Source organism: Heliconius melpomene, unplaced genomic scaffold, assembly GCF_056956725.1.
Source record: "Heliconius melpomene rosina isolate 202511_hmr_F unplaced genomic scaffold, ASM5695672v1 ptg000035l, whole genome shotgun sequence".
Taxonomy (NCBI): domain Eukaryota; kingdom Metazoa; phylum Arthropoda; class Insecta; order Lepidoptera; family Nymphalidae; genus Heliconius; species Heliconius melpomene.
Window position 1 is genome coordinate 110,060 of NW_028181869.1, and position 226,808 is coordinate 336,867.

Consider the following 226,808-nt stretch of genomic DNA (forward strand, 5'->3'; position numbering starts at 1 on the left):
AACTTTGCAAGCATCCTTGTAATAATCACTCTAGGGAGAGATTAATTAAAACGAGATTTCATCTTGACGTTTCCACCTTCGGGAAGTACTTACATTATAACAAGCTGGTTAGAAATTTAACAGTCGTGCTTTTAAATTGGTACATTTACATATTTATTATAAGAGCTAAAAAGAGGCCAGCCGTGGCGTGTGCGACTGTAAGCACCACAGATTGTGGGTTCGATTCCCGTTCGAAGAAATTTACTATTTAATATTTGCATTTCGCTCTGGTAACGAGACAAAGCGCGGCTGAGTTCTCAAAACGGAATGCCTCCAGAATTCGGAGAGAACCGGGAACCTATATGTCTTAATGGGAACGGAGTGTCTTAACATAAGGGTTCTTGGTTCCCTTGTGAAGGTAAACAAAATCAGTACTATTTTCTCCTGAAATATTACCGATATCATATTATTTACTTATGACGTAGTGTGACAGCTTCAGATTTTAAACGAACTGGTTATTGGTCCAATATCCACCCGCTTTGGTAAGACCAAGTAAGGAGTTGTGATACTCCACTCATCACACACTGTTTATAATTGGATAAGTTTAGAAGGGAGTTGGCTATATATGCGCGTTCCCCACTTTCCGTTGAAGACTGGAGGCATTTCATATTGAGTTGCGGAGCTAAACGCCGCACTGTGCCTCGATTTCAGAAAATATATATAAATAAGATAAATTATCAATATACAATATGAATGTGATAATAATTCAATAAGCATTAAGTAGAGTCCAAGTTTTATAAGACCCGGTGAGTGTAAGTGACAATGACATATTGAAGGAAGTAAGGAAGTGGAACCCTTTTTTAGTTCTAGACAAAGATTCCTGTTTAATATGGTACCTTTATATAGTGAAAGGTTATTATTATATCATTACTTATAACTTCTTCCAAGTTGAATTTTACAGAATAAAAAGTGAAAGTGTTTTTGCTGAAAATTTACAAAAATTCAGCAAATTCTGCATTTTCCCAAACTAAACTAAGACAAGCCAAGGCACGGCGTTGAGTTACACCACTCAGAACTCAATATATTAAGAATTCCGCGAAAAATAAGCACTACCAATATCACTACTAAAATCTACACAAATATAAAATTTGAACCCTCTACCTTTGCCTGTATTCATCACTAAGTAATTGCGTTCTATTATACGCATTAGCCTAATACAAATTATATAATAACTGTTGTTGACAGTATTTACGAAATGAAACGCTGTCTTGGAAATTACTTTCAATATTATAAGATAAACTTTATTTGATCTTATCCTATTTCAGTATCAACCATTATGTAAAGTTCGTTTCAGTTTCAGTGTAATAGAAGCAATGGTATTATCTAATTATATAATTATACGAGGAAATCTAAAAATATTAATTACAGTCGTAGATTCGAGCTCTTCTCAGAGAAATTCTGTCACTCAACACGCGATTTTTCGAATATTGTTTGAAACGGAGAATGGAGGGAACAACATTTCATTTGTCTATAATTTAAAAATATATTAAGGTGAAGGCGAGGCTTCTTGATGCAATAGGAATATTATATGTTTATAATTAGAATTTCTGATTAAAAAAGGCAACTGTAAAAGTGTCTACTTTTCTGTAGATTAACAAGAAAAATAGTCTCATCACTTACATATATAATTTAACACATAGTGGTCAGTCACTGCGCAGAGGCTCAATTGTATGTCTGTCACAACATGTTTGTAAACCTCCAAAATTCGAAAAATGGTGAGCGGAGTGTCTCAACACTAGGCGTATAACTGACAACTAACATACATTTACTACGTTTACAAATAATAATAAAGAAAATTACATAAAATCATATTACAGTACATATAGCTAATTAAACCCCTTACTCTATATCAAAAGGCGTATCGTAAGCAATAATTTCTCATACAATTATAGAGCAGGAGCAGGAAGCGTGTAAGTGGTATGAAACACTCTCGGTAACTAACTATACCTTTAATTTAACTAAGTGCGTCGCAACTCTTGGAATCTTATTTAAGATTTATTCATAAGATGGTAAGGTACAAAAGCCACTAAGATCTGGCTTGTGCAGACGCTTGTTTTTCCCATCTTTCTTTACGCTGCGGAGACATGGACCTTGCGACAGGTCGAGAAGAAAAAAAATATTGCTCTGGAGATGTGGTGCTGGAGGCGAATGCTGGGTATCATGGACCAAGTTTCGCACCAACGTCTCTATTCTCCAAGAAACCAGCACTAAACAACGTCTGTCGACGTTAATACAAGGTCGCATACTACAGTTCTTTGGACATGTCTCCCGAAGGGAAAGTGGCTCCATCGACCGCTTAGTCGTGCAGGGCTGAGTGGAAGGCACGACAGGGCGAGGAAGATCTCCCATGCGTTGGACCGACTAAATTAAAGCTGCAGTAGGGGGACCCTTACATGAGTGTACCAGGCCGCTAATGTCACTTTGTGATGACCACGACCGCTCTAACCAGAGTGTTACGATAGGGAAGAAGAAGGTTGTTATGTGTGTTATTATGTGTGTACATAACAACGATGTAGATATCTATTAACAACTATATATAGTTGTAAATAGATATTTATATAACAGATATTATCTAGATCAATATTAAAAATGAACAGTTTGTTTGGTTGAGCGCGCTTATCTCAGGAATTGCTGGATCGATTTGAAAAAGGGTTTGTATTTAAGATTTACATTAATTTCTTAGAAAACATTTAGAAATGTTGATTTCGTTAATCCATTAATACATTAATAATTAATAATAAACACAAAATCTTAACACAAAATAAGCAAAGTTAGAAACAGAGTAACTTCACTAAATTTTCTCTGTATTCCGTTACTAAAAATCATTAAAAAAAATACCTATTCAGGTGAAAAATCTGATAGTTATCTCGTCATCTCTCTACCTCACGAAACTCACAGCTATAAATTGTAGAGTTCAGCAATATTGAACTTTACGTGTTTTTTTATAGAAAAAGTTAAATGAACTGAGGGAAAAACATATCCATATCTATTTTACGGCGTAATATATTCCGCTCGTTAACTAAAAGAGAACGAGAACTTTGTCTTCTTCAGGCAAATTAATAAGGACTCATAAAATGTTGATTTAACTCCCATTGTGGCAGAAAAGTACAGTATTGGACTAATAAACATGGTGGTTGTGAGTTCGGTATCCACTTAAAAAAATAATAATCCCGCTCGCAGCACGCTAGGCAGGTGGAACATAGTGTTAGACACTCCGTTCCCAACTTTCTGCTGAATTCTGTAGGCATTGCCTGTTGAGTGGCAGAACTCAACGCCGCGCTTTGCCTCTACACCAGACCGTAATAAATGGACATATCAATTTAAATAAATATTTCATCTTCAAGTCAACTTTCAGTTCAAGAAGATCCAATCCACAACCAGTCGGTTTTACAGTCACACTTTTTGCCCCTGTGCCACAACTGGCCTCATACATATCTATCTATTCGTTTTTACGTTCCACATAAAGGATATGACCGTCTATGACCCGCCTCTACATTTTAGCGAATATTAATCTTCGAATTGCTTCAGCATTCACTTTGATTTGGTAACTTTATATCATATCTTTTTGTTTGAACTTCGTGAAATATATATTTATATTGAAATAAGAAATGGTTCGTAAAATTAAAATTGAAATTCTTATTAAGCTAAGGTAGATAGAGCTATGAGAGGCACAGAAGGTGCTGAATGTTCTCCCTTATATTGTTTATTAAATGTTGTATTTCTTATTAGAGTTATTTTTTTTTACATTTTAGTGTTTTTAATTCAAAGATTTTGGATCGAATCAAAGGAGCCCAAATTCCGGAGTTACAGAGTTCCTATGGCCATCTTCCAGCCCCATCAGACCCTGGTTATCATATAGTATCAAAGTACTCGTCAAGACGAATCAAACGAGCTCAAACTCGAAGGGGTTGCGTCGTTTAATTACGGTGTTCCTGTGGCCACCTTCCAGCTTCATCATCAAATCAGGTCTATGTCATAATAATATCGCTAGTAAATAAACGCTTCTATATAAAAAAATACAATAAAGTAGTAGTTTTCCTAACGCACGTTAAGAAGGGGTGAATATTGAAATTTTTCAGCACACAGTATCATACGATCCCAAGAGACTTTAATTACGTCGTCTTTACATAAGTTGTTTTAATAAGATTATGAGACGTTATGCGATTCCGAAATTTATATTGAGGAATAAAATTATGGATATTAAGATTTAAGATACATATAGTAAGTACTTAAATATGTAATAGGAATTTGATATGAAGTTTCACATTTTTGAGGGAGAGAGGGATCTCTACCAAAAATATTTTTAGGGTTCCGTACCCTTTAGGGGTACACCGGGACCCCATTACTAAATCTTGTATGTCACCAGGCTGTATCTCATGAACGGTGATACTTAGACACTTGAATTTTTGACTCCCATATACAAAATATGATATTTTTTGCTCGTTTTTGCTCGATATTGACGACGTCAATCCGTAAACGTTTAAAAAATAACAATATATGGTTATATAATATATTCACTATAAAAATAATAAAAAAAATAGTATTAGGTAAACTATTACATAATCTTAATATATGGGAGACCTTAATGTTTAAATCATTATTTCCCAGGTTGAATTATATTGTTTTAACTAAAACAAGAACAGCATCGCACATTTCCAGACATTTCTCTTCGTTTTCCACTTGCTTGACGGATTCGAGACATTATTCGATGAAAAAATAATCATAACTTCACGCTGTATCCTGCACACAGCAAGGAACCTAGTGTTAAGACACTCCGTCCCCATAATTCTGGAAGCATTGCGTGTTGAGTGGTAGAACTCATCGAAAAACCTAAACACATCGAAAAAACTAAAATAATTTAACAGTACTTGCTTACCCGAGTGGGATTCGAACCCATACTTCCGTGTTTATAGTCAGACGATCTTATTCCACCACCATCATATCTATATATCTATATATATAAAAGGACTTGTCCTCACTGACTGAGGTAAGACGCACGCACAGCCTTAACCGCTGTGCGTAGAAACGTTAAATTTGGACAAAAGTTTACTTTCGTAATCTGGACATCCACTAAGAAGGGATTTTGAAAAATTTTAACCCTAAAGGGGTGAAATAGGGGTTCAAAGTTTGTATGGAAAAAAATTTTAATCGGCACCGATTTTTATAAAATTTGAAATTTAGATTTTTAAAAGTATTTAATTGAACACGTGTTTCATCGTTTTCTAGAATTCTCCCCCGAAGGGTGCAAATAAAGGGTTGAAAGTTTGTATAGGTTTTTTTTAAATCGTCACCAATTTTTATAAAATTTGAAATTCAGACTCTTAAACGTATATAATTAAACACATGTTTCATGGTTTTCTAGAATTCCCCCCCTAAGGGTGCAAATATGGGGTTGAAAGTTTGTATGGGAAAATTCTTAAATCACCACCGATTTTTATAAAATTTGATATTTAGACTCTTAAAAAGATTTAATTGAACATATGTTTCATGGTTTTCTAGAATTCACCCCCTAAGGGTGCAAATAAGGGGTTGAAAGTTTGTATGGAAAAATCTTTAAATCGCCACCGATTTTTATAAAATTTGAAATTTAGACTCTTAAAAATATTTCATTGAACACATGTTTCATGGGTTATTTCTAATAACGCCACCCGTTCACCCTTAAATACGCAAGCGAAGCTGCGCGCGTCCGCTAGTCATATTATATACATATATACTCTTACATAACATAGTATGAGAATAGTTCAATATGGAGAATCCTATATCCAACGTACCGTAACTTCATTTAGATGAGCCACTTTGCAAGCGCCGAGATTGCTCGTTGCATACTAGTTTTAACGTGTTGAGTGCATTTCTTAAATAGGATAGCATTAGAGATATATCTTTTGAAAATAATTCGCTATAAATTTATTTAAATTTAAGTAAATTTAATATCATTTTACATATTTAAAAAGGTCATTTATAGCACAGGAGTTAACTGTAAATGTAGGTTCGATTCTCACAACCTGTCACCTGAAAAAAAGATATGTTTAATTTTTTCATCTATATATATAAAAGGACTTGTCCTCACTGACTGAGGTAAGAGGCACGCACTGCCGTAACCGCTGATGGTAGAAACGTTAAATTTGGAGAAAAGTTTACTTTCGTAATCTGGACATCCACTAAGAAAGGATTTTGAAAAATTTTAACCCTAAAGGGGTGAAATAGGGGTTGAAAGTTTATATGAAAAAAAAAATTAATCGGCACCGATTTTTATAAAATTTGAAATTTAGATTTTTAAAAGTATTCAATTGAACATGTGTTTCATCGTTTTCTAGAATTCTCCCCCTAAGGGTGCAAATAAGGGGTTAAAAGTTTGTATGGAAAAATCTTTTAATCGCCACCGATTCTTATAAAATTTGAAATTTAGACTCTTAAAAATATTTCATTAAACACATGTTTCATGGTTTTCTAGAATTCACCCCCTAAGAGTGCAAATAAGGGGTTGAAAGTTTGTATGGAAAAATCTATAAATCGCCACCGATTTTTATAAAATTTGAAATTTAGACTCTTAAAAATATTTAATTGAACATGTGTTTCATGGTTTTCTAGAATTCACCCCCTAATTGTGCAAATAAGTTTGTATGGAAAAATCTTTAAATCGCCACCGATTTTTATAAAATTTGAAATTTAGACTCTTAAAAATATTTCATCGAATACATGTTTCATGGGTTATTAGAATTCACCCCTAAATACGCAAGCGAAGCTGCGCGCGTCCGCTAGTCTTAATATATGCAGAGGGTTACTAGTGCTAACACAACAGTCATATACATTCAGACGCTGCTACGCTACTACTATGTGAATTAATTTCTATAACTATGAATTTTATAGCTTGAGATTATTTAATTTACGTCTCTCCGTTCTCCGCCGTTCTCCGATTCCGTTTCTCTCTTTCCGATCGATATTGCGTACTAAGTGGCAGTAGGTAGAGTGAACCAAGTGCTAAGACAGGTCCCCACTTTCTGTCAAACTCTAGAGGTATTGTTAAATGGCGGTAATCAACGCCGCGCTGTGTCTCGACACCAGAAAAGAAAAATGAAAATCAATATTTCATCTCCACGAATAGGAATCGAACCCATATACCACTGGCTTCAGTGGCACAAGAGTCCTTTCATAGCTTTAGTATAGCTGCGTCTACATATTCGTATATACAAAAGACACGTTCAATATCATGAGGCAACGAAGCGTTATCTCAATCTTATACGAGCTACGAGCGCTACGAAATGGTCAACGAACTATAATAAGGTTCCTGAAATACTTCCCTTTTACGTATCACGTGGAAAAATATTCAGAAGACGAAAAATGTAGATGCAAATTTAATGTAGAGTTTAGTTAGTGTATATAACATTTTTTCACGCTGCAACCCGTATATGGTAGGATAGGCAAAGGGTACCTGGGAACCTAATGTTAAGTCGCCGTTCTACTTTCCATCGAATTCTAGAGGCTGTATGATGAGTGACGAAATTAAAATTTTTCCCGGGAATTAAATTATTATATTTAATTCTTTATTAAAGAAAGATTAAAGATTAAAGTTTCTTAATAGAAATAAACTAGTAAAATATTTTTTATTATACAAATTTATCGAGGCTAAATCTAACGATATTATTATTTAACCAAAGTCTATTCACTAACAAAACTAAGTTAAAGAAGGACTTCCAATAATGTATTTACGTGGAAGTTACAAATCTTTTGGACACAAAATAAACTTTTGTCACCCACACATGAGTTTGTCAATTTATATATAAACTAATGGCCCTGCGCGGCTTCGCCCGCTTTTTTTATTTTATTATTTAGGTATATTTAGGTAAAATGGGTTGGTTATTTTTGATTTTGCTTGCCAAAATTGTATATTGAGATAAAAAATATATGTTTCTCAAAATTCTCATCTATCTTCTCCTCTATGCACAGTGAAAATCCAATAAAAAGTAGTTCAGCTTTTCCGGATTTTAGCTAGGACAAACAGAAACACAAAAAAAAACTTTTTTTGTGATTTAGTATCGTGTAATTAGCTATGGCATTTAAAAAAACCGGTAAGTGCGAGTCAGGCTCGCCCACTGGGGGATCCTCGGTAGAATTTCTTATCAATTTCAGGATTTGAAATAAACAGAAAATATACATTTTTAATTATTTTTACCTTAAAGATTTCACTTTTTGAAATTTTTGCTTTATTTCTTTTGTAAATTCTCACTTCGCCAAATTTGCGATTAAGAATTGTAAAATATTATGACAAATTCTTTCTTAAAAAAAATAATATATATATATAAGACAGTCGGGAACAAAATCTGCCTCTGTGCAACGTGAACGTGAACCTGTTTTTTTTGTTAATACAATAATAATAAAAATATTAAGCTTCAATCCCAGATTTCAATGCGAAAAAGTTAAATCAAAACCAGCATAATCAAACGTCAGAATTGACTCAATTACCGTTACGTAAACTGACAAAAGTTGGATGACAAAGGTTAATTCTGGGGCCAGAAATATTTCAAACTACGTGACTCGGTTCATTGCGCGTAATTACTTAGAAGTCTCGGAACTAGTGGATGAAACAATTTTAAACTATAGAACCTAAAGTTAATAAAATAAAATATGGTTATTAAAATCGAAAACTATATATAGAGGTCAGTCATGGCGCAGGTATAAGTATGCGATTGTAAACACGATAGGTTGGCTGTGCATTCGATTCTCACTCAAGGAAATTAAATATTTATTTAAATTTTTATTTCTCCGCTCTGGCACCAAGGCAGAAACTCGTCATTGATTGCACATTCTCATCATCATATTAGATGATGATAAAGAATATAAAAAAGTACTTTTATTTTTACTTTCATATTGTATACTTAAATACGTTCTATAGAGAACGGAGTGTTTTAGCACTAAGTTTTCTCTCTCCCCGGCTCTGTTTTATCTAGAACAGTGCGCGAACTCCATCTATAGAACTTGAAAACAGGGAACCTATCCTTAAAAAAATATTAGACTACTAATAAAGGTGTAGTAAAACAACTAGCTCACGACCAAGACTGACTTTTATTTCTTATAACCAGTATTACCAATGTTTTACATTCTACCTTACATTTATTAATATTACTTAATATATAACAAAAGGAATTCCATATTATTGAAATTACGGGCTTCAACTATATTGTTTGCATAATAATGACTTCGCAACCTTTTGACTATATGCCATAAGCCTTTTAATCAAACGTACATATACACCTGTGAGTAGGATTAAAGGTCGAAAGTCCTCTTTTCCTCTTTGTAATGTCAATCAAAATCACTCATGAGCGGTGAGTATTAAATTGTAATCCTGAACTACAAATTAAAAAGCAGTGGGGTGTGACTGTAAGCGCAACAGTTATGGGTTCGATTCCCACCCCGGGGCCTGAATTAGTAATTATAAATATTTTAATTTCCTCGCTCTAGTAACAAGGCTTAAACGCGTCGCTAAGTTCCACCACTCAACCCGCAATGCCTCGAAAATTCGGCGGACAGTGGGCGAGTGTTTGAACACTAGGTTCCCTCTGTCTATCCTGCTATGTGCGAGATACAGCGTGAACTAAAAAAAAATTATAAAGCAGCGAAATAATGAAAAAAAATGTATCTTCCTGCTCTTTAATACAAACTAAAACATTTTAAAATCCATAGAATCCACCGAATGGGAATCGAACCCATGACAATTGCGCGTACAGGCGACAATTATGAACAACTAGCGTGGTTCTGTTCCTATATTTTATTACATATACTTATATTCCATCTAAAAGTTTTTTTTCATCCTATTTTGTAGTATTTAAAACGCGCGGAGCGCGTAGCCAAGTGTTTTTACAAACAAAACTGGCGAGCAGCACCGTGTGTTATTTTACACGAACCATTTGAAGTCACTTTTTACCTATTCGTAACTCAAAAACTATTCCATCTAAAGCTGTCATATTTGGCTCAAATATTTAGACCCCCTACCAGTATACGTGCATTAAATTTCATAAACACAGCTCAAACAGTTATTTAGATAATGACGTCCAAAAATCGTAAATTTTTAGGGGGGTGACTGACCTATAGACCTTAATGTTAACCAAGTTCCAGATGACCTGGAATGGTGAAATTTAGCATCCGGTAGAGTAATTGGGTGTATATCAAGGGAAAAATCCGAAACTAGTATTTTTTTAATATTTTCATATAATTTTTCAATAAATAGATTCAATTAGGAACATTTACTTATAGTGCCTGTAAAGAAATCATAGCAATCAAAGTTCATGATAATTGATTTTTAGGCTTAGCGCCTGACAAAAAAATAAGAGCAATGTATTATTTATATATATGTTGCTTTAATTTATGTCACGCGTTAGTAAATATTTTATTTGTTATGGAGACTAACTTCACTATTACTTACGTAAGCCATCTAAAACAACACGATGCTTTCAAGTATATTTTATAATATTAGATAAGATATGTCTCCATTTGTAGCTGAAGATGCCTCTAATTTATGTCCTGACAAAGCCTGCCATCATGTGGACTTCAAGGGCTTCACGTACAAATATAAAAATATAATAAATGGATTAACATCCTTCATTATTATTTATTATAATTTAAACATATGTTTTAGTACTTATTATACTAAGAGTATTTGCATAGTCGATTAACGTATTTGATATTAAATTATTATTACAATATTTAAGTACTAAGTCCTATATAAGATCCTATAAGGGTTCTGTTTTATTGCTTTCGAGGTACAGAACCCTAAAACAGAAAAAATACACTAAAAAATAAATATAAAAAAAATAATTATATTGATAGAAATATATATAAAATTTAAGAATAATATACTATCTGTAAGGTCAGTCGTGGCACAGGGGCACAAAGTGTGACTGTTAAACCGACTGGTAGTGAGTTCGATTCCCACTCGAGGAAATGAAATATTAATTTAAACTTATATTTCCATTTCTTCGCTCTGGTGTCGAGGCAAGGCGCGGCGGAGAGTTCCGTGACTCAACACGCAATGCCTCCAGAATTCGATGGAAAGTGGGGTTACTGAGTGTATTAACACTAGGTTTCCTCTGTCTACTCTGCTGTGTGCGGGATACAGCGTGAAGCTGATTTTATTTTTAATTTGATATATTGTCAGCCTACCAGCTATCTTAACAGAAGTAATTGTAAAGTAATTATTAACAGTAAAAATTTAAGTAATTGTTAATAAAAAAATAAGAGAAAAAAAGAGAAAATTAAAAATTACTTAAACAAAATAATAAAAAATAAATAAATCCGCTTTACGATGTATCCCACACATAGCGGGGTAGACAGAGGGAACCTAGTGTTAAGACACTCAGTTCCCCTCTTTCCATCGAACTCTGGAGGCATTGCGTGTTGAGTTATTCCAACAAAATAAAGAAATTAGAAAAAAATAATAATAAATATATCAGATTTCTAAACGCAGCATACATTCATTATTTTCTAATCTGACAACTGTCATTTAATCAACAAAATAAAAACTATAGTCGAGATTCATAGATAAATATAATCTATTTTCATATATAATTAAATATCGTCTTAAGAGTAATAAAACATAATATTATTGACCATAATAAAAAAGTAAATATCTAATTATATTAGATATATTTTATTGTACGAAGCCGCTCATATTTTACTGGTTTTAGGAACACTTGCGAAAACGGCAGAGAACGGAGTCGACCTTGGGATCATATCAATTCAGATTTGTACCGTCAGCACTTAATAAACTTATTGTTTATATTTTTTCCAAGACATGTTGAACAATGAGTCGTTCAATAGAATTGCTTGTGGTTGAAACAAGAACCTTACACCGAATTGTTCCAATGCCTCCCGATGGGAGCTGTCTCTTCCATGCTATTGCATATTCTTCGTTTGAGCGTATTGATATACAACAAACTAATAAATTGCGCGAGACTATAGTAGAGTACGTATGTCGTAACTGGAATGATTTAAGTATTTACACTAGCGCTCGAAACGGGAATCCTTACTCTTCTAAAGAAGACATGCTTTGCTTAACTACGTACGGAGCTACTTCCGAAATAAAGGCTGCAGTAGATTTGTACAGTACTAGCGGACGCGCGCAGCTTCGCTTGCTTATTGCTTAGGGGTGAATTCTAATAAACTTTGAAACACGTGTTCAATAAAATATTTTTAAGAGTCTCAATTTCAAATTTTATAAAAATCAGTGGCGATTTAAAGATTTTTCTATATAAACTTTCAACCCCTTATTTACACCCCTAGGGGATGAATTAAAATAAACCACGAAACTTATGTTCAATGAAATATTTTTAAGAGTCTAAATTTCAAATTTTATAAAAATCGGTGGCGATTTAAAGATTTTTCCATACAAACTTTCAACCCCTTATTTGCACCCTTAGGGGGTGAATTCTAGAAATCCATGAAACACATGTTCAATTAAATATTTTAAGAGTCTAAATATCAAATTTTATAAAAACCGGTGGCGATTTAAGAATTTTTCCATACAAACTTTCAACCCCTTATTTGCACCCTTAGGGGGTGAATTCTAGAAAACCATGAAACATATGTTTAATTATATACGTCTAAGAGTCTGAATTTCAAATTTTATAAAAATTGGTGACGATTTCAAAAAAACCTATACAAACTTTCAACCCCTTATTTGCACCCTTAGGGGGAGAATTCTAGAAAATGATGAAACACGTGTTCAATTAAATACTTTTAAAAATCTAAATTTCAAATTTTAGAAAAATCAGTGCCAATTTAAAATTTTTTCCATACAAACTTTGAACCCCTATTTCACCCCTTTAGGGTTGAAATTTTTCAAAATCCCTTCTTAGTGGATGTCCAGATTACGAAAGTAAACTTTTGTCCAAATTTAACGTTTCTACGCACAGCGGTTACGGCTGTGCGTGCGTCTTACCTCAGTCAGTGAGGACAAGTCCTTTTATATATATAGATAGATAGATTAAGATAGAAGTGTATTATCACAATGGTGTCCTACTTGGTTTATTCGGCGAACAGAAATGTCCTATGAGTTTTTTATTGAGCAACTATTGAGTTTCTTGCCGTAGTAGCTTCCTATAGGAAAAGTACTTGTAATGGCCAAATTGAATAAAGAATATTTTGATTTTGATTACATTATAAACCTTTCTACTTATGATTTCTGTACAAAAAGTAATGATATCCCGTCAAAAACATAAATGTAAAATGAAAGCCAAGTTCAGTAATAAAACATGCTTTCAGCGATAAAAGAAGTGAGATGTAAATGTATGCCAAGTTCAATGGTCAGTCCTGAAATTTATTTTTAACAATATAAAATATTTTATAACAACTGTAAATGCCCATTCTTCTTACAACTTGGAGACTTTATTTATGTCTAATATCTGATTTGGCTAGTTTTCAAATTAATTTACATCGATATTAATGAATGTATTCAAATTCTATTCTATTCTATTCAGATTCTATTGTAAATTCATATGAAAACTAGCCAAGTCAGATATTACACATAAATAAAGTCTCCAAGTTGTAAGAAGAATGGGCATTTTCAGTTGTTATAAAATATTTTATATTGTTAAAAATAAATCTCAGGACTGACCATTGAACTTGGCATACATTTACATCTCACTTCTTTTATCGCTGAAAGCATACGTTTTATTACAGAACTTGGCTTTCTTTTTACATTTATGTTTTTGATGGGATAAATATTTACACTAGAAGCCTGTCTTGGCGAAGGAGCAAGGCACTGTAAACGTGACAGGTTGTAGGTTCGATTCCCACTCGAGGCAGTATAATATTTCATTTCTTCGCTCTGGTGTTGAGGCAAAGTGCGGCGAGTGCGTTCTTATATACTCTTAATCTGATAGTAAAACAAAGCGCGGTGTTAAATTCCGCCACGTAACATGCCATGTCTCGAAGATTGGGTGGAAAGAGGAAACAGAGAAATAACACTACTCTTTGCCGGCTATATGCAGGTACATCGTGATACTAAATAAAATATTGTCAATTTTATTTTCTACATTTGCTAAGTAAAATGTCCAACTTCCGTAAGTTCGAAATAGTGGACGCCTTCGGACTTTGAAATCTCAGAAATAGTTCTTACTCGATTAAAAGTTTCCTCTGGGAACTAAGAATATAAAAATAAGCAAGGGTAATTGAAAATGTTTTATTATTCGATTCGCGAAACTTATCAAATTACTCTTAAATAATTATAGCTGGACTTAAAGAGTCAGGTCAGGCCGTTCCCCACCTTTCACCGAATTCTGAGCATGGCGTGTTGTCCCCACTGCCTACTCAACTATACAGGATACAAGAAAATATTATATTAATTTTCTCTTCACAAGGCACTTAATTTAAGAGCCTTAACAATATTCATATTAAAGTCATCGACAGCGACTAATTTAATTCCTTCTATTATAATGTTGAGTACTATATGCTACCACGATCCTCAACACCGAGGGACCGACTGAAGAGAGAGGGAGAGAGTGTATATGTCAAACAATTTTATCATCAAATCTCTCTTACATATAGAAAGAAAGGCAAAGAGAACTCAGTGAAGATATTTCGCTTTTTCTTAAATTGAAATCTACCAAAAAAATAGTTTATTTATATTAGTTATCATATCTTTTACTAATGATTTTGTCTGTCTGTTGTCAACAACAGCTGTAAATATTATTCCAGGTCAATTTAGAATAATCTTTACAGCGGAACCAGGAGGGAGCGAGAGTAACTCACGTATGAAGAAATGCGAGGTAGGTCAGCGATCGCAAGGGGATTCCCTGTGAGAATTAATCAGAAGGGTCTTTGGTCTCGCACTTGTACACGGAATTCGGAAACGGATGCTCTTCGCATATATGTTACTTTGAAGCTCTAATGAAATAAATTATTTTTTTATATTTTATTTATAGTTTATAAATTTGAAGTACTTATATCAATCAACTATCACTTTAATTCTTCTTCTTCCTGGCATTATATTTTCCATTTCCTTTAGCCAAACTATCACAAACGAAGCTCTTGGAGCTGACCCATACGTCATGGGTACCAAGACTACGGCAAATTAATATATGCGTATATGGTCAACCAATGGGTAACACTGGTACCACACATCCACCTCAACATCTTCGTTTCATGAAGGTCCGTGAAGGTCTTGAGTGTACCAAGCTCTGGACTCTAAGTTCACCAGTTATTTCCATTGAGTAGTTTTTGCATGATGTGCAAACACACTAACAGACAGATAGAGGGTGGTTTTTACATATATACATACATTTTTTTTTTAAATAAACTCTTTCAACTTCCCAGTCATAACTTTGCCTCATAGATATTGGGCAAATGTCAATATTTGAAAAACTAACATTCCCACTGGCATAGTAAAGTGCAGTGATGCAATTTCCCGCGACCGACGCCGTCAGTCAGTCAGAGAATATAGACACAAAAATAATCATAAAACGTATTATAGTTCACGAAAACGATGTTGCAGGCAGTAATTAGTTATATTATAATTTTCTCATACCTTATGCGTATATCTCATCATTTAAAAAATATGCGAGTCACCAGAATATAATGCAGTATAATAATTAAATTAAAATTAAATTAAATCATCACGCAGCAGGATAGGCATAGGGAACCTAGTGTTAAGGCACTCCATTCCTCACTTTCCGCCGAGTTCTGGAAGCATTGCGTATAATATAATAATAACGAATTAAAATAAATAAATATAATATATTCTATGAAATCAATAACTTAAACCATTAATAAATCAATGCGTCCAATTTCCATAAGCTTTATGGTAGCGTTTGAAAAATACCAATATTTCTATTTATATAGGAAAAAACACAATGGACAAACAGCGAGCTAACGACTTCAGAGACCAACAAAAACATGAAACGTGACGAACACTGAGTAAATTTTATTGCCTTGTTTTTTCATATTGTGAAGTAAGCTATAAATCTTCAAATCAATACTGATTTACGAGTATAACTTTGTTTTTTTTTTGTTTTTTTATAAGAAAATTAATATGGGGCTATCAGAGGGCTCTTGCAAATCTTTGCCCCACTCTATATGATTAGGACAAACACAGTTGAGGCCAGTCGTTGCGCTAGGGCACAAACGTGTGACTGTAAAAGTGTTCTTTTACACGCTTTTACGCTCGGTTGAGATAGGGAAATACCTCGGTTGATCTTCGAAAACACATCAGCACCTTTATCATCATCATCATGACCTTTCCCCAGTATCTTTAATACTGCAGGAAGAGGAATATCAGATCCTCGGACGGCATGTATGAAGAGGTTATTGACCGTGGAAGAGGCGAGAGAGGTATGAAGAGACGTTGGGATACAGCCAAAAACTTAATTAGTAATTAGTTTATTTAATTATATATGAAGTGAAGGTTATTTAAAGGGAATTTCATCTGAACAGCATGGTAATTGTTTTGAAACGTTCTATAATAAAGTTTGGCGGTAGCTGTCGTGTGAGTTGAGAATATGTTATATTGAAATAGTTTATGGTAGTAAATCAAGTTTATAGTAATAAATTTAATATTATAGGTTAATTTAAATCAGCTTCAGTGTGAGTGTCTTAACACTAGGTTCCCTCTGCCTACCCTGCTGTGTGCGGGATACAGCGTGAAGCTGATTTGATTTTTTTTAAATTAATTTATATGAAAATTTATATGAAAAATCTAGTTAAATCAGGTTAGAGTTATATTTAATTAAGATTATGCGCATACCTCAAGAGCATGCACTTCAAAAATTTCTAAAGTTGAAAAGGAATTGTATAACTCGTTTTTAAGCCATCTAGTTTGTATAATAAACAGTTTTACTTGAATATGTGGACATGCATGTATAATTGTATACTTTAAGATATTTCCGTTCCCCAGTGTCTGGAGAATTCTAAAGGCATTGGAGGCATTTGGAACTACTGGACGCATTTTCATGAAACTTTTTGTATTGCATAACTATAAAGCCTGGTAAGAATATTTATATTATTCTACATAAATATTCTTATCAGGCTTTATAGTTATTCTATATTTTAGTACCAGCTTCCACCCAGACTGCGCACTGTAGAAAATGAAACATTTCTTAATTTCATTTCCTCGATCTCGTAACTAGACAAAGCGCTCAAAAATTTTGTGGAAAGTAGTTAGCGGAACTGCTTCAATGGGGAACAGGGTTAACATAAGGTTCCCTCTCTACGCTGCTACGTGCGGGATACAGCGTGAAGCTAACAGAAATTAAGAACAGATTCTAATAATTTATCTGGGAAATACGATTAAAAATGAATAATATGTTTTGGCTCTAATTATCGTTTAATTGTACTAATAAAGTCCTTTTTGTAGTATCAATAAAATACCATGTCTAGACTTGAAATGGATTTCTAATTTGTCTACTCCTTTGGGTTTTCAAAGTTTAGTGATATAGTAAATTAAAATTATATCTTGAACAGTTTACAACATATGAATAAAATATATGAGTTTTAATTAATATATAAATCAATATTTAAAAGAATTTTTATTTTTAAAATTTTTAATAATTAATGGTTTAAAGAATTAATGTAAACATTAAAATAAGGCCAAACAAGTGTGCAATTGTAAACGCGTCTGGTTCGATTCTCACTCGAGGAAATTAGATATTTATTTAAATTTATATTTTCATTTCATCGCTATCGGAACTATTGTATAGTCGCTATAGTGTTAAAGCTAAGTGCGGCGTTAAGTTCCGCCGCTCAACACACAATGCTTCTAGAATTCGGCAGAATATAAGGAACGAAGAGTCTCAACACTCCTGGGAACCGAGTGTGAAGGCACTTAGTTTCTCTCAGAGCAATGAAAATGAAAATATGTTTTTTTTTAAATTCGTTAAGTGGAAATCGAACCTACAACCTATCGCGCTTACATACGCATGCTCCACGACTAGTCTCAAATAGTGTTATACTTTTAGTAATTTCTTGTTTATACATATTTACGAGAATATAATAAATCCATTAACTATAATCGAAATCTGTATCGTAAAGGCAACGATTTCATTTAAATCCGCGTTTCAATAATTGAAATCCCACATACAGTCCACGCAACTTCAGTATAAAGGTTTAATACTTTTTTTTCATCGTCATTTCTGTATTTTTTGTCAATCTACCCACACTTCAAACGCCACTAGTTTTTAATATACCTTCTGTCAAATACAACAGTTATTCAAGTTAAAAGGAAATGTGTGGGAATTTCACAAATTGTTTGGTCTCGAATGTTCATTATATTGTGATATAGGTACTTTTTAAAGACCGTCGTAGCGCAGCGGTAGTTGTGGCTTCGATTCCCACTCGGTGGAATAAACTATTTTAATTACCTGACAATATAACAACAATAGCCTCAACTATTCCACAGAAAAAGAAGAATGGTAGTGCCTTAATGGGAACGGAGTATCGTAATACTAGGTTCCCAGAATCCCTATTTACCCTATCTACCCTGCTATGCGCGGAACATAACATGAAGCAAAAATAAAACTAAACCTGTATAGGATTAACTGCTCTCTTAATTTTTTATACAATAAAAATGTAATCATTAAGAACCTAGTGTCAAGACGCAGACCAAAGCAGGAAAACGGTTACATTTTCTTAATAGAGAATCGAACCTACAACATTTTGTTTGTTAGTTCCACTGTGATGGCCTCAAATACTAAAAATTGCTTGAAGAAGTACCTATATATACAAAAAAGTTTACCTATATATATATATATATATTATACTTATTAAAATAGTAAAAAAACTATAAAATATATTTTATACTAGTGGACCCGAACGTGGCTACGCCCGCTTGAACTATACGAATATTTATTAAATATATTTATGAAATTGTTTTCAGCTTTCAATAGAGAGATGCGTTAAGCAAGCTCATTTTGGGTGACGTTTTCTAACAACAAACTTCGCAAATCGTTGCTTACCAACGGTCGCATAGCGACGGTTGTTATTAACATGGCGGAATAAATTGCATTTCAAATTAATAATTATTTTAATATGTTGGTATATAACGAAAATATTACAAATATGAGAAAAAAAGTATCCTATGTTCATCCCGAGACCCTCAAGTATCTCTATATGAGTATTTTATCACAATAAAGTTAGCGGTTTGGCCCTGATTGCGTAAAAGACAGACAGACAGACAGAATTTATAATATAGGTATGGATTATTCTTACATCGCTGTATAACAATAGCAAAACAACATGTCATATTTAAGCTACATCTGAAAAACATATTTCAGAACATCTGCTACGCGTGTGTTAGCATATTCCCATATACATATTTCAACAAGAAAACGATTATTCGATATAGTAAATTTTGTATTAAAATTTTTTTTAGGAGACCAGTCGTGGTGCAAGGACACAGGCATACGGCTGGTTGTGGGTTCAATTCCCAGTAGAAGAAATTAAATAATAAATATTTTCATTTCCTTGCTCTAGTAACGAGGCGTAGTTGAGATTCGTCTATTAATACGAAGGATTTTAAAAAAATCTGCTTTTTCTTGTTTTTCGGCGAATATTTTTTTAATCATCACGCTATGAACGCAACGCAAGGGAACCAGTGTTAAGATACTTCTGCTCCCACTTTCGTTAATAACAATTGTGGTTCCATTCCATTCTAGAGAACAAAACATTTAATATTTCCATTCTCTCGCTCTGGTAACCAGGCAAAGAGCTCAAGAATTTGGCGGAAAATGGGAAACCCTAGTGCCTACTCTACCTTGTGCAGGATTTACCTAAAAAACTAAATCTAATATCTAATTTATATCTTATAATACGTAAAATATACACTTCAACCAAAATTTCGATCAAGAAACCCTTATAAACATTATTTTGAATAATCTATTTGAAGTAAGCTTTAATCTACAAACAGTGTATTAGCATATCCTAGTTTATTATTACTTAGTTAAGTCTACATACACTCTATCTGTTATGGAAATTTACTAATTTGTTGAACGTGAGAACTAATTTGTGGTATGTTATTTACGATTAGAAATTTAATATAGTAATTTTATTTATTTATTTATCTATTTAAGGCCGCTGTGGCGCTGGGGTATAAGTGTGCGACCGTAACGACGGCTGTGAGTTCGATTCCCATTCGGGGAAAAGATATATTATATAAATTTTCATTTCCTCGCTCTGATGTCTATGCCTACACTGCTTCGTGAGAAATATAGTGTTTTTTATATTTTAAAATGTATTTATTATATTAATTTATTTATGAAAATATAAATTTTATTTCTCTTTAATAAGAAAAGTAGTTACAATCCGATATTATATATTGTTAGAGAACGGAAGCGGTTAACGTTTTTAAAATAAACACGATAAAAACACATACCGTCTATATGTTTCCAACGTACTCGGACAGAGGTTCCACGTAATTACAATAAGACATGTCACTCAAGAACAACACTACTCACTAGATACCTTCCAATCAGGACTTCCACCTTTAAGCAACAGAATTCCACAGCTTTTATTGTCTTTTTCACCTAAATCTACCCACATTTACACTTGTATGCTAACAATGTATTAATAGATTTCTAGTTACAGTCAATTCAATCAACAATATCCGGCGACGATGCGGTTGCTGTTTTCAGTGTTGTTCGTGGTTTGACATTTACTATATACTATACTCTACTATAACAATATTCTACTTATTAGGTAGGTAATGTTTTTTTTAAATAATTAAACTAACATTATTAGTATGACTGTAAACACAACAGTTGTAAGTTCGATTCCGACTCGGGTAAATGAATTAGTTTCATTTCCTCGCTGGTGGTCAAAAGAGCAGTATTAGGTTTTGCAAATTTGCAAATGCGGGCTGTCAAAAGCGTAAAGTAATTTTCTTCTTCATTATGCTTACTTTTCGTAAATAAATGAGTAAATATTATTTTTTTAATATTTTATTTAATAAAACTGCATTTTAATATGATTCTCACTCATTTTATTACTATAATTTAAAACATGAAATTTTCCACAATTTAACTTGAAACACAATTACACCTCTCTAAGATCACAATAAAATTACGAAAACACCGTAATATTTACAATAAATAAAAACTATTATTTACAACATAAACTTATCACTCATAATAAATACTTAAAATTTATTAGATTTGACTGCTTCTTTCATTTAAAATGTATGCCAAATTTAAGTATTTTCATTGATATAATAAATATTTTTTGTAAACATATAAAAAATCATATTTATAAACGTTTTCTTTTTCGTACTAAGAACTACTATATGGAAGGAATATAATCTAAAAGGACTTTAATTTCAGTCACTGTAAACAAAATGAACCTAAAGTGCGACGACGATGTAAATATTTTCTAATATTATCCATTATTTTTTTTATCCATTATTTCATATATTATCTTCCATTCATCTTTTAATATTATATCCCCTACATAGAACGACTTAACGTCATTCGCAAAAGGTGATACCTCAATTTCATCTTACTAACAGCATATACTTTTATTAAATTAGCGAATCAATTTTACATTTTTAAATATAAATTATTATAAAAAAAAGATACATTTAAAAATATAAAAAAATAATGTGAAAATTTGAAAGGATGGTTGCTTCCACTTCCACGCAAAACGACTGACAAATTTAGACGAAACTTTACAAAAATGTAGGTTATTCCTTTAAAATAACACGAAGGCTACATTTAATGTAAAGCGGGCGAAGCCGCATTTGGGCCGTTAGTCATCACCTGCTTTTATATATATATACATATATATATATATATATACACATAGAAGTACTTTATTAACAATGGATTTATATATGAAAGAAGCAATCAATATCTTAATTAATAAACGTTTCTAACATAATAATTGGTTTATTATCAATAACGAGAGCTCTCTATTAAAAAGTAATATGTACACCGAATAACGAAATAATCCAATAAATAACAATTTATCACATATAAAAGGTACAAAGTACTAAAAAACGTTTAATGAAGTTCGTCAAATTTTCGCCTTTTGTTGGAAAAAGCTTAGCAAATTTTACGTTCATTTTATTATATGTTTGGCAAACATAGCTAAATGTGAGGTTTTGTGAACTAAATTTTAATGAATTTGCTAATGAAAATGTAAATATTCGTATTATGTAATAAGTTTAAAGTTAAATTTTAATTTTAAAACCGCTTCGTCTAACCAAATTTTTAAAAGAAAATATTTTATAAAACATAATTACCACGAATTAGGATTTGAATTTACGTATCTGACACCTTTTTAAACATCTCTTAAAACTTTAAGTGAACAAGAATTAAAGGAACTATTATATTATTTTTTAACATTCATAAAACCTCCAATGGATAGAGACAGTGCTGACAGTTCAGTAGATTTATTATATCAAGAAATTTGTCACATGGAAAAATATTTTAAAAGTTCACTATTTTATTTAGAAGATATCTAAACATTACGTTAACTTTAGAAGAATTATTATTCTCGTCTTTATTAAATCTTGTCTTATCTAGATCTTTTTTGTTATTTATTGTAGTCAGAGTTACATCAAAATCTTTAACTTTTATACAATTTAAATTATAACTATTTCACTAATAGACGATATCGATATCGTTTCTAAAATATTTCAATTGTCATTTTGACTACATAAAATCGATTTTATCAGTACTACACCATAAATGACAAAGATTGGTTATAAATACATGTTCTTCTACTCTCTATCTATCTCTTACACAATGGAATCATTTGGTTTCTCAGCTTTAGACAATAATGGAACGCTACTATAATCTTTCAGACATTCGGAGACTTTCCTAGCGCCGTTATCGAAGGAAGTCGCTGTAGGTAACTTAGGTATCCAATTGTTATTACCTAATTTATTCGATTTGTGATTACTGATTGAATTCATTTGGCACTCCTTCAGTTTAACTTTCGGCTGGCCTGTTTGACTTAAATTATTATGATTAAAAGTGTTAACAGATAATGACATAGAATTTGATATGCTAAGCTTGTCCAACTCCTCAGCTTCAACTACTCCATTGGTGACACGCTCATTTGGATCAGAATGCTGCCTTTGCATTTTGATCACTTGCAATATTGGTTGTACTTCTCTTTCCAGCTTATTAATATCTGATTGTTTATGTAGAAGTACTCCTGAACCCCGCCTACTGGAGGATCTGGATCCTTGATCTAATCGCTGTCTGAATGGAGTTAAATGTGATAGTGATCCACTCTCCGTTGACTGCGCTTGTAATTTTTTTAGCGGTGGTTTTTCTCTTGGTGCCTTTGGATCTACAATTTCACCCAAAAGCCAGTAAGTTACTTGTAGTCCTTTGCCCTGTTATAAAAAAATACGAAGTTAATATTAGACGAGCAAATCGCTCGTAGCTATTTACTTAGATTATTCAATTATGATTCGAATCAATTATATATTAATCTAAATATATCTAATCCTTACTACCTTTTCCAAAGCAAAGGTACTTTTAGTTCATTTATTATTATTTACAATTGGTTGAGTGTAATATAACATACCTTCATAGCAACCTCTCCCCTACATTCTAAACGGAATGTACCAAAAGTATCAAGCAGAGACTTCGTAGTTTGCGACACGTGTATTTTCAGTGCTTCACCATTAGATTCCATTCTTGAGGCTGTGTTGACTGTATCACCGAAGAGACAGTATCTTGGCATCTTCAGTCCAACGACGCCAGCCACACAGGGACCTGTGAAAAAACAATTTAATTATGCTGTATCTATTATAGATTGCTTTGGCTTAGAAGTTTTATTTAATGATAGCTACATGGAATAGTAGACCTGAGTATAAGATAAAATTTTCAGCCTGATACCTCCACGCGTTCTTAAGAAAATGGGTCCTGACTGACGGACGGGAAGAACGTAGTGTTCGAACACTAGGTTTCCAGGTTCCCTGTACCTATATGCGAATATAACTTTAAGCTGAAAAAGAAGAAAAAAAAACGAACCAACACATAATAAGATGTAAATACGACCGCTCCGAAGCTAATATGATTTTTCTATATCGATCTGCAAAATTTTACAAGGCAATTGCAATTTAGATGAAAATCCTTGGCCACAAAGGCTTTTTCTATCTGGTGCAATATCATTTCGCTTTCTGATGTTTTATTTATGAACCAAAGCTTTTTACTTTACTTTTTTCACTCTATTTTCTTTTACTTTATTTTTGCCTTTGTTCAATTTAGCTTATTATAATTGAAATCCTTCCTTTACAGCTCTATAAAATTCTTAAGGTGTATAAAGTTTTAGCTATCGTAGTGAAGTTGTAGGTTCGATTCGCACTTGGGGAATTAATTAATAACGCGGCACTGGGTCCCGTCAATTAACACGCAAAATCACTAGTTTTATTAAGGATATGTATGTACGTTGAATGTAGCATAGCTCTGAAAATGATGATGAAAATATTAATAAATAATATTTCACACCCCCGAGTAAGGACTGAACCCACCCCCGTTACAGTCACACCCTCGTACCCTTGCGCCGTAACGGCCTGAATCATGAAGAAAAGAACGTAAAACAAATATAGAAATTCCAAACGAACCTGATTAGTTACGAGGCAGGTACATTTATTATGTTACAAATAAGTTAAATTCTCTGTTATTCCAACTCCAGAAACTTCCTAACATCGTTCTAGCATTGTAATTTTAGATCGGAAAACGAAAACTTTTTGAATATAATTATTCGAATACGAATTAGGTAAAGGGTAAGAAATACTTATTGTTGTTAGTTTCCTTTGAAGCCTTATAGTAAGGGACGAAAATGGAACCTGGAACCCTAGTATTAAGACACTCTATTCCTAATAAAAAAACTTTTATTCCTAACTTTCCACTAAGTTCTGGAGCCATTTGTTATTGACTGGTCAGCGTCGCGCTTCGCCTCGTTGTACTCTTTCAATACTACCAGAGTATTGTGTGACGTAATTTAACACCACGAAGTCTCTAACGTCTCTACGAGAGCCGAGAAATAAACATAATTGCCCAAATAATAAAATTTATTCCCTAATAATTCAATATGTCAGAATCGAACTCGCAACCATCGCGTCGCGTTCACAATCAGTGGCTTTGCCGCTTATGTACGACCACATTATAATTATAATCTAAGCAATGTATATATATATATATAACAATTTAGTTTGAAATTAAATATGGATACTGAGAATCTGTTTTAGATCTCTCTATTAAATCCCTGTCAGTTTACTTGATAGACTATCATTTTAACATAAATAAATTACTATTCGCATACTTAGTTAAGTTAACATTAATAAAATAATAGTAAAATTAATTTCAAATAATATAAGTTGGAACTAAATCATTTTTATATGCTTGGAAAGAAATTTCCATTCTTTTAATATGTCATCATGTATTCACTATCTATTTTAACTTTTTACTGGAGGAAGGTCACGTAAAAAGCACGGGGACCCTCCGGAGGGCGTGTATGGAGAAGTTGATGACAGAGGACAGAGACCGTAGCGTTTGGCGCTCCGTTCCCTCTGGCTACCTCGCCATGGATACAGCATAAAGCTAGTTAAGTTAAATACTTTTTAGTCAATAAAAATACTTTTTATTTATTTATTTATTTATAAATTCGAAAGTAACTCTGTCTATATGTCTGTCTGTCTGTCTATCTGTCTGTCTTTTACGCAATCAGGACCAAACCGCGAATTTAATTGTGATAAAATACTCATATAGAGATACCTGAGGGTCTCGGGATGAACATAGGATACTTTTTTTTCTCATATTTGAAATATTTTTGATATGTACCCATATATTAAAATACTTATTAATTTGACATGCAATTTATTCCGCCATGTTAATAAAACCGTCGTTGCTAAGCAACGATTTGCAAAGTTTGTTGTTATAAAACGTCACCCAAAATGAGCTTGCTTAACGCATCTCTCTATTGTAAACTGAAAATAATTTCATAAATATATTTAATAAATATTCGTATAGTTCAAGCGGGCGTAGCCGCGTTCGGGTCCACTAGTTATCATATAAAACCTTGTATCACTTAAGTTTCATCTAAATTTGTCCAGCATTAAAAACTTTCACATGTATATGTATAATATTAATAAAATAATAATCATATAATAATATATAATATAACATAGGTAGGATATACAAATACACACCAGAATGCAATCCAATCCTCAATTTCAATTGATCGTGCGGTCGGTGTCTAATCTTGAAGCGTCGCACCGCGTCGAGCAGAGCTAGTGCCATGCGCGCGACTTCGCACGCGTGCCTCGTGCCGTTGCGCTCAGGCAGCCCTGAGACCACCATGTACGCGTCGCCTATGGTCTCCACCTGGTGATGGGGTTAAATATAATTTTATAATAGCAATTTTATATGTATTAATTAGATGGTAAAATAATATATTTGGAATCGATTTTGGGTCTTTAAAATTTTGTTGTGGACTTGTTGTCCCTTTTCTCAGTTTGGTAATTAGGCAAATCGCGAAAACGCAACGCAATGTCTTGAAAATATGTGGGTATGAGGAGAACGGAGTGTCTTAGCACTAGATTCCCTCAATCTATTCTATTATAAATCAAAATAAACAAATGCACGATAATTTTAGTTTTAATTGCTTTTAGACATTTTTATGAAGGTATCTACTGAAAGAAATTTTATGTTATTAATGTTAACATACGTCCCCACTTACCACCTACCTTTAAATACATTATATGTAGTTAAGTTGTGGAATTAAACGCCACGTTTTGTCGTGCTAAAAGGAGGAAATGTAAATAATTAATTCCTCTGACTAGAAACCGAACCCTCAACTTTCACGTTTACATTCAAACTCTGTGACGCTACACCTACGCCTACGACTACGGAGTCTAATTTCTTTATGTAACAATCTTAATAAAATTAAGAATTCCAATTTCATACTAAATAAGATTTTATCTTACTAGATTTAAATTAAATCAGGAATGGATTAAGGCACAATAGGTTCACATTATTAGATAGTGATAAGCTTTCCATCTCAAAAGTCATGTTGAAATTGAAATATGAAAGTTCAATAATTGAATTAAATTGAGTTATTAAATTTAATCCAGGTATTATTTATTTTTAAGAAATTTAGCCTGTCTTATATACTAGCGACCCGCTTGCGGTTTCTCCCGTGTAGTCTACGATATGTCTACGATATGTCTACGATATGTCTACAATATGACTACTTTGTTATTTTCTATTTTGGCATATATGATTCCTATACTAATATAATAAATATGAGGATTTACTTTTAATATAATAAATATAAGGATTTCTTTAATTGAAAGCGCTTATTTCAGTTACTGCTACTGCTGATTTGAATCTAAAAAATTTAGAATTCACCGGAAAGTGGAGAACGAAACTAGGTTTAAAGATTTCCTCTATAACAGCGTGAAACCTACATACACTATTACACAAATTGCTTTTCTGTGCATTTTTTCAGCTTGTCTTTACCTTGGATTCTCTCTTTATTAAAAACAAATATTTAAAAGAAAATTTTTATCCAGATAGATTAACTGTGTTCATTACTTTGTTCGGAAAATCGCTTAGTGTAAGCTTTATATATGGAGATAATTAGAATTTCACGGAACGACGTACGAGCTTAGCCTTATTAGAAAATGATAGAGCTTTTATAATATTGAAAATTTATTTTGAAATTAGATACTTACCATACAAATTGTGAAAATTGAAATATCAATTTTGCTGTTTAATTTATAATATAAAATATAAATAAATTTTAAAACGTAGAAACTTTTAAACGTGGATTCATGCACAACAAATAAATATTTAAATTATAATAACTAATGCTTATAAAAAAGGCATTATTTTGAATTATTAAAAGAATAATAATATGTATATATATGACTAGCGGACGCGCGCAGCTTCGCTTGCGTATTTAGGGGTGAAGTCTAATAAACCATGAAACACGTGTTCACTGAAATATTTTTAAGAGTTTCAATTTTAAATTTTATAAAAATCGGTGGCGATTTAAAGATTTTTCCATACAAACTTACAACCCCTTATTTGCACCCCTAGGGGATGAATTAAAATAAACCACGAAACATGTGTTCAATGAAATATTTTTAAGAGTCTAAATTTCAAATTAAAAAAAAATCGGTGGCGATTTAATGATTTTTCCATACTAACTTTCAACCCCTTATTTGAACCTTTAGGGGTTAAATTCTAAAAAACCGTGAAACACGTGTTCAATTAAATATTTTTAAGAGTCTGAATTTACAATTTTATAAAAATCAGTGAAGATTTCAATTTTTTTCCATACAAATTATCAACCCCTATTTCACCCCTTTAGGGTTAAAATTTTTCAAAATCCCTTCTTAGTGGATGTCCAGATTACGAAAGTAAACATCTGTCCAAATTTCACATTTTTACCATCAGCGGTTACGGCTGTGCGTGCGTCTTACCTCAGTCAGTGAGGACAAGTCCTTTTATATATAAAGATAAGCAAAACAGAAATAATTTATTACTTTTAAATGTATATTTCACAATTAGATTTTAAAAAAATAACCTTACCTTATAAACATCATAATTTTCCACAATCGAATCGAAGCAGGTGTACAAATCGTTAAGTAAGTCCACGACCTGCATGGGCGTGGACGACGCGGAGAGCGCAGTGAAGCCCACTATGTCGGAGAAATATATAGTCACTTGTTCGAAAGTCTCCGCTACTACTGATTGGCCGTTAATCAACTGGGATGCCACTGATCTAGTATAAAAAGGTATATTTTGTGTTATGTTATTTTTTTATATTGGATATCATTTTTAAAACCAACTAAATTAAAACTGCATGTTATGTGCTTTCAAACAATAAAATAATTTTTACTGCATGTCGCTTTGTTTTTAATACACACCTTATTGAAATCGGAAAGTTCAATATGACTCACCCTGTATTTTGAGGAAGGAATCTGTTTTTTGCTAATTTTGTGTCATTAAGTGTTTAGCGAAACTCAACGCCGTATTCTTTCTGCTCAAACTAAGCAGCTTGAAGGCTTAATTGTTTATCTAGGAAATTATTTTCATTCCCGCGCTCTGGTGTGGTAACAAGTTTATTTCCGTTTTCTATGTTTACTCTACTTACTATAATCGGAATTATCTTTGACTTCTTGATTTTGTAAGGAATACTCACTTAGGTAACAATTGGTAAAGCAGTTCTTCACATTTCTTCTTCTCTTCTAAATAATCTTGCGTGCGTTCACTCACTAACGATTCTAAGTTATTAGCATATTGTTCCATACGGGAAAGCAAATTATCTAATATATTACTACTTTCTTGTGTCCTGAAATATATTTATTTATATTATTATTTTTTTCTTTAAATTGATAGTGTTATAATATACAAGCAATGACTACGACACATTTACTAAAAAGAAATATTTGCAAATTTTACTAACAATGTTGTAAATTCCATTTAATTTAAGATTTTACTCGTGGAAAACAGAAAACAGGTATTTGTCTTCCAGAGATTCGAAAATTAACAGCCCAAAAATTAAAATTAAAAAACTAGCCATACAAAATCCATCACCAGTATGTACATAAATATTACTTATTGAGCCTCCTCACTGCTCCCTTCAGATGGGCAAAGTCTGGTCTTTCCGAAGGCTCTTCCGCCCAACATCTGCGCATCAGTTCCGTGGCGTCGTCCGCTTCACAGGATTTACTATGATTTGTGTTGGGACGAAGACCACCACTTATTACAGCATCTATTGTTTCTGTATGAGAACGTTTATATTATACTGATGTCTGTATTTTGAAATATTAAAAATATCAATATTAATACATTTTTTATTCACATTGCATCCCGTACACCAGGATAGGCAAGAGAAACCTGGTTCCTAAAGTAGAGAGGCCAGTCGGGGCCCCCGGTGGAGGGGACCAACGATCGATCCCCTCCCTAGGAAATAAAATATTTAAGACCTTCAAAATAATGAGAAAGTGTTAACACTAGGTTCCCAGGTTCCCTATACTTTCGTACATAGATAATATAATAATATAAGTAAATCTTACCTTTAGGAGATAAATCAACTCCAGGTCCAAGCCAAAACACACCCTGTCGATTAACGATTTCGTGCATAATAATACCGAACGAGTAAACATCTGCCTTTTGTGTTCCTTCCGGTGGCGGTTCGGGCAAACGTAGGAGTTCCGGTGATGTCCAAAGGAGGCCTAATAAAAGAAATTTACTTGTTATTATGGAAATAAGCTACCAAATTTTACACTTTAATTTTTAGCTTCACACGTTATACCTGATGGGGTACCTTTAGGTATACCTGTTTATTTGTCATCAGACCTAAGAGACACCAAGAGAAGCTGAAAACCGAACCAGATAGAAGCAGCTTGCCTACACAGCCATGAAGGCATTTTCGGGGCACGACCTTCAGTCACAAAAAATACGAACAAGAAGAGAGATTATGATCAACTTTAGTAAAAATAATCAATAAACAAAAAACTATATAATTGTAGTGTCAGTAAAATTATTTAAATTTTTCACATTTTTAAGTGTCATTCCACACTTTGGAAAGAAAAATACTTATTTAGATAACGTACAAAAATTCACGCTACGTTTAAATTTTTATTTGTTTTCTAAATAAATATTATTACTAGCTGTTTTCCTTTAAAAGAGAGTGATTTAAGACTAAAACAAAAAATGCAAAAAATATTCCATAAAATATTTTAGAACAGAAAATACAAAAACAACATTTTTTATTATTGTTCTAATTGTGTAGATTTTTTATCATTACAATCTTTCAAAAGCTGTATTTTTATCGAATATATTTTCGAGTCATATATTCATCTATTGAAAGGAACCCACATGTTTTGAAATTGTATACAAGATGTAAAGTGCTTTTACTAGTTCATATATAGAAACTATAGTCCGTCAATAGATATATGAACTACAGTCTAAAAATTTTAGCTTTTCAGAACATATTGTTTGATATTTACTTTTATGTATATGTAATACTTGTCAAGTATTAATATTTGATGTTAGAAAACAACTACTTTTTTAATTAAATTTATAAATGACGATTATTTTATGAATATTTAGCAAAATCTCGATTCATTATAAGCATTTCAATATAAAATATTTCTTAGCTTCTCAACGTCAAAATAATCTGAAATGGAGAATACGTGAGAAATATATTTTTAATACACAATCAGTCGGTCAGTTACATCTAATACATTAAAATTAATATGAAAAAACCACATCAATGTAATGTTTACAAAATATTTATTTATTTTAAAAGCTCTTCGTTACAAAATGTGACATTCTCCAAATGTTATGTAGACGATATTGATGTCATTTTAAATTTTTAAACAAAAATCAAGTTGTATATTTCGAAAAAAAAAACAGGTCCATTCTATTTATACATTTTATAATGACAACATACTTATTTAAATATGCAATTTTGAAAGAGATCGAATTTTAAAAAAAGCAATAAAAAACTTCATACAAATAAATCAAATAAATTTTGTATTTTAAATTTTAATGAGACTTACTGACATTACTAAATACTCTATGAATTGTTATTTTTAGTCTCACGAACAATTCTGTATATAACAGGCAGAGAGACACCAAAGTGTCAAGATATTCCGCTATCCGTTCTCTACCTGAATTTGGGACATTTTTAGATTTGTACCTATTCATTACATATTTTTCAAATTATTGAAATAATTTTCCGCATAAGAAGACACTCCGAGAGAATCTAATAAAGACACACCGATCCACATTCATTCATGGTCTGAATTCGAGATTCGATTGCTTGGACAACGGCGGAGCTAAACGCCGTGGCTTATCATATCAGAAAAAGAAAACGAAAACAATCTATAACTACATGAATATTTTTATCTATATGCATATTTGTCAAGTCAGCCTTGAAAACATGATTATTACTTACGCGTCCAATAGCTGTGAGCTCTCGTATCCTTTTCTGAAGTCCTCAGGGCATTTAAACCGAAATCTGTTATTTTCAATACGAATCGCGAGTCTACTACACAGTTGCTAGACTTCAACGCCCCGTGAGACCTTATGTCGCTGCTGTGGAGGTAATGCATTCCCTGATGAAGAAAATGTATGATAAATATTCATTTATATTAATAAATAAGTACTGATGCTTAAAAAACTAAATTGAATAATAAAAATAATTACATAATTAAAATATATATTCATTTTTTTTTCATTTTCGCTTTTTTTCCTTAAATAGAGAAAAATCGATTTTGTAAAAAATCTCTTTTGTAAAAAATTAAATCTTTAATTGCTTATTTATTTGTGTTGTGTCTATAGTTGATGGTTTCCCAAAAAGTATATTACTTTTCAGAACAAACTGTAAGAAGAAAAAAATTATATAGAATAGTTGTTATGAATTCTGCATTATTAATGAAATACCCATATTATTTTTTTTTATTAATAATAACCAAATATTTCAGCGACGACAGTACTAAATAAAAACAACAAAGCCAAAGCCACGTTTCAAAGTAATATAAAACTATATTAGAAGCGAGTTTTATACGATCCTATTTACGCCCACGCAATGTGGAAGGAAGAAAATCTGCGCGAACTCGTGACAATTTATAGATATATAACGTTCGTGCCGTTAGAAGTTTAAAGCTATAACTAAGCTTATATTACAGATCTGCCTTGACGTTTTATTGCTAGCTGTGTGGAATTGAGGTCATCGATTCGAATCCGTTGGTCAAAATTATATTAGTCTACAGCTAAGATATATTGAAGGAAATGTATTAATAATGTTATACAAGTTATTATTAAATTCATTGTAGCCATTTAGCTTATAAAACGAGAATAACAATAAAATGGAAATTTGTTATTTACAACTTTGGAGCGTGATTTATTTTCTTATCGTACCATTGTTTATACAGACTTAAAAATTTATTCTTCGAATCAAGACAACTAAGTAAAAAAATCTAAATATTACCATTGTGAAATATTCAGGTCAATTTTAAGCCTTTTCTATGAATGCTATTTAATAATATTTTATATATAAATAATTTCTAGGCTAACTACTATTCTACAACTTAGGTGTTTTGCTATCATTTTATATTGGATTGGAAAATAAAAATATTAATTAATTATTAATTTCACATATAGCAAAAATAATAAAGCACGTACATATATCAAGAAATGCTAACAAATTAACTTACCTTAACAATGTCATGCATCAAGCTAACTTTGAACATCCAATCTAATTTGATCGTATCATTTTCTAATATATCTTGAAGGGATCCTTTGGGACAGTATTCAGTGAGAAGACAGCAATGTGGTGGATCTACGCAGGCTCCAAAAAACCTTGCTAGATGATCATGCTCCAAATCTTTCATCTTCTTTAGTTCTAGAAGTAGAGGCCTTGTGAGATCTATCCTCTGTTTGTCCACTTTCTTAATGGCAACCCTACATCCTTTGTAAAAGCCCCACGGTGCATACATTTGTCGGTCTCCAGCGAGTGACATTGCTTCATCAGAATATGCAGTCTGAAAAAATATAATATCTTAATATCCCTATTTCATATTTTTTATAAACTAGCGACCTTTGTGCGGCTTCGCCCGCTTGTAATGCACCATTATTTATATTCCCATCTGACTCTTTACTTTCATGATCTAAAACATCATATATTAATATATTGTTTTAGTTTTAGAAAATTCTTTAAAATACTTATATTATTATTTTCTTGCTTGCTTCTTTACAATGACATAACTTTTTTTATTTTTAAACTTATTGAAATAAAACAATACACTTAATGTTAAGGGTTAAATTTGTTCAAAAATAGTAGTGACAACTGCATGTAAATTAGTTAAGCTGTTTCTAAGAGTTAACGTGAACAAAAACACTGACAAACAGACGCACTGACAAACAAACAAATAAAAAGAAAAATAGAAAGAAAGATAGAAGAAAAGTATTGTAACATTGTACGAGTTTTCTTTTAAAACAAAAAGTCGGAACCCAAAGTGGAACTAGGTTTGGTTAAAGCAGAACCACATAAGTAATTGGAACTAAAATCAGATACGTTCCTAGTTAAGCATCACATTTACAAAACTATGAAAACTTGAGGCTTAAAAGGCCTCACCCGCCATAAACCTGATCGAGCTTAAATCAACGTCAACCGCATAAGCTGATACTTCTCCATAGTCATTTTAAAGCGGTCCTAGTGGACATGGTAAAATAAAAAAAATCACTGTGTAATTCAATGCTAGAAAAATATAATTAGGTAATTTGCTAATAACAGCCTAAGAATGAGACTAAATCAATTTTAATAACCTGTTTCTAATATAAATTTTATACATATATTTTTAGATTTAAAAATGAAATATCGTTACTTGCACCACTAGTCTCATAAATATTCATGTTTTTTAGAAAAAAAATAGCTATTTTGAAACATCTGTGTCAACAAAAGTTTGTATAAAGCAGCTAATTAAATAAATTATTTAGGTGTATGACAAAATAATTTAAATATTCTTTTTGGCTCGCTGAATCCCGATTGTAGCAGGGTACGCATATAAATTTTTCACCGCACTCTAGAGGCATTGCGTGTTGAGTGGTGTAACTTAGCATCGCGCTTTGCCTTCTTTTACATTAGAGTGAAGTAATGAAAATATAAATAAAATAGATAATAAATTAAAATGCTGTACGAAATTAGGTATATTTACCCTATTGTATAAAGTTTCACTTATATATCAGCTTCGTGCTGAATCCCGCATATATCAGTGTAGCCAGAGCGAACCTAGTGTTAACACACTCTGTTCCCCACTTTCCGTCGAATTTTGAAGGCTTTGCTTGTTGAGTGCGCGCACTCAACGCTGCGGTTTGCCTCGACACCAGAGCGAAGAAATAGAAATATAAATTTAAATAAATATTTCTTCTCCTCTAGTGGGGATCGAACCCACAACCAATCAATTTTACAGTCACATTTTGTGCCTCTGCGCCACGACTGGCCTCAAAGTTACTTTTTTTTAATATATGATGATTAATGGAAATTATAAATGGTTTGATATTAATTAAATAAATAATTTATTCAATTATTCATTTATTTAATAATTTTATTAATACTCAAAACTAATACTTAAAACTATTTTTTGACTAGACTTACCCCAGTGCTATACCTTCGAACCAATGAGTAAACGCTTCCTCGTAGTCTACTGCTTGATGGCAAAACTTCACTCCAGCTGACTCTCCATGTCATCATCGCTATTTCCGCTTCTAGCTTGTAATGTCTAAACAAAAACACATTTATTTAATTAATTTATACCATTGGAAAATAGAAGTGTTTCAATAGGAACTGAATGTCTTAACACTATGTTCCCAGGTTTTCTCTACCTATCCTGCTATTTGCGTGATACGGCGTGAATCTTGCTTAGGAATATTATTCAAAAGCTGAATATAATCTGATTTTGACAGACACACTATCAAGCGTTTTAGTGTCAAATAAAATTCGCTAATCGTATGTCAAATCTTAGTAAATTTCAAAACCACTTCCCACTTTTCTCCAAATTCTGGAGGTTTTACGTGTTGAGTGGCATAACTTAACGCAGCGTTTTGAAGTATACGTTTATGTATGTATGTTTATATGATGGTCCACAATCTCGATAACTAAAAAATATATCGAGACCTACTTCATGATTAGAATTTTATCAAAATCGGGTCAGTGCTTTTTGAGATATGGATATACTAAGTTACCTTACATTGATTACCACGTAATAGACATGTGTTTAAGTCAGTTTGATTTTCTATACTTTAATTAGATTTTAATAATTATAAAACCCAAATAAGCTATAAAAACATCTGTAAACTGTAACAGAAAACGTTATTCCACAAATTATCAACAATTGATATACGCCATTTATTTTAGCCGGGCTCAGCCATCGCGTCGTATCGTAAAGGCAATTTCAATAATATTACCCGAAATAGCGTTCAAGCCAATATATTACTGTGGATACAACATTTTTATTAAAACACTAGTTCGTTTTTGGTGCTTTGTCTGTGCGTGCACATCTTTTTTATAATTACAAGTTTTGGTAACAACAATAAACAAGTTAATAAATTAGTATACTATATTTTAGAGACCAGTAGTAGTGCAGGGGCACAAGCGATTCATCGAGTTCCGCAATGGTTTCAAAATTCAGTGGAAAATGGGGAAAGGAGTGTCAAAACACTAAATATTCCCTCCGCCTACCATGATGTGTGCGAGATAAATCATGAACCTCAAAAGGAATTATATTTTAAATAAATAATTTCGATATTCAAATATTAAATTCAATTATGACATACATTTATAGAGCTCTAATATTTTTTAAATACATTATTTATATGTATAGCTAAGTACTTAGTAGTGAGTATATTAAAATGAACGTAATATAGGTTAAAAAATCCAATTATAATGAAAAACAGAGTGTCTTAACACTACGTTTACTCTATATAGAATGGAAAAGATATTCTTTACGGAAAACAAATCGAAGAAAACCACAATAAAAACTTTCTCCTTTCTTCTCTGTCAACGTACCAACAGATCAAGTGTCGTATCGTCAATATGCAAGAAGGATAAATATATTATGAGAAAATCAAATGAAATCGCACTCTTGACTGGAGCTGAAAGAATCTTCTAATGGAAACATATTAAAGCTTCTACCACTATATTTTATTTAAATTTCTCTGCAATAATAATTTAAGAAAGTAATTTGTATTGATTTTCTTTTAAAAATATCAGGCCACTCGTAGCATATGGGCATAAAGTGTGACTGTAAAAACGACTGGTTGTGGGTTCGATGAAATATTTATTTAAATTTATATTTCTATTTCTTGAAGTAACACGTAATACCTCCAGAATTCAGCGGAAAAGTGACGAACGGAGTGTTTTAACACTAGATTCCATCTGCCTACCCTGCTGTGTGAGGTATACAGCACGAAGCTAAAAAAAATACATATTTCATTCCAAATTGCTTATTTATCTTAAATAGTAAAGCGATAATAGAATTTCATTTCACGTTTTCGTACGATATTCCCAGACCGAAAAAAGGGCTTGAAATACGATATTAGAAACAATTTTCACACCATTCGATAAAGAAATAAAGAGATCTTTTCTTTTGTGTTAGATTTACAAAATATTTTTACGATTTTCTACATGCTAAGAATAACAAGAATATATAATCAAATAAGATTTTAGATTTTTTTAATTTTTTTACTATTTATCCCGCATACCGTCGGCTTAGAGTGTAAACCTCGTAAATCCGTTTTTGTTGTTACGTACTGTTACATTTTTATACCATTCGAAAGTGTAAAAGAAATATAAAATCCACTTTTGTTCGGGTTTATATAGTAGAGAATACAAATAGATTTTAAAAATTGTATAAACCCTCCTGATAATATATAGTCTTAGGCGATGATATAGCTATTAACATTTTGAAATTTTTCAGTGTAAAGTATTTTCTCTAACTAAATAAATAGCTACAAAATAAATGTTTTATTCAATTGTTGAAGTTCGCTGAAACTTTAGTTTTCAATGTATAGATATTATCTTTAAAATTATAATGTTATAAGAACAAGAAAGTAATTCAGATTTGTAAATAAATATAATTGTGTAGTTCAAGCGAGCGAAACCGCGAGCGGGTCGCTAGTATTAAATAAAGATTATATTTAAAAAAAAAACAAAGCAATAATCAGATTTTTAAAAACGCGAAAACAAAGAAATATCAGTACAAATGCGATATTCCAGATATATATAATGCTTAGAGTTACTTCTCCCAGCTATACGTAAGGTATGACCCAGACTAAATAAGATTAAGATAAAGATAAAAGACAAAAGACTACTTCTGACTGGTAGAGCTTAAAACTTGTTAATATTATAAACTTACCTGTAAATAAAGACTGAAAGTATTGCCAGTATCACGACCACAGAACTAAGGACGATACTCAGAATAGCGTAGACTGGTAAAGCTGAAACAAAATATTATTTATTTAAAAATTCAAATAAAACATTATTATCATTAATTTTATTTAAGTCCGTGGTCACTGGTATCACTATGTAAGATGTGTAATAATCGTGAAAATCAAAGATGGGGGCGGCTGGCGGAACTCTTGCCTTGCCTTGCCTTGCATTGCCTTGCTCTTGTGTCTCGAAATTTTCCTCGATCCGGAATCGAACCTGTCGCTGTTACAGCACACGAAACTATTGGGCTTGTTAGTTTTCTTTTTAGTTTTATGCAGTCGGGGTTTTTGTGTTTTTAAACATTTTTTTTATATTAAATAATATTAACAAAATAAATTAAGCATACCTAAATAGAATTACATAGTTTTTCAATGTCCACACAAAGCTACGAATAATATATTTGATATTTTCCTTTCACTTGTCCTTCTCTAATACTATCTTTTACTTTCACGAAAACAAATATATTACACGAACAGGACAACTCTTGTTAGCTTTCATATTTACTCTTGTCAACCTAGTATTAATGTAGTCTAGACTGACGTATATTTATTTCTGCGCCTAAAGACAGACCTACATATGCCTGATGAAAAGTAACCGCCAGTATTTTACTATAATTGTTTTTTTCCATTTTCACGTTTTATTTCACGTTGAATAGGATAGGCAGAGAGTAGAGAGATAGACTAGTGCTCGTGTTTTCCATTTTACGTCCAAATTCAAGACATTTCCTCGCTATGGCAACAAAACCAAACGCATCGTTGTAGTCCACTATTTAATATACGTTTCATTTCTTTGCTCTGGGAACGAGGCAAAATGCGATTTTGAGTTACGCCACTCAACACGCAACGCCTCAAGAATTTAGCGGAGAGTGGGGAAAGGAAGCGTCTTAAATGGATTTGCAAGTTTCTGCCTATCCTGCTATAAGCAAAAAATTTCTCGGGAAATCACTACAAAAAAGAGTATTTTAACATTAGGTTCCTTTCTGTTAACCCTGCTATATGCGAAATTCAGAGTAAAGTTAAAAAATAATAATATAAAGTCTAACAATATTTATGTATTTAATACGAAAAGGGGATTGTTTGATCAAAATTTATAAGTGCATATCTATAACGAAAACAGTTTTCAAAGAGTCAAGATATCGATTATGGTAAATGTTTACCAAACTCAAACTAAAATCAAACTGGTCTATAAGATAACTCCTTTAACTTTAATATTTAATAAACTTTATTTTTATGTCTAATATTACTTCCATTCAACCTTTTTATCCCCATCCGTTATGAGGCAGAGTGTTAAGCTAAAAATAATTGACATAAGTTGGGTGATACTCTGATTTTTTTAGCTTCACGCTGTTTCCCGCAAAATACTCCGTTACCAATAAAACACTGCCGTTCCCCACTTTCCACCGAATTCTCGAGAAGAACTCAACGCCACAATGCGTGACTATATTCCAATGAGTTAATTAATATCTGTGAAGCTACCCTAATGTATATAGATCGAAATAAAGAGATATCTAGTATATTTTCTTAAACATTCTACTAAGGCAGTTGAATTATTTCAGGATTTTAATGATTCAGCTTAGACCTTGATGGATTTTGAAAGTGCCTATGGAGCATAAATCACTCCGTCAATGACATGTCGGGTTGTAAGAAGAATAAATAAAGGAAAATTATAAAAAATAGAGAAAACAATTGATCAATTGTGGAATCGAACTCTCCCCCTGAAGGTCCCACCCCAAATTTATGATTATAGGTCAACGATTTAATATTAATTTCAACATTTTTCCTTTATGAGTTCTTGAGAAAAATGGTCTTGGTAGTCAAACTGATAGATGGACAACTAAATAATCTTATAAGAATTTCGTTTTTTTAACTTTTAAGTAAATCGAGCGAGCGAGCAAGCGTGCAGCTGTTAACGCAACGATTGTAGGTTTGATTCTCACTTAAGGAAATTAAATATTTAATATATTAATGTCAGTCGTGCGGTCCGCCAATGAACACTAAATGCCCACAGAATTCGGCGAAGTGGGGAACGGAAGTGTTTTAATTGAAACAGAGTGTCTTAACACTAGATTCTCTCTGCCTACCGTGCTATATTCGGAATACAGTGTAAAACTGAAAAAAAAGGAAACAATCAACTCCAGTGTACGCTCTTCTTTAAGTAAAGAACGTGATGTGTCCGTGGTAAAAAAGATTAGTTATTCGGAAGGCGCTTTCGTCTTTAATTTCTGCCTTGGAACGGCGTCAACTTCTTTTATTACTTTGCGCAATAATTCAAATAACTAACCTATTTTATTTACACACTAGTGAACCGCACGCGGCTTCGCCCGCTTGAGCTATATAATTATTAATTTACTAGAACTTTACTAAACTTTAGAAAAAAAAAATGACTTGACTTGAATATTACAAAAAAAATCCACCCGAGTGCGTATCGAATCAACATATTTCTTATTTTTCTTAACAAGTATAAATGCGGTGTTGAGTACCGCCTTTCAACATGAACCCAGAATTGGGTGCCGAATTAACACAAGATTTACAGAATCTGTCTACTGACAGCTGAAATAAAATCAAAAATAATTCAATATTTTAATGACATAATAAAAGTTTCAGAAATAAAATATTGGAAATATAAGAAATTCGAGTAAAAGAGAAAAATGATGAAAAGTTTAATCAAATCCAAGTCTTCAAGAGGCTTTACAGTAGAAGGGCACTAGTGAAGACTACAGGCGATGCCACGTCGAAAATTAAATCTACGAACTGAGATAAGCCATCCTCTTTATCTACAAATGTACGTAATACGTAATATTCATTTAAAGGAATAGAAAATAAAATATAAATTTATTTATTTTTTCTGATTGATTTATTTATTTATTTAATTTTTTCTTAACTCGCCAATAATATGAGGAATGTAGGTAATTTTTATCAACTTTAGTTTTGGAGAAAATATCTAAATAGACATACATACATATATCCAACAAGTTTAACCCTAATGAACATAAGTGCCATATAATGAGCACTCGAGTGGGACTATCCGACCCAACATTTAAGGGTGGCGAAGCGAGGCTAAAGTATGAGGAGATCTTAACGAGAAGTTTATATAGGTATTTATGTTTTATATAAAACTAGTGGACCCGGACGCGGCTACGCCTGCTTGAACTATAAGAATATTTTCGCGTCGGTCATACTGTGCTGCCCGTAGGCTAGGTCATTCCGAATCAGTGACATCTCCTTAATTATTTATTAGAATGTTATACAGCAAACTATAATTTCAATCTAATAAAATGCTAAAAGTGACTATTATATTTATTTTCATAAGGATGAATATCAAAATGTCGCGGTAACGGTTGCGTAGCGACGCGACGGTTGTTATTAACATGGCAGAATAAATTGCATGTCAAATTAGAAAGTACTTTAAAATATATTAGTTTATATGTATAATGTAATGTTATATAGCCTATAGCACTTCTGAAGAATGCAGCTTTCATACAAAACAAAAACAATGTAAATCGGACCAGTAGATCCAGAGATCTTAGCGTTCAAACAAACAAACAAACAAACAAACAAACAAACAAACAAACAAACAAACAAACAAACAAACAAACAAACAAACAAACAAACAAACAAACTCTTCCGCTTTATTATATTAGTATAGATAAGTTAAATCAAATAAGCTTCACGCTGTATCCCGCACACAGAGGGGTACGTAATGTTAAGTCACTCCGTCCCCCACTTTCCGCCGAATTCTGGAGGCATTGCGAAGAAATGGAAATATATAGTAGGAAATAATCGTTTAAATTGTATTAGGTCTTTATAGAGTAGTCAAAACTGTGCTTATATTTAAAGTGGTGAAAATAAAACACTCTGTATATACCAGACCAAACGGGGATTACTCGTATTTAATAAATTAAGGTATGCGCCATAGGAGAATTAATTCGAGTTTAAATATAACAATGAAAACAATGTAAAATTTTTACTAAATAGCAATTAAGGTTTCGCCCACACTCGACCTCTAACTTAAGTGCTCATTTCTTACAACTTACACTGAAAAAAATCCGTAAATATCACACAAAAGACGAAATGACCTACCGTTTTATACTATACCTGAGTCAGTACTTAGATTTTTGAAAATTTTTATTATCAATAATTACTAAATATATATATAGTGTTAAGACACTACGCTTATAAAATATTAAATATTTCAATCAAATTTATGAGCAATCACGACTGGCACGCTTGTAATCCAGGCGACCCCACAACTGCCTCAAATAAATCTAGACTATAATTTTAATTCCAATGCCTGCCTGTATATGATTACCTACTTTAGATTTAATTACCACTTAGGAGAATTTATATTCCTCTAGTCTGGATTTCATAAAATTAGGACGTTCATTACTTCTGAAAAGCTTTTATGAATCTTTTAGGCTTTATTTTTATTCCGCTTATGATAGAGAAAGTAGAGAGATTTCTGTTGCCGTTATAACAACAAATTCTAAAAAACAGAATAAAATAAATAATAATGTGTTTTTGCCGTTCTTATAGGTAATGTTACGGAACTCTTCGTGCGTAAGTTCGACTCACACTTGGCCGGTTTTTAAAACTTTCAAGGAAAAATAAAGTATAAAAGTAATCTTATTTTTTCTTTCTATGTGAGCATCGAGGTCATGGAAAACGGAGTCACAGTGCTGATGCTGACTTCTCTCTGCCAACCATAATATCGTGTTCATTGGTAATTTTTTTTTAATGGAGTGTAATTAAAATTCCAAAAAAATATATAACCAAACATTTTGTAATCTTACTCGATATGTAAATGTTAATTGTAAGATAAACAGACAAGGGCCCCATGTTTCATAAGAAAAAGTAAGAGTAATGACGTCAATTGAAATTGAAAAAAACAATTAAATCAAGTCTTAACAAGATTAACAATATGTCATTCAATGTGAGACAAATTACAATTATAATTTATTACAACACTATATACTTTTGCGACCGTTATAGGTTCGATTCCCACTCGAGGGAATGAAATATCTATTGAAAATACCTCTTATGGGATCACTTTGTTGTCAATCTGTCAAGAACATTTATCTCGAGATAACGTGGACGCACGCATTAAGCTGAAATTAAGTAATTAATGCAATCTTATATTTTTTTGCAATTTAATTGAAACGAAATGAGTGCTCGTTAACTTAAGTTTATCAACTCTTTTTTAACTTTTTGGTCTATTATTATGATATTTGGCAAGAAATAAGAACTTGCAGTAGGTCAGTAGTAAAATGGAACAAAATTATTGCTATAATTACTTTTATACAAAATTAATGCATAAACTCCAAAATTTAATTTTTCCAATTTTTATAAGTAGCTACTCCAGAAATTGGTGCAGAAGCCTCGCTTAGTGAGTCCGACTCGCTCTTGGCAGGTTTTTGTTAAACTTAAAATGGATAGAATGGGAAAAACGGGATCTGAATATCCATTATGAAAACGTGAGGTAGAACATCTCTAGAGATCTTGAAATCTGCGCTTTAGAAGGCAAAAGCTTAAATAAAAGGTGTGAAAAGGAAAAAATATAAAGGACTCATTGTCACGTACACTAAGATTTATTTCTTTTAGATCAAAGATCTAGAAAACAAATTATTATAAGTTTATTTTTGCAGAGCGTGCGACCGTACCGCGACGGGATATGGGTTCGATTCTCAATCGACGAAATGGAATATACACAATTTCACCAGAATTCGGTGAAAAGCTAAACTCACCTAATTCTTTAATATTTCTCTCAAGACGCCATATATATATTATATAGGCCATATTTCGCCCAATTACTAGACATTATAGGTTGATTGGTGGAACAGAGCACTGTCTTTGTCCATAGAGAGTAAACAGTAAATGAAAATTATCCACAACAACTACGATGGCACTTGTTTTTTAGCTAAAAGTTGTATTCGCACATAGCAGTATAGCCGGAGGAAATCTAGGAACCTAGTATTAAAACACTCCGTTCCCATTAAGACACTTCCGTTCTCCACTACACTATTAATAAATATTTTCTCGTAATACAAGCTTTTCTTTTTCTTTTTCTGTTTAGTACCGATTCCCCGAGGCTTATATTAAATTGAATAGATTAATCTTTTATATAAATCTGTATTAAGACATTCGTTACTAAGCCATCCTATTTAATAATATTTCGGAAATTTCAGTAAATTTGACATCATTCAAGTGAAAAAGCGACAAGATGGTATCTCGCTAACAAAGAATAATGATACTAAAATATTCGTTCATTTTTTATTAAGACTAATATTTTGTTTTTTGGAACGTGATATTTTGAATCATGCTATTTCATTTTATAGAAGTACATTTAATATATTATAAATATTAAAAAAGGTCAAAAAGGACTTTTCACCCCCTGAAAAGTACCACTATTCAGGTCCCGGCTCCATCATCAGACCAGCTCAATAATATTTGATATTTTATTGAATGTATGTGGTAAGAGATATAGGTCGAGACCTTGGTTGACCTTCGAAAAGATAGTATCAAAAATACTGGAGGAAGGACATGTAAAAAGCATGAGGACCCCACGGAGGGCATGTATGAAGAGGCTGATGAAAATGCATTCTTTTTTATAATTTAAACATAATTTTAATAAAGCGAATGTTACTGTATTCCTAGAATTATAACGATTCAATATTCTAATAAACTTACAGTTATCGGGGCACAGCGAGCCGTCGAAGCCACACTTGGGGGTGTCCGGTGGGGGGGTAGTTCTACCACCCGCCCAGTGTATAGGACGGTTTTCAACGAACTGCAAGGAAGAGTTGGCCGCTACATATGTTGCGACGACCTAGAGAAATACGAAAAAGTATTATTTTTTTATATATTATTTTTATTTGCAGCTATTATGGCGGAAGGAGGAGTGGAAGGAGTAGGGGTGTGGCACTCGTTACCAGTTGAAAGGAGAAACGAGGGAATGAAAATATTAAATATTCCATTTCCTCTAGTGGGAATCGAACCTGTCTCTTTTACAGTAACACACTTGTGCCCCTACGCATGACTGGCCTTTAATTTAAATTGTAATAATCATATAATATTATAATCTAAATTAACTTATAAGTTTTAAATAAATAAATACTAAATGTATCGAAAAAGAAAATACAATTGATTTAATAATAATTTTGGCAAGAAAATTCTATCAAACAAGAAAAGTTACTCATATTAGACATCCATTAACTAAAGTAACATTGACTTGTGAGATAATAGTGGAGTAACATCTTAATAATATTAGCAAAAACTTCTAAGCACGTTGTAAGCAACAAATGTAGGTCTATAAGGAGATAGAAAATATATAAATGAATCAATATTCGAGGAGGAAGCGGAGTGTCTTAAAGTAGTTCAAAATTGTATCTAACTTTTGTATCGAAAAAAAAAAGATTTTCACGCTTGCTCTTCAACAGAACTGCTTTCCGGGAAAGTGATAGCTTTACATTGATTTGACGTGTCAAAGAGAAAGTCGTCTCAGAGCAAGGGAAATAAACATAATTAAATACTTCGAGTGGGAAATGAATCCACAATCATCGATACAGTCATCGATACGGTGAGTTGTTTTACGCTAGGGTTAGCAGCATGTACCTATATTATGGAAATAAAATAAAACTAAAATATCAAAATAATATCTGTTATGATATCATCGCGACAGGTTATGGGTTTAGTTCCCATTCGTAATGAAATACCTATTTAATAACTTAATTTCCTCGCTCTCGTGAAGAATTAAAGCGCTGCATTCCCCACTCAACACGTAATGCCTGCAGAATTCGACGAAAAGAAGATAACGTACTTGTCTTAGTAGGAACGGAATATCTTTACACTAAGTTCCCAAATTCCTTCTGCTTATCCCGCTATGTGCGGGATAGAGCGTGAAGTTTAAAATAATAAGCAAAATCATACCAAATCCATAGATTTGTATCCCTTAAGACACTTCACGTTCTCACATTCAATACACTCTTTTTCACATTATTACACAAATTTGGTATATCATAACAAGAATTCGACAATTAAGACGTTGAAATTATGATTAAACTTAATATAAAATATATGTATATAAGCTTCTTAAAACATTAACTTCGGATAACGTTCCTTCTTATACCAAAATAAAAAAAACTATTAAAAGACCAATTCGTTTTTTTACGACCAAAGTGAAAACGCGTGCACACGATTCAAGACATCTCGGAGTACTAAAAAAAACAGTTTTTTTCTAAAACATTTATTCTTACACAATTTACTGGTTTTGTAATTATATACAGCTATTAAATGTAGTAATTGTCGTAAATGCAGTAATCGTCTGTGGGTTCGAGCCCAATTTGGGGGACAAAATTATCTATATCTATATATATAAAATCGAAAAGTCACTCACTCATCACGAAATCTCAGAAACTACAAGTGCTAGGAATCTCAAATTTTGCATAGGAGTTACTTATAGGACGTAGGTGCTCGCTAAGACGGGAATTTGCAATATTCGACTTCTAAGGGGTTGTTTTTGGAGTCGAAAGTTTGTATGAAACTTCGTTACTACAAATGCTAGGAGTCTCAAATTTTGCATAGACGTCACTAGGACGTAGCCATGGAGACAGAAATTAATAATAACATAGTTCACGCGGGTGAAACCGCGAGCGGGCCGCTAGTTACTTATATAATTAATATTTTCTGGTCGATTTATACAAAATACAATATCTACAAATGAGTCAAAAGTTAAAATAGGCTGACTTATGAGCAGTCTACCTTTTGGGATAGAATACGAAAAAATGTGCCTTTTCAGCTTCACGCTTCCCGCATATAGCAGGCTAAGCAGAGGGAATCTGGGAACCCCACATTCCGACGAATTCTGAAGGCATTCCGTGTTAAGTGGCAGAATTCACATGTGACGGAACCTAATGTTAAGACAATTTCCAAGATATTGCGGAACTTAACGCCGAGATTTATGTTATTGTCAGAGCAAGAACATGAAAATTGTTTAGAGACAAACGCTGTGCCACACCCATCTTGACCAAGACGGTAGATATGTAAGAAAAACATATTTCTAGATATATTCAAAATTTTCTGTATGAATAGAAACTATAGAATAGTATGAATAGATAATAGAAATAAATCAGTCCATCAAATGCCAAACGCAATTAACAAACTGGCAGGCAGTACTCTCAAGTTGTGCATTGTACAGCCATACTAAAAGGTCCTATAGAAGAACTCTATTTTGTGTAATTGATTTAGTTGTGTAAAGCTTATATTTTAGTGCAATAATTGATATAAATAAATTGAATTTAGTGGTAAGAGAGAGAGGTGGGTTGATCTTCGAAAGTACAGTGTCAAAGATGCTGGAGAAAGGTCACGTGAAAAGTATAAGGATCCCCCAGAGGGCATGTTAGATAGAGACTTCATTTAAGTGCACTTTGCTTGACCAGTTTTATGAAAAGAAGCACCAAACCACAGAAATATTAAATAAAAAATACACGATCGAAAAAAATACTAGCAAAAACAAAACTAACGTAGAAACAAAAAAAATGTAATAAATATTTAATTTGACATTTGAATACATTACTATAGGGTTAGTGGATATGAATACTAAATCTGTAGGTAAGAAAATAAAAACATAATGGTGTTACGTCAATCACTTATGAGAGTGAGTTGAGATAGGCAAAGGGAACCTGGGTACCTAGTGTTAAAATACTCTTTTCCCATTAAGACACTTCCGTCTTCCACTTTCTTTAAGGCATTCTGCTCCTGCAGTACGACAGCCTCAGGGAAATTAATCATAGTAATTTCTCCGCTTTTACACGAAGATAAAGATAGAGGAGAGTGGCGTCCCGCCACTCAACATGTTATGTAAAAGATCGGAAAGTAAAGAACGGAGTGCTTAGACACAAAGCCCATCTATATAAGAAATACAAATTTTATTTCTACCTAATATAATCACCGCTAACATGTTTATTTGAAATAATAATTTAATTAAATAAATTTATACGATTTACATAATAAAATCGATAAAATGATACGGTAGTTTGAGATTACAGCTTAAGTACATGTAAAATGTATTAATTTTACAATATCTGAAAGTGTTAGTCACACAGTGAAATTTTATAAAGATATTTAAAAAGATATTAAATATCTTATCTGTATTTTGGTAAAATATTTTGAAAGTAAACACAACCGGACTCCATAGTTTTCCTTTTTCCATATGTGAGTGACAAATTTGAGGTCGTCCTACCTTAGTGGCACAAGCGTGTGCATGAAAGCGACGGTTGTGGATGCCTTTCCCAATTTTAAATTTAGACTCTTAAAAATATATCATTGAACACGTATTTCGTAGTTTTTTTAGAATTTACCCCCTAAAGGTGCAAATAAGGGGTTGAAAGCTTGTATGGAAAATTTTTTAAATCGCCACCGATTTTTATAAAAAATTAAATTCGGACTCTTGAAAATATTTAAATGAATATATGTTTCATAGTTTTTTAGAATTCACGCGTAAGGTTGCAAATAAGCAAGCGAAGGTGCGCGCGCCCGTTAGTTCAATATATTTTTAGGCTTTCAATATATATTTTATGTCAGTCTATCTTGTAAGCGTTCATGAACCGTAAAGCACCACCCGCTGCGTCGTTAGTCACGAGTTCAATGCCCAACTTTTTCTACTTAAAACAGTTCCTAAGACAATGATATCAAAAAATAGTTAGAAATATCCTCTAACTTGATTTATTTTTTTGTTTACTCTAGAGTTAAATGCAACGAACTCGATTAAAACGATAGTATCGTTGTTATTTCAAAGTAAAGAATTCCTTACAGACATCCAAGATTTGCTCTAAATACGAGACAATAGAATCTTCGAATAGAGCAAGGGTTATCAAAACACTTTGGGGTGTATTTGAAGTTATACAAAGTTTTGCTCTTTTCAATGTATCCTATTTCACTCGATTGCGATGAACACCAAAAGGAAGGTTATGCTTTTAATGTGTATGTCCGTTCCTTTGTTTTAACTGTTAAACCAGTGAACCGATATTGATTAATGATACGTTGTTAGATTTGTTTTGATGACGCGAGTGTCATTTGATACATTAATTTAGTTTATGCAGTGGTGTTTTTTGTTTTATTTGTAGTTCACTTTTGGTAGTTTTTTATGGACAAGTAAAAATTGAGAAAAAATTGTTACCAAAAAAAAATGTTTTATAAAAAAACCAAGCAAAAAGCAATTGCAGAGGAATGAAAATATTAAATATTTAATTTCCTCGAATTACGATAGAACTCACAACCTGTCGCGTTTAAAGTCACACTCTATGCCTGTAACCCGGCCACCTGCGCCACGACCGACCACTTTCTTTCTTTCTCTTATTCCATCAATATATTTTTTAATATAAAATTTTCATGAAACTCAAATACAATCTTCGTTCGTACTTTTATCACTTTTAGAAGAGTAAAACGATTTTTCATGCCCAAGTCCTTGAACTTAAAGTTTGGAGACTTCTGAGACGAGAACATTAAATATGCCGAATATGTTGTTGACATCCAAATATAAGCTCAAACATCTCGAAACTTGAGATAAAATTCTATTGGAGAATATTCTCGAAAGATATACGACAAAGCCTTTATATGGTCACGTTATATACAAATAGAATCGACGTTGTAACCTAAGTATGTCATTATGGATGTATTCAAAGTCCTGTGATATATATTTTATATTTTCAAATGCAGTATTTGACGCCCTTATTATATATTTTGTAAGAAAAAAATCTTAGCATTCCGTGGTGTTGCTGCCTTCACTGTACGAGCAACTCAGTTTACCTAATTGAATTGATCCTATTTCGGAATAAGTTCTAGAAATTCATTATTTATTATTATTCTTTCTTGATTCATTTTAAATTTAGCATGAAGGTCCGAAAGTAAAATTTTGTTAAAGAAAAATTTAGCGAAATTTGTTTTTTGTATTTTTCAATTACCTAACAGAGAAATTATAAACAATTTCTTTAGCCGTATATGTTTCACGAATATAACAGTGAAGACAGAGAAATCTATGTCCATTTTCCGCTTAATTTTGGAGACATTGCGAGTTAGCGGAATTGTGAAGAAATAATTATTAAGTTCAGATTTTCAAGTAAAATAATAATTACGATGGAAACATCACGATATAACATTTTCTTACGTGTCTATTGTAAATTTTCCAAAAGACGTGACCCTTCAGTTCACAAGCACGTGCTTGTATTCTCACGCCCTTAGCGAGTTCAGGAGCAAAGGAAACATCAAAGATATTTTATACTCGGTACGAATATGTTTACGAAACGATTTTTGTAACATTTAAGAGATTTATATGACCTTGGGGTCCGTCACTTAACACAACCATCAGAATTCTGTAGAAAATGGGGGGCGGAGTGTTTTAGCACTAACCTCCCTTTGCCTACTCTGTAACAACATGAATATGAAGAAAAAAAACACGACTGAAATTATTATGTTATTTAACTGAAATGTCACCTTCATGTATACAAATAACTTATTTACCTTGGGAATTTATTCCGATATATAACACGATCAACATTGTATGCAACCAATAAAGATATACATATATCTCTATGAATTGTGGTAATATTGTAATTTATATTTAATTATATTTATTTTCTCACTCTGGTAATAAGAAAAATCATAGCGTTGATTTACATCTTTTAACACACAATGCCTTTAAAATGGGGGGGGGGGGGTAAATTGGAGGAAAATGTATTTACATTAAGTTCTCTCTGCTTGCCATGCCATATGTGGAATACAACATGAAGCCAAAAAAAGATAGAGAAAAAGAAAAGATAATATTTCTCCACCCATTCTCAGTTTCCGTTAATTTATTTTTTGTAAAGGAACTTTCTCATGAATAGCATTCTTTTCAGCATTCAATACTACATCCAATAGTGAAGAGATAGCATCTGAAAGTTAACTTGAGTTTTCTCATTATTAAATTGTTAAATGAACTATCTATGGCACTGAAGTATCGACATTCTACGAGGCAGCTATTTTATCTTTTTCAACTATATTCAACTGCCTAAAAGTTATGAAACATTATTTTTACATTTCAATATAATACTTGTACTTTATACTTGTACTTGTATTTTTATTTTTTTTTTGTTTTATTTTTTTTTTGCTGGACCATTACAGGCCTGACTAGTGCTCAAGGGCGCGAAATGGACCAGAGTGGAAGAAGTGGAGGGAGGCCTTTGCCCAACAATGGTACAGTACAGGTTACGGAAAAAAAAATATTTTTGAGACATTACATATTATTTGGTGAAATTTGAACCCCCTCTTTATCTTATTACCAAAACGAGAATCGAACCAACAATCTTCGCGTTAATCCGCCATAAAAAGAAGCAAAATATAGTTAAACAGAGATGACGACCATGCCGAAAAGCTATATTAAAAACGCAATATATATGATAATAAATTTATATATTACTAGAATTAATTATATATTAGTGTTAGTGGATAGCAATATACCATTCAAGGATAGTATATCCTCAGTAGAGTAAAGCGACACTATTTCCAGGAGCACTGGATTATACCTAACTGAGTTAGCTGAGTACATTATTAGACGCGATATATAATATGGAAGCTTACTGCAAGACTAAACGAATTTCTGAGCAAGTTAATTTCCCTTAGTTGCTGTTTAAACCTAGAGACCTTAGTCGTGGTGCACTGTAAACGAGGTTGTGGGTTCGATTCCCAGTCGAGGTAATTAAATATTAAATATTTTCATTTCTTCGGTCTGGTGTTGCACAGCGCGAGGTTGAATTTCAAGCTTCAGCGTGTTATGCTTTCAGAATGCGGTGGAAAATGGAGTACGGAGTGTTTAGGCTTACATTAGGTTACCTCTAGCTACCCTACTGTGTGTGGGATACAAAGTAGCAAAAAAATAATATAAATAATAATAAAAAAACTTATAGTGCATGGAGCTTAAACCTATAATGATAAGATTAGGATCGCAATGAAAAGGGACTGGTCGTTTTCAAACGTCCTATGAAGGGACGTGATTCTGTCCCATATTGGGTTGAAGGTAATTTTGGATGGACAAACCTTGGATATATTGATAAACGGATGTTTAACTACGGATGTATGTAGTTGGGAGTTCTAAAGCCCTCTTTAAATTATACTTATTTTATAGTTTGATATATCAATCAAAAAATTATTAAGCTAAGTTGAATTCGGCAGAAAGTGAGGAACGGAGTGTCTTAACAGTACCCTGCTGTGTTCGTGATACAGCGTGTAGCTGATTAATGAAACTTAAGAAACGTGATAAAGTATTATAAGATTTTAGTTTGTTTCGTATACAAAATACAATCGCACCTAAACAAACTGAATTATTTTTAGGGAACTTTCTAATATTTCAAATATTTGTAGATATCAGCTTTGTATATTCTGTCCATAAGCGTATAACGTTTATTATGAGATTTGAGTATTGAGTAACGATAATCAATACTTTGGAGGAAATTAAAATTTTAATAAATAGTTCGTATAGTAATAATTTTAATAATTAGTTTAATAATTCCCCCAAGTGGGAATCGAACCCACAACCACCGAGCTTACAGTCATACGCTTGTCGAGCCACAACGGCTTATTCCTATGTCTTAAACAAATAAACTCACTTTTCATTTACATTAACGTCAAATATGAACGTCTAAACCTCAGCATAATAATACTTTTCCCATTCAACCTAACATTTTCTTATCACAAAATAAGTAATAACCATAACCCTATACATAAAAGATAATTAGGCAAGAAATCACTGATACACTCAGATATAAAGGAATACTGTCTTTTAATAAACCAAAGTGCTTTTACCCTACACGATTCTGTACTAACATCGTATAATTACACTATGTATCTTAACCAGTGATTCCTAAAGTTGACCTGTCTTTAATTAAAAAAAGTATTAAAAAAAAATATTTGTGCCATTTTTTCGAGCCCAGAGGCAAAGGCGTATGACTGCGAAACAAACGTTAAAGTTGTGAGTTCGATTCTTGCTTGTGGTAATGAAATATTTAATATTTTCATTTCTTCGCTCTGGTAACGTTCCTCCAGAATACGACGGAAAGTGACGAACGGCAGTGTCTTAATGGGAACAAAGTGTCTCAACACGAGCTTCTCACCTTCCCTCTGCCTACCCTCCTATCTGCGGGATGCAGCGTGAAGCTAAATAAATACAAAGTTTGAGAAACGCTATTCTAAGCAATATAGTCTATAAGGAACATTGTTAACAAATGAGATCATTATGACGGGGCAAGTAGCTTAATTGAACATACATGAAGGGGTTCGACCTATTTACGAATAACGAAGTAGTCATTGACATTGCAAACTGAAGTGCTTGAATGTATGTGGAAAGGGTAATTTTGCAGATTTACTCTTCACAGGTATATCTGGAACATTATAAGGCACACGGTAGTTGCAGGTTCTTATCTAAGTGCTCTAACCTAATATTTCATACTCTTATTTGTTGTTATTGGTAAAAACTTGAATCAAGCCCGTGCTTCTTAGAAATTGTTTTACTGATTTACTGGTAAATGGGAAACCTAGTTAACACACTACGTTGCCATTAAAACACTTCCGCTCTCCACTTTCCGCTGAATTCGGAGCCGAGTGGCGTAACTCTACGCCAGGCTTTGCCTCATTACCAGAGCAAATAAATAAAAATATCAAACCTTTCATTTTCTCGATTGAGGATCGAATCCACAACCTGTCGAGTCGCACGCTTGTGTGCTGCCACTAGCCTTCCTTCCTAATTTACCCTAATACTCTATTTATAATAACCATAAAAGTATAAGAAATGATAATGATAAAGAACAATGAACACCCTGTTCGCTTGGAAATAAAAGTACCTTTATTTAACGGTTACTTAGGTATATTATACTGTAGATTAATAAGATCGTTAATGAAAGATGAGAAAAAAGGCATTATTATACGGAAAAACTGTGAACAGCTCTTTTTTAGGGTTCCGTACTTCAAAAAGTATAAACGGAAGCTTCGTAGGTTCACTTTTGTGGTCATCTGTCTGTTAAGACCGTTTATTGGTAAAAAATATATTACAAAGTTATATTTGTAGTTTATTTCATATAAAAAGAATATATATAATATACATGTATATGTCCGCAAACTTAAGTTTGTCAACTTATATAAATTGTACTTCCCGTTTACCTATAATCCTATTATTGATACGGAACCTCGGTGAGCGAGTCCGATTCGCACTTTACCGGTTTTTTTAGCATCTGTTAGCTAATTAGAAAATTGTTGCCTTAGATTAAAACTGTAGGGTAACATAATTTATTAAATATAAAAGAGAATGAAAAGGAATTTGGTTTTCGTAAAACCTTTCCACGTTCGCTTTGGTTTTAACGATGTTGATTTTTAATCATAAATTTATTTTTTTAATTAATTTTAAATCTCAAAAAAGTAATTGGACCTGCTCAATTTAATTTTGTGGTATATCAGCAGGGTAGGCAGAAGTAACTTAGGGAGAGTTAAGACACTCCTTCTCTCATTTTCCGCCTATTATGCAAAATTTTCATAAAAAAAGCTGAAAAAAAAGACTTGAAAAGATATACTTGTTTTTACTATTTTAACATATTCATGTCATTATAATTTTATCTTCGCAAATTTTACCCTCAGTAAAAATATATACGAAAATTAGCTTTGTTGGTGTCACAGGAACATGTATGAGGAGAGCTACTCAGAAAATTAGGGTCGTCTAATGTATAAGGAGTTTTATTTTATACAGGGATAATAACGACACGCACTCGGATAAGTAACTCGAGGACTTTCACGTCAAACGAGCTTCTGTGATCTAAAAAAATTTGTTATTTATAATGCTTTTTATTAGTCTTAATATTTGATATACTTTTACTTAAGTAAAAGTTAACTTCATTACTTGTCACTTACTAAATTTAACACTAAGAAAAAAAAGAAAAGTAGTGTCTAATGCCATATCTAGAGAGAGAATTAAGAGAAGAAAATTCTTCTTTATTCTCATTGTGAAATCCTTCAGTCAGTTAAACCCGAGCTGAGCTACGAGACTGCATTTCCACAGCATCTCTCTGTTTTTATCTCTCTATTTCATTCGAAAGAGAGATGAATGAAGAGATAAAAAAGAGATATGAATATAAGACGAATGTCTTCTGTACGTAAACTTACTTCCCAGATATTTCATTTACATGTTTACACTACAATGCAATATTTTTAGGTCGTTTTATAAAGCAGAGTGATCTTAGTGTCAAAATACCATTAAAGTCTACTCTTTAAGCCACCGTGGCACAGTGGGAAAAGAAATGGCTGTTTTATTTACACTCGAGGCAGATAATTATTTTCCTTTCTCTGTTCTATCTAAATTAGGTGAAACATTGAGTTACGTAATGTCCTCAAATTCGAGCAGAGAATCGAGAGAGAAGTGTCTTGACAATAGATTTTTTCTACTTACCCTATGCGGTATGCATTTAAAAAATGCAATTTATTTATACATAAATATTTTTATTTCTTAAAATTTCCAATGAGCCCGGAAAAAAGATAAATCACCAAGGAAAAAGCTCTTGATGGGTTGAATTTATTCCGGACTCATGGCGGATATCAAATCACGTCTAATACACGTCGGATAGAAATATATCAGATATAAATTATGAAATATGCTTTTATTCTGCATAATAAAGTAGATAAACTAGAGTCGAGGCACTCCCTACTCCACTTTCTATCTTTCTTCTTTCTATCTTTGTGTAACTATAGCAGAGAATTAAAAATAAAAATTAATTCCTCTGAGTGGGGACCGAAACTTAAACTTCAACAACAAGACTTATTTTAATTAAAATATTTAAGTTCAACATCATAAGGAAAAACTTTTGGAGTTTGCATTTTTATTTTTTTCATTTCTATTAAAAAAATGTTTTCTTTTGTTAAATAAGGACCTAATAATTAGTACAAAGCTTATTATGATGATAATTAAGATAAGCAAGTATAAAGAATGCTATATATTTATAAGCAAATTTTCGTTAATTATACAAAACATCAAGTTATCTTTTGATTTGATGTGATAATAAAGCAGCTTTCCAAATCAGCTTAATAAAGACATTGCGGTAAAAGGCAGAGCTTAACGCCACACTTTTCTACTAAAGTGAAAAATTAAAGCAGATATAATTATTCGTCCGAATGCTGATAGAATCCACAACTATCGCACGTGTAGCCGGCGTGACGCAGTATGTTTGCTATTGTAACCGCTACAGTTGTGGGTGTGGATTTTCACTCAAGAACATGAAATATTTTATATTTTCACTCATTTTGATAACATGGCAAAACGCGGGGTTGAGTTCCAGGAATTTACAATCATCACCAATCATCATCCATCCATCATTGAACCATCGCGATGAACAATACTTCTGATTAAAAAGAATCCTACACAAATCAGTTCATGAAGTCAGTCAGGAGGTATGGGTTAACAGACAGACAGACAGACACGTCAAACCTCTTTTTACGTCCGGGTTTATAAGATCGATAGCTAAAAATAAGGAAAATCGTATAAAAATGAAATGAATCTTTCTAAGAATACAAAATTGTAACTGATCCTTCAAGTAAGATTGCTCTATCAATATTTATCACGTTTTTGTATCGGCACTGATGATATTTTAAGTTTTTGATATTGGTGTTATTATGTTTACCAAAAAAAATCGTTTCTTATTTATAACTTGTTTTTTTTTAAAAAATCAAGTATATTATGTTTGTCTATTGTAAACTTTAGAGGAAATCTAAGCTTACAACTAAGATATAAGTAGATACTATTCTAGCTAAATTCAAAGAATAATTTAGTGACTGACAGAAAATTAATGTTTAAATTTAGCTATTCTATTCAATTCAATTTAGCGACTCAGCTTCACGCTGTATCCCGCACACAGCAGGGTAGGCAGAGGGAGGGAACCTAGTGTTAAAACACTCTGTTCCCCACTTTCTGCCGAATTCTTGAGGCTTTGCCTCGACACCAGAGCGAAGAAATGGAAATATAAGCGTAAATAAATATTTCACTTCCCCGAGTAGGGAAGTCGAACCCACAACCGTCACGTTACAGCACATCCTAGTGGTTAAAAAAGATTAAGGCGATAATGGAACGATTTTGGCGATAAACGTTATCATATTAACTTTGAAATGCATGTTTGGTACGCCCATGCCTTTTCGGGCATTTCAGTCTATCTAATAATGTTTATTTTACATATTAATTTAAAAATATATTTATTATTCATATATTCTTTTAAAATATCTGAACTAACCTCGAATTTGCTTGTAGTAGGGTTCATGTCCAATAGAGAGTATGACGCTACACGGTCGCCATTATTGTCGATGATCACTTCGCCAGTAATACCTAGACAGAAATAAAAAGTTAGTCTTTTCCCTTTTCCTTTATTTAAGGCATGCAGGAAGACTGTAGAGACAAATTAGTTTAGTTTAATTTCCATATTTCTGTACATATTAAAGCAAATGTATGTAAGCTCGGGGGTTGTTGGTTCGATTCCCACTTAATGAGCAAAATCTCAAAAAATAAATGAAACAAAAAAACCGAAAAGGTATTTCCCAATCACAATATTGAATTTGGTACAGAACCCTCGGTGGGTGAGTCCGGCTCGCGCTTGGCTGGTTTTTTCTAAAAGACTTAAATAAACATTCGAATATTTCAAGCGGGCATAGCCGCACGGGGGCCTATCTTCAATATATATTTAGACTGTAATAATATAAAATTTATGGTTTAGTGTAAATAAGATAAGTGCGATGGAAATCTCTCAAAATGTTTACGAATATACGTTTTACTACAAACAAACATACATGAATACGAAATGGTAGACTCAGTAACATTGTGATAGCTTCCCGATAAACCAATAACACTTTTTAGTACATTTTGCACTTAGAGGACTATTTGGATATTGCATTTTCAAAGAAATCTCTGAATGTTTATTATTTTACTCCATAAACAAACTGCTGGATTTTAGTATTAATAAAACAATTCTTGGATTTAAAAGCATTGGTAATAATCATTTGAAAAAACCTTAATAATAGAAAAATTTGCTTTTTTCTGATCTGACCCGACAAGATGCGGCGTTTAGTTCCGCTATTTAATCTTTATATATTCAAAATAGACAGACTGAATAGACCAAAATTGACGTAATAAAAAAGCCTACATCCTATCTCTAATTCGGAAAAATAATTGAAGATATTACCAACCTTGAAACGTCCTATCCCACATGTTTCTTATCACTGCTGCTCCATCCAGCCGGCCTCTAGGATCGTTCGCCTGTCGCAAAGTATCGTTCAGGGCGAGAGCATATAGCAACACCGCGTCGTAGAAGGCAGCTACAAACGTTGACACCACCTCACCTTTCCCGAATGTGTAGTTGTATTTAGTTTCTGCCAGTTCCTTGACCTGGGGAGGATGATAACTATTTAGATGTTGTCTTAATATTTCAATAAATATGGGTTTTCCTTTTGGAAATAAATTAAATAATCCAACATTGCATCCATCATGTTTTGTCAAGAGTTAAAAAATATATACGGTAGTAAGTCTACCTGATCAGAAAATTCTAAATATTCTTTTTTCTCTGGAGCAGGACTGGTGACGGTGAGAACAGCGCTATACGCACGCCTGGCCCTTTCATTTCTCTCATCCGTATCGCCTTCTAGCTTCCATGGCTCCTTTGAAGATGCTGATGCTAAGCTAGAGACAACAATACATCATTTAAATATTGCCTATTATTCTATTGATCGTTTATTTTTATTAGATCAAATATGATAATTAATTTTTAACAAAAACAAAAACCGACTTCTAACAACGAACTAAAAAGTGAAAAATAATTTTACAAAGATTTATAATTTTGAAGTCGGTGTCAAGCTAATGCTACAATACCTTTACTACAATATCTAATTACTAAGCCTGTTTGTTTTACTTGGCACCGACTTCAAAATTATAAGATCTTTGTAAAATTATTTTTCACTTTTTAGTTCGTTGTTAGAAGTCGGTTTTTGTTTTTGTTAAAAATTAATTTATTTTACGATTTTAAGTGATGGGTAGATCTTAAAATGATGCTTCTTAAACGAGTGGTGATGGTGGTGGTAGTGGTTGTCAACGAGTGGTTGTGGTTGTCCCATATAAAACTTCATTTAATTAGGTATTATTTTTGTGCAAAGTAACATTTTGGTATATTGACAAGAACATACATAAAAAGTATTCGGGCGAATTGGGAATCTCCCTTCTTTGAAGTTGGTTGAAAATGAGAACATCCTCTTTTTTGAGGTTAGTTGAAAAAAAATGCAACCATCAGGAATCTCACTTCTGACATCAATTTAAAAAGTTTTTGCTTGTAACTATTACAGTATAATCAATTTTTTACCAAAAAAAACAAACTTTCTCAAATTTCTCCGGATTCCATGATCGAAACCTAACCAAACTTTCACCAAATTATCCTTGAAGTGTATCCTTTCAAATAAAAAAAGAATCATCAAAATCGGTTGGCGCGACATTGAGTTATTCGGCTATTAGTCGCGCACATGCCCAATGCAAATTTAAGACTTATGTGATTTTCTCATGGATACCATTGTCAGACATGGACCAAAAAAAAATGGGACCATTCGGGAAGCTATACCTTTCAAATAAAAAAAAAAATTATCAAAATCGGTTCACCCAGTTAAAAGTTATGAGGTAACAAACATAAAAAAAAATAAAAATAAAAAAAAATAAAAAAAAAATACAGTCGAATTGATAACCTCCTTTTCTTACAGAAGTCGGTTAAAAAAAAAAATACAGTCGAATTGATAACCTCCTTTTCTTACAGAAGTCGGTTAAAAATAGAAAGCTTTATTAAATGTGTTGGTTTCCTTAGCCATATTTAATCAATTTCCAATTTAGTTCAGTTCATTTCGGTTTACAATGACTCATCAATATAAGGGACATTTCATTATAGAGCACTTTTTCTAATCTAAGCGAAAAACTTATGCGAAATATTTTAGATATAAATATAACCTAACAGCTTCACCAAATATAATAATAATAATTTGAGTATATTATATTACCCTGAAATTAATTAATAATAATAATAAGTAATAGTAATTATTATTTATATACATTCATTTAAAAATTCCAATATAACATAAATTGAACAACTCACTTAGAAAATAGCTCGATGTTGAAGAACACGTACTCCCCAGAGGAAACCATATTCAGGTCGTCCGCGGCCAGCATTATCTCGCGTACCGTGCTCGGGTTAGCGCAAACTACTACGACTGTGGACAAAGGGGAATTATAGGGGAATTATATTCTATTATTTATCTGAATAATGAAATATAAAGTGATCAATTATTTTTTCGTTTTAATTATTATTTAGGTTATTTTAAATTATTTACTAAAAATGAATATAGATACAAGCGTGAACGTCAGAAGAAAATGAAATATCTCTCAAAACACATTTACCAGGTTCCCTTTGCTTAAGAAAAAAAAATATTTCGCCCTTTTCTCCCTGTCATGGTCTTATATATAGCGGAAACAACCACCATTTGTTTAATCTATGTATATCGCCGAAATATGATTAATTAAAAGCTTTTATTAGAATTTCTTTTTAAAATTATACCATTAATTTTATGTTAATTTTTATAATTGTTTGTTTAAAATACTAAAAAATCTTTGTTTAATTTAGATTTTTCATTTGCTTTTCTAAAATCTGAAATGAAAGAATATTATAATGAATCATTCACGAGTACTTATCTGAAACTGCAGAAACTATAATTGTGGGTTATTATGTGGTTTCCATTTCCCTCACTGGTAAATCATAACGCAGCGTTAAGCTCTGCTGCTCAACTTACAATATCTCCAATTTAGGTGGACAGTGGAAAACGGTGGATCTTGTCACTAGTTTTGTGTGTCTTTACTACCGGCCAGAATAAAGCTATTACATAGCTTTTTGTGAAATACAAACACCAGTTTTAACTTTTTGATTATATATTTAAAAATAATTCAATCAAATCTATTCTATTCTAGTAGTCACTCTCTCACTCAGTCTATTTTAGTAGTCACTATTTTGCCGACTACAATTTTGGCTCATAGCAGTCTGGCTAAGACAGGAGACTTCTTATTATTAAAACAAATAAAATTTTAGTTAAGACAAATTATTTACAAATTAAAACTTTTGTGAATTCTTTATTTTTATAACTATTCTCTGTCTCTCTCTTCCTAATTTTGAGGGAGCACATGCGGGTGACCGTATTAGCGACAGGTTGTGGGCTTGATTCCCACTTGAGGAAATTAAATATTAAATATAAATATTTCCTTTCTCTGTTGTCGAGCCTAAATGCGGCGTAGAGTTCCGCCCGTCAACATGCAATGCCGCCAAAATTCGGCAGAATGCGAGTAACGAATGTCTTAACACTAGAAGTGCCGAAGATTGATACCCCCCTTGAACCGCCGTCGTGACAAATTTGTCCCATTCTACTTATTATGTTGATTGTTGGTATAATACAAAAAAAATATTATTAAAATAATTCGTAAAATATGTAGACCATATTTAATAATCAATTCTTATTCTTTAACAAACATAAAAGTACCAAAAAATAAAACACAAAGAAAGAATCAAATATTTCGAATACGTTCTAATGTCGTGACAATTAACTGAATAACTCTTACAAAATTATAAGTTATTGAAATTAGTTAATATTATTATTAGGCCAAGTAATGCATTAATATATTCTTCATCAGTGATACATCACAGATGATTTATAACATTGCGTGGTAATGCCTCCAGAATTCGGCGGAAAATGCCAGCGGAGTGCATAGCACTAGGTTCCCAGGTTTCCTCTACCTACCCTACAATTGCCCACATTTGGTATCAAGTGTTTTTCTGAAATTCAAGCCTAGCTTAGTCATCCTTTCATCTCATACCTCACTTGGACTAGCGACAAAATTTAGTATTGACACCAATTTTACCCCACTTTTCAGGCTATTATTTTTTAAGATTTGTACATAAATGTATAGTTTTCAATTTTTTTCCTGTACTAGTACTACATGTAGATACTAGCTGCCAAATTTCATAATTCTAAGTTAACTGAAAGTACCTTATTAATTTGATTCCCTTTATAGTGTCGAAATACATGTTTTCTACTATATAAATAGTCATATCTTTTTTTAAGGGCGCTTTTTCAGGAAATCAAGGGACTGTAGATCGTCATATAGTTCATACTCATATGAATATCAACTCGATTTCTCCAAGCATTCCTGAGATAAAGGCACAGACAGACGGATGGACAAAAAATGATCTTATAAGGGTTTTTTTTTCCTTAAAAGCTACAGAACCCTAAAAACTTAGGCATTGACTGCTAAACCTACTATTCAATTTTTTTCCGCCCCCGCATTGCCCTTTCCCCTCCACCTCGTCCCCGAGGCATGAAAATATGTCAAATTATACCCTCAAATAATAAAATAATAATGGCGGGACAAAAATGACCCGGCGGCAGTTCTAGGTAAATCTCATTTTTTTTCAAAAAGTATGACTGCTATAAAATTATTTATATTTTTAATTAAATAAAGGTGTAAAATTGGTAATAGTAAAAAAAATTCATCTACATAAATTAACAAATAAAAAAGTTATATACAATCAACCTTGCGTTTGGGTCAAAAATGGGACGGCGGCGCTTCTAGTGTTAATGGGAACGATGTATTTTAATACTAGGTCTCTGGGTTTCCTATGCCTACACTGTTATGTATGGAATACAGCATCTATTTCTCTCTCTCTCTCTCTCTTTCTACTAGAAGCAAATAATTATTCAAACGTAAATGGCTTAATTTTTTAAACATTTTTTAATGTTAGCACGTATTTAAAATATCCCAGCAGACAGAAGCTTAAAATATATTCATCTTTTTGGCACCAAGCACCATCCATTATGTCGAGCATTTGGACGCCATTGTCCATATCTGTCATAGATTCGCACAAATAAATTCTTCTTTAAAATATTAACATACATTTTCGCATTTAAAATAATATGCTTAAAGTAATTCTATTTTTTATGAAAATGTGAATGTCAAAGTGTTAAAAAATGTTAGTTACGAGGTCTTCTGGTTAACTCTTCAAGTTTAGAATTAATCTAATTATAATATATTGTTTATAATAAATATATTGTTTTTCCTTGTTATAGCTCGAAAAATATAATTTTTGGCAGTTTCACTGTTATCACACGTAGAATGGAAAAATAATAGTTAAAATACATAGGAAAAAGTTAGAAAAATCGATTTAAAAATACCACTAATATATCACCGCCGGTTGCCGTACAACCTCAGCGACAGACAGACCACCTGTAGAGTACACTATAAATCTAGTTGACTAATAACACATAAACGATTTCCTTTACTTAGTCGAGATTGTTATTGATTTTAGTTTCACTTACAGTTAGCTTCATGCTATCTATAGCAGGGTAGACAGAGGGAACCTAATGTTAAGTTACGCCGTTTCTTATTTTCCGCCGAATTACGAAGGTGGTGGAACTCAACGCCGCTATTTGACACCAGAGCGAAGAAATTGTAAATATTAAATATTTCATTTCTTCGATTGGGAATCGAACCCACAACCAGTCGCGTTTACAATCACACTTTTTTTGCCTCGAATGGCTTCAACAGTTTCTTTATAATCTTCTATAATGTTTTATTATAATTTTCAAGTACTTCAATCAGTCACGGTAAGTCGATCTTTCAAAAGTCGAAAAACCATGTTGCTAGCTGGTTACGGAAATTTCAGTATAAAAATAATTTAATATTTTAATATTATACTACTTTTTATAAAGATTTTTCGACACGGACAAGACAGAAATTAATTCCAGAGAAGATCATAAATTTAATAATTCTCATTCACACTGTTTCGCCTGAAGCCAAATATTCTGCCAAAGATCAAAAGAAAATTCCCTAATAATTATATAATTAGAAGACAAAGGCTCACCAGATGATTGGAGGCTTTGTCAGTAATAACTGAAAAATGTTTTAAGAAAATGGGCAAGCAATAAATCTTGCCACCCACTCGTTTTAAATATAAAAACCCTTATTTTTTATCTTCAAAAGATTATATTCTAGAGGCACAACCGTGTAATTGTAAACGGGACAGGCTGTGAGTTCGATTCCCATTCAAAAAATATATATTAGTTTTCCTCTCTGCTAACAAGGCACAAACGCGGCGTTGAACCCTTCAAAATTCAACGAAAAATGAGGAATGGATGTGCCTTACATTGAGTTCCCAGGTTCCCTCTGCCTACTACCCTGCTATCAAAAAAGTCTGCTGAATTTTGCTGTAGTTTAATTTTTTATTTTTGTGTTTTTTCCTTTTGTTTTTTTTTTAAGGATTAATATGAGGAGCGAAAGTGTAATAGAAATGGACTATCTTAACACGAGGTTCCCGGATCCCAGGTATACGCAGAGGAAACTTGGACCTTGGAAACCGTCCAAAAGCAAGATGCGTGATTCAGTCAAAAACCGATACGTTTAAAAAAATTATACGTTTTCTAAAAAATATTTTTGGAAAGATTAGGTATTTTATTCCACTAGGTACTTACCCAAATATTCTCCATTTTTATCACTCAAAAAGGGTTATAGTAAAATGAAACACGTTATTAGCACATAAAGATTCTCATCATACTCACTTCTAGTACTAAGAGAAAGTTTTTGAAGAAGCTGTTTAATTTTTGTCGTAGTTATATTAGTTTCATCAAAAGGGATATTGGGTATGTTTCTTGTTCCTTTCTTCTGCAGTACTGTGAATATAGCACTGAGTGTCATGAAGCAGGCGCTGTTGCCTTTACCGGTTGAGGGTCCGTTGTTGTGGTACAGCATGCCCAGTTTCTTCCAATTGAATTCCTGGAACAAGAGAAATAATTATTTTTCTTAGATATTTTTTTTATTTATGACGATGATTTTTATATATAAAAAAGTAAATATGTAAATAAATTTAACATATAAAGTGTTAAATAATAATGTTAAAGACAAATTGATCGATATTTATAATAGACCAGATTTCCCTATTATATTACGGAAGATCAAATGTAAAATTATTGAAAAATCTATGAAAATTTAAGCATTTAACTAAGTAATCGATAAGGCATAATTTTATAGCCCATTTATTTTCTTTTAAACCTGCAAAAAAAATATATATTTTTTAAATTTAACCAAAAAATGCTGATAGAAACGAATAAAATTTTGTAAATAACATTAATATTATGCTTCTATAAATAACACTAAATCATTTTACCCCATTATTTGTGGTAATCGGGTGGAATGACGCGATAAGTCGGTTAACAATTGTTTGATTCGAATAATGAAAGTAAATTATTACTTTACCCTAGAAATATATGTAAAAAAAAATCGATATTGTTATATGAACTATAGATAAAAGTTTTTCATAATAACTTAGAAAATCTTACACATTAAATTATAAGCGAAATAGGTAAATAAGAAAAAATAAAATAAGATGGCAATATATTAGAAAACAGAAAAATTGGCATAATTGGCATTTATACATATTTATATTTAAAAAATAGTAGCAAAAAAATAACATATTATTCACGATAATTATTTTGGGTAAATAATGACGGCATACTATGAATGAATACGAAGACGAAAAATTTATCTATTAAAGCGATAACTTAATAATTCACTATACTAAATAGTATCTCTTTTCACGTACTACATTACTGGAAATATGTGAAGATGAAAAATGCTAATATATATTCTTTTTTAGGCAGAGGGATCCTAGTGTCAAGACACTCTGCTCCCGGCCATCTGCGTGTTTAACGGCGGAACTAAACGCCCCGCTTTACCTCGACGCCAAAGCGAAGAAATGAAAATATGAAATATTTAAATTCTTCAAGTGAGAATCGAACCGACAACCTGTCGCATTCTCAGTTTTAACTTATGCCCTTACGCCACGACTGGTCTCAAATAAATAATAAACTTATATGTATTATCAATGTACTAAAAATTTCAATATCACGATAAAACAATAAAATAGCGTAGCTTCCAAACTGCTCATACATTTTGTACGGATATCTATATATAGCCTTGAAACAATCCGTTACTTCTTTACAAATCTTGCGCAAGAATCTATTATCTATAGACATATACTAATTTTAAGAAAAAAATAAATTTATTGAAGTAATTATGAATGAAAAAGGCCATTTAAACAAGTAAAGTGGTCTTTTTTTATATAAACATACTCGTATACAAAATCTTTGGCGTGATCCTGCAAATTATTCATGTCATCTGTAAGACATGAATTTTCTATAAACCTTGAACTGCTATGCATTAGAATGAATCATCAAAGATTATTAATATAATCCAAAAGCTATATCTAAATGTTTCTTTCAAATCCTATATCCGAATGTATAAACAATTAATCTAAAAAATATCAACATTTATATAAATTAACCTTAAGAATCATACATTTTTTGCAACATCACGCCGTATCCTACTTCTAACAGGGTGAACAGAAGGAACCTAGAGTTAAGACACTCTGTTCCCTCCTGTTCTACCAGTTTTCGAGACATTGCTTGCTGAGTGACAAAACCCAACGCCGCAATTTACCTTGCCAAAAATACCAGAGCGAGGACATTAAAATAATTATTTACTTTATTCTAATTTCTTCGCTCTCGCACCAAGACAAAAGTAGCGTTTAGTACCGTCCCTCAACATGAAATACCTCGAAAATTAGGCGGAGAGTGCGAAACGGAGTGTCTTAACACTAGGTTCCCGCTGCCTACCCTGCTATAGCGCAAAGCTGAAAAAAATTGTATAAACAAATGTACAATACCATTATCTATTTTCGTATTGTTTCTATTATAACACAAACGTATATTGTAATTTCGTTCAAGCTGATTTATATTTATTATATTGCTATTTTAAATTCACGCCACAAAAACGATTATCGTCGCTCATTTATATTTAAAATATATTCAAAGTCATATTACCATGAAGGTAAAGTGTGTACATTTTTTGTGTACAACTCCTATATTTAGACTTAGAGATAAGGTTACTTTATACGTCTTATATAGAGTTATACGAGTTTTTATAGTAATAGCAGTGTAGCGCAACTTTTATAACTTCCTGTAGGGATATTTTGTTACCTATGGATCTCGATAAAGATTTATGTATTTAAAAAAAAAATCAGCTTCACGCTGTTTCCCGCACGGGAAGGCAGAGGCAGAGGGAACTTAGTGTTAAGACACTTCGTTCCCCGCTTTCTGCCAAATTCTGGAGGCATTGCGTGTTGAGTAGCAGAACTCAGCGCTTTGCTTCGATATCAGAGCGAAAAAATTGAAATATAAATTTAAATAAATATTTCATCTCCTCGAGTGGGGATCAAACCCACCAAGACTGGCCTCTTACGACTTATATATTTTTATTAGGTTTATTTGCATAAATTAAAAATGATAATGAAATTATGTAACCTACCATACATGTTCTAGATCAATTCAGAACGTGAATACCATAAAAAAAAACTATAATTATAGCTTAAAAACAAATAACACCACATAAAAAGCAACGAAAATAAAACACAAAATAATTTCGAAACATATTTTGAAACAAACACAAACGGTACAGCACCAACTAACTAGCACTAAGCGACACCGATGTTTACCTCGAAAACTTTCCGGATGGCAACGCCGGCTTGCGTATAACTCCCCATCATTCTGGTCAGGGTCATATAACTTGGTTCCTTGTAGCCAAATGCTTCAGCCTGAGCCCCTGCAGTAATAACTGGTATTCTCCACAGACTAGCGTATCTTGCCACTGGTGCTATGACATATTCACATCCTGGGCCGATAAAGGCATCTGCAATTTCAAAAAATAATAATATTCTACTATAAAATAAAAGAAAATAAATTTTAAACAAAATATATTTATTTGCTCACCAGCGGAACCGTTGACGTAGAATTCAAATGCTGCTAGGGGCCCTTCCACTGAGGAACAGCTAGTGTCTCGGTAATCCACGAGGACCTTCCATCCAGGCAAAGGACCATCAGGCGACGTTATAGCTGGTATGGCCATTTCTATAATTGGCAACACTTTTGCCAATGATAAAACTTGATTTTGGTCGGCTGGCAACAACACTCCTAGCTTCAGAATTTTTTCATGAAACTGGTGACCTTCTGGTCTAAGATTGAAGTTAGTTCTTTTAACATAATAGGGATTTTTTGCTAAGTCATGCGGATATCCAATCGCTCGAGTGTCGTCGTATATGTTTTTTACAATTTGATTTGTTTTTATTGATTGTACACCGTTGTCTGTACTATTGTTATCCTTATTTTTATAATAGCTATAATATTTATTATATTTAACTACCTCGGGCAAGGAGTATTTACCAGATTTCCCTCCGTGCTCTGCGGCCGTACTTTTATTAATATTCTTCAAAAGATTTTTTTCATCTAGGTGGCGACGCCAAATCTTGGATATATTGAAATTCCGATCCCTTTTATACATATTGAAGTTATCTTCGAAAACTCTTCTATTTACATTATTAACACTAACATCACACATAATTATCACATTTAATACACATATATAGAAAATGAGGATTGATTCTAATATAGATATTTTAAAATTATGTTTATGGCACTGTTTTTTAAACGCGAATGTTTCAGCATTGTCCAAAGTTTCACTAGATTGTTCATTTTCTTCGCATATATCTGAAGGGTGTTCTCGTCTTTTTCGGAAATTGGCTTTGTTTGCATATGAGGTTTTCTTACACCAGTTGTTTGGCTTGAATTGTGACGGGAGAATCGTATGAACGATCTCTCTTACCATTTTATTGTTAGCTTATCTCATTTTTTAGTGTCTATATTTGTTTTATCTATTAAAATGAAAAATTATATATTTTCTTGGAAACTGATAAGCGTTGATCGTTTTTCAGTTAAAATCAATTAAAGTGTATTAAAATAAAATAATAATATTTTAGTCAAGAAATTAACATTATGAAATAATAACTAGGTTGAATTTAGTATTTAATTAAACTTGTTTCTTTACTTTGTTTGGCAAATGACCATAAAATATCTTTAAGAACGTTTCATTATATTCTATTTATAATATAAATGTAAAAGTTTATAAAGATAGATGTTAGTTCCATTGTTAAGCAAAAAGTACTGAACGGATTTAGATGAAACTTTACGATTATATAGTTTAATTTGGCTGTTATATAATAAAAAATTAAACGCGTGGATCACTTGGCTTGGGTGGGTGGGTTCTATATATACAAAAATGTACACAGCCTTAATTTGCATTTAAAAAAATTACTTAGCATACTATTATAAATACGTTCAATATTATACACGTAGGCGAGTAATGAAATAGCAATTTAAAATGATACGCAAACAAAAAAAAACTTTTATATAATTTAAGAATGTCATTACATTTTTTTTCATTACATCACTTCTGTCACGAACATAGGAAGTATATATATATATATACATATAGTATGTGAAAGTATATTATATATCTATTATATATATGCAAAGTAGCTAAACTAAAAGATTTATCGGTTTGCAAACATATAGTGAAAATATTAGATATGATCGTGGCATGGTTAATTGAATATTTGATTTTTTTTTGTTTCATCCTGTATCTTGCACCTTTGGTTAGACAGAGGGAACCTGGAAAACTAATACACGCTCCGTTCCTCTTAACATACTTCCGTTCCCCATTTTCCGCCGAATCCTGGAGGCATAACGTGTTGGGTGGCACTCATCGCCGTATTAGTTACCAGGCCAGCCGTAGCGCAAAGGCGTAAATATGCGACTGTGAACGTGACAAATTGTGGATTCAATTTCCATTCAAGGAAATTAAATATTTAATATTTTTATTTCCTCACTATTAACGTGAGAAGGCGCGGAGTTAAGTTCCGTCACTCAACACACAATGCATCATGAATTCGGCGCAAGGTGAAGAACAAAAGTACCTTAGTGGGGAACGGATTGTCTTAACAATAGGTTCCCAAGTACCCTTTGCGTATCCTGTTTCTATGGCTTTGGCGATCCTTTCACGTGGAATAGCTCCGCGATAAACACATTAACATACATACATATAAGTTTTTATTAGAGTTAGAGTTAGAATTTTTTTTTAAAGTTATTTTTTTAAATCAAAAAAATATTACTTTACTCGATGGTCGTAGAAATAAGCCAAAATATATAATATTCACAATTATTTCTTATACAGACAGCCCTCATGACAATACAACATTTATTTGTTATAATAGTTTTATTATACGTGAGGTGTTTCACAAGGCCATAGCCTGCTCTAAAAATAGTCATCGACTTTGTTTTTACTTTATATTTTTAGAACCGGTTCAGCTTAATATAATTACAATTTGGCACGTTGGAATTGGTAAATTTTTTCAAAGAGTGATTTTTTTAATTGTTAATTGCGTTTATGTATATGTATATGTATTGTGTATATAAGTAAGTATTACGAAATATTCGATTTGAAGAAAATTTTTGTTTATATTTTGCTTTTACAAAGGTAAAAATGTAACTTGGAACATCTAAATTGAGAATAAACTAGACATCTAAAAAAATATCATTTTATATTTCTCATCTTGTTAGTAAACAAAGCGATACTCATGTTAACATAATATCTCTCGAATGATGTTATCTCGAGGAAACGAAGTTTTTATTTAAATTTAGATTTTCATTACTTCACTATGGTGTCGAAGCAAAGCGCGGCATTGAAGTTCCGCCACGAGTGTTTTAACACTAGGCTCCCTCTGCCTACTTGCTGTGTTGCTCATATTATTATTATTACTATCAATAAACTAATAACCCTTCCTTAACAGTCGGGAAAAATTCAATTCCAAAAAGCGTTTTAGTGAATATAAGACAACAAACACTAAGGAAAGAAATATTTTAGAAACGCGTAAAAAAATGAGCATAGCCGGGATATATAATATGTATTTTCTTTTTATGTTGTGCATACATATAAAAAAAATTGTACTTATTTTATATAACAAATAAAAATATGGTTTTAAAACACTATTTAGTTTGAAATATGTATTTCAAATTAATAAATTTTATTAATTTAAATTGAAAAAAATCTTTAAATAAGAACTATACTTAGATAAATAGCATTTAATTTATTTGCTAAATATTTTAAGTTTTACTATATGAGTTTCATCATTCAATAGTATTGTAGCAGGAAAAGGTCAAATAAAAATAAAATTATAATATATGTATGTACTAGTTTTTTTTTAGAACATATATCTTGCCATATAAGTAGGTATACGTACCTTCAAAGTCATTCTAAATAGGTATTTAACTCCAAATTCGTACTTTTATGCACAAAATTAATATTTTAAACTCCTTAATTTAAACGCCGTTTTAAATCTCAAATTAATGTTTATTTAGCTTCACGCTATATCCCGCACTCAACAGGTTAGGCAGAGGGAACCTAATATTAAGATAATCCGTTCCGCCCCACATTCCGCCAAATTCTGGTGGCACTACATGTTGAATGGCGGAAGTCAACACCGCGCTTTACCTCGATACCAGGCCGAAGAATTAAAAATATTTTTAACTATTTAATTTCTTTGAGTGGGAATCGAACCCACAACTGGCTATTTGGAAAAAACGGCAGATTTTGAAAAGTACTGTGCGTTAAGTAGTAGATTTTGTTTTTATATTTTTATAATTTCTTTAAAAAGCGTCAATTAAGTTATATATATAAGGGAATAGGAATAATATTTTTTATAAACACATAGATACGGAACCCAGTCTATCTAAAACTAGTCACACTTAACGGATTTTTTTACAATTTACATTGGCCATTTATAAAGATTTAGAAACACAACCTTGACGATATGCTAATATTTTATAGTAGTAGATTTAATTTTAGAAACAATTTTATAAGATTGTTAATAATTTTCCTGCTTCAAAAATGCTAACATAATTCATGTTACTAGATAACATAGAATATATATTACTAAATTATAATTTATTTATCACTTCACTTCACGTTTAATCCCGCTAATAGAAAGGGTAAGCTGAGAAAATCTAATGTTATTAATTTTTAACAAAAACAAAAACCGACTTCTAACAACGAACTAAAAAGTGAAAAATAATTATATAAAGATCTTATAATTTTGAAGTCGGTGCCAAGTAAAACAAACAGGCTTAGTAATTAGATATTGTAGTAAAGGTGTTGTAGCATTAGTTTGACACCGACTTCAAAATTATAAAATCTTTATATAATTATTTTTCACTTTTTAGTTCGTTGTTAGAAGTCGGTTTTTGTTTTTGTTAAATATTAATTTATTTTACGATTTTTAGTGATGGGTAGATCTTAAAATGATGCTTCTTGAACGAGTGGTGATGGTGGTGGTAGTGGTTGTCAACGAGTGGCAACTATTACAGTATAATTAATTTTTGACCAAAAAAAACAAACTTTCTCAATTTTCTCCGGATTCCATAATCGAAACCTAACCAAACTTTCACCAAATTATCCTTGAAGTGTATCCTTTCAAATAAAAAAAGAATCATCAAAATCGGTTGGCGCGACATTGAGTTATTCGGCTATTAGTCGCGCACATGCATAATGCAAATTTAAGACTTATGTGATTTTCTCATGGATACCATTGTCAGACATGGACCAAAAAAAAATGGGACCATTCGGGAAGCTATACCTTTCAAATAAAAAAAAAAATATCAAAATCGGTCCACCCAATTAAAAGTTATGAGGTAACAAACATAAAAAAAAAAAAAAAAAAAAAAAATACAGTCGAATTGATAACCTCCTTTTCTTACAGAAGTCGGTTAAAAAGACATCGTTGTCCACTATCCACCCAATTTTGGAGACATTGCGTATTGAGTGGCGTAACTAAACGCTGCGCTTTATCTTGTTACTAGAGAAAAAAAATTCTATTTCCCTGAGTGGGAATCGAACCTTATGGATTCGATTCTTGAAACACTATTTCACTAATAATCAAACACTGCTATATTACGACAGCTCTAATTAATTGCATTTAGGTACTATAACATAAACAAGTTTTGTGAGTTAGTAATTTAGAATTAAGAATGTTTAAAGTACACAAAAAGCACTGTCGAAAAAATACATCTAAAAACATATTTCTTTTTAGCTTATTTTTAACAAGCGAAGCGAGCTGTGGCTTGTAGCGAGCGAACAGAAAGCGAAACCTGATATTATCTAACAGGAGCCAAGTTCTGTGGCTTCTATACCTTTTTCGCTTTTCGACACCATTTTTTTGCCATACGTTGTGGCTTCTTAATGAAATTAATACTGGTAAGCTTTTAGCAAAAGAAGCATAGGAACCTAGTGTTAAGATTTTGCCTCTATACCAGACTGAGGAAATGAAAATATTAAATATTTCATTTGCTCGAGTAAGAATGAAACCCACGACCGGTCGCGTCGCACGCTTGTGGCCCTGAGCCATCACTGGCCAATGAGACCAGCACTACCAGTACCAGTATTACCTTTGGCTTTCATTCGCTCGACAAAAGAAAATATCTTTACCTATTTATATTCTATAATAGTATCAGCAAATACCCTCACCCATGTTATTTGTTCCTGCGTCAGACAGCTAATAAGTGCCAATCTTTATCAATGGGGAAAACTAAAACAAAGCCCACCAATTTATCTAAGAGTTTGTTCTGCCCGGACGTAGTTTGTTTGTTGTGCCAAGTATACTAAGTAGAGTTTATGATTTTGGCAGGGTAGGCTGAGGGAACCTAGTGTTAACCTCAGACACTCCGCTTCACACATTCCGTCGAATTCTGGTATGAATGTGTGTTGAGTAACGAAACTAAACGCCGCACTTTTGCCTTGGTACCAATGCAAAGAAATGAAATGATTAAGCAATAATAATCCACTCCCTCGAGTGGGAATCAAACCCAGAACCTGCCGTATTTTATGGTCACACGCATGTGCCCCGGCGCCACGATGCCCTCAATTTACGATATTGATCAGTGATTTCGTAATGTAAGCTTAATATAAGGATCACAAAGTAATGATTGTAGCCTTCGTAACTCAGTAGAGTAGCGCATAAGCGCGACGGTTGTAGGCTCGATATAATTAGCTTAGGATAAACTCCTTAAGTATATGTATATAAAAAAAAATACAAGAAATCAGAACATAGAGTTTTGCCACTCCACAGGCACTATACCAAAAAATGGGCGGGAAATTTTCTTTTAGGTTTGTTTATTTATTAGGTTGTGTCTGAGGTCATATGCAATTGTGCCACAATCATAAAAAAATTAGCTTCACACTGTATCCCGCAATAGCAGGATGGCTTGAGGGAGCCCAGTGTTCACTCCCTTCCCCATTTTTCGCTGATTTCTGGAAGCACTTCATGTTGAGCGCGGAGTTCAACGCCGTGCTTTTTGCGTCAACACCAGAGCGAAGAAATAAAAATATTAAATATTTCATTTCCTAAGTGGGGATGGAACTCACAACTTGTCCAGTGACCAGAGGCAACAATCGCATAAAAAAAATAATGAGAGATATAAATAGAACATTTAAAAAATTAAAATTACAATGACAGAATTCTTGATTACACACCTACACCATTAATGTTACTTTTAAATTAAAAATATCGCTTTACACAATTAAATATTAAAAAGTTTGAGAACGACCCTCGTATAGTTAAGTGAATGGACGAATATCGAAATCAGTGAGCGAGTTAAAAAAAATTAAACCTGCTTTTACCCATTAACTGGTTTATTTTTTTAAATTGAATGAATCATTCAAATTTCTCTACTTTTGTTTTAAATGTTTTTTTTGTTCATGACGATGCACGAGCAGAGGGTTAGTCACGGACTTTTTAACAGATTCAATAAAGTTTTAGGTTTTTATATAATTTATTTTATTATTAATATAAAATTATTTATAACAAAAAAAATATTGAAATTAAGTTTTACACGTTGAAATTAAATAAAAAATAATTTTTCAAGAATACGATGGGCCACAGATAAAAAAACACAAAATCAATCTTTAACAACATGCCATGTGATCATCTTCAACAACGTTTTTTACTTTAAAAGCGTAGGTTCTAGGTTCGGGGCAGGAAACGGCAATATTTATGATAAAATAATTTTTGGACAAGACAAAACTTAGCGACGAGCTTCGATCGTAATAAAAGTTTTTTCTCTAAAAGTGGACAAAAGGGGAGTTTTTTCCCTTTGTCCGCGTCGCTAAATGTGTGAATATGGAAGTTTAAAATAACCGTAAATATACTTTTAGTTTGTTCAGTGATTTTTTTTACTTTTAGTTACAAGTGTAGAATTTTGATGAAACTTTTCTTATTTTAGGACAGTCGTGGGGCAGTAGCACAAGCGACTGTAAAAACGGCAGGTTGTGGTTTCGATTGCCACTCGATGATAAGAAATATTTCATATTTCATATCCTTCGCTCTGGTAACGAGTCTTTGAGTTCCGCCCCTCAACACTCGATGCCTCCTGCATTAGGTGGAAAATGGGGAACGCAAGTCTCATGATGAGAACGTTTATTTTAGAACTAGGTCCCCATGTTCCTTCTGAATACCTAACTACGAGCTTATGACGGATATAGTGTGAAGCTAAAAAAAAAAATAATTTAAATCTTTGCGCTTTGTCGCTTGCGGCAATGCGGGATAGCCAGACAGAACCTTGTATTAACACACACCATAGAATATTCTCCTTGTCTAGTGGTGGAACTCAATGCTGCATTATAAAAAGAGCGGAGAAATTAAAAAAATAATTAATTGTAGAAATTTGTAAAAAAATCTTGAAGTTAACATTTTTCAATTCGGTATTCGAAATTTTATCTTTTCTTGTAAATGTAAAGATTGGGTATCTTTATGGTTTTTTCACATTTAATTGTTTTAAGATAAGACTTGTATTGTACAAAACGGCTATTAAAAAGTGAATTTTATACAACAATAAAAAGAAATCTCGATCAACATTTACAATAAATTACACATTATAATATTATACGTTTAATTGTAATGCAGTTCCTAAGAGAAAGTGATTGTTTTTTGAACAAATTTAAGTCGAAATTCACATTTATAATATAGAACTGCTAAGACAAAAAAGCTCTAACTTCCACTTAACAATGTTTTTTTTAAATAAACGAAAAGAAACAGAGAACGGAGTGTTTTATCACTAGGTTTTACAAATTATTTCGGTACATAAAACAGACTTACAATTTTCCATTTTCCTACTTTTCAGCTTTACGCTTTATCTCGCACAGTATAAAAAGCTTATAATGACATAGTAAGTGTAAGGCATAGAAAAGGTAATATCGAGACATTCCATATTCCACTATTAACCCCAAATTGAAACGCTTATTTCATTTTTTTCCAACTGAGGATAGAAGCCACGACAGCCTTAGTTTTATTTCTCATATATCAACTACATATTATATATACATACATACATAAATACAGTTCAATTTACGTATAAGATAGTTTAGTATGTTTATATGAGAGTTAATTAAGTCGCAATTATTGATAGCTCTACGAACTATGCAATGTTATGTAAATATCAATTAAGATATTATGTTTATCTTAATTGTAGCTAATAATCTGACATTTGATAAATTTACATAGGACACAAGTTTGTGACTGTAACTCAACGGCTGTGGGTTCGATTTCCACTTGGGAGAATAAATTGGCGTTGAGTTCTGCTACTATATATACAATGCCTCGAAAATTCGGCGGAAAGTAGAGAACGGAGTGTCTTGACAATAAGTTCCCTCTGCCTAACTGTGAAACTATAAATGAATTGTATGAAACGTTGTAAAAAATTGTTTTATATAAAACATGAATATTTAAAACGCGCGGAGCGCGTAGCCAAGTGTTTTTACAAACAAAACTGGCGAGCAGCACCGTGTGTTATTTTACACGAACCATTTGAAGCCACTTTTTACCTATTCGTAACTCAAAAACTATTCCATCTAAAGCTGTCATATTTGGCTCAAATATTTAGACCCCCTACCAGTATACGTGCATTAAATTTCATAAACACAGCTCAAACAGTTATTTAGATAATGACGTCCAGAAATCGTAAATTTTTAGGGGGGTGACTGACCTATAGACCTTAATGTTAACCAAGTTCCAGATGACCTAGAATGGTGAAATTTAGCATCCGGTTAAGTAATTGGGTGTATATCAAGGGAAAAATCCGAAACTAGTATTTTTTTAATATTTTCTTATAATTTTTCAATAAATAGATTCAATTAGGAACATTTACTTATAGTGCCTGTAAAGAAATCATAGCAATCAAAGTTCATGATAATTGATTTTTAGGCTTAGCGCCTGACAAAAAAATAAGAGCAATGCATTATTTATATATATGTTGCTTTAATTTATGTCACGCGTTAGTAAATATTTTATTTGTTATGGAGACTAACTTCACTATTACTTACGTAAGCCATCTAAAACAACACGATGCTTTCAAGTATATTTTATAATATAAGATAAGATATGTCTCCATTTGTAGCTGAAGATGCCTCTAATTTATGTCCTGACAAAGCCTGCCATCATGTGGACTTCAAGGGCTTCACGTACAAATATAAAAATATAATAAATGGATTAACATCCTTCATTATTATTTATTATAATTTAAACATATGTTTTAGTACTTATTATACTAAGAGTATTTGCATAGTCGATTAACGTATTTGATATTAAATTATTATTACAATATTTAAGTACTAAGTCCTATATAAGATCCTATAAGGGTTCTGTTTTATTGCTTTCGAGGTACAGAAGCCTAAAACAGAAAAAATACACTAAAAAATAAATATAAAAAAAATAATTATATTGATAGAAATATATATAAAATTTAAGAATAATATACTATCTGTAAGGTCAGTCGTGGTACAGGGGCACAAAGTGTGACTGTTAAACCGACTGGTAGTGAGTTCGATTCCCACTCGAGGAAATGAAATATTAATTTAAACTTATATTTCCATTTCTTCGCTCTGGTGTCGAGGCAAGGCGCGGCGGAGAGTTCCGTGACTCAACACGCAATGCCTCCAGAATTCGATGGAAAGTGGGGTTACTGAGTGTATTAACACTAGGTTTCCTCTGTCTACTCTGCTGTGTGCGGGATACAGCGTGAAGCTGATTTTATTTTTAATTTGATATATTGTCAGCCTACCAGCTATCTTAACAGAAGTAATTGTAAAGTAATTATTAACAGTAAAAATTTAAGTAATTGTTAATAAAAAAATAAGAGAAAAAAAGAGAAAATTAAAAATTACTTAAACAAAATAATAAAAAATAAATAAATCCGCTTTACGATGTATCCCACACATAGCGGGGTAGACAGTGGGAACCTAGTGTTAAGACACTCAGTTCCCCTCTTTCCATCGAAATCTGGAGGCATTGCGTGTTGAGTTATTCCAACAAAATAATGAAATTAGAAAAAAATAATAATAAATATATCAGATTTCTAAACGCAGCATACATTCATTATTTTCAAATCTGACAACTGTCATTTAATCAACAAAATAAAAACTATAGTCGAGATTCATAGATAAATATAATCTATTTTCATATATAATTAAATATCGTCTTAAGAGTAATAAAACATAATATTATTGACCATAATAAAAAAGTAAATACCTAATTATATTAGATATATTTTATTGTACGAAGGCGCTCATATTTTAATGGTTTTTTTGGCCTGGGTTTCATGATTTTACTGGTTTTAGGAACACTTGTGGAAAAGGCAGAGAACGAAGTCGACCTTGGGATCATATCAATTCAGATTTGTACCGTCAGCACTTAATAAACTTATTGTTTATATTTTTTCCAAGACATGTTGAACAATGAGTCGTTCAATAGAATTGCTTGTGGTTGAAACAAGAACCTTACACCGAATTGTTCCAATGCCTCCCGATGGGAGCTGTCTCTTCCATGCTATTGCATATTCTTCGTTTGAGCGTATTGATATACAACAAACTAATAAATTGCGCGAGACTATGGTAGAGTACGTATGTCGTAACTGGAATGATTTAAGTATCTACACTAGCGCTCGAAACGGGAATCTTTACTCTTCCAAAGAAGACATGCTTTGCTTAACTACGTACGGAGCTACTTCCGAAATAAAGGCTGCAGTAGATTTGTACAGTACTTGGGGACGCGCGCAGCTTCGCTTGCTTATTGCTTAGGGGTGAATTCTAATAAACTTTGAAACACGTGTTCAATAAAATATTTTTAAGAGTCTCAATTTCAAATTTTATAAAAATCAGTGGCGATTTAAAGATTTTTCTATATAAACTTTCAACCCCTTATTTACACCCCTAGGGGATGAATTAAAATAAACCACAAGGTGGATTCTAGAAATCCATGAAACACATGTTCAATTAAATATTTTAAGAGTCTAAATATCAAATTTTATAAAAATCGGTGGCGATTTAAGAATTTTTCCATACATACTTTCAACCCCTTATTTGCACCCTTAGGGGGTGAATTCTAGAAAACCATGAAACATATGTTTAATTATATACGTTTAAGAGTCTGAATTTCAAATTTTATAAAAATTGGTGACGATTTCAAAAAAACCTATACAAACTTTCAACCCCTTATTTGCACCCTTAGGGGGAGAATTCTAGAAAATGATGAAACACGTGTTCAATTAAATACTTTTAAAAATCTAAATTTCAAATTTTAGAAAAATCAGTGCCAATTTTAAATTTTTTCCATACAAACTTTGAACCCCTATTTCACCCCTTTAGGGTTGAAATTTTTCAAAATCCCTTCTTAGTGGATGTCCAGATTACGAAAGTAAACTTTTGTCCAAATTTAACGTTTCTACGCACAGCGGTTACGGCTGTGCGTGCGTCTTACCTCAGTCAGTGAGGACAAGTCCTTTTATATATATAGATAGATAGATTAAGATAGAAGTGTATTATCACAATGGTGTCCTACTTGGTTTATTCGGCGAACAGAAATGTCCTACGAGTTTTTTATTGAGCAACTATTGAGTTTCTTGCCGTAGTAGTTTCCTATAGGAAAAGTACTTGTAATGGCCAAATTGAATAAAGAATATTTTGATTTTGATTACATTATAAACCTTTCTACTTATGATTTCTGTACAAAAAGTAATGATATCCCGTCAAAAACATAAATGTAAAATGAAAGCCAAGTTCAGTAATAAAACATATGCTTTCAGCGATAAAAGAAGTGAGATGTAAATGTATGCCAAGTTCAATGGTCAGTCCTGAAATTTATTTTTAACAATATAAAATATTTTATAACAACTGTAAATGCCCATTCTTCTTACAACTTGGAGACTTTATTTATGTCTAATATCTGATTTGGCTAGTTTTCTTATGAATTTACAATAGAATCTGAGTAGAATACAATTTGAATACATTCATTTATATCGATGTAAATTAATTTGAAAACTAGCCAAATCAGATATTAGACATAAATAAAGTCTCCAAGTTGTAAGAAGAATGGGCATTTACAGTTGTTATAAAATATTTTATATTGTTAAAAATAAATTTCAGGACTGACCATTGAACTTGGCATACATTTACATCTCACTTCTTTTATCGCTGAAAGCATATGTTTTATTACTGAACTTGGCTTTCATTTTACATTTATGTTTTTGACGGGATTTTAAATTTCCTTATAGATTTTCAGTGACAAATTTAAACTTGAACTAAATAAACTTGAACTGAACGAATATTTTAAAAGCACATTAACGAAAATACTTCGTTTTACTATATACCTACAATACCATTATCTTTATTGTTTACACTTACATATAAACAATTGTATAGAATCAACGGGCGAAGCTGCCTTTCTGGGTCACTCATATACACGTAATACACGTAAATCTCTCCCACTTTGTGAGGTAGGGAAAGATAATTCACTGTGTCTCTACTTTCTACCTAAAAAGCCATGCATTATTTGGCCACATCGTAGAAAATATTATAGGATAATATTCCGATCAATTAAACTTAATTTCAACTTTAATCATTAAAAAAATGATTAAATTAAATAATATGATATCATAACACGATCGTGAAATTATAAAATCAAATTTTTCTTTATTAATATGACACCTAGAACGTACATAAATATACGAGTATATTGTTGTGAAACAACTTTTTATTACAGTTACTTTCGTTTTCTTAATACAGTTTTTGTTTCACCCTTTCTCTTAAAAAGTGAACTAACTGCTTGTTGCGTGTTATTAAAACTCATATAAAGTGTCGTTTATAATAATTTTCTTAATTATTAATAATTATCTTTTGTAGTTTATATATCAGCTTCACGCTGTATCCCGCACACAGCAGGGTAGGCAGAGGGAACCTAGTGTTAAGATCCGTTCCCCATTTTCTGCCCAATTCTGGACACTTTGCGTGTTGAGTGGCAGAGCTTAACGCCGCGTTACAGTCTCACCTTTGTGCCCCTGGGCCACGACGGTTTACACAATTATCTTTAATAGCTTATTTTATAGGCTAAAATATATTATCCATACATCATCGCATTATTCCATTCTTTTAGTGTTTGTCAGGTTGCGTGCCCAACGCCGACAGGTTAATTAATAATTTTAGTACATACTAACTTTTACTTGCGGCTTCGCCCGCATAGTCAAAAAGAAATAACTAAGAGTTAGCTGCTTTTTAAACATAGTATATTTATATATTGTTTACCTGTATATTATATACATCTAATATACAAAATTGAAAATTTAAAAGAATAAGTAAAAATAATGTAGTTTCGAAACTGCCATACACCAAAGGTCATGTCATAATAAACCTGTTTCTCGAATACATGATTAGTTGTATCTAATCTATTGAATTATTTTGATTGTTAGAAAAAGTTTGCAATATGCGAAAAGCATTTAAAACATAATATATTTCAAGATTGCAATTTCAAATATATGTATTTTTATTGATTTTTTTTATTAAAATGTATGAGGCCAGTCGTGGCCAAGGAGCAAGCGTGCATAAACGTGACAGGTTGGGGATTCGATTCCCATTTGAATAAAAGAAGTATTTAATATTTTCATTTCTCCGCTCTAGCTACGAGGCAAAGAGCGGAGCCTCCAGAATTCAAAAGACCTCTTAATGAGGACGGAGTGTCTTAACATTAGGTTTCTAGGTTCCCATTGCTATGTGTAGGATACTGCGTTAAGCTACAAAAAATAAAATTTCCTAAATAATCATATTATAATTTATAATGAAATCTCCCAATATATGTTAAAGTCGCGCTACTGTTTTAATTATAAGCCGTATTCCGAAAAGATTTGTATCTGCTACCTTCGTATGGAATAAGAAATATCTCGATTATTTTTTATTTAATTATTAAAGTAAGTGATAAAACGAGAACGATTACTGATAACCGGCACGCTTGTTCATTATTTGCATCTAGATTAGTTAATTATCTTAAATCTCAGAAAGCTATAAAGCTTTAAGCTTAAGCTTTTTTTTATAAGCTTTATATATAATTTTATACTGCCAAATATTATATAACATCTTTCAACGATCTGGTTAGAACTTGGCTTCTGTGCATACTAGGCTAGATAAGCTTAGCTTTACGGTTTTTCCCGCATAATCCAGCGGTGTAGGCAGAGAGAAATTAGTGCTAAGATACTCTGTTCTCCAGTTTCCAGCACGAGAACTCAATGCCATCCATCGTTTTGTTACCAGAGCGACGAATAATTCATTCCCTCAAGTGAGAATCGAACCTACTACCATCACGCTTACGAACAGGGAATGTGCTGATGCGAAGGTCCACGATGGCCTGACCACAAAAAACTACAAATGCTATGAAGTTTTAAGTTAAAACAATATACTTTTTCGTTATAGGAGTGTTTTTCAGTAATAAACATGGTCAGTGTAGGTACCCTTGTATGTTTCGGCACGAAAGGTCATCAACATTTCACTAGTTTTTTTTCAGCTTCACGCTGTATCCTGCATATAACATAGCATGGAGGCAGAGAGAGCCTAGTGTTAAGACACTACGCTTCTTACTTTCTATCGAATTCAGGCATTGTGTGTTGAGTAAGAGAACTAAGCGCCACGCCTCGACACCAAAGTGAAGAAGTGAAAATATTACATTTTTCATTTTCTCGAGTGGGAATCGAACCCACAACCTGCCGCATTTACAGTAACACGCTTGTGCCGCCGCACCACCACTGGTCTCAACACTTCACTTCACAACACTAACAACATAATATTTAAATTATTCCAAATTTCCGAAATCAATTTCAACATTTTATGTGCGAAATTAAATTTTAAGAATCAAGGTTTTTATATATAACTTTCAATGAAAAATCGATTTTGTAATTTCTATAAATATATAATTACCTGCATAATAAGTATGTCAGTAGTAAAAATTGACGAGCGCGGACAGTTATTGGCAATTTGAATCAATAAAATATTTCATATTTTTATTTTTTACACTAAAAGATCACCAATTCGATTAAGAAAGGCTCTAAATTGTTTTTTCTTCGAAATGCGAAAAGTAACGTTAATTGATTAAATCTTTATTAACAGTCTCTTGTGAACAAACTAATTGTATTTTTAGCATCATGCTGTATATACATAGAAAGTTAGGCAAATGAAACCTGTAAACCTAGGGCTGGGTCACTCCGTTCCCGTGAAGACACCCTCATTTCTCACTTTCTACCGTATTCTGGAGGCTTAAGATCCACCAACATCTCACGAGCTACAAAAAGTAACTATGCTACTTTTAAATGTCAACTTTAACACTGAAAAAATGTAAATATGTCAAAAATTAAGACCAGCTGTTTTTTTTTTTTCGAAAAAAAAAACTCGTTCAATATCAATCATTATAATTATTTCCTTTAAATAAAATTTTGGCGCACATTTACTTAGTGACTTTACAAGCGAAAGTTATATCACTACGATTTTTTCGTCAATCTCTTATGTATTGTAGCGATCCAAAACTATACATAAAATGTGTACGTAAGTAATATGGTAAGTGGCGGAACTAAACGCTGCAACGTCTTTGCAGCGTTTAGTTCCGCCACTTAAAATCACAAAACCAAAAACATTAATTCAGAACGAAGACGACTTGAGGTAGTAAAAGCGAACAATATATTTTACACATCTATCAAACATAGATTACAATGTTTATAGGTTTATTTCGTTTCAGCCGTAAATTTTATTCGGTGTCGTTTTCCTGATTTATCGAATAAATAGCTCATTCTAATGGATATGGGTAGGTTTTGTCAAAATCCTGTTAGAAGGAAAGATGTTCGAAGGAAAGAAGAAAGGTGTTCTCCTGGCACCGTGGGGTTATGAAGAGAACAGCAAATAATAGTTACAAATTTAATTCATTTGAGAGAACTTCATCGTTTTGAGGCCAGTCACGTTGCAGGCTCTGCAGGGTCAAGAAATGTGACTGTAAACGCAATTGATTGTAGGTTCTATCCTCACTCGAGGAACCCACTCGTAGCTCTGGTGTCGAGGCAAAGCTTGGCGTTGAGTTTCGCCAACAAGCAATGCCTTCAGAATTCGGCGGAAAGTGGATAACGGAGTTTCTTAACACTAGGTTTCTCTCTGCCTACCCTGCTGTGTGCGAGATAGAGTGTGAAGGTGATTTAATTTGTTATTGTGTTTTTGGCAGGTCAGTTTACACCCAGCCTCCGGTACTTAATATTTATTTTAAACGAGAATAGATTTTAGGCCCAAACCTTAAATTTAAAACGTCATTAAGAAAATAACCTTCTTTAACTACGATACGATTTTTTCAAATTTTAACTGGATCTAGGTAAAGTGTTTGTCAAACTACGTATTTGGCTTATCATTTATTTGCCTTCCTGCTTGACAGACGGGCCTGTGCCTATCGGTTTTTAAGTTAATTTTTAAAAGCATGTTTTTTTAAACTATTATTTATAATTATTTAGTTGAAATTCATATACAATTAACAATAATAATATTTAATTTAATTATATTATAACATAGAAATTGAACGACAAATACTGTTCAAGTAGATTTCTACATTAAATTTCAGCTGTCTCAACGTTTCGTATCGTTAAAGCAGTGCCTCGTTAAGCCGCTTAGTTATTTCAGGTAACTGACATGTACAATATTATTTCTGAGAATGAAATTTGGAGGATAGCATGGATTTCGTTGTAGAGAGTTGTTTAAATTGGAAATCCCGCAAATAGCAGGGTAGGCAGAGGGAACCTCGTGTGTCCCAGTGCAGGGTGCAGGGTGGACGGGGTGTCTTACACTCCGTCCCCCATTTCTTGTTGACATTGCATGTTGAGTGGCGTAACTCAATGCCGCACTTTGCCTCGACACCAGAGTGAAAAAATGAAAATATAAAACATTTCATTTCCTCGACTGGGAATCGAATCCATAATTTGTCGCTTTAGCAGCCCCACTTTGTGCCCTTGCATCACGACTGCCCTCAAAATCTCTTTTATTTAGCATTTAATTAATTCAGCTTGGAATTTGACTTTACAGGGGCAACTTGTTGGTTAAAACCACAAAATTGCAACAAAAAAATGATATATGAATCATTGACAGAAAATGATTGACGTTTAACAACCGCAATCGAGTTGTTGCTAATTATAATTAATTACCTATATAAAATTATGAAATAAACTTTTAGTACATTTTAAATTTTGATACTAAAAATAGAACATACCGTTTCATAAGTTGATTTTTGTGTACAAATTCTGCTTATATGAATAAGATAGATAGGAATCAAGTCGCTTCGCTCGTTAACTCCAGTTCGTCTCGCTTATTGTAGCTTATGATAAAAATCTTTTTGAAACACATCGTCGTATAATTTTTATTTTAGTATTTTACGCCCCCAAAATTAAGGTAGTAATTAGGGAACGGAAGTGTCTTAATGGGAAATGAGTGTTCACTACCAGGTTCCCCTGCCTACCCTGCTATGTGCGGGATAAAGCGTGAAAAAAATATATTAAAACTTAAAACATCCTTTACCAGCCAAGCCAATTGTAGTAAGTCAGTCGTTGTTCGACGTCGGTTAATCTTATCAATGTTTTAACGATTCTTGACATTCGAAAACAATGTTTGGAAAATCCAGGCATATTCGTACGTCCCAAAGGACAAAGTTTTATATGATAAAAGCTTTTACCTTTTTACGTTTAACGAAATCAATTTTCACGTGCCACTGAAATCTGAACGTGGGATGTTATGGATCAAACTTGTTGTTTTTTTAAAAAGTGGATTAAATTACTGTTAAAGCAAAAATTTTTTTTTTCGCCTCAAGCGGTTTACTTTTTAGCTAGAGAGAACGGAGTGCCGAACACTACGCACCTCGTCCTCTGTCATCAACCTATATATCATATATTCCCTCTGTGGATCCTCATATTGTTACGTGACCTCCTACTACCATCGATTCTTTGTTTTCGAAGGTCAACCGAGGTCTCATCCTGCCATTCTTACTTATTGTTTTATAATGTTTATAATTTTTATCTGTTAGGCATGTCTGTTTATTATTTATATAGATATATTTAATTTAATCCTGGTTTACACAATATTTTATACTAAATCTAAATTAATTATTAAGAAAATTATTCTCCGCTTTCTTTTCCTTCTCATTGTCTAACATAAATCAGATCCACAAGTATAGAATCTGTGACCTGCAAATTCTTCAACGAGCTTTTTTATGATTGAAAACATTCTATTTTCGTATGTATGTTATATAAACCAGCGTATAACCTATAGTTATTTAGTTTTACAAAAATAATTTCTCGAGGAAGTAGTATAATGAATTGTTTATGTTTAACATTTGGTTCCTTTTTTTATATATTTATCTATATAAATCCTGAAACTCATTTTTCAAATCACAATCTCTTAAGAGAATACTTTACCCTTGTCATCTGGTGACACAATGAGTAACACGTATTATAAAATACATGTAAATACTAAATTGTATAATATTATATTTATAAGCCTACCGATTTCTTTACTTCTATAAAAGTGGCCTAAAGTCTAGAAAATAATAAAATATCTAATGTATTATTAATATTCTCCATTCTCCAAATTTAGTGATTTAATTTGTGACTTGTTTTTACTACAAAAAATAAAGCATAGCCAGATTCACTTTGAATCTGAGAATCTAGTTTATAAAGACTTCGTTTCTACTTAGACATTTCAATATCCCACTTTTCGTCTAATTTATGAGGCTTCATCTAATAAATATCTAAATAATTTATACCCCCGACTCGGAATCGAACCCATAACCGTCGTCTCTACAGTCGCACGCTCGTTTCTCTTTGCCACGACTGCCTAATAAATAATTATTAACGTAAAAAACGTCCTAGATATATTCTTCATCATTTCACAAATCATTGAATCCAAAAGTTTTATCATAATGTATCGTTGGGTACAGACGACCTCTTAAAAGCGTAGAAAGAAAAGCTCAAATTATTTATTGGACATTAAGCTTTACGAGGGACCCCGAGTATTAAAATCAGTCGTTACTACGTGATTTTAACGTTAACGGGCGTTATAACCACACTCAAAGATGTCAATTAAGCTTAACTGATTTTAAAGTTTAAGTTTAAAGTTAGTTAAAGACTAATTGTCAACTCTAAGTGTGACTGAGTGACCTAAAAACATTAAAATTTGTTTTTTTTTTTGTGTATATTAGGTTAATATATTCTCATAGGCCAGGCCAGGCTTCTCACATGGGTCCGATTCTCAGGAAATTAAATAATTATCATTTCTATTTTCTTAGCTCTCGTATTGCGGCAAAACGCGGTGTTGAGCTCCTCTATTCAACACGCTATGCAGAACTATATGGAAAATGGGATACGAAGTGTCTTGACACTAGATTTCCTCTGCCTACCCTGCTGTTTGCGGGAGACAGAGTGATTATTTGTGTGTTAAGTACCTACTAATAAGATGAATGGAAAGTTCTCTAACGTTATACGTTATGCACATCTATAATAGAGTTGGCTCATAATTTACATCCAAGTCTTGCAAGATGCACCTTAATGCATCTCATTAACTTTAAATTGAAAACTAAATTAATATTTGCTTTATATAATATTGGTACTAATGTATGACAAAATGATGTATATCGGTTGTGGATTCGATTCTCACTCAGAGAAATTAATTATTTTCATTTTTCCATTCTGATAACAAGATAATACGCAACGATCAATTCTGCCTTTCATTCGCAGTTCGGTAAGGTCTTACTATATACACTGTGGATATGGGTTCGATTTCCAAATATAGAATTTAGAAACTGTTACATTCTCAACTATGAATAAAGAATAGAGTGTCCAGTTATATTTGTATACAGTGTATACTGTTTAGTATGGAAGATGTAAGAATATAACAAAATAGTTAAAAAATTCTTACAGATTGAATCTTCATTATAATATGAATATACTTAATATCTACACCTTCCAATTATTAATTAAAGACTAAGATTTTTTATATCATATATGTAAGAATTCAAAGAAAGTAAAGTTATTACTCTCTTTTTTACCGTACAATCTCCGTCATGAGTTCTCTATATAACGTGAGATTGGCGAAGTGATTGGTGCTCAACTGGCACGCTCGAAGCTCCATTAATTAAGAACTGAACTGAACTGAACTGAACTGAACTTATATTAAGCTTTACACAGAGACGAAAATAACAACAATATTTTAAAATATCAATCAATATTCTTCAATTAATCACCGTCAATCAAACGAAAATTTATAGTTTCGGTTTCAATCAGTAAATAATTATTGTATATCAATCTATTTATACTCTAAATGTTTATAGTTGAAAAATATTAACATAAATTATAGTGCAGGCAAAAATATATCTGTATTATACATCATTGGGGCCAGTCATGGCGCAGGGGCACAAGCGTGCGACTATAAAAAACGCGACAGGTTATGGGTTCGATTCTCACTCGAGGCAGTAAATTATATAAGTTTCATCGCTTTAGTTATGACGCAAAACATGGCATTGAATTCTGCCATTCAAGATGCAATGTCTCCAGAATTACACGAAAAGTGGGGAACGGATGTTGTTCCCAGGTTGTACCCAGGTTCACTCTGTTTACCCTTCTTTATGTGATATACAATGGGAAAAAATATGGGGAAATATCAGTTCCAGATGAAGAAATACCAACACTGGGGAGGTTATATTGCTTAATTGTTTCATACGTGCTCCTTATAAGTGTCGAATAGGGAACTGAATTTAAAATTAATAAATTTTAGCCATTGTATGGTTTTTTTGACGATAATTTTGACGAAAATAAGATAAAAAAAACGAATAATAGAGAAAGTTAATAGCGAAAACTATAATTCTTTTCTCAATATGGCTATTACAGATTGTTATGGACTAAGTTGGCACGTCTAGAGGTTATAAATAAAGAACTAAGATGAGTTGTAAGCCAAAATACTTTTACATAAACATCGATCATTTTACTTAAAATATACGCTGTCTACATATTAATAATGATGCAGTTTTAATTTATCACAGTAGACAACATGCCGAGGCAAATCACGGCGTTAAGTACCACCACTCAACACGCAATGCCTACAGAATTTGGCAGAAAGTTAGGAACGGAATTTCTTAATACGAGGTTCCCTCTGCCTACCCTGATGTGTGCGGAGAACTAATATTAGAACACTCCTTTACACACTTGCCGCCGAATTCTAGAGGCATTACGTGTTGAATGGTGGAACACAACGCCGCCCTTTCCCTCGACACCAGAGCGAAGAAATAGAAATATAACGAACCCATAACCAGTCGCGTTTCTATTATTATTATACTTTATTTATTACTATTAATATTATTCTACTATGACTTCGCTTAAGGCAAAGTAAATTATTAAATACAATTATGCATTCTAAATCACATAGCGGACATACCGTGGATATCAAGCTATTTATAGAACTTAACGATCTGTCACAGATAAATATTATAATTAATGCAATAAAACTGTAAATAACACATTTAATTACTATAATTTGTGCCAATTAACAATTGATTAAGGTTGTCATGGTGAAGTTGGCACGTGTCTTAGAGATAACGTTGAAGTGGGTTGAAGTTTCAAAAGATAAATATATGTATATGTGATGTTTATATTTATATGACTAAGCACGGCGTTAAGTTCCGCCACAATGTCGTGAAAGTTTGACTTTTACTTCTGGGTTTTACTGGTGTCGACGCTGTCATACGGGAACAGTGGAAAAGTGAGTATTGTAAAAGAGTAAAAGAAGATTAAAAGAAAGATGAATGAACAAAAGATATGTATGAGAAAAGAGTGAGTGAAAATAGAGAGAGGGGGAATTGAAGTTCTTATATACCTACATTATCGATGATACTAGATGATAATATTTACGGCCATTTAACATAGAAAAGGGGGGGGGGGGGGGGGGGGCCTGGCGTGGTACTCTAAAACGATGTACACAAAGGGTAGAATAAAATTGTTATCCAAAACTCCATGTGACAGAATAAGTATGTGTGTATAGAACATGAACGATTTTACACCCTCGCGTTACGTGATCTTGCATTTGTATTAGGACTTCAGTTTTTTCATTACTTTTTAAGAAAACGTGTTTACATTTTACATGGTAAAAGAATGTACTTTTTTTATTTTTGGAACTAGATTTAAAATATTATTAATTATATATGCATATTTCTCTCCATAGCGTTTCTTTAGCGTAACACTGTATCCCACACACGTAATTAAAAGATACTCCGATACTTCCCAGATACACCGTTCTCCACTCACTGGCGATTTATGCAGGCGTGTTGAACGGCGAAACTCAACATTCAGTCTTTGCCTTGTTACCAGAGCAAGGAAATGAAAATATTAAATATTTTATTTCTTTGAGTGAGGATCGAATCTATAACCGTATCGTTTATAATCACACGCCTAGGAGTCTTGCACCTCGACGGACTCATTTACATTTTTGATCATTATTGTGTAATTCTCTCTGTCTTTAGGCAAAGAAGAATCTGAATGAATTCTGAATTTTCCAAGCATTGATACGAAAGAAGAAGATTACGAAAAATATGTTTTTAAATACACATTAAAATTTATTTTAATACACATATTTTAAGTAATTATTTTAATAAATATTATAATATAAAGTATGTAATCCACCAAAGTAGAAATTCCACCAAAACTAACATTTTAAATATACGACACTATATAGTAATATTTAAAAGAACCTTACAATTTTAGGGCAACGGCCCCTTTTATATGCCGCAACAATATATATTTAACGATGAACGTAAACAGTTTTTTCAGGCTTTTATATTGTTATATGGCGATCGTAAATTGTATGAACCGCAAATATCACAACGTGGAATTTTTCAGGCATTTTTCGGCTTGTAAATAAGAATGATACCTTGCATGTCATGTAAAGTTGGATATAAAGATAGGTTTTTAATTAAAACGTTAAATATTTTTCCGTTTTTCGTTTTTCGATTGAGCAGTATGCTGTTGGCCATATCGGCCTCTACAGCGTCACCGGACTTGGGGAGGCCGAGCTAGACGAGCTCTGACCTTGGCATGGCTACCGTGGAAGGTACCAACAAAAGAGAACACAGTGGCGCAAGGGCGTCTCCTTTGAGACTCGGACCGCGACTTACGAACACCGTTCGTAGTGGGGGGCTTTGCTTCGATCGGTTCGACCAAAGCCTACTGGGGAGGGCTCTTGATGCCCTATTGGATTAGTGAGTGCGGGCTCCTCTCGCGCCGAGGCGCGATTGGGCCACAGTAAAGCTGGGACCTCGTCTCCACCGGCGGGGACGGTGTGCGTAGCGTGTATGTGTGCGATTGTGTGTGGCCCTACCTACAAATTTAGGGTCGTTCGCTTTAGTGATGGGGTCAGCATCATCGGTTAAGATATCCCGGGGTCGACGGCGATCCCACGGGCGACGTTTGGCGTAATTACACGAGTTTACCACCAGCGGATTCGGATGCGATTCGGCTTTAGTGAAATAACTACTAGAGAGCTTGCGACAGTGCTCTTTTACTGAGTCTAATTTGACGTCTCTATGGAGATCGGTATTACGCATGTACCACGGGGCACCGGTAGTATTACGCAAGAAACGGTTTTGGATTACTTGTAATCGGCTAAGGTCTGTCTGTGCGAACACAACACAGGCGTAGGCGAAAATGGGTCGGACGCATGCTTTATAGAGTCGGATTTTATTTCTAAGTGAGAGTTTGCTTTTAGCACAAATGAGTGGATACAAACAACTTAGGACGTAGGCCGCTTTGCGGCGAACATAAGTAATGTGGGCTTTAAAGGACAGTTGACTGTCGAGAATGACACCTAAGTATTTGGCCTGTTTGGCCTCGGGAATTATTTTGCCTAAAAGGCGGACATGGGGCAGGTAGTCTGTCCTACGGAGGGGGAAGTACATGATGTTACTTTTATCGGGATTGACCTCTATGCGCCATTGAAATAGCCACTGGCCTATGCGGTCCATGGACTTTTGGAGTCTTTTAGCTATGCAGACTGATACACGGCCGGACGTATAGACGGCGGTGTCGTCTGCGAAAAGGGCTAGGTTTGTACCTGGGGTTTTGGGGATGTCGTGAGTGTACAAATTGTACAGAAGCGGGGATAGTATGGAGCCCTGAGGGACTCCAGCTCTAACTGGCCTACTGGAGGAAAGGGTGCCTTCTACCCTATATCTAAATGAGCGGTTTGATAAGTAGTCTCGAATGATGTGCACGAGTCTGTCAGGTACGTTAGTCTTTTGTAACTTGTAAATCAAGCCATTGTGCCAGACTTTATCAAACGCTTTTGCAATGTCTAAGAAGATTGCCGCTGATGGCATTAATTTGGCTCGGGATAACAGGAATTCCGTGAGGCGGTGTACCTGGTGTATGCTGGAGTGTTTGGCTCTAAAGCCGAATTGTTCGGGGGGGATTATGTCATTGGCCACGACTGCGGCTTGGAGACGAGTGAGGAGGATACGTTCGTATATTTTGCCCATTGAACTGAGAAGGCTTATGGGGCGATAACTGGACGGGGATGTGCGAGGTTTCTTAGGCTTGTGAATACCTATGACTATTGCCTCTTTCCATTGGTCTGGGAATGAGCACTCTTTTAAGAGCGTGTTGAAAATGGCAACGAGAAGCGTTAGAATGTGAATGGGAAGAATTTAAAGGATCTTATTCGAGATGCGATAGGATCCTGGGGCTTTCTTTGGCTTAAGGCGCTTTATAATGTCTTGTACCTCTTCGACAGAGGTCGATCTTATAGGTTCGCCCGCTGGTGGCAACGGTGCCCACGTTTCGACCTGTGTGTCCACCGCGGCGACGTGAATTGGATCACACGGTTGTTCCGAGGGGGAGCATTGACTTTCTAAGTTATCCGCTAGGCATTCGGCCTTTTCGAGATCGTCTGAGGCTAGTGTTCCGTCCGGACGGATTAACGGCGGTAATTCGACTACGGTGTCGTTTTTGAATGATTTAGTTAATTGCCAGAACGCTACGTGCGATGGCGTAAGCTCTGATAACCTATGATCCCAAGATTCGTCTCTGAGGTCCTCGAACCGGGCTCGAACCTGTCTTTGGAGCCTCCAGAGTTTAGCGCGGTTAGCCGGCGACGGAAATGAATCGTGTGCCCTATTGGCGATGTTTTTACGTCTCATAAGCTTTCTGAGATCTCGCGGGATCTTAAAATGTCCTTCTGGATTACTTGGAATTTCCCTAGAACACTCGTCGAGAGTGCTACCCAGTCTGTCAGTAAGTTGGTTAATTTCCGCCTCGACTACTTCCACCGAGTCGAATCTGTCAGGTATGTCGTCTGTCGGTTCCGTGTCGGGATTGCCTAGGCGCTCCGCGAACTTAGACCAGTCGGTGATGGTGGTTTTAGGAAGAACTGGAGGACAATCGGGTCCTAATTTAACTATTACAGGTCTGTGGTCTGAGTCTAACTCTGGTATTACCTCGATAGAGCGCAGCCTGAGAGAGACGCCCTGCAGGATGGCTATATCGAGAATTGAAGGTCGGCCCCGGGGCCCAAATCTAGTGGGAGTGAGGGGGGCTATTATCTCAAAGCGAGAGGTGGTCAGGTCATAGATATTTTCGAGTTCGATTCCTCCTCTATTTGTGGAGTTGCAATTCCACCTGGTACTTTTACAGTTAAGGTCCCCGGCTATGATAACCGAGTCCCCCATGTCTAGTAGTGTCTGTAGGTCGCTTCTAAGTAAACTCTTTGATGGAGAGAGATAGGCGGAAGCTATAATAGTGGGTGGATGTCCAGTCATGTGAACCTTACAGACCGAAACTTCGATGTTAGTGAGCGTCGGCGGCGGATCGAGCGGTATGACGTGAAGCGTCTTTCTGTAAAAGATGACGGTGCCGCCTTTGGCGCCGTCTCTGTCGTTACGAATAGTGCGGTAATTGGCTATCTTGGGATCCCTATTGCAATTTCTAAGGAACGTTTCCTGAACTAGAAATAAGTCGAGTTGTCGGTTTGTAACAAAATCGCGGACTAGCCCCATTTGCGTACTGAGACCGTTAGCGTTAAAATAACCTATGTTGAGAGAACGCGGCTTGACTCGCGCGAGTCTTAAATCGGGCGGGTTGATTCTAAAATTATTATTGACCGCCATTGGAAGTTTGAGCATTGACAAGTAGTAATTTGGCTACAAGCTTTCTGTTGAGCTTAAGTACTTGAAGTCGACTTTTAGGATCGCCGTTTGAGTCTACTAAGCCTTTCGCGAAGGCCAATAATTCGTCTTTATCTAGTATATCTAAAAAGCTGGTCGCAATGTCGATCGCGTCTTCGATACTATCCTGTTCTAGGTTTACCTCCCCACGGGGCTGGCGGGCGGAGGAAGTGGCCCTGGAGGGCTTGGGTTTGGGATTGGAGGCCTTAGCGGCTTGGGTCTCTGGTAGAGGTTTTTTCCACGCGTTAGTGGAAGGAAGAGGGGCTGGTTGGAGTTTTGGCTGAGGGCCGGACGGGTTTTGCGCTGGACGGGAAGGCATCGAAGCCTTATGCGTCCTGCCGCCCTTTCCGCTGGACCTGCGTGGGGCCTTAGGGCATCCGCGGTAATTTGCGGGGTGCCCTTGGGTCTCACACAAGACACAGCTGGGAGGTACGGCCGGGTCTGGGACCTTGCGCGGACAGTCAGCAGTAGCGTGACTTTCTAAACACTTCACGCACCTGGGTTTTGCGTGACAGTTTTTGGCGGAATGCCCATAGAGCTGGCAGCGGTGACACTGCCCGGGAATGCCACGAGACCATGGCTTATCTATAGTGATGCCCGTGAGTGAGCAGATGGATTTTATATTGAAAATTTGTTTGCCCTCAGGGCTACGGTCTAGGACAGCTAGGACCATGTCGTAGCTTTTCTTAGTGTACTGATTGTACATACGGTGGACTGCTCTAACTGGAAGATTTTGGGATTTTAAGTCCCTGAAAACTGACTCGGTCTCTAATTCGGATGGGATACCCTTGAGGACTACACGTAATTGACGCTCGTCCTCCAGAGCGTATGAATGGAACCCTATCTTTGAATTCCTAAGGTGGGTCGTAAGGACCCTGTGGTCTTTAGGTGTTAACACCTGAATCCTAACTCCCTGCGCTGTGGATCTGGCAGAATTGAACTGCACTTTAGCGGACAACATCCATAGTTGTAAATTGTCCCACGCTTTCTTTTCCTGAACTATTATCGGGGGAGGTAACCTGTCCCTACGGACGCCGGCCGGTAGCGGTACCGAACCGTCGCCAGAGTTGGACGCGGGGATCGAGCTATTATTATTGCTTGTCTTTGTTGTATTGTCTGTCTTGTCGGTAGGGTCTACCTGCGCACCCTTTTTAACTACCTGCGCGTTGTCCCTAAACCTACGCGGGGGTGAGGACCGCGGGGAGGGGGTCTTTTCTGCGCGCGCGGCGCGTTTGGCTGGGGTTGATGGCGGAGTGCCTAGCGATTTGCGGGCCTTCCGTTTGGCCGATTTTGATTTGACGGTCTCGAAACCGTCATTATCCTCCACACCGGGAGTTTCTTCCTCGTCGGCTTAGGCCTCAGAGGATGATGAGGACGACGAGGAAGCCTCCGCGGCCTCAGACTCAGACTCGGACTCCGCGTCATTTGCGGAAGCCTCGTCCTCATCCGAGCCGGCGTCGGCCTCCTCAGGTTCGTCCTCCATTTGCTCAATTAGCTCGGGCGACTGAGCGATCGCTTCATTGTCTACGTACGTTTTTAGGCCTTCTAAGGCGTCGGGGAAATGTTGCGCGACGTAGTTTAGCAGGTTAACCGCATCTACTCGGATCATTTTGGGGACAATTGACCCCCCGCCGTGGCGAGGGGTGTGTGCCTACTTTGACCTAATGTCTCGGCCTGGTGGGGCCGGGGTGAGTACCTAGCTTAAGCTAACACTGTGTAAAGTACTCACGTGGGTATGGAATCCAGGTGAAATCCTATGGACACTAACACACTACACTGCACTACACAAAACAACGGAGATCGCCGCTCGCCGAACAAAACGACGCCGATTGGTCCTCTTCGTCTTCTTGGTGATGCAGGGTGGCCGTATAGTAGGTCGATAGTGCGCGCGTGCGTGGATTGGTTTTTGGGTTTTTTTGGTTTTTTTGGTGTTGGTTTTTGCGAAAGCGATGCCAAGCGGACATTGAGACGTCCTGGCGGTACCGCGGTCGGATTGGAACTCAAATATTTTTTACATATCACGGCGTTTAACTACGCCACTCAACACACAATGTCTTGAGACATGAGCAAGCAGGGCAGAGCATGGGGAACGTGTCTTACCACTTGGTTCCCTTTGCCTACCCTGCTACGTGCTGAATACAGTAACTATGTTACTAAGATCAATGAATATCTATTTACAAATCAATGCCTTTGAGGCTTAAGTCTTGATAGTGATTAGAAAAATTCAAAGAAATGTGACCCGTTAAAAAAGTTAGTTAAAATTAGATACCCGAAGAACAATTATATTCTTTTTAATTTACAAGATAATTAATTTTTTAATTTTGCAAGTCCTTTTCATCAACATTGTTCTTTTTTCCTTATATGGGAAACTCAAGCCAATTAGGTGGTTTTCCATAAAAAATGTTTTCCATGACACATGTTCCCATTGTGTCAGTTGTTACCATTAATAAATAAATAAAAAATAGCTAACAAAATCTTGCTTTGTAAAATAATCCTTATTCCCAAATAATAGGAAAAGTCATCCTGACATGGGATAGAACAGGAATGCAATAAGGCCCGAAGCCAAACTAATTCCTACTTTTACTTCAGTTTCTTTGTTAACTCTATACTCGTATAGCTTCAATATGGATAATTGAACGACGTAGAAAAGTAGTCCTTTTTGGATATGTATTTAATAGAATTATATGTATTCTAAGGTAATTATAATTTTTTGTGATTTAGTAAGGAAATGAAAATACTAATTAATTTTCTCAAATAGGAATCAAACCCAGTACACGCTTGCAATTGCACGCTTGTAGCCCAACGCCACAATTATGGCCGCCATTTAACTTAATTATTGGTATTTCGTTAGCTAAGTCATATAAACTTCTATCATTTGGTAAAATCTGTTGTTCTTTTGACATTACCATGTATTTCGGCTCAATTAAAAGCAATTCCTCAATTATTTCATTTTTTTTTAGCGTCACGCTGTATCTCACAGGTAAGCAGAGGGAACCTAATGCTAAGACACCCCGTTCACTATTATCCGAAACCTAAATCCGGATTGTGGAACCATACCCATTTTCCTCAACACCAGAGCTAAGAAACGAAATTATTAAATTTATCTTTTCTTAGGGTGGAAATCGAACCGATAACCCGTCGCATTTACAGTCACACTATGTGCCCCTACGCTACTTATACTACAATTTTCTATATTATCTATTTATATACATTAAAATAGAGTATTATTAATAGTAGAGTGTACATTAGTCTAAGTATTCATAATCAAAATCAAAATTGAAATTACTTCGAAATCGTTCAATTTCGTTTGTAAATTTCAATCTACGGGATACACGCCCCATAAAACAAACCCCATAAATAACTATTATGTTTTGAATAAGAACAATAAAAGTAGTATTAGTGTTTACGATAGAAATAATGGTTTCTGGCGTACTTGCCAAGAAATGAATGTCATGGCTGCGATGAAAACTACCGCTTTTATGTCATATCGACAGTTATTTAGAAACAAGTTGTAGTATTTGATGAAGGCAATATTGAATTCTGAAGAGAACTTCCGCCCAAATGAACAGGAAAGTACTTCAGTATCTCAATGAACTTCCGGGTTATCTATGATTTTGGATATTTATTTATTTATATATAAAAAAAGGATATAACTTACGTAATTTTATTTTTTAGCTCTATTTATATATCATTAGTTATCCTATAACATAATAAGAACGACTTACTTAACTAGTAACTTTCTTAGACGACGAGAGACGCAGGTTGAAATCCCGCAAGGTTCAAATAACAAAAAATAACATTCTTCATTTAAGACATTTCCGTTCCCCACTTTAGAGCCAGGAAATAAAAATATCTAAAATTTCCTCGAGTGGGAATCGAACCCACTTCCGACGCATTTCCACGACGTCCTAACTAACTAGAATAATAAATTCTTAACCACGACTACTAAGTAACTATTACTACCGCATTATTAGGTCATCTAATGCGACATTATTATATGAGAACAAAAGATTATTATCGATGACTATAATATATCAATCAATACAATCTATGAATTAGTATGAAAATCATGTAGTGTTGCCAGTTAATGTTTAATATTTGTCTAATTAATTATTTTATTATTAGAGGCCATCGTGGAGCAAGGACACAAGTGTGGGCTCGATCCCCATTTGAGGGAATGAATTGTTATTTATGAATATTTTCATTTTTTTTGCTCTGGCATCAAGGTAAAAGTCCGGTGTTGAGTTTCGCCACTCAACTCGCAAAAATTCAGTAGAAAGTGAGGAACGGAGTGTCTTAGCTAGGTTCCCTCTGCCTACCCTTCTATATGCAGGATAGGTACAGTCTACAGCTGATTAAATGTATTTTTTTTATTTCTCATGTAACCAGAGGGAACCTAGTGTGTTGTTAACTTTATGTTTATTCATATAACATGTGGATTGGAGCTAATATAACCTATATTTGGAATTTCATAATAATTTTCTCAACGGCAAGATTTATCCAGATCGAATATCCATCTCAAGCATCTCTTGAGACGTTGCTGTAATAGGCGATATTATATTAACATTTTTTTTTCTTTATATTAATAAATTGCCTTTGGTATATTTCTTTTATAAATATGGTAAAATACTAATACTTGCCTGAATACAATAATCAAAATTTATATACGAATTGATATGGTTGCCAGTTTTTTTTAAATTGGTACGGTTGCCTTTGCACTACCTACTCTTATCAACATTGAAAAATTTTTTAGATTCCATTTTGCCTTTAGGAAGCCATTTCTTTTGCTTGGAACTGTAAAATTCACCTTTTTTCATTCTTCCTATTTTCGGTTATAACAGAAGAGGTTTATATAGAAAAGAAATTAACTCAATTTAGAATTTTAAATTAATAATAAAAAGAGAAATAATCGAGAAGCAGTGTTACATCATCTATATGACTGTAATCACTTGGAGAAATAAATAAGATTTAGTGCAGCGTTAAGCTCCGTCGTTGAAGAAGAAATATCTGGAATTCAGGTGGTACTTGCAAAAAATATTATAATATAAATAACTCTTATTACGCGCAATTCTTTCTCAAATTTTCGTTATTTAATATAATAAACTTTACTATGAAAGTTGTCATTTCGAAACGAGATCTGCCTCCAGAGTAAATAATAAGTCAAACAACTCTTAATGACGTTTGTTATTTGCTTTGTACCGTTTCATACTCAAATAAGTAAGGACTTTGTTGAAATTATCCTTTTATGGAGAGATTTTGTAAATTATTATTTACTTAGATAGAATTTTAGTGTGGAATAATAATATTGTCACTATGGCACAGTAATTTTTTAGAGGTTTTAGAGTACCTATTTTGGTAAAATTAATAGTGATAAATAGTGTTCGTTTACAGAAAAAAAACGTTTAAAAGTATAACAATCAACATACCAAGATAACAAAAGACAGAAAAATGCAAATTTTCTAAATTTCCAAGAAAATTACATTATAATCTCTTATAACACTTTCTGCTCTTTTTAATAAGTATTCTATAAGGTGAAGATATAAAAAATATGATCTATAATAAACTTATTGATTTTTTTGACTAATTATATTTTTTTGTAGAATCTCCAAAATAGACTCAGGATATGGACTCAGCAATATTTATTAAAATATATATATATATATATATATATATGTACAGCTTCACGCTCTATCCCGCACACAACAGGATAGGCAGAGGGAACCTGGTGCAAAGACACTCCGTTCCCCATTTTTCACGAAATGAAAATATAAATTTAAGCCTCTTTAAAGTATAAAATTCTTGTAATATTTGTAATACTAAATGAAATAAAAATTCAATATAAAATTATTAAATTTAAAGTTAAACATGAACACATATTACATTTTCCTTGTAAGAACGTCGCGTTCAACGAGTCGTTCAGTCGAGATATGACTGTATCCTATATATCTCTTTTAATACGTGTTCCTAGCACTTTATATATTAAATTTATATATATTTATATTATTTTCACAGTACATATATGTTTTACAACTGTAAATAAATTTATAATTATAAAATATAATATTATGTAAGAAAAATCTTGTCGTGAGGGCTGTAGGGTTATTACATTACCTACTTTGAAGATATTATTTCATTTGTTGGTATACCAAAATGCACGAGCAAAATGAAGCGAAGCGAGTAAAAATTGAGCTTCCTTAGTTGTTTTACTACACATTTAAATGTCTTATTTTTAGTGTTACTTTTTTTGGCAGAGGGATCTAGTGTTAAAACACTCCACTCCCCATTCTGCGCCGAATTTTAGAGGAATTGCAAGGGATTGAAAATATAATAAATATTTAATTTCCTCGAGTGGAAATCGAACTCACAACCTGTCGTATATAAAGTCAGATGCTTCAGCCCTTGCGCTACGACTGGTGACTGGTAACTGAGTGTTACTTTTTTATTTTCTTTTAATTTACTCCAAATACGTAAACGATTTACTTGATATATTATACAACTTTCAATTTTATTAATTAAACTTACAACTGATACCGTTATCTTAAACATTGCCAGTATTTTAAAATGTATTAATTAACAATTACGCCCTATATTTTTACTAGTTGCCCATTTAAGGCGCGCAGAGTCACAAGCGTGTGACTAATGAAAAAAGAAATAAAAATGCGGCGTTGAGTTACGCCACTGAAGTCATTTATAAATCCTTACTTACGTATATCAATTTTCATTGATAAACCTACAAATTCACTAAATAAAGTGAAAAAAAAACTATTACTAGTAATAATATTAGATATCTATAAAAGCATCTATTTCAATGATGGTAACAGACGAAAAATTCCTTATACAAAGAGAGAAACTAAATTGTCGACCAACAAATATGCAATGTAACCGAAGTAAATCCAGTAAAATCGACGACCCGTGACTAAACTCATAACCAAAGATTTATTTCGCTTGAAATAATGTAAGTTATTATATTTTATTTTTTGCAATAAATTTTTTTATAACTAATTCCTAATATAGTAAAAAAAATGTCACCAGCAATACCGCCTTCCTTCTTTACTTCCAAACGATTTACATCAAAGACAGCAACGAGCTTAGAAAGATTTTTTTGTATCCTAAAGAAAATTTACAACGAGTTTACTAAAAAAATATAATTCTTAAACTCGTTATATCAGTATCCAAAATAAAAAAATATTGAAAAACATGATAAGCATTTAATTTTTTTCTCAGTATTCCACGGATTTACTGTATGTCTTGGACCTCCGACCCCTGTGTAGATTTAAGAGGCCTCTTTAGGCCCAATTCACAATTATTTTCCTAGTGCCTCTTTCAAAGTATATTATAGAAATGAACTATTATATAGTTCTATAGTTTTAAATATTCCTAGATCTAAAACCACGTACAAATCAAAGCTATTCCTAGTCATTTTCTCAGCGAAATTCGAAGCCGCAACGACCGCACACAAAGCCGAACACTTTCAATACCACGTATATATTATAAAAAAGTAAATGGAAACAATTTATATGTAAAGTAAACGTCTAAGTAAGTAATATATTTATCTGCATACTAAATTGAATAAAAGATAAGGTGAGATAAACTTAAGTTATAACTTAATAGCTTTCATATGTATTTTGGAGATAACAATTTATGGGTTATCGTGGCACAGTTGTGACAAGTATCAATGAACACGATAATTATGGGTTCGATTATATACTTATTTAGAGCAATTTATTGGTTTTTTTTTTTATCTTTTTAACACTTTTTCGCACATAACATTCGCACTTTCGAGTTAGTTTATTTTCAAGCGCAAATATTAAAAAAAATTTACATTAGTTTTCTCCCCCGCACACAGCAGGGTAGGAAGAGGGGATAGTGTTAAGACACTCCTTTCCCCACTTTCTGCCGAATTCTGGAGGCATTTCGTGTTGAGCGGCAGAACTCAACGCCGCGCTTTGCCTCTACACCAGAGAATATAAACGTAAATAAATATATCACTTCCTCGAGTGAGGATCGAACTTACTACCAAAAGGTGCGTTACAAACACACCTTTTGGACGGCTTTCTTATAGAGCTACTTTGATTTTTTTTTAATTCTACAAAAATAACAAAGTTCAGTATTGGATTCCGCAATTTAATACGCAGAGAAAACTCTCTGCTTACCCTAATATAAACAGATAAATATTTTTATGAACTTTTAGTATTTCCTATTAAAAATTCGTCGGAAGCGAGGAACACTAGGTTCCTTTTGGTGAATAAATTCTGTTTTATTTTAATAAATTTTATTCATATCCCGGAAAAGCCAGGAAAAACAATACTAGTACAAAAAAGACATTCATGTTTCTGAAAAGTGTTTGTCACAACCGACTCTACGTTAGAAGACAATGAAATAATTAGTTCCACAATTTAACTTGGCCTTTTGAATAAACTACAAACGTTTATTTTTGGAACAAACCAGTGTTAGTTATGGTATATTTATTTGATGTTTTCTTTACATTACCTTCTGTTTGTGTATAGTGGATAGGGAGGGTTTTTTTTTTTAAATAAACTAACCTCTTTAAAATTTACCGGAAACTAGCAAATTCATATGTAGATTACAATTGATAAGCCTATTGGTATATGATAAGAAGTATGTAAGTTTTAATATTTTTAGCTTTTAGCTTCAATGTATGCAAGGAATCCTAGTAACTTAGTGTTAAGGTACTCTGTTTCCTATTAAGACACAAAATATTTTTATATTTTTTATTAAAGAAAAATATACATTTTTATTTCCTACGTTTTGATGAAACGAAACTATGGTACATAAATTAAAATATCGATTTTATATAAAATCTAATTTTAAACGTTCGGCAACCTAGCTAATGATATAAAAAATACAAAGAACAAACTTAATAAGAAATTATTTTATAAAAATAACTTATTAAATATATTGCGGTCAATTTTGCAAACCAAATTTTAAATTTTACCTTTTGATATTGGAATAAGCAAATTCTCTTAATGCTTTAAGAGGTTAAATGCCCCATAATAACTTAAGTTCCGTTAAGTGCTACCTAAGTTCTAAGCCTCGTTATCGAAATTAGCATATAAATAAGATTAAAATTATTAATCATTAATTCCATTCGGGCCATTCGTGGAAAACAAGCGTGTTACGGTAAACACGACAGATTGCAGGTTCGATTCCCATTCGAGGAGATGAAATATTTTTTTTATGATACGGAACCCTAAAAATCAGTTCACCATTACTTAACTTTACTTAACTGCGTCACAATTACCATATTTTGAATGTATCTAGCATAATTAGATATATGTTAATAAAATATTATTTATATTTAGTTTTTACTTGCGATTCGAGTTGTGTTACAAAAACCAGCAAGATTTCCTCGAATACTCTACCGGTAATAAAAATGTTCTTGTCTACACTCGCATACATTATAAGTATGTAGATAAGATTAGAATTTTAAATGAATTAATTTGATATATGTATGTATTAAACATATGTATGTATAATATACTCGTATATAAATATAAAAATAAAATATATTTAATATAAAAAAAAGAAAATTATCATAGAGTCGACTCTTTTATTTTATATCTACAAAACATTTTGAAAATTAACGTTTGGTAGGTATATGAAATTTTATTTTGCATTTTCTTGTATCTAAGTTGAAAATACATCCGCTATAGTATATATTTTATTCCTCTCATATCCAAAAAAGTGTCTTTTTAAATATATTTATTAATAGATTAATAATATTTTGTTTTTTAATTTATCCTTTCCCCACTTTCCACCCAATTTTTCAAATTTATAGTGTCGTTTAGTGGACCTTAAAGCCACTATTTGCTTCATTCATGAAATCTTCGTTTACCAGAACGAAAATATAAAGTAAATTCAATTTCCCGAATGGGAATCGAACCTGTAACCGTCACATTTAAAATCAAACGCTTTACCACTGTACCACGACGGCCTACAGTATTAAGTTTTCAATATAAAATGAATGACAACTAAAAGTATATATACGAGAATACAAGTATAAGCAAAAGTAATTCAATTACCAATCGACATTTTCGATAATATAATTGATATGGGATATTAAGAGGCGTTTGGTTAATGGAATCTGTCATAAAAACGTTAAAAAGCTATAGAGACGATATTGATTAATGTTGTAATCTGAATACTGGAAATTTGACAAAACAAGTGTAATATGGCTTTTTTTTGTTAATTTCTTTCAGCTTCACGCATTCACGCATTCTGCGTGTAGCAGGGTAGGCTGGGGAAGTTTAGTGTTAAGACGCTACGCTCCCCACTTTCCGCTGAATTCTGAAGTTATTGTGTGTTAGGTGGCGGAACTGAACGCCGCGTTATTTATAGTTTCATCAATAAAATTATGTTTGTTTCAATTTGCACTCGTTTTTATAAGTACCTACCTAATTGTTTAATCAAATGTATAAAGAACAAAAATTATAATAACTAATATACTATTATTTTGTTGAATCAAAATTATATAAAAAATATTATTAATAACACACTGTAACTACGCTATTTGCTATAGCAACAGTAAATGTCGAAACAAAGTAAAATATTTAACTTCCAATATACATATGATAATTTACCGATATCCAGAAATAGATTTGAATACATGAAAATTTACATTATAATCAACACGGCAGCCATTCGTTTAAACAGCTGATTTTTTCAAACCTCATATATAAATAACGATCAACACCATCAGAATCCAAGGATTATTATATGGAAAAATACACAATCTTTTCACACAAACACACACAAAAAGCACAAATTCTATTTTATTTCTAAATTTTTAATATGCATAACACTTTTTTTGGCACTTATACGGATGCGAAAGAGCGAATTTTTACACGAAAGACGTGCAGCCTCACCGCTAGCTCAATAGTTACTAACTTTTGTATGGCGTTGAGTGGTAGACCCTAGACTCGTCGGGACTCATATTTGAAATATTATATTTAAAATATATTTTTACGATGGAATTTTAATTTATTAAATATTTATATATTTATTGATATTATCTTTAAATTTGTGTTGTAAGTGTTGAATGGCGGAACTTAACGCCACACCTTGAATATCAAATATTTCATTTACTGAGTTACAACCTGTTGTATTTACAGTTGCACTAGTGCAAATTGCGAAATAAACAGATTTTGGTCTATTATCTTATATTCGAGCTCTTCGAGCTATTCTTCTCAGATTTAACGGTTTTTAAATGCAAATTAGGTTAGGTTATAAACTTTTAAATTTAAAAATGCCTTACCCAATCTAACCTGGACTTAAAACCCGCTAAAACTGTAGCTGCAGTTAGTACGTATTTTGTAAGTAAAGAAATGCAAATTTCCGTCCTTTCCTCAAAATAAAATCAGCTTCACGCACGCTTATATCCCGCACACAGCAGAGTAGGCAGCGGGAACCTAGTGTTAAAACTCTCTTACTCTCTTTCTGCCTAATTCTGGAGACATTGCGTGTTGAGTGGCGGAACTCAACGCCACGCTTTGCCTCGACACTAGAACGAAGAAATGGAAATATAAACGTAGATCAATATTTCACTTCCTCGAGTGGGGATCGAACCCACAACCGTCGCGTTACAGTGACACCCTTGTGCCGCTGCGCTTCCTTATATATACATATATTACTGGCTGTGCATTTGTTATTTTATAGAGCCTAGGCTAAGTATAAAATAAAAAATATTTCATACATTACCCTCACGTTTTTGATAAGAATATAATTATTTTATAATTTTCCCGCGAGTGTGGATCGAAGCCATTGCCATATAATCTAGGCTATTGACGCTATTCTACTACGTCATTGTATGTTTTATTAATGTTTGTATTTAGTTGAGTAAGTAGAGACGAGAGAGAGAGTATTTTGTGATATATGTGCTCTAAAATTATCTTCTCAAAATTAGTTTTATATGATTTTATTAAAAAACATATAAAAAAACTTATTATGCATACGTTTCATTTCTTTTTGTGATTATTGACTTTTTTATTGGTAATTGTTATTTTTATATACGAGCTGGCATTTTTATGGCTATGCAAGTCTACGAATTCGAATATTATATTAAGTTATTAATCTAGGAAGTTAGCAATATAAATGCAGAATAAATTAAAAAATTCTAATAATCTAATACCCTTGACTAAAACTTAGGCTGAGAATACAAATATTATAAGAATTTCTTACGTTTACTTCCCGTTCTTTTTATTATTATTTTTTATTTAAATAGCGACATGTAAAACAACCTTCTGAGAAAAAAATAAGTATTCCTTTGATATTCGAATATATTATACAAAAGCGACCCGCTCGCTTGAATTATACAATTATTTAGCTGCTAATCTAAATCTGAATTTTCATAACCAAAGCTTAGCTCGTTAGCTCATTAGGAATACCCTTAATGAATTGTAACGTTTGTTTTTTTCTCTTGATATTCCTTTCTCACTGGTTGGGTGATGGTTGATGAGTGTTTATGAGGCACCCCTGGGAATATTTTACCTACCATCTCATATCCACTCTCTGGATATCATCACGATTTAGGCATATTCAAATATTTTTTTATTTATCTAGATACAGTTCCATTACTCAATATAATATTAGTTCTGTTATACCCTTATGTTTATATTTTATACTGTAGTTTCATCATCATCATCATCAACAGCCATCTTTTGTCCACTGCTGGACGTAGGCCTTCCCCAATTCACGCCACCACACTCGATCCTCAGCTTTTCGGACCCATTCGCTTCCGGCCAATCTCTTTATGTCGTCGGCCCATCTGATAGGGGTCGTCCCACCGGTTGATTTGTACGGGGTCTCCACTCTTTGACACGTCTGCCCCAGCGGCCGTCGATACGACAGATATGCCCAGCCCATTGCCACTTCAGCTTACTGAAGTTTACTAAGTACATATTCGATTGTATGTATTTATCCCGCAAATTATAACATAAAATAAACAAAAAACACTGGCAACATATAATACGGTCTGCAAAAAACCGTATTTCCGTAACATTACATATTTAATTATCGTTCATATTGCAGAGCATAGAATGTTAAATAATTTGAACGAGTTTTATTAAATAATTTATTGCTCCTAAGAATTATTAACCACTTGGATCATTCTACGTAATGATTTTTGGTACGAAAAATATTGAAACCAAAATATTGTTAGTTAAGTTGGCCAATTTTTTCTATATGTTTATTTCAATGTGAAAATACGGAGAGTTTATTAGCAAGTCACTCTGTCACCCCTATCTTCTCTTTTATGTATTTTTACAAGGACGCGACAGGTTGTGGGTTCGATTTCCACTCGAAAAAATGAAATAATTAATATTTTCATTTCTTCGCTCAGCATTTTTCTCTAGCCAAATCTTAAAAAAACATTATTAAATATAAATATCTATAATTTATTAAAAATAAGTGTTCCGTTAGACAAATCTCAGTTACTTCATTCTAGCGCATTTAATTAATAGGAATGTAATCTCACAAATTAATATTAGCAACGTTACAAATTACTCTATTTTTCTTGAAATATTAGAATGCAACAGGAAATTTAATTATTTTAGCTTCTCGCCAAGTTTGTAGATAAAAGAATATTTGTAGCAGGAAAAAATAGACCTCGATATTCCAGCTTCACGCTGTATCCCGCACACATCAGAGCAGGCAGAGGGAACTTACTGTTAAGACACTCCGTTCCTCAGTTTGATAAGATATGAACGCATACTCACTAACTCTAGTTTACCAATTGTTATATATTGTACTTCCTGTTAACCTACAATCCGGAAATTAGTTTGAAATCGTTTTTTTTTTAATAAAAGCTATGTTAAAAATAATTTGAAAGCGTAAAAAAGAAAATAAAAATAGTTGATAATATTTCTAGTTATATTTTAAATATTTCTTATATAAATATTAATTAATGAATAGTCTGTTTTTATTTGTCACACCATTGTTCTACTATTTTAAGTATTACAAAATAATTCATTGTTCTATTTATAGAGGGTCACGGGTTGTGCCCTCTGCCACGACTGGCTTCTATTTCTTTATTAGATTCATTTTTTTTAAATTATATTACTTTATTTTTTTGAATATACTTTTATTAAATTAGTTAATCAATTTTACTATTTTTATTATTATTATTCTCTCACGTATCCAAGAAGACAGGATATAAGAATCAAGTACTGAAACACTCCATTCTATATTTTCTGCCTATCCTAAATACATTACATGAGTCACAACCTACCTAACTAACTAACTAAGAAACAACAATTATTATACACAAAGACTATAGAACTATAAGATTATACGGCTAAATTAATAATTGATGTTTTTATGATTAATTTTTTGTATATATAATCACTAAAAACCTAGGTTAGCATACCTTATTATTGTGACCCAAACGTCAAGTAACTTAGATTTGGTTCCAACAAAGCGTGGGTAGCGGGAACCTGTGTAATATGTCCATATTAAACAACAGACGCCCAGGCCCTAGAGTGATTTAACCCATTTCACTCACTGAACCGTTTCATTTCCGATCCCACCTAAATACGTTTGCACAGTAAGGACTGGGATCAAACAATGGACCAATCCTTTGAGAGCGTTGTTATGTTAGGGTTGATTAAAGAAAGCTTAATAGTCCTATATAATTATATATATTTATTTACTTCAACGTATTCCGTAACCGGGTGTTTTTTCGTATTGTCTAGACATTATATTTTTTACCTGGTGGAAATCTTGACTCACTCCATTCTATACACGCTATTTTAATATAAGTTAAATATATTTTAACTGAATATCATCAGCCTGTCTTCGTCCACTGCTGGACATAGGCCTCTCCAATGGCACGCCATTGAGCTCGATCTTCAGCTCTTACCCCATCTAGCTAGAGGACTTCCTATATTACGCTGAATGTGCCCTACATTTACTTGGTTAAAATGCCAGATGTTGCCATGCGGAAATTAATTCTAGACGTCGTCGGTTAACAATTTCAATTATCCTCAGCAGGATATTGGGTTCAGATTGGTTTATACTATATTGGGAATATTAGTAGGTGAGAATATTTTACTATAAATAATAAGGCAGTTCTTACAGACTAAGATGCCATGAAAACTATCAGCATATACGCCAAGTCATTGCGAGCGACAAGCTTCCGCAAAGGATTTTCTTCAAGCGTTGACAGGATCCATCCCATCCTTCCATCAGCCTTTTGGTAACAAATTCATTTAAAATATTTTTATAACTATTCCTGATTTCAGTCCTGTTTTCTTCTTTACGTACTATAGATGTAAAAATTATATTTATATTTCATACAATTTATATATAAAACACGCATACGAGTGTAACGATCTTGTATGTTTTAAATAAAGCGATAGCCATGAAGCATTAGGACGTACTTGAACCTCTTTTTCATAATATATGCGACAATTTTCATTTATAAGGATATTTTTGTCTAAAATTAAAGTGAATGTAGGTTTGTTTGTTACGCTTTCACGCCAAAACTGCTCAACCTATTATCATGAAACTTTATATACGTAGTCTTGAAGGTATCAGAAAAGACATGGAATACTTTTTATTAAATAAATGTATATATTTATAAGACTATTTTATAAGAATAAATTTAAGCCAGCGTAGGTGTTTGAGTGTCTAGCAGCTACATATATATAAAAACACGAATGCTATCATGATTTCGCGGGCGAAGCCACGGGCAGTTCGTTAGTTTTAATATAAAAGTGTTACTGTCACAAATTTATATTAAAAATATGTTTTTCTTTCTTTACAGGTGAAGGATTTGTAAGTTTCCGCCCATATTTAGAATAAAACGCGTCTGATGGTGAAACTTAACGCCGTAAAATAATGCCTCGATTAAAAATAGAACCCACAAACGTATACATTGAAATATTAAACAAAATGCGAAATTGCGTCAATAGTCGCGACTAGACTAACGTATTGGTAATTATTTTGATGAATGCACAGCCGTAGTTCGATCCCTTGAACTTTTGCGTAGTGGAGTATGCTAGTGCTAGTGTTACGGAAATAAATTTAAATATATTTTTCATTTGGTCTGTATAATCTGCTATGTTCAGCAACTCTCCTTACATTTTAGAGAATTAAATCTACTAAATTAAAAAAAAATCAGCTTCGCGCAGTATATCGCACTCAGCAAGATATGCAGAGGGAACTTAGTGTTAAAACACTCCGTTCCCCACTTCAACGCCGCAGTTTGTCTTATCACCAGAACGAAGAAATGGAAATATAAATTTAAATAAATATTTCCTCGAGTGGGGATCGTACCTACAACCAGTCGGTTTTACAGTCACAGTTTGTGCCTTTGCGCCACGAATGACTTCTTGGTTTCACCGACTGGTTTTATTTCAATTAATTTTAAAATTAACATTAAGAATACAATACCTATATGAATTCATAAATTCGACCTCATTACTAGGTTTAAAAAGATCTTTAGATAAAAATATACAATCGTAAAACTTACATATTACTCTATACTTAATATATTGTTATGACTAATTATACCTAGTATGAAATTTAAATGAGATTTGTTAATATTTAAAATGAATTAATTTGCTAGTTAATGATAAATTAAATATAATCATATTTTCAGAGTTCTGTACCTCAAAAGAAAAAAACACACAAAAATCGGTGGAAAGTGGAGAATGGAGTGTTTTAACACTAGGGTTCCTGTGCCTACCCTGTTATGTGTGGGATACAACGTAAAGCTGTATTTGTATTGTATTTAATTTTTCTCCTATGTTAAAATGTATAGAATCCAATATATAACATTATCGACAAAATGTTTCCTTATATCATATTTTAAATAAATACAACAGAGGCAATTTTTTTATTTCGCACAGTAAATAGTATTAAATATCAAAAGTACTTTAAACAACTATGAAAATTGTCATTGAAATTATTTAAAAAAATGTTTATATCAAATTTAAATATGGTAATTACATTTTTATGAAAAATATAGCGTTTTTTCATAACATGAAAAAATGTCGATTGGGTTTTAAATTAACATTGACGAATGTACATAAGTCACTGTAAAAATATTTTCATATATCAAAGCACGCGATAAACGTTGAAAAATTGATAGTATTCAGAACAAAATTTGAATGGTGATCATTTTCTTTAATTCCTATATCCCGATATAGAGAAGCAGAGAGATAAGTCACTGCTATAATACTTTTAACACGATTTCGAAAATATTCCAAATGTTACAGTAAGTTCAAATCATAATTATCTTATCAAACGATCGATCTGTCACCTATAAAAGTAATCTTGCCTCCCGTATATCTCCTACATTCAAATTTCAAGACATTGTGTTAAGTGCCTCACTCAACCTCTCGCTTTGTCTTGTTACTAGAATAAGGAAATAAAAATAATTATTTGTTCAGCATGGGAATCGAACCCACATCTGCCGCGACAGTCAAACGTGCCGCCGTGCTGCAATAAATATCATTGTAGGTATCATATTCAAGTATTGCGAACAAAAATAATATTTTTTAATAGTAAATACAACTGGCGAACGAAATTATGATGAAGAGAGAAATATTTAATTTTTTTAACAACCATCTTAGGAAAAACTATTGATAACAATACTCTACGTTTTTGGCAATAATTGTAAAGACAACGATACGAATATATGCATACACGCCATACATACAAAGCTATCGGCAAAAGCTATTAGAAAACGATATATCTGTATCGATTTTTCCATTAGGACCTTATATTGTGATTGTATAAAAAACGCTTTTCTGCAAGATGATACCTATTGGCTTTGCATTCAGTTATTTAATAACAAGTATAAATTTTAGATATTTTTTTTTACAATTTCACGCTGTATCCCGCTTGTAGCAGGGTAGGCAGGGAGAACATAGTGTTAAGACACCGTACCCCACTTTCCCCAACGTTCCCCACTTTCCGCTGAATTTTCGAGATATCGCAGGTTAAACGTGATTATTTTTTTTGCGTGTTAAGCGTGATTGTTATTTGACTAAACGTGAAGCCGCTATTTATATTATAAAACAAATAACTAAATCATAACAAAATCATGTAAAATAAAAAAAAAACTTCTGACATCGCATTACTATTAAGAGATAAGCAACATAATTATTTTAAACAAGCTTTAAAAGTTTTTTTTAAGTAAAACCATATCAAATTCGCCTTTTACTTAGCTTATCACAAATTATTAAACAAATACGCTCTAATAACGCAGAGCTCGCTTACGAACGAGGCAGAATAAGCAAAATAAGCGGAATATTAGCCATTTCATTTCGCGGAATAAATGGAAAAACTTAATAATTTCCGAGAAGGGTGAACTTCATTTGTCAGAAAAGCTTATTTGATGTTGTGGAAGGGTTTTCAAAGCCTATTCGAGACCTAATATTGAATAGACGCGCAATAGTGCCTATTTGTGCGACGTATATTTTATTTCTAAGTATAAAATGGGTCAATGTATTATGTAATGGATATGGTTTGATATTTAATATATTTTTTTAATTCTATGGATGTAAATTCAATGATTCTTAATATTGTAAATATAAGTTAGGCCAGATGTCAGTCGTTGACAAGAACGAGAGGAGAAACTGACAGGTTGAGGGTTCGATTTTCACTTGTGGAAATAAAATTGGTAATGAGATCCGGAACAGTTTCACTGTCACTTATAAGTCTTTATTTATTTTATTAAATTTTGTAAGTATATTATAATATTGTAATGAAATAATTATACGTATGACCAAAATTTTGAGTGAAAGTAGCTTATTCAAAAACTGCACACTTTCATTTTGATTAAAACTGGATCACAACTTTTTGAAAATGTTTCAATGTTTGAATATATATGTAAAATTTTAAAAATATATAATAAATTAAATGTATGTCAGATAATGAAAAAAATTATATTTTTTTAACTTCACTTTGTATAGCAGAGTAGGCAGAGGGAATCTGGGAACCTAGTGTTAAGATACTCCGTACTCATTAAAATACTTCTGTTGTCTACTTTCGGTCAAATTCTGAAGGCATTGCGTGTTGAGTGGTAGAGCTCAACGCCGCGCTGTGCCTCGAGGCACCAGAGCGAAGAAATGTAAATATAAGCGTAAATAAATATTTCACTTTCTCGAGTGGGGATCGAACCCACAACTGCGCCACTACAGCCAACGGACGGAAAATATTTTATTGCAAGCTAAAATACTTAAGACTTTATAATATCTAATTCATTCTTATTAATCTAAAAGAATAAATGTCTTCATTTCTCTACTTTCCTAAATCATTTTTATTAGCTTCACCTCTTCACACATAGCTACATATAATCTGGGCGTAGAGTCTCCGTTCTCCTCCTTCCACCCGATTTCAGAAATTGCGTGTCAAGTGGCAGAATTCAACGCCGCATTTTATCAGATCAAGGAAATGGAATACATTACCTCGAGTACAAATCAAACCCAATTAATGGTTTTTCAGTTAGACGCCATTTATCTATTTTACGATCGCCTTTTTCTCTTCCCTATACAAAATATACCAAAAAAAGCGATTTAGTTTTAAATTGTGCTACTTTCTAAGAAACATTTTTGTACTGGCAGTAACAAATGATGTCTAGCTACAAGTTATTTGGCATTCAGCAAGAATTTAAATGAAGTAATAAAATTTTTCTTCATTACTTTATAACAACAAAATTTTGTGATATTATATTACGTAATATAATAAATAGCCTTCGAGAAACTTCCTTTGTGAGATACAAGAAAAGCTGTAGTCTCAATATGTCAGTGCTCAATCAATCTCTACAAAATTGACTGTTAACGATTTTTAAGTGGTATTATAATTAAATGATTTAAATATTTATTTTAAATATTTGTTACAAACACTACTTAAATTTATTAATGTATATAAAATACAATATTTTCATTTCAAGAAAATTATTGTTTAGATTCACGCCGTATCTAGTATATAGCAGGGTTGGAAGATTATTATAGTTAATTATAAGCCATTCCCTTCCACGTTAATAAACTTTCGTTCTCCATTTTCTGAATTCTTGAGGCAGTGCATGTTAAGTAACGAAACTAAACGCCGCGAATTGCCTCGAAATCAGAGCGAAGAAATCATAATATTAAATATTTCATTTAATCGAGTACTAATTAAACTACGGGTTTACCTCTGTGGGTGGTACCTCTCACACTTAGGCAACACGTTTGTGCCTCTGTACCACGATGGGCCTCAATTTCTTTTTTTAATTTTTAATATTATCCTTTGCTTATAATAAAAAAAAAGAATAAGCGAGCGAAGCCGCGTTGCAGTCTCTAGTGCTCATATAACAATTAAATACTAAAAAATATTAAAAATAATTTTATATATGTTTTTGTAGATTTTTAATAAAGTTAAATTATGCGACCAAAGCGATGTGCAAAAATCACTCATTTCAAACCGTGCTGCCTCCACCCTTTTCAAACTAACTCACTAGCATAATTATTTCCGACGGTCTGTAACAACATATCCTCTAAACTCTGCGTTGGCTGCATTTCCCATCCGTACATGTCAAAACCATAGCTTATCATGTATTGGTGTATGGTGCTAGCTAATAAAAACCCTCCCCTCGATCCAACAAATTCGTGGTAGCTTGGGGTGTCGTATATAAGGGCGGCTCGCGACCAATTGTATCTGTCGAGTTAAATTTTATTCAGCGCCATCTGTTGTTCAGTAGTTAATGTTTATAAAATTGGTTTAAATTTATGAAGTTGTTACAAATTTGGGGTTTAACGCCATCTAGTGGTAAATAGGTTCATTACTTTATGTATAAATTGTTTTTAGTATTTATCGATTTCAGTTGTTGTTACCTAAATTAAAATTACTAACATTGTTGTTTAAAATATACAAAAATTGTGATGAAATAAAGAATCTATTTAGATAATCTAATTGTAACCTTATTTATAACTTACCATTCCATAGAAAGTGTTAGCATTGGCCGACTTAATTTAATATCACTTACTTGTATACTTGTAGCCGAGATAAAATTTCAAATTTTCAGTGTAGTTGAGGCCGCCGTCAGAAGTAGTGTCCCACGGAGTGTAGATTATGTCTTCAATTTTCAAGTAATTCGCGAACGTCTTCATCATGAGATGGCAGGTGGATTTCCCGGCAACTTGGACTTGGGCGTCAGGTTCGTTTATGAGTAGGAGTTGCCGCCAGTTGTAACTAGATGGCGTTGAAACAAAGTGTGTTAGTGCCAAGCCACTCTAGTGCAACAAATTGTGATTACACACGTGATTTTCTATTAAATATCGCATATATAAAAATAGATATATTTTACAAATGAATCCCAACTTTTTATTTATATTTGTGTATCTTTGCCTTATAATAAAATAAATCTAATAATTAATCATAAATTTCGATTTAAGTAGAGGAATCACTATTTCAATTCTTGAAATACTTTTGGAGTTTTTTTTCTGCTTAAAAACTGTTAAGTTATCACCTAATATAATTTCATCGATTGGCGTTGAAGTCACGAACGAAAAAGTGACAATTTTAAATATTATTTCCCCCAGTTGGGGATTATAATATAGGGAATTTTAAAATCTAAATTAATTTAAATGTTAAACAAGTAGGTATAATAAATAACCTTCAAGGGTATAATATTTTTTCTGAGAAATAATAAAAAGAGAAGATAACAAGCACATTTTCTTACAAGAAATAATGATATCTCAGGGAACATAATGCTGAAATATTTTGTTTGTAACTTTTTTATGTCACAATAGGGTCCAATAAAATGTATTATTTATTTTTTTATTTATTTGACGATTAATCTTGAATTAGATTTGGTATTTCAGTATACAGCAATTTTTTAAGAGTGCTTATTACGTCGTAATTAGGCCATCCTGGCGCAGCGGCACAAGGGTGTGCCTGTAACGCGACGGTTGTGGGTTCGATCCCCACTCGAGGAAGTGAAATATTTATTTATGTTTATATTTTCATTTCTTCGCTCTGGTGTCAAAGCAAAGCGCGGCGTTGAGTTCTGCCACTCAGCGTGCAATGCTTCTAGAAGTGGGGAACGGAGTGTATTAACACTAGGCTCCCTCTGCCTATACTGATCTGTGCGGGATACAGCGTGAAGCTGATAAAAAAAATATGGGAAGCGCTTAATGAAAATTACGTAAAATTGATGACAAGTAGTCAAAAGAGAAAATTGACAAGCTAAAAGATTTTTTCTTTTTTACTGAAAGGTTCTTTTTTACTTAAATTGACCTGCTCTTATTAAAAACCTCATTACAATCCTGTCACAATTTAGCAATTATTATTTTTTTTATTGAAGTCCTCCGATTTCCTTATTACTCCGTATTCTTATTCTGTAGCCTTAAAAATGCAAAAAATGTATTTGACACTGATAATATTAATAGATTTACGTTGAAAAACTAGTCAAGTGTGAATCGGACTAGTCAAGAGAGGGTTCCGTGTCAATTTAATGATTGGTTAGGTCAATGGAACGCCACCTATGGACGCTTTCTTTTATTTTTAGTGACAAAAAAACAAGTGATCGTTGCAAATAAACAAAAAAATATATTTTTATCTAGCAAAAAGTCAGGAAGACTGTGTGTACCATAAATTATATAACATTACTATATCTGTAAAGTTTTCTTCAAAAGATTCTTCTAAGGATTACTTAACACCTTTTAACTTTATTTTTCTAACTAATCTAGGAAGTTTGATAGTCACGTAACTTTTGTAAAAGTAGCATCTGCCAAAGACGTATTATTTATAACCCTGAATCTCTTTTTTCTTGTAGGAAAAGTAGGTAGACTTAATTTTTTTTTCATAATTATTATAAATATGTTTATTTTATTATTTATTCCACTATCGAAATTATTATTATTATATTATCTGTGGACATCAAGTTGCATATGTAGGAAATAATTGAAGGATTCGTATAATGAGATGAAACTTGCGTCAAACCTGCATATTTTAATAATGAAACAGTATTTCAACTTTTGTTACAACCGTTAAATCCCTATTGGGAGTTCCTTTCAGGGACAGAAGTTGTTACTTGCAAGTCGTATTCTGTAATATAACATAAGCATACATACATATAACATATTATATATAAGAAACCAGTCGTGGTCGTTGTTAGTTCGATTCCCATTCTAGGAAATAAGTGATTTAATATTTTCATTTCTTCGCTGTTGTATCTAGGCAAAGCGCGGCTTTGACTTTCGCCACTTAACGCCTACGGAATGCCTCCAGAATTAGGCGGAAAATAGGATACGGAGTGTCTTAACACTAGGTTTCTTCTGCCTCTTATTTATTTTTTTATATTATCTTTACTAATATTATAAATGTGAAAATTTGTAAGGATTAACAAAATTTGTAGCCCACGCCACGTGCCACGACTGGTTTTCGAATTCAATAAATATTACAAGAATATTTTCAAAGGAGAAAATAAGACCTTTGCAAAATTATTACATCAATCTTAAAGGTTTTCTCAATATTTCCTCACAATATAGTATTTGATTGACCCAACAGTGATATTGATATCACGTTTACGACACTTTTATTAACTGTATATTGGTTTATTTATTGGACATTCGGACGGTTTTAGCAATTTTTATTTAAGTTTCGATATATTCTATTATAGTTGTATAGGATATATTCAATTTTTTTATCATTATTGATTTGAATTTCAAAATTGTGCTTTTTACCTTAAATAGCCATTTTTAGTTAGAATTTTAATAATATATATCCTCACATATATTATTATGTAGTACTAACGACACAAAAGCGGCTTCGCCCTCCTAAACTTATTCTTATATTATGACCAAAATTTATGAAAAAGTTCACATTTCTTGCAGCCTATATGTTATTCTGATATATAAACTATATTACTGTAAAGTTTCATCTAAATCCGCTCAGTAGTTTTTGTGTTAAAATGGAACAAACATCCTCTCAAACTTTCACATTACAATATTAGTAGGGTAGGAAGTATATGCATAGAATATACAAGAATAGTTAACAAAATCAATTCAAAACGACGACAGAATTTCTTATCCCAGGTGACTAAAACTTCTTGTTCCAAGAAACTTATGGACTTAGCGAATATTCACCGAGCGGAATGAAACAACTTCAGTAATTACTATGTATTTTGCCTACTTTGGCTAACTTACTAAATTGGTGTTCAACTATCTCTATTAAATTGTCGTAAGGATTTAATACTTTTTGTATTGGGCTGTAGTTAAAGGATATAGGATAACACCGTCGTAGCGCAGTGGCACAAGAATACTACTGTTAACGCAACTGGTTGTGGATTGGATTCCGACTGGAAAAAAAAAAAAATCTTGGCTCTGGTAACGAGGTCAATCACGGCGTTCAGTTCCGCCACGCAAAGCTATGCCTCAAGAATTGGGCGAAAAATGGATAATGGAAGTGTTTTAATGGGGAATGGAATATCAACACTAGGTCCCCTCTAATTACCCTGCGTGCCTGCTGCAGCATGCAGCTAAAAAGAATATAATTTAATTAATTACTGAAAAAAATACTATATAATACCGAACTCTCATATAAGGTAGTATACGATTTAAGTATATTATAACAGCTAAGTTTACCTTAGGTACTTAGAGTTAGTTACGTGCCAAATTTCAATTATTTATCCCCAGAAAAAGGTGCTGGTAAGCATTTTACTAACCTTTACAGCTGTGAAAATTTATAGTATGTAATTTATATACTACTATAAATTTTCACAGCTAAACTACTGACCTTGTGTGACCTTGGTGAAAATCACTTTTAATAAAACTTTAAGTGTTTATAATGGAATCTATCAAGCACTCCATAGAAGATTTGACACAACAATTCAATTCTCAAATGGCAGAGTTTCAAAAACAATTGAACTCAACACATAACACGGCAAGTCCAACAGCGAGCATAGCAGTACAATTCAATTTATTCAGATCTTTTGTATTGAACGCTCTTGAGGGTCTCCAACATCAAGTTCTACTCCTTACTAAACAGTACGATAATTTTGAAATGCGTAGCAGAAGAAAAATCTTGTTAGTGCATGGCGTTGCTGAGGATAAACAAGAAGACACTGCCTCGCAGGTGATCCAAGTCCTAGCCAAACATCTGAAACTTCCAGATCTTTGTGTTGATGATGTAAGCAGATGCCAGCGCCTGGGGAAAATCTCATCAGGAAATCCTAGACCCATTTTGCTTAAGCTTAGAGACCAGTCTATGAGGAATCAAATTTGGTACTCAAAGGCCTCTCTTAAAAGCACTGGTATTACTATCTCCGAATTTTTAACCAAATCCAGGCACGAAGCATTCATGGCAGCGCGACAACGCTTCGGAATCTCTAAGTGTTGGACCAAGGATGGAATTATAATTGTCATTGGTCCAGAAGGCAAGCGACATAGCGTAGTCTCGTGCTCCGAGCTTGATAAGATCACTCCTAATCCTGATGCCCGAGGTCAAGTCAATCCTGCTTCTGCTACGGTCAAGAATCCAGCTATTGCCAAACAGGTCGCCCGCACAAAGAGAATCATCAAGAAGTAACTTCTCTGTTTATGTTTTTTTCTTATTTTTTATTATCACATATATCTTTAATACTCTCCTCTTTGCTTATATAACTATTAGCTTTTTTTTTGTATATACCTCTATATTTATATATAACTCTCTTCATATAAATTGTTATTGTACCCACATTGTTTTGATAATGCTTATTACTTTGTAAACAAATATCACAATGACAGCTGACACTTAGCAGCTGTATGACCATAGATGGCGTAACAAAGTTCTCACTAAAACCTATTTCGTTACACGTTAATCATTTATTTATTTATTTTGTTTTTTTTTTTCATTTTCTTTCTCTTATTTATAATCAAAAACACATCACTGCCAGCAGGTGGATGAAGTCTAAAGTAACTTATTACAATTGTTATAATATCTCTTAATATATTACTGTGTATATATATTTATAATTGTCTCTGGAAAGCTTATTTTGTTTATATATTATTTATTTATCTTATTCTACGAACATTATTATTTTTATTATTATTAGTATTCTTATTGATTGTATTATTAACTTAAAACTATATCTTATTTTGTACATACATATATTTATACATTTTTTTTTTATCTTTTTAAATTAAACTTGTCTTTTGTTTGGCTTAGTTATGCATACTAATGACAGTGTTAGTAGTGACAGTATAAATAGCGACATCTTTCACCAGTGCGATTCTACAGAATCCGATTGTAGTCTCCATAGCATTTCTGATCCTCTCAGTTCCCTCCTAGAAACCAAATTTGATAATTTCCCAAAAAATTTTAATGTTGTCCACATCAATGCACAAAGTATACCGGCTCATTACCCAGACATGCTCGACTCATTCAGCTTAAAAAATATTCACGCTATACTTGTCTCAGAAACATTTCTTAAGCCGTGTTTGCCATCCACCGCATATGCTCTGCCTGGATTTCACCTCATACGTAATGACCGTACTGAAAAGGGCGGAGGCGGAGTAGCGATCTATCTGCGCAGTCACATCCCTTTCTCATTACTACATAAGTCACCGTCTGTCTACTCAAATTCTTCGGAGCATATCTTGATAGAAGTCCTCTTTGGCACTCTTAAAGTTCTGCTTGGTGTCTTTTACAGTCCCAGCTTACACATAAATTACTTTGACTCACTTGAGGATCTTTTAGAAAGATATGTTCCTGGAGCGGACCACTCTATCATTATGGGTGATTTTAACACTTGCTTAATCAAAAATGACTCACGTGCAGGTCGGTTAAAAAATATCATTAACAGTTCCAACTTAAACATTCTTCCTACGAACCCTACCCACTTGTTTCCTGGCTCCATCTCTGTTAGATCTTATGATCGTCTCATCAACTGAACGTCTCGCAACTTTTGGACAAATGTCAGCAGAAGCATTCTCTTATCACGATCTCGTTTATCTATCATATAAAATACGTCCGCCTAAACTAAAGCCGACGGTGGTGATGCGCAGGTGTTTTAATAATATAGATAGTGAGAAGTTCATGAGCGATCTCGGTCGTATTAATTGGGATTGCATATTTAGTGCGGATAATGTTAATGACAAGGTAAATATTTTTAATTCTCTTTTGATTGAGCTTTTTGATACTCACGCACCGCTGAGGCCAGTAAAAATAAAACATCTCCCTGCCCCTTGGTTAACTCAGGATATCAAGGTGCTGATGGCCAAACGTAATTCTGCGAAGTCTAAATATAAGAAAGACCCTACTGACGCTAATCTGCAAAGGTACAAAACACTGCGGAACGGATGTAACAAGAGTTGCAGAGATGCCCGACGTAATTATATCCAGTCGTCAATTGACTACAGCAATCCTGCAAAAACTTGGAAATTTCTGAACGGGATGGGAATAGGTGGACGGCGCACTAATAATACAGCTACCTTAAATCACTGCACGGATTTGGACTCCCTGAACAGATTCTTTACCACCGTCAATTTGATAGATAACAAAACTAAAATGAAAACCCTTCACTCACTATCATTACGTTCTAGTTCTTCTACTAATTCCTTCCTCTTCTCTCCTATCTCTGCAGCTGAAGTACGTAAGAATGTATTATCAATTAAATCTGATGCTACCGGATCCGATAACATAAGCCGACGTATGATCCTACTAACGCTCAACTCTATTCTTCCTACCTTATGTCATATCTTTAACTTCTCTCTTTCCTCTAGTGATTTTCCTGATGCTTGGCGACATGCACTTGTTATACCTTTTCCTAAAACATCCAATCCAACATCTTTCGCAAACTATCGTCCTATTTCTATACTCCCTTTCCTTTCGAAGGTTTTTGAGCGCATTGTACATAAACAAGTGTATCAATTCCTGCACAATAACAATACCCTAACTCCTTTCCAGTCTGGTTTCCGTCCTGGGCATAGCACAGTCACTGCACTTAATAAAGTCTGTGATGATATTAGATACGGTATTGACAACCAGCAAGTGACTCTACTCGTCTTGTTAGATTTTTCTAACGCCTTCAACACAGTTGACTACGATTTACTATTAGCATTATTAAAATCCATTAACGTCTCCTCCAAAGCTACTGAATGGTTTTCTTCTTACCTTCACAGCCGCAAACAGAGCATTAAACTTGAAGGAACACTTTCATCAGTGTGCCATATCAGCGCTGGTGTACCGCAGGGTAGTGTACTGTCCCCCCTACTTTTTTCCATATTTATTAACACTCTCGCTCCACACATAACGTCATTTCACCACCTATATGCTGATGATCTACAAATTTACACGACCGCCGCCATAAATGATATCTCTAGCGCAGTAACCAAAATTAATTCTGATTTACAAATAATCAGCACCTGGTGTAAATCGTTTGGGCTTTCAATTAATCCAAGTAAGTCTCAGGTATGCGTGTTTGGTAACTCTAAGCAATTATCTAAAGTAATTTCTCCTCTGCCTCCAATTATGTTGGACAATGTTTGCTTAGAGGTTAGTGCGAGTGTTAAGAATTTGGGAATAAGGATGGACAGTACATTTACCTGGTCGCCTCATGTCTCCGAGCTTAGCCGCAAGATTTTTTGTGCCATAGGTAGATTGAGAAGATGGAAGAATCTGTTACCTTTAAAAACTAAAATATCTTTAGCCCATACTCTCCTTCTACCTATACTAGATTATGCCGATTCATGTTGTTTAGATATGTCTCAGCAACTGCTTGGTAAGCTTGAGCGCCTTCAAAACCTTATCATAAGATTTATTTTTGGATTAAGAAAACACGACCATGTGTCACAGTACCGTAGTCAACTTAAGTGGTTGTCAATAAAACATAGGCGCTATTTGCATTCCCTCACACTCCTTTATACCGTCCTTTACCATCCTATCACTCCACCGTACCTCAAGGAACGTTTTAAGTTTCTAGGGTCGGACACCGTACACTCCCAAACCCTCCGTTCCCGTAACAACAACCTCCTTGCAATACCTTTGTCCCTCACGAAATGCTATGGCGATTCCTTTACTGTGATGACAGTAAAACTTTGGAATGAGCTGCCAGTGGAAGTGAGACGGTCCCAATCGGTTGGGATATTTAAGCGGCGTCTTAAGCAGCACTATCTCAAGCTAAATACCTAAACTGACATTTTTGCTTAATCCCTTTATTTATTTGTATCTATTTACTCCCTTTATTTATTTCTATTTGTATCTATGTATATTGGGTGTATCTAAGTATGTATGTACGTATGTATGTATATATTTATGTATTTGTATGTAGGCATGTATGTATATATTTGTATGTATGTATGTATGTTGTGTATTTATCCGTGTATGTATGTTTATATGATAAATAACGTATTTATATTTGAGTATCATATTTATTATTACTTTTTGCACCTTTTCGCTATCTTTTATATAATAAGTCCTTTCAAATGGTTGCCTGTAAGAAATCGCTTTTAGTGATAAGGCCGCCATTGCACTATGTATTGTCTTTCTGTAATTACTGTTACTGTACTGATTCTTTGTTTATTTTAGTGCAATAAAGTATTATTATTATTATTATTATTATTATATGTTAATTATAAAGCTTTATGTTTCCCATCACCGTAAAAGCATAAATATATTTTATTCCATTACCCATACTTACCATTTATGGTGAGTTTTTTAACCTTAATTTATGGACCCTTACTTACCTATCTAGCGACTAAAGCTAACTAAAAGTTAAATAGTAATATATACTCACTGCCGGAAAACATCGATGATGAAATAGGCCAAGTCTTTAAAGCCTAGAGGTCCAGCTCGCACCATCATGTAGAACTCATCTTGGCATGTTTGTTTTGGTTTCACAAAGTCGAACGTGAAACCGCCGGTAGTGACTAACGGTATGCCAGTGTTGCCCAGAAATTTCGATATCCTTGCCACTGAAGCTGTAAAGGAAATGTAGAGTAAATATTGTGTGGATAATATATTCTTATAGGATTGATATGATTTTTTTAAACTTTATATATTTAAACTTAGGTTTAGATATGAGAATAACGAAAATACATATTTATTTTATTAATCTGTAGGAATCTCATGTATTTTGTGGCTTTGTGCTTGTCCCACAAAACAAAAAAAAATACAAAGTTTCCTCCACCAATATTAATTTTACGGCGAAAACTACACTAGTAACCGAATTTATAATTAATAGCTTTTTCTTATAAACATTTTAACAATATAACTAACTCCATATTAACGTATATAAGAATATGTTTTCCAAAGCAGATGTGGAGATTTAACGAAATCTATCGTTTTGTAAAACCAATCAAATAGAAAGGAGGATAAATTTTACTTTATACTTCTTTGTAATATCTTTAATTCTATCTTCTCAACTTTATACTTCTTTATTTAAATTTTTCTCCTTCTATCACAGAGCCAAGGTAAGCAAAAACAACCTAATGCAAAGACATTCCGTCGCTCTCCTTGATATTGCACTTTTGTCTTGCCAGAGCGATAAAATGAAAAAGTTCATCGGACTTCCTACAAGCATCTCGTTTTACAGTTACACGAGGCCAATCATGGCGCAGGGGCACAAGTGTGACTGTAAACCGACTGGTTGTGGGTTCGATTCCCACTCGAGGAAATGAAATATTTATTTAAATTTTTATTTTCATGTCTTCACTCTGGTTTGAATTCCGCCACTCAGCTCGCAATGAGGATTCGGTGGAAATTAGGGAACCGACCAGGCGCTCTGAGCACTATGCCATACATTCTCATCAAGCTACGTCTACATTCTTATACGCTTGTTACAACTTATTTACAGTGCTTATTATCTTTGGGTAGCGGAAATTTGTAAAAAAATCCCTACAAAGATGCCATTAAAATTTTTAACATCGGTTATAATCATTTTGTGCTCTCAAAAGTTTGAAAATGTCAAACTGGTTCGAAAACTTTCAGCTATACTAGATGCTTAGACACATCGTGAACAGCAGCTTATGCAACACCAAATATCCAGTTATAAGAAATTTTGCAATTATAGACACTTGTCTACAAAAACACTCGATGGACTAACTGTACCTCGTATAGTATCGTATTTTAAACATACCATAAGAATCAATAATAATAGACAAAATCCTTTGTTTCAAATTATTTCATATATTTTGTTTGAAATAAAATTATATTTGATTTCGACGAACAATTCTATAGGATTATAGTCCATAAATTATATTTATTTCGTAATTCAGAGAAAACAATTCAATAGAATTTGTATTTCTATGAAAGTGGTCCATAACGCTGTAAGTACTAAATAATTGGTATTATTCTCGAACTGGCAGTATATATTTAATTCACAAATTTCATGAATAATTTCTATGAAGTAATAAATTATTTACGATATTATTATTGGATAGGAATCTGTCTATATATGGTAATTGTTGACGCAATTCCGATTTAGGGGTACTACATACTATATTAAAAATACTTTTCTTTGCGGTCTTAAGCCCGATTTTTATATTTATATTAATTATATAAATATAATTATATAGGTATATTCAAAAGGAGTGGTTGTAAAGAGGATAATGAAATCAAGAAATTAACCACCATTCGCATCCAGTCAAAACTATCTTCAGATCGTCATCGCTTGAAGCACTGAATTGCTCCAACGACCTTCTATGGACATGTCGACCCCGCGGTCATATCATAGTAGAAATTTTGTGGTGCAGAGGCACAAGCTTGCGACTGTAAAGGCGATAGGTTGTGTATTCGATTCCCACTCGAGGAAATGAAGTATTTATACACAACAAAATTACAAGAAACGAGAAAGTTCTAATTTTGTCCAATAAAAATAAAATATAATAAAAGAAAAGAAAAATACATAAGTCTTACTAAGACCATACTTTTCTTCAGTATGGCACGATAAAACCTCTCGGAATTTCATCATACATATTTCATCCGTTGTGGGAGAAATTGACAAAGTGAATTACGCTCAGGTAGTACTAGAAGTAATATATCAGTGCTATATGACATAGAAGTATAAATCATGGTGAACGGAGTGTCTTGACACTAGGTTCCTTCTGCTATGTGCGGGATACAGCGTGAAGCTGATATAAATCATAATGTTTTTAATTGTTTTTTTTAATTTTCAGCTTCACGCTACATCCCGCAAGATACTCCGTTCCCGACTTTCCGCCGAACTCCAGAATTCGGAGAAGAAGAACCGGAACCTCCAGAGGTTTTGCGTTTTGAATGGCGGTACTCAGAACTTCGCCTCGACAACAGAGCGAGGAAACAAAAATATAAAATATTTCAATCCCCTGAGTGGGAATCGAATCCACAACCGTCGCCATACGTTGTGCCGTTTACCACGATTACCTTGGCCAGTATTACTTTTATGTTCCTATTACAATATCTTATACAAGGAAGGAAAATTTGAAGAGCCTCTTCCTATAATTGTGTGTACTTTGCAATTATCACTGATGGCACAGTATCAAATATCAGATTTCTGTTAAAGCTCTTGACGTTAATGAAGTTACATTCGGTAGTGACCGGTCATTATGACCGGCTATAGGTTGAAATCTCACTTAGAGGAATATTATATATGTAAATAATAACCTTCGCTGAAACGTAAAGCATTCTTTAAATTTGTATAAATACTTCAATTCACGATCACAACGAAGCATTTGAGGGTAATAGGATCATTCGTGAAAATATATTCAATAGAAGCATTGTTAAGGTATTTTAGTATGGATATTTCTGCGTTATGAAGCATTACGAAGTTGTGAACGTACATATAAATGTGTTATATATTCGAATTTATTATTCTTTTCCAATGCTGGAATGGAATATTTGAATATCAAAAATAAAATCAGCTTCACGCTGTTTCCCGCACACAGCAGGGAAGGCAGAGGGAACCTAGTGTTAAGATACTCCGTTCTCCACTTTTTGTTGAATTATGAAGACATTGCGTGTTGAGTAGCAGAACTCAACGCCGCGCTTTGCCTCGACACCAGAGCAAAGAAATAGAAATATAAACGTAAATAAATATTTCACTTCCTCGAGTGGGGATCGAACCCACAATCGTCGCGTTATAGTCACACCCTTGCCACTGCGCTACGACGGCCTCTACGGGTTCTATTTAATAGGTATCTTTTCTTTTCTAATATCGAATTTACAAATGACAGTCATGGAATTCGCTTTTGCTTACTCAAATGCTCAAATCTGTTTACTTCGAACCATAAACGTCAATAAAGATTTATGTTTGCACAAAATAGAATATTCTGCAATATATCTTATATTGTAAACATTTATTAATAATAAACATATAGAAGTGTTCTATCCGGTTTTAAAGTAAACGAAGTGTATGTCCAATTTAATTTACGATATCATTTTATTAAATTAGTTTATTTTATGCCACTGAAATCTATATCAATATTATGAACAATTAAGAAAAACCAATAATAAAACTTTAATTTATTTTTTTTTGGGTAAAATTAAGTATAAAAATTTACGGAATTGATCATAGCTAAATTAGAAGTTTAAATTCAATTAATGAATTCAATTGGCTGAATTTAATAAGATTAATTTCCATGAAATGCAACTATTTCACGATATTCTCGGTGGCATTATAAAACTATTCATTCTACTAGTATAGCCATGACATACGAGTACTTAATAATTTTTCCTAATTTTAAAATTATATTACAGAAGAACGATGAAAGAAAAATTAATGCTATAGAAATGCGATCTGTGTAGAATGTGCGGAGTCAGCTTAGCTGATCGAATCCGCAATGAAGAGATACACAGAATGGCAGATACTAGCGAGGATGTCACAGAGAGAATGTAGAAGAACGTGCTCAGCTGGTTTGACGTCGAAAGAATTAGTGATGAAAGAATAGTAAAAAGATTTATGATGGAAAAGAGAACGATAAGAGAGGTACGGGGGAGCCCTCGTTATAATTTTATAGCTAAGCTAACTCTAATACTTATAAAGTACATAATATTTATTTATTAAAAAAGATATTCAGCTATTTTAATTATCATTGATATAGAATTAAATGGTGGAATTGAGGATTGCCAATTAACACGTTACCGATCCCTTGTGGTATAGTCGGGACGTCTCTGATTAGTATCGTCTGCTGCACACGACCGCCATCGAAGGTGATTATTTGGGGAATTATTTGTATTTAAAACAGAAATGTATCTACCCTGGCTCTTTACTAAACAAGTAGAAATATTTCTAAAGATAATTAAAAAAATATAACAAATATAATTTATTTTAATGTGTAGTATATGAGCATGGGAAGAAGACCTAATGTCAAAATATTTAGATTTCTTCTTTCCAAAAACACTTAATTATTTTAAGTTAAAATAACGGAGTTCAGTGCGGTGGCTCATGTAATCGGCGCAGAAATACCTCCCCAGGTGGGGATTTGAACCCGCATTTATTAAATATACGTAGTATTTGTCCAATGGTGGCTTCCGTAATATATACATACATATACTCTAAGATTTATATAAATTAATCGGGATAATGATTAATGATTACTCTAAGAGGTCAGTAATACAAGGGTCGAATTGACCCGTTTCCTACATGCATATATCACTTTCATTCCTTTAACTTCGAAGATAAATTATTTCTGTCCAAAGAAGTCTGGACTAATACAAATTTTAAGTGTTACTTACTTAAACAACTAAATTATGAAGTAATATAAGTAACTAGCGGACGCGCGCAGCTTCGCTTGCGTATTTAGGGGTGAATTCTAAAAAACCACGAAACATGTGTTCAATGAAATTTTTTTAAGAGTCTAAATTTAAAATTTTATAATAATCGGTGGCGTTTTAAAGGATTTTCTATACAAACTTTCAACCCCTTATTTGCACCTTTAAGGGGAGAATTCTAGAAAACGATGAAACACGTGTTCAATTAAATACTTTTAAAAATCTAAATTTCAAATTTTATAAAAATCGGTGCCGATTTAATTTTTTTTCCATACAAACTTTGAACCCCTATTTCACCCCTTTAGGGTTAAAATTTTTCAAAATCCCTTCTTAGTGGATGTCCAGATTACGAAAGTAAACTTTTGTCCAAATTTAACGTTTCTACCATCAGCAGTTACGGCTGTGCGTGCGTCTTACCTCAGTCAGTGAGGACAAGTCCTTTTATATATATAGATTATGGAAGATATTTTTATTTAATCAAATAATAATTAAATATATTTGTATGTTTTTTTCCAATATACATATATATTTTTATTTTTTGTATTTATTATCTTTTTTTATTTTTTTTTATTAGTATCGAACAAGCATTTCTGTGCGCAACTAAAAGTAAAGCAATATAGACGATGTACAAATTTCAACGACGTCGAGTACCACGTAAGGTGTTTGCAGCTAAATAGTTTAAATCGCTTGGATAAATTCCAAGAGACGCCAGTTCTAGGTCACAACATTACATTATATTATTATATCATTTATATATTTTTTCGGAACCTAATGTCAAAACATTCCGTTCCCCATTAAGAAACTTCCATTCTCCACTTTCCACCGAATCCTGGAGGCTGTAACTGTAGAAATCAACGCCGCTTTTATTCCAAGGTCGACACCAGAGCGAAGAAATGAAAACGATTAATATTTCATTTGATCGAGTTGGAATCGAACCCACGAACTGTTGCGCTTATAGTCCCATGCTTCTGTTCCTATACCACGACTTGCTATAATTATTTAAATAAATTTCAATATTAGCTATACACGATAAGTATAGCAAAGTACTATGAAATTATATTTGACACAATTAGGGATAATTAATCGGCGCCTAATTTTCCTTTCCGCCTATACACATTAATAATCCACTTATATTACGATACTAGCAGCCCCCGCGCGGCTACGCCTGCTTGAACTATACGAATATTTATTTAAGTAGGTATATTTAAGAAAATATCGGCAAAGCGCGAATTTCAGCTTAAGATTCTTCCACGCAAGCTCGAAATAAATTACTTGACAGATGGACAGACGGACAACAAAGTGATTCAATAAGGGTTCTTTTTACCTTTTGAGGTACGGAACCCTAAAAATATAAAATATGAAAAGCAACAATAGATTCCACAAAGAGGTATATATATATGTATTATATAGCGACATATAAAGATGTTTGCAAGTTCTATAAACCATAGATTATGGTGGGATTCCTTAACATCACATACAATACATAACACGTATCAAACGGGTCGTATTTAGGTCACCCACATATAATTGTACTTAATAAGATCGGAATACATTTACAGTAATCGTCTATCGATTTATGGTATTTAGATATAATTTAGATAATAATATCTATACACTTTTTACAAAAGGAAAAGAAAGTTTGGTTTAATTTTCTAATCTCAAGAAATATTGGTGTGATTTGAAACAAACTCCTGCCAAATAGTACATTTTTCGATGGGCATATTTATAGTCTACAATTTATAGTATTTCAGCTTAAATATTTAATGTTCACGGCATTTGTAAAGAAAATATTTAAAAACAAACCCCGACTGCATAAAACTAAAAAGAGAAAAATCTAGCCTAATAGTTTATTAGGATTAACAGTTGCACCTCTTTAAATTATGCAAGATTCCTGGTAAAGATTTAATTGAGTAAAGAATTACTTATAGGTCCCGACGATGCTACAATTTACAGCTTACAACATAAATAAGTTGTAACAGGCTCATAAGAATTTGACGTAGCTCCATGAGAATTTTTATACGTTTACGTACCAAAAAAAGTATTTTTTTAAAGTGTTTAACGATACTTTAAATACGTTTAAAAAAATTAAAAATTATAGCTTTCCTATTCAATAATGACCTAAAATTGTTTTTTGGCAAAACGTATATGAAGGTAAAATTATTGCAAAGAGGTTCCCACAGAAATTTGATAAAGCGCCGGTCAACCTCCACCTTTGTGGCTCTAACCGCATTTTTAGGGATCGAAATACAATTTCCCAGGCCTATTTTCTCTGAAGATTGATGGCGTAATGAAAATGTTGCTGTTTTATTAAATACTAGTGATCCGCTTGCGGCTTCGCCCGCTAAATCATGAAAGCATTCGTGATTTTCTATGTATGTAATAGAGACTTAACACTAGAAGTGCCGAAGATTGAGACCCCCCTTGAACCGCCGTCGTGACAAATTTGTCCCATTCTACTTATTATGTTGATTGTTGGTATAATATAAAAAAAATATTATTAAAATAATTCGTAAAATATGTAGACCATCTTTAATAATTAATTCTTATTCTTTAACAAACATAAAAGTACCAAAAAATAAAACACAAAGAAAGAATCAAATATTTCTAATACGTTCTAAGGTCATGACAACTAACTGAATAACTCTTACAAAATTATAAGTTATTGAAATTAGTTAATATTATTAGTAGGCCAAGTAATGCATTAATATATTCTTCATCAGTGATGCATCACAGATGATTTATAACATTGCGTGGTTATGCCTCCAGAATTCGGCGGAAAATGCCAGCGGAGTGCATAGCACTAGGTTCCCAGGTTCCCTCTACCTACCCTGCAATTGCCCACATTTGGTATCAAGTGTTTTTCTGAAATTCAAGCCTAGCTTAGTCATCTTTTCATCTGATACCTCACTTGGACTAGCGGCAAAATTTAGTATTGACACCAATTTTACCCCACTTTTCAGGCTATTATTTTTTAAGATTTATACATAAATGTATAGTTTTCAGATTTTTTCCTGTACTAGTACTACGTGTAGATGCTAGCTGCCAAATTTCGTAATTCTAAGTTAACTGAAAGTACCTTATTAATTTGATTCCCTTTATAGTTTCGAAATACACGTTTTTTACTATATATAAATAGTGGTCTTTTTTTAAGGGCGCTTTTTCAGGAAATCAAGGGACTGTAGATCGTCATATAGTTGATATTCATATACTCATATGAATATCAACTCGATTTCTCCAAGCATTCCTGAGATAAAGGCACAGACAGACGGATGGACAAAAAAATGATCTTATAAGGGTTCTTTTTTCCTTAAAAGCTACAGAACCCTAAAAACTTAGGCATTGACTGCTAAACCTACTATTCAATTTTTTTTCCGCCCCCGCATTGCCCTTTCCCCTCCACCTCATCCCCGAGGCATGAAAATATGTCAAATTATACCCTCAAATAACGAAATAAAAATGGCGGGACAAAAATGACCCAGCGGCAGTTCTAGGTATATCTAATTTTTTTTCAAAAAGTATGACTGCTATAAAATTATTTATATTTTTAATTAAATAAGGATGTAAAATTGGTAATAGTAAAAAAATTTCATCTACATAAATTAACAAATAAAAAAGTTATATACAATCAACCTTGCGTTTGGGTCAAAAATGGGACGGCGGCGCTTCTAGTGTTAAGCACGGCTTCGGTCGCTAAAACTTTTTTTTATAATATATCTTTTTTAATAGAAAATATCTTTAGTTCTTTCTAATACCTCTTAATATCTATCATACTAAGGTAAAGAATTTTTCAAAATTCGGTTTATATATTAAGGTCTCTTTCTGTGAATTATAAGATTAATTTAATTTTGTTTTCAATATTCGTAATTAATATCCTCTACTTTTTAATAAACTAAATTGTTTTTAAAGGTTTTAAAGTTTTTTTCCACTTTAAACCTTGGCAAGGCAAGTTTTAGGAATATTAACCATCTTTCAGCATTAATTACCAATCCACTCCAATACACTGCATACACTACAGATCACTCCAGTTAATTTGATAAACACCTTGAATTTTTCAAATGTTATAATTTTATATATGAAAACAATTATCTTTTACTATTAATATATTTCTTCGGGTGAACTGTTTTTTTTAATCACGCTATATCCCACACGTAACAGAGTTGGTAGTGGGAACCCGGAAACCTAGTGTTCAGACACTCCGTCCCCATTAAAACACTTCCGTTCCCTACTTTCTCGCTGAATTCTAAAGCATTGCCTATTGAGAGGCCGAAGTGTACACCGCACTTTGCCTCGTTATCAGAACGACAAATGAAAGTGGTAAATATTTTATTTCCTCGACCGAGAATCGAACCCACAATCAGTCGCATTTGACAGTACCCCTGCGCTCCTGCGCCACGACTGGCCTCTACTCTACTGTTAACATATTTTTATATTATTTATAAGTAAAAAAAAATAGAAGTAGAAAAGAAAATGACATAGTAGAAAGTTCTCTTTATATTTCGTAATGCAGGAAGCTTGTACGGAAGAGGAATTTTAAAAAGCGATTCCTTTCCTTATAACATATTTTTAAATGGTATCAAAAACAAGTTACGCGACAGTACCGACCGTCGAGATAAAAGAGCTTACTTCAGAATGTGACCAACATTTTAATATTCGAAGGATAAAGAATAACAGTAAAAATTTTAAGTTAGAAAAGTACGAAAAAATACTAAAATTTATGTTATGAATTCAAAGTAAAATAGGGAATTTCGAAGGTGCGCATGAGATTGTTATAGATTACAATTCCTTTTCGTGATATTCGTATTTATAAAATTTACCTTGCCCAATTACAGTTACACACAGTGCAATGCTTATGCATTACTACATTCATCAGCTTCCTTTTTCGCAAGAGATTGTCTGAAAAGGTTATAGTCCTGGGTTCGACCCCCAGTCGGGACATGAATTATTTCAGGAGAAAGAAGTATCTTCACACAAGGTTTTCTGCCTGCTATACTCGATAATAAATACTGCTGTACTCTAAAAAAACAAATAGTTCAACTAACTGGACTAAAGCTTAAACTATAAAATTTAAATATGGTGTAAATATAAATTCCCGACAGAGAATGGAACCCATAACACTGCGTACACTTAGTCACTTATATTACAAATATGTACACGAAAAATGCGCTATCTTTTACTAATTAAATTAGCAATTAACACTGTATCCCGCACCCAGCAGGGTAGGCAGAGGGAACCTAGTGTTAAAACACTCCGTTCCCCATTTTCCGCCGAATTTTTAAAGGCATTAATTTGATTTTGCATTGATTGAGCATTGTGTGTTGAGTGGTGGACTTGATTTTACAGTCACACCCCCTTGTCCCCCTTTTACTAATTCAATATAACAATATTTATTGTTAGACCACTTAACACTATAAACGTAGTAATATTTGCTGTACTTTTACGACGCCAATTTTGATGTTTACTGCTATACTAAAATGTATTATTGCCTATTGATATAAAAGTCTCGTAGTAAAAATGTAGAGTTTTTTTCAAGAATAAATAATATTTATATGGGTTTCGACAATTTGATATATGTACGTATTTGTTTATGTGAACGAAGCTATAAACATGGCGAACCTTAAGCATTTTACGAGTTCTATTACTCAATTTTACTATCTTCTAATTTGGCTAATGCCTATGTTTTTTTTTTATCATTCGATTATATATATGGAAAAACTTTTTGGAAAATACGTCTGTAACACAATATTTCTCAGAAAGTGATTTAAAAACTGCAAAAGATACTTTTTTTAAATATTTTGTGTCAATTTATTCATTAATTTTCTCTGTTTTCTAAATATGATAAATAACATTTTATTTTCCCATGTACCCTCCTCTGCCTAACCTGCTAGGTGTACAGTGTGAAACTAAGAAAAATTAAATAAAGAAATACATAATACTTTAAAAAGAACATATATAAATTTGAACGTAGCGGGAATTTTATATTTTTATAATTTTTTATATGTCTTCTAAAAAAGGATTTTTCTTTCCTGAGCGTGGGATAACATTTTAAAAAATATAAAAAAAAAAAACATAATTCTACTTTGCTTTAAGTTATAGGCCCCTATTTGTTTAGACTTAATCTCATTTTCTTCACGTCAGAGTCACGACATAAGCGCCTTTGTGTAAATTATTTTATTTACATGGCAAAAGGCCAGAGATGAAATTTGTTTTTCTCCAGACGGGACAAGCTTCATTTTTTATATTAATATGGACGATTAAATTGAGCATTTTTATCTTCTTGATAGGCAAATGGAACCTGGAAACCTATTGTTAAGATTTTGTCTCGTTACCAGAGCTAAGAATGGAAATATTAAATATTTCATTCCCTGGGTGGGAATTGAACCCAGGACCGTCGCGCATTCACACTCTTGAAAATGAGAGTGAAAATTAACTTCCAAGTGTCTCAACACTACGTTCTTCTTGCCAGATCATAAAAATTCTTATTATATTTTTAAATTAGATTTCCCTACATCATTTATTTTATTTGAAAGGCCCTCGTCAGAATTAATTACGCTAGCCAAGGGTATTTGACATCGTTTAACGGTATTATCAATCAACAAAATGGGGATAGATTGTCTAACCTGCCCTTTGGACAAAAAACGCTTTGTTATACCTAAATCCCGGTAGTCATCCATCTCTGACAGGTTAAAGAGCTTAGTTAGCTGTTTGCTTTGTTTATAACGATGAAATGTAAAATACTTTTAGGTCAAGGCAAAGCTAGGTTCCCTCTGCCTACCCTGCTATATGCGGGATATACCGTGAAGCTGCGTGACATGACACAAATGTAAAATATCTTAGAGTAATCTCAAGGTCAATAGGTAGTAGGTTGTTGAGATAATAGCAAGGGAATATTAAGTATTAATGAGATGGAAGAGGTTAAGAATAATTTCTTAATTTCATATGTTATTGTCATTATATCACTTAACGAATAATTTGTTTTCTTAATTTCAAGAGAAAATATGTTTTTTTTTTCAGCTTCATGCTGTAGGTATTCCACATTAGCAGGCAGAGAGAGCCGCAGTAATAGTAGCCGTAGTATTAAACCCTCTCCACTTTCCGCCTAAAATGAAAATATTTAATATTTTACTTCCTCGAGTGAGAATCGAACCCACATTAACTTGTCGTATTGTTAGTCATGTGGCTCTGAGCCACGATTGGCATGAATTATTTAATTTATAAGCCTATGGTCCTAACTGGGAAAGAACAACCAATAGCGCAATTTAGCATTTTTAATCATCATTAGAAAAGTAATGTACAAGACGATGTTTGCAAAATGGAACAGGAAGGATCTATTTCATATATTAAAAGTGTATCCTACAAAGCCTTCGAAGCCAAGGAGGCGTAACTCAATGGTTCAAAAATAAAATAAATTCCAACGATTTTTTTGCTAACTGTGAAATTAACGAAGATAACTGTGAAAAACAAAATAGTTCAAAGATTTGAATCTACGATTTTAATCTCTGTAGGAGGATTCAATATATTCCTATATATAAGCGTACTATCTACTGACTTAAATTAATGAAAGTTGGCAAGACTCTCAACTATTGTATTAAACGTTCAGAAAATTTTGAAATACAGTAAATCAATGCTATTTATTACGTATCTTCTATTTGAAATTGTCGTCTTATAAAAAAATGCTATAGGAACTGACTATATACTATGTTATTTAAAGTACTAATTTAAATCCAGATAAATTACTGTATAAACGAGAAGTCTAAAAGAAGAGCGAAAAAATTAAAATATAAAATGAAATATTTAATATTTTAATTTCTTTGTTCTGGTCGAAGCAAAGCGCGACGTTAAATTCCACAAATTCAAATGATTTAATACATTAGAGGAGATTTATACTCGTATTTCTATTTCTTCCATACAAAAAATCATTTTACCTTAAAAAAAAATATCTAAGTTACGCCACTTTAGGCCTTAATAAGTTATGTAGGGCACAAAGGAAACCAATCCCATTTAACTTCGCTATTATGGAAGCTAAATTGAATGTTATTCGATCCCAAAGTAAATACTGAAACATGAAACATCTTGAATACTTACAAGTTTAATAAATACTTTGAATGACTTCTTCAATTATTGAGACGATTGTGAAATTTTACTGTTTATTTCTACATTGCAAACGTAGAGAAGGTTCTTCTGTAAGTATATTTCTTCCCAGCCTTATTTATGCCTCAAATAATTACATATAAAGTAAATAATTCCTTAGAATTAATATTGTAATATCAATATTATATAAGTTTATAAAACTTTTGTCTACAAAGTTTATATTTGGCTAGACTGTTACGAAATCTTCAGTAAAACTTATTATATTATTTTACTCCTACTATAAACTATACTATTGACCCGTCCTGGTTTTGCCCGGGTACAAACACACTTTTTATATAATATAGGTAAGTACATATAATAATTAAATTAAATGTAATAAACTTCTTACGATATTATTTATATAGACATTATTTTCTCACCTCATTTTATTAGAAATCGAGAAAAGAACATAGGTTCTTCATACAGATACCAACGCGAATGAACCAAAAAATATTATTCTTCTTCAATTCTTCATGATTAAGAAGAAAAGAAACTTACCCAAAGCATAATCACAGGATGGTCCAAAGAAGACATGAGCACAGTCATTGTAAGCGTCTATAGCTGATATGACAGCATACGCCGCGTCGCAGTCAGTCACGTCGTAGGTGAGCCACTCGAAACGAAGCCATGATGGGAGAGTCTCGCTGACCGCATCAGAGAGTAACGCCAGCTCGAGTACAGGTTCTACCTATAATTAAAAATAATTTTAAAAACAACCGACTTCTAATAGTATTAATGAAAATTGAAATTAATATTTTGCCCATTTAATTTCCTGGAGAGATCGAACCCTAAATCTACAATTACAGGCTTGTGATCCTTTATTTTATCTAACTTAAATTAAGATAAAATATATATTTTAAGTCAATATGATGTAGGTGGAAAGAGGTTATTAGGGCATTTGCTTAAAAGTAAATTTCACGCCTACACATAATAATTTTGAATCCAGATGGTAACATAAATATTGAATAGATAGATATGTTCCTATATGTAGGCCATAAATGGTAATTAAAAAAGTATTAAACAGTAAATATTATTATCGTAAATTTAATTTAGGAATAATTTAATTTAGGAATTAAAGCCGTTATTCCGCATGGGCATAAGGGTGTGACTCTAACGTGATGGTGGTGGATTCGATCCCAACTCGAGGAAACGAAATATATACTTAAATTTATATTTCCGTTTCTTCGCTCTGATGTCGAGGCAAAAGGCGGTGTTGAGTTCCGCCACTCAGCACGCAATGCCTCCAGAATTGAGCGGAAAGTGGGGAATGGAGTATCTTAACACTAGGTTTACTCTGCCTACCGTGCTGTGTGGGTTACAGCGTGAAGTTTATAAAAAAATATTTTAAACAAATGAAACATTTTTGAAGCTTTCGAGGCGCAATATAATATTTAATTCTGAATGCAAACACGATAATTATGTGTTTCGGAGTAATGAGCTGATTTCAGTTACCCACTATGACAAGACAAAGCATGGTATTGAGTTAAGCCATTCAACACTTTTGGAAATCGTCCAAGCATTCTAACCGACTTAGCCATAACCTCGCGTATGTTCAAAATTATATATGTTTTCCAAAATATATAGAATACATTCCTCAAAAAAAAGCTAACAAATTTATGTAGCGTTTGTCTCTTATATAAAGTTACTAGGACAAAAACAATAAAGTCTACTACAATAATCTCTAGAGATTCAAAGAAGATTTCAAAGCAATAATAAAATATGATAGAAGATTATAACAAATACAATGCTTTTACTGTCGCATTTTATTAACCACTCAGCTTTGAAGATAACGTTTAGTTGTTCGAGATTAAATTTTAAATTTAATCAAGTTACCGCGTCGTAGCTCCCGTTTGTACTACACCTTCAATATAAATTTATTATGAAAAGTTTAATAAAAAAAGATTTCACGGTGTATCCCTCATTCAGCAGGATAGGCAGAAGAAACCTAGTGCTAAGATACTCCGTTCCTCATTTTCCGTCGAATTTTTCGAGGCAATGCGTGATGAATAGTTAATTAACAGTAGAATAACCACACCAGAACGAAGAAATGAAAATGTAAACCAAATAAATCAGCTTCACGCTGGGTACACAGACGGAACCTAGTGTTAAATCCATCCGTTCCCCATATTCTACTGAATTGTTTTGCCATTGCGTGTTGAGTGGCAGAACTCAACGCCGCGCTTTGCCTCGACACCAGAGCGAAAAAATGGAAATATAAATTTAAATAAATATTTCATTACCTCGAATGGGGTTCGAACCTACAACCAGGGGTTTTACACTCACACTCTGAGCCTCTGTGATCTTATAGGAGATATATTAAAGTAACACAATATCTGAGTCACCCACCCTTATTTAATTTAATTGCATTGTATCGTATGCCACGCCCTTAGTTTCACATGCAGGATATTTATGACCAAACAAAGAAAACGAAGACACATTTGTATTCAATCTAGAAGACAATCTTTATGAAGAGGATGTTCCACCTATTTTAAATAATGAAATAAGCAAAGCTTTACAATCACAAAAAAGTGGGAAAACTCCTGGTGAAGATGGAATATCCAACGAACTCTTGAAAGGCATATCGGATATTATACTTGGCGCTTTAAACTGCTTATTTAATGAAATAATTGTTACAGAAAGAATACCTTATCAGTGGTTATCATCAACAATTATCCTTTTACATAAAAAAGGGAGTAGAGAGGATATAAATAATTATAGACCAATAAGCATGATGTCAAGTTTATACAAAATCTTCTCTAAGATAATTCTAGCACGGATTACAAACGTCCTTGACGAAAATCAACCAAAGGAGCAAGCGGGATTCCGTAGCGGATTCTCGACAATCGACCACATACATACTGTAAAGCAAATAATTGAAAAATATAGTGAATACCAAAAGTCATACTATATAGCATTCGTAGACTATAATAAGGCATTCGATTCTCTGAAACACTCGAGTATCTGGAGCGCATTGCTGAACCAAGGCGTACACAAAAAATATATACGATTGATCAAAAATATTTACAGCAATATGACGGCTAGAGTAAAAACAGAAAGATTAGGTCACAAATTTGAAATAAGGAAAGGGGTGAGACAAGGCGATCCATTATCTCCCAAACTCTTTTCGGCTACATTAGAATTAGTATTTAGAAATCTCGACTGGCGTAGCTACGGAATCTACATAAATGGGGCAATATTAAATCATCTCAGATTTGCCGATGATCTGGTATTAATCACCGACAATCCGGACCAGCTACAAGTAATGCTGAATGAGTTAGTCAAAGAAAGCAATGCAGTAGGGCTTCAAATGAACACGACAAAAACAAAATTAATGACTAATAGTAAAAAAATATCCATTGTTGTAAACAATTACACCATAGCGTATGTCGAGGAATACACGTATCTCGGCCAAATTATTTCACCAATAGCAATGATCGACAAGGAAATTACAAACCGAATACACTCTTCATGGAAAAGGTACTGGTCCTTAAAAGAAATTTTTAAAAATTCATATATACCAATAGAAGTTAAAAGACAAGCATACAATTCTTGCATACTCCCTATCATGACGTATGGGTGCCAAACATGGGCCCTTACTAATAAAAATATTCAAAAATTAAAAATATGTCAACATAACATGGAAAGAAGTATACTGTATATAAGAAAAAAAGATAAATTAACATTAAAATCCATAAGGAATAAAACTAATATAATAGACGTAACATACACAGTAAAAAAATTAAAATGGAAGTGGCAGGACATATTATCCGGAGTGGGTTCGAGAAATGGGCTAAAGATGCCACAGAGTGGTATCCAAGGGAAGGAAAACGGAAAAGAGGACGACCACTACGGAGATGGGAAGACGACATAAAAGCATCAGCGGGAGCAACATGGACGAGGAAAGCACACGATCGTCAAGTGTGGAAGGATCTGGGGGAGGCCTATGCTGAAAAGCAAAACAAACAATTTACCGATGTCTAGATTTTAAGTACTTTATTATATATTGTAAATATTTAAGTTTGTTAATAAAGGCTATTTCTATTCTATTCTATTCTATTCTAGTTAGAAAGTGCTAGTCACTAAATAAATTGTGAAAGTTTTACCCCTTTTTTAAAGTGCAACATTAGTTTGGCTGAAATATTTATTAAATTTGAAATATTTAATTCTTGTCAATATCTATAAATTTAGTGTCAATTATTATTAAATTAAATACATCATTTCAGGTAATGATATTTATTACTTTTGTATTCTAGTACATATTTTCTCCTTAATACTAGCATATTTTGCCACTCAACAAGCAATGCCTACAGAATTCAATGGAAAATAGAGAATAGAGTCTCTATGCACTAACTTCTCTCTGCCTACCCTGCTATATCCGGGTTACAGCGTGAAGTTAGAAAAAACAAGATATCATTAGTAACATGAAAAATCATATTTGTATTCCACACTGTAATCAAGCAAAACAATATTTTTCTACGCCAAGGGCCTGCGGCTGTATAAATATTGTAATAACGCTAAATTTTCTTTATCCCAACAATGCCGAGTTTTATCTTACTTTTACGAAAACTCAAAGATAAATTATATATTCTTGCAAACTTACTAAGTATTCTGTTTCGTATTGTTATTTAAGTTGATTGATTCCATTAATTTAGTTTATTTATTAAATAAAAAAGATAATCTCAAAATAATTATAGCACTAAAATCTAAATATATATAAAAAAATAAAAGAATTAAAATCTAAATAAAACATATTATCAAAATCAACTTACCACAGGTAAGCAAGCATCATACGTAGTATTCTTAGGTAGCAATAGTGCTGCTCGTATCTTACAATTTCCGTCCTTATCGCAGACATTTTCACAGGTTCTCTTCTGCGGCTCTTCCCCCCTACAATTCTGGCTGGCAACGGTTGCTATCGCCCCGAGTAGTATAAAAACCCAGCACCATGACATCTTAACGATATCTAGATATTACACACATCACTACATTATTGTTATTTGCTACATATTTAAATTATAACACTTTCACTTCACATATCACTTTAGTATCTGAAACAAATAATTTTCTAATTACTTGAATTGTATTTTTTTAGCTTTGGAATTTATGAGATATTGTGTCGCATTAATAAATAATTATTAATTTTCACGATTGGGAATCGAACACGTAACCGTCATATATTTTAACTGGGCAAAAAATATTTAATTTTCATATTGTTTTATAATAGATAATATTGAAAATAATCGCCAACGAAAATCTTTTAATTTTAATTATAAGTCCATTTGTACATAGGGGCGTATAGTGATTGTTTAGGATTTTATTTGTAAGCATTGAGCCTTCAAGAGCCTTTCATCTCTTGTTGGAAATTCGAGGAAACCATATGGTTTTGTCATTTTCCATCCCCTGAGGGCTTTGGAAAAGTTATTATCTATTATATATTACTTCTGGTTTGTTGTATTTAAATAATAAAGAACAAAAGCCATACGTACTTCGTTTTTTACAAGATATAGCTTAGTGGGCAGAGCGCCTGGCTGGTTTCGAAAAGGCGCGGCTTCAAAACTTATTTCGTAAATAAATATTGTTTTTCTTAGCATAATAACATTACATCTATCGTACATTTTTACTTTATTATTAACTAGCGACCCTCTTGCGGCTTCGCCCGCTTTTACTACTGGATTATTCATATAATGTATGTTTGCAAAGCACTTAAGATAATGTGAAAATTAATTAAACCCTAATGCAACCCGCATTTTCGTAGTTTCAATAAGGATTTTCCAATTGTTTTACACAGCAAGGATTTTTTAGTAGGTACCGTAATTTTAAATCTGTGCTACTAATCTTTTCAAGTACTTATTAAAATATATTTAAATGACTATTTTTAGATAGTTAAATGACTACTTTTAAACGGAAGAAATTATAAACAAAAACCTACCTACTAATAACTACTACAAAAAATAGGAAACCAAATATATCGTGCTGAAATGATACATTCAACTCCAATTATCCAATACGTGCAAACGCATCTAAATCTTCGTTGCTATAGCTTGTGGTTAATGCTGAAGAGGATATTCTGTCCCTACTACGTGGCTGCATGTGAGGAAAATTTAATAGAATGCATCGGCTGAGAATCGAACCCGGGCCGCCCGCGTGGCAGGCGAGCATTCTACCACTGAACCACCGATTCGTGTAAGGCATACGGGCGCGGCGGACGCATGGCGAGTGGCGAGCCGTTTCGCAGCAAGGATTTTTTGATATTGTAACAACTTCTAAAGTACTTATTAAAATTAAAAACAGTAAAAGACAGTTTTGGTCTACATTAAATGGCCAACGTAACTAATATACTTATTTATATGCTGAGAGTAAGGGATAAGTAAAACTTGAGTAACATACAGCTGATGTGTCAACGGCGGGATGAGTCAATAATTAAATGCGTTTTTCTGTAAAACTATTCGCAATTTGAAATAGTGTAAAAAGCAAATTTTATCTTCGTTTAACGTAAAAAATTAATAAAGTATTTTAAAGGATAAGGATTAATACCATTATGGAAAAATATCGCTCACAATAAAAAATATATTGAAATTATTATTTTTAGACAGAAATATGATCACTACACGTTATTCTTAAAAGATACGAATATGCTCTCGCGGACTTTTTTGTAGATCTTATTAAGAGGAACAATACTCCAGTACATTATTTTCATATAGTACTTACCATTAAAGCAGCGCATGCGCGAAAGTGTCTCAACGGGTAGGACTTTATACACATTTATCGTATTTATGTTAATTTACATAAGAATGTACAAATAATAAACTATATATAAACCTTCTACGAAAAACACTCGACTTAATGGTGAAGACCGCATCAAAATCCGTTGGGTGGTTTAGAAGAAGAAGAGTTAGAAACAACAGACAGACACGAAAACCGACTTTGTTTTATAAGATACTAGCGACCCTATTGCGGCTTCGCCCGCTTTTACTACTGGATTATTCATATAATGTATGTTTGCAAAGCACTTAAGATAATGTGAAAATTAATTAAACCCTAATGCAACCCGCATTTTCGTAGTTTCAATAAGGATTTTCCAATTGTTTTACACAGGAAGGATTTTTTAGTAGGTAAAATTACGGTAAATTTAAATCTGTGCTACTAATCTTTTCAAGTACTTATTAAAATGCTGAAGAGGGTATTCTGTCCCTGATGAAAAGCAAGCACTACGTGGCTGCCTGTGACGAAAATTAAATAGAATGCATCGGCCGGGAATTGAACCCGGGCTGCCCGCGTGGCAGGCGAGCATTCTACCACTGAACCACCGATGCGTGTAAGGCAGGCGGGCGCGGCGGACTCGCTTGTATAAGCATAACGTCGCGAGGCGCGTTTCGCAGCAAGGATTTTTTGATATTGTAACAACTTCTAAAGTACTTATTAATATGAAAAACAGAAAAGACAGTTTTGATCTACATTAAATGGCCAACGTAACTAATATACTTATTTATATGCTGAGAGTAAGGGATAAGTGAAACTTGACTCGATACAGCTGATGTGTGAACGGCGTGATGTGTCAATAATTAAATGCGTTTTTCTCTAAAACTATTCGCAATTTCGAAATAGTTTTAAAAGTAAATTTTATCTTCGTTTAACGTAGAAATTTAATAAAGTATTTTAAAGGATAAGGATTAATACCATTATGGAGAAATATCCCTCACAATAAAAAATATATTGAAATTACTATTTTTAGACAGAAATATGATCACTACACGTTATTCTTAAAAGATACGAATATGCCATCGCGGACTTTTTTGTAGATCTTATTAAGAGGAACAATAGTCCAGTACATTTTTTTCATGTAGTATTTACCATTAAAGCAGCGCATGCGCCAAAGTGTCTCAGCGGGTAGGACTTTATACACATTTATCGTATTTATGTTAATTTACATAAGAATGTACAAATAATAAACTATATATAAACCTTCTACGAAAAACACTCGACTTAATGGTGAAGACCGCATCAAAATCCGTTGGGTGGTTTAGAAGAAGAAGAGTTAGAAACAACAGACAGACACGAAAAGCGACTTTGTTTTATAAGATATAGGATAGGATAGGATAATATTGTAAAAAATCGCCAAAGAAAATCTTTTAATTTAAATTATAAGTCCATTTGTACATAAGGGCGTATAGTGATTGTTTAGGATTTTATTTGTAAGCATTGAGCCTTCAAGATCCTTTCATCTCTTGTTGGAAGTTTGGGGAAACCATATGGTTTTGTCATTTCCCATCCCCTCAGGGCTGTGGAAAAGTTATTATCTATTATATATTACTCCTGGTTTGTTATATCTATACTAATATAATAAAGCGGAAGAGTTTGTTTGTTTGTTTGTTTGTTTGTTTGTTTGAACGCTAAGATCTCTGGATCTACTGGATCGATTTACTTTGTTTTTGTTTTGTATGAAAACTGCATTCTTCAGAAGTGCTATAGGTTATATAACATTACATTACACGTATAAACTAATAAATTAAAATACTTTCTAATTTGACATGCAATTTATTCTGCCATGTTAATAACAACCGTCGTTGCTACGCGACCGCGTTCGTCACCGCGTCATTTTGATATTCATCCTTATGAAAATAAATATAATAGTCACTTTTAGCATTTCATCTAGATTGAAATTATATTTCTATAGAAATTATATTCTTATATTTCAAGCAGGCGTAGCCGTGTCCGGGTCCGCTAGTTTAAATAATAAAGAACAAATGCCATACGTTCTTCGTTTTTGACAAGATATGGCTTAGTGGTCAGAGCGCTTGGATGGTTTCCAAGAGGCGCGGCTTCAAAATTCATTTCCTAAATATTTTTTTTTCTTTCCTAAATATGGCATAACACTTCAAAAACGTTGAAAAGTACAATGTAAATGATCGTCGATTTTTTACGTACTTTTAAACCTTAAAATAATGACATTACATCTATCGTAATTTTTAACTTTATTATTATTATTCTTTTCTGTTTAATTTTCAAAGAAAATTCAATATTGTAATCTTAATGACTTAAAACATCGATCCAGATAAAAGTTTAGCAAGTAAACATTTGAACGACCTAAAGCATCAAAAAGGAAAATAGCGAGTAATATATGGATATTTGACGACCCATCTTCTCTTACGACGAATACTATTTCACATTTTATTTACGTTTCAATTCACTTCGTCATATCGAAATGGTAGTCTTTATAAATATTTGTAGTATATTTTTCGGCACTAAGTATAACATTTTCAATTCCATTTTACTTTTATATTATTTTCTTGTTTGTTTTTATTGATCTCGAAAGGTCACTCACATTTACATCACGAAATCTCAGAAACTACACGTGCTAGGAATCTCAAATTTTGCATAGGAGTTATTTATAGGACGTAGGTGCTCGCTAAGACGGGAATTTGCAATAGTCGACTTTTAAGGGGTTGTTTTTGGGGTTGAAAGTTTGTATGAAACTTCGTTACTACAAATGTTAGGAGTCTCAAATTTTGCATGGACGTCACTTATAGGACGTAGGTACTCTTGGAGACAGAAATTAATAATAACGTAGTTTACGCAAGCGAAGCCGCGGGCGGGCCGCTAGTTATCTTATAAGTCTTTTCTACATTGTAATATCAGTTCTGCATTTTGAATACATTAAGAAAATTCACATCGAAAATGACTAAATGAAGAAACTACTTAATAAAACTGTTTGTTTCCTTTTTAAAGAAAATAGCATTAGATTTCGTTTAAAACTAACCTACAATTATGCCATTCAGAAACAAAGATCGACAGCTTTTCATCGTTTTTGAAATATGAATTAAACTTCATAAAATACTATTTCTCAAATGGTTCATCTCTGGACGACAACCAAGGATCTCATATTTCAATTGTTATTTCCATGTCAAATATTCTGATATCTAACGAATAAACGGTTTTGAAAGTGACTGCTGGACTGTGAAATTGTTCATTGTATAGAGTATATTTGTTTACGGCTTAAAGCCTAGTAAAATATTAAATTATTGTATTGGACATTTTATTTTATAAAATGTTTTTTAGCTTTGCACTGTATCTTGCATATATATAGCAGGATAGACAGAGGGAACCTGGGAACCTAATTCCCGCTTTCCGCCGATTTCTTCAAGTATTGCATGTTGAGTATCGGAACACAACACTGCGCTTTGCCTCGTTACCGGAGCGAGGATGAAAATATTTCATTATATTTTAATTTATAAATATCCACTTATAATTATTTGAAAGTTGTTTAGTATGACACAAGCACTGTCCTAAGAATAGAAGGCGAGAAGAAAAGGAGAACATAAGTTTATAATTGCTACGATAGAAGTTGCAAGGAAATATAAAATAGAAATGCCAACAGTCTCTAGTATTTTCATTTTGAACCTATTTTTTAATTTCATGAATGTTTTAAATTTTACTAAAAATAAAATTTACATGAAAGTTTCATGGTCCAGTAAAAAAATGTAACCTCACAAAGCTAAAATATAAAAACGTTAAAAACTGTTAGACCACTTTTTAAAAGCTTGCCTGTACAAAAGTTCAAAGCTTTAAAAAAACTATGTATATGACTTTCATAAGTTCATTTCTTAGTTAATAGAACTAGGACGTTGAAAAAGTCAAAACTTTTGAAATAAATGTGCGTAACAGTTAAAACTAAAATAATCGTTATTAATTTATCACTTTTAATTATTTCTTTATGTATTAAATGTTTTCCTTTTTTTATATTAAAAGTATGTTGTAACTACTTTTATGAGAGATATACGTGAAAATACGACAGAAAAACCGGACAAGCGCGAGTCGGGATAGTGTTGAAATACGCGTTTTTTTTTAAATAAATTAATAATTAATAATAATAGATCTAAATATATGAATTTCAACTCGATATCTCCAAGAGTACAAGTTTGTATTACGCGGCAAATTTCATACAAAATACCGCAAAAACGATATATAAATTACGTACTTCAAGGGACTATATATACATTTAAATATTTAATATTTCAGCTTAATACATCTACGCAATCTCTAGACAATAATCTTGAAAGACAGGCAACAAACTGATCCTGTAAGGATTAAGAGGTTCTTTTGAGATACGGAACCCTAAAAGTTAGTACTATACTAGACCGTAAATAAATATAAAGTATAGTAGGAACTAGAATATAAATCAGAATATTATTCGAGCATTACTTCCAGCAATATAATGATATTGCCAATGATCTATTTCTAGATGTAATAAAACATTCGTTTCTCAGTATTCTTACACCTGAAGGCGAGATATTTTTAACTTCTGAACAAATGCTTATTGCGTTTTTATACAACTCGATACGTTAACCATTGCGTGACGCTTTTAAAACTATATATATATATATATATATATATAAGCATGGAAGACATGGATGGATGGATAAACATGGAAGATAAACAAGAAAAACTGTAATGGGGGGTGTCTGTGCGTCTGTGCATGCTAATCTAAGAAACAGTTTAACCGATTTTAATATAATTTTCACCGTTAGTTCATTCAGTTTTAGTTTTATTTAAATAGATTTATAAATAAAAAAAGTTATATCAATATTAGTATTACATGCTACAATATTGCCAATTTATTGCTATATAAGAAAAATCTTCTAATCAATTCACAAGTAAATTCTATAGTGGTACGAAAAGATGAAATAAAAATGACATTACAATAAAAACATCAACCCACACAAGTTTTTAAAACCATTTTTAAATATTATATTTAAAATGGATAATCCCGTATATAAATTATAATTTCGTTAAATATCTTATAACGCAATAGTACGAATAGACTACGACAAAACTTACGACATATATGTCAGACATTCATGTACACTAGTAAGGATTTTTCGTATCTGAATAGTGTCAATTTGTAAATTTTAAACCTGTTTGAAATCTTTTCAACTACACTAGACACTTGGACACAGTGTCGCTGACGAGTGTCACAATCAATTTTGATATTAGAGACACTTATGTTTATACAGAAACACTCGATGTATACACCGAGTGTATCGTCTATAGTGTCTTAGTATATTCGTACCTTTAGACTAAGATATGCATAAAGCGTTTTCGGAGATACGTCGGTTACGGAAATTTGGTTTAGTATTCAAATGAGATATCCTGAATGTACGCTACTAAGTACAGGTGTATAATGAAGATATGTCATGGAGACTTCGTGAATATTTTGGTCTCAACCCTTAAGACCTGGTTATATGTAACATTTTCAAGTTGCATATGCAACTAGTGTAGAATATATGATGTTTAACTGCTCGCAATATGCAAGAATGAATAAGCCTTTTAGATGTGGTTTATTTGACACTAGCTACCGTCATGGGATAACATCCGCTTGAACTATATGAATTTTTATTTTATATTATTTAAGTGTATTTTTTGTATACTGTTTTATAAACAAAATATAATGATTTAAATATTTATGTGATTTTGCTTGCACTAATTTCGTATATAATAGAAAAATGTTGATTATTGCATATCTCAGTAGGGTAGGCAGAAGGAACCTAGTGTTAAGATACTTCGGTGACACTGCGTGTTAAGTGGCGGAACTCAACGTCGCGTTTTTCTTCGTTACAAGAACGAGACGAGAACCGAACCGACAGCCAGTCGCGCGTACAGTCACACCCCCGAGGTACATAATTACTTCCATTATATAATATAACCTATGCAAATTGAAGAAACAAAACAAACGTTTATTTAGCGTTTCTCTTAAATTAAACATGTAAACTTTCTTATAAACGATTTCTGACGAATATTTACTCTTCGCCTACATTTATTTTTGATGTTACATTTTCTAGTTTTAAATTCAAGAATAGTTTAGATCGCGAAGCTGAAGCTGTGCTGTACATTTGTGTGAGTAATTATGAAGGTAGAGCCAGAAAAAAGGTATTTTAAATTAGAGAAAAGTATATAGTAGTAGTAGCAATCAATAAAAAAAATCAACAAAAAAATATATGTCATGCCGTATAATGGTTATGTCGTTTGGATTTAAAATGAATCGTAGAGTCCACGATTTCTTTTCTTTTTTACTTTTTTTCCTTTCAATGGGGCATAAATTAATTAGAATTAAATATATTTTGCAGCTATCAGTACAAGAAGTGTTGGCCGGTTGTCTCGCAAGTGACGTTACACCTACACTATACATATACAAATACTCAATGAATAAATAGTTTAGTAATCTTAAACTGTAGAAGATTGTCGTAAATTGATTCGCTTATTAATTTAAAACACGATGCCTCGAATATTCGACGGAAAGTAGCGAACGAAATGTTCTTCCCTTCTATATGCGGGATAGAGCGTGAAACGGAAAAAAAAATTCTGAAAAAAATCATCGTATACAATAGCAAGACAGGCAAAATAAACCGAGTATAAAGTACTTAAATGTAATAAAAAGTATAATCTATATATATATAAAAGGACTTGTCCTCACTGACTGAGGTAAGACGCACGCACAGCCGTAACCGCTGTGCGTAGAAACGTGGAATTTGAACAGATGTTTACTTTCGTAATCTGGACATCTACTAAGACGGGATTTTGAAAAATTTTAACCCTAAAGGGGTGAAATAGGGGTTGAAAGTTTGTATGGAAAAAAAATAAATCGGCACCGATTCTTATAAAATTTGAAATTTAGACTCTTAAAAATATTTAATTGAACACATGTTTCATGGTTTATTAGAATTCATCCCTAAATAAGCAAGCGAAGCTGCGTGCGTCCGCTAGTATGCATATAATACTCTCTCTCTATTACACTCTATAATTAATAGAACATGAGACAAAATGGCGTTCTACAGCTTTTATAGCAGAGGTTAGTACTACGAGATCAAGATAAACGACGCCATCACGAATGCATTTGAGAAGGATTTATTTTATACTGTATGTACAGGCTTTTGCTTTCGATTCTTAGTTGGGAAAAAAACGGAACCCTTATAGGATCACTTTATCGTCCGTCTGCCCATTTGTCAACATCAGTTATCCCGAGACCGCGTAGAGACCAAGCTAAAATTAATATTAAATATTCACCTCAGAGAGTCAAATCATTATAGAAAATGATAAGCGTCAGATCCTTTAGCAACATTTATTGCCGTGGACCTACTTGGAGAACTTATAACACAAAGAAAGGAAAATATCCTAAAGGTAGTTAATAGAAATAAATCATTACAAACTTTAATATTTATTTCATACAAAATAATCCACACGCCCACTAAAAGTTTGTAATTATTCTTTTATATAATTACATACAAATATTCTATATTCTTACAAAAATCATCTTCAAGCTTTTATTTTTATAGAAGCCAGTCGTGACGCAGGGCACAAAGCGTGACTGTAAAACCGACTGGTCGTGGGTTCGATCCCCACTCGAAGATATGAAAACTAGGTTCCCTTTGCCTACCCTGCTGCGTGCGGGATACAGCGTGAAGCTGATTTAATTTAATTTTAATTTATTTAAAATACTAAGAAACTTCCAACTAATTATTTCATGTCACAAGAAGACAAATCGTTCAAACATATCGTACCACTTAGTTGTCTCGAACACTAGTAAAGAAATTAGATGTTATTTTTCTTGTACTTTTAATTTAAAATTTAATTTTAAGCCACAAATGAGATTGTATTAATTTTAAAAGTATTAAAAGTGTAAATTTATGAACGACTTCCAAGCGATTATTTTCCCATAACGTTCCCGCCATTTGCATTTCTCCTTATTTTCTTTTCTTTTTTAAATTTAGACTACAAGTGGCTCATGTTGCCAGCTTTATTCTTAAAAAATATTTTTGTTATTTTATTTGTATTATTTTATAATAATATTTTATAAGTTTTTAAATTATTTACATGATATTTTTTAGGCAAGTCGTGGTGCAGGGGCACTAGCATATGACTGTAAAGCGCTATAGGTTGTGGGTTCGATTCACACTCGAGAAAATGAAATACTTAATATTTTTATTTACTCGTTCTGGCAACGAGGCAAAGCGTAGCATTTAGTTCCGCTACTCATAGCACAATACCTTGAGAATTCGCCGGAAATTGGGGAACGGAAGTGTCTGAATGGGAACTGAGTGTCTTAATATTAGGTTCCCAGGTTCCATCTGTCTAGCCTGCTATATATGTGCGTGATAAAGCGTAAAAGTAGGTAAAAAATATACCCACGCAAAAGTATGCAACGAGCTTCGAAATTATAATATAATAAAATTAACATTTCGTATTAAGAAATAAAAGAAATTAATTGTTATCTGCAACGTAACGAATAATTAAATTGTTGCATATGAATGAAATTATCTTAATTAAAACAACATTACGACTATCAGAAGGAAAATGCGATATCCTCATTATTATTATCGTTTCCCCTACTAAATTAAATTAATGTTTGTACTGTACTAGTAGCTTTTTCCGACTTCGTCTGTATATTTCTTTAAAAATATAGTTTTGAATGACTATAATAAATGGCACAGTAGCAAAGCGTTTGACTGGAAACGGCGGTTGATTATGGGTTCGATTTCCACTTGGTGAAATTAATTATTTTCCGTTACTTAACACGCAGTGCCTCTAAGGGTGTCTCTAAGGGCAGAAAGTGGAGAGCGGAGTGTACCAACACTTGATTCAATCTATCTTCCTAGCGATCCTTCTACATACGACGGTAAAATAAAAAAAAACGTTATGTTATTACCTTTTTTAATATTTTTTAATATACTTTAATTACACTAGTCTAAAAATACATTTAGAATACACATACAGATAAAAAATCTAAGATGGAAGCTTATGTCATTGTATTAACAAGCAATCGATTATAGTACCTTTAACCTTCATCAGCAAATAAGAAAATAATGTCGAAGCCGTAATTCTTATTGATTTATGACTCGAATTAAATGACGAATTCCGTGAACTTGGCACCACTGCGCAGGTTTTATTATCAAAATGGTATTTAATCTAAATCCTAGCGTCAAATTCGTCTGCGCAATATCTTTGATATGTTCCAACGTTCGTCAGATAGTAAAAGTTTGGTAAATTTTGTGCACATATATAGAAACAAAAGGAAATATTAAAAGTGGTTGAACTATTATTTTACATATAATTTTAAAATCAGCTTCACGCTCTATCCCGCACACAGCAGGTTAGGCAGAGGGGACTTAGTGTTAAGACACTCCGTTTCTCATTTTCCGAATTCCGGAGGTATTGCGTATTTAGTGGCGGAACGCCGCGTTTCACTTAGACACTAGAGCGAAGAAATGAAAAAATAAATATTACATACAATTTTAATTCCAAAATACCTTCTCCTTTATATTAACATCCATATATAAAAAAGGAAATTCGAATACAAAAAACAACATGAGGGTGTGTTAATCCCATGAAAAACACCATGAAGGCCGTGAAGATAAAACTATCGACATCAGTTCTATTGGAATGACGACATATCGATAAACATATGAATATGACGTAAGACATTTTGTCTGTGTTATATATTGTCAGTAATTCAACAGACCCTCATGGCGCAGTGGTTCCTTGTATCTTACTGTTAATGGGTTTGGAACTTATAAAAATAAAAATAATGCTTTAAATTATTTTCTGCCAAATTCTAGAATTCTGAACTGAATGAAATTTAATATTTTCATTTCTTCGCTCTGGTGTTAGGACAAAAGCGCGGCTCAAGAATTCGGCAGAAAGTGGGAAACGGAATTGTCTTAATAAGAAAAGATATCTGAACACTAGGTTCCCGGGTTCCCTCTGCTATCTGTGGAATACAAAGAGAAACTAAAATTAAAATATATATATTTTTTATTCCTCTATGACATGTACTCTAAGTTTAATAGCATAAATGAGTAATTAACAGCAAGAATAGCTTTCATATGTGTCCATTGCATTGCGAGTTTTATCGTGACATTAAACACGAAAATAAACGTAAACGTAACGAGTAAACGATAGTATTGTTTTTAACGTTTGTTTGTAATTAATATCAACCTATAAAATATTATAGGTTGAAATGTACGGCACGCTAATACCGACTGAATATACTCGTATTTTGATATTTTCTTATGGAGAAGTGATATCTTTCAGGAGAAAAAAATGGATTTTATAGTAGGGCAGGCGGAGAGTTTCTAGTGCTAGGATATTCCATTCCAGTTGAACTGCGCCATTCAACCATGCTCTCTGTCTACCCTGCCATGTGAGGGGCGCGTAAAGCGAAAAAAAATATAATTTATGATCAAATATTAGACATGACAGAATTCATAATATTATTTGTAGAATTTATTTATTTCAGACTACTTGATTAAAAGACAACGGAAATTGGAAATTATATGAAAAGGAAGTAATTTTAACATCCACATTTGAGTACATAGTCCCTTGCAGGGTAAATGGACTGTAATAATTCAAAGACCCCTTCTGTGGGTTGGACGAAATCTATTTACTAAGTCATATATAATGTTATAAGAGATAGGTGTAGGCCGTTGATATAATTTAAATTAATTTTTAAGAGGTAGTTGTTTAATGTAGAGATTTCGATTTACTTGTATAATATTGGAAATATCATTTTTTATAACTTTCTGTTAAAGAAATAAAGATAATATAAGTATATTATCTTTATTTCCCCCAATTCGTGGAAGTCCACGAATTGGGGGTTCTAACCCGCAATCGTCGCATTTACTATAGTCTACTATCTATGTATAGTGAATAATTATAACCGTAAGAGGGTCGGTGTCTGTACTTGGAAGATATATAAAAAAAATGTTATTGGGAACCTTAACTAACGTAATGGGTTCTATTACAATGATAAAACAATGATTTTAATTTTTTTGTCTGTTTGTCTGTGCGTTTGTTATCACTAATCTCAGAATCAGATTATATCATTTAGGTGCGGTTTTCACTACTGGATTCTGGCAACCTTCCGAAAACATCTAGGGCTTATTTATTACAATCAGTTCATAAATAAAAAAAATATGTCAATTGAAAGTACTTAGTTCGATAAATTTGTTAATTGCCATAACAGTTATTTTATACAACCGTTTTACTGAATTAACTAAATCTTTAGCTTTCAATTTCTTTATTAATATTTCTATTTCAACACGGGACGGGACCGCTAGTTCCTAAATAAATTAAATCTTCAAAAACGGCTCAAAAAAATGTTCACTCTAAATTATTAGTTCCACGACAGATTAAGTATTTTCATAGCAAGTAATCTTTAGATAAATTTATTTTTAACTTTGAAGTGGTGTTATCTGCATCGAGTGGTTCGCCCACTACCGACCGCCCGTACGCAGCTATGATAACGTAAACATTTCTTACTAACTATCGATTGTGAGTCTCGATTGCTTTGCAAATATCACTTTTGTGGTGCTTTATAATAAAATCTGTTGATATATTATATTAAAACTAATGTAGGGCAGAAGTAATTTAATTAATTAATTATTAATAATGTTATAATTAATTCATTATATTAAAATTAATGTGGCGCAGGAGGAATTGATTGTATATGTGATAGTTTTAGATTCGATTCTCAATAATAAATATTTATGAGTTTAATATATAAAATTTTTATGTAAAGTTAAAATTTGCTATATTTTATAAATCCAAATCAAATGATAAAAATATTTTAAATATAAGCATCTCGACTTAATTTTTTTGAACTCTCATAAAATTACTGTAAATATTGAATGATTTTTTATAACCTTATACCAATTATTAATTGAATAAAATTGTGAACGCAGTTCTAAGTTTCTAGTAATAAAACATAGAATTAAAAACAGTAATTGGCTATTTTCATGTAGTATCTTCATTTTCTTCGATCTAGTGAAATAAGAGACAACGTTGAGATCCTTTTGATATTTTTGAAATAAAGTAAACAGAAAGATATAAGCAATATCTAATATAGATAATGCGGGAAATGTATCTAGCTTCACGCTATTTCCCGCACACAGCAGGGTAGGCAGAGGGAACCTAATGTTAAGACACTCCGTTCCCCACTTTCTGCTGAATTCTGGAAGCATTGCGTGTTGAGTGGCAACGCCGCACTTTGCCTCGACACTAGAGCGAAGAAATGGAAATATAAACGTAAATAAATATTTCACTTCCTCGAGTGGAGATCGAACCCACAACCGTCGCGTTACAGTCACACCCTTGTGCAAGAGTGCAACCCCTAAAAAAGAATAATCGAAATCGGTTCACCCAGTCGAAAGTACCTCCTCCTTTTTACAAAAGTCGGTTAAACAAAAATACTATGACCGTGATAAAGCATTCTCGCCGACCAAATAGCAATAAGATAAACATTTGTTTTCAATGATTCAAAGCGATCGTTTAAATAGAACAGATTGGAGCAGACGATTGACATGGTTTCCGAAAATTTACGATTTATTTTAGTATTAATATATATTTTTTTCATTACTGCAAATTGTCTCTGGTTTCGCAGAAAGAATTATTTGCGATTTTCTAGTTGTAGATGTGATCTAAAAATATTGCTTATGAAAATGTTATCAAAATCGATTCAGCTATTTTCAAGATTAGTCTTAAGAAAAAAAAACACTTTATTATAATAATCTGAAAACTGTTTCACAGACTGATAAATTATAATTATTCATACATATTTGTATTTTTTTCTCATTTAACTTTAAACTTAAAATTTACATATGTTTTAATTATTATTATTATTATACAAATACTAAATACTGAAAATATATTACAGTTGTGCATAAAAACAATTTTGTTCTTTTTTATTTTCACATAACGAAAACTTTTTTCAAATTGATTGCTTAGGATTGATGAAACATTTTTATCCCCAGACTAGATTTGAACCCAGAACTTTTGTATAAACATACAAAACTGAGTAATTCTATTAACTAGAATTAAATATTATAAACTACAATATTCACAGATTAAATCATATCTGGCAATCTAAAACAAATTGGACAATTATTAATTTGATTGAGAATCTACTATACAATTGCTTATTTAGGATTTCTAATTAAAATTATAATCATGATCGTTCTTAATTATAGAAACTGTCATTAATTTTGCTTCACTTACCAGTTGGGTCAAAAGCAAAGAAAAACAGACTAAAAATGTAAATCTACAACTTTTTATAAACTAGAAGATTGGATTCAACAATTGCTAAAAAAAAAATTAAACCCATTCTTGTCTTATTTTCTTACTAGAAATCATTCAATCGTGATATTACTTGTTATTTATATGTAAATTTAATCATTAATTATTTCTTCCACACATGTGCCTCACAGCTAACTTCAAAGTAAAAATAAATTGTCAACCTGTAATAGGCACTTAATTAATTTTAATCTTATATTTATTGGCCAATTGTGGCGTAGCGGTGAACCAAAGCATGACTGTATATGGGACTGGTTATAGGTTCGATTTCCACTTCAGAAATATTTATTATTTTAATTTACTTACTCTGGTAATGAGCTTCTGGCAAATGCTTTGGTTTTGGCTTTGATTTCCGCTACTCAATACGCACTGCTTCTATAAATCGGCGGAAAGTGCGGAATAAAAGTGTCTTAATGGGAACGTAGTGCCTTAACACTATTTTCCCAGGTTCCCTCTGTCTATTCTGATATGCGGGATATAGCGTGAAGCTAAGATTTTTGCTATATTCGCCCAGTTCAAAAAAAAAATAAAAACACGACTATCTCTGAAAAGTAATTGCCCTGTCACTAGAATCATCTAAAGAGCTTAGAGATCCATGAACTGACAGCAAAAACCTTTTGTTCAGCTATCACGTGTACTTCTTTTGTAGGGAGCAGTTAGATATTACGCGCACTTTAATTTCTTAAACATTCTTTAAGTCTTTTGAAATATTTCAGTCAAAATACAAAAGCTTTTATGTGAAATCTGGATTTTTCATTAGGGTTCCTTAAAAAGTAAAAATAGAACCCTTATAGGATCACTTTGTTGTCCGTCAGTCACGATCATTTATCTCGAGATTGCATGGATATATTAATAAAAAATTATAATTAAATCAGCTTCACGCTGTATCCCGCACACAGCAGAGTTTTCATATAGAAGATAGTGTTAAGACACTCTACTCCCCACCTTCCACCTAATTCACGAGGCATTGCGTAACTAGTAGCGGAACTCAACGCCGCATTATTCTTCGAAACCACAGCGAAGAAATAAAAATATTATATATTTCATTTCCTAGAGTCCACTCAAGGAAGTAAAATCGAACCCACGTCAGTCACGCTAGTTTCCCTGCGCCACGAGGCGCCTGGCCTTCAAGTAACATTGGTTAAAAGGAAAACATGTAAACTATTGAAAACTATGACGCACATACTACGACAATCAGCTCCTTAAAGTTGTTTATATCTTAATAATAATTAATATATAGGGCAATTATTATTATCATATAACAATGGCGCCAATACATTGTCAAACACTTAAAGCTATAAGAGTTTTATTTTTAGCTTTATAATTACAAGTTACGTATTTTCTTCAATTGTTTAACACTAGGTTCCCGTAATGAACCTTGTGTTGAGGGCGTCCTGGCGTAGTGGCAGTGTGACTATAAACACGATGGTCGTGGGTTCCATTCCCACTCGGAGAAGTAATAGTTAATGATGCCTGAGCTGAACAAATGATTGCCTCTTTCTATAGTTTTGTTCTTAGAATCCAGTCGTGCTGCAGAAACACAAAGTGTGACTGTAGATACGACGAGTTGTGGATTCGATTTTCACTCGAGAAATTTAAATGTTTAATATCCTTCGCCCTGTTGTGGATGCACGCAATGCCTCCTGAATCAGCGAAAAATGGGGAACGGAGTGTACTAACACTAGGTTCCCCTTGCCTTCCCTTTGTATATCGGTTCCTTTCCCTTCATTCAACTTTTTTATAAAATCCTTCTACTACAAGTTTGCAAAACAATGGAAAAGTAAGAAATGTCCTGTACATACGGTACAATTGATATAGTGAGAAGAATCGAAGACCAGCGCTACGTGGGCGTCGGAAGAACAAAGTAAGTTGCTTGGATGAGGGGTTTCAAACGCGGGTATTGTTTATTAATAAAAAACTACCTATCTTTTTTTTTATAGTTTACAGAGATATTTGGTCGCAGCTTATGAGTTAGGATCCATTCTTGTTATTTAATATAAAAAATAAATAAATCAGCTTCACGCTGTATCCCGCACACAGCAGGGTAGACAGTTCCCCCCCGTTCCCCACTTTCTGCCGAATTCTCGAGGCATTGCTTGTTGAGTGGCAGAACACAACGCCGCGGTTTGCCTCGGCACCAGAGCGAAAAAATGGAAATGGGGACTGTTTTCGTAGTCCAACGCTGCACTTGTGACTAGGATTGAATAGATGGCGTTACAAGTAAACATTTTTATTTCTTTACTATTAACATTTATTTATATTTTTCATTGAAGAATCAAAATAAAAGCCAAATCAGTGAAAATAAACCACATATTTACCTAACACACTCCGTTAAAAAAATATGTAAATTTAGTAAAATATTCCTGCATAATTCACAATGACGTACGTTTTCATATAAAGCCTTGTTTCAGAATTTTTTTTCACATCCAAAACAAATTCTATCAAATAAAACACTGTACCTACACAAAGTGAATTTTGAACTAAAGCGCTTTTTCTCGTTATTTCAATGACATGTTGAAAATTGTTTGGAGTTAATGAAAGCAGAAAAAAGGATTTAACAATATATTATACTAGCGGCCCGCCTGCGGCTTCGCCTGCGTGAACTACGTTATTATTAATTTCTGTCTCCATAAGTACCTACGTCCTATAAGTGACGTCTATGCAAAATTTGAGACTCCTAGCATTTGTAGTAACGAAGTTTCATACAAACTTTCAACCCCAAAAACAACCCCTTAGAAGTTTAATATTGCAAATTCCCGTCTTAGCGAGCACCTAAGTCCTATAAATAACTCCTATGCAAAATTTCAGATTCGTAGCACATGTAGTTTCTCAGATTTCGTGATGAGTGAATGACCTTTCGATTTTATATATATAGATAATAGACTTATATTATATAATAGACTAGCGACCTGCTCGCAGCTTCGCCCGCTTGAACTACTACTTACTATTACTAATATTATTACTATAAGGACAGATTAGCAAAAATCTTTAAATAATGTCGCTGCAAACTATAACATATATTTATATCCCTTTTTTATCACATTATAAACATAACAATTTAACACACACATCAACTACAAAATATGAAAATAGCTTGTAACACAAACGGTTGTGGGTTCGATCCCGACTCGAGGAAGTCTCGAGAACTCGCTCTGGTGTCACTAAACACGCAATGCCTTCAGAATTCGGCAGAAAGTGGGGAACGGAGTGTTTTAGCACTAGGTTCCCTCTGCCTACCATGCTGTGTGCGGGATACAGCGTGAAGCTACTACTGTTTAAAAATTTACATTTAATTGGCGTTTATGTGCTTTATACTTTAAAAAATGTGTAAGGGAGAAATGATAAATGCATTTTAATTATGAGAATCCCCTCAATAGAATGTGCAGTCTTAACCATCATAGTACGAGGCACGTCCGAATGGCGACGCAACGTCGTCAGTAGGCGAAGATTTAATAAAATTATTGAAAACTAAAAAAGTATTTAATCTCAATTTAGTTTTGATCATACATAATGAATAAATTTTCTTAGAAATAATTTTATTTATTAGACTTATTACTAAGAAAAGTTTAAAAATTTCGTGTCCTATTATTTTTTTTTAGCTTTTCCAATGTCCCATTTTTACTTTTAAAATATTGGATATCTTTTTGAGGGCAATCGTGGCACAGAGGCACAATCGTGCGACCGTCAGCAACATATTATGGGTTTGAATCCCACTAGAGAAAATGAAACATTTAATATTTTGATTTCCTCGACCTGGTAACGTAAGCGTTGTGTCGAGTCCCGCCACTCGACACGCAATCCATAGTTTGAAAAGTGTAAAATGAAAGTCTCTTATTCGGAACGGATTGTATTGAAACTAGGTTCCCACGTTCCCACTACCTAAGTGTGAGATAAACGTGACATTTGCTTATGATTTTTATTACATAATTTTATTTTTTAAATATAATAAAACTGTACACAAGGTACAATCTGCTTACCCTGCCGTGTACAGGAGGATTTCTTTTTTACTTTTAAAAAAATATATTTTAACAATTTTAAACTGAAGAAAAGAAAATATCATATAATCCACTGAGCAGCAACGGCATAACAATCTCATTACTGGGAAACGCTTCCGTAAACACATAATTTATGACCCCCAAAATAGGATTAATTTATTTGTAGAAAATTATTTATACAGTGTTAAGAAAATATAAACATATTTTCTACTGCGATTTTTATTTATATAAGTAAAATTATTCAATTTGCCTCTATATATATGAATTTAGCTCAAAGCTCAAAAATAAGTTAAAATATTACATGTAGGTGAGGCTGTCGTGGTGCCGTGGTACAAGCGCGTCATTTCTTCGCTCTGGTAAGGAGGGAAAGCGCGGCGTTAAGTTCCGCCAATCAACAATGCTTTGAAAATTATGCGGAAAATGGGAAACGGAGTGTCTTAATATTAGGTTTTCATGACGAAATACAAAATTCTTTGTCGGTGGAAATGTAAACCTATTTTATTTAGAAAACCGGGCTTTAGTTTCAACATTTAACCTGACTTAATTAATAATTAATTATAATTATTTATAGCATCTCCTACACAATATTGCTGAAAGCAACGTTGCAAACATTAAATCAATATTCATCCATTCTTGGAACAATTACCAAGAGCTTTGAGAATTAATTGCAGTCAAAGTTTAAAATTTATTTATTTATACATAATTGGTTTGATATTTCTTTTTGATGTTTATATTTTATTTTTTCCTTTTTTAAATATGCAAAAAATATATGTACTCCTTTTAAAACTTTTCATATACTTTAGAGTCAATGTACAGCGGCTGACTAGGCCTAGAGTCACCAGAAAATAGTGTTTTTTTAAATATAACGTGGGAGGACAGTCGTGAATCAGTGGTGACTGTAAACACAACAGATTGCGGGTTCGATTTAAAGACGAGGAAATGAAATATTTAAAAATTTAATTTCTTCGCTCTGACCTCGACGCAAAAACGCAGCGCTGAGTTCCACCACTAAACACACAATGCCTTCAGAATCCATCGGAAAGTGGAGAGTAGAGTGTGAGAGCGAGAAAACTATTATAAAAAACATTTAAAAGGATGATAATTAACTAAAACAACAATACCAATTTAATTTAAGTACAATTAATGAAAACAAACATAATCCACCAGCTTTCGGTATAACAAAGCTCATTCATAAATATTACACAAACTATAGGTTACATATGTGCGTAATAAATTTAATAATTAGTTTTTGATTACCTATATTAATTAATTAAGCATGGAATTAAAATGTATTGTTATAGAAAGTATATTATTTTATTTAAGAATTGGAGATAAACTAGTTGTCGCTCGCGACTTCGTTTGCGTAGACATTACATAAAATGGCAAATCTCTTTTTTTCCCGCTGTCGTAGTCCTCTCTAAGTTCTACTACCTAAATTAACTACTCTAAATTAAAAATATCAACTATCAACTTTCTAAGTCCAATAAGTTCCCGAGTGGGAATCGAACTCACAACTATCGCGTTTATAATCACACGCTTGTGCCTGCCTCGGCGGACTTCCTCATTTCTCTCCCAGCCTATTATCCTGCTATATGCAGGATAAAACGCTATAAGCCGAAAAAAATATTTTAAAATTCTTAAAATTTAATTATCATACACCAATAAATAAGCAAAACAACTGCAATTCATCACTTCGCACGCGAGTAAAGTTCAAAAACGTATTTACAATGACGCTAACACGCTGTCTACGGAACTATTAATAACTCAAAGTCTTTCTAGCTTTCTCTTATAGATATATATTAAGAATTATCTATATTTTCTTATAGTTTTAAAGCTTTTATAAATTTTATAAAAGCTTTTAAAAGCTTTTTAAGTTCTATTGTCTAAGTTTAATGTTTGAGAATAAAAGTTAGATAATACGAAGTGACGGTTGAAATTGTGAAATTTATTTCTTTCAGTTTCAATGAACGTTTATTGTTTATTTTTTTAGCTTTACACTGTATCCCATATATGGCAACGTAGGCACAGAAAGCTTAGTGTTCGTACACTCTCTCACTCTCTGTTCTCTATTTTCCGTCTGTTTTTCGGAACATTGTATGTTGTACTAACACAAATAATGTTTTCATTAAAATATCACACATATTAAATAATAATATTTATGTCTAACTAGTGGACCCGAACGCGGCTACGCCCGCTTGAACTATACGAATATTTATTAAATATATTTATGAAATTATTTTCAGTTTTCAATAGAGAGATGCGTTAAGCGAGCTCATTTTGGGTGACGTTTTCTAACAACAAACTTTGCAAATCGTTGCTTAGCAACGGTCGCCTAGCGACGTCATAAAAGACAGACAGACAGACAGAGTTACTTTCGAATTTATAATATAGGTATGGAGGTATGGATTAGATTTCACATAATTCTCACTCTCATCTCATATAAATAGCACAAACATGCCTACATGGGTAATGGAGATTGTAATAAAGGAACATTTTTATAGGTCTATATTAGAGTAATGATTGTTTTACGACATACCGTAACGTGAAACATTGTAATATGATATAATGAAATCTTGACTAATACTGTATTTAGGAGTACGAAGCTTTAATACGAGGCCGAAGTGGTGCAGGAGCACTAGCGTGGGACTATCAACTAGTCTATTTAGCGTGGGTTCTATTACCACTTAAGGAAGTTAAATAGGTAATATTTTCATTACCTCGCTCTGGTAACGAGGCAAAGGCCGTTGAGCTCTGCAATTCATCACGCAATGCTTCCAGAATTAGGTGAAAAGTTGAGAACGAGAACGAAAGTGTCTTAATGGGAACGGAGTGACTTAATTCTAGGTTTCTAGTTTCTTCTTCACTATAACGGGAATCCATGTACTAAGTAACACACTGCCGTACCGCCGCACCAACTCAAAATTTATTTTATTCATTTCCTTATTAAAACAGTATCAAATCCTTTTTATTTAAGAAAAAGCACGAAGAAGCCTTAATGAATATTGTTTTATTAAGATTTAAATACAGCCCGTCCTGGCACAGAGGCACGAGTTTCTGAACTGTAACGCGACGGTTGTAGATTCAATCCCAGTCGGAGGAATGACATTTTATTTATTAGTACTTTCACTTCTTTACTCTATTACCAAGACAAAAGCGCGGCGTTGAGTTCTGCCACTCAACACGCAATCCAGAATTCGGCAGAAAGTGGAGAACGGAGTGTTTTAACACTATGTTCCCTCTGCCTACCTTGTTGTAGGAGGGATACAGTGTAAAGCCGATCCACTTTAAAATATTATGAATTTGTAGCAACGGAATCGTAGAAATAAAAATATCTTTATTGAGTTCTGATATTAATGTCTTAATTTAAACATCGCTGAGGAAAATATTCAAATTTCTAAACGCTTTTCTTTACTTCCTTTCGATTTCATTTGTTTCATATTATTTTCATTTCCTTTTGAATATTCCTTTTATTATAATGTTTGGCAGACGTTTAAAGAAATACGATCAAATTAAGATATTTTTGGCAAGCAAAAGTATTTAGATATAGAATCGAGCTTTGAACCCGTAAAGTTGTGTCATCTGACAAAACATGGAAAAATAACAGACGAATACAGTGATGTACCTATATATTTTTTAATTCCTTATTCACCTTGCAAGTAACGAGGGGGGGGAGAGAGAGAGAGAGAAGCCAAAATAAATAACAATCTACTACTTTTAAAAAGAAGACATCTTGTATTTTTAAGTACGAGTTTTTTAATAAAAGGAATATATAAGTTAAGTTCTTGCAAAAAATAAGAGAAATTGAAAAATAAAGCAGACAAGCAAATTGATCGAAGGAATTATCCGATAAGTTCAAGTATTATACTAAAAGAGTTAACAACTAGGAAAAAAGAATCTCCTTTCCGAGAGCTCGGGGAGTTTGCAACTCAGAAGTAGTTTTCAATCTTGAAACTGAATTATGAAGTTTTACTTAAGTAGACCTTTGTTTTAAACAATACTGCCATTGAAATATTCGATTAATTTTCTATGTTCTTGAAACTAATAAATATAAATTTCTATGGCGCTATTAAAATATATTTCTTAGAGTTTTGCCATTCAACGCACACACGCATACATCCAGAATTCAGCGGAAAGTGAGAAGCGAAATGCTACACTATTACACCTAATCCGCTACAAGCGGGATACAGCGTGAAGCGTGAAAAAAATCCACTTCTGCTTCTGCGAATACACAAAAATAAAAATAACTATAATAACAAATCATAATTTAATAGAAACACGTTATGGAAAGTACCTATACCGTAAAAGAAAAATATTATCTCTGAGTTCATTGTATGCTGAGTAAATATTATCTTTATTATAAGCTTCATTTACTTATGTACGATAAACAAGCCTTATATATAGGGTAATCCCGGCAAATTAAAGCTTTGTAGTTAACCCTTTTTTGATTCACAGCTTCACGCTGTATCCCGCACACAGCAGGGTAGGTAGAAGGAACGTAGTGTTAAAACTCTCCGTTTCTGAAGGCATTGCATGTTGAGTGATGGATATTGACGTAAATTTAAATAAACTAATATAATTAATAATAATTAAACATTAAATTCGTATTAAACATTTAAAGAAATTTCAGCATGTAATGCTTTGACATTATTATAATTTCAATCTTTCAGTTTAGTTAATTTATTTATTTATATCTAAATAAATTCCTTTAAATCTCTTTTGATTAATATTTATATATTAAGATTTGTGTCTCGTTAAGCTTCTTAAGCTCTACTGAAAAGCTTTTAAGATCTAAATGGAATTACTAAATTCTATACAACAAATTTAATTTCATGACACTTTATTAACAGCTAAGTTAGTTATTTGATAGATTTATTATTTAGCAATTTAACTTTTAAAGAACACAGTTCAATACAAGAAAATTCTATAAAATACTAATCAGCTTCACACTGTATTCCGCACACGACTGTGTAGCCAGAGGGAACCTAGTGTTAAGACACTCCGTTTCCCATATTCCGCCGAATTCTGAATGAATTGTGTGTTGAGTAGCGGAACTCAACGCCGCGCTTTGTCTCGACACTAAAGCGAAGAAATTAATATATATTTTTTTTCAGCTTCACGCTGTTTCCCGCACACAGTAGGGTAGGCAGAGGGGACCTAGTGTTAAGACACTCCGTTCCCCATTTTCCGCCCAATTCTGGAGGCATTGTATGATGAGTAGCGGAACACAACGCCGCGCTTTGCCTCAACACTAGAGCAAAGAAAATGAAATATATTTTTTTATTAATATTTCAATTCCTTGAGTGGGGATCGAACCCACAACCAGTCGATTTTGCAGCACACTTTGTGCCTCTGCGGCACCACTGGCTAAAAAATATATTCTTTCCAAATAACTATACTTAACAGTATTATAAAAAGAACTTATTTATTATATGCAACTTATTTTTCACGCAGAATTAGTGATGGAGTGAAAGAATATTTGAGTGACGTGATAAAGGCTTGTCTTCTTTTGTGCATCACTAAATCCCACAGCTTAGTAAGGATGAGCTTGAGGAATGATGAGGGGTTTACGAAAACCAACCAACATTTTCATTTCTTTTTGAGACTTTTTGTTGAGTTGCGAAACTCAACGCCGCGCGTTGCCTCGACATCAGAGCGAAGAAATGAAAATATTAAATATTTAATTTCTTAGAGTGGGAATCGACCTAATGAGTTCGAGTTCCTCAACTAATCGAATTTCGCCATTCAACACGCAATGCCTGCAGAATTCCGCTAAAAATGGAGAACGGAGTGTATTAACACTATGTTCTAGCTACCTTAATGTGCGGAATATAGCGAGACGCTACAAAAATTCAACTAAAATCGTCTAACAATACCAACGCAACAAACAATAAAACAAATATTAAAACCTTTCTTATAATATTAGCTAAGAAAATTGAAAATCCAGTGTGAAACAAGTCTTTATAGAACTCCCTCAAGATCTGACAATGCGACCGTCTACAACCCTCAAATCGTTTTCCGCTTTGAACCTTTGTCAATATACTTAACTCGTGGCAAGTGCAAACTGAAGCCAGTCCAGAGTAAACGCGACAGTTTGGGAGTTTGATTCCCACTCGAGGAAATGAAATGTTTAATATTTTCATTTTATTCGCTCTTGTTATAAGGCAAAGCGCGGTGTTAAGTTATGCTAGGAAGTGTCTTAATGGGAACGGAGTGTCTTAACATTATGTTCCCAGGTTATCTCTGGCTACCCTGGAAAATATAGCGTTAAGCTAAAAAAAATTACCCACAACTAGTTAAAATGTTAAAATTGTTGTTAACGTACCTCAATGGCGGTATTCCCCAAAATAATAAATAACTAATTATGTGACGTTTCATTATCCCATACACAAACTTCTATTAAATCTGACATTTTCGTTAAAAGTTATATTCCTACCGGGAAAATAATTTTAAAATTTTAATTTATGACCCTGTTCATGAATGTACGCCTAAAAATAAAAACAATATAACACTTTTTAGTTATTCATTTTAGTATTTGATATTTCAGAATAAAGTAAAAAAAATGGAGGAGATTTTATAGAAGAATGAAATAATAAGTAATTTGGTCTTCTCTGCTAATTCTGGATACATTTTCATTTTTACCCGACTACGGCGAACCAAAAAGGAGGGTTATGATTTTAAGCATTATGTATATATGTATGTTCATTTGTTTCCGTATAACTTCTCAACCACTATATTTGGCAAATGAGATATTGTTAGAAGCGTCTGGATCGACTGTGTGTCATTACATTAAATTGAATGTAGCGCCCTCTACATGACATAATGTCATGACATAAAAAAAACTTTATTTTATGGTATCGTGTGGGTGTGTGTGTGCGTAAGGGTTTTTATATTTCAGAAATCGGATTTTTCGGAAATAGTTTTTCAACTTTTTTTCGTCATATTCACTCGATATAATAAATGAAAACAACTTTTCACCTAGTTTATAAAAATAAAACAATCTTAGGATTATGAGTGATAGCAAATAGCAATAGATAAGACAAGAATTTATAGGTAATAAGTATAATTAAATGTTATCAGGGTTTAATGTTTGGAAATCTTTTCGTTTTTTTTTTATATTTGGCATCACATTTTATCGGCTTATTAGTACAGATATTCTTTTAATAACTGTTATCTATATTACGACTTTCTGTGAACCTAGAAGGATGAACCTTAACAGTATTTTTTTTGTTTTTGTTATTTTAACCTAGTTAACCTTTTTTTGTTTCCCTTCTTTAACAAATTATAGCCATGCCTCAGACTAACATAGGTATCATTAGGTTATCACTACAGGTTATCGTTAGGTTCGTTTATCCAATCCTTGTTATTCCTACTCCATTCTAGTCTCTCTTTAATTTCTTGCTCTACCTTAATAACCTGCCTAATATCATCGTCCCATTTTTTATATTTTTTTCCTCTTTACCTTCCCTTAGATATCAGAGAGATCCGCCACTAAATCTGAAATAAATAAAATGGGTTAGCTATAAGGGAACTTTCTGTTTCTGGTAACCCTATAAAGTGAAATTCATGAAAATGAAATTCACTTCTTGATGAAAATCTGTTCACGTTTATCCTTTGTTTAATAGCAATAATTCCAACATTTATTATTATTATATAGTTACATATAAATATGTCATTTATTGATATTGATATTGGTCTATAGAACATAGAAAACGAACACCTGATCCAATTTTAGACATAATAATATGATTTGCTTCATATGTAGGAGTGACGCATGTCAGTTAAACGTAAAGGAAATAGAAAGAGAAATTCCTAATAGCATGAAGGTGTAAAGAAAATTATGTGGTTTTGTATGAGGGAAAACTAATGGCGTCCATATTGTAGATGACATAGCTCGTTTCTACCAAAAATAGGCACTAATTACTTATTTCTTTGGCAATAGTGTATTTGTATTTTTAAAAAAAAATGAGAAAATCGACTCCACAACTAATGTAATCAGCTAATATGCTGCTATTATTATATCCAATTAATAAAATTATTACACGTGTTAAATGTAACAACGTAAAATTATAATATTTTACGTTTTATCTTACATTTTCATTTTAAATTTTACTATAGAAACAGTTGTTGGAAAAATAAAGGATGTCACGTAGCGACCCGGAGGTTTAGAGGTTTAACGGAATTATTTATTCGCTATACATGTTTTACATAATTCTTATCGAGTTGTTTAAACCTCAGCTTTATTTACTAGTGGTAGAAAAGAGAGAATAGAGAATGCGTGTAGTGGCACATCACTACATTAACAAAAAAAATCTATTTAAAAAGTGATTTACATTTTTGGATGCAGTTAAAGAAGTTTTTCAGTTTTACGCTTCTCTTTAAAGGGTAAATTATGAAAACCTTATAACAAAGATTACTTAGATGCTTGGAAAACCTGTGGGGGGGCACCATCTACAGCTGCTTTTTAAATATATGAAACTGATGTAAGAAACTGATAAGTAAATAATTTAAACCATTTCCCATAGTAATAAAGTTTAATGTAAAGTGAGATAAATGGTAAAATTCTAACTCGCTTGAAAAAAGAATTTAAATAAAATTAATACCTCTAATGTGATTCGAGCCTAAAACTATTACGCTTATAGACAGAACCTATTCCACTACGCCATAATGACCTCTGTCATCAATTCTGGATAAAACGTGTTCATGAATATTAACAACCACCAATAACGTTAATAAAACTTAGATATAGCAGAAAATTGGTCTACACCATGATTTAGGAAGTCATATAAAGCAAATGTTTCACATAAATGAACTCGTGGTGTAAGGACACACGCATGACTACAGCGGAAGGTTCGTTCGTGGATTCGATTCCCACTCGAGGTAATGAAAGCTTCACGATGTGTTTCACACGTAGCCCGGTAGGCAAAAGGAACCTGGAAACCTAGTAGTAAGACACTTCGTTCCCATTAAGACATTTCACACCTAATTCCGGAAGCGGAAGTCGACGGCACCCTTTGTCACGTTACCAGAGCGAGGAAATTAAAACATTAAATAATTCATTTCCCCAAGTTGGAATCGAACCCGTAACCAGTCGCGTTAACAGTCACACTTTGTGCCCAATAACTTAATTAACGGAGATACAGACGAATGAAATGCAAAATAAGTATTGCTATCACCTATTAATTTTTCTCTCTCCAATTAATATTACTTCAAAGACAATTAATTAATGACGACAATTAAATGCTTCTTCATTTAACGCATCTCCCGTATTTTACGGGGCTGGACGGTCACTTGGTCAGTAGGTCTACTAAAATTTTATTTAATCCATACTAATATAATAAAGCGGAAGAGTTTGTTTGTTTGTTTGTTTGTTTGTTTGAACGCTAAGATCTCTGGATCTACTGGTCCTATTTACTATGTTTTTGTTTTGTATGAAAGCTGCATTCTTCAGAAGTGCTATAGGCTATATAACATTACATTACACATATATACTAATAAATTAAAATACTTTCTAATTTGACATGCAATTTATTCTGCCATGTTAATAACAACCGTCGTCGCTACGCAACCGTTACCGCGACATTTTGATATTCATCCTTATGAAAAAAATAAATATAATAATCACTTTTAGCATTCCATCTAGATTGAAATTATATTTCTATAGAAATTATATTCTTATATTTCAAGCAGGCGTAGCCGCGTCCGGGTCCGCTAGTTTTTAATAAAGGTACTTATAACATTGAAGCCAACGAATAAGAGCCAAACGCTTCACAGGACCTTCATCGTGCTATCTTTCTTATGACGTCTGTCACCAAAATAATTGCAAAAGTTTAAATAACCAACGAATTCATTATAATTAAGACAGGTCTATTCAAGATTTTGTCAAAGGTATTATTTTAATGAGAAAATGGCATTTTAACTTGCCTTTTTTAATTAAAAAAGTCAGTGGAACGTGAGATCTGATTTACTTTTTAACAAATTAATAATTAATTAAGGACCAATCACCCTATAATTCAATTTTCATTTTACGTTCAAAGTAAATCGACGTTTTAGCTTTACGCTGTATCCTGCATGACAAGGAAAGCAGAGCGAACCTAGTGTTGGCACACTACGTTCCCCATTGCCCATAGATTTCTGGAGACATTACATATTGAAAGCGGAACCCAACGCCGCGCTTTTTCTCGTCACCAGAGCGCGATTACTTTCAATGAAATTATTAGTTTATACTTCAACAAGAATTAGATCATGTTTTTATCATAACCATGTTATATTTAAGATTTCTTATCTAAATAGTTCAATAGTATCAATCAATAGGAGAAGTATATAGAATTAGTGATAAAGGTACTGTATGGTAAGGTAAGGTACTGTACTGTGCGTGGATTATATATATTACCTACGCAAGAAAAAAAAACAGAATTCTTGTTTTAACGCACATAAAAAATAGTGGCCGTAATATTTTGAAAAAAATATTTAAAAAATTAACGTAACGAATTTCTGCGAAACCGTCAAAGTCCATAATATTTTTTTCAGCTTCACAATTTTCTGTGCTTTATATCGGATGTAGCAGGGTAAACAGAGAGAATTAAGTACCAAAGCACTCCGTTCTCAACTTTCTGCCCCAATTCGAGACATTGCTTTTTAAGCGAAATTTGAGTTTTTTTTTTATATATTTACATTTCACTATTAATATATTTCATAAAGTACATCGGAATTTAATAAACAGGAAAGATTCAGGAATTTCATGCTTCAAACTGAATTATGATAATTTTAAGCACAAATTATAGAAGGTTATGAGGATTTCGTTCTCATTTTTTTTTTTTGCTGATATATTTTTTACCTTTTTATTAAATTTAAATAATAAGTTCCAGTAGTATATAATTTTAGACCTAAATGAAAAAAAAACTTTTAGCTTCATTTTATACCTACAGATATAAAATAAATAAGAGAGAGAGTCAAAGAGAGAGGCAGGGCAGGGCAACCTAATGTTAAAACTTAAGACACTACTCTCAGAATAGTTCGCAACTTAGCGCCGTGCTTTGCCTAGTTACCAAAACGAAGAAATGAAAATATTAAACGTTTCATTCTCCCCAGTGATAATCGAACCCACAACCCGAAATCAAATAACAAAATTATCTTTACAAGAACGTAAAGTATTAGTTCATTTCTAATTTAGAAACTGCTAAAAAAAATTTTAAAATAACTGACAGCTCCTAAAAGGTACAAAATATAATGATATTCTAGAATACAGACATCAAATTTAACTTTTACTATTAAAAGTTTTATATTATTCAAATGGTATTATTTTAATTTCCTCTTTCTGCTAAATGATGTGCGGCGTGGAATTACAAGTTTGCCGAATAATAGTGAAAGGAGTGTCTCAACACTAGGTTCCCTCTCCTCACCTTGCTAAAGACGTAAAGTAGCATCATTCAAAAAAATTTTCGTTAACATAATTTAAAAATAATAATATATAGGTACTAGAATTTAAAAAAATATTTCAAGTTTTATATTTAAAATATCCATACAAAAATAACTTACCATAAACAATAATATCCAAGATTAGAACCAAACAAAATACACAAATAAACACACGAACTAACTATTTAATACTTTTCACTCGCGTAAAACACCGTAGCGAGATACGTGCTCCCACTCGAACTGCTTTCCAAACACTGACGCGGGTATCAAATAAGAATCAACCCTTAACTTGTTAGAACCCCCAAAAAAATACTATTGTTATTAATTACTAAAAAAAATAAAAAAATCTATTTATTTTTTTTATTAATAAAAAAAACCGTGTTAACACTCTGTGCTACTTTCGATAACTGCCAAACGTATTTCGGTACAATAGCCACTTATCGGCTCAGATAAGATATGTTTATTTGTCACTCAATTAATATAATAACTAAATTAATATATCCAGATGATAAGAGATTTTAATATAAACCCTTTTATCACTATCGATAATAAAAATAGTGTTGAAAATAAAATTGAAGTGTGGACGTGATTTTTGCCATAAATGATTAAAACGCATTCAGTTATGACAACAACAGATTGTTTATCAAGAAATGTGAAATTGGATAGTCACGCACGCAGCAGGGTAGGCAGAGGGAACCTAGTGTTAAGACACTTTGTCCCCCACTTTCTGCCGAATTTTGGAGGCATTCCGTGTTGAGGGGCAGAACTTAACGCCGCACTTTGCCCCGACACCAGAGCGAAGAAATGGAAATATATACATAAATAAGTATTTCACTTCCTCGAGAGGGGATCGAACCCACAACCATCGCCACGACGGCCTCAAATTGGATAGTGCTATTTATAGATTGACAAAACAATAAATGTTTTTATATTATTATATCTTTTCAATAACGTAAATATGCTTATGTATAAAATGAAATTCGTACATCCTAAGATATGTTTGTCTTGAGATCGATTGTTTTAGAATAGATTATCAAAAGTACTCCTTACTCGTTATTAATAAAATAAGTATAAACTTTGATGTATACAGGGTGGAATTGTCAGTACCACTTTAAATGAAACCACAGTTTTAACTACTCTATAAAAGCTTAATATAATTCGAAAAAAAAAATTCCCAAAATTGAAAAAGTTATTTTTCAAACAAAATAAATAGTAAAATTATCGTTTTAAAATAAAACGCCATTTGTAAAGTATAACATAGGCACGCACACACTTACCTGTCAAAGCGGCAACGTCGCACACGTATGTGTGCGTCACACGAAATACAGGTATGGATAAAAATCGTGAAATGAAAAAGAAATTCCTACGTCCAAACTGTTGAGGTACCTTGATTAATTTTTTAGGTGTGGGTTTGAAATATATTACCCTATATGCAGTTTCAATAAAAGAAGCGCTGCCTCTTCCACCCTGTATATATTTTATGTAAATATAATGTACAATTAATTCATATATGTGGGAATTGTACCCACAAACGTCACGCTTACTCTGAAACACTGTGCGAGATTGCCTGTGTTAGATTTATTAATTATTTGATTTTTACTGCGGAAATTTAATATACGATTATACAAGCTTTAACTTGTTCTATGGATGGGGGACCACAGTACATGTCCATTTCATGCTCATGTATGTTCAGCAATAAGTGAAGTTTTATAAAGCTAGTTTATGGATTAATATATTAAAAAAATATTTAAATCATGAAACATTAAAAATTTCTATGTATTTTATGGGAATTAATTACTTTTATATTGATTTTTTTAAGGTGTTTTCCAAAATGTTTGCATTTTTCACCCATCAACTATAGTCGAACGATGTTTGCAGAGTACAAATATTTTGATATTGTGGATCCATCCTAGCACAAGCCTTGAAATTGAAATGGTTAATACACTTACTGTAGCTATCGTTAACTTTCAAAAGCTGTGAAAAAATATTTCACTAGAATTTTTTTGTATCGTCTCTCATAAAAACTACAAATATATATATATGAAAATAATAACTAAAAGTTTGTTTCAGATATATTTATGAAAAAAATACTAATATCACAAAACGTGGACTACGTTAAAAGCGAGCCTTATGAAACTTTTAGAAATTATTTAATACAAATAGCTAACAACAGTTTTTGAAATTACTTGTAGAAAAAATCACCTGTTTCTTTGCTTCCTACCCCCAACTACTACTTAAAACAAAACGATTTTGTTTCGATACTGAGGTATCAGATGAAAGGACTCTGGCTAAGCTAAGTTTAAATATCAGAAAAAGCTCGAGACCTCCGCGCCACCGAACTGTGGAATAGCCTACCCGCGGCAGTGTTTCCAGGTCGGTACGATATGGGTACCTTCAAAAAGCGCGTCTATCTCCACCTTAAAGGCCGGCAACGCACCTGTAGCTCCTCCGGTGCTGCACGGGGTCGTGGGCGGCGGTGATCATCATCAGGTGACCCGAACGCTCGTTTGCCTTGTCCTTCTTCCATAAAAAAAAAAAAAAAAATTTTTGTACGGAACACTCGGCGGTCGAGCCCGACTCGCGCTTGTCCCGTTTTTATATTTATATTATTTACTAGCAGACCCGCGAACTTCGTATCGCCTAACAGTCGATTTTTTTTTATTCTGCTATTAGCGATACCGGGTCAGCTAGTAAGATAAAAAAAATAAAAACTTAAATCATTTTTAATTCTTACAATATTCATTAAAAATTATAATAAAAATAACAATTTCCGATATCTTATTATGATGCCTACTTATTATATTTTATTTTATTTTTACTTATTCTAAATTCAGTTTCATTTTCATTGTATTTTATGTTGTATGTTTATTATATGTGTTTATTATATATTGTATTTTATGGTACACGTTATTTTTTGTTTGGTTATCTGGCGCGTAAACAAACAGAGCAGATTGTTTTCCAACACGGGAACAGGCAACATACAACAAACCATGCGAGAAACATGAGTTTTCTATATTAATACCACAAACACTTAATAACCGCCCCTGGGATTTGTTTATAGTCATTGCGAAAGCAAGCCGTATTGGAAACTGTAGTCTTTTAAGCTCGAATGGTATGTCAGTCGAAATCATTGGGATGCCCTGCATCATCAAAAAGTCTTCTCCTTTATACTTTCCTTTTAATATGATTGCTTCTATTACGTTATTCATTATTTTTTTATCGCTAACCGTGTGCCGTTACAAAGTTTCAGTTGGTTAATATTTCGCAACATTATAACTACACATTCAAGCTTTAATTGAAGGTTGTGAGGCGGCAATCCTGGCAAATCAAGAATTTAAAAATTCCGGTGGATAGTTCACGACATCATGTTCATTAGTTGCCGTATCAACTGACTTATGTGTCCTTATTTTGCCAGGAATGCCATCTTGAAAATGTATGTTTAATTCATTTACATCAGTGTGTTTGGCAGCCAGTAAAGCTCTTTCGCTCAACCAATTATGGAATCAATAATCAGCAACATTTGGAAGCACTATATGAATGAGTTCATCTTTTGATTACGTTAAGTGACAAGAACTATCAGGAAAGGTGATGCAGCCAGTCAGCGCATCTACAGGAAGTTTGCCATTACCAATATCAATGAGTTGTTTAGAGAATATGTCTCCAGATTGATCATTTTGCAACATGACACGCATATTCTAGCTTAAATGTAATACCTTGACATGTTTCCACAATTTCGAGGACTTTAAACATGAATTCAGTTCATCAGCTTGCATTGAACGTGGAACCACTGGCAATCCTCCTCCTTATAATAAAATCATTGCGCCACCAAATTGATTGGCAAACTGAGTTTTTACAATAACCTTACAATATTGGCAAGCAGAGTTCATAGGTCCAAGAGCAACACAGGTGTAGGCACTGCTGGCATCAATTGATATATCGTAACAAAAAGCAGCTCGATTCAAATTTGCAACATTATCAGTCAACTATCGTGGTCACGTTCATTACAATTTTCACGTTCTGGGTACGATTAGATTCTTCTGGCTAAATTTGTCCACCGCCTTATAGAAGGCATTTTTTGTAAGTCACAAATACACAACACTTTATTAATTTTATAAAATTTGTGGCTTTTAGATTTAGTAATATAGACGCACAATGAGACGTTTACATTTCAATTGACATCTTACCATAGAAATATTGACAAATATTGACATTAATAGACTGAGATCCCAGGGCCCCCAGACCTACATCATTTTAACAAAGCTGAAATTTTGAGGATTGATAGTTTAATATGTACTTAAGACTCTCTAACTTAAAAAACCTTCAGAGATAGTGCCAAATTAAAGCACACTTTCAGTTGCGTTAAAGAAGAAAGTCTCTTTTTTTTCTCATTTATTTATGTACCACACAATAAAGAAAGTACAGAAAACTTATGATAACAGAAAAAATGTGTACAATGGATAACTTATCTCTAATAGAGATCTCTACCAGAAACCCTTGAATGTAGCGGATGTTAAAAGAAATGATTCGGGTGCGGTATTTTAATATAATGTTAATAATAATAATAAACCTACATACAAATATACATAATATTAATCAATATTACTATACCTACATAAATATATACAATGACATAAAAGAGTTGAAACAGAAAAAGAAAATGAATAAAAAAAAGACAAAGCGACTACTAAAGATTCTAATTGAGATTAAGAAATGTTGTTTTAATTTGATTTTAATAGTATTTAGAGATGGATTGCCCGACAGTATAGAGTTAGGTAGTGAGTTCCATAAGCGCACTGCTTGAACTGTGAAGGATTTTTCATAGAAAGAGGTATTAAATATAGGGCACTCAAGCTTTCTTAGAGTTACACATGAGCGTACAGGTCTCTCACTTGGAAGTGTCAATTGAAAACGCTCCCTTAAGTAAGGAAGAGAGTTTTTATATATGTCTTAAAGTAAAAATGTATATTTCACATTCTTTCACGTGGACCTTTACTTCTGCCAGACGTCATAAAGGTTCTTTAAAATTGGGGCAAATTACATTAAAGTAAATCTAAAATTTATAATATATTATTTACGTACTATTTCAAGACCCCTCTAGTCCCAGACCCTAAGCAACCAGATCAATCCGATGGCTTTATCATTTTTCCAAAAAGAGATATACCGTTATTTTTCTCTACCTCTGAAAGGATCCCATTTTCAAGTTAGTGAGTAAGCATACTGTCTTAACTACATGTAAGACTAATAGTCCTCAAAATTTCACCTTTGCTAAAATGACGTCGGTCTGGCAGCTCTGGGTTCTTGGGCTATAATAGTTATACGATACTAACGTCACTCAATTGTTTTGCCTTCCAGGAATCCAGCTACTAACATTTAAACTTTATAGTAGTGTATTAAAGTCCAAATTGACTTTTAAGTAGATATTAATACGAATCTTTTGTATGGGAATATATGATCATGATTTTGGACCTTTTCTGGTAAATTTTATTTTTTTTCTGTCCGTTTGAACCATCCTCGTACTTCAAGGAATATTATAAAAAAAGAATTACCGAAATCGGTTCAGCTGCTCTCGAGATTTGCGCTTAGCAACACATTCAGCGATTAATTTTTATAAAAAAGAAGATATTTCGTATATATTTGTTTTGATATTATAAAATTTCTTTTGCCTCCTTCCAGAGTGAGGTAATGAAAATATTAAATATTTCATTTCTTCAAGTAGGAATCGAACTAAGAACCTGTCGTGTATACAGTCCGGTGCTTGTGCCACTGCGCCACAACGGGCCTCAAAATTATAAGATTTTTTTTTTATCTGTGATACTCATATATGTTACCGATTTATGGATTTTCTTTTTAAATTTTATTTAATTTGTATATATTTATTAAAAATATTTACTTAAATTTATATCATTTGGTGTTGAACCATTTTAAATAATAATTATGGTATTACGTAAACGTCAAAACAAATGTTTATTACGTAGAATAATTTATTTTAAGACGACTGACGAATTATATGTTTAGCTGGGTGACTGGGGTTCCACATTGGATCCAATTTTTTTTATGTCAACAGAAAATGCTCATCACGTTGAATAACTTTTCCTAATTCGTTGTATTGATATCTCTTATAGATTAGGCGGGCTGCTAGGGTTTCACATCAGGTATTCGGACTATCAAAATAAATTATAGCCTATATGTTGCCGAAGACTAATAGCTATGCAACAAAAGAAGTTTCATTTAAATCTGTCCAGTAGTTTTTGAGTTAAAGAGTCACAACAGACAGACAGACAAGAATTCCAAAAATCATATTTTTACCTTCTATTAGTTGTATTGAGTCCCCCTGAAGTGTTTTTTTTAGTTTATATTCAATGTACAGATTTTACCCCCTTTACAGTTTTATTATATATATAGATATAGATATAGATATAGATAATACTAGCTAACAACCTTGAACTCTGTGTATATTTTATTGTCAGTCTCTTATTTTATCTCATTTATTTATCGTCACGTATACGTGATTCTATGCTAATTAGGGAAATGTAATTTTGTGATTTTTTCATTGTTGCCATTTGCTTGGAGGGAATTATTATTTATTCTATTTAAAATACAAATATTTTATTCAGTAGACCTCCATCATAGTTATTTAGCAAGACGGTCGCCGTGATTTTCATTTTCCTGCTTCGGTAAGATAGCGCGGTGTTAACTTCCGCCATTCAACATAGAATATTTCAAATTCAAGCGGAAAGTGGACAATGGTATCAAGTTAAACGTCACATTGTTTATTTTTGTATTTTTTTCAGGTTAACGTTGTTTCCCATTCTGAGCAGGATAGGCATAGGGAACCTAATAACCCAAGGTTATGACACTGTCTTATTAACAGACTTCCGTTCCCTATTTTTTGTCGTATTCATGAGGCCTTGCGTGTTTAGTGGCGGAACTCAACACCGTATTTTTGTAAATAAAGGAATAAATAAAATAAGCTAATAAAATATTTATCAAATGGGATTTGAATCCAATCAGGCACAGTTTAACTGGGTTGTGATTACGCCATTTTGACCTACAACTTTATATATATCTTTTATCTTTTTATTAAAAAGTATTTATAAGCACATACTTTAGATATTATTAAAATGAGCATGCATTATTCATAGTCAGTAAATACTATTTACTGACTGACTTATCTTTCTATTGCAAAAAATAATGTTTTTTTATATTAGTGCTGAGGGGACTTAGTGTTAAGACACTCTGTGCCCATTTAGTGCCACTATTTCAAAATGCAACTCTGATGCTACATGATCGACTAGGTTTTTAGGCAATAATATCAGCAATTACATTTTTCTTATCGTTTTAAGATTTTTGAGATTTATCGATCGACTTCACTGGCCTAGTATCATAAATTTAAAAATTTCAAAATAAATAAATCAACTTCTTGCTGTATTCTGAACATACCAGTGCAGACATCGGGAACCTAGTGTTAAAACACTCCGTTTTATCTAAAAAAATATATTGAGTGATGATTCTTATAGCACAATTGGAGAACCTTATATTAAAAGAAAAATCAATACATATTTATTAAGGAATTTAAATTTAACACTATTCATTATACAGTATATATTTAATCCACGTTGCATGCTCGTTGAATAATTAATTAATTAATTAATTTGCCACAACAGTAGTCTAGTAATTAGTTAGAACATAATAAATGATATTACTCGTAGTACTGAATGAGTAAATATGTATGTGTGGTGTGTGGTGTGGTTTAGTGGTCGGTTCGATTCCCACTTGAGGTACTGAAATATTTTATATTTTTATTTCTAGCAACAAAACAAAACAAGAAATTGCGTTGCATTTCGCCACTCAAGTGGAAAGTGGGAAATGGAATCTTATTACACTAGGTTCCCAGGTTCCCCCTGCCTACTCTACAATGTGCAGCGTAAAGCGTCAAGCGAAAAAAATATAAGAATAAAAAATGTTCAAGTTATTTCGAAACATTGTAAAGGCTAGACTATGATTATATTCATTTGCACTGTAATGAGAGAGTTTTGCCTCCTCATATCACATGTATAAATGTACATAATAAATGTGGGTAGGTAGAAATAAAATTGCTTAGAATTACATTCTTCTTCATCTTGTAGTCTGATTAGAAGAAAACCTGATATTATGATTTATTAGTACTTTCTTTGACTCCGAAATTTGCAGAAAAATACTAAATAATATAAAGTGAAATATATTTACGAAAAACTTATATAAAACGATGAACAAAATATGAAAATTGAGGCCAGCCGTGGCACTGGCAAGAGTGACTGTAAAAGCGACTGGTTGTGGGTTCGATCCCCGCTCGAGAAAATGAAATATTTATTCAAATTTATATTTTAATTTCTTCGCTTTGATGTCGAGGCAAAGCGCGACGTTGAGTTTCCCCATTCAACACGCAACGCCTTCAAAATTCTTCGAAAAGTAGGGAACGGAGTGTCTTAACACTAGGTTCCCTCTAGGTGAAGCTGATTTTTTTTTATTAGAACGTCTTAAGAGTGTTATCCACTTTGACACGTCTCTTAATATAATCTCCTAGATACAATAAAAATTTATCAACAAATAAAATATTAATGAACAAACGAACTCATTCTTTTCAGCACATATCGAAGATAATAAAAGGCATCCTTATTTCTTTTAGAACCTATAAGCAATAAACCTCACTTTCACGTGTTATTTTCACAAACGTTATGATCCCTCGAATTCTCTTGACCTTCATAAAAGGCATTTGTCTAAAATCTAGATCTAGACCTAGAAAGAAAAAATAAAAGTGCCGTAAACTGCACAACTTGTGAAATAAAACTTTGCTATTTCATTGAAGTTTTGTCTTTACTGCAAATGTAAGTACTTTTAAGTCTGGTTTTACCTAAAGAAACAGTCAGTAGTGGAGTAGGGGCCCAAGTGTGTGAGTGTAAACGTGACTGGTTATGAATTCAATCCCTATTCGAGGAAACTTTAATATTTCGTAGCTTTGGTGTCAAGATAAAGCGCGGTGTTGAGTTCCGCCAATCAATTCCTCCATAAGTCGGCGGAAAGTGCCGAGCGGAGTGTCTCAACACTAATCTCCCTCTGCTTACCTATATGCGTGATACAGCGTGAAGTTGCAAAAAGAAACATAAAATATACTAAAAGTGTACATAGATGTTGTTCTACTTCAAGATAAACTTTATAGATATTTGTTTTATCTATCCTAACTCTATGAGCACGCTTCAATCTTACGCATGAGTGACTATGTATACATATTTACGAAAAAAACTACAACTTTGCCACTCATATAAATATATTATTAAAGAAAAAACCGTGGTGCAGAGAAATTGCTTGTACGTGACAAATGTAAGTTCGATTCCAAATCGCAGTAATGAATTAAGACATTTCCTTGACCTGGCAAGGATATGATGAAATTGTTGAACTAAGACAAATTAACACTTCAAACGGCTTCTTGCAATTCAAATCGATTTCGTATAGTGCAGGATACAGCATGCTAAAGCAAAAAGAACCTCTATAAGATTTTTCTGTTACCGAGGAATTAAAGGTGAATTTATAAATCGCACTCAAGTCTGAGATCGATGTTCAGATTTAATATATAAATGAAAACGGCATCTCAAGATCAAACCCAAACCGTCGTGTAGATAGCTACGGAAGACAAAGAGAAGAATAGCTTTTACCTAATAAGAACAGAGAAAACGGACTTTTCTTTTAATATCTACGTCTTATTGTATGGTACTTTATATAGGTACAATATAAATTTGTATGAATAAATATAATGGAATCTTCCTAATTGAAATCAAACGTGTCAAATTACTAATTTACCTAAAAATTACGCAAGAAAGAACAAACATACGCCTAAAATTTTGCAAATTAATTATGTAAATACCAACAAAGGGTCTAACGTAAATAAAAATAAAAATAAACTTACATAATATAATCTGTATATTGTATTTACTTTTGACCTTTGTTCGTTGAAAGAGTCCATTTGCTTATTTTCATATTGTAAATAACAATCCTAATTGAAAGTATGAATAATTATATTTTTTTATAATTTTGAGATTGGGTGTATGTGGGATATCTTTTATGTCAAAATTCACTTACTGTCACTGTCATAAAATTTTAATTACTATTTTACTATTGTAAGAAAACGGAAGCGGTTAACGTTTTTAAAATAACCACGATAAAAATACATACCGTCTATATGTTTCCAACGTACTCGCACAGAGGTTCCACGTAATTACAATAAATGTCATGTATCACTCAATAACAACACTACACACCAGATGAATGATGAATGATGATGATACCTTCCAATCAGGGCTTCCGCCTACAAGCAACTGTGTCCGTTTGACACAATTCCACTGCTTTTATTGTCTTTTTCACCTAAATCTACCCACATCTACACTTGTACGCTAACACTATTGTATAAAACATGTTATGTGAGTCTTTTTACAGTGTGATACTAAGAATATTATACATATGTAAGGAAGCACTGTAGTAATACAGAGAAAAAGCAGAGAAACACATCACTGTGCTTCAAAAAAAATGTTTGTCACTATAGTAAGCGAACGGGTGGATGGTTGGATGGGGCACAAGTCCCCTTGGAATAAACAAATGTACCCAAAGTAAAATACGAGATATAGACGAGAACAACAGAATTTAAATTCTTTAATATTTCATGAATAATTAAACTTGAAATAAACTACGAAACTAAATCTATAAATTATTAACATTTTAGAATTTATATGAATAGTAATACAGCTATGGCCTTTGTAGCAACGAACAATATAATTCAATGAGATTCAAGACAAGATCTGGCGAGACGAGGTATTAACGGAGAGATTTAGATAATTAGTAGATAGTAGATTTAGTTTATTTGGAAATTTATTTGTATTTGGTAGAGCAATATTTATTAATGTTAAAGATATTTAGATTTATATAAAAAAATTAAATACTTTGTTCAAGGGGGTGAGGATAACGCGACATTAGTGGGTTCGATCTCCACTCGTGGGATTGAATTATTATGCTCGTATATTAATATTTTCCTTTCTTCGCTCCGACAGCAAGGCAAAACACTGGCGTTGAGGTACTTAACACGCAATGCCTCGAAAAATGCGGCGAAAAGTGGGGAAGGAGCTCTCTCTCTCTCTCTCTGCCTACCCTGCTATATGCGGGATATGGTGTAAATATATAACTATTACTATAAATTATTATCATTGAAGATATCTACAACTCGTAAATCCTCTTAAATATTCGGTACCGTATTAAATCATATCCTATAAGATTGGAGATACTATTCATTACTTAGCAGCCAAAATATATCTTATATAATAAAGATTTTTTATTATATGCCGCTTTAAATATACGAGACCAGTCGTAGCGCAAGGACAACCGTTTGATTGTAAACGCAATAGGTCATGGGTTCGATCCCCGCACAAAATATTTAATATTTTCATTTCTTCGCTCTGGTGTCGAGGCAAAGCGCGGACTTGAATTCGCCACTAAACACACAATGCTTTTGAAATTCGGTGGAAAATCGGGAACAGAGTGTGTCAACACTTAGTTCCCTCTGCCGTCACGCGGCATATACAGTGTGAAGCTAAAAAAAACGTAATTTTAAAAATATAATTTGTTTCCGTTTCTTTCGTTATTTCCGTTTAATTATCATATTATGTGAAACATGCTCTAAAACATTCTAAAAACAATTTTGTTGATCTCTTATTCTACTACTAAAGAAAATATTAAAATAAATAAAAAAAACAAAATTCCAGCTTCACGCAGTATCCCGCTCACAGCAGAGGAATTCATAAATATTTCACTTCCTCGAGTGGGGATCGAACCGCTGCGCCAAAATGGCCTCAAACTGAACTAAAAACATATTAGGGATTACAATTTTACTATAAGTAAATATGAGATATTTTGTATGGTAATAGTTTTAGATAAATGCTAACAGAATGTATTGAGTGTGACCAGAATAGATACCGTGCGATACTAAAATATCGTTATCATCTACTCAAAACGTCCGATGACACGGCTATGAAATTGATAAAATGATATCAAGGTTGAATCTGAAAATAGATCGAAATGAGCAGAAATTTCCTAACATTTCAGAGATAGAGATGGAGATAGTTGGAAAATTATTATTTTTCCTTTTTTTTTAGTATTACAGCAAGCAGGTTAGGTACAAAGAATCTAATGTCAAATATGTCGATTCTCCATTTTCTTCCCTCGTAGTCGATGCTTTTTTACTAGATCGACGAAATGAAAATATGACATTCCCCGACTGGGAATCGAATCTATTGCATTTAAAGTCACACTCTTGTGAATATAAACAATTAATGGCAAATTTAATTATTTTTATATAGAAAACATTTCTTTTCCAAAGATAAAACATCTAATTTTACGACAATGGCCCCATCATTATTTAAGTTCTAAAACATTTTATTGACCTATTACCAAACCTACGACCACTAGAACGTTATTTGTAAGTTCATTTACGAAATAGCCCCTCAAATGGAAAGAATGGCTTTGTCTGACTCATATATATGTCTAGCCTATTTTTACGATCTGATCGAATCAGGTTAAATATATATATAAAAAAAATATTAGGAGTGGTCATTAAGGATGAAAGACTTCTTGGCTCTCTCTCTCTTGACTTCATGTTTGACAGCACAATGGTAGCAGATTCTCAACTCAACTCATCTTCACGCTGTATTCCCGCATATAGCGGGATAGGCAGAGGGAACCCAGTGTTAAGCCACTCTGTTCCCCAATTTCTGTCGAATTTTGGAGGCATTGCGTGTTGAGTGGCGGAACTGAACGCCGCTAATAAAGTAAGAAAATATACATATTTGAGATTGCTAGATTTATTTAAATCCCATACATTCCATTTATAATCTTGATTTTTAACATTGCAATTTTAATTGTGTTATTTATAATATGACCTTTTTCCCTCGCCGTCCCTTCTATTGATTATTTATTCGAATTCCTAATTTTTTTAGCTTTTATTTTAGGATTTTAAGAATAAAGGCGGAATTATAAAAATAAAAAATAATCCTATATTTATCTGTCGCGGTTTGTAGAGGTGGGATGAAGTTCAAATACAAAGTATTTTTTTAGGCACAACGAGTCGTAGTGTGGTAAGACAGTGTTTAACTATAGACGCGATGGTCGTAGGTTCATTCAAAATGGAACGATCGCATTTAATTTTTTTGTGTAAATTCCGCCACTTCCCACTCAATTTTTCGAAAATTGGGCTACCACAAATAATAATATTTTTTTATGCCTAAGGAATTTTTTTAATATTATTTTAAAGTCCAAGATGCTTGTTGCATGGATGACATAAAAAATACTACGTTTTTGTCTATTTTTGTACTCCGATGCCTAAAAAGACTATGTAAATATTGAGAGCCAAATATTTACTTCCTCTTGAGACCTTTTACTTTGAGCCTATGTAAATACTTCCCTTAAAACGTTTAGTGCTAAAGTGACGAGAAAAAACAGCGCTCGCGAATGCATTAAAAACCATTTTATATAAAGTTTGATCAATTTAAATAAAGCATAATAATGACATAGAATATTTTTGTTTGTACCTTTTTTTTCTGATTCACGCTGTACCCCATAGGGTAGGTAGAGGGAGTGTTTAGACTCTATGGTGCCCATTTTTGGCCGGATTTTGGAGGCATTGCATGAGTGCTGCTGGTACAGTAAAAAAATCCATTATTATTTTAACAAAGTCCTATATTTTATATAGTATCAAAAATAATATAAGCTACTAGCGGCCCGCTCGCGGTTTCACTATGTCGCGGCTCGAACTATGTTATTATTAATTTCTGTGTCCATGACTACGTCCTAGTGACGTCTATGTAAAATTTGAGACTCCTAGCATTTGTAGTAACGAAGTTTTATATAAACTTTCGACCCCAAAAACAACCCCTTAGAAGTCGAATATTGCAAATACTCGTCTTTGCGAGCACCTACGTCCTATAAGTAACTCTTATGCAAAATTTCAGATTCCTAGCACTTGTAGTTTCTGAGATTTCGTGATGAGTGAGTGACCTTTCGATTTTATATATATAGATAAGAACAAAATAAAATACTATATCGTAATATAAATTATATTTTAATTAAAACTCAAACAACAATTAGTTATTGACATTTTGACATTTTTTTATAAACAGTATCTTTTTAAGATCTACATACATACATTTGTTTTAATTACATATTTATATTAAATTAAGCAAATATACAGCTTAAGTTAAAAAAAGGTTTTATTTTAATACAAAATTGCAACAACAACCATTTTTTTATTCTTATTGTCTATGGCACAGACTTATCTAAAAGAGCTTTAAACGCCAATTTTTAATTAAATTTTATTATACATATAAGTACTAACGAAACATGGAAACAGCGTAAAAATATGTGTGAAAATAATCGTATATAATATTTTAGTAGAAATCAAATTTTTAAAACTCTACCTCTCTCTCTATTTACTATATTTTTTCTAAAAACGTAACCATTTTTTTGATGTGCTTTCTGTAATAGACAACGTAATTCAATTATAAATAAACAATAAATTGTCATTATTTAACATGTCAGGCAGAAAGTTAAAAATAAAAACATATATGTAATTGTCAATATTATAGTTTTCATATTAATATTAATATAATTTTAAAAAATATTTTCTTCATAAGGTATACTAATTAAATGTTATTTATTACCATAAGAGTTGTATAATTTTTGATCCTGAACTACGTATTTATATAATACATAATATTTAATTATATAAACACATAATAATTAGACGAAATTGCAATAATACTTAAAAACAAGCCATTCACAGAAGTATTTTTAATTTACTTTTTTTTTAGTAAAAAATATATAACAAAATATGCAAGAAAAGAAAGTGAATTTTAAAAAAATATAACAAAATATATGCAAGAAAAGATTTACTTCTTTCTTAATAAGATATAAAACGCTTTACCTGGATAAAGTAAAAAGATTACAAAGGAAATTCGTATCTATAATGCTAATAAGGTTGGTGGAACAAACATTTTACGTACTTTAATGGATTTCAAAAACATCGTAAACCGACAGCATAAACAACCCTTATAATCCTTTTAGCTTTTATGTAGTGTTTTTAACTTATTAGTGAAGGTAAGGGAAAATTTTACTATAAATTAATTCTGATTTTTAGTTTATATAATATTATTGAAGTAAGAACTATTTAGGCGGGTTTTACAGTATATGAATATATTATATTTATTAGATTTATATAGAATTTTTTTTTTTTCATTAATTCTCATTTGTAAGGCTAATAATTTAAAATATAATATTGGAACTTAACGCCGCTACCTTGTATATATTTACCAATATTATCATAAAAATAAATTTAATAATTACTTATGCAGAATATTTTCTCGAAAGAACTTTAACGCGAGTTTTAGTGGCAAGAAGATATTATATTCGATTCCAGTCAACGTTTGAGTAACATTTAAATAAGATTTAAAAGAGTCAGTCAGTAGAGAAACAGTCGGTATTTATAACATTAATTGGACCTAAATACTTTTATATTTATATAGCACCTTAAATAACATGTTACTTAGATTTACATTTTATACAGAATCTACAAAAACAGTTCTGTTAATTAAATTAATTAATATATATTTAATTTTTATATACACATACACATGTCATTTATATACAAAACAATACAAATACAGTTTTATTACACTTACAAATTGCAAATTGTCTCAATCAATTACCCCAAAACCAGATTCGAACGTGCACTTTCCACACTCACAATCACAGGTCTATCAAAAACGTCCTTACGAAGTCCTTTTCTGAAGAAATATCAACAAAAACCAGGATTAGTATGTTCTATAACACAACGTTTACAATATTTCTTCACAGCTCTATAGCCCCGTAAGGTTACAGGCGTGTCCTGTATGTTCAGTTGCGTGAGTCCTCGGCAGTAGTAGGCTACGGCTTCGAGTCCGTCGTCACCAATTAGTTCACAACCGCGGAGAGCCAGCTTCTTTAAATTGGGACAGCATCGCGCCAATATCTGAAAAAAAAAAATAAGATTTGGGTCAATAGAAAGATTTTTTTTATTGTAGACGAATGGATATTGAACTAAAGTACGCCGATTTTTTTAGGTTCATACTGTATCCCGCACATAGTAGGGAGGCAAAGGGAACCTGGAAATGAGTGTTAAGACATTTTGTTATTCATTAAGATATGTACATGCGTTTCACACATACTTTCTTTTATTTTAGTAAATTATTATTTTTTATAAGCAACATATCTCTCAGCATTCATATAAAATACAAAAAATTTTTTCTAATAAATAAACCTAAAAAAAGCTTCGTTCCTCAAATTCTCAAAATAACATACCTATCTAGCTACTAGGAAATATAAACAGCTGGGATAGTTGAATGGCATTTGTCATTTGCCCACAAATTGAAATTTGCAACAAATTGGAATTTCCAATTTGTCCACAAATGCCAGTTTATGATTAGTACATGAGAATAAAATGAGGAGGCCAGTGGCACAAAGTTGTGATTATAAACGCGATAGACTATTGGTTCGATTCCCATTCAAGGAAAAAAATATTTTATATTTTTTTTGGTGTAGAAGCAAAAGCTCGACATTGAATTCTTTCACTCAAGATGCAAAGCCTAAAATTAAAATTGGGCGGAAAGGGGGTGTGGAAGGTATAAACACTAGGCTTCCTCTCCTGGAAAAAAAGAAAATAAAAAACAAAATGATACGTAGGTAAATAATAGGAAATAATTGTTCTATTCTTTATTTTACTATGCAATTATTTATTTCCAAATGTAGCTGCTTTATTTGAAACACTACAAGTACATCTCTACAAAGGAATAGAGTCAATAAAGGCACTATTTGATGAACGCAAATATACGAGATCGTTTGGGCCCCAATTAGGGTGGAATGTTTTGTTTTCTTCCAGATGTTATATTGTATAATTAAATATAATTGATTATTTAATCAATTCCTATTAGTATTAGTTTTCTATTTTCCTCTGAATTCTGATTTGCATATTTAGTGGCGGATCTGAACGCCGCGCTTTGCCTTGAAATAAAATATTACAGATTTTTTATTAAATTACCTGCAACCCAGCTTCAGAGACATCAGTAGCTCCCAGATCCAAGGCTCTCAACCTCGAGCATCCTCTCCCGATGGCTTCCACGCCGTCATCACCCACAGCTCCGCAGCCCCTCGCGTTTAAATACCGTAACTTGTAGCACCTCCTTGCTAATGTACTTATACCTGAATCTGATACCTGGAAAGATTGATTTTTGTTTGAAACGTTGTTACTTTAAATACACAGGTAAAGTTATTTTTTAGCTTCGCGCTATATTCTAGATATATCTGAGTTTAGGCGAAGAGAACCTAGTGTCTAAACACTTCGTTCTCCACTTTCGGAACCTAACGCCGCGCTTAGGCAATACACAGCGAGGAAATAAACAAGACCCCGTCTTCTACGCTACGTTTGACCTTATTATTACAAATATCATACAAATTTTGTATTTATTAAAATAAGCATTGCAAATGTATAAAAATCCAAATAATAACATTATTTAATCTATAATACGTCTTATCACTAAATAAATCCATTTGAATAATTGTTTTTAAATCGTATTTAAAATAAATTATTAGGATTAAATGATAAAATATTTTTAGTATTATTGACGCCCTTGGGATTATTATATTAAAGTTAATATTATTTTTATATCGTCTATATAGTACAATACCAATTAAAGCAATCGAAATCTTTTTGTTAACAAATATTTTCACAGATAATTAAACATAGCTTTACTGTATACAAAATTGATTTTTTAAATTGATTTTCTCTAGTTATTGAAATATTTTTGTTTACGTTAGAAACTAGAATTTTTTTGTTTATTTGAAATAATAATATCATTTTCAAACAATTCATACTCTTATATCGGATATTGCAAATTTTAATAAATTACAGACATAAAGTTTTTTTGAGAGTTGGGCAACATCGCAAAGGAGTTAAACAAAAAAAGAAAAATATTGTACTTTTTTATTAGCTTCACGCTATATCCCGCACACAGCAGGGTAGGCAGAGGGAACCTAGTGTTAAAACACTCCGTTCCCCACTTTCTGCCGATTTCTGGAGGCATTGAGTGTTCGCGCTTCGCCTCGTCACCAGAACGAAGAAATGGAAATATAAATGTAAATAAATATTTCACTTCCTCGAGTGGGCATCGAACAAACAACCGTCGCGTTACAGTCACACCCTTGTGCCGCTGGGCCACGATGGCCTCTTATATGTATATAAATATTTCTTACCTGAGAACATTTCGCAACGGAAAGGTATCTTAAAGCAGGACCTAATTTAGCCAACTCGTACAGACCGAAATCCGTTACTCCGGTACAATCAGAGACACTCAACTCTTTGAGAGCACAATATGAGGGTATCCATCTAACACCGGCATCTGAAATTTAAGTATATAACAGTAAGTTAGTGTTTTAGTTAGTTTATCTCACTAAAAGTATGTACTAGAGGTATAGTAAGCATTGCAATATAATTTAGAAAATGATAATACGTTTCACATTTTAAAATTATCATATAAGAATTCATACTTGAAATTCGAATGTGAAGGCAGATAAGTAAGACTAGAATTTTTCTGTCCAAGTTTTCTTTTAAAATAGGATAAGGAACGAAAGTGTCTGAATGGGAACGGAGTGTCCTAAACTAGATTCCCAAGTTCTCTCTGAAAGAACAACTTTACTAAAATATTTTTCTTTCATACCCAATACAGGATGAGCGAAAGTTAACCAATTTCCATATATCAACAAAGCTAGTGATCTTGCTAAAACAAACAGATAAACTAAAGCTTACTTAGTCAGTACAATAGAACTTTGTCTACACAGCTAGAATCGAACTTCAAACTATTTATTTTGTTTAGTTTAGTTTAATTTAATTGCAGTATTTTATAGCTATAAAAATACTTATTATTATAATAAATATGCTATTAAACTGCTTCCGCAACTTAACGCCGCTATACTGAAATGAAAATAAATAAATATTAAACTATTTAGGTTACCTGTGACTAGAGTACATCTCCTGAGGTAGAGATATTGTAAGGAAGGGCACGTGTGGAGCAAGGCGCACAGACCAGCATCAGTGACAGCACCACAATCTGTTAAATCTATATATTCTATGGGTGGTCTTCTAGTTTCTAGACGATTTTCAAGCCTAGCCCACTCTGGCCAGTCCACGTTTGGACAACCTGAAAAAATATACATTTTTAAACTCTTATACTTTACATATTTCTGTATACTATAGGAGCTAGACATGGGCAGCTTTTAATGTCAATATTTGTATAATTATTAATGTATTAAGTATTCAGTTTTGGAGATTATGGTATGAGGGCACAAGCGTGTGACTATAAACGTGACAGGTTATGGGTTCAATTCTTACCTTAGGAAATAAAATGTATAATTTATTTATTTCTTCGTTCCATCTTTCTGGTAACGAATGCCTCGTTGGCAATGCAGCTTCTACCACTCAACACGCAATGCATCCATATTTCGACGGAAAGAGAACAATGGAAGTGTCGTGATGGGAACAGAGTGTCTTAAAACTATTACCTTATTATTTGCGGAATGCAGCATGAAGCTATGCTAAATGTAAAGTAATTACTCAATTAAATTTCAAAATAGTTAAACTAAAAGACGATTTAAATTTTTAATATTCCAACTCAATTCTTAGAGTGGAAGCTGACATCATAATTATAAATAAGAAATATCGCAGATGAATTTTGGTATTTTAAGCAAACAAAAACTTTCAAATGCTAATAAACGTGTAGTCTAGGAGCAAGTATACGTAATTTAAATACTTTTGTTATAATATATTGATGACGATCTAAGATGGATGTAACATTATAGTTTGATTAATTTTAAAATATAATAAATATAACAGAAATTTGCTACATTTCGTTAAATTTAATGTTAAGATATGTATGTTAATGTCTCTTAATATTTATTCCCCTGGTTTTCATTTCATAGTTATATTATAAAAAGAATGTATTTGCAAAAAAAAAACATGTCAACATTCAATATTTGTCTCCAGACCCTGGACTACGACATCAAAGTCGAAACGAAATGTTTTATCAGTTAACTTCAACATCAAATCTAAACTTGAACAATTCACGATTATTCATCGGAATAATTTATAAGATCTTCGATATGAGTTTCGCGAATTTCTTGAATATTAAACATAGTTCATCGAAGTAATTTAAGAATCGCGTATAAATATCAAAATCTTCTTACTTTCATAATTCATTTATTTTAGTCCTGACAAGAGGCAAACAATACCACTAGCATGACTGCCAAGACAGAGATAGCAGGTTTGATTCTCATATAGGTTAAATATAATATGTGTAATCACCATATTGTAATTGTTTGTGCCATAGAAATAATTTGTCCAATAACGTGAAAGATTCACGCTGCATTCCGCACACACACAGAGTAGACAAAGGGAACCTAGTGTTAAGACCCCCTTGGTCCCCCATTTTCCACCGAATTCTGGATCATTGTGAATGAATGGCGGAACTCAGCGCCGCGTTTTGCCTGGACACCACAGCAAAGAAATGAAAATATTAAATATTTCATATCGTCGAGGAATTGAACCCGCGTCCTGTCCCGTTTACACACTTTGTGCCCTGGCTGGCCTCTAGTGCTTGATCTCTTAAAGTGAAATAAAAAGTAAAATAATACTTTTTTATGATAAAGCTTACCAGTAAGATCTATATGCCTTAAGTCCAATAAATCGGTAATGAGTGGAGCTAGAGACCTAGCGTCCATGGTAGTTGAATTAGTTATAGCTAAATGCGTGAGGTTCCTGAATGTAGCCGCCACAAACTGGCTACTAGCAATCGTCACCTAAAAATATTTAATATTAATTTAATATAATATAACACAATATAAGCAGTGTATTAGAATAAAATCTTTGCTTTTTTTTATTCTTGTAAGGATGAAATTTCATTTAAGAGATTTTATTAAAAAAACATAGATTTATTTAAATCAACGTTTGAACGAAAAAACTAGTATCATAGCAGACATACATTTATAGATATTAAATTTAATTAATCATTTATTTATATCCAGCTTCATTTTAGCTTAAAAATTTAGCTTGAGCCCATCGTGGCGCAGGGATAGAAGCGTAACTGTAATACAAAGGGTGTGGACTCGATCTCCACTCAGGGTAATTATTGTTTATTAAGACAGCGTAGAGTTCCTCCACTCAATACCTAGAAAATTCGGCGGAAAATTAGGAACGAAGTGTCTTAACACTAAGTTCCCTCTGCCAACTACGAGGAATACAGGATGAGCGAAAGAAAATCTTCATTTTATATCTAATAGTAAATATTCAAAAATACATACCGCACAATTTTTCGTCCGCCATTCTCGTACAGCACTTACGCAGGGCCCGGCTCTCGCGCTTGCGCATCTCGCGGCTACTTCCAGAGGCCCAGCGCTGCGCACGCGCCTCCAGGGCTCCGGCCGCGCTGTCAGCCTGGCTACGAAACGCGACCACCGCCTGCATACTCGCGACATGCGGCACAGGTCTGATACCTGGAAGTGAAATGGTTATTCTTATAGCAACAAGCAAATAAATATGAAGCCGTAAAAAAATATTTCCAAGTGTCTGATTGTAAACGCGTTTGATCACACTGGACGCACGAATCCGGGCGGAAGTTTGCCATCAGAGTGTCTTTTCTTAAAGTATAGCAAAATTTACGTTTAAATATACAAAAAAAATCCCAATATTAACATGATTTTTTTACAAAAAATGAAACAATGAATTGTACACTATTGTAGGTTACGTTATTCGTATATAAAAAAGTATTATTCACCTCAAGATATCCTAAAATCTTTAACCACAACGCATCAGAAAGCGTATTATCCTTCTTCCGTCTGGGTGGACCACAATCAGCCAGGGTATGATAGCCCTGGTCCAGGCTCAGCTCACTCAGATCAGCTGCGAGGGACAGTGCTGGCTCGGGCGGTGGGGGTGGCCGTCGTCTCGCACCACCACAAACACCCGGCCCTGAACAACCTCCACTTGACATGGTGCAGGAATTCTGGAATAAAAGAAGTAAATCTTACATTTGTGTTGTTTAATAATTATTTTTAAGTTTAGAAATTTACAAAAATAGGCCAAAAGCATCTATATATTATAAATTCTTTTAAAAATTAAGTAAATTCCTTAGTAAAAGCCAGTAATTATTATAGTTTTAGAATATCCATGCACCGATCTTATTGTACAATTAAAGACATTCACAATGGATATATAAATCAATCGGGATAGACATTGAATGCTTCATCAAGACACTCGTACGGGTGTCCTGCGTCCATCATAGGACATAATGACAAATGGTTCACTATCTCTTATAGAAGAGATTCGAATGAGTTTTATATTTAAGAAAGGTTCAGAATTAGGATTTAAGTTGAATTTATTTGAATAACACGTCAGCTTCACGCTGTATCCCGCATATAGTAGGGTAGACAGAGGGAATCTATCTTTTCCTCTAAACAAGAGCGAAGAAATGAAAATATTAATAATTACCCTGAGAGGCGATCGAACACACAACCCCTGCGTTCACAGTCAGTCAGCTTGTGCCACTGTACCACGAGGGTCTCTTGATCATAATCATGTTCAATAACAATCGTTCAATAACATTTGAGCTTTGAAAATTAAGACATTGCGTGGACGTAAATGTCTTAAAACCTTATTTATAATTGTCCCTAGCATACCTAAGAAGCAATTATATGCTTATAGCGTCTCTTAAAAATGTGCCGTATAGAATATCATTATTACTTTGCATATTTGAGGTGCATACCAGCACCTTAATGTAATGAACGGGTTTGTGCAACGGAAGTTGGGTATAAAATCCATATTGGAATGTCTAATCTCCCAATATGTATTTATAATATAATACTTTTTTTAGAATGGATTAAAGGCTCAAAATAAAAACTAATACCTAGAAAGGAACTATTTATATGTTGTTTAAACTTCAAGCTACATCCCGCTCATATCCCGCTTACAGCAGAGTAGACAGTGTGAAGCTAGTGTTGAAACACTCCGTTCACAATTTTCCCCCGAATGGAGGATGGAGATGGAGATGGAGGCATAGCGTACGTACATTTATCATTTCCTCGAGTGGAGATTGAACTCACAACTAGTCGCGTTTACAGTCACTACCGGCCTAAAATACCTATACATATATTAATAATACACGCCAAAGGTACTTCTATAATAATGACGAATATTTTTATGATATAGATTACACCGGATATATTATGTATGCTGTCATCAATCATAGAAAGAATGTCGCGATTTCTTTTGACATTTTAAAATGTTCACACAGAAATCTAACAATGTATACTTTAATGTATTAAGACGAAATTTAAATCAATAACTATTGATTGCTACTAAATTATCTTACCATATATATTTCAAACAATTTCGTTTATTAAATAGTCAAATAAACCACAAAGTTTAAGTTTCACATATATGTTAAATATAAAAAGAACTCTACAATGAGAAAAAGATAAAAAATCTAAACGTTTTTTTTTTTTCAAATACTATTAAAACTTTCGAATTGTAAAACAATATCTACAGAGAATTGACAGTTTTAGGAAGTGGAAGAAAAAATTCGAGCAAATTTTATTTTTTAGCAAATCGCGAAAACATTCACAGTTAGCATATTTACGTAATATGACGACAGACATTCACATTCACATTCGTTGAAAATAGTTTTAGAACCGGATCACTGGTCCGGTTACATTATGCTAAACATTTTGCCTAAATTCGTTTCCGTTCCTAATAAATTAATAATGTTTAAATCTAGCAACGATTTCGAGCGCTCTAGTCCCTTCTTTTTACATATATAAATAGTATAGATTTTTATTAGATATTTAAATAATAATTTGATAGAAATATTTTTTGGCCCGCCCGCGGCTTCGCCTGCATAAACTACGTTATTATTAATTTCTGTCTTCATGAGTACCTACGTCCTATAAGTGTCGTTCATGCAAAATTTGAGACTCCTTGCATTTGTAGTAACGAAGTTTCATACAAACTTTCAACCCCAAAAACAACCCCTTAGAAGTCGAATATTACAAATGTCCGTCTTAGCGAGCACCTCCGTCCTATAAATAACCTTCATGCAAAATTTGAAACTCCTGGCTCTGGTAGGCTCTGAGATTTCGTGATGAGTGAGTGACCTTTCGATTTTATATATATAGATTATTGATACTTATGGCTGTCGTTTGTCTGTGGCACAAGAGTGCGACAGTAGTGTTTTAAGATATTGCGTGTTGCGTAAGATGTGGAACTTAACGCGGTTTGTCCTATTATTAAAGCGAGAAAATTAATATCATTTACTCCCCCGAATGGTGGCGTCTATCACATATTTGCTTCGTGAGAACTGATTCAATATTTACAACATAAAAAAACCCTAATACTGTTATTAAAATCAATTACGTTAATTACGTCGATAGTATTTTTTCTATTAATAATTATAAATTCTCTATTTTTTTTATTATACGTCATTAAAATATGAATCATTTATTTTCTTCCGTTGCGCACTTTCCGCCAAATTCTTGAGCCATGGCGTGTTGAGTGGCGACACTAAATACCATTAACAGGCTCAAACACTATCGTTTATCAATAAAAACACTATTTTAAAATGTCAATGAACGAGTGTTTGTTTCATTAGGAGGTAATAAGGCAGCACTTTATTAGTTGACTCATCCGTACAGTACGAGTATGTAGTACATCCGTAATTACAGCTTCGCGAAGTTATTTGCTTATTTATAGTAATGTCTTAAAAGTATTCCTTTTAGTATTTCTTTTTTATCTTCACGCATCTTGGCATTGGTAACGGAGTGGAAATTCTACTAGGTTTTTGTTTTATTTTAATATTAAAGACATGAAATTATTTTCTAAGGAATGGAAGAAATTATTTCTTTATATATTAGATTTTTTTTAGCTTCACCTGCTGTAAAGACACTCTGTTCTCGTTAAGACACTTCCGTTCCTCATTTTCAGTCACATTCTGAAGGTATTGCAGGTTAAGTGGCACTCAACCCACAGCTTTTGCTTCGTTACTAGAGCGAAAAAAAGGAAAATATAAGATATTTTATTTCCTTGAATGGGAATCGAACTCACAACCTATCGCGTTTACAATCGCATGTTTATTACAATATTAATATTACACTCCTGAGCCACTGGCCAGGTAGGCAAATTGTACTTATAATATGAAATATACGTAGATATAGCTTAAAATCACACAAGATTTTTCCCATTGTTATTTTAGTGGGTCTGATAACATTTCTAGCTAAGTATTTTTCCTTAGTTTGCATAGAAAAATCACAAAGTTTTTATAATAAAACGTTCTAGAAAAATATATTGCGTATTTTTTTGTGATGTATCCCGCACATAGCAGTGAGAGGAATATGCAGAGGAATCCTTGGAACGTAGTGCTAAAACACTCCGTCCTCATTAAGACACATCCGTTCCACATCCATGACATTCTCATTTACTTATTAATGGGGATTATTAATTTACGCCCATAGTTAGTTATACTAGATATTTAGAATAAATATTACCATTTCTAAACTATTTTCTTTTTATTCCCTTCATGTTTTTTATTAGGCACATGAAACCACAAGGTGTTATTTTTAATACGAAAAATAAATTTTAATTATTAGCTAACTAGGGGAATCTGCTGATACTTAAAGCAACCGCAAGAATGGCTTAACGAGCGGAAATTGAACTAAAACACTTAGAGTGCCACTTAACGTACCGAACCATATAATCATTTAACTATTCACGCCGTGAAAGTATTTACGATAGCACGGCAAAACTTAGCACGTAGCTAGTGGCTCTATTTAGCTTAACGCTGTATCCCGCACATAGCAGGATAGGCAAAGGGAACCTGGGAACCTAGTGTACAATTCCGTAAGTTACTTCTGTTCCCCACAATACGTAATGTCGCGTTGTCACGTTGCGTGGCGTAACTCAACGCCGCGCTTTGTCCTGTTACTAGAACGAAATTATTATTTATTCCCTCGAGTTGGAATTGAACCAATAATCATCGCGTTTGTAGTTAAAAGATCATGAATTGTTTGACTCAAAACGCTTTAAATAAAATTTCCATTCATAACTAGGCTCTATAAATATTATGTTAAAAGTGATATTATATAGTGATGTGATATTAAAAACATACTAAACTAAACTCACGTTAGTAAAAAAGTATTTTTAATAGCACGTAAGTAAGTAAGTTGGGAACGGAATCTTAACACTATGTTCCCAGGTTCTCTCTCGCTATCCTGCTATATGCGGCATACACCGTAAAACCAAAAAAAAACTAAACCATTAAATTTACATAATTAAAATTAAAATATCTAATATCTAAATATTCCACATATATAGATAGAATTAATAAAATAATAGTCTAAAATGTACAAAAAAAATTTGATAGCGCCACCGGCCAGTGAAGGAAGTCAGTGAACCGGGCCGACGACGACAGCTCATCGATCTGGCGCGTATACAATTATTATAATACTAGTGTCATTATTATTATATTAGGTTTATTGCTTATGCTTTTAATATAAATATATGTATATAGTATATATTTTATCAGCTTCACGCTTTATCCCGCAAACAGCACTCAGAGGTCTTGAGTGTTAGGGCACTCCGTTTCCCATTTTCCCTTGAATTCTGAAGGTGTTGCTATAATGAAATTATATACATTTAAATATTTTTTTTCCTCGAATGTGGATCGAACCCATAACCTTGGCGTTTACAGTCACACACTTGTGAATGTAATTTATTTATGTGAATGTAATTAATATATTAATGTAATTAGTATATTATGTAGATAATAGAGATTTATGATAATTTTATTATTGTTTAGGATTCTGTACTTCAAAAGAAAACAATAAGAAATCAGTATAAGTCAGTTTTTTTATTAAAAAATGTTATGAATACTACTTTAAATTTTTCCTTTCAATGAATCCTGAAGTTTTTAAAAAAATTCCATAGTTCGAATTACAGTTAAATTAATTGTAATTCAAATTATGGAAGAGTTTTGGATTTTAGAACTGTATTTAAGCTTAAAAATAAAAACATAGCATTAATAGTATTAAATTATTAACGAAGACGCTACAAATATAAGTACATCATAAAATGTAAACACATATATAGTTACTATAAAATCTTATCTCAGTTTCCGATGCCTTTGTTCTTAAGAATTTCTCCTATTATGCCAAAATTGATGGAATTATCGGCAATAAAATTCGTATCAAATAGGACTTTAACTTTTTTTTAGTATTTATCAACTTCTAAGCTTGTCTTTTGTTCTTCTTAACGAATCTGTCTTCTTAGTAGGTTACGTAGAAGCTGGCTGGGTAGGAGCTTCCTTTAAAATAAAAAAAAATGGTTCTAGAGGAATTCTTTGCTCTTTGTTAAAATTTTGGTGTTTTTACATCTCAGCTTCACGCTGTATCCCGGTAGGCAGAGGGAACCTAGTGTTAAGATACTCCGTTCCCCACTGTCTGCCAAATTCTGAAGGCATTGCGTGTTGAGTGGCAGAACTCAACGCCGCGCTTTGCCTCTACACCAGAGCGAAATATTTCACTTCTTCGAGTGGGAATCGAACCCACAATTCATAAGCGATTGTAAAATAAAAACCAATGACTTATGACATATATTTATATGTCTAGCTTACATAACTTGAGCTAGCGTACCTAAATGGCCAGTATAATATAATAACGAAACAAAAGCAACATTTTGGATATCCTAATAGATGATATCATAGCCTGGGGTCCCTTGCAAAGATATCCAGATAATATAATTACACAAAACGTTCAAACCACATCATTCATCGCCTACAATGCTGTCTTCACTATTATTATAAAACAATTTATAGTACTCAAGTACGGACGAGAGATTGATGTCGATAACTATACTTTAAAAAAAATACAAGAAAATAAAGGATTTCGTTCAGAAATCGTCCTTATTCTCCATTAATAAAGATATACGTTTGTGAAACCAAAATGCCGGCTTTCCTCAGCCAGTTCCACCTACACTAGGAATTCGCAATTTATGCTGTTCCCGTAACATCGAGACAGCGATGCTGAGATATTGTACAACGATTGTTTCATTTTATATCGATTTTCGATCCGATCTGAGATATTTCTTCGTATAAATTAAGCTCTAATTTTAAATTATGTTAAAATTATCTTTTAAAAGCATTGTTATCTTTAAATTATACTTGGCACAGTGTTTTTGGAAGGAAATTTTTTTTAGATATTTTTTTTGAATAAATTTTGCAATACGAGTATAATTGACTTGCATCATCATCGAGATGACTCCATTTTTTGTTAATATTATAATTCATAGATAAAACAGATTCGTTATTTTAATTTTAGTATACAAACAAAAATTGCAATAAATTACAATTAATTTTTGTTATTTAAATGAAAAAAGAAAGATGAGACAGAAAGATACGAGACATTTTCTTTAATAAAGTGAAGTGAAGGTAATCATTTAAGTAAAACTTTATCTCTATATTAAAAATATTTTTGCTGTTATTTCAGCCAGTTCATTTGAAAATAGGCTCTCATAAACCCAAAACCATTCCAATCTTTGCAGGGAAGCCTTTTTAAAGCTGTTATCGTTATAATTGTTAAGTATTATGTTCTAACGTATCTTAAACCGGATGCTTATAGCTTGTTCCTTCATACATATGTAGGTATTATAATAGACAAATGATAGACACTTGTCAATGAAAAAGAAAGTCGAGAATGGAGTGTCTCAACACTAAGTTCCTTCTGTCTACTCTGCTATGTGCGATATATAGCGTGAAGCTGATTTGTCTAAGTACAAACTTAATTTATTTAGGTTAATGCTATGCGAGATGCGAGTCGGCGCCAACATTTACTGGCCCACGCGCGCCCTTGGCTCGAATTGTTCCTAAGTAACTCTTACTTGCTGTTTCAAATTATATTGTAATATTGAGACCGATAGAAAATGCTTGGTTTAGTTATATATTTAGCTAGAATATATATATATCTATATATATAAAATCGAAAGGTCACTCACTCATCACGAAATCTCAGAAACTACATGTGCTAGGAATCTCAAATTTTGCATAGGAGTTACTTATAGGATGTAGGTGCTCGCTAAGACGGGAATTTGCAATATTCGACTTCTAAGGGGTTGTTTTTGGGATCGAAAGTTTGTATGAAACTTCGTTACTACAAATGTTAGGAGTGGCAAATTTTGCCGTCGTCAAAAAGACGTCACTAGGACGTAGTCATGGAGACAGAAATTAATAATAACATAGTTCACGCGGGTGAAACCGCGAGCGGGTCACTAGTATATATATATATGTAATTAGAACGCCGTCATAGCGGAGTTGTCATATTAGTAAATGTACGCAATGGTTTCAGGTTCGATTATGGTTTATAAATCTTAGGATAGTCAGAGAGATTAATATTCAAAATTTCCAATGCCTTAGATTTTTTGTCTTCACTCGGTATCCTGTATATAGCAACGTAAGCAAAAGGAACTTGGGAATCTAGTGTAAACACTCCGTTCCCATTAAGACACCACCCCACTTTCCGCTACATTCTGTCTAATATCACTTTACTTTATGTAAATATATCCATTGAATGTTTTACATTACAAATATTTTGAAAATTTATGGGAACATTATGGTACATCTATTCTTTATGTATTCTGCAGATCGTAAAAGCTTGATGGTCCACGATAAATTGTAGGTAATTTATTCTTTCGTGATATACCAGTATACTAAAAACATAATAATTTACCGTAGTAATATCATATTTACGCAAATTTCTTAACAATAAAATGAACAAAAACAGACATTCTCCACTTATCTTCGTAATTGACGTTAAAATTCGCCATTTTGAATGGAATAATGCCAAAATATAATAAAATAACAGTATAAATTGATCGATAAAATACTAAGACAAAATATTTATCTACTAAGTTTTGTCTGTGTATTCCTAATACTTTTTAAATAAAGTGGCCGTGACAAAGGGACGAACGGATAGATAAATAGATATATCGAATGTATATGGTTTCCGTTTTTTGACATTCGTCTACGGAACCCTAAAAAATAAATTTAATACAAAATAGAATCTGCTGCCATTATGCTACCTATTAATACTGGCATGATGACTATGAAATTGTATACCAAAGATTATATAACCATATATCAACATATTAAATAGGCAGAGGAAACCTAGTGTTGAAACACTCCGTTCCCACTTTCTGCGGAATTCTAGAGGTATTGTGTGTTGAGTAGCAGAACTCAATAGATTTAAACTGTAGAAATTTAAATATATAAATGTAAATAAATATTTAATTTCCTCGTGTAGAAATCGAACCCAAACTAGTCGCGTTCACATGCGCGCCACGACGGCCTAACATATATATCTATATATATAAAATCGAAAGGTCACTCACTCATCACGAAATCTCAGAAACTACATGTGCTAGGAATCTGAAATTTTGCATAGGAGTTACTTATAGGACGTAGGTGCTCGCTAGGACGGGAATTTGCAATATTCGACTTCTAAGGGGTTGTTTTTGGGGTCGAAAGTTTGTATGAAACTTCGTTACTACAAATGCTAGGAGTCTCAAATTTTGCATAGACGTCACTAGGACGTAGTCATGGAGACAGAAATTAATAATAGCATAGTTCACGCGGGTGAAACCGCGAGCGGGCCGCTAGTATCTACATATAATTTACACAGTATCTCGACAGACACTCCCTACAATACGCCATTGCCAGCAAGTTAATTAATCATATGGTGACATTCCTATTATTACCTACACTTTGTAGACTACAGTAGAACTTAACACTATAAATACCGTTAAATCCTGACGATATATATATATTATTATAGGCTATAAATCACTCCTGGAAGTAGATATTTTATGGTGTGGATTGATTGAGGCATTATCGATTTGAGACACATCTAAGAAATATGAAAAGAGCAACTGTTGAGTTGCTCTTTTCATATTGGGAACCGGTGGTGGCTTTTTGTTCATATGTTCATTCGACGATTCAAAAGTGCTTATAATAATTGCCTATTTGAATAAAGAATATTTTGAATTTGAATTTGAATTTATGGTTTTTTTGAGTGTCTAGCTTAAGCATTAAGCTTTAGTTTGTAGTAAGTGTGTATAGCAACGTGGATTAAAATAAAACATGTGTAAATATAATTGTAAAAGTAAATTAACATAGTATATAGTCAGCTTTACGCTGTATCCCGCACACAGCAGGGTAGGCAGAGGGAACCTAGTGTTACCACTACAATTATTTACATTATTTTGTTAACTAAGAGTTAGCGTCACTTCTATTCTTCCATTTCTGCAACAGATATGCTAATTTATTTCATTACATGCAACGAACTATTTACTCAACATGCAATATTTCTAGAATTCCGCGGAAAGTGAGGAACGGAGTGTGTTAACACTATGTTCCCTCTTGAAGCTGAACTATTTAATTAATAAGCTTTTTAGCTCCATGCTGTATCTAGAAGCATATAGCAAATAGCAGAGGGAACATAGAAGCCTAGTGTTAAGATACTCCATTCCCCACTTTCTCCCAAATTCTGGAGGCATTGCGTGTTGAGTACCACTCAAAGAAATGAAAATTAAATATTTCCTAGAATGAAAATCGAACCTACTACTTATCGCTTGCGTTTACAATCGCACATGTGCCCCTACGACTGACCTAGTTAAAACCTTAAGATACTTAAGTAAGTACCTAAACAATATTTTAATAAATTACTTTACTATACAAAATAGCCTAGGCAGTCCTAGCCCTAAAATGACTCCCGGCGCTAAACCCTAAACAGCTATTTGAAACTAAACTACAACATATAATAGCTTGTCATGTCAACGTTACCCAATAGTGCCTATTTTGGCATAATGACAGTAAAGCCTAGACTTGAATAGGGCGATCGTGAGACCTAGGTCTTGCGTAATTTCTCAGATTGTATTTATGACTAATATATATTGCAATATAATATTTTTGTACTAACCGCCTTTTAGTGCCACGTGCAGCTAAAAAATTAGATCTTGAACTAACCTTTTACCTACGGCTTTGGTCCTATAGTTAAATGTTAACTAAGAGTTGTAAATGAGACATCAGGATTCTGGTGAACAGGATTCAATTTATACTTCACAATTGTTACTTTATCTAATTTTTTTAAGCTTTTGAGGTGACTAAAAAGAATTAAAGTTTCAGCTAGAGTAAATTAAACAAAGCGATATAGACAATAACATATTGCCAACTACCTTATAAGCGACTCCTGGGTCCTCTCATAATAGATAGATAGATAGGTACCAACCTACCTGGTAGGTATTTGTATTTGTCGATTAATATACGAATAGCTCTAGACAGATTTTGGCAATACTCGTATACTATATTAAGAAAAAAGCAAAGTTTTTGTTTTCCCGAAAAAATTATACTCACTCATTCATGAATAATGTGAGTTTATAAAAGTCCCTAGTAATTTATTCACATACATAAAACAAAAAAGTTCTATTTATTCATTAGGTTATACATTATACTACAAAATGGGATTTTCTGGAATTGGGATGGGATTTTTTAGAAACCTAGTGTTGAGACACTCCGTTCTCTATTATACTTCTGTTCTCCATTTTTGATACAATTGTAAATTGTGTTTTAAGTGGCGGAACTCAACGCCGCACTTTACCTCATAAGCAAAGCGAGGAAATAAAAAAATTTAATATTTGATTCCCCCGAACAGGAATTAACATTAACAGTCACCGGCATCCCCTATTACTAATATTAATTATTTTCAATATTTAATTAAGATTATCTATATATATATATATATATATATATATATATATATATATATATGTATATATATATATACAAAGAATACGCATATATATATATATATATATATATATATATATATATATATATATATATATATATGTGTATCTTTTCAAAAGAAAATAATACCCCAGCCATACATTTAAAAAACCCTAAGAAATATATCCTCGCTAGATCCTCGTTGACATAGACGTACTTGGCACTTAAGGTTTTCTAAACAAGATTAACTTAACACCAGACACCAGTGTTTATGTTCGATTGTTTAAACTATTTAATATTACAGTGTATTTTAAACTCACTGTAAAATACTATACTTTTCTATTTAGATATAGAAATTGGTCTTGGGTAGTGTTTTGACACTTTGTTGTTGCCTAAATTAAGAATAGGTTAGAAAATTTTATAAGACACTTTAAATATTCTTTAAATCTTTTTCTTAGTAATCTTTAAATATCCTTTTGAGGAAATTCTGAAAAAATCTATTGATGAAAAAAAAAACTTTTTATTTACGTACCTCTAGAAATTTTCATTTATTCAAATAATATATACAGATATCTAACAATACTATTATCAAAATCTTAATTAAAATGTCATTGTTAGTAAAGCTAGTTTCTGTTATCACTGATAATTTGGTCTGAGGGTTTTCGAAATTGCCCGAAGGTATATTGCCTCGAATCCCTAATCCCTTTACAAAATTAACTTCTCTATTATAATAACATTGGAGTACAATACTCTTAATTATATGCTTTTGTTACCTTTTATGGTAATATCTGGATTTATCTTTTTAATATAATAAAAGCCACTGATTGTACTGATATGCATATATAGAAATTATTTTAAAATTTCTTTTATTAAGAATATTTTTGGAAAGAGGCACGTTGAGGCAGGTTGGATTGATGTTTATGGATTCAAGTCAATTCTTAGGAAAAATATGGCTATAAAAAAATAATAACTATAATTTTATCTTATTTTTAAATATGGACTTAAAGAAACTACTATAAAGTTATTCTGCAGCCGATACATTATAAGACATTGTTTGGTTGGTAGCAAAATTATCTCAACTTTTACTTTAATTTTATTTCATTATAAATATAGACGTTACCCCGAACGTAATTCGAACCCACCAACCGCAACCACTAAGATATTTTTTGCAAATTTTCAACTATTTTATATCCACTCTTATTGGGTGTCTAAAGAAGCCTTACATCTTTTAGCAGATTAACCAATAATTAACCAGCCATGGCGCATGGCCACAAAGTGTCACTGTAAACACGACAGGTTGTGAGTTCGATTCCCACTCAAGTTAATGAAATATTTAATATTTTCATTTTCAACGAAAAATAGAGAACGAAGTGTCTAAACACTAGGTACCCAGGTTCCCTATACCTACCCTGCTACTTGACAACTTAACAAATACGTACAATTTCTCCTTATATTTGAACACAAGCTGAACTATAGTATATTAGGAGTATAAGGTTACCGACACAAACTGTAATATACACTAATATGAATGGCCCGACGTACTCAGAAATGAAAACAGATACTTATGGCACTGTGCAACGAAAATATGTACGTCAAAGATACAGGAATATAACCCTAATTTCTTTCAATAGAAGGATGTAAATCTCCTAGCAATATTATTGCACATTTTGAAATACCTCAAAGGCATCTCCATTTGTTAAATAGTTATTTTTGTAAGTAAAATTAAACTGTAGACGTTTTGGAATATGTAAAATTGTAAATTTTTCTTTTGTTTTTAATTACGTTAACGATATATGATCAAATAATCGCGGTGGACAGTGTCTGGCTGTTAAAGCGACGGTATTCCCATTTGGGGTAGTGTATTGTTTTCTTTTCCACGCTCTTGTAATAAAAAAGTGTCTCGTTAGGTTCTACCATTTAATAGACAATATTATTTTTATTGTCGTGGAAACTAAGAAAGGAAACTGAGTGACTTAATATTAGGTTCCCTATGCCTATTATATGGGAAACTACGAAAAAAATACTGACGCCTCTTTGCACCATTGTTTTAAGTAAATATTTTAATTAATAGAATTAATTGTATTTACAATTATTTAATATTTATTATTATTTATTTATTTTTATGATTTTAACTATTATGTAATATTAAGTAATTTTATATTTTTTTTATTTAATTTTTTTTTTCTATAGTGTAAATTAATCATTGTTATTATTGATGATGAATGATGTGTTCTCCTATAATCAGTTATACATAATAGTATAAGTATATCCTATGAATGTATGTAATGTAAATCAATATGTACGACAGTTGGAGATCCGTATAAATAAATAAATAAATAAATAAATAATAAATAAATTAAGCTTTTTATTTATAAATTTGTCACGTCAACACAAGATATGTTAAAATTCTATTAAAAAAAGTATATATTTTAAGTACCTTATATATAAAAGCAATATAAAATATATCAAGTTTGGAAATCAAATTATTCGTATAGACATTGGAACTAGAATTTGAAATTAGTTTTGTCTCGCAACACCGCACAGCTGTACTGCAATATCCTTGTTCATGTAAATACGAGTGACATTTAGACTACCGCGTGATATAACATTTCTGTGTTTGTTATTCTTAGAAATATAATAAATCGGCATTTAAATCTTAAATCAGCTTCACGATCAGAGTAGGCAGAGGGAACCTAGTGTTATGACACTCCGTTACCCACTTTCCGCCCAATTCTGGAGGCATCGGGTGCTCAGTGGTGGAACTGCCTTGGTGCCAGAGGTGCGAAGAAATTAAAATATTAAGAAATAATAATTCATTCCGAATCGAACCCATAATCACCGCGTTACAGTAAATTTTGTGGCCCTATGCCACTTCTTAGAAATAATATACCAAATTGAAGCAAAATGTTAATTATTTCATTATTTCAATGTTTATTAGTTACATTTGTTTATTTTATTCATTTTTTGTATGTTTATAGAAGTAATTGAATAAGAAGACATTAGTACTACATTGTTAATAATTATAACTTTGCCCAAAATTGTCAATGAAAAGTCGATCCTACTAATATTATGAATGTGAAAGTTTTTGAGGACGGATGTTTGTTCCACTTTCACGCAAAAAATACTGAACTGATTTAGATGGAACTTTGCAGTAACAGAGCTTATATATCAGATTAGCGCATAAGCTACAATTTATTTAATTTATAATTTAGGCTATAATATAACAAGAGGGAACCAAATATTAAAACACTCCCCACTTTTCAATTATAGAGACAGCGTGTTGAGTGGCAAAACTTAACATCCAAAAGGGGAAATGAAAATAAACTAAATATAACCATACCCACGAGTGGAAATGGAACCCTGAACTTGTGTCTCTCCACCATGACGACCTCGGCATTTATATTAAAATTAAATATAAGTACAAAATATATATTTATACATACATATATAATCAATAGTCAAGAAAGTCAATAGAAGCTTAACAAATGACAAAGCAATAAGCAACTTTCTATTCTACTGTTCGTGATCCCAAAAAGTTACGACCAGAGACGCTTTGCGGGAAACCAATTAAATAAGGTTCGAGTCTAATTATAGTGTTTAACTTATCGTCCCTATTACATAACCTTTGGATGTTTAAATGAATTTACTTCTTAGATTTTAAAGAGAACTGAAATTTTTACAAACAATCACGTTTATTTTTTATTACCTTCACGCTGTATCCCGCACTTAGCAAGATAAGCAAAGAGAACCTAGAGAGCGAGTGTTATGACACTCCTATATGATTCACATTCTGTGAGGTAAGGTAAGAGGTGAGGAGAATATTTTTAGGTGAGAGGTGAGGATTTTTTAATATTTTCATTTCCTCGCTCTAGTAACGAGGCAAAGTGCGGCGTTGGGTTCTGGCAATCAACACGAAATGCTTCCAGAATTCAATGGAAAGTGAGGAATGAAAGCATCTTAATGGGAACGGAGTGTTTTAACACTAGCTTCCCTGGTTCTTCTGCCTAACCAATCTATCCTGCTATATACAGGAACAAGCTAAAAACATATACATATATGGATACAAATTCTTTAACTCAATTATAACAATTAACTATAGCAATATATCTATAATATGTATGTCTGTTGTAATAATTTTACAACTGGATATTCGCGTGCAGCAATTTCACGATCTCAATTTCTTAAGGATATGTTCCCGGGTTTATGGTGGAACCCATAAAACATATTTACTTCGCTCAGGATTATTGCAGGGAACGTAGCTGTCTCTATCTATAGAATAATAATGTAAGACTTTTATAATTTATTACATTTCTTGTTAGAATAAGTCTAATTAAGATTGTATGTCTACTATATTTTATATTTTTTTTTGCCTCACGTAAAGTAGGTAAGTAGGTAGGGAGAACCTGGGAACCTAGTGTTAACACACTTCGTTCCCATTAAGACATTTCCGTTCCCCACTTTCCCCCCCATTCTGTAGGCATTGCATGTTGAGTGGCGGTACTCAACGCCCCAACGTCGTCTATATATTTAAAGTAAAATAACTATTTTAATATAGATTGAAAACTAAAGGGTATGTATTAAAAAAAGTATAAAAAAGCTCCTTTTTCATCTCCTTGTCGAATTCAGCAGAGATCACATAGTGAGTGAAGTAAATAATTTAAACATAATTATTGCAACAAGAAGGAATAAAACCTGTAACTATTGTGTATTCATAATCTTTTACAACGGCTTAAAGAAAAGTATCTTAAATAATATACAAACTATATAACATAACTAACACTAACTTAAATATTTACACAAATCCCATGAGATTAAACTAAACTCAACGCCATATCACCGTTACATTAAAACTAGTGGACCCGAACGCGGCTACGCCCGCTTGAACTATACGAATATTTATTAAATATATTTATGAAATTATTTTCACTTTTCAATAGAGAGATGCGTTAAGCAAGCTCATTTTGGGTGACGTTTTCTAACAACAAACTTTGCAAATCGTTGCTTAGCAACGGTTGTTATTAACATGGCGGAATAAATTGCATGTCAAATTAATAAGTATTTCAATATATTGGTATATATCGAAAATTTTACAAATATGAGAAAAAAAAGTATCCTATGTTCATCCCGAGACCCTCAAGTATCTCTATATGAGTATTTTATCACAATTAAATTAGCGGTTTGGCCCTGATTGCGTAAAAGACAGACAGACAGACAGAGTTACTTTCGAATTTATAATATAGGTATGGATTAAGCAAATTTATTCATACAATTTGCAATTCTGCGTGTTTGTCAAAATTTGTCACCTATTACTTAGTGGTTGCGTGCTCGCGTTGCCAACAATAGTGTAGATACTTCCTTATTTGGTCACAACCGTTCACCGATTGAGTTCAATCTGAAGTTGTGAAATCGCTTTGAAACTAGTATTGCTATTATTGGAAATAGCTTAGATAAGATATAACATGTTATTATTTGAGCCAGTCGTGGCGCTGGCCCAGTATGACTGTTAGCGCGATAGGTTGCGGGTTCGATTACCACTCGGGAAATGTAATGACTAATATTTTCATTTCTTTACTCTGGTGTCGAGTTTGACTCTTTATAGGGAATGCCTCCAAAATTTGGCGGAAAATGGATAACGCAGTGTCTCAACACTTCCCTTTGACTACCCTGCTGTAAAAAAACTCTATCAAAAATGTTTTTGCTGTTAATTTTAGTCATATTTAATTTTGTATATGCAAGCCTCACTAAATGGAAAAAGTATCCAAGTCACATACAAATCCAGGATTTAAATTCACAATTAATATATACGTTTAATCATTATATTGGAGCCGTCGTGGCGCAGCGGCACAAGGGTGTGACTGTAACGCGATGGTTGCGGGTTCGATCCCCATTTCTTCGCTTTCTCCAGAATTCGGCAGAAAGTGAGGAACGGAGTGTCGTACCACTAGGTTCCCTCTACCTACCCTGCTATGTGCGGGATACAGCGTGAAGCTGATTTATTTTATTTATTTTAATTATATTTCCAATACGCCACAGTGACTAATATAACGATATCTACTTAAACATTATTGGATAGATGTATATTTATCACGAAATTCCATAAAATTGAACAAAAACGTCGATATACTCCGCCCGCACTGTAGGCAATATTTTAATTAACATTTTGTTTACATGATTTCCTAAGAAATTCTAATACAGATATTTAATTACAATGTTTCTTACAATAAATACCTAATATATGGATTTTGTTTTCGCTTTCGTGGAAGCAACTTGTTTTTAAGTGTCTAATTATGTACATAATGTACTTCAATTATTTATCAGTTCATGTAAAAAATAAATATTTAATCAGCTTCACGCTGTATCCCGCTCACAGGCAGAGGGAACCTAGTGTTAAAACACTCCGTGCCCCAATTTTCGAGTAACGGAACCCATCGTCGTCACCCTTTGCCTCGTCATCAGAACGAAGGAATAAAGTAATAAAATTTAATAAATATTTCATTTCCTCGAGTGGGTATCGAACCCACAACCAATTGCGTTTACAGTCACACGCCACGACTGGCCTCATTTATCAGCTCATACTGGTCTTAATCGATTTAATGCTCTTAACATAAATGTAATAAAAATTAAATTGTAATCGTTAACTTAATTACTTATAGCAATTACTACAGGTCGACTAATTACATGGTATTTGATTAAATGAGAGCTTTTCTTTACATATTTATTATGTAGGGACCATCGTCGGGAAGGCACAATTGTGTTATTGTATCGGAATATTCGTGGGTTCAATCCCCACTCGGGGAAATGGATTATAATTTATTAATATTTGGATTTCATTTCTGGCATCAAGGCAAAAAACCCGGTGCTGAGATCTACCACTCAACACGCAATGCCTTGAAAAATTCGGCGGAATGTTATATTTCAGGGAAGCAGTTCTTTCGTTCCCACTTTCCGCCGAATACTGAGAGGGTTTGTGTGTATTGTGGCGGAGCTTAACGCCGCGCTTTGCCTCGTTATCAGATCGTTCACTTAAAATAATAAAATAATAGCTTAAAATTGTGTTAAATTTTATAATGCTTCAACTAATTTCTATGTACTCTCTTAAAATTATTTAAAATACAATATAAATCCTAAATTTATTAACAAAGTTAATTCCAGACATAGTTTAATATGTTATATGGCAACAATTTCTTTAAATAATTACTTTTTCATATGAATTTGGCTTAGATTAGGATATCACGAACCTGTTTTTAACATTATAGCTGAAATAAATCATTGTGACATTTACATACCAGTCATTCATGGTGTCTATGACACTATAAAAATGTAAAATGTCAAGGAAGGTTCACAGCGAATATAACTAATAAAACCATAAAATCTCTTTATAGAAATATCATTACATATTTTTTTATATTTGACTGGTGACTTTTTTAAAATGTGTAAAATAAATAATAAAAAATCAAATCAGCTTCACGCTGCATCCCGCACACAGAAGGGTAAGCAGAGAGAACCTAGTGTTAAGACACTCCGTTCTCCACTTTCTGCCGATTTCTTCGACACCAAAGCGAAGAAATGGAAATATAAACGTAAATAAATATTTCACTTCCTCGAGTGGGGACCGAACTCACAACCGTCGCGTTACAGTCACACCCTTGTGCCGCTGGGCCACGACTGGCCTCAATTAAAAAAATGAGCTATAATATACTTTGAATACTTTACATACTAAAAATAAAAATAAAACAAATAGAAGCGAAGAAACTTGAGTCATTCACTTAAAAATATACATAAAAAGCTTTAAACATTAAATAAAAGATAAAATGCTAAAGAAATATTCATATAATACCTCAATAAGGTTTCTAGTAAAATATTAAAAATAAAATAAAAACCTAACTTGGATATGAATTCACACTTGTCTTATAAATATTTAATTAAGAATGACATTTGTTTGCGTACCACCAGTTACTACTCTCGATATAATCTATAAGAAGTGATGCTGTAAAAATTATCTTTCCCCCAGATGAACCTAGCTGTATCTTGTAACCACTTCATTATGGTTTTATTATACGTGTTCTGGAAATCTCGTTTGTAGAAAATGGAATATAGTGACATTTTTAACACTTAGAAATGTAAGGCTGATGCTTTAGAATAGTTAAGAATCGAAACAATATTTTTCGCCTGTTAATTTCTGTTTATTATAAAAAAAACACTAAACTGATGGTACACTATGAAAACAGTTGCCAGAAGTTGAAGTTGAAGAAGGGCCTTAAAATTATTCTAATACTTAGGAAACTCTTATGTCAATTATAATTAATCAGCTTGACGCTATATCGTACATATAGCAGGGTTGGCAGAAGGAACCTAATGGTATGACACTCCATTCCCCACTTTCCGCCAAATATTTCGAAAAAAAAAGTGGCGGAACTTATAACCCAGCTTTTTGCTGATGCCAGAGCGAATAAATGAATATGTTAAAAAATTAATTAATTCCCCCGAGTGGGGATCGAACCCACAGCCGCATTAGTGGCAATCACATTTCAGTCACACCTTAGTGCCCCTGCGCCGCGACGGTCTCAATCACTTACGAGGAGTATATATTATAGATATTTTCACTAAGAAGGATGTGAACCTACTACCATCGCTTCCAATCAACTTATTTCCACTACACCACCCCTACATTTTATATTATCACTAGATTATTCCTATTTATCCTACTTTAGCGAATTATAAACCAAAGATATTATTAACATTACATTCCATACATTTACATACTGTATGTAATTGTATAATATTAAAACTAAATGTCACATTGCATTCTCTTCGGTCTTGTTCCATAACGATATCGCTCGACCTTTAGATGCCGAGATGAGCTTAAAATCTAGTAAAGACTTATATAGAAAGTAAGAAATGTTTGTTTCAAAATATTCCTCTTAACTTTCATTTGCAAAAAATATATCACAAAAAAATGGGTTACATTTTCTATTCAAGCCAGAGAAAAACACCATATAAAAAGTATGGAACGTGATTTGAATCTCCAATCGTTAGGAAATAAAAGACAAAAAATACCATAAAAATCACATATATGTATACACAAAATAAACAGCCTCTATAGGAGATCAAAAAAGGTAATCCATAGAAGAGGCCTCCGTAAGTTTTTTATGGTTAGTACATTTAATTTAAATAAAATTTCAATTTAAACACGACAGAGTAATAAAAGTAAAGTTCTTGATAAACGTATCAACTACTATGCAAAAAGGCGATCGCGATCGTACGGTTACTTCTGGCTGTCACATTTTGTGAAGGTGGGAAACAAGACTTCCAATAAAATATTTTTTTATTATATATTGATCAATAAAGCCATTCGTGGCCCAGTGGCATAAACGGAAAAATATTTCGAAAAAACGGAAACGGAAACGGAACGGAACAGGTTGTGGGTTCGATTACCACTCGAGGAAATGAAATGTTTAATTTGAAATTCTTATTTCAATTCTAATTGCAGAAGGTAACCTTTGATTACAAATTTCAGGTACGAAAAGAATGAAATTTTAAACACCCTATAAGCCTAATTTTCAATAGCCCAATAGTTTCTTTTCAACAAATTTTTCAGTTTCAATATTAGAATAAGTTTGAAAAATCTTCCCCCCTATATATCGAGGGCGATAATCATCATTTATGAATAACGTAAGTTATATAAACAAAAAAATATATATTCTTACTAAACTATGTACAGTTTTAAGCGATAAAAAGTTCAGTTAAAACGTTTAAAACAGGTAAATTGAATTTAATTAACTTAACAAGCATATAATTTCCTTCCCTTCCTTTCCTTTCCTTCCTTTCCTTCCCCGAGGATAGAACTGAAGCGCAAACGAAGCTGACCGTAGCAACATTTTAATGCAAAAATATCTCATGATATATGAACTCCATGTTCCAGAAATAGATTTTTATCATAATTTATCGTTAGTTTCGTAAAAAGACGATTCTGAATCTACGTTTGAGAATGAATGATTTAAATCAACTAACTTTTTACTATGCTACCTTATATTTTATTAATACGTTTTTAGAAACGTGTAAAATTTTGAATGCAGCGGAATTTGAACCTATGCCTCTTGGAAACCGCCCAAGCGCTCTAACAACTAATCCTTACGTTCATATTTTATTGTATTGAATATACATTTTTTTTAAAGATTCAGTGTCTAAATTTTTTTATTTTCCACCCTTAAAAGTGATTGCATGTAAGGTCGCGCGTAAGAGTACCTCGTCTCGTTTCACCTCGAACTCCTCACCATCTAGTTACATATATTCATTACATTTCTCAACCGCACCACAGTGGAATTATTGATATACTAAATCCTATTAAATTCAATAATTTTAAGAATTATTCTAACCTTTCAAAGACTAAAATCATATTAACTAAGACGGTGGGCCCTAGTTAATTACCTTACAATTCTTATGCACATTAATATTAATAAAAATCTTTTAATCATTATAAAATATATTTTCGACTAATTAATAGAATTAGTAACTATAATTCTAGAATTATAAGTCTCGCACAGCTATACATTTTAATATTAAACAATTTCATAAAATCCAACGAAGAAAATCAGATTTTATATCTAAAACCACAATTTCTGTAAGAGAGCCATAACGTATGAATATTATTCACTATCATCCTACCTTTTTAAGGATAAAATATTATATGAAGACTATAAAACTTTACATAGTCACTATTTATGTTCATGTAAACATTGTTACGAGAAGTTTATAGTAAAATATTTTTAGTAGTCAGTTAAAATCTATTTTATCAATATTTTCTTTAGTAGGGAAGATTCATACTAAAGATTAATATATTAAGGTTTTTTTAGCTTCGTCCTGTATCCCGCATATTGCAGGCAAGCAAAAAAAACCTAGTGTCCCGATACAACCTTGCACACCCTTCTTCATATTCCATTAATTTGTTGAGTGATGGAACTCAACGATATGCATTGTTTTGCCAGAAGGAGAAATGAAAATAATTCAGTCCCTCGAGTGGAGATTGAATCCACAACTATCACGCTTACTGTCTGTGTTGTTGAATCTTTTTCCACCAGCGCCATAGCGCTGGGAAACGGCAGCTGGGCGGATGCCCTCTCGCCATGGTTTCTGGCGGCGGCCATTATTATGACCGCATCGCTGTGGTGGAATCTAGGCTCGGTGGAGTTGTGTCTGCCGGGACAGGCACAGTGCAGAGGAGGCAGAGGGGGGGAAGAGCATATGTCACCTGGGCGGTCAGCCCAACCAGGTGACACTCGCTGTTACCCGCGAGAGGCCCAGCTTAGGCGACCAGTCGATCACTGGTCCACTGGTGACTGCTCAGGAATCGGAAACGGGGGGAGAGGGGGGTATAATATCCTCGGCAGGCGTCTTCTCTCGTCTGGCGGTTGGGTGTGGAGTGGCGAGTGGCGAGTGGCTGTCTGTGTTTCTCTGTTCCACCGTTTAAAAACATATATTGAGGCCGTCGTGGCGCAGCGGCATATCGTACCACTATAACGTGATGGTTGTGGATTCAGTTCCACTTTGGGGGAATTTATTATTTTTAATTTCCTCGCGCCAGTAAAAAGACCAAAAAGCAGTATTTAGTACGGCCTCTCCACGCATAATATCTCGAAAATTACAAAAAAAAATGGAAAATGAAGTAGTTTAACGTTAGATTCCCTGTACCCTGCTATGTGCAGGAAACAGCATCAAGTTTTCAAAGAAACAATTCTAAAAAAAAAACAATTCTCAAAAGAAAAAGACATAAAAGTTCACAAAACATATACCTAACTCACTAAAACACTAACACTACTTCCAAATAAAAGTTAGTGAAATGACTCAACAGATTAGCTCGAGCATTAGTCCGCTATCCCAGGCCATCTGCATTTGTACTCTACTAATGCTATTAGATACGAGTACGCGTACTGTCCACATCTGCCTTATGGGCTATTTCCGAGTAATTCTCACCAAATGACTTTATAATATATGGAAGTTCATTTATTGTTTATAGTTTTTTTGTTCATTTTCTTTTTGTTTTCATATATTTTTATAAGAATGTATATAGTGAATTGTATGTTATTGTAAGGTTTTAATGAATTGTAATATCTTATTTAACTTAATAATTGTAAAAAATTAAGCTTAATTTTATAAAAATATGAAAATTGTGTAAAATATGAAGATTGTAAAAATACAATACTTAATTTTATAATTCAAAAATAAATACATTATCAATTATTTTTATATCCATAGCATATAGGAAGAGGGAACCGAACGTTAAGGCAACCATTTTATTTTCAATTTTCAAACAAAGAATATTTCTTCTCTTCTTATTAGAGCAGAGACGAGAGAGAGCTCTCTTTAGATGAAAATAATAACAATCAGGCGCCGTCCCACTGCCTGCTGGCCTCTATCCTTACAAATGATGTAAAATATAAAAGCACCGTTACTCATCAACCATTCTCTTCATAGTACAAAACTTTGTTATTCTCGTTAACTATCCATACCTATATTATAAATTCGAAAGTAACTCTGTCAGTCTGTCTTTTACGCAATCAGGGCCAAACCGCTAATTTAATTGTAATAAAAACTCATATCGGGATGAACATACTACTATACTATCCTTTTTTTCTCATATTTGTAACATTTTCAAAATATACCAATATATTAAAATACTTATTAATTTGACATGCAATTTATTCCGCCATGTTAATAACAACTGTCGTTGCTAAGCAACGATTTACAAAGTTTGTTGTTAGAGAATGTCACTCAAAATGAGTTTGCTTAACGCATCTCTCTATTGAAAACTGAAAATAATTTCATAAATATATTAAATAAATATTCGTATAGTTCAAGCGGGCGTAGCCGCGTTCGGGTCCGCTAGTAGTATATATAGTTAAATACTACAGAAGCTATTCTCACATACAATGATGCACAACACGCAACTATAATAACTTAAGTTATTTGTCACTACCGCGAACGGTATTTAAGTTAAGTTAATCCCGCAACCGTTACTGAGGTCGCATAATACAGTTGACTCTAGATTTATGGAGGGATAGTAAAAATATTCAGTTCCTTCTTAACTAGTTGTTTAGAATGGATTTGTTTGGAATTTCTTTGCTTGTGTAAAGTATTTGTATTGTTATAATTTTTGAGATGATCATTCGAGGTATAGCCATGTTATAACAAGATATTTATCAATTCTAATCTAATAAAATTAAGTAAATAAAATTATTTGAAAACGAATATTTAATATGTATACAAAATCTTTTAAAATTTTCTTTAAGAGCAGGCTTAGTTCAAAAAAACAAAATCCACAACTACCTATAACAATAATAACAATGATAAGGAAAGTAAAAAAAGTGGCACACGCGACAGGTTGTGGGTTTGATTCCCACTCGAGAAAATGAAATATCTAATATTTTCATTTCTTCTAGAGACGAGTTCTGCCAATTAATACATAATGCCTCTAGAATAAGGCGGAAAGTGCGGATCGGAAGAGTTTTAATGGGAACGGAGTGCCTAAAAATCAAGTTCCCGGGTACAATGTGCCGACCCTGCTAAGTGCGGCTTAAAACTAAAAATAAAATAAAAATTAAATTAATTAAATTAATACCTACGTAAGTGTTATTTAGGTTCTTTAACACAATTGTCCTTTAATATCCTATAAGCTTATAATGTACTTGATAAATACTAAACAAATCTAAATACAAATAATAACGATCCAAGTTGTTATTGTTTACTCCAAACGTGGGAGAATAGTGAAGATATGGAAAACACTTTACATAGATAATATCAAAATTATAAACTTTATATCATAATTTTGAAATAAAAAAATTATATAAAATTTTATATAAGAAAATAAAAATATATTTTAACAAATAAAAGATAAAACAAGATTATACAGTTAAATACCAATATACGGCGAACGATGCCTCTATAAGGACTACTTAACTAACTGACTTCTTGATTCCTGTTCCGAAAAAATGTGAAACATACATACAAACAAAAAAACTAATAATAATACGATATTACCTATATATATATATGACAAACATTTTAATTGCGCGATATTATCTAAGGAATTTTCGGTATTTATATCAATTATACAATCTCCTTAAGCATTCCTTTCGAAAATAAAAATTCCAGCATTTATAATAATATACAAGACTTATTAATTGCGCTTCACGCTGTATCCCGCACACAGTAGGTTAGACAGAGAAAAGCTAGTACTAAAACAGTTCGTTCCCCAATTTCCGCTCAAATTTGGAAACATTACGTGTTAAATAACGGAATTTAACGCCGCGCTTTACCTCGACACTAGATCGAAGAAATGCAAATATAAATTTAAACATATATTTCATTACCTCGACTGGCAATCGAACCCAAAACCAGTCCAATTAATAGACTGTCCCCAGAACTTACAAATTTACTAAGCGAAACAAAAACTTGTCCTAAGCTCCATCACCAGCCCCAGGACCAGTAAGTCCTAGATAGTTGAAGCTAGAATGCGAACTGGCTTCATAAATCACGGGTGACGTAAACTGACGATTTAACACCATTGCGGGACTTAATAAAATTACTCCTAATATAGTAGAGTAAGATAAAACGATATAACTCAACGTTAAGTTGCACTAAATTTGGTGTTATGGCAAAAAAATATTTACATTTATTAAAAACTCTATATATTAAGCTTCGTGATATATGCTGCATATAGCAGAGAAGAAGGAGAATCCAGCGTTAAGACACTCCATTCTCCCGTTCTTCTCTTTCCACCCGCATTCTAGACAATTTATCGATTTTTTAATGAATCTTCGAGTTCTTATGAAGTTCATTTATAAATAGTATTTTATATATTTAAAATTATTAACTGAAACGCACAATTGTAAAAATTTTTTTTATAATTTAAAATATTAAATCGTGCCATTAAATATAATCGAATCTCATTAGTTAGTGCCAGTAGTAAAGGAACATTGATGTTTTCATTTTCACCAAATCTCATAACATCGATTTTTTTATATATAAATATTGTATTTTAAAGAAATATCTTGTATCTGATAAGACCTGATCAACAACTCGGAAGGTTTTCTTGCGAGATATCGATTTTATCGATACATTACATTAATGACATGTTGTTAACCTTATTACAGTAGAGATATGCTTGTAATGTACTACTATAGCATTTTAATCATAATTATATGTATGTTTGTGTAATCTTTTGCATTATCTCGTAAATACGGTTTTGATGGCGTATTTGAGTGCGCTCATTTTTTTTGCAGCTTTAGGTCACATTTTCATTTGTCGCTATATCACGCATTCGGTTTATGGTAGACTTCTGTTCACGCACGCCGTAGGGATAGCGTGATATAATTGTTTACATACTCGTAGGTCGATATAGCCCGCATGCGGGTTACGGGAAATTGCCAACCGATGAATTACCTTGGTTGTTAAGACCTCCATGTCGTATATATATAATTTCATTAGTAGATATATAGTATTTGGGGGACTCCCCGAATGCTGTATAATAAATGAGTTAACGAATAATGAAAATAATCCCTTCTCCACTTGTACCATGTCCAAAATTCAGCGGAATGTGAGAAAGAGAGTGTCCTAACCCTCTGCTTAACACAACACGGGCTACAGCGTGAAGCTGATCATTCTCCCGAGTAGAGTTCAAATCCCAACCATGGTTTACAATCAGATGCTGTTCCACCGGGCCATAGCGTCTTTGGCCTATCTTGTATTAAATTATTTTTATCATTTAACTTAACTAAACTATAAATAACAACATATATATAGTTCATGGTGTAAAGGAGTCGTATACCTATTCAGTGTTTTCATTCCCACCCACGAGATGCGGGCTATCTAAGACGATAAATATAAAGTGATATAAACTAGATATATAAACTATATTGCAATGATAACAAAATACCTAAGCACACAGCAGAGAGAACCTAGTGTTAAGAAACTCCGTTCTCCACTTTCCACCGAATTCTGGAGGCATTGCGTCTTGAGTGGAGGAACTCAACATCGCGCTTTACCTAGACACCAGAGCGATGAAATGTAAATATAAGTTTAAATAAATACTTCATCTCCTCTTAAAATATATAAAGATGAAATATTTTTTGTAACTAAACTTTAGTGTTTGTTTAGAATTGACTTTATATAAACATAATAATTAATTGATTTATTTTTTTGTAAATTTAATTGAGTTAGCTATAGAAGGCTGCGCAGATTTCATTTCAGAAGTTTTCATAGTTTTGACTATTTTCTTCCCAAGTGGACAATGCTCATAAATCCAGAAAACATAACTTCGGAGCGTCCACGACTTGTTGACCGTACTGTACATTAAATTTTATTACATCATTAAGATGCAATAGCTGCTAGTATATTAGATTCATTCAATACCACCAACGCAATAATTAATTATAATATAAATACTGATAATTACATACTAAATACCGCAATCAGTTAATTAAATTACTATTCATAAGTCACATTGCATTTTAATACTTAAAAATTGTATAATTTTAAATTTGTCGATATTTTTTGATATTTACCAAAATTTCATAGAAAATTTAGTTGAATATGGGTATAGATGAATTTGGTCTTTTTTTATTTTTAGTGTCATGCGGGCTAGGAAGGGAAAGTCTAGCATTATATATAATCACTGGATGATGTAACCTCAAACCGTACATTTCATAATCAAACCTGATATTTTTTTATTAGCTTCACGCATGTTCCCATTAGGATACTTCCATTAATCACTTTCCCCACAATTCTGAAGGTATTACCCCTGAACCACGACTGTAAATATTTAAAAAATAATAATCCCTCCACTTGACATCACTAGCATCACTAGCATAGATTCTAATTTATCAACGATAAAATATAAAGAAACAAAACGAGTATTTTAATTATTTCTATAAACATTTAAATTACTTATCCTCTGTCATAATACAATTCATTATCGCTACAAACAGTACCCACAATTGTTTATATAGATAACTATTAGATAGATATGTTTGTATGTTGGGTATCTTAATAAATCACGGAGACAGGCGAAGCGTGGGCTACAATCGAAGCGTACGTAACTATTAAGATGATTCAGCACTTTGTGAATCATTCGAGGTGTATAATTAAATAACATGGATTCTTTTAAACAGAAATAATACGTATATAGGAAATTGAATTTGTGTTTATAGAAGGAAATGAAGATAGAAGGAAGGAGAAGGAAGAAGCGAAGTTTTGAGTTTTAGCGGAGTAGACAAAGGGAACCTACTGTTAAGACACTAAGTTAAGTCTGTTTTTGCGTGTTAAGTGGCGGGACTCATTGCCGCACTTTTCCTCGACACGAGAGCGAAGAATATTAATATTAAATTCCTTGAGTAAAAATTGAACCCACAAGTTCTAGCAGGCGAAGCCACAAGCGGGTCGCTAGTTTTTAATGTAAATGTTTTATGGCGCCGTCTTAGCAAACGCTATGACGGCGCCATAATTAAATAATTTATTGAATTATACTTCGGAACAAACAACTAAATTACCTTACTTATATCCGTCAATTATTCCAAATAAAATAAACATGATCTGTCGTTAATAATAATTAACAAGATTGCCTTGTAACGTAAAGTACATTTAGATTACTTTTACACTCATATTTGTTAAAGTACTGTTTAATGGCGGCTTAATTTATATCTAATGGCAAATAGAACGAGTAATTTTAGAACTACCCTACACTTATAAGTTATTAACTTTTAACTTTAATATTTCAAGGTTTAAGTTGTTAAGTAAATATTATGTGAGAATTAGGCCGTGGCGCAAGAGTGTGACTGTATGAGTAATGGTTGTGGGTTCGATTCCCACTAGGGGAAACGAAATATTTGTAATATTTTCATTTTCTTGTTCTGGTAACGACACAAATTGCCACTAACAACGCAATGCCTCGGGAATGTAGCGGAAAGTGGGAAACGGAAGTGTCTTAATGGGAAAGGAGTGTCTTAACACTAGGTTTCTATATTTCTTTTACCTATGTCCGGGATACAGCATGAAGCGAAAGAAAAATCTCATCATCATCATCCCTTATTTTTAAAACGTATTATAAAAAAAACAGAAAAATGTTAAAATAATTAATGAAATTTTACACTGTCTCAATGAAAGTTTATTAATAGCTTGTTACTGTCCTACTTACAAGATTAACAAAGTTCTTACGCTCATTAAAGCGAGGGCTTAGAACTTCAATTATACGACTGCAAGTTATCTAGAAAATGGCAGAATTATACTCTAGTATATAATTTGTTGTTTCGTTAGTAAATATACTTCTCCTGAGATAGACTAGTTGAATAAAAGAAAATAATTAAATATAAGAATTACGCCAAACAGGAATGAACCTATAACCATTGCATGTATGATGTACCTATATTTAATTACTCTCATTTCTCTGTTGTCAATTCTGTATGTAAAGCTGTGTGTACACACTACTTTTACATGTAACTTTCATAATTTCGTTTGTGTAGTTTATAAAACATAAACTTCTATATATCCGCTTTTCATAGAAATATCGAGATATCCCGTCTCTTCACTTTCACGCTGTATCTCTCACTCAGCAGGGTAGGCAAAGGAAACCTAATGTTAAGACACTCCTTTCCCCACTTAGTAACCCGTAGAAATTATTTTCCAAATTCAACCTTTCTTCGCGCTGTACTTTCCGCTGTGCTTTATCTGTCAGTCACTCACCAACTATATATTATATGTAAATAAGATAGTTTCTTCTTTTATATATTTAAATATATATTTCCAAATATAAAGATAAATTATTTAACCATCTATATAATTAAAACGATTTCGTTTAACTAATGTTACCTAAAACTATTATGAATCCATTTAAAATATTCCTCTGTGTAAACACGCTATATTTATTGTTATATTATACCCATTATGTAAAAATAATGGATAATTGTTATGATTAACACATTCGAGTCACCGCTAATATCGTTAGTCCTCGATAAATACCTTCACTGTTGACAGTAACGGCCAATTTCTTGAATTTTTCATATGTTTCAAAGGAATTTTATAATGATATTGAAATTACTGTGAATAATTTTTAGGGTTCTGTACCTCAAAATAGAGAAAATAGAAACCTTATAAGATTACTTTTTGTCCGTTTGTCTGTCTGTCAAGAGAATTTACTTCGAGATCGCGTGGATGAATCAATCTAAAATTAATATCAAATTCTCTAGGCTACGGTCCCTTTGAGGACATAAAAAAATAATATTTCTAAGTCAACGCAATCAAAAGTCAAAAGATAGAAGGCTTTGTTTATCTTTTGGGCTTTGTATATATGATTTGCGTAATAGAAACCTATGGAGTAGGACTGGTATTCCCTGGACCTACAATAATGAAATTTAGCAAGAAGTAAGAAAAAAATCCAAAAGTGAAAATTTATAGATATGTCATAGAAAAAATCATTAAAAATTCCATTCCAAAGTCCATTTAATACAAAATAAATGCATATATATGGGCAATGGAGAAATTTAAGTTTATCAACTTTTATAAATTAAGAGTTGAAAAGTATTCCAATGGCATTCAATCTCGAAATTGGTACGGAACCTTCAGAATGCGCTCGGACTCGCATTTAACCAGTTTTTTTATATTAGGTATTGGGTTACAATAATTATAGTTTGTTAAGTCAAATGTCAAACTCGGCACCTTATTTTGTAATTATCATAAATATGAACTCTTGCCTTACGTATTATATTTCGTAATTTCAGTTATAGGAATCTTTAAATAATTATATTATTTTTTGTATAATGTATATACGATTTACATAATTTCATTGATTAGAATTATGATGGAATAGATGTGAGTTTGACCCCACTTGAGAAATATTTTTTTACCATCACGCTGTATCCCGCACATAGCAGGATAGACAGAGAGCCTGGAGAGCAAGTGTTAAAAATCTCATTACCGGAGCGACGGAAAATGTAAAAAAGTTTAAAAATAATTATTAATATCACTTTTTACTACATGAATAGAGCAATTTAATATCCATATAATTACATACAAATATTTCAAGCTTTTCAGTAGCTTCGCGTAGCTGATTCATAACCAATTAAATATAAATTATCAGCACGCAGCTTTATACTATTTCGTAAAACGTTCGTGTTTTTCTTGTTATTGAAACATTGATTCATACATTCATACGATAGTTTCGTTAAAATGTATTCGGAATAACGATTTTGCACGTTAATTACAGTTGTGTATATTATAGATGCAGAACCAATGACCGTTGGGGTAAGCGCGTTCAAGAGTGGAGACCACGCCTTGGCAAGCGTAATGTAGGACGTCCTCCAGCTAGATGGGGTGACGATCACAAAGTAGCGGGCAGCGGCTGGATGCAAAGAGCTGAAGATCGAGCTCAGTGGCGTGCCATCGGAGAGGCATATGTCCAGCAGTGGACGAAGACAGGCTGATGATGATGATGATGATGATGATGATGATATTATAGATAATTTTATTAAAATAAAATATCCAATAAACGACCAAAAAACTTTTCTAAACGTACTTATACAAGTAAATATAAAGATAAGTTTTGTTTTTATTTTCAGCATCACGCTGTATCCCACACACACTAGGGTAGAAAGAATCCAGTGTTAAGATACTCCGTTCTCCATTTAATGCCAAATTTTGGAGGCATCGTGGTGGCGGAACTCAACGACGCGCTTTGCTTCAACACCAGGGCGAAGACATGAAAATATATATTAAATATTTCATTTCTGCGAGTGGGAATCGAACCCAAAACTAGTTGCCTTTACAGTCACAGTTTTCTAACTAAATAACATTTTTATGTCTAGGTTAGAAAAGGTCAAATGTATATAAACAATTCTGTAAAACTTTAGCTTGGTTCGT

The 226,808-nt window shown here is 32.8% G+C and overlaps 3 protein-coding genes across 3 annotated transcripts; all 3 read right to left on the bottom strand.

Moving 5' to 3' along the window:
* Positions 1-20,994: 20,994 nt before the first annotated feature.
* On the bottom strand, positions 20,995-105,492 carry LOC146526443 (atrial natriuretic peptide receptor 1-like). The gene is made up of 20 exons (XM_085207125.1): positions 105,299-105,492; positions 67,914-68,851; positions 67,640-67,833; positions 64,650-64,863; positions 60,149-60,263; positions 58,554-58,701; positions 58,212-58,410; positions 57,266-57,357; positions 44,667-44,805; positions 37,910-37,991; positions 35,152-35,275; positions 33,212-33,538; positions 31,951-32,110; positions 30,062-30,220; positions 29,601-29,766; positions 29,185-29,334; positions 28,572-28,764; positions 26,183-26,357; positions 23,554-23,744; positions 20,995-23,359 (listed from the first exon to the last, which is right to left on the bottom strand). Exons 2-20 carry the CDS (start codon positions 68,803-68,805, stop codon positions 22,754-22,756), a joined length of 4,326 nt encoding a protein of 1,441 aa, XP_085063251.1. The 5' UTR covers positions 68,806-68,851; positions 105,299-105,492; the 3' UTR covers positions 20,995-22,753.
* Positions 105,493-114,965: 9,473 nt separating this feature from the next.
* Positions 114,966-173,274, bottom strand: LOC146526444 (atrial natriuretic peptide receptor 3). The gene is made up of 6 exons (XM_085207126.1): positions 173,056-173,274; positions 142,177-142,455; positions 137,906-138,095; positions 124,329-124,512; positions 115,599-115,804; positions 114,966-115,270 (listed from the first exon to the last, which is right to left on the bottom strand). The coding sequence occupies exons 2-6, from the start codon at positions 142,357-142,359 to the stop codon at positions 115,188-115,190; spliced, it is 846 nt and encodes a 281-aa protein (XP_085063252.1). The 5' UTR covers positions 142,360-142,455; positions 173,056-173,274; the 3' UTR covers positions 114,966-115,187.
* A 14,944-nt stretch (positions 173,275-188,218) lies between these two features.
* On the bottom strand, positions 188,219-195,085 carry LOC146526445 (uncharacterized). Its single transcript, XM_085207127.1, has 7 exons — positions 194,862-195,085; positions 194,389-194,580; positions 193,743-193,887; positions 192,048-192,233; positions 191,290-191,435; positions 190,079-190,252; positions 188,219-189,013 (listed from the first exon to the last, which is right to left on the bottom strand). The coding sequence occupies exons 1-7, from the start codon at positions 195,075-195,077 to the stop codon at positions 188,801-188,803; spliced, it is 1,272 nt and encodes a 423-aa protein (XP_085063253.1). The 5' UTR covers positions 195,078-195,085; the 3' UTR covers positions 188,219-188,800.
* Between the last annotated feature and the right edge of the window lie 31,723 nt (positions 195,086-226,808).

Coding starts and splice junctions, on each gene's coding strand:
- LOC146526443 (XM_085207125.1), bottom strand. CDS start 68,805: ATGGTAAGAGAGATCGTTCATACGATTCTCCCGTCACAATTCAAGCCA. Junction 57,358..58,211: donor GTGGGATAGGACGTTTCAAG/GTTGGTAATATC, acceptor ATTTCTGTCTAG/GTATTACTGGCGAAGTGATC. Junction 29,767..30,061: donor AGTTGATTTATCTCCTAAAG/GTAAGATTTACT, acceptor GTTCTCATACAG/AAACAATAGATGCTGTAATA.
- LOC146526445 (XM_085207127.1), bottom strand. CDS start 195,077: ATGTCAAGTGGAGGTTGTTCAGGGCCGGGTGTTTGTGGTGGTGCGAGA. Junction 193,888..194,388: donor GGCGGACGAAAAATTGTGCG/GTATGTATTTTT, acceptor AAATATTTTTAG/GTGACGATTGCTAGTAGCCA. Junction 191,436..192,047: donor GAGATGTACTCTAGTCACAG/GTAACCTAAATA, acceptor CTTAAATTTCAG/ATGCCGGTGTTAGATGGATA.
- LOC146526444 (XM_085207126.1), bottom strand. CDS start 142,359: ATGTCATGGTGCTGGGTTTTTATACTACTCGGGGCGATAGCAACCGTT. Junction 138,096..142,176: donor ATGATGCTTGCTTACCTGTG/GTAAGTTGATTT, acceptor TTTTAATTATAG/GTAGAACCTGTACTCGAGCT. Junction 115,805..124,328: donor ATCATCGATGTTTTCCGGCA/GTGAGTATATAT, acceptor AACGCCATCTAG/TTACAACTGGCGGCAACTCC.